General features: G+C 37.3%; 21 protein-coding genes, 6 long non-coding RNA genes and 2 pseudogenes across 40 annotated transcripts; 13 read left to right on the top strand and 16 right to left on the bottom strand.

Annotated features, from left to right (window-relative positions):
• The first annotated feature begins 4,177 nt into the window (after window positions 1-4,177).
• LOC139189244 (uncharacterized) lies at window positions 4,178-6,966 on the top strand. The gene is made up of 3 exons (XM_070807811.1): window positions 4,178-4,707; window positions 4,795-5,927; window positions 6,041-6,966. Exons 1-3 carry the CDS (start codon window positions 4,178-4,180, stop codon window positions 6,964-6,966), a joined length of 2,589 nt encoding a protein of 862 aa, XP_070663912.1.
• A 12,357-nt stretch (window positions 6,967-19,323) lies between these two features.
• LOC103416086 (nucleolar complex-associated protein 2) lies at window positions 19,324-24,209 on the bottom strand. 2 transcript variants are annotated; one of them, XM_008354354.4, is made up of 12 exons: window positions 24,076-24,209; window positions 23,892-23,959; window positions 23,655-23,767; window positions 23,167-23,238; window positions 22,523-23,077; window positions 21,843-22,145; window positions 21,121-21,450; window positions 20,824-21,030; window positions 20,547-20,633; window positions 20,101-20,195; window positions 19,892-20,020; window positions 19,324-19,777 (listed from the first exon to the last, which is right to left on the bottom strand). In XM_008354354.4, exons 2-12 carry the CDS (start codon window positions 23,908-23,910, stop codon window positions 19,498-19,500), a joined length of 2,190 nt encoding a protein of 729 aa, XP_008352576.2. In that variant the 5' UTR covers window positions 23,911-23,959; window positions 24,076-24,209; the 3' UTR covers window positions 19,324-19,497. The 2 variants fall into 2 exon arrangements, with proteins under 2 accessions (XP_008352576.2, XP_008352577.2); XM_008354355.4 differs by having other exon boundaries at window positions 24,038-24,138.
• A 6,106-nt stretch (window positions 24,210-30,315) lies between these two features.
• On the bottom strand, window positions 30,316-31,024 carry LOC139189735 (uncharacterized). The gene is made up of 2 exons (XR_011573604.1): window positions 30,771-31,024; window positions 30,316-30,651 (listed from the first exon to the last, which is right to left on the bottom strand). It is a non-coding gene; the product is annotated as an uncharacterized lncRNA (long non-coding RNA).
• Window positions 31,025-43,207: 12,183 nt separating this feature from the next.
• Window positions 43,208-45,926, bottom strand: LOC139189380 (uncharacterized). 2 transcript variants are annotated; one of them, XR_011573309.1, is made up of 6 exons: window positions 45,788-45,926; window positions 45,519-45,652; window positions 45,275-45,434; window positions 45,100-45,168; window positions 44,343-44,401; window positions 43,208-43,394 (listed from the first exon to the last, which is right to left on the bottom strand). It is a non-coding gene; the product is annotated as an uncharacterized lncRNA (long non-coding RNA). The 2 variants fall into 2 exon arrangements; XR_011573308.1 differs by lacking the exon at window positions 45,788-45,926 and having other exon boundaries at window positions 45,519-45,750.
• A 3,958-nt stretch (window positions 45,927-49,884) lies between these two features.
• On the bottom strand, window positions 49,885-52,448 carry LOC139189381 (uncharacterized). Its single transcript, XR_011573310.1, has 5 exons — window positions 52,228-52,448; window positions 51,984-52,143; window positions 51,809-51,877; window positions 51,052-51,110; window positions 49,885-50,103 (listed from the first exon to the last, which is right to left on the bottom strand). It is a non-coding gene; the product is annotated as an uncharacterized lncRNA (long non-coding RNA).
• Window positions 52,449-56,060: 3,612 nt separating this feature from the next.
• On the bottom strand, window positions 56,061-56,868 carry LOC114819821 (uncharacterized). The gene is made up of 2 exons (XR_003767125.2): window positions 56,604-56,868; window positions 56,061-56,535 (listed from the first exon to the last, which is right to left on the bottom strand). It is a non-coding gene; the product is annotated as an uncharacterized lncRNA (long non-coding RNA).
• A 3,110-nt stretch (window positions 56,869-59,978) lies between these two features.
• Window positions 59,979-62,271, top strand: LOC139189609 (uncharacterized). The gene is made up of 3 exons (XR_011573415.1): window positions 59,979-60,500; window positions 61,117-61,175; window positions 62,020-62,271. It is a non-coding gene; the product is annotated as an uncharacterized lncRNA (long non-coding RNA).
• Window positions 62,272-71,436: 9,165 nt separating this feature from the next.
• On the bottom strand, window positions 71,437-78,141 carry LOC103401579 (putative E3 ubiquitin-protein ligase LIN). Of its 2 annotated transcripts, none has more exons than XM_017322912.3 (9): window positions 78,001-78,141; window positions 75,136-76,879; window positions 74,527-74,829; window positions 74,415-74,442; window positions 73,689-74,328; window positions 73,224-73,368; window positions 72,416-72,676; window positions 71,971-72,280; window positions 71,437-71,773 (listed from the first exon to the last, which is right to left on the bottom strand). In XM_017322912.3, the coding sequence occupies exons 2-9, from the start codon at window positions 76,834-76,836 to the stop codon at window positions 71,655-71,657; spliced, it is 3,507 nt and encodes a 1,168-aa protein (XP_017178401.3). In that variant the 5' UTR covers window positions 76,837-76,879; window positions 78,001-78,141; the 3' UTR covers window positions 71,437-71,654. The 2 variants fall into 2 exon arrangements, with proteins under 2 accessions (XP_017178401.3, XP_070664980.1); XM_070808879.1 differs by lacking the exon at window positions 78,001-78,141 and adding an exon at window positions 77,546-77,635.
• Window positions 78,142-80,593: 2,452 nt separating this feature from the next.
• LOC103401560 (callose synthase 3) lies at window positions 80,594-97,172 on the top strand. Of its 3 annotated transcripts, none has more exons than XM_070808593.1 (44): window positions 80,594-80,762; window positions 80,890-80,926; window positions 81,070-81,334; window positions 82,052-82,152; window positions 83,483-83,604; window positions 83,705-83,798; window positions 83,980-84,090; window positions 84,164-84,280; window positions 84,430-84,522; window positions 85,299-85,390; window positions 85,760-85,886; window positions 86,157-86,294; window positions 86,517-86,593; window positions 86,717-86,813; window positions 87,311-87,433; window positions 87,517-87,634; window positions 88,030-88,364; window positions 88,465-88,517; window positions 88,629-88,689; window positions 88,909-88,990; window positions 89,074-89,123; window positions 89,217-89,303; window positions 89,847-89,981; window positions 90,072-90,166; window positions 90,289-90,376; window positions 90,450-90,610; window positions 90,754-90,877; window positions 90,962-91,059; window positions 91,146-91,284; window positions 91,368-91,519; window positions 92,023-92,132; window positions 92,251-92,376; window positions 92,496-92,564; window positions 92,693-92,879; window positions 92,957-93,113; window positions 93,944-94,063; window positions 94,266-94,384; window positions 94,476-94,559; window positions 94,796-94,908; window positions 94,994-95,223; window positions 95,338-96,135; window positions 96,236-96,286; window positions 96,396-96,581; window positions 96,716-97,172. In XM_070808593.1, exons 3-44 carry the CDS (start codon window positions 81,130-81,132, stop codon window positions 96,962-96,964), a joined length of 5,874 nt encoding a protein of 1,957 aa, XP_070664694.1. In that variant the 5' UTR covers window positions 80,594-80,762; window positions 80,890-80,926; window positions 81,070-81,129; the 3' UTR covers window positions 96,965-97,172. The 3 variants fall into 3 exon arrangements, with proteins under 3 accessions (XP_070664694.1, XP_008338497.3, XP_070664695.1); XM_008340275.4 differs by having other exon boundaries at window positions 80,597-80,762; window positions 81,067-81,334; XM_070808594.1 differs by having other exon boundaries at window positions 80,598-80,762; window positions 81,117-81,334.
• Window positions 97,173-98,338: 1,166 nt separating this feature from the next.
• Window positions 98,339-118,838, top strand: LOC103425168 (callose synthase 9). 3 transcript variants are annotated; one of them, XM_070808898.1, is made up of 52 exons: window positions 98,339-98,491; window positions 98,680-98,884; window positions 99,667-99,764; window positions 99,956-100,119; window positions 100,697-100,793; window positions 101,247-101,357; window positions 101,437-101,562; window positions 102,095-102,184; window positions 102,371-102,468; window positions 102,593-102,710; window positions 103,360-103,485; window positions 103,617-103,693; window positions 103,766-103,844; window positions 104,325-104,447; window positions 104,822-104,924; window positions 105,096-105,219; window positions 105,353-105,542; window positions 105,661-105,713; window positions 106,024-106,084; window positions 106,210-106,291; window positions 106,738-106,787; window positions 107,151-107,237; window positions 107,350-107,435; window positions 107,568-107,592; window positions 107,755-107,849; window positions 107,935-108,016; window positions 108,155-108,315; window positions 108,425-108,545; window positions 109,420-109,517; window positions 109,609-109,699; window positions 109,801-109,961; window positions 110,047-110,156; window positions 110,667-110,801; window positions 111,101-111,169; window positions 111,312-111,489; window positions 112,130-112,244; window positions 112,723-112,842; window positions 113,216-113,331; window positions 113,419-113,502; window positions 113,593-113,705; window positions 114,183-114,235; window positions 114,305-114,481; window positions 114,891-114,938; window positions 115,347-115,505; window positions 115,899-116,012; window positions 116,094-116,182; window positions 116,335-116,493; window positions 116,573-116,675; window positions 117,379-117,498; window positions 117,699-117,749; window positions 117,851-118,033; window positions 118,340-118,838. In XM_070808898.1, exons 2-52 carry the CDS (start codon window positions 98,683-98,685, stop codon window positions 118,574-118,576), a joined length of 5,712 nt encoding a protein of 1,903 aa, XP_070664999.1. In that variant the 5' UTR covers window positions 98,339-98,491; window positions 98,680-98,682; the 3' UTR covers window positions 118,577-118,838. The 3 variants fall into 3 exon arrangements, with proteins under 3 accessions (XP_070664999.1, XP_028943679.1, XP_028943678.1); XM_029087846.2 differs by having other exon boundaries at window positions 111,306-111,489; XM_029087845.2 differs by having other exon boundaries at window positions 111,303-111,489.
• Window positions 118,839-120,960: 2,122 nt separating this feature from the next.
• LOC103401561 (uncharacterized) lies at window positions 120,961-124,849 on the top strand. Of its 5 annotated transcripts, none has more exons than XR_523913.4 (4): window positions 120,961-122,818; window positions 123,682-123,874; window positions 123,986-124,054; window positions 124,413-124,849. XR_523913.4 is itself a non-coding variant. In XM_070808591.1 (2 exons), the coding sequence occupies exon 1, from the start codon at window positions 121,318-121,320 to the stop codon at window positions 122,800-122,802; it is 1,485 nt and encodes a 494-aa protein (XP_070664692.1). In that variant the 5' UTR covers window positions 120,961-121,317; the 3' UTR covers window positions 122,803-122,818; window positions 123,682-123,975. The 5 variants fall into 5 exon arrangements, 3 of the variants coding, with proteins under 3 accessions (XP_070664692.1, XP_070664693.1, XP_008338500.2); XR_523912.4 differs by having other exon boundaries at window positions 123,962-124,054; XM_070808591.1 differs by lacking the exons at window positions 123,986-124,054; window positions 124,413-124,849 and having other exon boundaries at window positions 123,682-123,975.
• On the bottom strand, window positions 124,833-128,030 carry LOC103401581 (FT-interacting protein 4-like). The gene is made up of 2 exons (XM_008340298.4): window positions 127,806-128,030; window positions 124,833-127,359 (listed from the first exon to the last, which is right to left on the bottom strand). The coding sequence occupies exon 2, from the start codon at window positions 127,342-127,344 to the stop codon at window positions 125,035-125,037; it is 2,310 nt and encodes a 769-aa protein (XP_008338520.2). The 5' UTR covers window positions 127,345-127,359; window positions 127,806-128,030; the 3' UTR covers window positions 124,833-125,034.
• A 524-nt stretch (window positions 128,031-128,554) lies between these two features.
• Window positions 128,555-131,780, bottom strand: LOC103401562 (probable plastid-lipid-associated protein 12, chloroplastic). The gene is made up of 11 exons (XM_008340279.4): window positions 131,454-131,780; window positions 131,304-131,357; window positions 130,921-130,995; window positions 130,397-130,516; window positions 130,026-130,217; window positions 129,776-129,859; window positions 129,595-129,681; window positions 129,374-129,427; window positions 129,199-129,278; window positions 129,009-129,116; window positions 128,555-128,906 (listed from the first exon to the last, which is right to left on the bottom strand). The coding sequence occupies exons 1-11, from the start codon at window positions 131,706-131,708 to the stop codon at window positions 128,819-128,821; spliced, it is 1,197 nt and encodes a 398-aa protein (XP_008338501.2). The 5' UTR covers window positions 131,709-131,780; the 3' UTR covers window positions 128,555-128,818.
• A 1,136-nt stretch (window positions 131,781-132,916) lies between these two features.
• LOC103401586 (peroxidase N-like) lies at window positions 132,917-157,208 on the top strand. The gene is made up of 4 exons (XM_008340303.2): window positions 132,917-133,135; window positions 133,228-133,410; window positions 136,536-136,701; window positions 156,781-157,208. Exons 1-4 carry the CDS (start codon window positions 132,917-132,919, stop codon window positions 157,206-157,208), a joined length of 996 nt encoding a protein of 331 aa, XP_008338525.2.
• Window positions 157,209-162,035: 4,827 nt separating this feature from the next.
• On the top strand, window positions 162,036-164,139 carry LOC103425169 (peroxidase N-like). Its single transcript, XM_008363242.3, has 4 exons — window positions 162,036-162,326; window positions 162,470-162,652; window positions 162,780-162,945; window positions 163,471-164,139. Exons 1-4 carry the CDS (start codon window positions 162,102-162,104, stop codon window positions 163,893-163,895), a joined length of 999 nt encoding a protein of 332 aa, XP_008361464.2. The 5' UTR covers window positions 162,036-162,101; the 3' UTR covers window positions 163,896-164,139.
• Window positions 164,140-169,513: 5,374 nt separating this feature from the next.
• Window positions 169,514-171,463, top strand: LOC103407066 (peroxidase A2-like). Its single transcript, XM_029087844.2, has 4 exons — window positions 169,514-169,789; window positions 170,136-170,324; window positions 170,552-170,714; window positions 170,854-171,463. The coding sequence occupies exons 1-4, from the start codon at window positions 169,577-169,579 to the stop codon at window positions 171,261-171,263; spliced, it is 975 nt and encodes a 324-aa protein (XP_028943677.1). The 5' UTR covers window positions 169,514-169,576; the 3' UTR covers window positions 171,264-171,463.
• A 2,127-nt stretch (window positions 171,464-173,590) lies between these two features.
• On the bottom strand, window positions 173,591-177,127 carry LOC103425171 (protein trichome birefringence-like 4). The gene is made up of 5 exons (XM_008363244.3): window positions 176,014-177,127; window positions 175,603-175,795; window positions 175,304-175,497; window positions 175,062-175,220; window positions 173,591-174,981 (listed from the first exon to the last, which is right to left on the bottom strand). The coding sequence occupies exons 1-5, from the start codon at window positions 176,949-176,951 to the stop codon at window positions 174,603-174,605; spliced, it is 1,863 nt and encodes a 620-aa protein (XP_008361466.3). The 5' UTR covers window positions 176,952-177,127; the 3' UTR covers window positions 173,591-174,602.
• Window positions 177,128-182,415: 5,288 nt separating this feature from the next.
• LOC114819420 (formate--tetrahydrofolate ligase) lies at window positions 182,416-186,839 on the bottom strand. The gene is made up of 5 exons (XM_029087843.2): window positions 186,222-186,839; window positions 185,665-185,814; window positions 183,579-184,754; window positions 183,256-183,402; window positions 182,416-182,923 (listed from the first exon to the last, which is right to left on the bottom strand). Exons 1-5 carry the CDS (start codon window positions 186,384-186,386, stop codon window positions 182,648-182,650), a joined length of 1,914 nt encoding a protein of 637 aa, XP_028943676.2. The 5' UTR covers window positions 186,387-186,839; the 3' UTR covers window positions 182,416-182,647.
• Window positions 186,840-196,967: 10,128 nt separating this feature from the next.
• Window positions 196,968-200,771, top strand: LOC103431634 (E3 ubiquitin-protein ligase SINAT2-like). 3 transcript variants are annotated; one of them, XM_029087840.2, is made up of 4 exons: window positions 196,968-197,339; window positions 198,608-198,928; window positions 199,392-199,778; window positions 200,306-200,771. In XM_029087840.2, exons 2-4 carry the CDS (start codon window positions 198,710-198,712, stop codon window positions 200,624-200,626), a joined length of 927 nt encoding a protein of 308 aa, XP_028943673.1. In that variant the 5' UTR covers window positions 196,968-197,339; window positions 198,608-198,709; the 3' UTR covers window positions 200,627-200,771. The 3 variants fall into 3 exon arrangements, with proteins under 3 accessions (XP_028943673.1, XP_070664129.1, XP_028943674.1); XM_070808028.1 differs by having other exon boundaries at window positions 197,206-197,339; window positions 197,993-198,928; XM_029087841.2 differs by having other exon boundaries at window positions 197,236-197,339; window positions 198,578-198,928.
• Window positions 200,772-201,826: 1,055 nt separating this feature from the next.
• On the top strand, window positions 201,827-205,087 carry LOC103416088 (GTP-binding protein BRASSINAZOLE INSENSITIVE PALE GREEN 2, chloroplastic-like). Its single transcript, XM_008354356.4, has 3 exons — window positions 201,827-203,190; window positions 203,904-204,071; window positions 204,188-205,087. Exons 1-3 carry the CDS (start codon window positions 201,970-201,972, stop codon window positions 204,533-204,535), a joined length of 1,737 nt encoding a protein of 578 aa, XP_008352578.2. The 5' UTR covers window positions 201,827-201,969; the 3' UTR covers window positions 204,536-205,087.
• Window positions 205,027-206,440, bottom strand: LOC114819419 (uncharacterized). Its single transcript, XR_011572974.1, has 2 exons — window positions 206,119-206,440; window positions 205,027-205,583 (listed from the first exon to the last, which is right to left on the bottom strand). It is a non-coding gene; the product is annotated as an uncharacterized lncRNA (long non-coding RNA).
• Window positions 206,441-216,958: 10,518 nt separating this feature from the next.
• LOC103425170 (ferritin-like catalase Nec2) lies at window positions 216,959-219,804 on the top strand. Its single transcript, XM_008363243.4, has 3 exons — window positions 216,959-217,345; window positions 218,359-218,584; window positions 219,213-219,804. The coding sequence occupies exons 1-3, from the start codon at window positions 217,014-217,016 to the stop codon at window positions 219,582-219,584; spliced, it is 930 nt and encodes a 309-aa protein (XP_008361465.2). The 5' UTR covers window positions 216,959-217,013; the 3' UTR covers window positions 219,585-219,804.
• A 6,007-nt stretch (window positions 219,805-225,811) lies between these two features.
• LOC114819418 (metal tolerance protein 4-like) lies at window positions 225,812-229,399 on the top strand. The gene is made up of 7 exons (XM_029087838.2): window positions 225,812-226,148; window positions 226,493-226,662; window positions 226,867-227,065; window positions 227,765-227,943; window positions 228,036-228,186; window positions 228,493-228,623; window positions 228,806-229,399. The coding sequence occupies exons 1-7, from the start codon at window positions 225,947-225,949 to the stop codon at window positions 228,983-228,985; spliced, it is 1,212 nt and encodes a 403-aa protein (XP_028943671.1). The 5' UTR covers window positions 225,812-225,946; the 3' UTR covers window positions 228,986-229,399.
• A 70-nt stretch (window positions 229,400-229,469) lies between these two features.
• LOC114819554 (protein PHOTOSYSTEM I ASSEMBLY 2, chloroplastic-like) lies at window positions 229,470-232,442 on the bottom strand. The gene is made up of 5 exons (XM_070808662.1): window positions 232,192-232,442; window positions 231,212-231,306; window positions 230,652-230,814; window positions 230,063-230,155; window positions 229,470-229,835 (listed from the first exon to the last, which is right to left on the bottom strand). The coding sequence occupies exons 1-5, from the start codon at window positions 232,262-232,264 to the stop codon at window positions 229,705-229,707; spliced, it is 555 nt and encodes a 184-aa protein (XP_070664763.1). The 5' UTR covers window positions 232,265-232,442; the 3' UTR covers window positions 229,470-229,704.
• Window positions 232,443-233,349: 907 nt separating this feature from the next.
• Window positions 233,350-234,024, bottom strand: LOC103410673 (protein NUCLEOLAR COMPLEX ASSOCIATED 4-like). The gene is made up of 3 exons (XM_070807810.1): window positions 233,896-234,024; window positions 233,586-233,759; window positions 233,350-233,460 (listed from the first exon to the last, which is right to left on the bottom strand). The coding sequence occupies exons 1-3, from the start codon at window positions 234,022-234,024 to the stop codon at window positions 233,350-233,352; spliced, it is 414 nt and encodes a 137-aa protein (XP_070663911.1).
• Window positions 233,917-236,528, bottom strand: LOC139187687 (protein NUCLEOLAR COMPLEX ASSOCIATED 4-like; annotated as a pseudogene).
• Window positions 236,529-237,541: 1,013 nt separating this feature from the next.
• LOC103401567 (casein kinase 1-like protein HD16) lies at window positions 237,542-243,082 on the bottom strand. Its single transcript, XM_029087837.2, has 16 exons — window positions 242,344-243,082; window positions 241,605-241,733; window positions 241,428-241,501; window positions 241,222-241,291; window positions 241,014-241,069; window positions 240,530-240,601; window positions 240,272-240,366; window positions 240,123-240,186; window positions 239,905-240,034; window positions 239,603-239,821; window positions 239,374-239,516; window positions 239,004-239,178; window positions 238,827-238,917; window positions 238,353-238,510; window positions 237,910-238,098; window positions 237,542-237,805 (listed from the first exon to the last, which is right to left on the bottom strand). Exons 1-16 carry the CDS (start codon window positions 242,716-242,718, stop codon window positions 237,746-237,748), a joined length of 2,100 nt encoding a protein of 699 aa, XP_028943670.1. The 5' UTR covers window positions 242,719-243,082; the 3' UTR covers window positions 237,542-237,745.
• A 4,729-nt stretch (window positions 243,083-247,811) lies between these two features.
• On the top strand, window positions 247,812-260,285 carry LOC103431640 (uncharacterized; annotated as a pseudogene).
• Window positions 260,286-263,012: 2,727 nt separating this feature from the next.
• Window positions 263,013-269,516, bottom strand: LOC103406660 (zinc finger BED domain-containing protein DAYSLEEPER-like). The gene is made up of 8 exons (XM_070807808.1): window positions 269,377-269,516; window positions 269,045-269,107; window positions 267,779-267,887; window positions 266,274-266,443; window positions 265,869-266,178; window positions 265,684-265,781; window positions 263,211-263,263; window positions 263,013-263,016 (listed from the first exon to the last, which is right to left on the bottom strand). The coding sequence occupies exons 2-8, from the start codon at window positions 269,048-269,050 to the stop codon at window positions 263,013-263,015; spliced, it is 750 nt and encodes a 249-aa protein (XP_070663909.1). The 5' UTR covers window positions 269,051-269,107; window positions 269,377-269,516.
• Between the last annotated feature and the right edge of the window lie 12,301 nt (window positions 269,517-281,817).

The raw sequence follows: 281,817 nt of genomic DNA, 5'->3' as shown, positions 1-281,817 counted from the left end.
CTATATAAAAAATTCAAAATAAGATGTAAATATGGTGTAATCGTAACCATTTAAATAAGGGAGGATGAAAGGGGAGAGAATCCTAAAGTTATCATGTTGGGTGGTGTATTCATGTCAACTAGAAATTAGGAGGTTTTAGGGTTTTTTTTTTTTTTTCCTTTGAATCACGAGTTCAATACTAATTTATAAGGAAAATATTATTGGCACTCTAAAAATCTCATTCTACACTCCTCACAAGTGTATTTTTCTTTCATAATATAGAAAGTTTGGAGTGTAGGATGAGATTTTTGCTATGCTAATAACAATTCTCATTTATAAATGACTTATTTGGCAGTTTGACTAAAATTGCTAATCCCCACTATCATTGTACAAATAAATATAAAACAAAGGAATCAAAGAATTTGAATAACGCAAGGGAGCTCGATTGGTATTCTAAGAGTTTGTTTAGATGTACTTTTGAAATGACTAAAAGCGCTTTTGGTGAAAATGGTTTTAGAACCAATCATTAGTAAAAATGCAAGTAAATCCTGAAAAAGCACTTAAAATTCTTCCTGGAAAAAGCACATAACTGGTGCTTCTTGCTGAAAATACTTTTAAGTGTTTTTGAAACCCAAAAATATTTTCTCTAAAAACGATTTCAGTTATTTTAAAAACATATACAAACGAGCCATAAAAAAGTCATTGTGCACTCTTGTAGCAAAGTCATTAAGGGTGGATTGAGTGCATGATGACTTTATTTCGCTAATAACAAATCCCTAAAGTGGATCACATTATTAGTATTGCTTTTGGAGAAGAATTACTAGTATTTGGAGTGAATAAAAGAAGATTGCAAATATGCAAATGTAAATGTGAGATAAGTCAGTTGATCAAAGCCGCAATGTTTCTTCTACCTTGTTTCCAAGTTCAAAATCTCTTTTTTTTTGAAAGACGAGTGCACTCAACAGGTGACTCAGCCCTTTTTCGTTTTCTTCTTTTAGTCAATTGATTCAGCTCATGTCACTTCTTTTTAATTAGAGATTCCTAGCTTATCGGGTGAAAGTTCAAATTGATGAGATCAAATCTTCTACACTAAAAAAGAGTTGTGGCCCAGTGACCTTCCTAAACACTTGTCCACTCAATTACTAACCGTAATTCCCCTGTTAACTTCTATGTACTCACGGATTCCCCTTCTTATTTGGCTTCTGAGATTTTCAAACTCTCACCCAGCCTCCATGTCCAAGCACTGAACCATAAAATCAAATATCCAAATGCTAGAAATGGACGACGTCACTTCGAAACCTCCACAAATCTCCGAAAGATTTCAGAAATTTTCTCTGGCTTTCAAAACCAAAACTTTCGAGTTCTTCGCCGAGGAGGACGCCGACGACGCCGACAGCTTCGCGCTGCTGGATTCTGCCGAAGAGGTCATCATGGACCTGAAAGTCGTCGTCATCAAATCTGACACGGCTGTGGCGAACAAAAACCCTCCCGAAAAGCCGAACTTGAGGGGAAAAAACTTAAATGTAAATTATGTAATTAATCAGCAAATTAGTATCACATATAAGAGACAAAACCTTAAATCCAAAATAATTAACCACAACTTAAAAATCCATTATCCATGGGTAAATTTATTAATCTCATCCCATATTATTAAACCCAAATTATTAAAGCTTAAACTGTCTCATCAAGCTCATCCATTATTCTAAACCCCAAACCCAAATTCTTGAGGCTTATTTGTGTTGCTTGCCAACAAGGCTTTCACCTCAGATGCTCTCTTTCCTTCCCTTTCCATCTCCTCTTTCATCTTCATCTTGCGGTAACGGATACCACAGCGGTTGCAGAGCGACTGCAATAAAAAATTTCCACTTATATATCTGTTAAGTTCCACATCAAGAAAAATTATGCATGCATGCATGCACGCATATAAAAAATATAACGTTAATTTTTCTTGTCATAAACCTGTCGGGCACGAAGTGCTAAATGGTGCTCATATGATCAATAGAGCAACGCCAACAAAGGAAACATGTTGTGATTGGCTCATATTTTGAGCTAGCAACAATAAGGTAACCCGTGAGTGGCTTTGGGGCTTGATTAAAAGGCAAAGCAAGGAGCATGTTTTGTGGAAGAAAATCATGATTGTGTTTGTAGTCATCATTTAAAGTTGCTACAAAGGACAAAGCAAGAGTAGGCTTGCTTTTGGACTTTGGAAACATGACCTCGTAAACTTTGGTTTTCTTTATGCAAGTGTGCTTGCTTTCTTTGTAATTTAATGTAAAGAAAGAAAGGGGTTGCATGTTAAGTAGGGATTGCCGAGTGAGAGGGGAAGAGAATTTGTGGGAACATCCGAGGAGAACACAAGTGGTAGAAAAATATAGAGTGAGAGTGAGAAACTCTTGGGGAGAGTGAGTCTCTTAGTAAAATTCTGTGAGGGTACAAGGGATTGGGGTTTGGGTTATGTCGATTTAACTCAAGTGTATCTTGTACTAGTTATTCTCATAGTGAAGAGCAATATCTCTCGGAGGACGTAGGCAGGTTTTTGCCGAACCTCGTAATTCTCTTGGTGTCTTTATTTCTTGTATTTTATTCTGTTCAACTGAGTGTGATTTTGGTGAGGTTGTAATCTGAATCTCATTTCCGCACTGACAAAAGGCCCAGGCACAACAAAACAGACAACCATTTACTGTGTGCAATTAGAGGTGGCAAATTAACCTAGTGAAATATTAATGGTACCCGTTTAGTTTGACATCACCATAATATAGAAGTGAGAATGATAGTGGTGATGATGGTGTAAGGTGAAATCAAATTAAATAGGTCATAATGAGTACCATTAATTAACAACTCAATGGATAAATTTGCCATCTTTAGATCCAAAAGACACAACCCAATGCCTAATTGTTATAGTAAATCTGTGGTGTCTTTTCTTCATATAGAGTTGTTTCTCTTAGTCGACATGCCGATAATGATATGCGTATTATATGGTATTTAAGAGTTGAATTATGAAATAGATTAATGATTCAAAAATGCTACTCTTATAATTTAATTGTATCATCATTTATATCATTTCTCTAATAAAAATAGAACCCACATGCGTTTGCAGGTCCTATCTCTTAAGGCCTAGAGAACCTTTACGCCAGTCTAATAATTTTGAAAAAAAAAATAAAAACAAAACTTGATAGAGTGGTGTGAACATACTTTAGGGCCCAGAGGACCTTTGCGCCACATTGGCGAGTTGGTCACGCGGCAGTTAAAATTACTGCATATTAGGTTTTCATCCAGCTTGATAGTGCGGACTTTCGTCAGGTTCCTTTTGCGGGAGCCGCCGGTTCTCGATGTTTTGTTGGTTACGTCGATGTCGCAGTAGTCATCGGGTTTTGGTGGCTTTGGGACATTGTATGCCCTTGAAGTAGTACCGACAGCAGGGTTGGTATAGTTAAACTTGAACTGGTTACTGGCCTGTCAAACAACAAATAAGATGGAGCAACGTTAGTATTAATTGACCATGCATGCATGCTTGAACCCACGTAAATATATGAGCACTCGAAATAACAGAAAGAAAAAGAGGGGACAGTCGAAAATTTTGGTGGTATTTATCACACTGTTACAATTATATATATGCACACATGCAAACATACGTATATACATATATATAAACTAAAAAGCAGCAACCTAAAAGAAAAATGGATGAAGTCTCTCCCCGGTGAGAGTTTTTCTGAGCTAGTCTCAGCCGTCTTCTCTATCTCTTCTTTCTTTCGATCCGTCCTCTCGCAGCCCTAGTCCTCCCCAGTTTCTTTCTATCCTCCCCATGCCATTTATCCCCAGAATCAGCCCTGTTTCACCAGCCCAAATTAACTCTAATAGGATTCTCCAAATCTATAGCCTTCAAGTGCTCTATACTATGTACAGATCCTTTCTATCTATTTCCAGTTCGGATCAGTCATTCAATCATCAATCTAGGGAGCAACCACAACCTATCAAGCATTTACTTACCATATCCTTCTATCCCACAAGAGATTTAATTGCTAGAGATATTGCCCTCGAATCCTGTATATGTTACTCTACCAGCGAGCACTCGTCAAAGCTATATAACCATCCAATCCTAGAACAAATATGTTTATTTCTAACCCAATACTTCAACCCATCCCCATTCTGGCAACCTCATCACACCCTTTGGTTCTGGACATCTATCTCAGCTTCGATTATGGACATCGATACCATAGATCCAAATAATATCCTTCTTAACCTCCAAAATAATCTCGATCTTGTTGATGCTAATGGAGGTGTTTGTATGGTAGCCTTCCTTTTTGCAGATAAGCCACCGAATCGTGGAGCCTCTGTTGGTCTCCTAAAGAAGGCTTGGACACATCTGGGTGATGTCCGAGTTTCAACAAAATCAGATACTGCTTTTGCAATTACCGCTCCGGACCAAATTACCGCTTCCAAGATAGTAGAATGGGGCCTATGGAATGTCGCGGGTTTCTGCTGTACTGCCCAACTATGGCCGAAGGATCAAGCTTTTGAAGAGATCCCATCACATCGAGTAGTGTACTGGGTCCAGCTTCATGGTGTACCTCTGGGACAATACTCTGTGGAAAATGCAAAATCCATTGGGGAGGCTTATGGAGAGGTGCTACAGGTGGAAGATCCATTTAGATGCCCCGATGGTGTTTGGGGATTCCTTCACATCCGTCTGCAACTAGACGCCAGGAAGCCCATCCCTTCAGGATGTTGGCTGGCTAGAGAATAAGGGAAGCCGTCCAGGGTTGAATTCTATTATGAAACCCAAAGATCTCATATCCTCTGTTTTAATTGTGGCAGGCTAGGGCATATTACTACTGGATGTACGTTCGCCCCTGATCCTCATCCTGAGACGGGAAACCGATACGGTGGTTGGACCTTCGTGCATCCCATCCGTCAGCCCCGTGTTATGACGGTGACTGTTCCCCGGCCACTGATCAACATTGATGAGGGAAATCGAAGATGGACAGCTGGAGCTCGGGGAGAGTCAATATCTCTGACACCTTTTTCCAGTAGACAATATAAGACTCTTGAAACCCCACAAAGTGGAGGTGGGAATGTCACATCAATTCAACCCAAGACTACCAGTCTGACAGAAGGTGCTTCTTCCTCAAACCTACCTGCTTTGGATGCTAGAAATGTCCCCTCCTCCATGGTTAATGCAGCTGTTGAGACTCCCAACACCGAATTAACTCTCCAACTATCCCCTTCCCACTCTCTGCAACAAAACTTTCTCTTTCTAAGTCACCCCACACATTATTTCCCACGTGAGAATCCTTTCAATACCACCAGCCACCCATGGCCTACCTATCAACAAAAAAACACCCCCATATCTATTCTGTTAGACCCTCTCACCGAGCCCAACTCTGAAAGCCCATCATCTAACACCAATACTGTATCTAAACCCAAGGATGGGCCTTTTTTCCCTGGGAGGAAATCGCTCAAACTAAAATACAGCCGAGTGGGGGGAATTGTGCTAAATACTCGGGACCCTGATTTATCTAATACTACTCTGGGGAAACAAAAAAGGGTAACTTTTACTGATCCTGAGGTATCATTGCAACCCCACAAAAAATCTAAGACTACTTGTGTACCATCCCAAGCTACAGAAGGGGGATTGCCAGGTCTGGGAGATAAAGCTTCCAACAGTTCTCTGGCCAATGCTCGGGGGCATGGGCAACGAAAAACAGGAAGCTATGCTAGTACTGCAGCGCGTCGAATGGTCACTCGTTCCCAGCAGGGAGATCAATGGGTGGAAATGCAATTCAACATGGCGGAAAAGATTACTTTTGGCAAGAAAACCCCAGAGAATTTTATCCTTGAAGATGGAATTGGGGATCCTATCCTAATTGAAGTGGAGGAAATTACAACCAAGGTTGCAGAGGATCCTGATAATCTTCCAGGCAATGGTGGCTGGCCTAGAACAGCCACGGGTCAGCCATGATCTTCCTAGCTTGGAACTGTCGAGGAATTGGGCATGACTCGACAGTTGACGCTCTATGGGATCTAATCCGCCTAAATAAGCCATCCATTGTTTTTCTTTCAGAAACGAAAGCAAGAAGCAATGGAATTGAAACTCTCCGGCGATCAATGGGATATCAACATGGGTTTTTTGTGGAAGCCATCGGCCAGTCTGGGGGCCTTGGCCTCTGGTGGAAAGATAATCTAGAGGTTCAGATCCTTTTCTCTTCAGTTAATGCCATTGACACTTGTGTTCAAGATTTTGTTTCAGGATCAGTGATTCGTATTACATGGATGTATGGTCCCCCCCCCCGAGCGGATAATAAAGGAACCTTTTGGGAAAAATGCACTAGATCGTTTGCTGCTGATGGTGTTCCTTGGATGTGTGCGGGAGACTTCAATGAATTAGTTTGGCCGCATGAAAAACGTGGTAGAGAGTGGGAGGTGGGACGAAGGAGATTCCTAAGAGAATTTATGCAACGGAATGAGCTGATCGACCTAGGGTTCTCGGGACCATCTTTCACTTGGGAACGCGATTGGGATGATTGGGGTCTGATCGAAGAAAGACTGGACAGGGCTCTGGCTAACAACCTCTGGATGGAGCATTGGCCGAATACTTGTGTTTCCCATGGGTCCCTCTTTGGTTCTGATCATCGTCTTCTTATCATCAATACTTCCCCTCATTTTGTATCCTCCCCAAAACCTTTCAAATTTGAAGCCTATTGGATTACTGATTATGAATGTGCTTCTGTAATTTCAAATGCTTGGAATGAAAATTGTCATGCTTCTTTTTCTTCGCGATGGTTATTTAAACTTAATTGCTGTAGAAGTGCACTGACTAAGTGGAGTAAATCCAAGTTCAAAAATAACCGTAAAGAAATAAACAAGCATCTGGCAGCTCTTAAAAGGATCAATGATATCCAGGATCAGGCCTTTCGAATTTCACAAAAGAGAAGCATTAAGAGTCAGCTGGGTGAACTCTGGAGAAAGGAGGAGAGTTATTGGTTGTAACGATCCAGAATTACGTGGCTAAAAGAAGGGGATTCATATACATCTTTTTTTCATCGTTCTACAATTCAAATAAGACAATGTAATAAAGTTATTAAGATTAAGAAGGATGATGATTCTTGGATTGAGAATGAAGGGATATCCAAAGTCAGTTTGAAAGACATTTTATATCTCTTTTCACTTTGGATGGTCCTAAGGACTCATGGGAGGCTTTAAGTGGCATACAAAAGGTAGTTACGGCAGATATGAACTCTTCTCTCTCCGAACCCATTTCCATGGATGAAGTCAAAGATGCTTGTATGCAGATGAGGGGATTAAAAGCTCATGGACCGAACGGTTTTCAAGGGATGTTCTATCATAATTACTGGCAATCCATCAATGACGTTATCAATGGAGCTGCTTCGGAATTCTTTCAACATGGTATCCTCTCCCCTGTGATGAACCACACAAACATTGTGCTTATTCCCAAAATCCCCAACCCAGTGTCTGTCTCCCAATTCCGTCCCATTAGCCTATGTAACTATTCTCATAAGATCCTGTCCAAAATTCTTGCCAACCGTATAAAACCTTTTCTTTCTTCTATTATCTCTCACTATCAGGGTGCTTTCATGCCGAACCGGCAAATCCAGGATAATATTCTTATAGCCCATGAAACTTGTCACTATCTGAAGAAGAAGAAATCTAAGAGGAATTTTGAGGTGGGGCTTAAGGTTGACATGAATAAAGCTTATGATAGAGTTGAATGGGATTTCCTGGAAGAGGTGATGATCAGGATGGGTTTTCATAGTCGGTTGATTTTCCTAATCATGTTCTGTGTTCGGTCAGTTTCATTTTCGATATCTCTCAACGGGAGGGTTGGTGATAGTTTCAAGCCTTCTAGGGGCATCAGACAAGGGGATCCCTTATCCCCTTATCTTTTCCTTTTTGTTACTGAGGCTTTGTCTACCCGGATATCAGCTGTTTGTAGTGAAAATGTCATCCAAAGTGTATCTTTATCCAGTGGAGGGCCTATCATTTCCCACCTATTATTTGCAGATGATTCCCTATTTTTCCTGAAGGCAACTCCTCAAACTTGTAGTGCTTTTATCCACATCCTCCACTCCTATTGTGAAGCTTCTGGTCAACATATCAATTATGATAAATCCACCATGTTCTTCTCTGCAAACACTCCTCATCCTATTAGAGAGGAGATTGGCACTATTTTAAATATGTCGGAATCCCCGGACCCCGGGAAATATCTTGGTTTGCCTACATTTTAGGGAAGGTCGAAGACCGAAGCTCTAGCCTATGTCAAAAGCCGGATTCAACAGAAAATTCAGTCATGGAAGATAAATTCTCTTTCTCAAGCAGGTCGTGAAGTTCTCATAAAAGTTGTGGCTTATGCGGTTCCTACGTACCCTATAAACTGTTTTTTATTTCCTCTTACATTATGCAGGGAACTGGACGCTCTTATCGCAAACTTTTGGTGGGGTAAAAAAGAGGATGAAAGTCGGATCCATTGGAGGAGCTGGGAAACCATTTGCCTTCCAAAAGCAGTTGGTGGCCTTGGTTTTAGAAGCTTTTCAGATTTCAATAAGGCTCTGCTTGCAAAACAGTTTTGGCGTCTTACCCAGGAACCGGAATCTTTTTGGGCTAAAGTTTTAAAGGGTCGATATTTTCCGAATGTGGATGCTCTATCTGCAACAAAGGGATCTCGTGCTTCATGGGCTTGGAGTAGTCTTCTTGAGGGTCAAGCTATCATCATTCAGGGTGCTCGATGGCAGATTGGGAATGGTGCTGCTGTAAGTATCTGGAAAGATAAATGGATCATGGATGCTGATGATGGTTTGCTTCATCCCACTACCCCGGTCCCTGAGTCTGCCCCTGTATTAGTGAAAGATATTATTCACCATGTTTCTCGTACGTGGGATACTAGCCAAATCAACTGTTTTCTTCCTACTATGGATATCCGGAGCCTTGTTGTAACCTGTATTGGGGATAGGAATGATCCTGATCGTCTAATCTGGCCTCATACGATAAATGGGGCTTATTCGGTGAAATCTGGTTATAACCTTTCTTACATCCCCAGGGCAAGAGAGCTAGTTTTATGTAGAGGCAAATCTCAGAGTTCTCACCAAGCTGGGACTGATTACTGGAAGATGTTGTGGAGCATTAAATCCTTGCCTAAGATCAAATTATTTCTTTGGCGTGTGTCTACTAATTGTTTACCTACGATGCTAGCCCTTTTCAATAGAAGGGTTGTCTAAAATCCTTTATGTCCCTTGTGTAAAGAATTCCCTGAGTTGACGGAGCATGTCCTTTTTCTCTGCCCATGGACGATTGGGGTTTGGTTTGCTAGCTCCCTAAATTACAGGTTAGACCGGTCAAGCATCACTACCTTTGATGAGTGGTGGTCAGCGCTTAAGAGGACTGTGGCCGTTAATACTGATTCGCAATCTTGGGTTTATACCGTGGCATCCTTCATATGTTGGGAGATTTGGAAATCTAGATGTAATTGTATTTTTCATGGTTCAGTTCCTTCTCCGGAGTATACGGCCGAGAAAGCTTCACGGGCTGCGGCGGAGTTTTTCAAGGTAAATGGAAATCAAGTGGGTTCCAGTACTCCTTTGCCGAATTTGGTTGTCTCTCATCCCTATTTTTGGGAACCCCCCTATGGGAGTTATTAAGGCAAAATTTTATGGTGCTTGGTCATGCAATTCTCTTCAGTCTGGATTAGGAGTTGTCTTCCGCTCATCCAACGGGACTCTTATTAATGGAGTTTCCACCCCTTGCCTGTCTTCTTCCGCCCTTCAAACTGAGGCCAAGGCAGCTCTTCTTGCCGTCCGTTCAGCAAAGGATAGCAACTTTAGCGATGTGGTTTTTGAATCCGACTAGTTGGAACTTATCAGAACCTTAAAAAATGATTTCAAGAAAGCCAATTGGACCATTTTTCCCTTGCTCATCCAAATTCGGAACCTATCTTCTCAGTTTCGCTCGCTCAACTGGCGGTGGGTTCCTCGTTAAGCGAATAGTGCAGCCGATTGGGTTGCGTCGCATTGTAAAAGAGGGATGTATTCTGATGTTTGGGTCATACGACCCCCATCCTCTCTAGTTCATATTTTGTCCAAAGATGGTCTCCCCTGCCCACCTTAATTCTCCTGAATGTGAGAATGTGGAGAAGTACAAATTGGACCTTAGCCCCGCTTTTGTGTCGTGCTCTGTCTCCTCCTAGTCTTACCTCTAGGGTGAGTCCTTGTTGACTCTATCTCTTTTTTTTTTCTGCTGTTTGGTTCCTGTAGTTTTGTTTCCTTTCCTTGTATTGCGGCTTGGCTGCTGGGCTTTGCCCTTTTGAATGGTGCATCTTTGTCCAAAAAAATAAATACATACATATAAACTAAGAACAGTGATTCTGCACGCCTCTTAAGATGAAATTGCGTTCATCCTCTAAATTTCTATCTTTTCTTTTAGTTAATGAATTGAATAAATCAAAGAAAAATTAAGTAATAAGCCGTGATGGTTTAATTCCCTCAAGCGCGGATAATCACGTTGGCTTTTGGGAGGATATATAGGGGTACTTTAGGAATATTGGATTTTGTGGGTGACGACTATCTTTATTAAAGAATAGAAAAAATTTATACAATGAAAACACGTAAATGGGGGGCATCATATGGAAATAGCACATTACTCTAATAGAACAGTATTTCTTTTGACGGATGTTCTTATCTGACATTTCAAGCGAGAATAACAAATATTCAATTCGATCGGATCCGTGGCATTATTTTTTTTTTCATAATTTTTGACACAAGGTTTATAAAGTCTACTTCGTAATATATTTTAACAATTTGAACCGTCTATATTTTAGGTCTTCTTTAACAAATTATATCTACAAAAAATCACTCAAATCTGAAACCATATGTCGCATCCCGGCCCGGGGTCCACCACATCCCGGGCCCACTCCATCACCGTAGCACGATATTATCCGTTTTGGGCCTCGACCACGCCCTCACGATTTTGTTTCTAAGAACTCACACGAGAACTTCCTATTGGGTCATCTATGATGGGATTGCTCTCGCACACTACTCGCTTAACTTCGGAGTTCCGATGAACTCCAAAGCTAGTGAGCTCCCAAAAGGCCTCGTGCTAGGTAGGGATGAGAATATACATTTAAGGATCACTCATTGTAATATCACACATTGCCCAGGGGAGTGATCCTTATATGTATATTCCCATCCCTACCTAGCACGAGGCTTTTTGGGAGCTCACTAGCTTCGGGTTCTACTGGAACTCCGAAGTTAAGCGAGTAGCGTGCGAGAGCATTCCCATGATGGGTGACATACTGGGAAATTCTCGTGTGAGTTCCTAGAAATAAAACCATGAGGGTGTGGTCGGGGCCAAAACGGACAATATCGTGCTACGGCGGTGGAACAGGCCCGGGATGTGGTGGACCCCGGGCCGGGATGTGACAATTTGGTATCAGAGCCTAACCCTGGCCGTGGTGTGCCGACGAGGACGTCGAGCCCCTAAGAGGGGTGGATTATAAGATCCCACATCGCCCAGGGGAGTGATCCTTATATGTATATTCTCTTCTCTACCTAGCACGAGGCCATTTGGGAGCTCACTGGCTTTGGGTTCCATCGGAACTCCGAAGTTAAGCGAGTAGCGTGCGAGAGCATTCCCATGATGGGTGACCCACTGGAAAGTTCTCGTGTGAGTTCCCAGATACAAAACCGTAAGGGTGTGGTCAGGGCCCAAAGCAGACAATACCGTGCTACGGCGGTGGAGCGGGCCTGGGATGCGGTGGACCCCGGGCCGAGATGTGACAATAGATATGACCATTTGATTAAATTTAGTTTTTCTTTGTAGAACCGTATTCGTTAATTTCCTTCACTATAAATAGATGTTCTAATGATTTTGAATTTGTCTAATTTTTTGCATGGATAATCTAGAATGATATTTTAAAAGATAGACGGTGATCAGATAGTTAAAGTACATTACAAAATGTTTATATCCAAAATTGTGTAAAAAAAATAGTGTCACATATTTGTCTCCATATTTAATAGCATAAATAGTGTTACTATTAAGGTTTATAAGAGAGTTCTACCTACTACTACACTTTAGTGCGAGAGAGTGTACTCTACTATTATACTTTATGAGAGTGCGATCGAATAGCTCTCAAATAAAAACTTTGAAGCACTCATTTGATAGTTTCATCAATTAAATGATGAATGGCTAGCACCCCTCAATCATATCTTAAACAAAAACAACGGGAGCGGAATATTAAAAGCAAAATGATTATCAAATGAGAGATTGCGCCTTACAAAATCGATATCAACTTTGACAATTAACAACCATTTCTACCTAAAATAACTGAATGATATATATATATATGGGTATATAGGAAACAGTGAAATGTGATTTACTCTATAGCTATTTCTAGAATAAAAGGGTAGAGAAATACCCGAGGCAGTGCTGCATTGAGGTATGGGCGAAAATGATCTCCACCATGGTTGTTGGACGATAATCCCAGTCGCAGGGTTAGGTCCAAGCCAGAACCCGTGCCTTCGGATTGATTTTGTGGAGCAAAGTTCATCAGTTGAGATCGGTAAACACCTGCGAAATCCATTTTTCTTCTTCTGGAAATTCTACATATCAGATATCAAAGTCAGTGCTTATGGATACACATATGTAACAGTACAGAGAGAGAATGAGAGAGAGATTCATGCGTGAAAGTTTGAAATGAAGAACATGAAGGCGGGATAACACAGAATCATCTGGAAGGTTGACAAACAACAAATAGACAACAATTTTCATAAGTAGTTAAGAAGGGAAAAACATCACTGAGACTGCAGAGTTGCGAGGCAGTGGTTGTGTGAGAGGGATCAAAGATCAACGATGATCTAAGATCTCTCAAACATAATGAGGGAAACCAACCATATGTGTTGATCCGATCTTGTCCCAAATTATAAACACATACATACAAGATTAAAAGTTTATTTGACGGACATCTTTGTAGGGCTCACTAGATACTGTAGCTTAACGATCCGGATTGTTTAGGGCTTCTCTAAAATACCAACTGCGAGAAAAAATAATAAATTTAAAAACTGGAAGTAGAAAAATATTAACCATTTGAATAAATGGTAGTCGTTTTAGTGTTTTTCGGAAAACCGGTTTTGTCTATTTAATTCATTAATTAAAAATCTCAATATATGATTTTTCTTTAAAAAAAATCAAGAATGTTCTATGAATGAAAACGCAGAAAATTGGACGGTTCAAACCATTGAAGCGAAATCTTAGCAAACCAACACAAATCGTTGATTGCCTTGATCAACGATTCAACCCGTGGATCATGAAAAACCAACATATACATAAATAAAAGTTTAAAAAATAAAAATAAAAGGGGACCAACAGGTAGTTTTGCCTCGGCAATCCACTCTTCCGGTGGCCGGAAAAACTCACAGAGACATTTCAGTCTCCTTTGCCACTATCATATGATTCACTAGTATTAGGAATCGAACCTAGATAAGACGTGCCGTGTGGAATACAGACGTGAAATTCGTCCCTATTTTACAAAAATAAACCAAAACTACCAAATAAAAAAATTATATATATATATATATATATAACTTTTTCACAAATAAAAAATAATTTTAAGAAAAATACGCCAAAAACACAAGCTTTTCCAAATGAGATTATCATGATCAAGATAAAAATAAATAAATAGATCTCCCGTTTTCCTTTTCGATCTTGATTTATGTATGAAACACATACACATAGATCTGATATAAATATAGATCTTTCATACAAAATAGAGAGAGAGAGAGAGAGAGAGAGAGAGAGAGAGAGAGAGAGATAAATGATCATGGGTAAATTGATCTCCTCTCTTCGACTCTCAAGATCATCAGTCATATATAGGTAGCTAGCTAGATAGCTAACATACACATGAAGAAAGACATTTGCACACCAAAGGAGAGATGAAAGATCAAAGTTTCTGGGATGGAAGAAAGGAGAGGAACTTACAAAGGGTAGCTAGGGCACTGCTCAGGTAGTAACAAATGATGATTGAAAGATACATACACACACATATATATATATATATATGTTGGAATGACTATAGAACACTAAAAGGAAATAGGATAACTTTTATGGGAAGTCCAACAAAAATATTATTGGAAATTTATTATTTAAAATCTAGTAAGCTTCACACATATAATTCTACTCTCTTTTTTTTTCTTTTTTTTGGGGGGGGGGTTGCATATTTACCATATATTAAGCATAGTACCCTATATATATCACCATAATTTGGAATTTTGGACCCTTTTTTTTATGTGAAGTGTAATAAACCAAATGGCTTAATCCCTTCTAGACTGTACTGTGTGAGGGTTAGTGTGATTGTTCATTTCATATATGGAAAAAGAGCGGGACAATGTGCCCGTACATTGTACCTTCATCGTATGTAGACTGTTCTTATATATCTGGAGGTTCATACCTACCCTATTAAGTAATTCCCTTCATCCCTATATGGTAAATAATCCCGTGTAACACGCGATAGAGCGGTAGAATAATGTTAGGTAGACTGCGTTGTAAAATTGTCAAATTTTAAGAGGTAGGACCCACCAATATAAATAGGTTTCACTTTTAATCAAGAGGTAATACAATGTAGTTGGACAATTTCTCGATATGTTTTATTTATATTTACACACAAATATATAAACTAAATTGTGCATATACATACATACATACACACACACACACACACACACACATATATATATATATATATATGAAGGATTCATTGTGAGATACTGAGACACGTATAATTTTTGTACACACACACACACACACACATATATATATATATATATATGAAGGATTCATTGTGAGATACTGAGACACGTATAAATTTTGCATGCAAAAATCACCTATTTTTCCTGATATACGTTGACCCTATTTTAAATTAAAAACTAAAGAAGCCAATTGATAAGTTAAAAGAAGTCAGCTCTCAACTACAACTACACACACACATACATATATATAAACAACATTTTATACCATTTCCAAATTAATTTGGTGGTTTATTTGTTAAATTGTCGAATTTTAAGAGGAAATTAATATTGCCACTTGTAGAACTCAAAACTCATTAGTGCAATTTATAAATAGAAAAGCTGTTAGAAAAAAAAAAAAGAAACTAAATTAATCCCTCTGTCTTATTTTGGAAGAATATTTAATCGCTTAGATGCAGTCTTTTAGAGACAATACACCATTTCCAAATTTGCTTAAAGATGGTTATCCAATTAATAAATTCCATTTATTTTTTAAAAGAATAATTAATATTTTCTATAATTACTTATTACTATAACAGTCTTTTTTTTCTTTCTTTTTTGCTTTAATAATTACTATAACATTTGGTGAAATTAAGCTATCCAATGTCATAGTATTCGTTTTTTTAGGGGTGTGCTATTTGCACATATTTTTTTTTTACCTCTCACACATCCTTCTCTATTTTTGAACGTCAAATCAAATGAATTAAAAAGATCAAAGGACATCAATTAATACAACAATATTTACACTAAGAGAAAGGACTGGGCGAAGCTATATAAAGAGTGCAAAGTGACTATTTTGCTTCTTTTGAATTTAATAAGTTCAATAATATAATAGAATTTGAAATGTGATACAGTCACTATCTATTTTTTCACAGATAATAATTAGGTACTCACTGGTGATATCTCATACATATACTTGGATTTTGATTTAGCTCAATCAAAAGATGTCACGTGTACCTTGTGTTGATGCACAAAATCAATGAGGATTTTGGTACAACAGAAAGTATTAAGTTTGTGACTTTCGCTAGATTGCTCCGGTCACTAGTGTGGATAAGTATGTAAATGGATAAAGACAAGGAAGCAAACACAAGATGTACGTGGTTCACCCAGATTGGCTACGTCCACGAAGTAGATGAGTTCTCATTAATTGTGAAGGGTTTACTTGTACATAGGTTCAAGCTCTCCTTTTATGAGTACTAGTGAATGATTTAGTACAAATGACATTAAGAAATATTGTGAGAGAATGGTCTCTATTTATAGAAGAGAGTTTCTAGTTTCATTCTGACATTGACACGTGTCGTGTTGTGATTGGCTTCTGATGTTGACACGTGTCGCGCTATGATTGACTTCTGATGTCGACACGTGTCGCGTTGTGATTGGCCTCCTGGTTGGAGGGAAACTCTTCTGGGTCCTTGACGGTATAACGTTGACCAGTGCTCAGTAGTTTCAGGATTGATCAAGTATGGTACAAACACCTTGTTTTTTAAAGTTAAAAAAAAATTACAAAACATTTGTTAAAATATCATTAAACCAAACTAAAATGTGGCTATATAAAATACTCACTAGTGTCACATCCCAATCCAGACTCCACCATAGCACGGTATTGTCCGCTTTAGGCTTACCATTCCCTCACGAATTTGTTTCTGGGAACTTAGACGAGAACTTCCCAGTGGGTCACCACTTCTAGGATTGCTCTCGCCCGAACTCGCTTAACTTCAGAGTTCCGATGGAATCCGAAGCTAGTGAGTTCCCAAAAAGCCTCGTGCTATAGGGAGGGGAGCATGTACATATAAGGCACATCACCTCCTTTCCGTTGGTCGATGTGGGATCTTACAACTAGTAAGTATGCTCCCACATCCTTAATTTACAGTTTTTACAAGCAATATATTTATTTTTTTAACTCGTGTCGTACCACATGCATCACATGTGGTACTTTCCTAATATAAACGATTTATTAATAAAATTCTCTTTGCCAACCACAAAGAAGTGAAAATACCAAATTAATCTTGCCAACAAAATTAAAGAAAAGTAACCAAAAAGTTATGGGTGATATAGTAAATTAAACGCAAAATAAATTTTTTTTTTTCAAAAGCTTCACAACCATGTAACCATATCAGTTGCCCTATTTTTTCTTCCACGTTTTTCTTTCAAATAAAATAAACTTTTAGTTACGAGATAGTTACCCAAAAATAGTAGCTAAAGATATGATTAGCCTATTCAGCAACGAAAAATTGTTTAAAGGTCGTTACCTAAAAGATTTATCGACCTTTTTATGTTTCCTCTCTTTGAAAATATTTTAGGATAAATTACACAAAATTACCTCGACTATTGGTCGAATTACAATCTCATACATTATGTTTTAAACATTACAATGTCATACATCAACTTATGAATTCGTTGCTATATCAGACTTCCGTTAAATTTTCTGTCAATTTAACTGTTAATTACTGACGTGGCAAGCAATTGGCCCACGCATTCATCCACCTAGATTGATAAATTGGTAAATTAATAAAATATTAAAGAATTAATAATTTATTAAAAAAATTAATTTTTTAGTAACAACAAAATTAAAATAATAAAAAGGGTCCCACCACTAAGCTTAGCAATTCCTTTCCGTCACCACCGTGCAATTCCTTCTCCCACGCCACCAGACACCACCCTCACCTTCACAACTCTGGCGAAGTCCTCTTCTTCTCCGGCCACCTGATTGGGGGTTAACTCAGCAACCCACACACCTTGAACTACAAAAATCTATCACACTCACCCACAGCTGCAACTTGCAGCAACCTCAGAGCTTGAAAAAGAAAAAAGAAAGGAGTCAAGTCCTATGCAACCATGGATTCAAAATCTTTGCCGTATGATCCTTCCCGCCGCCAGAGCTTCAAATCAACGCTTGCCACTCAACCACGAAACTATCCACTCACGATGTCTCTCTCTTCGCTCTTCCCCTCCAAAAATGTCGTCTTCTTCAATATCTGCAGATCTGCAACAGCAGCCACCACGAAGTCCTGGGCTTCAGCAAGGCCTGAATTTTGATGAAAGTTGGTCCTCTTCACGACCGGCTCCTGCAACTTGTGTCCTGACCTGCGGCACCCCACCTCTCCGCAGCAGCGATAGCTGCAGATCTCCACCTGCAGATCGAGACCGAATTCCTGCAACAACCCATGCAAATCAAGAAGCTCAAAAGCTTCAATATCTTCAGTCACCACACGCCCATTACCACTGCAGACCCGACCCAGCACCTCTCTCTCCACCATGCCTAGTCAACTCGCCAAGCACCTCCCTCTCTCTCTCTCCATAACCTTCAAATTTCATAATTAGACGAGCCCAGAGAGAGAAGAAATTTCAGAAATAATCGCCAGCGGGGAAAATCCAGTGGCCGGAGAAGAAGATGACTTCGCCAGAGTTATGAAGGTGAGGGTGGCGTGCGGTGCGGGAGGGGATAATGCAAGGTGGTGATGGGGAGGAATTACAAAGCTTAGTGGTGGGGTTATTATTTTAGTTTTGTTGTTACAAAAAAAAATCTTAATTTTTTAATAAATTATTGATTTTTTAATGTTTTATTAATTTATTAATCTAATTGGATGAGTGAGTGGGCCAGTTGCCTGCCACATCAGCAGTTAACAGCTAAATTGATAGAAAGTTCAACGGAGATCTGACATTACAATGAATTTATAAGTTAAGGTATGACATTATAATGTTTAAAATATAAGGTATGTGATTGTAGTTCGACTAATAATTATAGTAATTTTGTGTAATTTACTCAATATTTTATTTTAAATTTTTAAGAAGCACATATATAGTCATGTGTACAATTGCTAGTATCAATTATTCGAACTAGATATCTACTTTTCGGTTCTAGACTTCACCAAATCAATAATAATTGGGTGGTGTTATTAGAACTCACACTCAAAATATAGTTAGCATGCATTTCTCATTAAGGGAAAATTGTCTTTGGACCCCATGGACTATAACACCAGGTGAAATTGACACTCTAAACTAGTTTTTTAGTCAATTAAGGACTTAAAACTTTTGAAAACTAGCCAATTCACCCTTTGTCTTTAGATTCCATCCACGTCTAACTTAGGGGGTCAGTTTAAGTTCTTAATTCAACTGGTGTTACAGTTCATAGAGTCAAAAGACAAAACTCGAGAAAAAAAAAGGGATATATCTCTGAGAAATCTCATTCAATTAGATAGGCTAATAAAAAAATAGGACATCAAAAGAATTTGACCGCTGAATCGTATGAGGTCGGAAATTCTCAAGAGGATTCGGAGCATGTCAAGCCCTGATAAGGTTCTTCGCTTTGCATCGAATTAAATCACATGATCCACCGCTTGTGCAGGCCCCTGTCAATTCCTTTGAGTTTCATTCATCCATAAACAGAACTAATTGTGACATCCACATCTAACTTGAACAAATTAGTCTTTCCATTTAGGAAACACGCCTGGCAGTAGTAGCTTTAGGTTAAAGTCAAAGTTGAAATTCGATCCCTCCATCAAATGTTGAGATTTGTCTAACAAGTATTTCTTGCACTTCTACTTTTATAAGAGGGAAGAAAAAACACAAATTAATATCTTGACATTGATCAAAAATGAATTTCATGCATAACTTTCAAGAAAGCTTTGACAAAACTGGTATTCACAAGCTCTTCAATACGCCATTAGGAAAAGAAAAGGGATCGACAAAACAATGGAGACGGTCGGAAGGGCACGCACGAGATACTTGTGTCTCTTCAGTTAGCCGCCTTTCTCTTCCTTGACCTTTTTGCTTGAGGTTTTGAAGAATTCTTTGATTTATTTGTTGAGCGTTTCGGCTTCTTGCTTTCCAGCTTTGAAGGAGCTTGTTTCTCCTCTTCATCTTCTTCAGCAGAAAAGGTGTCGCTTAAAGATCCATCTTCTTCATCAGAACTGAGTACCAACTCCTGAACAATATCTTCATCCATGGCTACTTGGTCCTGGTGCTTAGTCCTTCGCTTTCTTTTCTTCTTTTTCACATCTTGGGGTGCCTCAGCTCTGCAAAACCAATAATGTTTCAACACAAATACCAAGAACAAAATTGCAAAGAAAACTAGAGAGAGAGAGAGAGAGAGAGAGAGAGAGAGAGAGAGAGAGAGAGTGTGACCATACTTGGAATCCTTTCCTGGTAACCAGGATGAACTAAAGACAGCAGTGCCTTCCTCGTCCCTGGTGTCATCTTCTTCATCGCTTTCTTGTCCTTTACTTCCAAAGACAGATGAATGCTCGCCCACAAGAACACTGGAACCCATTTGCATATTAGAAAATGGAACACTAAACATGATGTGTGAATGTGTACTAATAGACACCGTGATACAGACCTGGATTCCGATAACGAAGCATTTCTTTGTTTTGCTACTTCACGTAGAGTTGCAACATACTTCGACAGAGGGCTAGCCCCTGACTTTTTCTCCTCCTATGACAATATACATGGAATTCAGTTTCTCCAGATGATATCAAAATGAAACAAACTGAAGGAAAAGCATTCGAGGTATCTCACGAAACCAACGAATTACATCACAAATATCATTTGTTTGGGCTTGTCAGTGAAATACATCATGATAGACCTTTATTCGGATTAAAGAAAAGTTCGAAAGTTCAGTCATGAAACATCTTTCCAGGTTTGGTTCAGCAGCTTTCACCGTCCAAGAAATAGGCTCTTATGGTTATTGGCTGGTGGCAATATAGCAAAGTACACATTTACAGATATACAAAACATTGATGGCAAAATCACGCAAGAAAAAAGATAAACTATGGAAGTGCAGACCTCAAGGAAAGACGCAGCTGCAGGATCATTTGGCAGAAAAGAAATTGACATACGCCTTTCATTTGTAAAATGACAATTAGCCTCGACCTGGGACATAGAAGAGTTGAAACATTAGCTATGTACAACAAGGCTTTCTGACATTTAGAAGATGTAATTATTAAAGACTACACAATAAAATTAAAAACTTCTTTCAACCAATCAATAGTCCACACATCTCAAGCTCGGGCATGGGAGCAGAGCACATATGGTCACTAGACTTGCCACTCTAACCACATACCTGACGAATAAGCTCCCTCATTGCTTTCCGAAACCTCTCAACCTTGGTGGATTTGCAGAAGGTACGCAATCGTACGGCTGGAATAAAAGACAACTCGAGGAAAGCAACAGAACAGCTCCACTGAGCTAAATGTTCAGCAAGCTCATCTACAACAGATAACACACACGCCTCCTGAAATGCTCTGGTCTTCAGGGTTGGCTTGCTAACCTGAAAGAAAAATTATCCTCAAACTCCTACAAACAATAACAATGTAGTATTGAATTTAAAGCAGAGAAGAATGTCCCAACTAAAACATACCTTCAGTACAGTGCGCAAATCAATAGCTTTGCCAACACCACCAGTGGTGGGTCTGTTCAACTCTTTCATCTCAAGCATGTCCAAAAGCAGCATAGAAACGGGAGTGAAAGTACCAGTTGAAGCAGCAATGCGATTAAGCATTCTAATACACCTCAACCTAAGGGGAAAATATCTAGCAGTTGGAACTAGACGGGCTACCCCATAAATTACTTGCGCCAGGGGATACGCAACAGGCCTAAACTCAGGTTCTGAGCCATAGGCAGAGACGGCTCCAGTCCAGAGCTCAAGACAGTTCATGAACTTCCACTCATAAACCTTTCGGAATGCTTCCTGCAAAACGCAAAACAACATAAGTGAAATGCCAGATATATAGGGCATCTGACGCATTTTAAACTAAATACAACTTCTAGAGTTAAAAAAGAAATTGAGAAACTAGAATTTGCAACATGGAGGCAAAGGCCAACATTTTTATTCAAAGATACCAAGAAAATCCAATTTTTTCAATGTAATCAATGACATAAAAAGCTTTTACGGGCAGTTTATCTAACTGCTCTTGCCACAAGTACAACTAATTCATCTAGGTTAATCTCTTTCAGTTGGATAGCTAGTGTCGTTGGCTTTTGTGATCATCCTTAAGTTTTACAAAGATGCATGTTAGCCTACAAGAGACAATGCAATAACTAAACAAAAGGTAAACATTCATATTTCAAGGATAATAGTACCTTAGTTTTTGAACTAAGTGCTTCTCGCAGAATCATTGCTAACTGTCGAATGAAAACGAAGGCCTGTTGATATGCAGTGGGAAGGTCTACTCCGTAAAGTTCAATTACACAATTCGCACGAAATTGAACATGTTGTAATTTCGCTGCAGTTATAAACTGGCAGTTCAAGACATAGGCTTTGTATATTCCCTTGAAGGATTCATCTAAGCAATCAGATCCAAGCCGAACGCATAAATCTCTCAGAAATAAAAGGGAGACAAGAGGGAGGGAACCTCCCCCTAAACCCCATAAGTCCAAGGCAGTCTGTGAAAAGTAATACAAATTATTAGTTCCCAAGTAACCAACATAAAAAAGAGAACAAAACATTGTAAAGAGAGATGCAAGGTAAAAGTGTAAAACCCAATAACAGATATCTATTCTGAATATAATCACCACGGCTTCATCTAAAGTGTAAAAATAGGATTTATGGCCTTCAAACTTGCAACGCACAGTCATCATGCTCTATATTGGCATACTATAAATGAAGTTAATTTCGGAACAGGAAATATATAGAATTTATTGATTGCAGTGCAAACAACCCAAGGTAAAACCAGACTTCAAGCAGTAGAGTATTAAAGAATAACTGCAAAGAATAAGGAATTTTAAACGGAATATATAATTACGTGTATCTCTGCATTTACCTTAATGTACTTCCTTAAGAGAACTGGAAAAGCAGCCAAAAATATGGATGAATATTGAAGACGCCGTAAAGTAAACGATATCATTTCAGTGTCAGTCATTTGACGCAAGACGTGCAAGGCATTTCCAAGATATGACTTCACTAAATGGTTGTAGTTCTTCCATCGTTTTGTGTTCATCAGATCTAATATGGTCTCTTTCTTCCCACCAAAAGCAGGGAGCTCCAACAAGTTCCGCATTATTCCATCCATTTCCTTAAGTACAAATATCATCACTTTGTTAAAGACACTGCTAGACATAACACTAAAGTCTAACAAAGACTCATCCTCCTTATCATCACCATAGTGGCAGGCAGTGCGGAAAGCTTTCATTAGAGAATGAATAGCACTCAACTTCCCATGTTCTTTAATAGCGTTGCTCCAGGAATCAACCATTTCACTAGTAACAACTTTTTTAGATTGTTTCTTTTTCTTTTGTGCAACATCATCATCGTCTTCATATGCTTCTATCTCATCATCTTGTGTCTCAGATTCTTTCAAGTCAGCATCTGAATCTTCCTGTGTAAAATAGGGACAGACTTAATTTTAATATTAATATGTAGCTTCGCTGAGTAATATCGAAAAGTTAACAGCTTTTGCATACTCACTTCGATGTCCTCATCATCAAATTGTAGAAGTTCCTGGTCATGCTCTTTCAAGAAACCATAAAACTCAGGGTCCTGCAGGTTAAGAATTATGAATAACTTCATTACTTAAACTCCGATACCAGACTGAAACACAGATATAAAGTCAGAAAAAAATCAATAAGTTATCCGCCAGCTCATTTTACATAGTTGACGGAAAATGCAAGTTTTTCAAAATCATCAAATTTAAAGATCACATTCAGCATTTTAAATTCGGGCTGAAGCAATCCATCGTCGAGCCAATCAACCACAAAATCCAGAAACACAGTTGTTTGGGAATCACAACCAAGAAAAAAAAAAAGACAGCGAATTACGAAATGTATATATTATCGCATATATCAAATCCAACCAGCTGAAAGTTTATAATCCAACAACCTGCTGCAAACTACGAATAAAATTCGAACGTTACCAGTGTAAAATCCATATAATTGCATAAATATCAAAGTTCTAACCTTTTCGCGAAGTCTTTCAAGTTGGTCCTTATGCTCTTTCGCCTGACCCGGAGTCTTGGAGCTTTTCCCAATTTTGCTTTCACCCTTGTTTTTTCCACTTTTCGAAGTTTTCACTGAGATTGCAATCAAAGCAATGAAATTTGAAAAATTAAAACTAAAACTCAGCTTAATTATCTATAAAAGCACATACCCAGATAGAATGAGAAAAAAAATTAGAGAGAGAGAGAGAGAGAGAACCTGAGCGTTGTTCTTCCATGGCGAGGAAAGATTGGCTAAGGAGCGCAAGATTGGCTAAGGAGGTGTTCCTGTAAATGAAAAATAAAATGGAAGCTGAGAAGGTTAATTCAACCTTCGATTGAGAAACCTGAGCGTCGAAAACATACCAATCCAAACGCGGCCTTATAGAATTTGAGGAATTTACCTTAACCACTTCGCTTCGCTCCAACTCTCTGAGAAAAAAGCGACCACAAAAAACCCTAACGTTCAGTTGTGAGGTTTTGACTACTGCTTTGACTTTCTATTTTCTTTTCTTTTTTGTTTTGGGCTTAGCTATACATATGTCTTATCTTAATCCCACCAAAATGGGCTTTAGGCTTTAGCCCTTAAGCCATCTCCGACCGACCAAGTCAAAAAGTTATAAGGTTAAAAATAGTTCGAAATAACACGAAAATCGTCTCTAACCGAGAGCTAGGTCAAAGGATTTTTGGGCCCCACCAAGCCAAAATCCCCAAATCAAGCTAGCGGGCTAGCCATTTTCAACCAGCCAGCCTTCTAGCTCAACCCATTTGAATGTCAACTGCTAGCTGATGTCATGTTGCCTTCAAGTTACCGTTGGAATTCGAATAATCATTTAATACATAAGAAAAATACATCAATAGGGGCATTATTAATTAATCTACCTAGGAGAGGAATGTGTTGTGGCCTATATTTAACTGACAGGGGAAGGGGCCGGCGGTACAGAGAGAAAATATAGAGAGAGATGTTTGTAGGGTTGTGTAGTGGAATGTCTATTTCCCTGTACGCAGTGTCTTTATTTACAACAATAAGATAGAGAAGAAATCATTCTGCTCCAAGGAATACAAGTCTTAATAGGAAAGAATAACTAGAATCAAATATAATATAAGATTTACACAATCACACTTAAAAGGTTTACAATAGAATGATCATTTTATGAAAACGACACAACATATTCACAATTTTTCTTCTATTGGATCACCCTCGTAAGTAAAAAATAAAATCAAAACATAAATACATTGTTTTTGGCCATCAATTTTTTTAAGAAATGCATTTACTTTTTGCTCTTTTTTATGGATATGCACAATAATGACCACGAATCTCTTTTCAAATGCTCTGTTACCATATGAATTCAAAACGCTTAGATTTAATCTTATCGAAACATAATGACATTTCCTCTTTTGGCATATTTTGTGGGTCCAATTTCCATCGTCTGTGGCACGCTTGAAATTACTATTTTACCCCAACCGTTAGCCAACTTCCCTATATTTTCTAAGTTCCTATTAACAGAAACTCACATGACAAAAAAGAAAAGAAAAGGAAAGCAGTCGCGCTTCACCAAAATTCCAATCCCCGTCAACGTTTATCCGACCTTGAAATTCCTCTCCTCATCCCCAGTTCCCAACTCCATTTCCGTCAAGAAAAACGATGGATCCGGCGAACCCATCTACGGCGCCACCACAACCAGCAGCAGCAAGCCATCCAGTTCACTCGGCTGATCCACTACTCAGCTTTCACCGAGAACCTCCACCACGTCCAGAGGTGCCTGCTGATAACGACGCCGTCCAGGAGGGGCTTCAGCCGCTTGATGTGGAAATTCTCTCTCATCTGGGAGCTGATGGGCGGATACACAACATGCACCGTAGCAGACCCGACGAGTGGTACGAATGTCTGATATGCCACAAAGTGTACGAGTCGGCACAGGTCTTCTCGGCTCACACCGGCATTCACTACAGGGCCCTGAGCACTGCATCGAACGTAATACGACTCCATCGGAAGCACGATAAGGAGCTTCAAAATAACAAACTTCAGCTCCTGGAATTTGACGACGGTAGCTCCTGCCAGCCTTTGCCCTTCAATTGTAACCGAAAAAAAGAAAACCGTCTCGTTAATCCAAATTCCCATTTCCGTCAACCTTCATCGCACCTTCGATTTCCTCTCGTCATCCTCATTTTCCAAACTCCACCTTGTATGATAATGCTTAGATCTCACACACTCACTCACAAGATATACGTGGGTTTACTCAAGTTAGGCTACACACAAAGAGTTAAGAGTGTATTTAATAATTGTAGAGTTCACAAACCTCGTTTAATAATGAAGAATGCTAGCTATCAAGTTGTCTTTCTTCGATGTGGGACAAATTCCCGTTTATAAACTTCATGTGAAACTATTTATGTGATCACATCCGATGTGGGATTCCTATAAGACCAATACAGTACAAACGCACAAAATTAAGATTTTTTTTTTCTTACAAAGAATTAAAAAAAACTATATTCATTAGTAAACTATCATGTGTAACAAAATGAAAAACACGAACAATCATCTACACATATTCCGCTATTATTAGAGAAAGTCAAAATATATGACCATAAACCCGAATAATCATGTAGTACGTAAGAAAAATCCATCAATAGCGGCATATTAATTAACCTAACTAGCAGAGGAGTGATCAATTTTTGAAAATGACACAAATACAGGAATGATCAATTTTGGAAAATGACACAAATACATTCACATTTTTTCTTCCATTGGAGCACCCTCATAAGTTAAAAATAAAATCGAAACATAATAGATTGTTTTTGGCCATCGGTTTTTTTAAGAAACGCATTTATTTTTTTACTCCTTTTTGTGGATATGCACAATAATGACTACGAGTTTCTTTCAGATACTCTGTTACCATATGCATTCAAAACACTTAGATTTGATCTTATTAAAACATAATGGCATTTCCTCTTTTGGCATTTTTTGTGGGTCCTATTTTCATCCTCCTTGGCAAACTTGAAATTACTCTTTTGCCCCAACCTTCAGCCAACTTCTCTTTATATTCTAACCTCCTATTAACAGAACTCCCAGAACAAAAAAGAAGAAAAGGAGAATAGTCGTGCTTCACCAAAATTCCGACTCCCGTCAACATTTACCCGACCTTGAAATTTCTCTCCTCTCCTCATTTCCCAACTCCATTTCCATCAAGAAAAACGATGGATCCGGCAAACCCATCAACGGAGCCACCACAACCAGCAGCAGCAAGCCATCCAGTTCACTCGGCTGATCCACTACTCAGCTTTCACCGAGAACCTCCACCACGTCCCGAGGAGCCTGCTGATAACGACGCCGTCCAGGAGGGGCTTCAGCCGCTTGATGTGGAAATTCTCTCTCATCTGGGAGCTGATGGGCGGATACACAGCCTGCACCGTAGCGGACCCGACGAGTGGTACGAATGTCCGATATGCCACGAAGTGTACGAGTCGGCACAGGTCTTCTCGGCTCACACCGGCGTTCACTACAGGGCCCTGAGCACTGCAGCGAACGTAATACGGCTCCATCGGAAGCACAATAAGGAGCTTCAAAATAACAAACTCCGGCTCCTGAAATTTGACGACGGCAGCGTCGCTCTGGTGCCTGTAAATCCTACAAGCACCGAAGTGAAGAAGAAGATCGATCTTCTTGATGGTCGGGATGATGCACTCGGTGGAGAATCAGATCACCGGAACGGAACCGATCTGGTGGTGGGTCGGCATGATCACCATGCGAGCACTTCCGGTCAATGCCACGAGTCGATGAGAGCTAAGAAAAAGAGATCTCGGGCATTGGGTGTTGGTGGTATTGCTGCGCCACAGTCAGGAAGGGGACGTGATGACAATGTCAAGTCGTCTCCAGTAGTGGCTCCTCAAGAGCACTCAGGCTGCCCATGAATCCATAAAGAGCCAAGAAGAAAAGAGCTCGTGCAATGGCGTCAAGTTAATTTGTAACAAAACTGGCAGACCATTTATGTAGAAATGAATTGAGTAATAATAAAATTCACGCCCAATGTTGATATATTAAAAGTTCGGTATAATTTAAATGGTGTGCGCAATGATCGCTATAATTTAAATTATCAACAATGTAAATTGTATATTACTATATTTCACATAACTTCGTTATAGTAAAATTGGCGCGTTATTCATATCATTATTTACCCATTGACCTTAATTAACCATCGAAATATATATCATTAAGTACAAAACTATTATTAACTTCCATGTATCATTTTCTTTGTTAGGGCTAAATGATAATTTGCACCAAACTAGTATTAAATACAAAATGATGGCTGCTAATGACCAAGGCTAGCAAAAGCTTTCTACATAAAAGTTCGGCTCGCATAATACATGTGACTAGCCACGTAAAAGCATTAAATCATTCCATATACGTTTTTTACGACAGTTACATGCACGACCTTAAACATCGTACCACCAATAAATGACTTTGAAATATGACGTCGTACCACCAATAAATGACTTCGATATCTGAACAATGAATTTGAGAAGACCAACATTTTAAATTAAATTTGCAAAATATTTGACATTGTTGTTAAGAGTAATGTTAGGAGATTAAATCTGTAGATAAAATTTTAAAATTAAAGGACATGGAAGCTGATGATTTGTTTATTACATACATGTTGATCAACGAGTTTATTTTTATTGGTGACACATCATTTAGTTTGCAAATTTAGTCTCCTAATTTGGTCTCCCTAGCATTATCCTGTTGTTAATGATTGAATTATTACTTAATATTGATTAACGTGTTTATTTTCTATTGGTGACACATCATTTGCTTTACAATTTGGTTTATTTGGTCTCCTTAGTATTATCTCCACTTAAACATTGTGTCATGAAACTCCTTTCTTTTCTAGGAGTATTCTTAAGTGTGCCCGGAACACAGGACAGACTACCAAATGTTGAGGGACAGGGCTTTGTCCTTTAGTCATCTAATAGTGAAATTGCTAAACAATAAACAAAGGGATACACCAACCATCCGCTTCGAGCTGTGTACCTCCTTGTTGATAGAAGAGAGCGGTCTGAAATTGATTCACCTATTACACGACTCACATCAGCAACAGGAAAAGGAACTGTGGCTATCGCTAGCAGCCCCGACCAAAGTTCTCTTCCTCATAGAGGAGTGGGATCTGCAAAGGTCAGCCAAGAAAGTAGGGAAAGATGCTTCTTTTCTTCAAATCCCTCTAATTAAACAATAACATGATGTTTCGTTCATTGTTCCAAGCACACTAAAAAATCTCTCAGTTTCTAGACGAAGAAAAATGTCATTACCGATTCAAACCACATTTTGTAAAGGGTTATCTTATTATTCTCGGCTCCGTAGGGTAAATAAGAAATATATTGGGCTCGATTGAGCTTACCCTACCATATGAAAATGTTAGCATGGTAACTGGTTAAGTGCAAAAACCTTTTTTAGAAAATATATCAAATTATTAGCTAAAAAAACAAATTATATTAAAAACAACAAAATTTAAGCTTCAATTTAAATACCCACCATCATAAAGAATTGTCGTGAAACATTTGTACTTAATTATCCCACTTTTTTAAGAGAAAATTATTTCGATAAATGCAAACGATCATCTACCTATCCCACTTTTTTTAATGAGAAAAATTCGTATGTATGATGATATCATCTACCTCATTAGAAGTAAAACATTTGTAGGGGAAACAATTACACAAAATAAGCTAGATTTAGGGAAATGGTCGACTTATGAAGATGGCATAATTATTTGTACAATTTTCATTGGAGCATACACAGAAGCCACAAATAATATTGAAACGTACGTAAATACATTGTATTTGCCATCGCTTCTTTTTAGAAATGCATTTAGTTTTTGCTCCTCTTTAAGGATACTCATCATGAGGGCAAATTTGATCTTATCAAAATATAATTGTCTCTTTTCTTTTGGCATCTTTTGTTGGTCCAATATGTATTATCCATAACAAAACGTGTTGTTCCTCAGTCTAGTGGTATTCATCTTACTTGTAAGTTTGAGGTCTTATGTTTGAATCTCGTCGATAATGAATTCCATATCAATTTATTCTCTCAACCTGTAATGTAAATACTTGACCAATAATATTGGCACCCTTGCAAAACTTGACCTGAATTAAATGATGGTGCAAATGTGGAATGTGACATATATGGAGCTATCAACAAGGTAACTAATCAAGTACTAAAATGAATACACATCAACTTGTAGATGACACTACACTACAGTAATAGAAAACAATCATGTTTATGCACCCTGATGCAGGTTTGATCCCCCTCAATCTCCCTTTCCCCTGACAACTAACAATTTAACTCACTAGCGCTATCGTTTGTCCAATGAAAAAAAAAATGACTTCAAATCACGCATGCCTATCCAATGAAATATTTAAAAAATAATAATTAAGATTATTTGATAAAAATAATAATACGAATGATGTTAAAAACAACAAATTTAGGCTTCCATTCAATTTATATTGACATTGTCATGAAACATTTGTACTTAATTATCCTATTTTTAGAATAAAGTCTGAGCGAATTATGATAAATACAAACATACATCTAAACATATTCCACTTTTATTAGAGAAATCCGCAATACATGACGATAAACACAAATAACCTTGTAATACATTAGAAAAATACATCAATAGGGGAAATATTAATTAACCCAGCTAGCAGAGAAATGATTAGAAAATTATGACACAAATATACACAATTTTTCTTCCATTGGAGCACCCCAATAAGTTAAAAATAAATTCGAAAAATAAATACATTGTTTTTTGGCCTTCGGTCTTTTTAGAAATGCATTAAATTTTTGCTCCTTTTTGTGGATACACACAATAAGGACCATGAGTATCTTTCGGTTACTCTTTTACCATATGCATTCCAAACGACCAGATTTGATCTTATCGAAGCATAATGACATCTCCTCTTTAGGCATCTTTTACGGGTCCAATCTACATCTGCAGTGGCAAACTTGAAATTACCGTTGTACCTCAACTTCTCTATATATCCTAACAGAACAATGTGAATGCTAAGACAACCAAATAAAAAAAAAAAATAGAAAACAATCGTTTGTTACCTCTTGAATTCCCATTTTCGTCAATTTTCATCTCGCTTTCTATTCCTCTTGTCAACCTCATTTCTCAAACTCCACCTTGTATGATGGTGTTTAGATCTCACACACAAACTCGACCTTGTATGGTGATGCTTAGATCTCACTCACACACACACTCACTCGCAAGATCTACGTGATTCACTAAGTTACAGTATGCTCTCAGAATTAGAGAGTGTTCCCATTAATAATTGCAGAGTTACAAATCTTAAGATATTGGCTTTGACAAATAGCCATAAGAAAATACTTAAATATACATCGGAGAGAAATGTCATTTAATAAGGAAGGACGTTAGCTCTTAAGTTGTCTTTCTTCGATGTGGGACAAATTCTCGTCTATAGACTTCATGTGAAACTACTTTCTTTTTTATCATATGATGTGGGATTCCTGCGAGACCAATGTGGTAATAGATAAAATTAACAATGTTTTTTTTACAAATAATTAACAAAAAAAGAAAAGAAAAACAGAATTCTTTAGTAAACCATGATGTGGAACAAAATGGTAATTTCGTTCTTTTTTTCAAAGGAATTCTCTTTTAATCTGCACGATAAATAGGAGTTGGATCAATTAAGTTGGTGGGATGAGTATATATATATATGTCTTCGGAATTTAGTAGAAACTCTTGTTTTTAGTTCATAATTTGGCAATTTGCTCTCGATGGTGCAGTTGATGTCACTGATGGAGTTCGTGGTGTTGGTGCTATTGTGCGGAATGAACAAGGATAGATGGGTGGTGCATTTGCTCTGAGAGCTTCAAGCTTAAATTTTGCCTTTGCTACGGAGTTGTATGCTCTCAAGGTTGGGAATGAGTTTGCCTTGGACCCCAATTTTGTTCCACTTTGTGTTAGAGTCTGAAGCATGGTGTGTCTTAGGACACGATACGATAATATAAAAAGTTTTTGAACACTAGGATACGATACGTCATAAACATGACAATATAAATATATAATTTAAAGTTCACTTGATATGTTTGATAAGAAAATTTGGAGATCTAATCTTCTTTATATACAAAAGAAGAAGTGTAAATTAGAAGCAAGCACTTCGTCTTCATCAACTTTCAACTAAATCTCTGCTTCCTACTAATTTTTTACTCTTAATTTCTCATCTAAAAGTATATAGGTATCCTAAAAGCTGGATACTTGCATCCCAAATGTTGAATACATGTATCCATCAAGTGAAGTCCGTATTTGTTGACCTGCATGTTATGTATCCAACGAGTATCACATAATATCCTACAACAAGTATCATAACCAATAAATATCTGATGTGGGATACACGACCAAACTAAAATATCTGTGCTTCATCGATGCAAGACCTTGAACGACCTCCCAACAATGAATGACTTTGAAATTTGAATTCTATGGATGGTTCCCACGTAGACATTGGCTCATGAATGTTCTTCCTTTTTTTGAGCAAGAAAAAAAAAACTTATTCCTTTTCTAACAACATTATGTAGAGGATTGTATTATTAGTTGGCTACGTCAGGTTAATAATAAATGAATAAACACAATTAACAACATTCTAAATTTAGCACTACTGGCCGGTGGTATTTTTCTTTATTTTAAAATGTAGAATCTTATATTTGAATCTTATAAATGATGAGTTCGATACTTATTATTCTCTCACCTGACCAATAATATTGACTCCCTTGCAAAACTTGACCAGGATTAAGTTATAGTATCGAATATGCCATAAGCGATCAACATGGTAACTTAAGTACTAGAATGAATAGAATTCAACTCACGTATGCCTATCTAATAAAAGATTTTTTTGAAAAAAAAAATATTAAGATTATTTGATAAAAATAATAAGACAAATAATATTAAAAACAAAAAATGTAGGAGTTAATCCTTGCCGTCATATGATACTGCCATGAAACATTTGTACTTAATTATCACATCATCAATTTATGAAAATGACACAAAAATACATTCACAATTTTGGAATAGACAAGATTTTGGGTTTGGGCTTCCTGAGGAGACAAGAATTCGGCCTGCTGGGCTTCAAGTTCGTGAGAGTCGCGTGCGTAACGCCCGCAACAAAACAGAGCCAAATTACTGAGCCGCTGACACCAACGGTCTGTTGAGTGGCCGGAGTATTTTGACGAGTGTTTGGATTAGTTTCACTACAGAACACAAATCCCATGCAATGCATGCAGCCTGCCAACCTTCGCCCTTCAAATGCAACCGAAAAAAGAAAACCGTCAATCCAAATTCCCATTTCCGTCGACCTTCATCCCACCTTCAATTTCCTCTCGTCATCCTCATTTCCCAAACTCCACCTTGTATGACGATGCTTAAATCTCACACACGAACTCACAAGATATACGTAAGTATACCCAAGTCAGGCTACACGCACAAAATTAGAGTGTTTCCATGAATAACTGTAGAGTTTACGAATCTCGGTTAATAAGGAAGAACGCTAACTCTCAAGTTGTCTTTCTTCGATGTGGGACAAATTCCTGTTAATAAACTTCATGTGAAACTTCATGAAATTTAGATTTTTTTTTCTTTTTTACAAAATAATTTACAAAAATTGAATTCATTAGTAAACTATCCCGTGTAACAAACTGAAAAACACAAACAATTATCTACACATATTCCACTATCATTAGAGAAAGTCGTAATATATGACCATAAACCCGAATAATCATGTAGTACATAAGAAAAATACATCAACAGGGGCGCTACTAATTAATCTAACTAGCAGAGGAATGATCATTTTATGAAAATGACACAATATATTAAAAAAAAAAATCTTCTATTGGAGCACCCTTATAAGTCAAAAATAAAATCAAAACATAAGTACATTGTTTTTGGCCATCGGTTTTTTTAAGAAACGCATTTAATTTTTGCTCATTTTTGTGGATACACACAATATAATGACCACGAATCTCTTTCAGATATTCTGTTACCATATGAATTCAAAACGCTTAGATTTGATCTTATCAAAACATAATGACATTTTCTCTTTTGGCATCTTTTGTGGGTCCAATTTCCATCCTCCGTGTCACGCTTGAAATTACTGTTTTACCCCAACCTTCAGCCAACTTCCCTATATATTCTAAGTTCCTATTAACAGAAACTCACAGAACAAAAAAGAAAAGAAAAGTAAAGCAGTCGCGCTTCACCAAAATTCCAATTCCCGTCAACGTTTATCCGACCTTCAAATTCCTCTCCTCATCTTCCTTTCCCAACTCCATTTCCGTCAAGAAAAACGATGGATCCGGCAAACCCATCAATGGCGCCACCACAACCAGCAGCAGCAAGCCATCATGTTCACTCGGCTGATCCACTACTCAGCTTTCACCGAGAATCCCCACCATGTCCCGGGTGCATGCTGATAACGACGCCGTCCAGGAGGGGCTTCAGCCGCTTGATGTGGAAATTCTCTCTCATCTGGGAGCTGATGGGCGGATACACAGCCTGCACCGTAGCGGACCCGACGAGTGGTACGAATGTCCGATATGCCACAAAGTATACGAGTCGGCACAGGTCTTCTCGGCTCACACCGGCATTCACTACAGGGCCCTGAGCACTGCATCGAACGCAATACGACTCCATCGGAAGCACGATAAGGAGCTTCAAATTAACAAACTCCAGCTCCAGGAATTTGACAACGGCAGCGTCGTTGTGGTGCATGTAAGTGTAAGAATCTTCTATTAAAGGATCTAAACCAATTAAATACAAGTAACTACAATTAATACCATAAGCCGTGTATAGAATTGTTCTATGGAAACAATCAGTAAAGCTTACTTGAAGAATTCATCATTCCGAGTTAGAGTCTTCTCCTCTCTGCAATCTTGTGTTCAGTTCTCAATAGGACGAACTTCTCAGTATGAACAATAGATTGTGAGAGGAGAGACCAAAACATATATCTACAACAGTTGACAGTTTCCTCCTATTAAGGAAACTGTCATCCACGATGTGGTGATTTGAAAACCACTCTTCAAGAGTTCTATTCCCACTAAAATGTAAATAATAATAATATTATTTATTTCCTAATACATGTATAATTCTATTTCTTATTTAATATAACACAAATAAAATGATGTGGCAAACTCACTCACGTGACACAACCTTACATTCTCCCACATGAGTGCAGCCAAAACATTTTCAAAATAGCATTATATACCATAAGTCAATAGTGATCACTGAATCATACTCATGTAAACAAAATTTTTCCAATAATTCTTCACTTCAACACAATCACAGAATTACAGAAAACTTGACACAAATATTGTACCAACACTCTATAATCACTCAGTAATTATATCAAGTGTCATTATTGTAAATAGGGAATTAATAAGTGAAAGCATTGGTACCAATAAGGCTTCCACATTTTGGCCTAATAATGTTCATGAACATCTCCAAAATTCATAAGAGTTTTGCAAAACATTACCATTAATACGTTATCAACATGTATATTTTTCACAAGTCATTGAAAATATAACGTAATGCAAACAATGAAATGATACCTTGCTCCCACATTCAAAATAGTTCAAGTGAAGCATGTAATCCCATCTTTGGCACTAGTCTTTGAAATGTTGTAACATTCACTGCCTTTGTAAGAGGATCTGCAACCATGTGAAAAGTGCTAAGTTGTTCTATATCAACTGACTTTTCCCTGACTTTGTCCTGAACTGTGAGATACTTGATATCCAATAACCTTGAAGCTTCTGTTCTTTTGTTATTTTTAGCAAAGAAAACCGCAGAACTGTTATCACAATATAGCTTCAATGGTTTTTCTATGTCAGAGACAACCTTCATGCCACGAATTAAATTCCTTAGCCACATACCATGCCTAGTTGCTTCAAAACATCCAATGTATTCAGATTCCATGGTTGATACAGCACGAGTCCTTTGTTTCTCACTCTTCCATGAAATAGCACCATTGGCCATAATAAAAATATATCCATTAGTGGACATGCGGTCATCAACATCCCCTGCCAAATCAGCATCACTAAAACAAACCAAATCAAGTGATTCTGCATAACTATAAACCAGCATATAAGACTTCGTTTTCTGTAAGTATCTGAGAACCTTCTTAGCTGCGTTCCAATGTGAAACACCAGGATTTGATTGAAACCTACCCAATACACTCAATGTGAAAGCCAAATCAGGTCGGGTGCACACCTGAATATACATAAAACTTCCAACTAGTGATGCATAAGGCTTGTCCTTCATAGCTTCAACTTCAAAATCTGTTTTAGGACACTGACTTTTTGAAAATTTGTCTCCCTTTCCAATTGGGACATCACCACCAGAACATGTTTCCATATTGAATCTCCTAAGAACTTTATTGATATAGTTCTTTTGGGACAATCCTAAAACCCTTTTTGATCTGTCCCTTATTATTTCAATGCCTAACACAAAATGAGCCTCTCCCATGTCTTTCATGTCAAAACTATTAGACAACATACTTTTTGTTTCTTGTAGCAAATGAATATCTGAACTTGCAAGCAATATATCATCTACATAAAGAAGGAGAAAGATGAACCTGGAGTTTATCATCTTCATGTAGACACAATTGTCAATTTTATTCATGACAAAACCAAACGAAGTTATCACTTCATCAAACTTTTGATTCCACTGCCTTGAGGCTTGTTTAAGACCATAGATAGATTTGTTCAACTTGCATACCATGTTCTCCTTCCCCCTTTCAATAAAACCTGGTGGTTGAACCATGTAAATGTCTTCATCTAAACTACCATTGAGAAAAGCAGTTTTCACATCCATTTGATGTAATTCAAGATTGAAACGAGCTGTAAGTGCCATGATAATACGCAAGGAATCCTTTGTAGAAACTGGGGAAAAAGTCTCGTGATAATCCAATCCTTCCTTTTGAGTGAATCCCTTAGCAACAAGTCTGGCCTTATGTCTCTCAATTCTTCCTTGTGAGTCATGCTTGGTTTTAAAAACCCATTTACATCCTATTGGTTTCATCTTAGGATGAGGTGTTTCTAAAGACCAAACATTGTTTTTGGCCATCGAAAGCAATTCCTCTTCCATTGCTAACTTCCAGAATGCTGCTTTGTCACTTTGCATAGCTTGTTGAAAGGATACAGGATCATTATCATCACCAATATCATAATCTGTTTCTTGCAAGTAAACTAAATAATAATCGGAGATTGCTGATTTTCTTGGTCTTTGAGACTTCCTCAGAACTGGTGCAGGTGCTACATCACTTTCTTGTGGCTGCAATGGTTGTATATCAGGAATATGAACGGGATTTTCATTGGTTACAGGTGGTTGAGTGGCTGCAATGTCATCCTCAGTAGCTATATTTGACATGGGAATAGGCAGTGTAACGGTATTGCTCGAAGATGCCATTTCTGTTTCACCAACTTCCTCAAAAATGTATGAATTCCTGGACTGACAGTGAGTTGCATTAAAGTCTTCAATAAACTTTGCATTATTTGTCTCAGAAATCCGAGTATGTGAATGAGGACAATAGAATTTAAACCCCTTTGACCTCTCTGAATAACCCACAAAATAACAACTTGTAGTTCTCGGATCAAGCTTCCTTTCATTAGGGTTATAAAGACGTGCTTCTGCCTTACATCCCCAGGTGTGAAAATGAGCTAGACTGAGTTTTCTGCCTGTCCAGATCTCAAATGGAGTAGAAGGAATAGATTTGCTAGGCACACGATTAAGAATATAGTTGGCAGTCTTAATAGCTTCCCCCCATAAAAATTCTAGCAATTGAGAATGAGATAGCATGCTTCTAACCATATCTTTCAATGTTCTGTTTTTCCTTTCCGCTACTCCATTTTGATGTGGAGTCCCTGGAGTTGTATATTGAGCCATTATTCCATGTTGTTGAAGAAACAAGGCAAAAAGTCCTTTCTGCTGACCACTTTCTGTGTACCTGCCAAAAAATTCCCCTCCTCTATCTGATCTAACAACTTTAATAGTCTTTTCCAATTGATTTTCAACTTCCAGTTTAAAGATTTTAAAACAATTGAAAACTTGAGACTTTTCGGAAATTAAATAAAGATAAGTGAACCGTGAAAAATCATCAATAAAGAGAACAAAATAGAGATTACCACAGATGGTCTTTGTTGGAAATGGACCACAAACATCTGTATGTATTATTTCTAACAAGTTACTGCTTCTAGTTGAACCTAGCTTCCTAGTACTTGTGGTTTTGCCTTTAAAACAGTCAATGCATAACTCTAAATCAGTAAAATCCAATTCTGGCAGCATACTAGCTTTCATCAAACATTTCATTCTATCCTTGGAGATATGCCCCAATCTTCTATGCCAAAGCATAGATGACTTATCATTAGAGAGCACTCTCTTAGGGGCAGAATTTTCAACATTGAAACATTCTTGAACATAAGTACATTGAAGCTGCCATAAATCTCCATTTGGAAAAGCATAACCAAGCAAATTATCAAATTGATTCTTATGAAAAAGTCTGATGCTTTCATTATCTCCAATAAAAGAAAAACCATCCATTACAAACTTAGAAACTGAAAACAAATTCCTTCTCATAGAAGGTACATATAAGACATTGTTCAAAGTTAAAATAAAACCAGAAGACAACTCTAATTTGATACTTCCAACAGACTCGACATCAACTTTTGTTCCATTTCCAACAAACACTCTGTAGACCTCTCTACTTGGTTCCCTCTGGCTTTTGAATCCCTGCAATGAATTAGTGATATGGACAGTGCAACCAGTGTCAAACCACCATGAATTTTGAGGTACAAAAACTAAATTTGATTCAACAGTAACAAAAACATTAACAATTTTAATACCTTTCTTAATCAACCAAGCCTTAAAGCCAGCACAATCTCTCCTAAGATGTTCAGTTGACTGACAGAAATGACACTTTTTGACAAAATCTTTATTCACTTTCAGACCAGAGTTATTAGAGGAAGGAATATTTTTAGCAAGTCCTCCAGAATTGAAAGCACCCTTTTTAGTTCCAGAAGAAGAACCTGGTTTGAATTTTGCTGATTTGATTTGAACATTCCCAGTATTTCCAGACTTGTTGAATGCAAAAGCCTTCTTTCCTTTTCCCACATTCACAAAATTTACAGCTTCTTCCTTGCCTTTCTTGAGTCTATCTTCATCTTGACAACAGATTGCAATCAGTTCATTCACAGTCCAGGATTCTTTTTTAGTGTTGTAGTTAATCTTGACCTGTTCATATTCAGCAGTCAAAGAATTAAGTGCCATGTGAACCAGGAATTGCTCAGAAATTGGGACATCCAGGGTGTTCAGCTTGTTGCCAACATTGACAAGCTTAAGAAGGTGTTCTCTGATACTTCCTCCATCAAACTTATCAGAAGTGAGAGCAGTTAGATACGACCCTGTCTCCACCTTATCTGACCTCTTGTACTTCTCTTCAATGGCAGCCAAGTAGTCCTTAGCCAAATCGCAAGAAGGAACGCCTCCCCTAATGTGTTCCTCCATAGCATTTTGCATGATAAGTAAGGACATTTCATTGGCTCTTGCCCATTTTTCAAATGCATCTTTCTGATCCTTTGTACTCTCACTGGTCAAAGCATGTGGCTTAGGCTGCTTGAAAGCAATGGCAAACTCCAAAAGCCCCAGATTCAAGTCAATTTGCTGCTTCCATGTTCTGAAATTGTTCCCATTCAATTTTTCAATGTTGATGAGATTCAAAATGTTGAGACTTGTAAGTTGTTCAAAATTGCATAAGTGTTTGAATTTCATAATATTTATGACAAGAAAGTTGAACAAGCTTTCTTCATATTCAACTATAGAAACTGGTTACACCTTTGGGCAAGAAACCATTCTATATATCAAGATGAACATTCAAACATTTGCATAGCAAAGAATAAAGCACTAGAAATTATGTCATTCCACACCTTTAGGCAAGAAGAAAAATACACAACCCGAGTTGTCCATTGCGCACTATACAATAGTTTATAACTAATCCCAGTAAAACAACCTCTTTGGAAGCTAATTTCACTTGTTACAGTTCATAAACCATAATCTGGTTAAACGAAACTTGATTCTTTAAGAGCAAAAATTTCAAATAAACCACTTTAGGAGTAAATTGAATATTCTTAATGAAACCAACCCAGAATTCATATTTTGTCGATCCAAGATATTGACAAAAAATTGACAGAAGGCCATCAGACAAATCAATTCAACCAAATTTGATTTCCAATGAATTCTAATATAATCCAGACAAAGTTCACAACTATAACCATAATCGAAAACGAACTCAAAATAAACGATTACAGTAATAATTTTCACCAAAAGGTAAACTTTATTTTATTTAATTAGACAAGATTACAGAATTTGTGATTAAATGATGATCGAAATGGCAGATAGCAAAATTAGGTTAAATACCTTTATTTGAGATGATAATTTTGATGAAGGCAAGATCGTGAAACAATTGTGATATGAGAAGAAAGACCTCAGCGACTTTATTGATGAATTCAATCAAAATCAAAACTTAACGAAACCACCATGCGAGAACAGAGAGAAGAAGAGGCAAAATATGCAGCGGAGCAAATGTGAAAATAAACTTTATACCAAAAAAGCAAAGCGGCACCATTTCAAACCTTATTTTATTCTAGTTAAGCAATCGAGTTCAAGATTTAATTGGTGGCTCTGATACCACATGTAAGAATCTTCTATTAAAGGATCTAAACCAATTAAATACAAGTAACTACAATTAATACCATAAGCCGTGTATAGAATTGTTCTATGGAAACAATCAGTAAATCTTACTTGAAGAATTCATCATTCCGAGTTAGAGTCTTCTCCTCTCTTCAATCTTGTGTTCAGTTCTCAATAGGACGAACTTCTCAGTATGAACAATAGATTGTGAGAGGAGAGACCAAAACATATATCTACAACAGTTGACAGTTTCCTCCTATTAAGGAAACTATCATCCACGATGTGGTGATTTGAAAACCACTCTTCAAGAGTTCTATTCCCACTAAAATGTAAATAATAATAATATTATTTATTTCCTAATACATGTATAATTCTATTTCTTATTTAATATAACACAAATAAAATGATGTGGCAAACTCACTCACGTGACACAACCTTACAGTAAGTCCTACAAGCACCGTGGCGAAGAAGAAGATCAATCTTCTTGATGATGGGGTTGATGCACTCGGTGGAGAATCAGATCACCGGAATGGAACCGATCTGGTGGTGGGTAGGCAAGATCACCATGCCAGTACTTCCAACCACGAGTGGGTGAGAGCTAAGAAAAGGAGAGCCTGGGCATTGGGTGTTGGTGGTATTGCTGCGCCACAGTCAGGAAGGGGACATGATGACAATGTCAAGTCGTCTCCAGTGGTGGCTCCTCAAGAGCACTCCGGCTGCCGATGAGTGCGTATAAGAGGCAAGAAGAAAAGAGCACGTGCAATATTGACCCTTGTATAGAAGTTTAAGTGTAAATCGTGTAATTTAAATTGTTGATAATGCAGACCGTTTATGTAGAAATGAATTGAGTCATAATAAAATTGGCACCCAGTGTTGATATATTAAAAGTTTGGTATAATTTAAATGGTTCACCAGAGGATCGTTATAATTTAAATTACTAGTAACGTAGATCGTTAATTGACGCATTATTCAGATTATTATTTATCGTTCGATCGTAATTAACGATCGAACTATATATGATTAAGTACCAAACTATTATTAATTTTCAGGTATAATTTTCTTTGTTAGGGCTAAGTAATAATTTGCACCAAACTAGTATTAAATACAAGATGATGGCTGCTAATGACCAAGGCTAGCAAGAGCTTTTTACATAAAAGTTCGCCTCGCATAATACATGTGACTAGTCACGTAAAAGCATTAAATGCATTCCAACTGAAGTCATATACGTTTTTTTACGACAGTTAAACGTTGTCTCTATCCTAAACACGTGTACATCCATGCACTACTTTATCGTCCCACCAGTAAATGACAAATCTGACGTCGTACTGCTAATAAATGACTTCGAAATCTGAAGGCAATAAATGAATCTGAGAAGATCAAAATTTTAATCTAAATTTGTAACGAAGTTAATATTATTGTTAATGATTGAATTACTATATAATATTGATTAACGTACTTATTTTTTGTTGATGACATATTATTTGGTTTATTTGATCCTCCTAGCATTATCTTCACTTAAACATTTTGCCATAAAACTCCTTGCTTTTATAGGAGTATTCTTGAGTGTACCCGAAACACAATTGAAGAAAAGTTCTTTTCGTCAAGTCCCTCTAATTAAATAATGGCATGATGTTTCATTCAGTGTGTTCCAAGTACACAGAAAAATTTCTCAGTTTCTAGACCAAGAAAATGTCATTAACTATTCAAACCACATTTTGTAAAGGATTATCTTATTATTTGGCTCCATTGGGTGAATGAGAAATGTTAGCATGGTTACTGGCTAAGTGCAAAAACATTTTTCAGAAATTAAATCAGATTATTAGCTAAAAAAAATAAAACAAATTATATTAAAAACAACAAAATTTAAGCTTCATTTTAAGTACCCACCATCATAAAGAATATTCGTTAAACATTTGTACTTAATTATCCTATTTTTTAAAGAGAAAATTTTAACTAATTATAACAATAAATATGAACAATCATCTATCTATCTTACTTTTTTTAATGAGAAAAATTCGTACTTATGATGATAAAATGAACAATCATCTACCTCATTAAAAGTAATACATTTGTAGGGGTAACAATAACACAAAATAAGCTAGATTTAGAGTAATGGTCGACTTAAGAAGATGACATAATTATTTGTACATTTTCTTTGTTAGGGCTAAATAATAATTCGCACCAAACTATTATTAAATACAATATGATGGCTGCTAATCACCAAAGCTAGCAACTGCTTCAACTTAAAAGTTCCGCCTCACAAAATACATGTGACTAGCCACGTAAAAACATTAAGTACTTTCCAACTGAAGTCATATAACGTTTTTCATGACAATTATAACGTCGTCTGTATCCTAAGCACGTGTACATCCATGCCCGACCTTAAACGCCGTACCACCAATGAAGGACTTCGAAATCTGAAGGCAATATGGATGGTTCGAAAAAAGAAAACCGTCTCGTTAATCCAAATTCCCATTTCCGTCGACCTTCATCCCACCTTCGATTTCCTCTCGTCATCCTCGTTTCCCAAACTCCACCTTGTATGATAATGCTTAGATCTCACACACTCACTCACAAGATATACGTGGGTTTACTCAGGTCAGGTTACACACTCGGAGTTCGGGTGTATTTCCGTTAATAATTGTAGAGTTCACAAACCTCGTTTAATAAGGAAGAATGTTAGCAATCAAGTTGTCTTTCTTCGATGTGGGATAACTTCCCGTTTAGAAACTTCATGTGAAACTATTTATGTGATCTCATCCGATGTGGGATTCCTGTAAGACCAACACAGTACAAATTGACACACCCCGTCCCGAAGGAGGGCATGCTGGCCGTCACGTGAGAGTGACGTAACCATTTGCACAGTACGGAAGCTTTAAGATACAATTTAAATTGATACACCCGAAGGTGAGTCCTAATTTTGTCCAATCTGTCAGAACACCGTTGAATTCCTCGTAGTCACCACACCTTTGTGATTCCTGAACCTGGAGGGGCGCAAAACCAAAATTGAGTGGGTCAGTAAAACAATTCTTTTCCAAATCCAAACATTTCTCAAAACGTTGTAACCCCTCTCCGTAAAACCTGTATACTTTCCCAGAAATGTAAAATATAAATATACATATATATTCTCAAAACTTCATTTTTACTATCTCAACATTATCTCGTTATCAATCATGCCATGCCATGTCATCTCAACATTTCTCATATTAATTATGCCATGCCACATCATCTCAACAGTAATAAGGTATGAATGCATCAACATAATCATATCAGGTGCAAGAAAGTAATCAACCGTAGGCCCTCTAATAGCCCTTTACGGTTGAACCTAGAGCTCAAAATCTATCATTATCACTCTACCGGAGTCACCTCTGTGACCCGTCCGGCCTTCTGCACGCAAGTTACGCTCTAGTGCTTCTCATAAATCATCTGTGCACATAATCTAAGGTCACCCACCAGTCGGAATCTCACTAACACTCTCGCGACTGGTCTGTCGTACCCACTCCGCGTGGACTGTACGACTAGCATCTACTTGGATCCAAGGCGAGCGTGCGATGCGGTGAATACTATAAGCACTAAACCATGGTGCAGGATTTGAGCTCAATATATATCAACATCATCATAACAGTATTTAAATAATCACCTGATACTCACCTGTGCGTCCACCGCACCATTTCATACATATGCATCATAAATCAATTCTTACATGTGCGTCCACCGCACCAATTCATACATATGCATCATATATTAATTCATGCATGGCATTTCAACTCACATTTCTATATACTTTTCATATCAATTCTATGCATGGTATTTCACTTCCCGTTTTTCCACATAACTCATATGCATTTCATTTTAAACATATTTTCATTTCAATTCAATTTCTGGGAAACGTCAAGTATATATATATACGGAAAACAAAACTGCCCACTCACCTGGAGTTCGTCCAACAACTCCCTAGCACCACACATCAAGGCGTCACGACGATCGCCGCCTAGAATAGTAATCAAATCCAACCTCAGAATTCATATCGATAGAATATTTAACTTATATAAAATACGTCACTACGTAGTTCGATCCGGAAGATCTGCCACTCAGATTTTAAATTCATAACTTCCAGAGGTCCACATTATACCTCTAGGACAACATCCTAAAATTTCATTACCATCCAACGGTCGGATCTCCGTCAATTTCCAAAACTAAGTGACGGTTAACATTTTATATTATGGACTTACAATTCCAATTCCGGAAGATCCGTAACTCGGATTCCCAATCCGTAAGTTCCAATAATCCTCAAATATTACGTATTACAACGTATCAAAGTTTGGTGACGATCCAACGGTCGGATCATCAATTCACATTTTCACCTAAATGTGAAAATTATAAAACGTTATTTGAACACCTAACCAACAATCTTCAATAACTTTCTCATACGGTGTTCAATTTAGGTATATGAATATATCACAGTGATCTACTCGACGTCACGGACGTCGACATATTTTTAAAATAATTTTATTTTTATTTTTTATTTTTACTGTAGCACCTTCTTCTTCCTTGGGTCGCCGGACTGGTTTTTCCGGCGGCCGTTTTCTGGGCAGTTTTTCAAATTGCCATAACTTTGTCATTTCTCAACGAAATCAAGTGATTCAAAAACGAAAGTTGTAGCCCTTGAAGAGACAAAGAGAATGGTACCTTGCACAACACCTAGTTCGCCGTGGTTTGGCCGGAAACTGCCTCGAAAGCCTCGGAGGTCGCCGGAAACTGGGTATTTTTTCAAATGAGTATAACTTCTTCAATACTCAACGAAATTGAGTGAAACAAAAAGGAAAGTTGTATTACTTGACGAGAAGAAGAGATTGATACCTACCTCGACTCCTAACTCGCCGGGGATTCGCCGGAAAACGCCTCGAAAGCTCCGGCTAAACTTTGAACTTGTCGATCTCCGTGTTCTTACGTCCAAAAACTTCCAACGAAGCACTCCGAGCTTCCTTGGGACCTCACTAAGCTCGCTGTGATCTTGTTTTAAGCTAAAACACCACCATTTAAGAGTTTATGAACAGTGCCATTTCACGGGTACTTTGAAAACTAGGGTTTTCCGAAGTAGAACTTACCTGAAATTGATGTCTACGTGATCGTGGAAGTTCCAGGAGTCCAAATGTGGTCTTAACTTGGACGTTCGTGGAGATTTGATTGTGGTTTGTGTGTGAGTCCGTATGTTAGAGAGTAAGAGAGAGAGAGTGAAAATCTGAAATGGAAGAAGAAGAGAGAGAAGGAAAGGTTACGGAAAATGGGGAGGAAATTAGGGTATAGGACCCTACCTAAAGTCCAACACAACAATAGCTTAGAAATTTTAGGTAAAACAAACACCAAAATTACGTACCTTAATCCCGTTTAAGGGCGTTTTTGTAATTTCACGTCCTCGGAATTAAAAATTCCGGGACGGGCTGTGACAATCTCCCCTCCTTATAGAATTTCGTCCCCGAAATTCCAGCAACCAACTAAATCATCTACACTCCAACAATAGCTTCGGGTAAATCTTTCTCATCCGATTCTCTTTCTCCCACATACTTTTCTACTGAATGATTTCCTTCACAAATCTTTTACTACTTACTCTGTCTTAATTCTTAGGACCTTCTTTTTCCAATCCAAAGTCGACATTAGTTCCTCACCAATCAGATCCGGCTTAATTCTCAATAGTTGCACCAAAGTCCCATGTAACGACTCTGCCACTTAGTGACAACGCATCGAACACAAAATACATTATGTGCCTTAGCCAATTCTGAAGGCATCACAAACTTGTATGCAACTTTATTGATTCCTTTAGTGAAAAAAAAAAATGGTCTGATGTGTCTAAATCTTATCTTGTCTCTTTTCCAATTCTCGTCATTTCTGTTCGCGGTGAATTTTCCAAAAATATCAAACCATTTACCTTACACACTCGATTAGTGGCATATCCATCTGTTGATCTCTTTTGCCATTCCTGGTTACTTCAGGTTAACTTAATCACCTGAATACTTTGAGGAGACTCATCCATAGTCTCAGGGTCTACTAAAACTCTTTCTTGATCGAATCTTTCTCTACCCAGAAACATTCCATTCACAAGTCATCAAAAACCGACTCACGTGACACATTTCATGGTCCTTATGGCGTTACTTCGGAAACTGCACAACCAACATACTTAAGAAACTTAGCAGTTCCGTAATCCAATTCTCTTTTCCATAAAACAAATTAGTAATGTTGCACTGTCTGGGAAAGGTTGTTACTCAACACTGGAGTAAATGTACTAACTTGTTACTTAACAAGTATAACTTCTTCTCGATCTTCCATTCTTAACTTTACTTTAGTTGGTTTCCAATCCACAAGAAGATAATCTTGGCAAACGTGCCAGACATTAATCTTACTGTAGTCTTCTCGCCAAGTGCTTGAGCTAGAACAAACTTTACGATCACCCTGATCGTACAATCATGTTCATTAAGCAATACAATTCACTTTCGCTGCCTCATATCAAAATCCTTCCAAGTAATGGATATTGAAGACTTTTTGGATTCGTAAAAATCTTGCATTCTTACTAAATATAATGCCTTCATAACTTCACAGCAAGAATGGTAATCATGACTTCCAAGTCACCCGTAGGGTAATTCATCTCATGAGATTCCATTTATCGTGAAACGTATGCAATCACCCTAACATTTGCATCAACATGCATCCAATACCATTCAAGAAACATCACTAAAAATTTATGATTACCATTATTCTCTGGGATTACTAAAATACGTGCATGAGTGAGGAAATACTTCAGTTGTTGAATCCTTTGCTCACAATTTCCTTCCCACTCATACATAACCTCCTTTCTCAACAGTCTCATCAATGACAAAACAATGACTAAAAATTCTTTCACAACCATCCAAAATAGCCTGATAAGTTAAGAATTTCCGAATCTCAATTATGGCTTGTGGTTGTTCCAATTTCTCAATTCTGCTGCCTTTTAAGAATTCATTTGAATACCTTAAGCAGATATAACCAATCTCAGAATGCCACTTGATTCATCCAACATTCGCATTTGCTAAACTTAGCATACAACCAACGTTCTCTTAATCTTTGCTTCACCGACTTAATACGTTTACATGCTCTGCTCTAGGCTTAGAGTATACCAGAATATCTTCAATGAAAATGATATCTATTTATCAAGGCATTATTGGAATACTTCATCCAATAACTCATAAAACAGCATGAGTATCCATATAGCATCACCAAACTTCATAAAGACTATAACGAGTCCAGAAAACCATCTTATGATCAATGTCACTTATAATATTCAATTGGTAGTAACCAGATCTCAATTCAATCTTTGAATCTTCGCAATTACTTCTGAGCTGGTTAAATAAACATCAGTACATCACCATGGATAACGGTTCTCAATCGTTACCCGACTCCATTGTCTATAATCAATGAACAGTCTCAAGATCCATTTTTCTTCCTCACCAACAAACTGGGCTCCTCAAAAGTGTTGTACTAGGTTGAATAAAACTTTTATCAACCAATTCTCTCAACTGAATTTCCAATTCCCTTAACTCATCCTGAACCAATCTCCAATATAAATTTATACCTGGCAACAAATCAATAATGAACCTCATATCTCTGCCTGAAGGCAATCCAGGTATACTTTCAAGGAAGACATCAAGAAAAGTCTAACTCTTTCGACATTATTCACACTACTCCAAACAACATCATTTAGCACCACATGAGCTAAGTATTTTTGACAGCCTTTCGAAAACAATCTCTTTGCTCTCACAGCATAAATAACAGCCTGACTCAATCCATTTTGCATACTTACAAAAGTAATCTCTGTTCATCCAGATCGATGGAAAGTACTGGTTTCCCATAACATTTCGTCTTGTCACAATTATAACCAACCAATCTAATGGAACAGAATTAACTGATACAATATATATTCTATTATTATTAAGCATTCCAAATAAGTACAATACTAACATAAAATAATCTACCGGTTTGCTTGCTTAACGAATCCACGAATGAGTTATTAATATTACGGTCTGCAGCCCGCAATACTGATAAATCATCGTTGTCTCGATAAGTAGGCAACCACTCTCAAAGATATAACATTACTATTTTGTCACTCAATGCAAAATACATACACTCATCTCAACTACATTTATTTACTACTCTCAAGGTAATAACATACATAATAAGAAATATATCAGCCGAAGTCAACTAGAATGATCAATACGACTGATTCAACTCTTATCTCAATAATACGTCGGCCGGATCCACTCCGCGTGGTCGGTACGGCCGAGCCTATAACTCACCAATTTCGCATGTGTCAATCGAATCCACTTCTCGTGGCCTGTACGGCTGAACATATAACTCATCAAATCTCTCTGTACTCACAGTCAATCTGACCAAACTACTAAGTTTATAACTCTTCTGAATCGACACTATGATATCATGGAAAATTATTGAGTACAACTGATTCTAGGGACGATTCACAATTCTGTGTCCCCTCTGTTCACATAAACACATTCATTAATTTCACATTTCCCAAAGTGTTAATTTTGTACCTGCTGCACAAGGTACATTTCCTTTACTCGAGACACCTTGTCTCAAATATCTGGGATTACCAGTATATCCATCACTTTTATTCTGACCAGCGACATTAAAACCTCAGCTGGAAGAATTAACTCTAGCTTCACTTCTTTCGAAGCTCTGAATCTTTCTATATCCTTGATATGACGAATCATTAACTTTATCGTCTTCTTTTAATTCCCATTCATTTCTTATTATTCTTTATTCTCGTTGCTTATGTTCTCAGAGTCCTCAAGATTCAACAACATCTAGCATACTCCTGATAAGAACTACAATGGATAGTGGTCACCCAAAATACCACTTCCCTTTTGTCACCCAGCTTAAAACAACATAACACCTCCACCAAATTAACAACAATATCTGGATGGAACGAGGCTAGTCTGAAAACTTTCTATAATATCCCTCGATCATCACCTTCCTTGTCTCATATTTGTAAACTCTTGTTTACTACCATCGATAAATGCCGGAGGGATAAACTTTTCCTTAAACAAGTCCTTAAACAATTCTCAATCGACTGATTCCTCTGGTGACAACAATTCATACTCCTGTTTCCACCAGGATACAAATTCATAACCAAAACCAGGTAGTCGTCTCGACCCCTTGTCAGAAGGAAGATTCCTTTGACTTGCATATTCCGAAACATCTTTTCCAATTGGTTAATCCGTCACTTTGTTCCCTCAGGTTCATCATTTCTCTTAAGTGATTCAAATTCAACTCATAACCCGTCTTAAAATGTCCATTTTTCTAATATACTGAATCACCATAAGAATAGTTTCCCCTAACCCGCTAAATCAGGGAGACTAAGTTCCTCTAACTACGTGGTTTGCTACGAGGCGGTGTAGTTCTGACAGAATTCACTAGAACTTCTCAAAATGTCCAAGATTGCAACCATGCTCTGATACCAACTGACACACCCCGTCCCGAAGGAGGGCATGCTGGCCGTCACGTGAGAGTGACGTAACCATTTGCACAGTACGGAAGCTTTAAGATACAATTTAAATTGATACACCCGAAGGTGAGTCCTAATTTTGTCCAATCTGTCAGAACACCGTTGAATTCCTCGTAGTCACCACACCTTTGTGATTCCTGAACCTGGAGGGGCGCAAAACCAAAATTGAGTGGGTCAGTAAAACAATTCTTTTCCAAATCCAAACATTTCTCAAAACGTTGTAACCCCTCTCCGTAAAACCTGTATACTTTCCCAGAAATGTAAAATATAAATATACATATATATTCTCAAAACTTCATTTTTACTATCTCAACATTATCTCGTTATCAATCATGCCATGCCATGTCATCTCAACATTTCTCATATTAATTATGCCATGCCACATCATCTCAACAGTAATAAGGTATGAATGCATCAACATAATCATATCAGGTGCAAGAAAGTAATCAACCGTAGGCCCTCTAATAGCCCTTTACGGTTGAACCTAGAGCTCAAAATCTATCATTATCACTCTACCGGAGTCACCTCTGTGACCCGTCCGGCCTTCTGCACGCAAGTTACGCTCTAGTGCTTCTCATAAATCATCTGTGCACATAATCTAAGGTCACCCACCAGTCGGAATCTCACTAACACTCTCGCGACTGGTCTGTCGTACCCACTCCGCGTGGACTGTACGACTAGCATCTACTTGGATCCAAGGCGAGCGTGCGATGCGGTGAATACTATAAGCACTAAACCATGGTGCAGGATTTGAGCTCAATATATATCAACATCATCATAACAGTATTTAAATAATCACCTGATACTCACCTGTGCGTCCACCGCACCATTTCATACATATGCATCATAAATCAATTCTTACATGTGCGTCCACCGCACCAATTCATACATATGCATCATATATTAATTCATGCATGGCATTTCAACTCACATTTCTATATACTTTTCATATCAATTCTATGCATGGTATTTCACTTCCCGTTTTTCCACATAACTCATATGCATTTCATTTTAAACATATTTTCATTTCAATTCAATTTCTGGGAAACGTCAAGTATATATATATACGGAAAACAAAACTGCCCACTCACCTGGAGTTCGTCCAACAACTCCCTAGCACCACACATCAAGGCGTCACGACGATCGCCGCCTAGAATAGTAATCAAATCCAACCTCAGAATTCATATCGATAGAATATTTAACTTATATAAAATACGTCACTACGTAGTTCGATCCGGAAGATCTGCCACTCAGATTTTAAATTCATAACTTCCAGAGGTCCACATTATACCTCTAGGACAACATCCTAAAATTTCATTACCATCCAACGGTCGGATCTCCGTCAATTTCCAAAACTAAGTGACGGTTAACATTTTATATTATGGACTTACAATTCCAATTCCGGAAGATCCGTAACTCGGATTCCCAATCCGTAAGTTCCAATAATCCTCAAATATTACGTATTACAACGTATCAAAGTTTGGTGACGATCCAACGGTCGGATCATCAATTCACATTTTCACCTAAATGTGAAAATTATAAAACGTTATTTGAACACCTAACCAACAATCTTCAATAACTTTCTCATACGGTGTTCAATTTAGGTATATGAATATATCACAGTGATCTACTCGACGTCACGGACGTCGACATATTTTTAAAATAATTTTATTTTTATTTTTTATTTTTACTGTAGCACCTTCTTCTTCCTTGGGTCGCCGGACTGGTTTTTCCGGCGGCCGTTTTCTGGGCAGTTTTTCAAATTGCCATAACTTTGTCATTTCTCAACGAAATCAAGTGATTCAAAAACGAAAGTTGTAGCCCTTGAAGAGACAAAGAGAATGGTACCTTGCACAACACCTAGTTCGCCGTGGTTTGGCCGGAAACTGCCTCGAAAGCCTCGGAGGTCGCCGGAAACTGGGTATTTTTTCAAATGAGTATAACTTCTTCAATACTCAACGAAATTGAGTGAAACAAAAAGGAAAGTTGTATTACTTGACGAGAAGAAGAGATTGATACCTACCTCGACTCCTAACTCGCCGGGGATTCGCCGGAAAACGCCTCGAAAGCTCCGGCTAAACTTTGAACTTGTCGATCTCCGTGTTCTTACGTCCAAAAACTTCCAACGAAGCACTCCGAGCTTCCTTGGGACCTCACTAAGCTCGCTGTGATCTTGTTTTAAGCTAAAACACCACCATTTAAGAGTTTATGAACAGTGCCATTTCACGGGTACTTTGAAAACTAGGGTTTTCCGAAGTAGAACTTACCTGAAATTGATGTCTACGTGATCGTGGAAGTTCCAGGAGTCCAAATGTGGTCTTAACTTGGACGTTCGTGGAGATTTGATTGTGGTTTGTGTGTGAGTCCGTATGTTAGAGAGTAAGAGAGAGAGAGTGAAAATCTGAAATGGAAGAAGAAGAGAGAGAAGGAAAGGTTACGGAAAATGGGGAGGAAATTAGGGTATAGGACCCTACCTAAAGTCCAACACAACACTAGCTTAGAAATTTTAGGTAAAACAAACACCAAAATTACGTACCTTAATCCCGTTTAAGGGCGTTTTTGTAATTTCACGTCCTCGGAATTAAAAATTCCGGGACGGGCTGTGACACAAATACACAAAATTAAGAATTTTCTTTTTACAAATAATTAAAAAAAAAAACTAAATTCATTAGTAAACTATCATGTATAACAAAATGAAAAACATGAACAATCATCTACACATATTCCACTATTATTAGAGAAAGTCGTAATATATGGCCATAAACCCGAATAATCATGTAGTACGTAAGAAAAATACATATTAATTAACCTAACTGGCAGAGGAATGATCAATTTTTGAAAATGAATACCATGGTTTTGGCCATCTGTTTTTTTAACAAACGCATTTAATTTTTACTTTTTTTATTTTTTTGTGGATATGCACAATAATGCCCACAAGTTTCTTTCAAATACTTTGTTACCATATCCATTCAAAACACTTTAATTTGATTTTATCAAAACAGGGTAATGTTATTCTTACCACATTAATATACCACATTAGTGTACCACATTATGTGGCATCTGATGTGGCTGTCCACATAATGATATTTCCTCTTTTGACATCTTTTGTGGGTCCAATTTTCATCCTCTTGGCAAACTTGAAATTACTCTTTTACCCCAACCTTCAGCCAACTTCTCTTTATATTCTGAACTCTCCTATTAACAGAACTCTCAGAACAAAAAAAAGAAAAAAAAAAAAAAAAAAAGGAAAACAGTCGTGCTTCGCCAAAATTCCGACTCCCGTCAACACTTATCCGACCTTGTAATTCCTTTCCTCATCCTCATTTCCCAACTCCATTTCCGTCAAGAAAAACGATGGATCCCGCAAACCCATCAACGGCGCCACCACAAGCAGCAGCAGCAAGCCATCCAGTTCACTCGGCTGATCCACTGCTCAGCTTTCACCGAATACCCCCACCACGTCCTGAGGTGCATGCTGACAACGACGCTGTCCAGGAGGGCCTTCAGCCGCTTGATGTGGAAATTCTCTCTCATCTCGGAGCTGATGGGCGGATACACAGCCTGCACCGTAGCAGACCCGACGAGTGGTACGAATGTCCGATATGCCACGAAGTGTACGAGTCGGCACAGGTTTTCTCGGCTCACACCGGCGTTCACTACAGGGCCCTAAGCACTGCAGCGAACGTAATACGACTCCATCGGAAGCACGATAAGGAGCTTCAAAATAATAAACTCCGGCTCCTTAAATTTGACGACGGCAGCGTCGCTGTGGTGCCTGTAAATCCTACAAGCACTGAAGTGAAGAAGAAGATCAATCTTCTTGATGGTCGGGACGATGCACTCGGTGGAGAATCAGATCACCGGAATGGAACCGATTTGGTGGTGGGGCGGCATGATCACCATGCGAGCACTTCTGGTCAATGCCACGAGTCGATGAGAGCTAAGAAAAAGAGAGCTCGGGCATTGGGTGTTGGTGGTATTGGTGCGCCACAGTCATGAAGGGACGTGATGACAATGTCAAGTCGTCTCCAGTGGTGGCTCCTCAAGAGCACTCAGGCTGCCCATGAATCCATATGTAAGAGCCAAGAAGAAAAGAGCTTGTGCAATGTCGTCAAGTTAATTTGTAAGAAAACTGGCGCGATATTGACCATTGTATAGAAGTTTAAGTGTAATTTAAATTGTTGATAATGGAGACCGTTTATGTAGAAATGAATTGAGTCATAATAAAATTGACGCGCAATGTTGATATATTAAAAGTTCGGTATAATTCAAATGGTGCGCACAATGATCGTTATAATTTGAATTAGCGATAATATAGATCATTATATTTCACGAAACTTCGTTATAGTAAAATTGACGCGTTATTCATATCATTATTTACCCTCCAACCGAAATTAACTATCGAAATATATATCATTAAGTACAAAACTATTATTAACATGTATCATTTTCTTTGTTAGGGCTAGATGATAATTTTCACCATACTAGTATTAAATACAAAATTTCTTTTCTTCAAGTCTCTCTAATTAAACAATGACATGATATTTCGTTCAATATTTTAAACACACTGAAAAATCTCTCAATTTCTAGATCAAGAAGAATGTCATTAACTATTCAAACCACATTTTGTAAAGGGTTATCTTATTATTTGGCTCCGATGGGTGAATGAGATATATATTGGGCTCGATTGGGCCTACCCCACGATATGAGAATGTTAGCATGGTAACTGGTCAAGTGCAAAAACATTTTTTTAGAAAAGAAATCAGATTATTAGCTAAAAAATAAAACAAATTATATTAAAAACAACAAAATTTAAGCTTCAATTTAAATACCCACCATCATAAAGAACTGTCGTGAAACATTTGTACTTAATTATCCCACAGTTTTAAGAGAAAATTTTAACCAATTATAACGATAAATACGAACAATCATCTACCTATCTCATTTTTTTTAACGAGAAAAATTCGTACGTATGATGATAAAATGAACAACCATCTACCTCATTAGAAGTAATATATTTGTAGGGGAAACAATAACACAAAATAAGCTAGATTTAGAGAAATGGTCGACTTATGAAGATGGCATAATTATCTGTACAATTTCCATTGGAGCACACACAGAAGCCACAAATAATATTGAAATGTACGTACATACATTATATTTGCCATCGCCTCTTTTTAGAAATGCATTTAATTTTTTCTCCTCGTTAAGGATACTCATCCTCTTTGTGAGGATCCAAGGATCCTCCAATCACATATGTTCATCGTGTATCGTATGATAAATTTTTGTCAGATACTGTTTGTATTAAATTTAAATAAAAAATTTACAATGATTTCTTACCGCACAATATATGATGAACGGATGTGATTTGAGAATTCCCGAGATCCTCACAAATAGGATCTGATGAGGATCCTCACTCCTCATCATGAGGTCAAATTTGATCTTATCGAAATATAATTGTCTCTTTTCTTTTGGCATTTTTTGTTGGTCTAATATGTATTGTCTTTAATAAAACGCATTGTTCCTTAGTGTAGTGATATTCATCTTTACTTGTAAGTTTGAGGTCTTATATTCTCGTCGATAATGAATTCAATACCAATTTATGCTCTCACCCTGTAACGTAAATACTTGACCAATAATATTGGCACCCTTGCAATACTTGATCTGAATTAAATGATAGTGCAAGTGTGGAATATGACATATATGGAGCTATAAACATGGTAACTTCTCAAGTACTAAAATGAATACACTTCAACTCGCAGATGACACTTCACTGTAGTAGTGGAAAATAATCATGTTTATGCATCCTGATGCAAGTTTGATCCCCCTCAATCTCCTTTCCCCCCCTGACAACTAACTATTTAACTCATTAGCTTTATCGTTTGTTCAAAGAAAAAAAGACTTCAAATCATGCATGCCTATCCAATGAAAGATTTTAAAAAATAATTAAGATTATTTGATAAAAATAATAATACAAATTATATTAAAAACAACAAATTTAGGCTTCCATTCAATTTATATTGGCATTGTCATGAAATATTTGTACTTAACTATCCTATTTTTAGAATAAAGTCCGAGCGAAGTATGATAAACACGAACATACATCTAAACATATTCCACTTTTATTAGAGAAAGTCGTAATATATGACAATAAACACAAATAACCTTGTAATACATTAGAAAAATACATCAATAGGGGCAATATTAATTAACCCAGCTAGCAGAGAAATAATTAGAAAATTATGACATAAATATACACAATTTTTCTTCTATTGGAGCACCCAATAAGTTAAAAATAAAATCGAAACATAAATACATTGTTTTTTGGCCATCGGTTTTTTGGCCATCGGTCTTTTTAGAAATGCATTTAATTTTTGCTCTTTTTTGTCGATACACACAATAAAGATCATGAGTCTCTTTCTGTTACTCTTTTACCATATGCATTCAAAACGCCCAGATTTGATCTTTTATCGAAGCATAATGACATCTCCTCTTTTGACATCTTTTGCGGGTCCAATCTACATCCTCTGTTGCAAACTTGAAATTACCGTTGTACCCCAGTTTCTCTATATATCCTAACAGAACAAGGTGAAAGCTAAGACAACCGAATAAATAAAAAAAATAGAAAACAATCGTCTGTTACCTGAATTCCCATTTCCGTCAATCTTCATCCCGCCTTCTTTTCCTCTCGTCATCCTCATTTCTCAAACTCCACCTTGTATGATGGTGTTTAGATTTCACACACAAACTCGACCTTGTATGGTGATGCTTAGATCTCTCATCTCTCACACACACTCACTTGCAAGATCTATGTGATTCACCAAAGTCAGGCTACACTCTCAGAATTAGAGATTGTTCCCATTAATAGTTGTAGAGTTACAAATCTTAAGATATTGGCTAGGACAAATAGCCATAAGAAAACACTTAAAATATATACCAAGAGAAATCTCGTTTAATAAGGAAGAGCATTAGCTCTTAAGTTGTCTTTCTTCGATGTGGGACAAATTCTCGTTTATAGACTTCAAGTGAAACTACTTTCTGTGATCACATCTGATGTGGGATTCATGCGAGACAAACACAGTACAAACAAATAAAATTAACAAAGTTTTTTTTTTTTTTCTACAAATAATTAACAAAAAAAACATAATTAATTAGTAAACCATCATATGGAACAAAATGGTAATTTCGTTCTTTTTTATAAAGGATTTCACCTTTAATCTATACGATAAATAGGAGTTGGATCAATTAAGTTGGTTTTGAGTATATATGTCTTCGGAATTTAGCGGAAACTCTTGTTTTTAATTAATAATTTGCTCTCGATGGTGCAGAAGATGATGTCGCTGATGGAGTTCGTGGTGTTTGTGCTATTGTGCGGAATGAACAAGGATAGATGGTTGGTGCATTTGCTGTGAGAGCTTCAAGCTTAATTTTTGCCTTCGCTACGTAGTTGATGTTCTCAAGGTTGGGATTGAGTTTGCCTTGGACTCCAATTTTATTCCACTTGTGGTAAAGTCTGAAGCACGGTGGTATCATATGAAACGGCATGATAATATGAAAAGTCTCTAAACACTAGGATACGATACGCCATGAACATGACAATATAAATAGGGTAAATTATATTTTGCACTCTTAAGTTTAGGTGCAATTGTAACTTTATACAACATTTTAAAAACATTTCAATCACTTACATTTACTTTTATTTCATTTCAATTTCATACCACCGTTATAAAATTTGTTAAGTTAACAGTTAAGTGATATTGTGGCAAACATGGGGATCACATTTGTGCTAACATGGTAGCCAATTTTGCACCATGTGAATAAAAAAGAAATAAAAAAGATTAATTAATAAAAAATAGTTTTTTGTATAATTAAAATTTTGAAAAATATAAAATAAAACTCTTTCCTCTCTCCCGTCCAACGCCCCGCCGTCCTTCATCCCCTGTCCTATCGTTGCTACCTTCATATCAGAACCCAGAACATCATCTGCATAGTCGAAACCCATCTCGAAAATCCCTTCCCTCACAACCTAGATCCGGCGAGGCGCCATTCACAATCCCCAACACTCACAACCTTATATCCAATCCATAATCTAAAACCCAAAACCCTTCGTCTCTCTCGGCATCTCTGCCATTGCGACCAATGGAGTTGTACCTCCTCCAAACTGCACCACTGCTATTCTTTCAAACCGCACCACTTTTAGACTATTGAATTGACAGAAAAGAACCCGAAATACAGATTTTTGAATGAATACGATTAATAAGAACATCATCCCACTTATGGGTCTACGAGTTATGTTTCAAAAATTCAACTGTACATTTCATAGATCATCCCTTAAAGATCATCTTTGCCAAAAATAAAAAGAATACGAAACTTTTAGATTGTTGAATTGAAAGAAAAGTGGCCGAAATATAGATTTTCATATGAATACGGGTAAAGAGGACATCATCCCACTTTATGGGTTTACGAGTCATGTTTCAAAAACCCAAATGTACATCGCATAGATCATCCCTTAAAGATAATCTTTGCCAAAAATAAAAAGAATACGAAACTACTAGACTATTTAATTGAAAGAAAAGATGCTGAAATACAGCTTTTCGAATGAATGCAGGTCATGAGAATATCATCCCACTTTATAGTTCTACGAGCTATGTTTTAAAAATCCAACAATACATATCATTGGTCATCGGTTAATGATCATCTATTCCAAAAATAAAAAGAACACGAAACTTTTTGGCTGGTTGATTGAAAGAAAAGATCACGAAATACAGATTTTCGAATGAATACGGGTAATGAGAACATAATCTCACTTTATGGGTCTACGAGTTATGTTTCAAAAATTTATCAGTACATCTCATAGGTCATCCATTAAAGATCATCTATGCCAAAAATAAAAAGAATACGAAACTATTTGACTATTGAATTGAAAGAAAAGAGCCCGAAGTACAGATTTTAGAATGAATACGGGAAATGAGAACATCATCCAACTTTATGGGTCTATGAGTTATGTTTCAAAAATCCATCTGAACATCTCATAGGTCATCTCTTAAGGATCATCTTTGCCAAAAAAAAAAAAAAGATACAAAACTTTTAGAGACTCGAATGAATACGGATAATGCGAACATCATCCCATTTTATGGGTCTAAGACTTATGTTTCAAAAATCCAACTGTATACCTTGTAGGTTATCCCTTAAAGATCATCTCTACCAAAAATAAAAAGAATACGAAACATTTAGATTGTTGAATTGAAAGAAAAGAGCCTGAATACAGATTTTCAAACGAATACGGGTACTGAGAACATCATCTCACTTTATCGGTCTACAAGTTATGTTTCGAAAATCCAACTATACATCTCATAGATCATCCCTTAAAAATCATCTCCGCCGAAAATAAAAAGAATACCAAACTTTTAGAATATTGAAATGAAACAAAAGAGCTTGAAATACAAATTTTCGAATGAATATGGGTAATTAGAACATCATCCTAATTTATGGGTCTACGAGTTATGTTTCGAAAATGCAACTGTACATCTCATAGGTCATCCCTTAAAAATCATCTCTGCAAAAAAAAAAAAAAGAATACAAAATTTAATGTTGAATTGAAAGAAAAGAGCCGGTGTGACAGCCCGTCCCTAATTTTAAGAGTTTTTAAAGTTTTAATAAAGGATTTTACAAAAATGCCCTTTGAGGCACGCGCATTATTCGAGGTTAATCATTGTGTCGTGCCATCTAAGATTCGTTTTCTTGACATATCCTCGTAGTATTCGTCACTACGGTCATGTGGGCGCTGACGGTTCATGATTTGGAGTTATATCGAAAAAGTTATTAACATTTGAAATTTGGGATTTTAAGGAATTATAATTTTAGTAAAATCTAGAATTTTCTTTTATGAAATGGACGGCCCAGATTTATTGAAGAAAATAAGGAATGGTTGGGATGAGAGAAAGAAGGATTTTGTGTGTGTGTATGTGAAGAAAAAGAACGGGGATGAAGGAAAACAGAGAAGAAACGGGATTGGGCAAGGTTGCCCAATCTGGAAACAAGAAGATGAGGTCGAATGGGGAGGAGAGAGAGAAAGTTGAGTGACGAATCAAGGAAGAGAACAGGAGGGAAAGGAGAGAAGAAGAAAAGGAGGGAACCCAGCCGGGTTACCCGTTCCTCCCCGTGGACCCGCACGACCCGGAGGGATTTCCGGCCAAATTTGGCCATTTTTTAGGCGATTTTTACCTAGTTTTCACTTGGTATCATCATGGCATCATCCCAGCTTCCATTTCCACCTGAGTTTGACGGTCATTGGTCGTGATTTCACGACAAAAGTTCATGTCGAGCCCGAGGGCACCCACGGTGGAATCCGCCAATTCTGAAGCAATTTCTTCCAATTGACACTACTCATACACTTCCCTTGAGGCCTAGAACAATTCCCAATTGTTGGTTGGAGCGGTCGAGTTGAATTGAAGTTGAATTGAAGATCACCCAATTTTAGGGTTCTTCACGGCTTTGGTGAAATTGGAGCTCTTCCAGGCCAAATTGGCCTTGGCCACATGTATAAAGTTTACTCTACTCATTGAGATCTTCAATTCTGTATTTTTTGAGAATTTTTGGAAATAGTTGGATTTTCCGGCGAACCGGGGCGGCCAACCGCCACCCGCGGCGGCCCGTGCGGCGGCGAGTGGCCAATGGCCCGCCAATGTCATTCTTAGCATGTTTTTAAGGTTCTAGGTTCAGTTTTGATAATTGATGGACGTAAATTGAATAATTGAACCTAAGTTCGTTATGATTCGTGGTTAGGTGAAAATGTGAATTGACGATCCGACCGTTGGATCGTCACCAAACTTTGATACGTTGTAATACGTAATATTTGAGGATTATAGGAACTTACGGATTGGGAATCCGATTTACGGATCTTTCGGAATTGGAGTTGTAAGTTCATAAAATAGAATGTTAACCGTCACTTGGTTTTGGAAATTGACGGAGATCTGACCGTTGAATGGTAATGAAATTTTAGGATGTTGTCCTAGAGGTATATTTTGGACCTCTGGAAGTTATGGATTTGAAATCTGAGTTGTAGATCTTCCGGATCGAACTGCGTAGTGATGTGTTTTATATAAGTTATATTCTATCGATGTGATTTCTGAGGTTGGATTTGATTATTGTTCTAGGCGCCGATCGTCATGATGCCTTCATGTGTTGTTCTAGGGAGTTGTTGGGCGAACTCCAGGTGAGTGGGCAGTACTTTCTATTTATACCTATATACTATGAATTTTCCCAGAAATTGAGTTTTAATGAAAGTATGTTTCTAAAATGCCATGCATGCATAATATGAATGATATGAATGATATGAGTTATATGAATTGATAATTGATGCATATATATATATATGTGTGAATTGGTGCTGTGGATGCACATGTAAGTATCAGGTGAGTTTTATATTATTCATGTGAATCATTGATGATGTATATTATGTTGATAGCTCATAACCTGCAATCATAGTGTTAGTGCTTATATTATTCACCTCGCACCGCACGCTCACCTTGGATCCAAGTAGGTGCATGTCGTACAGACCATGAGAGGGTTCTGACATGTCGTACAGACCATGAGAGGGTTCCGACTGATAGGTGACCTTAGATTATGTACACAGATGATTGATAAGAGAAGCACTAGAGCGTATTATTACACCATTCATGTCGTACATACTACTTCAGGTAGTTCCGACTTATATGCAGTGTAGTGCCGTACAGGTCACTGAGGTGACTCCGGTTAGATTGGATGTTGAGCTATAGAATTAACCGTACAGGACCAACTGCAGGGTCTCCGGTTAATTCACCATTTCACCTGTTACATTGATGCATCATTCATTCTGTTTTTGAAATTATAACATGGCATACTTTATGGTTTTTGAGAAAAATTGATGATTTGAGATTTATGAAAAGTATTATGCTATTATGCTATTTTCTAGGAAAGTATACAGGTTTTACAGCGAGGGGTTATAAATGTTTTAAATGAAAGGTTTTCGAAAAACTTTGTTTTACTGACCCACTCAATTTTGTTTTACGCCCCTCCAGGTTCTTGATAGCAGAGCTTTGGTGGCCACGAGGAATCCAACGGTGTTCTGACAGAATTCACAAAAGTAGGACTCACCCTCGGGTGTTTCATCTTAGTAATTGTATTTTTAAAGCTTCCGAACTGTGTAAATTGTTACGTCACTCTCACGTGACGGCCAGCATGCCCTCCTTCGGGACGGGGTGTGTCAGCCGGAAATACAGATTTTCAAATGAATACGAGTAATGAGAACATCATCCCACTTTATGGGTCTACGAGTTATGTTTCCAAAATGCAACTGTACATCTCATAGGTCATCCCTTAAAGATCATATATGCCAAAAATAAAAAGAATACGAAACTTTTTTACTGTTGAATTGAAAGAAGTAATACAAATTTTCGAATGAATACGGGTAATGAGAACATCACATCACTTTATGGGTTTACGAGTTATGTTTCGAAAATCCAACTATACATCTCATAGGTCATCATTTAAAGATCGTCTCTGACAAAAAAAAAAAAAGAATACGAAACTTTTTTACTATTAAATTGAAAAAAAGAGCCCGAAATACAAATTTTCGATTGAATACAAGTAGGTTTAGGGTTCGAATACAAAGAATAAAGAATACGATACTTTTAGACTGTTGAATTGATAGAAAAGAGTTCGAATACAGATTTTCGAATGAATACGAGTACTGAGAACATCATCCCACTTTATGGGTTTAGGAGTTATATTTAAAAAATTCAATTGTACATCTCATAGATCATCCCTTGTTGTGCTTAACTCTCTGTGAATCCTCCTTCACTCTGGTTCCTACATGACTGTCACTTCAGTAGTTGTTGGCGAGAGTTTGATGACGGTGGGCTGCTTCTCCGGGATGGATGTTACATTGTTTTGTCTTTGTCGTCTATTTTCAGTTTTTAGGCCTTCGTCGTTATGGTTTTGGACCTCTCACTATTTATCTTGGACCGTTGGTTGGCCTTGTATTTTGCGTTAAAATTTTAATGAACTCTAACTTTTCATCCAAAAAAAAAAAAAAAAACTAAACCTCTGTTTCTTACTAATGTTTTCCTCTTAATTTTTCCATCTAAAAGTGTAAATGTATCCTAAAAGCTAGATACTTGCATCCCAAATGTTGGATACGTGTTCCATCAAGCGAATCAGTATTCGTTGATATGCATGTTACATATCTAAAAAATAACTGACAAGTATCATAACTAATATATATCTGATGCGATACAAGACCAAACCAAAATATATGTGCTTCATCGATGCAAGACCTTGAACAACCTTACTAAAATGAATGACTTCGAAATTTCTACGGATGGTTCCCGCTTAAACATTGGCTCATGAAAGTTCTTCCTGGCTTTAAGCAAGAAAAGAAAACTTCTTCCATTTCAGACAACACTCTATAGAGGATTGTATTATTAGTTGGTTGTTAAGAAATGAATAAACACGAACTACAATATTCTAAATTTAGTACTATTGTCTGGTGATATTCCTCTTTATTTATCCCCTCAACTGACCTATAATATTGGCTCCCTTGCAAATCTCGATCAAAATTAAATGATATTGCAAGTGTGGAATGTGCCTTAAGCTATCAACATGGTAACTTGTTAAGTACTAGATTTTTTTTGTCACTTAGTACTAAGATTTAGTAGTATTTCTCTTTACTTATAAGTGAAAGGTCTTAGGTATGATTTTCGCCAAAGGTGAATATGAACCACATTATTGCTAACACATTGTGAGGTTATGCTCACATCCTCATCTTAGTGTAAATAATATCGTTTGTCAAAAAGTAAAAAATAAAAAAATTAACTACAATCAATATCCAATCATAATAAGATAGCTTCTTACCCTTTAATCGTTCTATCCTCATCCTTTATGTCTTTTTGCGAATTTGGGTTACATTCTAGGCCTCGTGTTACCTTTTTGCGTCCAATCTATTATTGTTATATATATATATATATATATATATTTTAAGGTATTTATTGGTCATTTTATATATGGACAAACTTGTAATTAAAATTTTCATCAAAAGTGGAGAGAGAGATAAGATACTGACATTTTCTTTTGTTGCAGCACCCAATTAAGTAAAAAATAAATCAAAGCATAAATACATTGTTTTTGACATCGGTTTTTTTTTTTAAGAAACGTATTTAATTTTTGCTCCTATTTGTGGATACACGTAATAAGGACTGTGAGTCTCTTACTCTTTTACCATATGCATTAAAAATGCCCAGATTTAATCTTATCAAAACATAGTGATATCTCCTCCTTTGGCATCTTTTGTGAGTCCAATTTCCATCTTCCGTGACAAACTTGAAATTACAGGTTCACCCCAACCTTCATCCATCTTCGCTAACAGAACACTACGACAGAACAAAAACTCCCATATTCTAGTCAAATTAGGTTTTGACAAGATTTTAAAATCCGAGGGTAGTCAACTAGGATTTTAGAAGAAGATTTTAAAAAACTTTGAAATCATGCGGTAGTCAAATTAAGATCTAAGAGGATTTTAAAAATACATTCAAATCCAGAGGTAGTCAAGTGAGATTTGAAAAGACATTTTTAGAATGATTCTAAATCTATCGACATTAAAAAATTAAGATTTGGTAGGATTTCATGAAGAAGTGGGTTTCGTTGGATTTGAGAATTTGAAGTGAATATACCCAACACCAAATACAATCCCACCTCATCCCCTAGGATTTCTTTCAAGCTTATGTTCCATGCACCTGAAAATTCAATTGATTCACTCTGTTGAAATTCTTGTATTAGTTGTAAATATTCATTGATTGATGTTGTGATTATTTTCCTAGTATAGGACGTTGATTGTAGGACTTGATTGTAGGATCTTGTCTGCTGTTGTAATTTGTCAAACTTGCCTTGTAAAGGCTATTGCTAGTTTGTATATTAGGGTTGTACCATCTTAATATTCAATAATCAATATTGGAGTATCATCTCTTTGCACATACATACATACATACGTTCTGCCATTTTTCTTGGCATTAGAGCACCCTCCTGGTGCCTGAAAAGCTTCCGCTCAATCTCGTCGTTCAACATGAGTGACGAAGAAACTCCTAAACAAAAACCAAACAAGTTACAACCCACAACAACAATGGACATCACTGATCCATTCTACATTAATCACTCGGATCATCCGGGTCTACACCTTGTCTCCAAACCACTGGATGGTGACAATTATTCCACATGGAGCCGTGCAATGACAATCAGTCTAAGTGCCAAGAACAAGCTCGGTTTCGTGGATGGTTCGATCGAAGCTCCACTAGAAACTGACGCCAAATATTCCCTTTGGAAACGATGCAACGACATGGTCCTCTCATGGATGGTCAGCTCCGTCGGCAACGATTTGATGAGCAGCGTCCTATATACGAATTCTCCCGCTGAGATATGGGAGGATTTGAAGGAACGTTTCTCACAAGGAAATGTTTCTCGCATATTTCAAATCAAAAGAGAGATCATCGAACACCGACAGCGCCAACAGTCCATATCGGTATATTATACCAAACTCAAAGGACTTTGGGACGAACTAGCATCATACAACACAATTCCAGCTTGCACATGTGGGATGATGAAAACGGTCAATGAAAAGGAACAGCAAGAACAGGTTATTCAGTTTCTCATAGGGTTGAATGATTCTTTTTCGACGGTTCGAGGACAGATCCTCTTGATGCAGCCACTACCAAGCATTCGTAAGGCATATTCTCTGCTTTTACAAGAAGAGAAACAAAGAGAAGTGGCTGAAGGCGGTGAGAGCAGCACTGCACATGCCATGAACGTATCTAAGACCGCTGGGAACAAGCTTCGCAAGACAAACAACGGTGGAGGTAAAGATTTTCATTGCACTTATTGTGATGGCAATACTCATACAGTTGATTATTGCTTCTACCTTCATGGCTTTCCTCCTGGACACAAATTCCACGGGAAGGACGTAAAGCCTCCAAACAAAAATAGGCGTGCAACGGCCAATAATATCAACAAAGACGAAGCAAAGTCGACCACCACCAAAGTCCCTGATGATTTGAAATTCACAGCGGACGAAATCAACCAAATCAAAGCCATTCTCCGAGGTGATGGTAAAAATCAGTTTTTTGCAAATGCAGCAGGTATTCCTAATGCCCGATGTTATTCTTTTTCCACAAATAATCCAAATTCTTGGATTATTGATAGTGGTGCTACAGACCACATTTCTTTCTCTTCCAACTTAAATGAAAAAAGGAACCTACCTTATTCCTCCGTCAATATGCCAAATGGGTCACAAGCAACAATTTCTTGTCTTGGGTCAATCAAGATCACTCCCAATTTAAAACTAAAAGATGTGCTTTGTGTTCCTGGTTTTCGAGTAAACTTAATGTCTGTTAGCAAAGTTACTCGGGATTTGAATTGTTTGATCATTTTCTTTCCCACATTTTGTATCCTACATGATTTGGCAACGAAGAAGATGATTGGATTGGGGAAGGAGCATGATGGCTTGTATTACCTTGTACCAGTCAAAGAAGACGTTATATTTCGACAGAATAAGGTTGGGGTAACTGCTGCCTCTGTATCCACATCTGCCAACATATGGCACCAGCGGCTCGAGCACCTTTCCAATGGTCCAGCCCAATTTTTATCTAGTTCCATTCCTTCAATTTCTTTTAATTTTGATTCTCATTGTGATGTCTGTCCAATAGCCAAGCAAACAAGGTTACCATTTTCCTTAAGTTCTACTTCTAGTTCAAAACCATTTGAGTTAATACATTGTGACATTTGGGGTCCGCACCGTTTGCCCTCTTCCTCAGGTGCACGATATTTCTTAACCATTGTTGATGATTACTCCTGATTCACTTGGCTATTTCTCATGCATTTAAAATCTGAAACACAAGAGAAAATAAAACAGTTTTTTGCATATGTCAACACCCAATTTCAGTGTCAAGTCAAGCAAATTCGAACCGACAACGGTGCAGAATTTCTATCCATGCGCCCCTTCTTTGACAAATCAGGGACACTTTTTCAACATACTTGCACACACACACCACAACAAAATGGGGTGGTGGAGCGTAAACATCGTCACCTCCTTAATGTTGGTCGAGCACTTCGTTTCCAGGCAAATCTTCCACTCAAATTTTGGGGAGAAAGCATTCTCACTGCCATTTACCTAATAAATTGCACACCCACCATAGTTTTATCCAAAAAAACTCCCTATGAAATGCTCTACAAACGCACACCAACATATATGCACTTACGGGTCTTTGGGTGTCTTTGCTATGCAACACAAACATCACCTAAACACAAATTTGATGCTCGGGCTCGTAGATGTCTCTTTGTTGGATATCCTTCTGGTCAAAAGGGGTATCGTCTTTACGATCTTCAACATCACCAATTTTTTACTAGCCGCGATGTGGTATTTCATGAACACATTTTCCCTTTCTCTCACCTTACTCAAGACACCCAACCTGATGAACTTGTGCATGTCTTGCCACTACCCACATCCGAAACCACTTCATTAGGCCCAGACCCACCTATATTTCATCCACATCCACCACAAACAACTTTACCTAGCCCCACCGAGTCTCCTACTTCACCCTCTACCCTTCAACAACCACCAAACACCTTACTTGACCATTCTCCATTCACGGTCTCCCACGATCAACCACAAAACACTCCACCTGAAATATCTTCACCGTCGTCGACCGTGTCCCCACCGAATTCTCTTGATCTCCCTAGCTCCGCAGACAACGTCACCCCACCACCTGCTTTTGGTCGCGGTTTACGCCCCAAGCACCCTTCTGTCTTATTGAAGGATTATGACTGCTCACAGGTCACCACGTCAACTTCCCAATCCACTTCTTCTTCGCGGTCAGGTACTAGATATCCACTATCCACTTACCTCTCATCTTCTCATTTATCACAATCTCACCAAAATTTTGTGAACAACATAACCCGTTGTGTAGAACCTACTTCCTTTGCACAGGCCAATCTTGATTCCCATTGGCAGGAAGCAATGAAGTCTGAACTTGCTGCACTTGAACACAACAACACATGGACACTCACTTCTCTACCGCCTGGAAAACGTGCCATTGGCAGTAAATGGGTTTACAAGATCAAGCATCGCTCTGACGGTTCCATCGAACGCTATAAAGCGTGATTGGTTGCCAAAGGTTACACGCAGATTGAGGGTTTGGACTATTCTGAAACGTTTGCACCTGTGGCTAAACTTACTACTGTTCGTTGCTTATTAGTTGTGGCTGCACAACGCAAATGGCCTCTCCACCAACTTGATGTACAAAATGCATTCCTCCATGGTGATTTGGAGGAAGAAGTTTACATGTCACCACCTCCTGGTCTTCGTCGACAGGGGGAGAACTTGGTTTGTCGACTCCATAAATCACTTTATGGCCTGAAGCAGGCTTCTCGCCAATGGTTCTCTAAGTTTTCTCAGGCCATTCAACTTATGGGTTTCAAACAGTCGAGGGCAGATTACTCATTGTTTACATGCATAACTGGGCATTCTATTACAGTTGTGCTTATATATGTTGATGACATGATCATTACAGGGAATGATCATGAGGCTATACAACGATTGAAACATTTTCTTCATCGTCAGTTCCGCATTAAGGACCTTGGACCTCTCAAATATTTCCTTGGAATCGAGGTGGCTCGCTCACAACGAGGTATTTCTATCTCACAAAGGAAATATATTTTAGACATACTGGATGATGTTGGATTGTTAGGGGCATGTCCGGTTGATTTTCCCATGGAACAAGATTTGAAATTAAGGCCAACGGATGGTGAATTGTTGAAGGATCCAACAAGATATAGAAGGATCGTGGGACGACTTATTTATCTCACCATAACAAGGCCAGACATCACATTTTCTGTTCAAACTCTTAGTCAGTTCATGAACCAACCTCGCAAGCCTCATCTTGCAGCTGCTATACGAGTCTTAAAATACCTCAAAGGGACTCCAGGACAAGGGTTGTTTTTTTCATCTGAAGATACATTGAAATTGAGGGGTTACTGTGATGCTTCATGGGCATCGTGTTTGACAACTAGAAGATCTGTGACAGGTTATTGTGTGTTTTTGGGAAAATCACTCATCTCCTGGAAGACTAAAAAGCAACATACTGTTTCACATTCGTCTGCAGAGGCGGAGTATAGATCAATGGCTGCAATCACTTGTGAACTTACAGGGCTTCGTTATTTGTTACAAGACTTAAAAGTGCCTCATGTAGCTCCAGCTCATGTTTACTGTGACAATAAGGCTGCTTTACATATTGCAGCCAATCCGGTATTTCACGAGCGAACCAAACACATTGAATTGGATTGTCATTTGGTTCGAGAAAAGCTACAATCAGGAATGATCGCAACAAGGTTTACCCATTCAAGGCATCAATTGGCTGACATATTTACAAAAGCATTGGGGAATGCAACATTTCATTCTCTTCTCAGCAAGTTGGGTATTCACAACATACATGCTCCAACTTGAGGGGGAGTGTTGAAATTCTTGTATTAATTGTAAATATTCATTGATTGATGTTGTGATTATTTTCCTAGTATAGGACGTTGATTGTAGGACTTGATTGTAGGATCTTGTCTGCTGTTGTAATTTGTCAAACTTGGCTTGTAAAGGCTGTTGCTAGTTTGTATATTAGGGTTGTACCATCTTAATATTCGATAATCAATATTGGAGTATCATCTCTTTGCACATACATACATACATACATACGTTCTGCCATTTTTCTATGCTCCGAATTGAATTTGAAATAAAACCAATCATTCTTCAAGAAGACAGAAAATGGATAAGAAAATCCACAAACAAAATCCATACAAATTCATAAAAACTTTAGTATAAATCCATATAAATTTGTCAAAATCCATATATAATTATAAGTCTATTAAAATCTTTTAAAATCTATCACTTAAAAAAAATCTATTAAAATTCTCTAAAATCCAAATTCACTACACCCTTAAGTTCCTAACAGAACGTTTCTAAGTTCTATACCCGAACTCCCATTTCCGTCGACCTTCATCCATCCTCCAAATTCGTCTGGTCATCCTCGTTTCCCAAACTCCATTTCCGTCAAGCAAAACAATATATCCGGCAAACCCATCAACGGCACCACCACAACCAGCAGCAGCAGCAAGCCAGCTTGGTCACTCGGCTGATCCATTCAGCTATCACCGAGAAGGTCAAACCACACCCTCACCCGTCCCGAGGAGGAGGGACTGCAGCCGCTTGATGTGGAAATTATTTCTCATCTGGGGGCTGATGGGCGGATACACAGCCTGCACCGCAGCTGACCCGACGAGTGGTGCAAATGTCTGATATGCCACGGACTGTACGAGTCGGCACATGTCTTCTCGGCTCACACCGGCGTTCACTACAGGGTCCTGAGTGCTGCAGCGAACTCATTAAGACTCCGTCAGAAGCACGATAAGGAGCTTCAAAATAACAAACTCCAGCTCCCGGAATTTGACAACGGCAGCGTCGCTGTGGTGCCTGTTAATCCTACAAGCACCGTGGCAAAGAAGAGTTGGCGGAAGAGGAAGATCAATCTTCCTGATGAAAGAGTAGCGGATCACCAGAATGGAACCGATCTGGTGGTTGGTCGGCATGATCACGAGGCGAATACTTCCGGCCACCAATGCCACGAGTCGGTGAGAGCTAAGAAAAAGAGAGCTCGGGCATTGGGTGTTGGTGGTGTTGCTGCGCCACCGTACAGATGGGTGCATGACCATGTGATGTCGTCTGATGATCACCAGAACCAAACCGCTGCGGTGGTGGCTCCTCAAGAGCACTCAGGCTGTGTTCGTCAAGTTAATTTGTAACAAAACTGACGCGCCATATTCACCGTTGTAAAGAAGTTTTAGTGTAATTTAAATTGTCGATAATGCAGACTGTTTATGTAGAAATGAACTGATTTAGAATAAAATTGGCGCCCAACATTGATATATTGAAAGTTCGGTATAATTTAAGTAGTCAGCGCAATGATCGTTCTAATTTAAATTGTTGGTATTGTAGATTGTTAGTCTAGTAATATTGGTGCGCTACTTAGACCATTATTTACCACTCGACCGTAATTACCTATCGAACTATATATCATTAAGTACCAAACTATTATTAACTTCCACGCATCATTTTCTTTGTTAGGGCTAAATAATCATTTCAATTAAGATGAACTTGCATTCTTCTTCCAACAATATAATATCCAATTTCCTTAAAACAACGAAAAAAGCACAGTGAGATTTGTCAAATTTTTGTTAATTTTAGTCAGTTTGTATCTCTCTTTTTTTTTACTTTCACTTCAGAAAAATTCTAAAATTTAACTAAAGATGTTTAAAGAACACAGCATATATCCAAATACACATTTATCGATCCATTTTTGTTCTTAATTAACCCTTTAATATACAATTCACAATTAAAAACTTGCTTTGGATGACCAGAAGTTGCAATTAAGTTTATATAACAAAACATTTATATACAAAGTTTTCTTGTACCAGAAGTTACAATACATCACTCGCTATAGGAGCCTAAAAATTCCTGGCCAAATCAAGACTTAAGGAAAGCTGCAGATTTGCTCCAAGAAAACGTAAACACCTGCACAATTGTGAAAATTACAGAGGAATAATACCGGTAAACGTCTTTCGTGCTAGATTAATGATTTTCTTCAGAAATAATGTCATGTAGTAGTTTTGCACTCCAAGTTACTTCAGCAAGGTTTTCTAGAGGAACTGCAATGTCTTCTGTGTTTTCTCTTAAAAGCACCCTGCATTCTGCAACAAACAAGGAAATATAGTAATTAGTAAATCATAGAAACTCAATTGTGCACGTCCTTCTGATAATGCACTGCTGAGATCCTTTTGAGTTCACAAATGGAAACTTTGTAGGTTAAATATAATGTTAAACGCCGTCTGTTATGCATTTGTTATGTAAAATGTAGGGAAAATACGTTTGTGCTGAAGTTGCTAACCTGATATTTTGCTGAAGTTGAGCATGGACATTGAAGCAAGGATCTTCTGCTCAACCTGCTCGCTGGTCTTCAGACATTGTTTTAGTGGAAAAATGAGAGATGAGAAGCTGGATAGCTGAAACTCAGAACCGGGCAGTGAAGAAAGTGCGCGGCTCAACCATTCCACGGTGATTAGGCACATTCTAATCAATTCCAAGTTTTCGGATCCTAAACACTTTGAAAGGGTTTCTACAAAAGACTTCTTTCCATAACCGAGTAGTGACACTGTTAAGTTCCTCAACCAATCTTCACTGGAATTTTCTCGCTCATCCTATATATTGCACCATTAACACATTTGATAATAAATTTTCAGTTTCTTGTCACTCAATTTAGAAGGAAAAGTGAACACAATAAATTATTTTTGGAGAGGCTAGAGATATAAGTGAGTATGGGGATAAAAATGTACCAATGGAGACATGTCATCAGCTAGTGAAATGTCTTCTTTGTTGTCGAGTGAATTCACTTCAGTATTGCCACTACAATCTTCTTGCTTTAAGATCCAACTTTGTGATGAATTTCTGGAGCAAGAGAAAAACCTTCCCAAGATAAGAAGTGCTGTGCAACAATTCTTTTGGACGTTCTCATCAGTTAGGCTGCAATCAAGAGCCTCTGTAATGGCGTCGACAGCTTCTTCTCTATGTAATGGCATCGACAGCTTCCTCTCTACCTGTAAAGCATGGTTGTCTTAGCCAAACATACATTTTGATCATGCAGAATGAAGATGGAGACGTTATCTTCTAACAACGGAAAGGGAATTTCAAGATATTACCGAATCATCAAATGTAAAGTACCAATCAAATACAGATAAGCCACCACCGGCAACCAAAACAGATTTTTATTTTTATTTTTTTAATTTTAAATGAAGTTATTCACCTCTCACCCAGCAGCAACCAGTTCTTTTGAACTGCAAGTCCGTAGAACACATGAATACAGATACATTATACAGTATTTACATGAGCAACAACCACTGAATTTCTAACGTTACCAGCATTCACAACATTAAGCATGTAGGAATCTACAAATCAGAAACTATAATTCACCAAGTAAAAAGAAATCAAGTTGTCGAAAATTCTCTTTTCATACAGCATAGATGCCTTTCATTTTAATTTTAGGTGGCATTGCTGATGCAAGAAACGGTCGAGCAAAGTAAGATATTTAGGACGGAACCGTTAAAAGTTTCTGTAAACTCTTAAATTTATGCTTAATGAGTATACCAGAAGATCTACGTGCAACAAAAGGACGGCAACCAGGGGTCTGTGGTTAGCTGGAGAACTCTGGAGACACGCAAGCAGAACATCCATTGTATCCACCATCCCCTCAATCTGCAAGCCACTGAGAAATGTTGTGACGTCTTTCTTCCTGCAATGGGAAAGGAAACAACATGGAATTGGTGATGAAAATACCAGTAGATACCAAAATAATCACTAACAATTACAGTTATACGGTCCCTCATTTTTCAATAGGCATTTATCATTTGCGTCAAGAAGAAAAATAGGTGACGTATATATTGTTTCTACATCACCCTAACAGTATGTTTATGCACATTTCCGGAGATGATGAATCACTCACACGCACGATCAACGAAGATAAAAAAGACGAAATGATGGGGAATGTTGACAGGCTCATTATGTAGTGTAACTCCCACGAAACTTTTTTACCAATAAGTAAACTTTACGCACCTCTTGAGGCAAATCAATTCCGTCAACAACAACACTGCATTTGTTCTTATTTTAAATTGCTGGCTTTGGAGCATCTCCATAACATACTGTTTGTTAATGTCTCTTGCTATTTGATTCCTACAATCTGCATCTGCTTCTATGCAACACGACAGTAATGCTGCTGCACGCGATTTCTCTTCAACTTTTCCATAATGAAACCGCTGAAGAAGAAACTGCAAGCCTCCAAGAGAGATCAGGTGCTTGGCATTTTCTGTCCTTTCCTCATTGCTGAAACAAGTGAGAAGCTGCTCTAGCACGGAAATAGCAGTCTCGTCGCAGTGACTGGACACATCTCTCACCAAGGTCCCCACTACATGAGAGGCAAAAGCCAAGAGTTTCCGACAATGTTCAGATTTCCAACTACGAATCACGCGCTTTAAGATAGAGTTAGGAAGAGGCAACACTAGACATTCCAAAGCTTTTCCTGTCACCGGACATGTTCTGTTTCCCTGATCAAACCACGCCTTGATGGCCAAACGCTCAAAGGTTTGACCCGTCTCTAGGGTCACTGGATCTTCAAACAACCGTCCATTTAGAGGGCATATGAAGTCCTGAGGAATGCCCGAAAAAGTGACTCCTTCAAAATAATTTCCATGTAAATCTGTGCCAAGGAAATGTAAATATGAGCAACAGATCCAGATGTGCACTACCAAACTATATAAACCTCAGACGTTCCTTTTGACTCACCTTCGAACGAAGACCTTGCTTTGATTGGCTGCACAAGAAGAGAAAAAACATAAGTATCATAAACTAGAACTGACATTTTACAAAGTTAAAGGTTTTAGAGAGGGTGCGGTACGTTTACAATAGAACTGGCAATCGAAGGTTCACTGAAATTCGATATCATAGATAAATTGTGATCGCTGGAATCCTCCATGTGCTTCTGTTCAAAAACGGAGTTTACATGGATTTTGAGGGTGACCTTATTCTCCTGTGCATGCAGCGTACGGGGGCTTTCTGAGTTTTCTCTAGACATGTCACCGAACTGATGATTTAGGTTGCTTTCTGGTAGATCACTCACTCCAAGAGAACCCCATTTTTGCTCTTCTGTCGTGAAGAGTCCATTTTCCTTCAAAAATGTTCTAGAGCATGACGATGACACCTAGCAGAACAACGAAAATCTCATATAAATTTATATGCCATACAACAAATAACCAGATACAATATCAAAGCTCAAAAGAAGCTTGCAAAGATGCTAACTGTATTCTGTACAATATTTCGTGTTTGTGTGATGAACTATTATGTTGAATCAAATTGCAAATAAAAACTTAATTGCAGTAAGCTGGTGCTAATTACTAAAGAATATATTCATAAGATTGTCCCAGCATAGAATACAAAAACGTCTATTGAATCTAGATACTGCTAGATGTGCTCAGAAAAAGAACTAATTAACAAAATAGTCACTTACAGAAAGGGATCCATCTTCCGGCGCACTCTTAGAGTAATCATCTTCAGTGTCGTGGTACTGATATTGAACTCTTTCGGCAGAGTCCTGAGTTACTTGTTTCACAACAAATGAACCATCAGAACTTCTCGTAATAGTATCCAAGTTTTCCATCTCTCCATCATCCTCGGTATCATTAGGATCAGGTTTACTTGCACGGCTAAACACAGAATCGTATAGTTTTTTGCTGACCATTAGCTGTGAACCGCCTGGACTAGGTGCTTCCGAAGAATGACTTTCAGAACTTCCCTGCTGAGCTTCCTGAAGAGATACTACAGATGGGATATGGATAGCAGGAGTGGGAGGAGATTCAACTCCTTCGGTGAGCCAGTCCTTATAGTAAACGGCAAATTGGTAAGTCCCAGAATCCAACATTTCATTGTACATTTTTCCTAAAAGCTTCAGCTTCCTCGGCTTGTTTTGTCTATCCGCTATTGAATCAGCTTCCTGATCATACCACGTCTTTAAATGTGTCAAATGTGGAAGAAATAGTTGATCCCATAATTCAGGCAACAATGTCATTCGTGTGTGAAAGGGCGTATCACAAAAAACTTGCAAAAGATGCTTTGCTGATACACGGTCTTTCTTCAGTAACTTGTACACCACACTGAGATAGAGATGAGCACAAGCTGACAGTTTGTAATTAGGAACTCCGGCTGTCAATCCATCTTTCAAATCGGCATTGTTCAACCCGGTTATAACACTAAGCTGCAATGAAGCTCGTTTTAAATCCCGTTCACTTGCTGACTCCTCTGCTGCCTTTTCCACTGTTTCGATTGCCTGTTCAAATCTGGCAATGATTCTGCTCTCGGCATTCCCTTCTTCCAGATCAACAAAGTTTAGGAAGGAGATACATTTGTCTCTGAGTTCATGCCGGAAATTCTCATCTTTGAGAAACTGCTTAATGCATCCACTTAGAATGGAAACAATGGCTTGGATTGCAATCTCATCAAGAGCAGGTTCAGGAACTGCCCGTAAAACTTTATCACTCTTTTGTCTGCGAACATCTTCCGAAGTTTTGCTATATGATGAATCTCTCCTTGATCTGTCATGTGAGGTCTCTGGCAGTTTCCTGCTTTGTCTATTGCTGTCACTAAAACTCGTACGTCCAGGAACATATTTGTTTGAACTGTGGCCATTCCTCCTATCAAACTTCGTGTCCTTCTTTGAGCTCTCTTCAAGTCCATCGTCTTCCATACTTCCAATCAAATACTTATCCTTTCTTTTTTCTGAGCTATACAATTCGTTCGAATATATGTCCTTGTATCTCTCAAAATCTTCACCTTCAACCTCAACTATCTCATTTCGTGGCAGACTCCGCGGAAAAATTCTATTCAAACTTCTAGCTTCCCTCAACCTAGTAGCACCTGTTTCTCCGAGTCCATCCCTAACTTCTTTCTTTGATCCTCCATCAACGGATGGTCTCCTACCAGCAACACCATCACCCGTTGGAAGATCATTATTCACAGCAAACCGAGACACATCAGACCTTGTTTTCTCTGTCCTAATTCTATCCCCTGACATGGAATGTCTCTTGTGTGGATCCGAATTAGCCAAATGACGCGTAGTTGAACCTGAGTGGAAGGAGGAAGCCTTTGATTTGCTCAACAATTTTTTTCTCCTAAATCCATCTTCTGCTAAAAGATCCTGCAAAGACGACGCCATTTGTGTTTGTGTGAACTGCTGATACCAAATCCTTTCCCTTACACTGAATCATATGCAAAGAACAAAAAACCAAGTTTAATAGTAGAAACTGAATCTTTAGATACAAAACCATGTAATAAAATACAAGCAAGTTAAAAGCAGTGCAAACTATACTACAAGAAAGCACAATATCCTCTTCAAAATTCCTCCGAACTGGATGTAAATTTTGATCAATGGGTTGCTACAAATAATTCGAAACATATGTAGAACGAACTATGATCTCGTTCGTGCAGTCGTGTAAACTATGTTTGTTTCTTAAAATCCTACAGATCACAACGCAAGTTGAAAATCTTTTTCCTCAAATAATGGTGAAAAATGAACAGTAATTAAGAGGCTATTCATCCAATAGGATCGAATTTCATTTCGTAAAAGATAGAAAACTTGTTAGGTTGGGATTCATTAAGCTTGAAGACATGATTCAATTTCCTTCACTCAGAAACCATAAAAATTGGAACATGAATTGAACCCGAGACAAAAATAAAGCATTATTTTGAAGCAGTAATCTAATTTACAGAATTTTTTCCTCCCATAAGGAACCAGAATTGGATATTTGCACTCGTAAACTACGACAGGAAAATTGATGCAGTTGACGAAAAGGACTAGTACTGCAACGCGGACTATAAGTTTATAATTCAAGAACCATTGCCACAATTAAGCCCATTAAACTTACATTCAGTCCCATAACACAGAGCCTCGTACTGAAAGGCACAAGACTTTCCCACCCTCATGAACCAAAACTGGATATCTGGAATCATAAACTATGAAAGTAATCAAATTGTCACATTCGTGCTTTCGGTCAGTCCAAAAGCACAATCAGCTTCGTGCAACGAAATGCTTATCAAATGGGCCCTTATGTATTCTAGTACAAAGACCTGTGAACCATAAACTACAACATCAAGCAAATTGTAAACAGATGGAGGTGGATTGAGGTAAGATTTTAAGAAAAGCCATAACAGAAACTATGCAACTTAAAACCATGTGACATGCTTAAAAGTTAAAACGCAAAACTCGTCAACTCCCTTTACTAACCATTTAAAAGTCAAAAAGCGCGTAAAGCCTCGTGGAAGCGAAATGATTATCAAACGGACCATGATCAATTCTGTAAAGACATAATTTTTTTCTCACCTCAAAGCTCTTTTAGGCGAACTCAGGGCAATCCCGGAAACTTCAGGCAAAACCCAGTTGCTGAAATGCCAAATAGCACATTAACTATTGAATGCCGGCAACTCAAAACTCTTGTCAGTTGGCAACTGGCACAGGAGGAATACAATCCAAGAAGAAGAAAAAGGTTTGGTTTTCGATGTTTGACAAGGAAGACGGAGAGGGTGGAGGGAATCTGAAGAAGGAAGAGGGAGGAGGGAATAAAAGAGATGCTGGTTAAAGAAAAACTAGGACTGCAAGACAGAGTAAAAAACAAAAAGAAAAGGAGAGAAGAAAGTGATGGAGAATTGGAGCAATATACAACCAGGCAATCAATCAGAGGAGGCTGACATATGGAAGCTGACAGATATGAGAGAGAGAGAGAGAGAGAGAGAGAGAGAGAGAGAGAGAGAGAGAGTATGAGGTGTGTGTGTTGTGACTCTTTCAACACAACTATGTATCTGCAGGCTAACTGATGTTTTCAAACTCTTTCAACTGCCGCCCTCTTGTACTTGGTCACTTATTTATCATTGGTTTCAATCAACATCTACAAAATAAATAAATAAATAAATAAATAAATAAATAAATAAATAAATACATGGAGTTTCTTCTTGCCTTCGAAATTCTATGTTCGATTTTGCTCGCGGGTCTTCTTTAATCAATAACCGAGTGTAGATAGAAACTTCAGACATCTTTTAGAGTTAAGAAGAGAAATATCATTTAGACTAAAAACTAAATGCTATAAACACTTGAAATTTGGAAAAGTAATCCCTTTTATAAACTAATATGTTTGGACTTGAAATGACCAAGTTAATCCCAATAACTTGTATTTTCTTTCAATAATCTTTGTTTAGTCTAATAGTGGATTTAATTGAGTTGAGAATCATGGCAACAGATTGAAACAAATTCTTGAATCTACGGTTGTTTTGTTCCCTCCATATGTAATACACAATTACAAGAAAGACATACAACGATAGACTTTCCCTTCCAACAACTAGCAACCCACATCAAAAAGAGGCCCAGGGGACCTTAGTCGAAGGATGTCAGCAGGTCTACCGTCCCCAAAATGGTGTCCCTTTTGTGTCTCCTCCTTCATTTTTTTGACACATGTCATACCACTTAAATTCTAATTTATTAAAAATTAATAGGGATTAAGTAGGACAACATATCTATATATAAAGCCAACACAAATGTCAAAAATTAAAAAAAAAAAGACATAGAGGAGACATCATTTTAGAGGACATCAGACACTGGGCCTGAGGTACACCGCACTTGAGCAACACCGAAGAACAAAAGACGTGCTATTAAAACCCAACCCAGTGAATTTGAACTGGGCTTCCTTTTCATCTCTGAGTCCATAAGAAGGGATCCTTGGGCTAAAGTTTCCACGAGGCCCACAGCATAAACCTTCCACATTTGAAGATGGAACAAAAAATTATATAAACCTTGGACCCACCAAAAATCTAAAACAATTTTACATGTTACATCGTACGGAATCAGATCCTTTCCGGACTAGCAATCAAATAATTCTAATCTTTAAAATTTGATTCCGTGGCAAAAAATTATTGTAGCTTTCAAAAACAGTAAAAATTTTGACCCTTTAAGGATTTAAGGAGTAGAATTATTTGATCCAAACTACGAAGGTGTAAATCAGGAAAGGATCTACTCCCACAGAACTGGATCTTCTTCGAATCAAAAGGAACTGAGTTAATTCATCAAATAATTCGGATCATTGAAATTTGATCGAATAACTATAAATAAAGAGCCTCTAAAAGTTATAATAATCGTAACTGTTGAATTAAATTTCAATAGTCTGGATTATTTGATCATTTAGCTCAGTTCTTTTGGATCCGGTGGGATCCGGTTCCCTACTCCCACATCGTACTACTTATATATATTACGTTATCCATGTGACGTGGACCATACCAAAGAGTGTATTTACTTTCCTAATTAAACACAGAATAAAAATTTTCTTTTCTTTAATATTTTGAGGTCAAAAAATTAATACTTTCTTCTTTTTCCACCGCTTTTCAAACTTGCTGAGTAAGTTCAATCGCTCATTGGTCGGTTCCGGGTCCGCTGCGGAGAGCGGTCTCCATCCCCTCGCAGATCGTGTCATTTGTCAGTCACCTTCGCTCGTGCGGGTCCCGCGCTACTAAATTCGGCACTAGAGACAAAAAACATACAGACATTACATCTCTTATCCCGTTATAATTTGACCTAATTGACCTTACCCCTTTCCTATTTGGTGTGATTTTTTTTAATTTTAAATGCATCAATATTTTTACGTTAAAAGAGAAAGATTCGGTTAAGTCACACAATATGCAACTTAATTTGATATCGAATCCATCATTTACGAGAGTCGAATACAAGATTTTTCATTTTTTTTACCCGATTACAAATTTGACCCCCGGAAGAAGCGCAGAGGAGAGGAGTAAATATCCAAGGGTATAGCGGTAATTCTGAACCTGAAAGATGGCACGACGCAAGGGCCATGCATTTGGGCCCACAAGTGGGAAAAGTAGGGAATTTTTCTCTCTCCTCTCTCTAGGATTAGAGCACTACAGCAGCAGTGGGAGAGTATCACTACTGTCCTCTAACCTTATGATTTCCCTTCGTTTAGCTTAAACTCGCAGCACCCCGCGCCTCTCTCTCTCTCTCTCTCTCTCTCTCTCTGCTTTGCCGTTTCTCTCTCCTAGGGTTTCTCCTCCGCTGGAAACCCTAGCACTCGTCTTTCTGCTGTTTCTGTAAAACTCTCTCCTTTCCCACATTGTGTTTCCACTCACATTCTCCCTTTTTTCCTTCATTTTTTTTCAATTTTTTTTAAATAATTACTTGCATTTAATCTCTCTCTCTCTCTCTTGCATGTTTCAGATGCCGGATTTCAAAGCTTAGCTTCTCTGCTCCGCCGGTAATCGCTTTCTCTTTTATTTTTATTTTATTTTTAAATTTATTCGAGTTTTAAGCTTTATTTTTCTGTTTTTAGTTCAAAATTTGATTTATTATTGCTTTTGGATTTATTTTTTATTTTTTGAAATTTGGCGTTTTTAGTAGGAAGTAGGAAGAACCAGTAGTGTGATTGAGCTCTGAGGTTTTGATAGGAAGTGAAGGAGAATGGCGTCGTCGTCGAGAGGGGGTGGTTCGGATCAGCCACCTCAGCAGCCACTGCAGAGGCGGTTAACTCGAACACAGACCGCCGGGAACATCGGGGAGACGGCTTTCGACAGTGAGATCGTGCCATCGTCCCTTGTCGAAATCGCCCCCATTCTTCGTGTTGCCAATGAAGTCGAAACCAACAATCCTAGAGTTGCTTATCTCTGTAAGTTTTAACGGCCGGAACTTTTTGCTTGCAAATGTTTATTACTGAGTTGCTTGTTTGGAATTGCATTGAATTAATGAGCATTAAGATTTTTTTTGCATCTGGGTCTGTTTCTTTATATGCATTTCGGATATTATTCGAATTTTTGTATGCAGTTGGTACTTGGTACCTATGTCAAAGAAATTAGCGTTGTGTTTTCGCTTGCTCATGTGTGCATTTTGTGCTCGGTTTAATTGCACATGTACACACGGTTGCTTCTGTGTTTTTCCCATCTAATATTTTCGAATAGAAGGATTCATCCATGTATTGATGATTTGGAGTTTGTCTACTTATGTTAGAAGTCTGTTATATTTTTCGGAAATTATTTCTTTGCATGTTATACGGGCATGAGTTGAGTTATGTTGTCTGATATGTGGTTCATTGTCTCACTAAAGGAAAGGATTTATAGTAACTCGCCTTTTCTTACACCTGTTGTGGCAATTAGAAATCGGTCTGAGAAACAAGGGCTCACTGATAAATTGATAATATGGTGGTTCATTCTCGATATACACCACCTTTGAATTATTCCACTAAGACAATCTTGTTTCTTTCATTTAAATGTTCCGGGTCTTGTTCTCACTTCTCATTTCATCTAAATTTCTTAAATCAGTTTGTTATGATATCCACTTTATTTTGTTGGCCATATGAGATATAATTTCGTGCTGGATGTTGTTGTAGGTCGATTTTATGCCTTCGAGAAGGCTCATAGGCTGGATCCTACTTCTAGTGGACGTGGCGTTCGTCAGTTTAAAACTGCCCTTCTTCAACGTCTTGAAAGGGTATGCTGTATTATTTAGTTATCTTTGTATAAAGCTCATAATTGTATATTTTTCTAGCTATAATGCTTAGACCTTAACAAATTTGTTCCGTTGTATAAGTATCAGTTATTTTGTAGCCTTGTGCATAAAGTTTTTCATATCTCAGTACAAAGGCTCTTAAACAAGCTCTTCCTCATTTCTGTACATGGTTCTTTAGAAATTGGTTTCGTTGTACGAATCATCAGTTCTTTGTAGCCAACTTTAGATGTCTTCTACTGAATTTATTTTTTTCTAACGAAGGGAAGAAAGGAAAGCAAAATGACGTATATTGGGCTATTATGATTTTGGGCTGAAATTTAGAAAAACTATGTCTTACAGATCCAATAAGCGAGTTATTGATTTCTAGTCCTATTTAGCCAACTTTAAATGCTTGCTTAATACAATTTTCTGGGTGACTAGCTTTTTAAAGTTCTCAAGCTGACAAATTAAACTGCCATCTTGGCCTTAGTGGAAAATTTGCGAAGCTTTATTCATAGGGGGAAACTCCGCCTGTGTAAGTTTATCTTACATTGCCCGTCCCAAGCCGGATAAAGGAGGAGGGGGAGGGCGTCAGGTAGTCGATAGCCGGCATTCCACAGTTACGTTGAATCCTTATGACAATGAATCTAGAACGAAATTGCGCTAAAGCTAGGATGTCACCCGTAAGTGGCGCGCTGTGTGGCCCGAGCACAGTGATAAGTGAGCAAGGGTCGAAAAAATTTATTCTAGGATTCATATAGCCGACCCCACTTAGTGGGAAAAGGCTTTGTTGTTGTTGTTGTTGTTGTAGGCTCTGTGGAAATAAACTTATTTTCTGTTTTCAAGTCAAATTGGTTTCTTTATTTTTATATAACAAGTTCCGGCCTGGAACATGTAAAGCCCCTAAGAAATTTTTTGGTGGAGCACACTATGGTTTCATGTCAAAGAACCATAAATCGTAACATGAAAAAGTACTAATGAATTTATGTCAATATTACGTAAAATTTCATGCGGACTTGAACTTCTCTATGTTTTTTAGGTAACTAACCATGGACTGTGATAGTGTTTTGTGTTTATCTGAGTTCTACTGTTCAATAACCACACACACATACAATGCCAGAAAAATCTTGGTTTGAGAAAAGTGAGTCTGTTCTATGACCAAGTTGTTAAATCCATGAACCACTCCACCCAAAACTAGAAGCAAAAGTTGCTTTTCTGCAATGTTGATATCCTCCGTAATGAGATTAACATGGGATCTTAAAAACCTTATCTAAGTTAGTTGTTTCTGGTTAGTGTTATTTGTTCTCTAAGCAAAGTTTTCTCTATTTTTCAGGAGAATGATCCAACACTCATGGGAAGGGTTAAAAAAAGTGATGCACGTGAAATGCAGAGCTTCTACCATCATTACTACAAAAAATATATTCAAGCTTTGTCAAATACTCATAAAGCTGACCGGTGGGTTTCATTGGCAGATTATTGGCCTTGTTAGGTGGAGTGCTTAGTTTAATTGCTCCTATTGTTCCTCTGTCTGATGGTGGGTTTTCCTTCTATGCAGTGCACAACTTACCAAGGCATACCAGACTGCCAATGTTCTCTTTGAGGTTTTAAAGGCTGTTAATATGACACAATCTATGGAAGTTGATCGTGAGGTACAACTCTGTTACTCTTCCCATTTCTGATATGTAAAGCTTTTCTTTTCCCCCTTCCCCTCAGCACTTTATGTGATGGTGATTATTTTTGCAATGTCAAGATTTAGCCGCTGTTGTACTGTACTAGTTTCCTGTGTGTTTGAGTGTTCTTTGACAATGGACTTATGTTTGACACTTGCAGATTTTGGAAGCTCATGATAAAGTTGCAGAAAAGACACAGCTCTTGGTCCCTTACAATATCCTTCCACTTGATCCTGATAGTGCAAATCAAGCAATTATGAAATATCCAGAGGTCTATTCATATTATTCTTATTTGTTTGTCTAGCTCCGTTTTCAAATTTACTCAAATGGTATGTTGTTTGCAGGTACAAGCTGCTGTTTTTGCCCTTCGTAACACCAGGGGTCTTCCTTGGCCAAAGGAATACAAAAAGAAAAATGAAGAAGACATTCTGGATTGGCTTCAGTCAATGTTTGGGTTTCAGGTAACGTAATCAGACAGCTTATGCACTTCGGGAGTTTAGCAAAGTCCCTTGTGGCCGTATTTATTAATGCAATTCTTCTTCAGTTGGAGCGCAATGCATTTTTTATTTTTTGTAACCAATGTTTATTGACTATCCTAAACAATTTTCAGAAGGATAATGTGGCAAATCAACGGGAGCATCTGATACTATTGCTTGCAAATGTGCATATAAGGCAGTTTCCAAAGCCTGATCAACAACCCAAGGTATGCATCTGGCATGGATGTTTGGTGGATGACATGAATATTAGCTGGCACATGTGTTAATGTAAAATTTGTAAATCAGTTTTGCCGTTTCACATTTTCCCAAAACAATGTGAGGCCTTATGTTCACCTCATTACCGACAATGCTACTACTGAGTTTCCTTCAATGAACTATTTTGAGAGTGCTGATGAGTGTTGCCAGTGGTCCACAGTATAACCAAGAGTATTATTTTTTAGCTCAGCTAGAGAAATGAAAAAGTACAAGTTTTGGGTGCAAATCTATGAGGTACCCTCCTTTCTTGAATTGGGGAGGTGGTGCTTCACAGAAACGTTGGTGGTTTAACTGATGAAACTCTCAAAAGCTTATTTTAGAATGCCACGATTCTTGCACTGATGTTGTTGCACTTAAATAAGGGGGACTTTCTTCTTAAAGGAAAAAACTGGTGGCTTTCTGAACCATTTTATCTTTAGATATGTGATAACTAAATTTTGGTGGGAGATGTTTAGTATCTTCTATCTTCTGAATGGGGCGCGGAATGCGAACATTTCATTCAATTTTAGTGTTACTAAGCCTCACAGAGAGACAATTCATAGCTTGATTGAAACAGAATTTGTTTGACATATGAGATAACTAATTTGTGAAATTAGAATATATTAATGTATCCTCTGTCTAAATCTGAGAAGAGCTGCAGGTAAAACTTTTAAGTTGTGCTTTCTTGGAATTAGCAGAGATCTTTACTTCCTTGTTTGTGTCATAATTCTGTGCTTTTTCTTGTTAGTTGGATGACCGTGCATTGACAGAAGTGATGAAGAAGCTTTTCAAGAACTACAAAAAATGGTGCAAGTATTTGGGCCGGAAAAGTAGCCTTTGGTGAGATGTCCTATACGAATGTCAGTTGACTGATAATAGTTGCTTAGTTATCTTATTGAGCATGTAACCTGGAATTCAAATAGGACTGCCTATATTCCACAGTATAGTTGTGTGGGCATGTTGCTGGTTGGGTGTGTGTGTTCAGGGGGTACAACTGATACAAGTCACAAATAAAGTGGTGCTGCTCTATTTTATGTGTGGTGATTGACACAGAAATGGGTTATCATTTAAAAAATTAGGAAATTTCATGTCGGTGTCTTAAACTTTAATGTGAATGGGAGCGTGTATATTCTGCTTCTATCACACTTCCCCCACCCCAAGAAATTTACTTTATTTAATTTGATGCTATTTTGGTTCTTTTTTTTTCAGGTTACCAACAATACAGCAAGAGGTGCAACAGCGCAAACTACTATACATGGGTCTATATCTTCTGATATGGGGAGAAGCTGCAAATTTGAGATTCATGCCAGAGTGCCTTTGCTATATCTATCACCACGTATGTTCAGTTGTAGTCTATTGTTCATTACAAGTGCAACAACTCATGGCATTTTTTTCATTACCAATAGTTGTATTTGTAGGATTGTATGGTTGTTAATATTTTTATGTGAAAATTGTCTCTTTATCAACAAAAAAAAAATTGATTGATAGCATTCAAGTTGTAATAGCATGCTATACTATTTTTTGTGGATATGCTTTCATAGGCTCATAGAAGTTTTCTCTCCAGTGCACAGGAATGGATGTTTATTTGTTTCATTTGTTTCTGTAGATGGCATTTGAATTGTATGGTATGCTCGCTGGGAATGTCAGTCCAATGACGGGAGAGAATGTGAAGCCTGCCTATGGAGGCGCAGAAGAGGCTTTCTTGAGAAAAGTTGTGACTCCTATTTATTTAGTGATCGCAAAGGTATTTTTTTAATTTTTACGTATTTTTTTGTTTTTAACTTCAATAAGTTTAAGAGTGGTACCTCAGTTCTAAACAATGGCTTACATCCTTGCCTTTCTTAAATCCTGCATGGGCAGGTGGAGAGAGCATCATGTTTTAGGGTGTCCTTCTAAACTAAAGGATGAATTTTTAGTTTTGCATATTGCTTGTATCTCATCATGTTTCTGTGGTTTTTCTTGACAGGAGGCTGAAAGGAGTAAACGAGGGAAATCAAAGCATTCCCAGTGGAGAAATTATGATGATTTAAATGAATACTTCTGGTACAAACATATAATTTCTGTCTCTGTCTCTGTCTCTCCCCCTTTCTCTCTTTCTCTCCCTTTGCCTTCCCCCTCCCATTCATTTGTATATCTCTAGTTCTTATGCTCTTTGTTAAACTGTAGGTCGGTGGATTGTTTCCGGTTAGGCTGGCCGATGCGTGCAGGTGCTGATTTCTTTTGCATGCCTACTGATCAGCGTCATTCTGATATAAGTAATGAGGTAGGTCATGTTTGTTTTACTCTTTCTTCTTGCTTTCCATGAGGCTATTCTAGCCCTTTCTAAGTCGAAATCAAAAGAGAATCTATATTTTTGGGAATTTACACTCTTCTTTTGTGGAAGTTTAATTTGAAGTTAGTTCTGATTGAATGGAACGGCCATTCTAAAACATAGAATGGAAAAATTAAAATCAGCAACTGATAGTATTAATACAGTTAAGTGTTGAGTGAGTTTCTAAACTGCTTTTAATTTCTCTGTTGCCTGTTGGTGATAGATGAGCATCCATGTGGCTGACCTTAACAGTTGAGATCATGACTGAGATTGATAAGATTGTTATTTAATAGACCGTATTTGGAAATTTGTTTAGACAGTATTCTTGATAAGAGTGATGATCATATGTGAAAAAAAATCATATTTTTGTTCCTGGTGATACAACTGCTGTTCAATTTGAGAGAGGCTTTTCTCGCCTGATGCATAACTTTGCTTGATATAATATTCAGGATAAAAAGCCAGCTAGTGGAGATCGATGGGTGGGGAAGGTTAATTTCGTTGAGATACGGTCCTTTTGGCATATTTTTAGAAGCTTTGACCGCATGTGGAGCTTCTTTATTCTATGTTTACAGGTTCTGTCTTTCCTTCCATCTAATCTTCTGTGAGCTGTACTTAATTCTATGACACTGCTGAAATTGACTTTTGTTTTTATAAGGTTATGATCATTGTTGCTTGGAATGGCTCGGGGCAACCTACTGGATTATTTGATGGTGAAGTATTCACGAAAGCATTGTCTGTCTTCATAACTGCTGCAGTATTGAAGCTTGGGCAAGGTATTAAATTTGTTATAGGTGTTTGTAGCTGCAAGTTCATTATTGTTTTCTCTGTTTTCTAGGCCTTAGTATGTTACCGCTTCCCTTTTATGTAATACCTAAGTGAGATTTTACTATGTTGAATTAGAATTTGATAGTTCTTGTCCTTGTTTTTGAATCCCACCAATCTCTTTGTTAATCAAGAAGTCTAATGTTCCACCATAAAACCAATTGGCAATATGGGAAGAAGCCTAACTTACGTATAAGCCCATGCAAGGTCCATCCTCCTATAAATGTGGGATTCATTCTCAACATGGGTGTAAATAGATCTAATGTTGCTATCTTGAAATTCACTGTTCATTGTACGAAGTTGAATTTGTTAAATATTGATTGCTTATTTTTCTTGGCTTGTGCAGCTTTTCTGGATGTAATTCTTAGCTGGAAGGGTAGGCGGAGTATGTCATTCCATGTGAAGTTGAGATACATTTTGAAGGTCATTACAGCTGCTATGTGGGTGGTAATTCTACCGATTACATATGCATATAGTTGGAAAAACCCTCCTGTGTTTGCTCAAACTATCAAAAGTTGGTTTGGCAACAATGGACATCAACCAACCTTGTTTATCTTGGCTGTTGTTATCTACTTGTCACCAAACATGCTGGCTGCGGTGCTGTTTCTGTTCCCATTTATTCGTAGATTCCTTGAGAGATCAAATTATAAGATTGTGATGTTTATGATGTGGTGGTCACAGGTAAGTGAAACAGGTTCTGATATTTGAATATGTATTTTGCATTTATGTTAATCACCTAACATGCCCTGAATAGCCTGAATTTATTATTATTTGTATGTAGCCTCGACTTTATGTTGGGAGGGGAATGCATGAGAGCACATTTTCCCTTTTCAAGTAAGAATCCATTACTCCAAAGAGAAAAAAGAAGATATATGGGATTGTTTCTTATCTGTTATCATTCTCTTCTATGTATAACCTTTGTTTCTATCTGTTGAAACTTTTCAGGTACACAATGTTTTGGGTTCTTCTTATAATTACCAAGCTGGCTTTCAGTTACTATATAGAGGTGTCTCCCTTAACCACATTGGACTTTTCTTGTTTCTCTTACGGGTTATATGTTAGTACACGAATCATCAAAACAATAAATGGTGGAATGGGAAAACTGGGTGGGTATAAAACGTAGCCCAATGCTCTCCATAGGGTATAAATCAATAAATGTGAAAACTGTATTTTCTGCTTCTGTTCTGTCCATTTGTTTGTTTCTAATGATTCTTTTACTTTCCAGATAAAACCTTTAGTTGGTCCAACAAAAGCCATCATGAGTGTACGTATAACCAATTTTCAGTGGCACGAGTTTTTTCCCCGTGGTAATGTATCAAATGCCTTCTTTGTGTTTAATGTTATCTCGTTCCTCAACATGTTGTTTATCATGTATTTATTTTCCTTGCAGCAAAGAACAATATTGGTGTTGTGATTGCACTCTGGGCTCCAATTATCCTTGTATGGTTTATGTTGTTTTCATAGCTATTGTTTTCTTGTCATCCGGTCCAGTATATTGTAGATTCTTTCTTTCTTATGCTCAAATCTTTTCAGGTCTATTTTATGGATACCCAGATTTGGTACGCCATTTTCTCCACAATATTTGGAGGAATTTATGGTGCATTCCGTCGCCTTGGGGAGGTTAGTGAATTATTGATCAAAATAGCTCCTTAATTCTACTTTTTCAAATTAGCTCATTTTTAAGCTTCATATGTTTATTATTGATCAAACTACCCCCCCTCCCCTCCCTTTTTTTTCCTGTTGCAAGTGTTGTTAAGGTATTCAATGTCTATATAAACTGCATGAAGTTCTGAAGTCTTACATGATTTGCAGTTCTGATGGTTTGTCTATACAAACTGCATGTAAGGCTTCATTTAAGACTTAATGAAGTTCTGAAGAGTAGAATTTAAATTTCACAAAGACTTCACGAAGTTCTGAAGAGTAGAATTTACATTTCACCTTTCACATTTAAATGGGATATATGTATAATTTGTAGCTCTTTCTTTTGCTATACCTATATCCCCGTATTTATATTCTTTCCAGGGGCTTAAACATGATAACTCGCTGCTGCATTTAGTATTATTCTTTATGATTTTTGAACTAATTATTCTCAATTTTTTCTTAGATCTGTATAAAAAAATTATTTTTGTACAATATTAGTGCTTATTCTCAAATTGGTTGCAGATTCGAACATTAGGAATGCTGAGATCTCGTTTTCAATCACTTCCTGGTGCTTTTAATGCCCGTTTGATTCCGGCGGAAAAGAGTGAACCAAAGAAGAAAGGATTGAAGGCTACTTTGTCTCGCACCTTTGTTCAGGTTAACTTTGTTTTCTCTATGTAAAACTTGTAACTGTTATTTTTCCCTTCCATTAGTTGTATTAATTTATTAATGCTTCAATTCTTCCAGGTTGAAGTCAACAAAGAGAAAGAGGCAGCAAGATTTGCTCAATTATGGAACAAGATAATAAGTAGTTTCCGAGAGGAGGATCTTATAAGCAATAGGTGATCTGGCAATGGATATATTTTTATTTGCAGTAGTTCAATGTTATGGTGCTGCTTCTTTTCCAGGTTCTTTCCATAGTGTTCTTTCTTTTGGTTGTGTGCTAAGGTTTTTTAATCCTCAGGGAAATGGACCTTTTGCTTGTTCCTTATTGGGCTGATCGTGATTTAGGCTCCCTTACGCAGTGGCCTCCATTTTTGCTTGCTAGCAAGGTTAGTTTTAGCATACATTTTTGGGAAGTTTTGAATCCCTATATGCACATAGTGATTGTGTGTTGCTCATCAGATCCCGATAGCATTAGACATGGCCAAGGACAGCAATGGCAAGGATAAAGAGTTGAAAAAGAGGATTGAGGCTGACAATTACATGTCTTGTGCTGTTTTGGAATGCTATGCTTCATTTAGGAACATAATTAAGTTCCTGGTTCAGGGAGAACGTGAGAAAGAGTAGGTTTTTGTTTATTGTAAGAAGCATTCCATTATAACATTGGAGAAAATAAAACTTCATCTAAGATTTGTGCCACAGTTTTCAACTAGTAAGAATTAATTTTTCGTATACCACTTGCTAAGCTAAATTAATTGGGGTTCAGGGTTATAGATGATATATTTTCTGAGGTTGACAAGCACATAGACGCGGGTGACCTGATGGTCGAATACAATATGAGTGCTCTTCCTAGCCTCTATGGCTATTTCGTTAAGCTCATCAAACATCTGGTAAGATTTTAGATTTGGTTTAGCATGTGATTTTCTCAGCCAGTTGGATGAATGATCATAACCAAGTTTGCTTGATTTTTGCAGTTGGACAATAATAAGGACGAAAGGGATCAAGTTGTGATTCTGTTCCAGGACATGCTGGAGGTAGTGACAAGAGACATAATGGAGGACCATATGTCCAGGTATCACACCGTTGATGTGATTGCATACTAATTTTTTATATACATATACAAGTTTTACTTAAGACGACGTCATTTTTGTTGTGTAGTTTGGTAGATTCAAGCCATGGTATGTCTGGCCATGAAGGGATGATGCCCCTTGATCAACCTCAACAGTATCAGTTGTTTGCGTCTTTTGGGGCTATCAGGTTTCCTATTCCACAAGTAACAGAGGCTTGGAGGGAGAAGGTGTGTCATTGGTAGAGATATGATTACAAATTTTAATCTTCAGAATGTCCTATAATCCTCATTAATTACCTTTTCTTTGGCAGATTAAACGTCTTTATCTTTTGCTTACAACAAAGGAGTCTGCCATGGATGTACCGTCCAACTTAGAAGCTAGAAGGCGGATCTCTTTTTTCTCAAATTCATTATTTATGAACATGCCTCCAGCACCAAAAGTTCGCAATATGCTCTCTTTCTCGTAAGTTATCTTGCCTTGTTTGTCTTTTATTTATTTTTGAAATTTCATTTTTAAACTGGCTTGAGGCATTTTCTCTACCCCTTCTTACCCTGAAAAATCAGGGGCACCCCGTGTCCTTGAACCAATAACCATCTTTCGGCTAACCTAGCCCTCCTCCGTCCCTCGGAACCAACACTTTTTTGCGAAATTTACAATGATGTAATCTGGTTTGTACTTTTACGACATTGTAAAAATGAAGGGGGGTGGGGGGGTGGGCATTGAGTCTTGAGAATTTAGAAGACTAGGACCATGGTAAAGTCATCTCTGCGAGCTGAGCTCTCTAAGGAGGATACATGATTGGTCAGAAGTTTTATATGAAAGGTTTCCGTTAACTCAGAAACTTGCGGAAACCTTGCAAATTAGATGGTGTGCAGGACTTGATATATTCTTAAGTGTTTGTGTGCCATATAATAGTTACTCTCCTTTGGTTGTACTTGCTTCTAAAGTAATAATTTTTCTTGTAGTGTTTTAACTCCTTACTACACTGAGGAGGTTCTCTTTTCGTTGCGTGATTTGGAAGTACCAAATGAAGATGGGGTTTCAATTCTCTTCTACTTGCAAAAAATTTTCCCAGGTTTGTTTTGGTTAATAAAATTTCCCAGGTTTATTTTTGTACTCTCTGATATTTCAAGCTAATGTATTTGTATCTCCTATAGTACTTTGTCCTCTACTGATTCTATGTTGGCAAACAGATGAGTGGAACAACTTTCTTGAGCGTGTGAATTGCACCAGTGAAGAGGAGCTCAAAGGATCAGACGAATTGGAAGAAGATCTTCGCCTTTGGGCATCATATAGAGGGCAAACTTTGACTCGTACTGGTATCTCTCCACCTATGTGCTGATATTTTAGATGCATTTTTAAAGCATAATGATGGCAATATATTTTTTATGGACATTGTTCGTCTCCGGTATTTACTAAATTTCATAACTGATGATAGTAAGGGGAATGATGTACTACCGAAAGGCTTTGGAGCTTCAGTCTTTTCTAGATATGGCCCAAGATGAAGGTACCTAATTTTATATCTTTTTATTTTAAATAAATTTCCTAATGTTTACACTTCTTTTGAAGTGAGATATAAAGAAAACTAAGAAAGTATTGTTTGCTTTGTACACATGGCTTAATATCACCTTCCAGATTTAATGGAAGGCTATAAGGCCATAGAATTGAATTCTGAAGATCAAAAGGAAGGAAGGTCACTGTGGGCGCAATGTCAAGCAGTAGCTGATTTGAAATTCACATATGTGGTATCATGCCAACTATATGGGATACACAAGCGATCTGGTGATGCTCGTGCGCAAGACATTCTGAGGCTTATGACAACGTATGTTTCCGATAGTATTCTGGTAGTATTTTTTTATTGTCATAACTTTAATTGGTGGTGTTATTTTTGTGCAACAGATATCCATCACTACGTGTGGCATATATTGATGAGGTTGAGGAACCTAGCAAAGATAGTTCCAAGAAGATCAACCAAAAAGTTTATTACTCTACTTTAGTCAAGGCTGCTCTGCCTAAGTCAATTGATTCTTCAGAGCCCGTTCAAAATCTGGATCAAGTAATGCTATAATCTACACTTGTGAATTTTAGTCTATGAAAGTAAAATGTGTTTATGAATTATATTGTATTGTAAGACATGTTTTGTTGAATGTTTGATCCTCAATGGCCATACTGATAATCGAACCTATGTGTTAAGAAAATTAGGATACCACCTGGCTTAGAATCCTGATTTCTATATATGTTTGTGGCATTGCTAATCTGTGAGGCAAATAAGTTATATTCTCATAAACAGATTATGGTTATGTATCCGTCTCAAAGGTAGATTAATTCATTTTTGTTCTCACATTTATTGTGAACATTGACAAGATGTATTATTTACAAGGGCAATTGCCTTAAGGAAAATAATGACTAAGATTTGTAGCTTGTGAAGGGTGAGGAGGTGGTATACTTGTGAAAAAGGCTTCTATTTCTTATTTATGGGCATCTGTTGATTTGGAATTTAGGCTGTTCTTTTCTATTATTTTATCAGATTGGTCACCGGCTGTTTTTACTTTTATTGAGCTGCTGTTCATGTTTTAGAGTGAATTTTGTAGATTCCATGTTTTGGTTTTGTTTTAGAAGTGGACTCCTTGTTCACTTAATTTGTACCTTTTTTAGTATGTGACAGTTGTTTCGTATTTAAACGTAAATTGTGGAACAGATTTGTATTTCATAAGTGGTTAGTCCACTCTTTGAACCTTGTTTGCATAAGTATTTTGAATTTTTGAACTGTTATCCTTAAGCAGGCCATGTCACATATAATTGTATGCTATTTGCTTTTTAGGTTTTATCATCTTTAAACTCTTTAACATCCTTTGCTAAATTGTAGTGTTATCTATCTATACACAGGTAATTTATCGCATAAAGCTTCCAGGACCTGCTATTTTGGGTGAAGGAAAACCAGAAAATCAAAATCATGCCATTATTTTCACACGTGGAGAAGGATTGCAAACAATTGATATGAACCAGGTATGGTGGTTGTTATCAAAAGACTGATGGATCCAGGATTTTACTTTCCTGAGTAGCAAGTTTAGACAATGATGATTGGCTGGACTGAATGAGTTTTTGAATTACAAAGTTAAAATGTTGGTGGATAATATATTAGTTCAATACTTTTGCAATGTGCGTGTATCCCAATGTGCAATGTTAATTAATCTGACCCATCTTGTAGGATAACTACATGGAAGAAGCCTTGAAAATGAGGAATTTGCTGCAAGAATTTCTCGAGAAGCATGATGGGGTTAGGTATCCTACAATTCTTGGGCTTAGGGAGCATATATTTACTGGAAGGTAGGTGTTGTGTTGTTACCAAGGGTGTATTGCTGTATTGCAAACTGATGATTGCGAGTTAGCACTAACATTCTTTCCTGATCCTATGCAGTGTTTCTTCTCTAGCTTGGTTCATGTCAAATCAGGAAAACAGTTTTGTCACCATTGGTCAGAGACTGTTGGCCAATCCTCTCAGGTAAGTTATATTACCTCATAAAGTCCACTTTAAATTTTGGGAAAAGAAAATCTTGAAACCAAAACTTATGGCAGCCAAATATTGAGTACTGGGTTATTAGCGTGTGCTCGAGTGTGTGCTTGCATTTGTTTAATTTCTTTACCTTTTTCATTTTTTTTTTCAGTTTGCTAACTTTTCTGCTTTTTATGATTTGACTATTCTTAATTTTTTCTAATTTAATGTTTCTGCTCATCCAGGGTTCGATTTCATTATGGCCATCCTGATGTGTTTGATAGGCTCTTTCACCTTACCAGAGGGGGTGTCAGTAAAGCATCCAAGGTTATTAATTTGAGTGAAGACATATTTGCCGGTAAGTTGGAGGCGTTTGAGTGAACAGTATCCGTTATTACAATTATGAGTGGGCAATTATAATATAAATATGGAATGGGATGCAGGCTTTAATTCCACACTCCGTGAAGGCAATGTAACTCATCACGAGTACATACAAGTTGGGAAGGGAAGAGATGTGGGCCTTAACCAGATCTCTATGTTCGAAGCAAAAATAGCTAATGGAAATGGGGAGCAGACACTCAGTCGAGATATATACCGACTTGGACACCGTTTTGACTTTTTCCGAATGATGTCTTGCTATTTCACCACAATTGGTTTCTACTACAGTACTCTGGTACGTTGCTCTTTAGTTTATTTCAACTTTTATGTACTTGGGTCTTTAAGAATTAAGAATAAAATTAGGTATTTTGTCAAAAGTTCTGAACAAGGAAGTATGTTTTTCTGGCAGATCACTGTGCTTACCGTGTACGTCTTCCTTTATGGACGCCTTTATCTTGTTCTTAGTGGACTTGAAGAGGGTATGAGCACGGAACGAGCAATTAGAGACAACAAGCCTCTGCAAGTGGCCCTTGCTTCTCAATCATTTGTTCAAATAGGATTTTTGATGGCGTTGCCTATGTTGATGGAAATTGGTTTGGAGAAGGGTTTCCGAACTGCACTAAGTGAATTCGTATTGATGCAATTGCAATTGGCCCCAGTATTTTTCACATTTTCACTTGGAACGAAGACCCACTATTATGGAAGGACATTACTTCATGGTGGTGCGAAATATAGATCCACAGGCCGAGGTTTTGTGGTTTTCCATGCCAAATTTGCTGACAACTATAGGCTCTACTCCCGCAGCCACTTTGTTAAGGGCATTGAGCTCTTAATTTTACTCGTTGTGTACCAGATCTTTGGTCATACTTATAGAAGTGCTGTTGCGTACATTTTGATCACTGTGTCTATGTGGTTTATGGTGGGCACCTGGCTGTTTGCTCCCTTTCTGTTCAATCCATCTGGCTTTGAGTGGCAAAAGATTGTTGATGATTGGACGGATTGGAATAAGTGGATAAGCAACCGTGGGGGTATAGGTGTTCCACCTGAAAAAAGCTGGGAATCATGGTGGGAGGAGGAACAAGAGCATCTCCAATATTCTGGAAAACGCGGTATTGTAGCTGAGATACTGTTATCCTTACGGTTCTTTGTCTATCAGTATGGGCTCGTGTATCACTTGAACATCGCAAAGGAAAACAAGAGTGTTCTGGTAAATAATTAACCTGGTCACTCTCTCAATTCCCCTTTCTTTTCTTCTAGGGATTTGGCAATCGTGAACTTATTATTATATTGTATTTACTTGTTAACAGGTCTATGGCATTTCGTGGCTGGTGATCGTCGTTATTTTGTTCGTTATGAAGGTGAGTGTCAAGTTTGCATAATTATCAATACATGAAGGCCACAAGATAAGGTCGATTCACGAAATTGTATTCCCGTTAATTGTACTTAATTGTTTATGTTTCTCTGCAGACTGTATCTGTTGGGAGGCGAAAGTTCAGCGCAGAATTCCAACTTGTGTTCCGGCTGATCAAGGGACTGATATTCATAACTTTTGTGTCCATTTTGGTCACTTTGATTGTGCTGCCTCACATGACCCTGCAGGATATCCTCGTCTGCATTCTTGCTTTCATGCCAACTGGCTGGGGAATGCTTCTGGTGAGTGAATGCTCCCGTCTTGCCTTAATTTAATTCACTATATGTATCCACTCCCGATATAGCGACAGTGCTCTTGTGCATCTCTTTGTCCTTGAATTTCCTAACGCGATTTTGTGCTCCCCGTCTCTTGTCAGATTGCACAAGCTTGCAAGCCTGTCGTGCACAAGGCTGGTTTATGGCCATCGGTTCGGACTCTTGCTCGCGGCTTTGAGATAGTTATGGGCCTGCTTCTATTCACCCCGGTTGCATTCTTGGCCTGGTTTCCTTTTGTTTCTGAATTCCAGACTCGTATGCTCTTCAACCAAGCATTCAGCAGAGGCTTGCAGATTTCTCGTATTCTTGGCGGGCAACGCAAGGATCGCTCATCCCGGAGCAAGGAGTAACCTTACTAGTAACAAGAGCGAAATTCGAGCTGATTTTTCGATCGCCTAGCCACTTTCAGACTCAGCTAAACAACATCTTGTTCATATGCGTTGTAATTATTTGTGTTTGGGTTGCATTTTTGTTAGGTCCGCTTGACTGACTGCAACCCCGTCGGTTTTCTGATCTTAAGATGCATATATCTAATTTATGAAAAACTTATTCGCTGAATCATCAATCTATTTGCACCCTTGCATGTTGTTGATATGGTATTCCGTTTTAACTCATTACGTTTCGGGTTCAAATACGAGGGTATGATGAAGCAGATGAAAGGCCATATCCCCTTGACAATGTGATCACGAGACCATGTGGGCTAACAAGCAAGTCAGATTTGCTCTGTATTTTAGTGGACGATTAGATGTCCAAAAAGTTGACTCCGTAAATTGCTGCACTTTTTAAATTTTAAACTTCTAGGCACAGTGCAAAAAATATAATTTCATGACGCATTTTGAAAATCATAACTAGTCACATACATAGAAGTCTCGATAAATGAGCGCTTGATAAAATAGTAACCCCAGTTAAATAATAAAAAATTTGACTTTTTAGCTAAAATGATTTTTTAAGATTTGCATAACTTATCACTTTGTTCATTAAGATTTGAAATCAATAAAAGTGATCCCTGAATTTGTTTATCATCAATTATTTTGGTATTTCCTTGAAAAATTAAGGACCAAATGACAAAAATAACCTCAATTTAATAAATAATGGGGCAAAATAAATTGACAAAAATTGAGTGTTTTTGTTATTTTATCTTTATTTAATGAAGATTTTTTAAGGAATGATCAAAATAATTGATGGTAGACAAACTCAATGACTACTTCTATTAATTTCAGATCTCAGGGACCAAAATGAAGAGTTATGCAAATCTCAAGGACCATTTTGGCTAAAAAGCCAAAAAATTTCGATCCTAACTCGGGCCAGCGTAATGCGATGATAACCTCGCTAAATGCATAAGACAATACTTTTCCTCGAAAAAACCAACTTTATATAGTTGGGAGTTAACGATGATTACCGATTGCAAGTAAACTTCTACCAAAGAAGTGTTGCCCTTACACAACGATGTGAGTTTGAAACGATGACCACCGATTTTCCTTATTTTAGGTGGTGGTAATTACGTTGTTAATGCAATTAACCTTTTGGGCCGTTGACAATGTGGATACTTGAGTCTCTAGATGTAATACATGGATTGGGTCACGCGTCCACGGGAGTTTTCTTCTCCGCGTCAATTCGAGAACCGGCCGCGACCAGTCACCAAACCCAAAACCCATACTCTCTCACCGGAAGTACCCGGTCAAACCGGTTACCCATTAGATCCATTTTTCTTCCTCCTTTATTACCTTTTGCCCTTTCCCCTTTCCCTTTTCAATTTTCAAAACCCACATTACCTCCCACCACCTTCAAACCACGTCGTCCGAGCTGGAGACCGATTCAACTCGGCATCGACTCGGCCTTCTAGGGTTTCCTATGCACTGATTGATTTCCCAAATCTGGTACGCCGATTCTCCATGAATTTTGCTTCACTTTAGCTACTACTGTATATCTATCTCTGTATCTATATATATATATATGTATATACATCTGTCTGTCTGTTTGGTTACCGAGAAAATCAGCGGGGATTTTCTCGCTCTTAGTGCAACGCCATTGGAATTTTCTCGAGGTTTTACTCGCTGTTTTGCAGAAAATGTCTCGAGTTGAACAGCGATGGGAGCATCTAGTCCGTGCCGTATTGAGCAGGGCGAGGATGGGGGCTGATGCGTATGGCCGGCATGCTACTGGAATTGCTGGAAATGTTCCTTCCTCACTTGCAAACAATAGGGATATTGATGAAATTCTGAGAGCTGCTGATGAAATCCAAGACGAAGATCCCACTATTTCCAGAATCTGTGTGTTACCCACATCTTTTTTGTACTTTTTACTTCGAATTTTGAATTATAGTTTTGTAGCTTGTTTGGGTTGTGGAAATTAAGTTTGTTTTCCTATATGTGACATAAGAATCTGCGAGGATAATTTGGTAGCTGGGGTGGGGGGGGGGGGGATTGAGTACTTGGTTTCTTTGGGTCGAAAGTACGATCGTTTGAGTTGATGGGAAGCAAAGCAACCCACCTTGTACATTTCCGCTACTGCTGTGGCATTTCTCATTGGTCTTAAAAGTTCCGTTACTGTTTTAGGTTTTAGCTTATTCCTACTAGAGTTGTTAGTTATGCAAGATTTTAAGCAACTAGGAACCAAGATATATTCAAAATTGTGTTACGCATAAAACTGATTGAGCATGCTTACCCATCCACATATGAGCTGAGAAATAAACAAAACAACTCAATATTTTCCTCAGTCGTGGTGAATTACACTAGGAGCCATTCCTGAAGTGCATAACTGCTTTTAGGAAGATGCTCAAACAGCTCACTTGGAATTTCTTACACAAAAGGAAACAAGATCTACATGAAAAAAAAAATACCTTAAACCTCTAAATAGTGCCCCTCATTTTGTCAGACCAGATTGGCTGATGGTAGTTCTGTTCTGGTTCGTTTAGCTTAAAAAATATTTGAAAATGGGGAATCATCTAAACTCAGTTGTTGCTGTAATTTGGTGGTGAAAAACTTGTATATATTATAGTTAAATTCTATGTTTGCAACTCACAATTTTGAAAGTGCTGATTGTCCCCCTGCAGTATGCGAGCATGCTTATTCTCTGGCTCAGAATTTGGATCCCAATAGTGAAGGAAGGGGAGTATTACAGTTCAAGACTGGATTGATGTCTGTCATTAAGGTATATTTTCGTATGAAGAAAATTTGGGGGGGGGGTTTGAGTTTGAAGCTGTTAGATTTGTATTTACTTTTCATAACCCTTATATATGTACTTATCATCTCTTTTATCAAAAAGAATTTATGTGCTTATGTTTTGTAATCTATTATTAAGCAATTTCTTGTATTTGTTTGTCCCCTTGTGCAAATTTCCAGCAAAAGCTTGCAAAGAAGGAAGGTGGAACCATAGATAGAAGCCAGGACATTGCTCGCTTGCAAGAGTTCTACAAACTGTACAGACAGAAGAATAATGTAGAAAAGCTGCGGGAGGAAGAAATGAAGTTGAGGGAGTCTAGTGCTTTCAGTGGGAACCTGGGCGAGTAAGTTTCTTCGGTCCCAATATGACTCCAAAGATGTGTTACTTTTATTTGCTTATTTTCTGTTCATTACACTGATGTCTTTACTCAGGTATCTAATAAGTTCTGCCTATAATTTTTTTACTATTTAGCTCCAATGTTGATACATGAGGCTTTAAGTTTGTAGATGCATGTTCCCGTTCATGATTGTCTGGAAGATTATACTAAGAATCTTTTCATTTAACAACTGTCACTGTATCATGTTTTCCTTGGATGGGTATTGTTATTGTTTGGGTTACATGGTCAGAAAAAAATTAACGGATATTTGAAGTTGGCAGTGGGATGGAAGCTGAGGAGGTGTGGGAAAAGGTCAAGTATTGGGCAGCGCTTTTTATTTCCTATTTTTAGGAATATAACTCTATTGAGCAATATACTAGACTGAAAGGCTGTGGTGTCTTGATTAGTCTTTGTCTTCATATTGATGTAGCTTCCTGTATTAATGTGCTTTTTATTTCTGCTACTGGTAAATTACCTGCCCACCCTACTCTTCAGACTTCTATGAAATAAAACTCAATTTCGTCACCTTTATTTGTTTAAACAGGTTAGAGAGAAAAACAGTGAAGCGGAAAAAGGTTTTTGCAACTCTAAGAGTTTTAGGGATAGTTTTGGAGCAGCTGACTGAGGAAATTCCTGAAGAGGTTGGTCTTTTAGTGTTATATCCGTTTAATGCAAACTTTATTCTTTATGGACCATGGTTGCATCATAGATTCATAATCATATTATTTGATCTCCAAGCCACACAATGAACTTTCTACCTGTCGTTTGAGTTTTCTAATGAGGTGTTTTGTTGGTTGCTTTCACTTGATGTTTTTTAATGGTTTTTTTTTTCTTTTTTTTTTCTCTTGAGTTTGTGTGTGCTCTCTTCAGCCAACTAGTGCTTATCAAAGCCATAATGTTCATCCCTGGTTGGCTAAACAAAGCACACAACACAAAGTTGTTGAAAAAAAAAACTCACTTCGATCTTAACAAGTGTGAAATTTACTCTTTCATTTTTTATTTTCCTGTCTGGCGCATGATTGTTATATTTTCACCTGTTGTATCTGCCTCCTATGTCTAGTTGCAGAATTGATTAAATCTGTTTTATATTGCAGTTGAAACGGGTAATGGAATCAGATGCGGCAATGACCGAGGACCTGATTGCCTACAATATTATTCCTCTGGATGCTCCCAACATTACAAATTCTGTTGTCTCTTTGCCTGAGGTAATTGTTTTATTACTTACATGATTTAAGTTAACATCTTATGGTTTGTGTTTACTTAATCAAAGAAAATAATGGCCAGGTACAAGCAGCAGTGTCAGCGTTAAAGTACTTCAGTAACCTACCAAAATTGCCATCAGATTTTCCAATCCCTGCTACAAGAGATCCAGACATGTTTGATTTTCTGTATTATACTTTTGGATTTCAGGTATTTGCATGCCTGATCACACTTTTTTTTTTTTTTTTTCTGAATCCAAATTTTGGCTTCCTTAGGTTTCAAGTTTCGACCAAGTTCTTAATTTGAATTTTACTTTATTTCTTGAAATATCTATTTCAAGAAATCTTATTTGGTTAGTGGCTTGAGTTAAGTAAATGCAATCATCTCAACACTCCACTGCCACTTACCCACTACATCCTTGCTTCCATGAATGATTTTATTCACAATTATGTTGCACTGTAGAGAAGTGGACATCTGGTCTTCTGTTTTAAGTGGGCTTTTTGTGTCAGTCTTCTGCATAAAAATTGTTGCTTCTTTGAACAAAAAAGAAAAACACTCTATTTTGTTTCTTCTAGAAAATTATAAGAACTGTGTTAAGCTGTTAACGTTATTATTAGTTACTGCTCCTTTTACTTTGGAACTGAATTTTCGTTCCATATTTAATCTGATAATCTTAATTTGGTTCCAAAGCACTATGATGCCAGTAATTTTCTGAGACTTGATGTTTCTTGTTGTGTGCCAGAAAGATAATGTCTCTAACCAGCGCGAACATATTGTTCACCTTCTCGCAAATGAGCAATCTCGGCTTCGTATTCCTGAAGTAATTGAAGCTGTAAGTTAAATATCTGTAGTGTATGTAAGCTAAATATCTGTATTGTATGCTAGTCCATTCTGGTATGCACTTTCACCATTTTCTGTTGATAAAATTTCATTTCATATGAAAAGATTGCTTAAATTTTTTACAATACTTGGGAAGATTTACATTCAGTCCATATGTTGTGTCTTTATATTGCTGCAGAAATTGGACGAGGCTGCAGCACAAAGTGTATTTCTGAAGTCCCTTGAGAACTATATTAAATGGTGTGACTACTTATGCATTCAGCCAGTTTGGAGCAAGTATGGACCTAGACCTGATTTAACACCCATTCTGGGTGTTCCTTGATTTTCTTGTTGTTGTAAATTATGTATATAGAAAGGAGTTTGATGATAGAAACTCACTAAATAAGTCATTTTTGTGCAGTTTGGACGCAGTTACCAAGGAAAAAAAATTGCTGTTTGTTTCTCTGTACTTTCTGATCTGGGGTGAATCAGGCAATATTAGATTCCTTCCTGAATGCTTGTGTTACATATTTCATCATGTGAGTTTTTTTCTTCGCCCACAGTTCCATGCAATTTTGTTGTGGTTGGTGGAGCAAATCAGTTGCAATATATGATCACTATTTCTTAGTTGTCCTTTGTTTTCACATATAAAAGTGTGTTATGAATTTTGTCTTCTTTTCCTCACTGAATTAAAGTTTGTCCAAACGTGATATGCATGTTAAGAGATGCAATGACTTTTATAATGTGATTGCATATCCCATTTTCATGGGATTGTGCTATTTCCCCTATTGGTTGTGTCATTGTGGAGTTTACTTTTCTCTTCTACTTTCAGGAGTTCTTAGGAATAACCCTAGTTTGAAATAAGCTTGTGTCAATTTTGAAAAGCTTGTTCGTCCTATTGACCTTTATAAACTTTCCGAAACTTTCTTTTTTTAATTGTTTCCTGATTTTTTTCTGGCATTTGAATTTATAAATTTAAAAAGCTTGTTCGTCCTTTTGACCTTTATAAACTTTCTGAAACTTTCTTTTTTTAATTGTTTCCTGATTTTTTTCTGGCGTTTGAATTTAGTTTTTTACCACTGCTTGCTTAGCATGCTCTGTTATTGTGTGGGTCTTTCCAACTTTCTATTTGTATTTTGTTTCTGAAAATTATTCTTTCTCCTTTGAGCCCTGAATTGTAATGTGCAGATGGCAAGGGAAATGGATGAAATTCTAAGGCAGCAGATTGCACAGCCAGCAAACAGTTGTAATTCTGAAAATGGAGTTTCTTTTCTTGACCAAGTTATCTATCCTCTCTATGAGGTTGTGGCTGCGGTACGTCTCTGGGAGGTCTTATTGGGATGTTCTTCTTTTTCATCCTTACTGTCTTCTCATTGATGTTTCAGTTACTAACAAGATTATGGTGATTATTTCAAAATTGTCTCCTAATCTACAACTATGTGCAGGAAGCTGCAAACAATGATAATGGAAAAGCACCACATTCTGCCTGGCGCAATTATGATGATTTCAACGAGTACTTCTGGTAAGATATTTACACGATTGTGCCATGTAACATATGTTCACACCTTAAAGGCTAACCAACTTTTATATGCAGGTCACTTCATTGCTTTGAACTTAGTTGGCCTTGGCGCAGAGGGTCATCCTTTTTTCAAAAGCCAGTACGAAGGTCAAAGGTGGGCTTCTTGCGTGATAATATGTAATTTTACTTGTTGGAATATGGTTGGTTATTTTCTCTCATTATATGTATGTACTTAATGCTTGTTGAAACAGGTGCATCGATTTAATGAGTCAGTCAAGACCTTGAAATCATATTGTTTTCTTCAGTGGGCAGCATAAGAACTGAATTTTTAGAAAATACTCTGTTAGAACTTTTGACATAGAAACTAATTAAAAAAAAACTATTACCTATCTTGACATAGAAAGTCTTAAATGTTCTAAATTTTCAAAAAAAAAAAGAAAAAGAAAATTTAGAATCATAAGAATATATAGTAATCTTACATTTAGTAATTGAAAGGCATTTGGAGTCCCTAAAATTTTCAGCCATGCCTGAATATCCCTACCTCTGAATTGGCCAAAATGAAGGCCTCTTTTGTTGATTTGTATATTACATATTGCTATACATGTGGTTAACATACACACCATATTTGTTACAGAATATACTTAAATCTGGCAGAAGTCAACATCGAGGAAAAACTTCATTTGTTGAGCACAGGACATTTCTCCATCTTTACCATAGTTTCCACCGTCTTTGGATATTCCTTGTGATGATGTTTCAGGTTTGCATGCCTTACATGATTTCATTTCTCTTATAAATTATCTTTATGTGGCTATGTTTTCCTTACCCTATTGGCTATACCCCTGTCACATGCTGGCTACCCAAAAGGAAAAAATGAAAGCAAAGAACAGTGAATAATCCTTCATAATTTCCCCTTGTTCAGAAATTATTTTTGTCTGTCTAGTAAATATTGTTCTCCCTGGTTTCATTGAAGCTATGGTTTCTATGGTCTATGTTTCCCTTCTTTTATAATTGTAGCTTTTCTTTAGTACCAGTTATGTTTTGTTTTGCAATGTATTTTGTCACGATTTGTTAAAATTCCTCGTGTTTTATGATTGCTGTTGTACTAAATATGCTTTATCTGTGAACCTTCAGGGACTGACTATAATTGCATTCAATAATGGAAAGCTTGATTCGAAGTGTATTCGGGAAGTTCTCAGCCTTGGTCCAACATTTGTTGCAATGAAATTTCTTGAGAGTAGGGTTTCGCTTCTTAATGGGCTGATGTGGCTTCTTTACTGTCTCAGTCTCAGTCTCATAAAAACTTACAATATTTAAGTGTTGAGCCAAAGATAGTCAGAAAAGGCATTTCTTTTTGTTGCACAATATTAGAGTAACTTCAGTATCTGAGAAAATACTTCTTGTGTAGGTGTTCTTGACATACGCATGATGTATGGTGCATATTCTACAACACGACGCCTAGCAGTTTCTCGAATTTTTCTCCGATTTGTTTGGTTTAGCACTACATCAGTGGTCATAACTTTTCTTTATGTGTAACTTCCTAACGACGTCCATTCTTTAACATGTTTTACATGCTTTTATTTCTTATCTTTGAAGCTTTTTTTTTATTTTTTTATATTTTATGATTTTTAATCATTGGTAACATTCTTTCTCTGTGCCTTTCAGGAAAGCTCTCCAGGAAGAGAGTAAACAAAATGGAAACTCAATTATTTATAGACTGTATGTGATCGTTATAGGCACATATGCTGGTATCCAGTTCTTCATTAGCTTTTTTATGAGGATACCAGCCTGCCACAATCTGACTAATCAATGCGATCGCTTTCCTCTGATTAGTTTTTTCAAGTGGATGCGCCAGGTTTTAATCTCACAACTTTCCCTTTCTGTTCTTTATGCCTTGATTTTTTTTGTACCCATCATATGATGATCTGCTTTACTAATCCATTTGTTTATTGTTTCCTTTGTTGATTTTCAAGGAACGGCATTATGTTGGACGTGGGATGTATGAGAGGACCACTGATTTTATCAAGTACTCCCAAAATCACTATTCTCTCTTAAGTTTAATTTGTCGGAAACTTTGAACATTATAACAAGTGTTGTCTCTTATTGAATGCTGTATGCTCCCTATCCTTACTTACCAAAAGGATAAAAAAAGAATTATATAAGTTTTTAAACATATAATGGTGTTGATTAAAATGCTTAAGAGTTTTAAGGTCAGGATCTTTCTGGTGTTCTTTGTTGTCTTTTTACAGGTATACGAATTCAAATAGCATTGGTAATTTGATGTTTAAACCCACTTGTGTGCTGCTAAGATTTTTTTTGTTTTTGTTTTGTTGCAGGTATATGCTTTTCTGGCTTGTGATTTTGAGTGGAAAATTTTCTTTTGCTTATTTTCTTCAGGTTTGTTATGTTGAACATTTTTCCATGGCAGTGTCGTTTGTGCAGTTATTTGAATGATTGTGAATCAACTTCCTTTTCCCTTTTGTGCTAAATATGGCTTTCTAAAAGTTCTCTTTGGTTTACAGATCAAGCCATTAGTGAAACCAACTAAGACAATAGTGACAATGGATTCTATACTCTATTCTTGGCATGACTTAGTTTCTAAAAGTAAGCAACTGGTCTCTCATTCGATGGATATTTTATTTAAAGTTTGAAACTTTGAAATATATTTTATTTCTAATCTGTTTTGTAACTGCACTGAATTAATACATCTAAAAACTTCAATAGTTAAATGTTTTTTTAAAGCGAAATGGAGAATCTTATGATTTTTTTTATTTATATGTAAAACGTGTCTTCTGTAAAACAGATGTGTTTTAAAGCAGGAGTCTGAATGCAAGTGAAATTTGGAATGATGTTATGATTCTTGTTTTCCATTAAGTTGTCTAATGTGTTATTAAAATCTTTAAATTTATGATAGCATATATGGGAAGATGGATTGTAGTTACAAAACATTTATTTTGGTAATATAGATCTCTTGGATATAATCTTAATCTTAGTGAGACACTTAATTTTTCCTAATCATACTTCAAACTGATTAATTTGTATGCTTGCAGACAATCATAATGCCTTGACAGTTGCTAGTTTATGGGCTCCTGTGATACTTGTAAGTTGGAATTCTATTACCAACATTATTATTTTGATTTTTTATTCACTCAAGTCTGCAGTCCTGCACCTTTATGCTTACTAAACTATGGAGTTTATGAGATCAGGGTTGAGTTAACGTGTGATTCATTCCAAATTAAAGCAGCTTTTGAAGTTTCTCCATAGGGGCTTAAAGTAGTTTTAATGGCAGCTACAAAGTTAAAAATAAAACTAGACTACTGTTCTGAAGGGCCTTTATATATTCTTTAGATCAGAGGAATAGGGGCTGAGAGAGGATATAGTATGCTGGAACTCAATTCTGATTTACTAGTGCATGTTAGTTTTCTTTTCTTTCACCTGACCATGAGCCGGCCTATTCGTGCAGATTTATCTTTTAGATCTCCATGTATTTTACACCATTATATCTGGTGTGTGGGGATTCTTGCTTGGAGCAAGAGATCGACTTGGAGAGGTCAGCTGTTGTTGTTGTTGTTTTTGTTATTTCAGCTGGCACTCGAGCAGTATCCTGGTGAGTTCTTATTAATTATTGCTGAAATGTTTCATCTCTGTATTATAATCTCCAGATTAGATCATTGGAAGCACTTCATCAACTTTTTGAGCAGTTTCCTGGAGCTTTTATGAACACTCTTCATGTGTCTCTTCCTGACAGGTTCTATATATGTATTTCATTCAATTGATTGATTTTTTTTCGTTTAAAGATCACTACCACTAATTTTTTTTTATTTTCTTATCTCAAGTGTTTAAAACTAAAGGATTTTTTTTTCTTTTTTCTTTCTGGCAGGACTTCCCAACAGCCTTCCAGTGAGGTGAGCCTGTAAAATTGGGGAAAATAAGTGACCTATTACTTGTTGATAAATTTAACTAATCATTGTTTACTTTTACCTAGCTGAAATATGTTAAATCAATTATGACTTTAATGGATTATTTAAGCCCATTGCAAAATTTACCTATACGGTGTGTGTTTCAAGGACCTTGAGAAGAACAAGGTTGATGCTGGTAGATTCTCTCCGTTTTGGAATGAGATTATAAGAAATTTGAGGGAAGAAGATTATATCACCAACTTGTGAGTATTGAAATTATTCATGTGATTTTACTGTACTTGTGCACATTCTTTCGACTACTCAGTTAGTTATTTTACTTTCTTCCAGAGAAATGGAGTTGCTTGCCATGCCTAAAAACTCTGGAAATCTTCCCTTGGTTCAGTGGCCGCTTTTTCTTCTCTCTAGCAAGGTCATCAGTTCTTTAATTTTCAACGTGCACTCATTTTTAAGACATTCTAATTGTACATTCATACTACTGCAAATTTTAATTTTTTTGGGTAAAATACTACTACAAAATTTTTGATATTTTTAATATTTGATTATGTAGATATTTGTGGCCAAGGATATTGCTGTTGAGAGCAGAGATTCACAAGATGAACTTTGGGAGAGAATTTCAAGAGATGACTATATGAAGTATGCTGTCCAGGAGTGCTTCCACAGCCTTAAGCTAATCTTGGATGAAATATTGGAAGGCGAAGGAAAGATGTGGTAAGTTTATGTTTGAAGATAAGAATGCTTCTAATATGAGCGCTCCCATTTAATGAGCACATGTTTGAGCGTAGGGAAAAGCTTATATAATTCTTTCTCATTTTATCAGGGTTGAACAGGTGTACAAGGATATTCATTCAAGCATAGAGAAGAAGAGTATTCATGTTGATTATCAACTGAATAAGCTGCCACTTGTGATATCAAGAGTTACTGCATTAATGGGAATTCTGGTTTGTATTTCTTTATTGGTTCCTTGATGTAATTCTGGTTTTTATAAATGGATATATTGTTTCTCAATCTCATTACTAATATAGTGAATAGAGTCATGTTGCCTGTCCAAGGAACATCTGGGTTGCTGAGGCAGACTCTTTTTTTCCCATTGCTTTTGTACTGGCTGATGTCTTGGGTAGTTAGTTAGGTTCTTTGCTACCTTGTCAAATGATGTCTCCTAATTTCTGCAGCCTTACTCTGTTGTTCTAGATGTGTTGTTCAAATGATGTCTCCTAATTTCTGCAGCCTTACTCTGTTGTTCTAGATGTGTTGTTTATGTAGATATGTTTTCAAGTTACATATATGTATCAGGGGACTTCTTTTCTGTTTTTGTTAATGTTTCTTTTGATCAACCCCTTCTTGCTTGGATGTGGTATTGTTTTTTTATAAAAGTATATTTGATATTAATTAGTTTCCAGTTGTTAGGACAATGCTGCCAAGTGGTTTAAGTTATATGTCTTTTCGTTGTATGTGTGTACATGTGTGCATATGACAATTCATTTAATTGTTATACCTAACCCTTGCATTTAGGAAAATAAAAGGGAAATGGGGTGGAGGGTTTTCTTCTTCAAATGGGTTGAGACTTTTGGTCTGAAAGTATGAAATACCTTCGAAAGGAATCTTGAACAGGGTTTTTTCCTCTTTGTTTGGGCGAGTGATAGTTGTGTAATGTTTGGGAAGGCAGCTCTCTAAAATTCAAATTATCTTTCTGAGTTTTCTTTTCTTCTAATTACATAAAAATTGATATCGTCATGTAGTTATTTGTTTGTGCTTTATTCTGGTATATCGATTTCTTTTTACTCAAATATACTGCTTCGTTTATATAATGCACAGAAAGAAGGTGGAACACCTGAACTGGAGAAAGGTGCAGTTAAGGCTGTTCAAGATCTTTATGATGTTGTGCACCATGACATCCTTTCTATGGACCTGAGGTCAGTTAAACATGTGTTGTATGCGTGCAGGTAGTGTTTCCATTGCTTGATTCTACTCTACTTATATCACTTTATTGGTTGCCAATTTTAGGGGAAACTATGAGACATGGAAATTGTTGTCAAATGCAAGGACAGAAGGTCGTCTATTTGCAAAGTTGAAGTGGCCTAAGGACCCTGAGTTGGTATGTTTGAGTAGATTACCTGATCTCCTTAGTTGGGTTTAGGTTTAATGTTCAGTAGTATATTGTGCTTCTGCTTCTTTTTAATTATCGAGGATATGCAGAGATCGCAAGTCAAAAGATTGTATTCGCTGTTAACCATTAAAGATTCGGCTGCCAATGTACCCAATAATCTGGAGGCAAGACGCAGGCTCGAGTTCTTCACAAATTCCCTTTTTATGGAGATGCCTGCAGCAAAGCCAGTCCGTGAGATGTTATCGTTCAGGTAATACATTCTTCATCTCCTTTTCTGTAAGATTGATGTGCTTCATATGCCTGCCTTTCTCATCTTTTTCTTCATGTGCATGCAGTGTGTTTACTCCATACTATGCTGAAATTGTGCTGTATAGTATGGCTGAGCTCCAGAAGAAAAATGAGGATGGAATATCAATATTATTTTATCTTCAAAAAATTTATCCAGGTAGTTTTTTTATTCCTTTAATTAGGATCTTATTCTTGTTTCTTTGTGCTTTGTGATATAGTTGATGTGCTTATGTGCACAATTAAGTATCCTAAGTTGGGGTTAATAGTTTCTTTTTGTCACTGTCTGCTCAGGTGATATTTTAGAGTTTATTGTTAGATTTACAAGAGGTTGAATTACTGAAAGAGTCATCCTGGCCAGCTTTGTCTTAGACTCTTAGGTTATTGTGTTTTTTCCCTTTCCCTGTTTCAAACCATATGCGTTTATTTTCTAAATTTTTTTTATCTACTGAGCCTCGTGCTCCATCTCGGGGGTTGATATCCCCCCTCCTCACCCCCGTTCTTGTTCTTTTTCTGTTGCCATCTCTTTTATACATCCTTGTTTGTTTCATTTAGATGTGTATTTCATTTTAACTATGGGCAATTTTATTGTTTTGTTAGGAGATGTCTTGCAAGATTTTCTTCATTGTCGGCCTTCACTGGTATATTGACATATCATTTTTCTTGGCAGATGAGTGGAAGAACTTTCTTGCCCGAATTGGCCGTGACGAAAATACTCTTGACTCTGAACTCTCTGAGAATCCCACTGATATCCTTGAGCTTCGTTTTTGGGCCTCTTACCGAGGTCAAACATTAGCCAGAACAGGTAAATATTTTTCATAATCAATGTCTATGGTTTCTTCTCTCTCTCTCTCTCTCTCTCTCTCTCTCTCTCTCTCTCTCTCTCTCTCTCTCTCTCTCCCTCTCTCCCTCCCTCCCACAGATACATTTTTATTGTGTGAGTTCCATTTTAATTCATTTTTTTCTTTCATTTTTCTTTTATATATTTATTATACTTCCTTCCTAATATATTTAATACCCCTTTAGTTCACTCTGAACGCGTGTATGCTTGTCTTAGTGAATTCATGGGTTTGCCGCTAATTATCTAAGTTCTGTGATCTGCAGTTCGTGGAATGATGTATTATAGGAAAGCTCTTATGCTTCAGACCTATTTGGAGAGAATAAATTCTGGAGGTTGGCAGCATATTTGTTATTATTATTTGTTCTCATTCAGTTATTATTACTAGTACCACTACTTAGCCGCTACTTCTACTGTTTCATTTTTTGTATTTTGCCCTGCTGTTTGATCCATTTCTTTATCTGTTAGAAGGATCAGATGTGGAGGGTGCAATTTCCAGTAATGACGCAACTGATACTCGAGCGTTTGAGTTATCTCCTGAAGCACGTGCTCATGCTGACTTAAAGTTTACATATGTTGTAACGTGTCAAATATATGGAAAACAGAAAGAAGGCCAAAAACCTGAGGCTGCAGATATAGCAATGCTTATGCAAAGGTGAATTTTTTTATGAACTAGTTATCAATGGAACAGTCAAATTTCGTTCTTTTTCACATTGTCAAATTTCATGTGTACGGCTTCTGCATTCCCATGGGGTGTGTTTTGTGCGTTTTTGTGGGATGGGGAGGGTAATGTAATTATGGTTTGTTTGTGCTAGTTTGCACAGTGCTCAATTCACTTGGTCTAACATCAGGGGATAGGTTGGTCAGTGTCAGATTGGATTGGTTTGTTTTCTTCTCTTCTTTTCTTTGAAGAGTCTCTCAATGGTTCGACAGGAGTGTTAGGATACAGTTAGACCATCGTCCATTTCCTCCCCCTAAGAAACACATTTTATTATTAATAAACATTTTTTTGAACAATATTTTTTTGTTATTAATAATAAACATTAAACAGTAAGGATGGTTGAGAATTAGATTCCTTCATTCTCTTTGGTCATTACTGTCTTAACATTTTTTGGGCATCCCTTTTTTGTTGATTGTTTTTGGAGTTTTGCATCTATTGTTATTGTACATATTATGCATCTGTAATTTGCTTGTTAACATTTTGGTTATTCTTTCCAATGAAGTTGTTTGTATTTTTGTTGGCTGTATGTTTAAAAATCTACCTGACATAATTTTTCTATTTAATTTGTTGTTAGATATGAGGCTCTTCGGGTTGCTTTTATTGATGAAGTTGAGACTTTGAAGGATGGTAAAGTGCACAGAGAGTTCTACTCAAAACTCGTAAAGGCTGATATCAATGGGAAGGACAAGGTTCAATTATTTTTTATTTTGCCTTCTAATTTATGTAGCACAGGCCCTGTTTTAGGATTTGAGGGGTTCAGTTATTTTTTGCCTCTCTTTCTTTAATTTAATTTTTTTTTTGTTTTTGTTTTTCTCTTTTGGATTTATTGACTAGTTCGACCATATGCATACATAAAGGCTAAATCCCATATCTTCTAACTGTGGTGCCTTGAAAGAAGAAATGTAGAATTAGAGATCGAAGTGTCATTGTCTTTCAAGGTCTATCTGTTTAGTTTGATTTTTAATGGATAAACTACTAATACTAAATAGTTTTTTGTCTTGCATGTATGGAGTAAAAGCTCGTTTAATTATCCCTACTAATTTTTCTATATTTAGTAGTTCTAGGTTCGAGGGATGCTAGAATAGATATGCTTTAGGCAAAATGTTACCTCTTCACTCTTGTTGACATTATGTTTCTTTTATGTTAACAATTACTTGAATTTCACAGGAAATCTACTCCATAAAACTGCCTGGAAATCCGAAACTTGGTGAAGGAAAACCGGAGAATCAAAACCATGCAATTGTATTTACTCGTGGAAATGCAATTCAGACAATTGACATGAATCAGGTAACCAATTGAATTTTTTTTTCCGCTTTTTCATGTCTGATATTTTGTGTTGTTGTGTTGCTCTGCTAGAGATTTTTGGGTTAATGCTAAGAAACTCATACATTGCGTGTTGACTACTGGTTTACATGATATATTTTGTGCAGTGCTTCCATCTTGGTTGGTAAAAGTTAGAATCCATAACAGAAGTGTCGTTACCTCTGATTGTGGAAATGTTTTGTTGATTGTAATTTCTTATTTGGAAAACAGAAGTGTTTTTAACTCTGATTGTGGACGAGTATTGTCAGGATCTTCAAGTAGTTTGTAGTCCAGGTTGTTCATTATGTTGTATTGTTTTTCTAATTAACTATAGTGTATAATCTTTGTCCTCTTGTAGGATAACTATTTTGAGGAAGCTTTGAAGATGAGAAACCTACTTGAAGAATTCCATACTGATCATGGTATCCGACGTCCTACAATTCTTGGCGTCAGAGAGCATGTCTTTACAGGAAGGTAAATTTAAATTGTATCCTCTGGGTTTTTACTTTAATAGAGCAAAATGTGTTATTTGTTTTAAATGGTTGTGTATATTTTGTGCAGTGTTTCTTCTTTAGCATCATTCATGTCCAATCAGGAAGCAAGCTTTGTAACTCTAGCTCAGCGTGTTCTTGCAAATCCTTTGAAGTAAGTCCATTGTGTGATGCCAATGCATTTATCATTGTCCCTGGGTCTATAAAATTTAGACTTGAAACTGACATCATAGGCCATGTACAGGGTCCGTATGCATTATGGTCACCCTGATGTGTTTGATAGAGTGTTCCACCTAACTCGAGGTGGTATTAGCAAGGCTTCTCGTGTAATTAACATTAGTGAAGATATCTTTGCAGGTATGACTCATGGTTGATAAATTGCTGTTGTATTTTTTTTCCCCCCATGTACTGTCTTCCTGCACTCTGTATACAGTAGGGAAACACCCCCTGAAAATTTAATATTTTTTGTTAAAAACCCCAGAAAACTGAGAGTTTTATTCTTAGGCCCTAAATGGGGATTATTGATAAAGTTTGGGGCTTGAATTAAGGATTAATAAACAATAAATTAAGGGCTTCAATAAATAGAACAAAATTGGCAATTTATTGCCAGCAAATTTAATTTGAATGACAAAAACCAACTTTTCATTTTCCACTTTTTGTTTCTAAAGTTTAGACTAACCCCGGGCCATTGTTCGATCTCTTGGATCGCTTCTAGAGTGCTAATTGAGATGCTAGCTAGTTGAAGGAAAAGTTGACGGCGTATGTGTCAATATAGGCATTCAAAATTTTTTTTTGAAGGATTTAATTCAAACTTCATTTGGTTTTGTTGTGCAGGATTCAACTCAACTTTACGCCAAGGAAATGTGACTCACCACGAGTACATTCAGGTAGGTTTCTTTTGTTATTCTTTTTCTCATTTGAGACACATGATGTGAGATTCTAATAACAATTTTCAGGTTGGCAAGGGACGAGATGTTGGGCTCAATCAAATTGCTGTATTTGAGGGGAAGGTTTCTGGTGGTAACGGTGAACAAGTTCTAAGTCGAGACGTATACAGGCTTGGGCAGCAATTTGATTTTTTTCGGATGCTGTCATTTTTTTATACCACCGTTGGCTACTATTTTTGTACAATGGTATAGTGATTCTTGATTATGCCAACTGTCTTTTGTGCTTATTGCAATTTATTGTGGCTAAACAAATTGAAGGTTGAAATGCTCTGTTAATAAGCAAATGGCTTTTTTGAGTAACTACAAAAATGTAACTCTGTCCAAAGTATGTACTTATATAATATCAAACAAGTTCTTCCTAACAGTTATCTTAGTTATTCCAAATGGAACTTTCTTTCAATATTGCTGTCTCTAGTTCGGCTTCAATGATAAATCACAATGCTTTTTCGATATATTAAGTTCTCAAGTTTTTTTTTAATTTTTACTGCTTCATACTCACATGTTTACTGCCTTTTAAGCAATGGAATTGTTTTCCATTGTTCATTAAGCTACTTGATTTTATATCTAACTAGTCTTGTTTTCTTCGCTTGTGCAGTTAACAGTGCTGATGGTATTTATTTTTCTCTATGGAAAAATATATTTGGTAGGTTTTGTTTTTGCTTACCACCTCATGCTACATTTTCTGTGCATATGTGGTTAATAGTAGTAATCATCCGTCAGTGCTGATACATGCGTGTATGTTTACTTCGACCCATGCATTTTAAGCTTATATGCCATTGATGGTGGAGATGTGGTATTGTAAGAATCATTTTTAGGTTTAAATCCGCTTAATCTTCAATTGTGATGTATTTGGATTTGGTTATATTATATATGTAAAAGAATTGACATAGGTTTCACAAAAAATAAAAAATAAAAGCATGGCATAGTTAAGTTTCCTTGTTTTTCTTTTCTCCTTTTGTTTTATGCTTACCCTTCGAGTGTGCGCGTGCCTGTGGTCACATGAACAGTGTACATTCTAAATTATTCTCATGGCAACATGTTCTTGTTTTAGGCATTATCTGGTGTTGAGTCAAGGTTGACAGACATAGCTTTGGTGACAAAGAATACAGCGTTGACTGCTGCTCTTAATACCCAATTTCTCATCCAAATTGGTATCTTCACTGCAGTCCCAATGGTTCTAGGCTTCATCTTGGAACAAGGTTTCCTGAGGGTAATCACACTATTCTAATTGGTCTTAAGTGATCTAGCTTGCTTATACACATTAATCTGTTGACTTTAGGCATGCAGTTTAATCTGTTTTCTTAAAACCATAACTGTGATACTAATTTTAATAGTATGGGCAACGATGTTGTCACTACTGTTGTGATCCACTACTCTCAAATGAAAGTCATTATTAGCAGTACACATTTACTTAGAACCCATTACATTTGGGAACTTGGTGGAGGTCCTATCTTTCAAGAGGTGATTGAAAGTAGTTCACCCTCCTGGATAGCATGTTTTTCTATTTTCACTATATTCTGGTATGGTAATAATATGTTTCGAAGAAAGTTTAGTTTCCCCCTTCTCGACTATTTTCCAATTTTTCCATTGACTCCTGCTGCAGGCCATGGTCAGTTTTCTCACAATGCAGCTGCAGCTTTGTTCTGTCTACTTCACATTCTCTTTGGGTACAAAAACTCATTATTTTGGCCGGACTATTCTTCATGGTGGTGCAAAGGTTTGATTTCCTGCTCTCCTTTTCACGCTTCATTAATTTCTTTGGTAGATGGCATATCAATTTATGCTTATTTCTTTACAGTATCAAGCAACAGGCAGGGGATTTGTAGTTCGTCACATTAAATTTTCAGAGAACTACAGGCTCTACTCTCGCAGTCATTTTGTTAAAGGGTATGGTTCCTTGTCACTATCTTTGTTTTATCTCTCCTCTGTTTTAATAATATTTTGATTCCATGTTTATAAGGCAAACGCTACCAATCTCAAAAATAACGCAGTTTCAGATTTTTGTGTTCTATTTAACTCATTTACTTTGTTCTTGTCAGATTGGAAGTAGTGCTTTTGTTGGTCGTGTACCTTGCCTACGGCGATAATGATGGGAGTGCTCTAACATATATTTTTCTCACAGTGACCAGTTGGTTTATGGCACTTTCTTGGCTCTTTGCTCCATATTTGTTCAATCCGTCTGGTTTTGAGTGGCAGAAGTAAGTTCTGTTTCATTTACATTTTTAAATTTGTTATTCTATTGTACTTCATTGGTTAACCCATTATATGTCCTTATAGGATTGTGGAGGATTTTCGAGATTGGACAAATTGGCTTCTTTACAGAGGTGGAATTGGAGTTAAGGGTGAAGAAAGCTGGGAAGCTTGGTGGGAGGAAGAACTGGTAATACCCATGATGCAAGATACCTCCTAGTTATCTTCAGTCTTTTACCCCTTCAATTGCTTTACTTGTTAAAGTTAATTTCTAGTGACAACTTCTGTTTAAGCACTGCCTAGACAATAATTAATTTTTCAGTCTAATGGTGACCCTATAAAATAAGAATGCTTGTGATGGGGAGTTCTTGAAAGAATCTGGTGGATGCCTGCCACAACACCCCCCACCCCCCCCCCCAAAAGGAGCATATGCTTTCAAAAAATTACCATAGGGTAGATTGATAACAATTGATAACTCTGGAAAAATGCCCACTTGTATAACCCAGGAGATAAAATACATTACAAAAGAGGATTGGTGAGTTACTATTTCAGTGAGTCTGGAACCAGATACTTTGGAAATAGGAACTGTACTAATCATAGTACCAGGTTGTTAGGGGTTGGGGTTCCCCAAGCAGCTTGGTAAACGTGCAAGTTGCGTTAGCAGCAGCCCCTCTTAATCAAGGGTGTGGTATGTCTTCCTTATCTAGACCCTTCTTATATTGGGTCATCATCTTGTGGAACCGTTATGTTACAATGTTGTAGCCTTTTGTCCTTGTTTACCTCCTCAATCACTGTCTCAGTGAAATTGTGTGCTTTCATTGTTTGGTTTTTGGTTGCTCTATTGTGTTGTTTTTTATATTCCCTTGTTTATGTTCCTGAGATTTCATCTGCAGGCACATATTCGGACTTTTGGTGGTAGGATTGCGGAGACAATTTTGAGTCTGAGATTCTTTATCTTTCAGTATGGCATTGTCTACAAGCTAAATGTGAAAGGAGACAGTACGTCATTGACGGTAATAGTTTATTTTATATTAATATGGGCTTTCCTTCTCATTCCTTCAAAATGCAGCCTATTTTTCTATGCTTGTAACTGTTGCACTTTGTTGTCTATCCCGTGTTCAGCAATTTCTGGGTCTGTATATAAGCTGGTGCGTTTAATATTTTCTGATCTTTCATGCATTTTCTTGCCCTAATATTTCATGTTTTACTGTAGGTGTATGGCCTCTCATGGGTTGTTCTGGCAGTGCTTATACTCCTTTTCAAGGTGAAATTGAAACTACTGAGCGATAGCATCTATTTCGGCCTACATTATGTGATGCAAATCCTGTTTCTATATTTAATAATTTTTTTGCTTTGGTTTCACAGGTGTTTACCTTCAGCCAGAAGATATCTGTTAACTTCCAGCTTGTGCTGCGTTTCATTCAAGGTGTATCCTTCTTGTTGGCGCTTGCCGGTTTAGCAGTCGCAGTTAAATTTACAGATTTGTCAATTGCAGACGTTTTTGCTTCGATTTTAGCCTTTATACCCACTGGGTGGGGAATCCTTTCTGTAAGTCTTTTCATTTCCTATTCTTTTATTTCTTTTCTTACTACTCCACTCTCGTTTATGTTACGCGATAGCAGTTACTGTTGAATTAGATTCGGGCACTCGTCCATTCCTTCACAATTTCTAGGAAAATTAAATTGGAACAATTTGTGTTTTGTGTTATGCATAAACAATTTCCGTTCGTTATATTTTAGCCTGACCAAATTACTTTGGGAACCGATTGTGTAATTGAAAATTAGTTTGAGTACGTATCAGTAACGCCCTCTTCCTCCCATTTATATTGACGTTAATCTGTGCGATTTTTTCCAGATTGCTATAGCCTGGAAACCGTTGATGAAAAAGCTTCACCTGTGGAAGTCCATTCGTTCCATTGCCCTTCTATATGACGCCGGGATGGGGATGATCATATTCATACCTATTGCATTGTTCTCATGGTTCCCATTTGTATCGACATTCCAAACGCGGCTCATGTTCAACCAGGCTTTCAGCCGAGGGTTGGAGATCTCTCTCGTCCTTGCCGGAAACAACCCGAATACCGGAATATAGCTACCGAGTTTTTCTTCCCTTTATGTATCATCTTAAGTAGCTTATGTTCCCCGGTAAACGTATGGGTAGCGTGTAATCTTTTTGCTTCTTTGATCTAGCTTGTCCACTAATCGTGTATCCGTAACTTCCATTTTCGAGACATTGTAAATAGTAGTGTATATCATCGATCGTGTCGTATATCGCCGTTCGGTTTAGTCGCTTGTGTGCCACATTGTGTACGAGGAATGTATACTGATAATATATACAGTTTTTAGCGACCAAACTATCAATGATTTTCAAGATTTTGTGGCTTGAAGCACTTCGCGAACACTTTCTTTTCTAAATCTTTACTGGTTCGTTTCTTTTGATACTCGGGTATGCATGAATGAACTCGAAATTGTGTCTACGGAGCTAATAATTTAGACCAATTATTCTTGCTAATGTTGGAAGATGTACCAAGTTCGAATTTCGTAATTCCATCCATCGATCAAAATTGAAGGCTAGAAAAGAATCAATTGAAATTTCATCCTAAATGGACCCAATGTTGCCCGTGTGGTTGCCAAATGCGATGGCAAAAAGGTCATTATCAAGGCAGTGAAATTTTAATGTTACGTAACCATGCACGTAAATGATATTCATAAGAGGCGTGATCGTATAGAGTTCAACAAAATTTAGATTGAAACTTTGATTTGGATTAAGATTGATAACGAGTTTAATTGCAAGGGTATTATTAAAAGTTTTATTGATAACAAAACTGGTATCAGATTAAAACGACTATTAAGAGGGTTGTGTGGAAGGCTAAAAAAAGTGAGTTTCTTAACCGTTTTCCTTCCTTGACAAAGAAGATGTTGATGGTGTTTTCCTTCCTCAAGGGGTAGAGAGGGATCAAAGGCTTTTGTGAATTGTGAGATGGAGACAGATGAGTGGTTGCCAAAGCTTATGTGATAAAAAGAACGTAAACATCACAAGGAATCAATCGGAGCCACAAATGCAATATATATATATATATATATATATATATATATATATATATATATATATATATATTCGTCCCACAAAAGATGCACTAAAAGTTGGGGGTGATGATGAGTTTGTAATTCCAAGTTTACACACAAAACGAATTTGGAAGTTCCTTTAAAATTATTGAAACTGCTGTTAGGGAAAATATTTTTATGCTCCAAAAACGTTTAAAGTTATTCAACAAGAAGTACCACACTTAAAGTGCTTCTTGCCAAAAAAACCTTTAGTACTTTTTTATGATTTACTTACATTTTTATTAAGAATTCGTTTTAAAAACATTTTCATAAAAACCATTATCAACTATTTTAAAAAGACTTCTAGACAAGCTTACAACCTCATTATTCATCACCAAGCAAAAGTTATATATTGCACTTATTTCTTATGAAAAATCATTGAAAAGGAGATGAGCACCTGACGAATATTTCAGGGCGACAACGTTCAATAATATTTATACAATTATATACTACAGAAATAAGTCACAAAGTTGACTCTCGCGTCTTGAGATTTCCAAAATTAAAATATTTATATAACCTGTTTTTGGAAATTGAATAAGCGAAACGCTAACAAAAAGTAAGCAAAAAGTATAAATATACAGAATGAGAATGCTTGAAACTAAAAGATTTTCGGACAGCCTATCTAAATCAAACTTAGATAAGTAATAATAATCTATATGCAATTGAATCTGGTCCAATATCCTACTGCATAGACAATTAAGTTTCTACTCATGCGTCCCAGTTTCGAAACTCTTTCGAATTTATACCCATACGTTTCAGATTCGAACCTCGTCCATCCTGTCAATAATAGTAAATTTTATAAATAAATAAAATCCTATGTTTGGTCTTTTATTGTGTACCAAATTATACTATTTGTTGTAAAAGAAAAATGCAATTTCCCTCTAGTGACCTACTCCAACTTGCCAGATCTCCGAATAGGAGGTGGATTGTCTGTCTTCCTATTTCCATACTCTCTCCATGCTCTCCTGTGATGTGTGATCACTGTTAAGCCACGTTAATATTTTATATTAATTTTTTATAGAAATAATAAAACAAAAAGTAATAAGAATATAAAATGTTGACGTGGTATGCTCTCCTGTGATGTGTGGTCACGGTTAAGTCACGTTAATATTTTATATTAATTTTTTATAGAAATAATAAAACAAAAAGTATTAAGAATATAAAATGTTGACGTGGTTTAACCGTCATCACACAAATAGTAGGAGATGGGAAGAGTATGGAAATGAGAAAGCAGACCCACCTCCCTCCGAATAATGTCCAACTGACACGTAACAGTCCATCTGGGCCCTCCATATCTAAAATTCGGATCCAACGATCCACAGGCCGCAATCACACCCTACATATACATCCCCACGCGCACCGTTCGCTCTCCTGACAACGGCTTCGATTCGATCGAGAGCTCTCGAAATTGCTAGAGAGAGAAACAGAAATCAAATCGTAATCAAGAAAAATTAGAAAATCAAATTCTTCGAATTTTCCTCTGTTTTTATTTAATTTTTTAAAAAGGAAAATTTTCGATCATTTCTGTGTGGGAGGTTTAAGATCGAGACATTGGATTGGAATTAATCGGATTGTGAGGGTTTGGATCTTGAAGTTTGGGGGTTTTTGTGCGATCTGATCGGCGGTTTTGATTGATCGGAATTGGATTGGAAACGGACGAGTTTGTTTGAATTTGTGAGATTTGGGAATTTAGGGTTTGTGGAGTTTCCTTCGAATTTGGGGGAAACGATGAACGATCAGTCACAGCTGATGAATCAAGCGCCACCGATGATGAGTTTGAGCCAAGCTCAAGTGATGAGCCAGCCGCCCCCGCAGATGATGAGTCAGCCGCTGCAGCAGATGATGGCGCCGTCTTCTCAATCCCTGGCGGTTCAGCAGCAACAGCAGCAGCAGCAGCAATCTCAGTTGATGATGATGAAGAGTCAGTCTCAGCCTATGATGATGAATCGGAACTACAAGGCTTGGCCTCAGCCGCAGCCTCAGTTCGCCGCCCAAAAGCCGCCGCCGTCAAATGTTGGACGCAACAATTGGAAAGGCAAGAAGGGCGGAGATAAGAGGAGAACGGACAAGAATGTCCCCAATTTGCCGTTGAGTGGTCAGACAAGCGGAGGAGGTGGAGGAGGAGGAGGAGGAGGAGGAGGAGGATACATACCCCCGACGCTTCATGAGTTACAGTCTCAGAATCGAATGAAAGCCCGGAAATTTTACCCCAAAAAAAAGTTTAACAATAGGTTTGCGCCTTACGCCCCAAGGAACACGACATCGTATATTATTCGTGCGAAGAAGGCCGGCGGTATAGCCTCACTAGTTTCGCCTTATCCGGTGACTCCGGCTGTTCTGCCCACACCCATGTTCTCGCCTTCGCGGGAAGTCTTGGGGGATATGGCGAAAGAGGAGTGGGGTGTTGATGGGTATGGGTCGATGAAGGGGTTGATTCGGCTTCGGTCGCCTGGAAATGATGATGATGAGGGTGGTGGTGGATCGAGCGAGAGTGATGTGGAGGAGCATGTGGAGGTGGAGAGGAGGTTGGACCATGATTTGAGTAGGTTCGAGATGGTGTACCCGAATTACAGTGGGGTTGAGTATAACAATGCTTTGGAGAATAGAGTGGATGATCAGGATACGCATATAGCTCAATTGGAGGAGGAGAATCTGACATTGAAGGAGAGACTTTTCTTGATGGAGAGGGAGTTGGCGGATTTGAGGAGGCGGATGCAGTTCATTGAGAGGAGGTGCCATGTGATGGGGGAGGTCAATGAAGAGGTGGTGGAAAATGCATTTGAAAATGATAGCGATGGAGGGTCGGATGCACCCCATATGGGAATGGAGGGTGAGAACAATCCTGAGATGGTAGATTATGTATCGAGAGATGGAGGAAGTAGAAGTGTTGGCGCATTGGCCGAGAATGAAAGTGTTAGGGATGTTGATGTAGGTATGGAAGAATATGTGCCCAATGAAATGATTCTAAAGGAAAATGAGGTGAAAGATGAAACACGAAATGAGTTTGTAGGTAGCGAAGAGGTTGAGGAATTTAAGAGTGAGCTTACTCCAGAAAAAGTAACTGGAAATAAAAATGAGGCTGAAGATAAGATGGTGAAAGATGAAGTTGAGATCAAGAATGAGACTGAGTTAATGCAGGGTGAGATGAATGCAAAGAAGGATGAGGAAATGGGAATTGCGTGCCTGGAGAAGAGCATTGGCGACGGTGACTGATCTGTCCCGCGTTAATGTAAGTTGTTACTGAACAGATAAACATTACCCTTTCAGTCGTCAGTTGTGAAACATCTGGATATATGCACTCTGTAGATTCGCATTATATTTCATTTCTTTCTTTGTATTTTCATTTTCAGTGTGTTGGTGGGAAAGAGAGGACGAACTGTTGGTGTTCTCAATTTTCTGCCCCATTCCGACCTAATAATATCAGTAGGGATTAGGGTGTAGGTTTTATATCTACTTGGGTTGGGGTGTTAGAGTTAGTTGTAAGGTTCATTCTGTTAAAAGGATATGTCTCTGTATCGCTGCATGTACTCGCTATAAGGTTTGAAATGAACCTATGCATTTGTTAGCGTTGATCTAAATCCTATTACGTATCCAATGTTCAATTTCCTAATGTCATGCAAACCTTTTTTTTGTTAAATGATTTTCCTTGTGGTTTCATAAAATATCTGTTATATGATAAGTAGTCTTCTTCTACTAGTTTACACTGATGTACTTGAATGTGTCAACTGACGTGTAGCGACTAGGACTTGGTGAATTTTAATTCTGTATTTGCAATTCTTGACGGTGATCAAAAAAGAACTTTTTTATATTCATCCTATACAGGCAAGACTGCTGATTATGTAATTGTAAATATTTACCTACACTTGAAATTTTATGATTTAAGACAGGGTTATCTCAAAATTGATTTTAGATTGTGTGCGTGCGCCCGTGCGAGTGTGTGTACATGGAACAATTTTTGTTGTCAAAACTTAGCATCTGTGGGCTGCTGGTTAGTAGCTTTCCTTGTGGTTCACTTGTATGTTCGTATGAAGTGACTTACACTCCCTTCTTCAATCTTCTGTATCGCCTGTGAGGGTGGTTCCAAATGCGCAGTTTGAAATCTCTAGCATCTTTGAAGAAGGCAAATGTGCACTTTTGCCAATTTTGGGAAGCATTGATGCCGAAAACCAATACAAGTGGACGTCTGCTAGAGAAAAGGCTTGATTGTTAATTTTGATAAGGCTGCATCATCGCTGTTCTTTTCAGTGCATGCATTACTTCAAATTCAACAGTGCTGCTCATTCAGGTTTCTCTAATTCCCTCAATATTTCTTTAACAAATTGCTCTGTTCTTTTTGCATCATGTTAATAATCATGGCACGTCTTTTGTCAAGCAATGTTCTGCAAATGGTTCTTAGGTACGAGAGCAAGAGGATGGTTTCTCTGAGCAAAGCTCTTCGTCACTCAAAACATCTCTGAGCATACAGGTAACAGATGTAATGCATTTATGAAAAGCTTTCACTAATCAGAAGTGAGGATCAAACCTAGGGTTGCATCTAGCTTATTGATGGTAAAAGCCCATTTGCTAATATTTCATGGTACCTCATAAGTCTTATATGGACGGAAAGTGCTCAACACCTTTTACCATTCTTTGTTTTCAGAAACTCTTTTTACTCCAGTAAACTTATAATCTGACATTATAAATGGTCCTCCGTCGTTCCTGTTTGATGTTGAATATTTTCATTTTCTCCATTAAACGAGTGCCATGAAAGCTTAGAATCTGCGGCCATCACTCGTTTAGTTGTGTTTTGGTTGATCTTAACGGAAGTTGAAATCTTTTATCAGTCCTAGGCAGGAAGGATACCTTAAGGAAGCTTGTGAAAGCTCGTGGAATTGCTTACGTTATGGTGAAACAACGGTCTCTTGTGAAAGATGCTCTGTTCTTTGTTTCGCCTGCAACCTTGTTTTCTTGATGCACGCTATATTTGGTGGAGAGTGCAAATGTGAAGCTCAAATGGACCGACTGCAGACGCGTGCTTTATTGCTTTGCATCCACACATCAAAGCTGCCTTTGGTTCGGCCGAAAACTCCTTGGAGTGAGACTTCTCATTATCGGTAGATTTCCCGGTGGTTCGTTTTCGTAGTTTTTCGTTCCCATGCCACCACTTCAATAACGTTTATTAGGACCAAACCAGAAAATTACTGTTTTAATGTAATGTAGTTATACTGTTTGCCAGAAAATTACAGTTTTAATGTTATGAATTCGTCTTTTGTTCTTCGTAGTTTCACGAGTTTATTCGAATAAGCGATTAGATTACAGTTTTAATCTAATCAGCCTCGCGGACGATTAGATTCTAACACAGGAACATTACCACATGAAAGAAATATAGATATGAAACAAAAACCAAGCAAGAAATTGGAACAATTGTCTGCAAAGTAGGCTCGGAAGTTTTCCGTCTCAAGCTCCTCACACAAAGACATCCGTCTTCGCCGGCATCCTTCTGAGCAAGTTCTGGGGGTATACCGGGAATCTGGTCCGGAAAATTGGAGGCAATAACACGTACCCTCCGGCAAGAAAAACAATAGCATCAAAACGAACGACGGAAAGTATGAAGACAGCAATGACACAGGAGATAACAAACATAGATGTGGCTCTTGGATCCCTCCAACTAAGCAAAGATTGCACCCTCTCCCCTTGAGTTGCTATGTCACCGAGCAGTGTCTGGATATTCAATCCAATACTTCGAAGCCGATCATATCTTCTTCTCAGAGTCTCGACGTCGGTCCTTCTTGTTGGAAACGGATCCAACTCTTCATCCAGAACATCTGGAAGAGCTGTATGGAGATGAGACAATTCGGTGTTTATGTGAGGAATTTGTTTAGGCCTATTGGGGTAACTTCGAATCCCTACGAAAACGCAGTAGACCAATGCTCCGATTAGAGAATAGATAAGCGTCTGAGGCCAAACAACCAAGATAGTGAACGCAACGAGAACCGGTATGGATATCCACAGGTTAGTCCAACTGCGTGCTTGATCGAACTTTTTGATGAGCCAAAAGAAAACATCCAAAACTTTGACGATCCTCTCGAAGTTGACTCTGGCTCTTCGAAGGCTCCACGAACGGGCCTTCACATCCAACACATAATCCACGACCTCTCTCCTTATGGGTGGCTCAGACTTGCTCAACTTCAACGCAATAGCATCAGCCGCCTGTTGCAATAATATAGACATCTGATCCACAGAGAGTGGCTGAAGGTAATGCATTTTCGGCATCAGAGGCTGCGTATAGGTCCACAGCGTGTTAAGCATACTGTCAACCGAAAATCTCACCACTAATTGGAGTTCACCCTTCTTGTCCAACCCAGAAGGCTGCAGAACCATTAGCGGAAAAGAGTTTTTGTATATCTTACCAGCTTCGAGAGTTGATAGCCGAATCTTTACCTTCCCAATAGGTAAATCCATAGCCCCGCCGGATTTATCCCAGCTTTCCAAATGATTGTTGTCGAAAACTGCAACAGTTATGACAGTACATGCATCATAGACATCCCAATTGTATTGTTCATTCCACTTTGGATCACGGCTATCAACAACCGTCCTTGTTTTCACCCACTTCGGACCATATTTAGCCACGCAGTACGCATCAACGCGATTCTTAGGCCGCACTGGTTTCAGTGTAGAAGCGCTTATGATTCCCAGTTCTAGAACCCCAATTTTCGGCTTCCACAATGCCTTTGCTGATGGCCTATAATCACTAATAGAGTGAGCAGGCTCATCAAGAACATGGTATCCGCCATCCAAAGAGACCCTCATCTGAATCTTACTAGCAAACTTCACCTTCCCCTCCAGTTTTTCCATCATCTCAAGGTTATATTTCACAGCAGTGGCCGCTGCAGCATTATTCCTCTTTGCGACATTCGCTAAAGGAATCTTGCAACTACCTAACGTGAAACTTCCTCCCATATTATCCACCTTCTCCTCCACGCTCACAATCAAATCGTCCTCAAACTTTTCTGCCACAACAAACATTAAATCTTCATTCCACATAGGGTTATCGGTCTTAGTTTGCGAAGCCTTAGTTCTCAACACCCACCTCCCAACACTAGCTTTCACGAAAATCTCCCGTGGCTTTCCGTTATTCATGTCTCTGAACACCAGATCTTCAGCTTGAATCACATTAACTCTAAGGTACCAAAGCTTATAATAAAAGTCATACATTTTGGGATGAGTTTCCGAAACACCATAACCGCTTACTACTGAGGCCGTGTCAGCATAATAAGGTTCGTTAAATGCACCATCAGCCTGTGCCCCCATCCAATAGGCAAGCAACAATTCTGCTCCTTTTAACTCCTTTTCGTCCTTCAGCCTAACCCACTGCGACGCGAATGGACTGTTAGGAAGAATTCTTATTTGAGCTTCGTTAACAGCGAAATCAAACTTGCCAATGGTTCCATCTCCAACCACAGCAGCCTTGTCCTTCACCAAAATATCCACTTTGTTGCTCTGAAGTTTGTCTCTTTTGAAAGCAAACACTTGGTTATTGTTCTCCAAGTGCTGTGTGGTTGCCTTGTAGTTCCCAATGTTCACTTCAATGTACGGGTGACATGCTGGCGGCAAACCTCTGACTTTCTCAAACTTCACATACAGATACTGCATTTGCTCCACCAAGTCGAAGGTGGTCGACGGGCCTGACGTATTGGCTGCCTTGCCAGTGATTTTTGGCTTAATCTCCTTGAGGGAAAAATCTTCCTTCTTTGGCGCATTTTGCGGAGCCAACATTGTTCACACTTCACACTGCAAGAACCGTAAACTGGTTTAATCAATTATTCACACGATTAAAGGAAGCTGTTATTGACATTCCAAAAACGTCACCTGCATTCCTTCCTAGTGAGATATACAATGGAAAAGCGCATGATGGTTTTTAGTGCTAATAAAAATTCCCCATATCAACCTCAGTATTCAAATGTTTGGAATACAACCACATATCGATTTCATAACAGATAAATATAAATTCTCAATACAGTCGAAGACAATAAGAAGAAAAAAAATCAATCTGTAGTGACATATATTTTCCGAATTTATCAGAAATAGGAGCAGAACGTTATTACTTTCTCCAGTTTAATCATAACACTTCAAGCAGTGTTAGAAATCAAAACTAAACAAATGCAAGACAAACGCGTACCGATTTGTGGATGAAAAAAAATTGTAAAAAGGTTTGTTTAAGCAAATAGGACACTTACCAGGTGCTCGAAGAACCCTCCGAATTGTGGTTTTGAGAAAAAAGTGAGCAAAAGAAGTACAGCCTTTGAATTTAAAGAGTGAGAACCAAGACAATCTATGGTTTCAGAAGACATTAAAGTCCAAATCTAGGTTGATTGAGTAAGAACCAAAACAATCTAGGGTTTCAGAAGACATTGAAGTCCAAATCTAGGTTGATTGAATGTGGAAGATTTTGCAACGAGAATGAAAGAATAATTCAGGCAAGTTTTCATTTTTTTTTTCCTTGATTACTTAGGATCCAAGTGATCAAATAAGTAATTGCTTCTAAGACACTTTCATTAGGGGTGGGGGTGGAAGAGTATGATGACCGTTATTCTATAAAATTGGGTTTTTATTGTGACATGATATTTGGTGGGGGATTCTATTGACGAGATATATTTCTTTTTTAGTACCCTTTTTTGTGAGAGAATTTTGCTGATTTGTTTAGAACATAGAAGTACTGAATAAGTAATCCAAGCCCTAGCGTATAAATACCAAAATACCAAGCTCGAATAATAAAGAACGATGGAAGTGATTTACGCACAACTATTTTCTCCTCATGTACGTACACTTCTATTTATTTTTTGCTTTTAAATTGAATAAATCAAAACAGACAAAAATAAAGTTTAAAAGGAGAAAATTAGGCATGCCCGAAATCATTGTTCATAAAACTTTTACACTGTAACATAAATGAATTCTTACCAGAGAGTAGAATATATTTGGGATATGATTAATTTCAAATTCTTACCAGAGTAGAACATATCTGGGATACGATTAATTTCATAATTACATTTGATGTTACGAATAGGCAAAAAATAGCCAAGAAATACATGTCAAGTCATTAATGCTAATATGTATGTATTTTTTCTCAGAGTTACAATCAAACATTCAAAATAATCTGGATGTGCTTTCATATTTACCAACACAAGGAACTACAAGAAGCAAATTTGCATCGCTTGAAACTTAGATCTTATATCTGTTCGGTTAGACCATCTTAGTTCTGTTCAACACCATCTGTTCGTAAATACACGAAAACAATTTTTCTAAACCCCCGTGTAATTCTGATCCTGTCATCACTATACCTGCAGCATACAGTGTGAGTAGATAAATGCATAAAAAAGGGATTCCAGATAATCAAAATCTTGAGGAAAGAAGTACATGAATAACAAAATGAGATATCTTACAGTATCTCAAGTTCGAACTTGCTCGCTAGCTCTACAGGATACCCAAACTGACCGCCGATGATGGCCGCGTCATCCATTGTAAGATCATATGTTCTGCCGCCAGTTTTCCTGTCAACGTGATGGAGAATGTAAAAATCAGGCTTCACAATACAGCAGTACTACCATAAATTCCAAGTAATGAGAAACTTACACGAATGTGCCTGTAATGGAGAATTTGAGTCCAAGTAAGGTATCAACCACAAACTTTATTTGTCCATCTTTCTTGACAATCTATAATCACAGCATTACATTTTTTTTAGAAGAAGAGAAGAGTAAAGAGAATTAAAGAAATCTGTCGAAAATATAAGCTATAAATTTTCGCTTACTTGCTTTCCCATTAGACCATTGGCTGCATTCTCTAACCAACTATCTGTCTCTTCCTGCCACATATGAGAGGCGAGTGAAAATTGTAGGCAAAAAAATTCTAAGTGGATTAGTCACACCAAATTCAAGTCTCTCAGTGTCTTTTCCACTTCCCACGCCACTAGGATATCTGTAAAAGGCAACATAAAAACACTCTATGGCCAATTTATAGGCATGAGATTACCTGTGAACTCCATATCATTTCCCACTCTCCGTCTTGGAGTTCCAGATCACCCATGTTCTGATTTAACGAGATAAACTCATCGATTGCCTTTGATAGAAGAAATGGGGTTGCAGGAGACCATATCAAGAAGGCAAAATTTTCTTAGGCATGCAACTTCAGAAAATTGAATTGGAAACATCACCTCTTTAACTCCTGTACCGGTGGAGATTGTTGACAGCAATCTTTGCCTAGGTCCGGTTTTCTTTTGCAGCACAAATGTAGTTCCCTGCACTACAAAGATATTTATGGATATCCTTAGCTATAAGCAACTCATTTTTAAGATTTAAGCAATTAATTGAAAGTCTCTGACTATGTGTTAATATCACTGATGTGAAATACAGCACAGAATGTTTTAAAATCTTTATACTACTAAGCAACAAAGTGCCGATTACCTTATTTCCTCTTGAGATACGAAGGTTTCCAGATTCGGACAAGTATGTGGTATCCAACCAGCCCTTTGCCTCATCTCCGAGAAGTCTGAATGGAACTGGATATGGAACCTTAAACGGTAAAAATTTAAGAGAAAATGCTGCTTTGTCAAACCGAAAGAGGATTCGTTTCCCATCTTTTATTGATGCTGCTGCCTGCGTGAAAAGAAAATAGAGAATGCATAAGTGAAAAGAAAATACTATGACAACATTTTTTACTAGAATCAAAGGAGGCTAAAGATAACAACTGAATGGTACTATGGTAGTAACTCTTTTGTGCTTTTGAGAAGATATATGTGATGATATTTAGGAGTTGGAGAGATAGCAGGTCGTACCTCTACTTTTAGTTCACCTACTGCATCAGAGAATTTGACGATATTCGATACGCGTGGATCACTTGTCCGAAGATATACCTCTTGAAATACGCTAAAGAAGTCAACCCCCACAAACGTCCTCTGCAAAATTTTAGAAGCATGATTCAAACTAAATGCCACTTTCAAATTGTTTAGAGTATCAGCCAGACCAATTGTCTTAAACAAAATTGGTTTCAATAAAAGATCCATACCTATAAATATACAATGGATTACATGTGTTCATCTGTCACATTGCTAGGGTGAATGACTTCAAGTTTGTAAGGAAATCCAAAACATAGTGCAAAAGAAACCAAGTTTTTTGCAATTTTCAAATTTGTGATAACACTTTACAGGAATGCACAACAAATAACAATTCGATTCTTCGGATGAATGATTTGAAAGAAATTAAACAGACCATATTCCTTTATAATTTCTTAATTTTATAAGAAAGAAAAATTATAATCATTTACAAAAGGGGGAAAAAGCTTTAGTTGATAAGGTCATACTTGGATTGGAGAGGCAGTTCCAGGTCTTGTAGTAAACATCAATTGCCAGCGCCCTTCAATTAAACTAGAACTTGTCTGCATACATAACAAAACATACAAATTCAATATTCCTATAAATAAATTTAATGAGACCCTTTATAAATTAAGCATACACGGAAATATGCACAAATATAACCGATTATAAACTTTACATAAAAAATAAAACCTAAGAGAAACGAAAAAGAAACTAAACCTGAATTTGTATGTATATGACTTATTATCAGTTTAGCGTCTCTTAGTTCTACTTTTGATTAAAACTTTGTGGCCGGTATTTTATTGCGCGTATTTCTCAAAAGCACATATATGCATCTGTTTGGAATATTAATATAACAACGATGACGAACCGGGTCAGGAACGCCTTGTAAACCTTCAAGAACATTCACAGCATTTTGAACATCCTGCAAAAGCATTAGCAATTCTCGTTCAATCAATTTTCTTAAAAAATAAAAAATATTACAGGATATTTTATAAAGTGAAGCAGAGAGAAGTGCTACAGTTAGTTGCTGAGGAGAAGCAGAGCGGCCTCGGCCTTGGATTCCGATGAGGGCTTCGACGAGGGAGTTCTCTTGCTCCGTAAACGAAACTTCTTCTTGAGTCAACACTTTCGTCAACGACTTTGTACGGCCTGCACTTGAAGCTGAAGAGTTTCTGTAGAAGGGAAGAGTTGTTGGCGATGGTGAGAATGTGGGTTTTTGGCGCCAATAATGGAAGCTTCTCAGGTTTGTTAGATTTGCTACTGCTGCCGCCATTGGTGACCGAAGATTGAAGAAGCAGAGGCTGAGAGGCTCATAAGTGCAAGCACACTAATATCTCCGGTCTTTTGCCACGTGGCAAGTTATCCATCAGACACGTCCAAACTGATATACTGTGGATATATCTACATGTGTCTGCTGTTACTTTTGTTTGATGAATTGGCGCCATATATTACATTTCTTTTTATTTTTTTAATATCTTTTTCTACTTTTCCCTTCTAATTCTTAAATGTTTTGGTTGAAAATCTGGCTTTAACCTAGAAATTATGTTTAATTGGATTAGTGTTGGATGCTTTAACAGTATAAAAGGTACAATCGATCACAATTTGATTGCAAAATATTTTGGATGTAACAGCCACTGTCATGGAAGATTATTACTTCTAGTTCAAGTATAATAATATGGATAGATATTAATGTTGATATTTCACGTACATTATTATATGTTAAAACAAGATGGATTAGTAATATAACATGATATGCGACAATTAATCAAATAAAAAAAAAATTATCTGCATTTGATTGTTTGATAACCTTATCCTGTAAATAGTTGAGTACTCTATAATGTCAATATTAATTTGTTCCTGACTATGTCTTTAGTTCTTTATGGTGTCCTTGGACGAGGAAATTTAAATTTTAAGGTATTATAGAACTTGTGCTAAAATATGTTTTGAATACACCACAAAAATCTAGATAGAAAGATCCAGTACATTTGAAAGAGCTTTCACAAGACACCTTTGTTTAGTGGTTTTGTAGTGTTCTAATAGCAGCTTTATAGTTTTAGTTTATTGGTTGTTTTTGTTGTATATTTTTAACAATCGAATATAAAATTCCTTTGTACTTTAAAACCCCTCCTCCAAACATAACATTAGAGAATTATAACTATTAAACATTCTTGATGCATCGGCAACTTAATGATTGTATCACGGAATTTTGGCAAAGTTCCTCGAATTATTGAACCCTTAATGCTTTCCAAATGTTTTACTTTGATTCATTGTCTCACATTTTCCATGGTACAAGTTTAAATGATTGCAACCCAATAATCAGAAATCTCACAGCTTTGTCAATTTCTGATTGGCAAAACATTTAGTGCACTAATTCATCTATGGATTGGGGTTTATGCAATTTTAATGAAGCTGCTTGAACTTTTGCTATTAATAATATAACTTCAAATTTATCTCTTCATTCTTGGCCTTCGCTAAACAACCATGAAGTATAGATCTGTAGACTATAATAGCATATTTTTGCTCATAAATGTATTCATGTTGTGTTTAGCTGTGAAGTCTGATCTTTCTGCAGATTTCTATAAGCAGATATGTCCAGATCTTTATAAAATAGTCAGGAAGGAGGTTACAAATGCTGTAAAGAACGAAATGCGAATGGCAGCTTCGTTGCTTCGGCTTCACTTTCTCGATTGCTTTGTGAATGTGAGTTCAGAAAATTTTGGCAATAATTTTTTTTACAGGCCTTTATGATTTCATCCGAATCATATATTTTCACGTAATTTGACCTTAATTGGGGCTGTGATGCATCCATTCTATTGGATGGACGTAACAGTGAGAAATTTCCCACTTCAAATTTGAACTCAGCAAGAGGATTTGAAGTGGTAGACAAAGTCAAAAATGCTGTGGAGGGTGCATGTAGTGGAGTTGTATCTTGTGCTGATATATTAGCCCTGATCGCCCGAGATTCTGTACTCTTGGTAAGTTTTCATCTTTGGTTTCTCAAATTAATAAGGTAGTAACATGCCAAAGAGAAGGTATGAAACCCATTATTTTGCAGGAAACCTCAAACAGACCCCTAACAGGCCTCGTTTGGCAGCTCGGACTGTACTGACTATTTCTGTCGGATAGGATAAATAGCCACCGGATAGTACTGACTAAATTAGTCGGGCGTTTGGTGTAGTTTCGGACTAATAACCGTATTATTTATACTGTGTTTGGTATTATAGCGGATAGGAGGAATCAAACTTAAAATAAAATTTAATAAAAAAACGGAAATCCTCTCTTTTGTTCCCAGATCTCTCCGCCGCAAACCCCCCAAAATCCCTCCCTCTCTATCCTTTCTTCTTCTTCCCCGTCTGCTCCCTGAACGAAACCCCACCACAAAGGCAGCAACAAGAAAAAGAGCAAAACCCACCTTTCAAATTCTCATCGTTTTTTTCCCAATCCTTCTTTGTTTTTTGTTTTTTTTAGCTACAAATCAACCCAGCAAAAGTACTGAGGAGGACTGGGTTCGTTGGAAGAACTGAGGATGAAGAAGAAGAAGAATGTGATGGAATTTGAACCATAACCATTTAGTACAATGATATAGTATTATTTTGAATTCAGCAAACCATAACCATTTAGCTACAATCGGGCTCTTCTTCTTCTTCTTCAAATCTTTGAATTTCCCAATCCTTCTCTTTCTTCCCATATTCTTCTTCTTCTTCTTCAAATTCCATCGTTTTTTTTTTAGTTTCTGCTTTGCAGGTTCGCCGACTAAGGAATTGGGTTTTGGGATTTGTGGGAAGGAGGGGGAAGAACAAAGGGAGGGGAAACGAAGAAGAAGATGTTCACCTCTGTTGACTGCGTGGTGGTGGGTGGTGGAATCAGTGGGCTCTGCGTCGCTCAGGTGCTGGCTACCAAGCACGGCGACGCCGTTCCGATTGTCATAGTCACGAAGGCTAAGGACCAGGTGGGAGGCAACATCATCACCATCGAGAAGGACGGCTATGCTGGAGTAGAGACATGGCTGTGTCTGGAGAGGAAGGACCCGACTAAACTGTCCCGTGGTTTTGGAGAGGATAAACAAGCGGGTGTTTACCGTATAAAGTAGGTGGGACCAGATTGTTTAATCCGGTGGCTATTTAATACAATTGGACACCAAACACCGTACTCCGTATTATTAGTACTATCCGATATCTTATACGGTGTGCCAAACGGGGCCAAGATGTTTATATTATGCCTCTTGGTACTAGAAGGTCTAGGAGTTCAAATAGAAAACGAATTAGAGAAACAAAATATAAAAAATATCTTAATATCTTAAAGGGAATTGTTATTGGTAGTAAAAAATTTAACTGTGCACTCTAAACTTTCTAGTTTTAGAAAGAAAAGTACTCTTATGAGCAGTATGCATAATAAGATTTTTGAAGTGTCAATAGTTTCTTATCTTAAATTGCCGATGCAACATAGTAAATGACAAAATTAGGATATGAAGTCAAATTTGAACAAGGGAAGATTTTCGATTCCCTCCAACATCTGACCAACCCACATTAGATGTTGTGAAGAATGAATCTCACATTGATAGGAGGAGGTACCTTGTTGTATTGACTTATAAGTAAGTTGGGTTACTACCCATATAATTAACCAATTGGTTTAATAATTGAACCCCAACTTTCTTCATTGTATCAAAGCAAGTTGTTTTGCATGTGAAGCCAACGGTCACACTTGCTCTACATCACCCGCTTTGTGTTGTCCATGTGCTAAACTTATAAATAAGTTGGGCTACTCTCTATATAGCCAATTAGGTTAGTAGTGGAACCCTAACTTTCTTCAAATGCAACTAGCTCAACTAAAAAAAACTAGTTAGTTGTTGTTTTGTCAGAAAAGAGCTCAAGTAAGTAATTACAATATATTACATCACATTTAATTTAACGTGGCAAATGCGAATTTGAACTACATTATTACTAGTCCATTGTAAGGCTTAACTCACTTCCCCACCCTCTTAGGGTAGATAATATCATTAAACGTGGCAAAGGTCATTAGGCAGCATGTAGCGAAAACGGCCTCTAAATGTAGAGGTTCGAGATTCATATAATTATTATATAGAAGAACGGACGCGACAGATGAATCTAAGAGCAAGTCCACCCCTAAGGACTTTGCGCCAGCACCTAGCGTATTTATCCACCCAAGTGAACAGTAATAGACCCCACTGAACAGTAATAGGCTAAAGCAGCTCCACCCCTAAAAATAGGCTGGCACCCAGTCCATCTAATATTATATTACTTTATTTATATCAATTAATATTTTATCATTTAATTTATTTTTTCTCTTCTCTGTCCGGTCATCTTCCCTTTACTTCTCTCTCTCTCTCTCTTTTCCAGCTCACTCCCGTGAGCTTTCCTTCTCCTTCCTCTTCAAAACCTTCAACAAATCATTCTCCTTCCTCTTCAAAACCTTCAACAAATCAAATACAAAATATTATTTTTGTAATCCCTGGAGCTCAAGGAACCCAACCATGGCCTTGCATGCGGCATCGGTGTATGGTGCGAGATCCTACCATTGAAGCCGAGAGCTTGAGCTCTCAATCTCTAACCCAAGTGATGTTTCTATCACTGTATTGTGTTATTGAGTTTTAAATCCTGTTGTGTTGCAAGTTTTGTGGTTAATTTGAGGGCTTAATTCCCTGCATGTGATTCCGACAAAGGAAAACGGACAACTCCGACGAGTTCAAGGTCCAATCTCGGTGAAATCTCTTGCATTTCACCTGGGTAAGTTCTCAATCCTATTCTTATGGTTTCTAACATATAAATCGTGTTGGAAACCTTTGTGTTGATGCAAACATGCTGTTGGTGCATTTTTTCAGATTTTCCGACGAACTCAGGCCATCACCTTCAGGCCATTTGCCTTCTCCCTCCGTGCTCATTCCCTCCCTGACGTCAGCAAGCGTCATACAGGCCGGTCCCAAGGTCTGTCAATTTTGGGCTGGCCTAGAGACCAGCTTGGGCTGGGTGCCAGGCAATCTGTTGGGCTGGAGAGATTTCCCTAGGTGCCGGGCCATTTTTTTGGCTGGGTGCCGGCCTATCCCATCCCCGGTGGAATTGCTCTAAGGGCATGACAATGTGAGAGTGGAGGCCCGTCGTGGAAAGTTTTACTGGGAAGAAGGGACGGACAGGTGCCAAATCAAAGAGGAGCTAATCTTGCTATTCCTTCTCAATATGACACATTGGATACAATAATTTCAAATTTTGGCAATGTTGGACTCAATGTCACAGATGTGGTCTCCTTGTCAGGTACATAACAAAAAAGCCTATATAATTATAGAAATGGTTGCAATTTCTATCTTTGCTAATATATTAGAAACGACTGAGATTATTGTTTCGTTTCTGTTGGCGTGCTTGTATGCATTTTGCATTTGAGAGTCAAACTTGATTGGTATTGGGGTATCACAAAGGAATTGGGGAGTCCTAAAAATGAAATTATATTGGGTCAAACATTCTAGTAGTGTATAAATAGATGTATATATCATATAACAAATATGTTTGTGTGTGTATAAACTTATCCCTATATCTAAAATGTAGTGCCCTATCCTCCTTTGTGTACTTATTCCCTTTGCTCATCATGTGTGTGTAAGAAGAAGGATAAGGTGCGAGATTGTGATCCAAGTGATGAGATTATCAATGGTCAAAATAAAGCCATTTGTCAAGAGATTAAATAGGCTGTTATGCATATAGTTAGGGGTGGTTCGGTATGGGATACCATACCGAAACTAGTATCCCGAATCCCAAACCGAAATTTTTCGGGAAGGGAATTTAAAGACCAATCCCAAACTAAATTTTCGGGAATCCCAAAATATTTTCGGGATTTCGGGACAAATCGGGAATCCCAAATTGAAATATGAAATTATGAATTGTTGTTCAAATATATAATTCAAAAACACATTCATGAACTAGGAATGTCATTTCATTCACACTACCATTTAATCTAAAACTAGCATGCCTGACTGTTTTTATCAGAGTCAAAATTCAAATTAATTAAACCCTTTTTGCAATCTGTTGAGAGACAAAAGAATCAGGCCTTTTGAAATCATTAGCCATGGCAGCAGCAATAATAAAATCCAAATGAATATCAAACAGAACATGAAAAATATGCAAGGTGTAGGGCATTTCAGGTTGCAGAGCATGAATTAGAAACTACTAACATCAATTATAAAAGAATAATATATATAATATATATGTATAAATATATATAAATGTATATATAATTAATATTATATATTTTCGGTTCGGTATGGGATTCCCGATATCGAGAAGCCAATCCCGAATCCCGTACCGAAATTTCGGGATTGGTTTGGGATAGCACCCCGAAAATTTCGAGAATTTCGGTTTGGGAAATTTTTGGTTTGGGATCGGGATTTTTTCGGTTCGGTTCAGGATTTTAGGGAATTTTTTCCACCCCTACATATAGTTAGCAGTTAGAATTTGGTGGACTTGGATAAAGTTGGTTAGAGATAGAGTTAGTTGATATAAGGAGGTAGTTAACAAGGAATACTTGCTCTGCAAGCTTTGTACTATGTTGATGCACAAAACCGGAGGTTTTGGAACAATGTAAATCCGACCGTGAATCTGCAAGTAATGTAAATAACACAAGATGTATCGTGGATAACCCCAAGTTTTGGGCAACATCCACACTGATTATGTATTTATCTGAGGGGGAGAGCGAGCTCTGAGAGTGAGAGATTTGAGAGGGGGTGAGGAGCCTTATGAATTGGCCTCCCCTAATTGTGAGGGTGAGGGGTCCTTTTATAGAATAAGGACTCCTCACTTATTACATATTTGCCCATTCCTTTATTACATAATTCATTTAAGTCCCCCGAGTATTTATACGAGGTCTAAATATGGTATAAACAGTGGTTCCCCAAGTCTTCAGTCAAGAGAGTCTTTTGGCTGGAGACTTGAAATTCAGTCCATGTGTGGGCCGAAGTAAGTAGATGTTGTCTTGAACTGATGCTTGATATGAGGTGGTGTTCAATCTGAAATGATGCTCAACTAGAAGTAGCACACGTTGCGAGGCTGCGAGGCTCGTGGCTTATGTTGCCTTGGTTGGCTCTGTTTGTGGCGTTTGACGATGAGGGAGTCCCTTTTATAGAATAAGGGCTCGCTTCTCAATATATGAATGATGGGCTAGAGTTGATGCTCTCTAATGATGGTGAGGGAGTCCCTTTTATTAAATAAGGGCTCGCTCCTCAGTACATGAATAATGGGTTAGGAGTGATGCTTGTGGCGATGCGGTTGCTTAGCTGGCGGTGATACTCTTTAACGAAGGTGAGGGAGTCATTTTATAGAATAAGGGCTCACTCTTCAATACATAAATATGGGCTAGAGTTGATGCTCGCGGCGAGGCAGTTGCTCAGTAGGTGGCGATGCTCTCTAATGATAGTGATGGAGTCCCTTTTATAGAATAAGGGCTCGCTCCTCAATACATAAATACGGGCTAGAGTTAATGCTCTCTAATGGTGGTGATGTTGGAAATATGCCCTGAAAGTCAATCTTTGGAAGAAATCTTTCAGGACAAATGAATGGATGTATGGATGAATCTTATACATCAAAGGCAAAAACACGAATTAGGACTATCTCAATGAACGATATATGTCCTAAATAGTGTATCCATGGACAATAGATTGATTGAAGAAGTAATCTAATGATGTTAGATTACAGAGACCTTCTTCATATAACCAAATGTCCAAAAGGTTCCTAGTCATTGGATTGTCAGAGGGATACTGACAATGCGTAGACTGGTACATACTGTGTCTGCTTCAAATGGAAGGATGGAAAGTCTCATCCCATTCGTGTTGTGACACTAAGACAAGTATGTAGGTGCTCATTAGGGGAATGAGTTCACTGAACACAATCGAACGAGAGTACTTGCATGGAGGTCTACTCACATGTCAAGCAAGTAACTCTAATGGTTGGAATAATGTAAGTAGTCCTTAGACCTGAGGCATCGTCGTTGTCTTGTGGCTAAGTACTTAATCTTTGATTATGTCAAAGTCTCCCCATTCGAGGGTGTCCACGGCATGATTGGGGTTAAGCCACTTAGTCATGAAGGCAAGTGTATGCGCAACAAGGAATCTCTAATCCTCGGTAAGAGAGGAAGAATGCTCTAAGATATGATTCGAGAATCTTCGGCCGAAGTATCGAGCGTATTAAAAGGAATGCGTTCCTATACGACTCAAATGAATCATATAAGAAGGAATAATCACATTAGGGGTTTGACATAATATATCCATACCCTAATGATGTGATTGAGAGTATTGTATTAGAGAAGGATCGAATTACATTGTAATTGTAACTGAATAGGTTCTCTGAATAAACTTCTATATTAGCTTGGGTAGCTATGACATATGGTTAGATGTCACTCATAGCTTGTGAGTTCTTCTAGATGATTAAATGTAGTCATCAAAGAAGAATGGTGAATTGAAATGAAGTTTCAATTCACTAAGTGATTGAATTAATTGGATTAGTGCCAATTACCTCACTGCCTTGCTAATTAGAACCTAAAAGATTGTTCACCAATACACTATTGTAGTGAGTAATTAATGGATGATGGAAACAATTAATTGGATTAATTATGTGTTGTGATTAATTTAGAAAAGTCTAAAGAAATCATAAAAGCGATAAAGATCGTTTTGGGCTTAAAGAAACGTTCGGGTTTAATTGGGCCCATTGGGCCTAAACCCATTGGGCTTTCATTCAAGCATTGAATGACTTGAAATAATAAAAGCCCAAAGCCCAAACAACACTACAAGGGCCGGCCACTTTAGGTGTTTAGGAGAGAAGAATAGTCAAGTTGTTGACTAGGTTTCTTTTGTCTATAAAAGGAACTTTATAGAAAATGTTTCATGAGGGTTTTTTTTGTGTGTTTAGAACTACAAAGAGGCAAAAGAAAAACTCTCTCAAATACTCACAAGGGCCGGCCACCTTAAGGGAAAAATAGCTAACAATCTTTCACCCTTTTGGTTATTCCTTCATCCTTCTCATTACACTAGTGGGTGAGGATCTTTAGAGGTTTCCTACTTTGGAAACTTGAAGAGAACCTAGGAGCACTCATTCTTTCAAAGTGGAGGAGGCAAGGAGGGAAGCTAGGCTCAAGGATTTCAAGGAGCAAAGAGCTTGGAGGTGGTCCATCCTTGGTCTAAAATCAAGATCAAGAGGTATAGATCTATTCCTTGACTTTGTTCTTGATTCTTTAAAATGTTTTGATGCATTATATATAAACCTATGAACCTTGAAGGGGATTTGCATGACTATAGCTTTGATTTTATTTGATAACATGCTTCCGTTGCTCATGTATATAAATTTTGAATTGTATATGCATGCTAGTCATCTAGAAATCCCACATGAAACTCATAAATTTCCCTTCAATTGGTATCAAGAGCCAAATGTTTATGTATAATGTGTCCTTTTGGATTTTATGCATATGGGTATTAATGTTATGTATGACATATTACTTTTCCATTCAAAGTATGTTTATCTTTTGTTTTTTCAATAGTTGAAAAATGTTAGTCAAAAGTTGAGAAAGATATGTATGCAAAATGTTTTGTATGCATGAATGAAAAATGAGTTTAGAACTAGTATGACATATTATTTCTTCATTTAAAAGTATGTTTATCTTTTGTTTTTCAATGGTTGAAAAAATATAAATCAAGAGTTGAAAAAGATATGCATGTAAAAGTTGTTTTGTATGCATGAATGAAGAATAAGTCATGAACAAAATTTGGGGTTTTGTTACTTGGGGTTGGCATGGTTTTGGCTTAGTGTTTGTGTTTTTATTTTGAATCACACACACACTTTAAAGCTAGAAAGTAGAAATCTTGTCACTTTTGTTTTTGGGTTTGAAAAATCACCAAGAACATATAAATCTTGAAAATGTGTTCATGGTTTTGTTCTTGGTGTTCATGGTTTGGATTTGATGAAAATGGTTTTCATGCATTGTTTTGTGGTTTTGGATGATGTACATACCATCCATAGCCATCTCAAAAATATATTAAATCCTAATCTTTATTAGGTGAATTTCCATCATTTTGTTTCATTAAAGTCCTTAAAGCATAGACAAGTGACAAATAAAATTTGTTATTCCTACTTTGAAATGATTTAAAGCAAGATAAGTGAGACCTTCCATCCCCACAATATATGGCCGGCCTACCCTATCAAAATACCCACTTGTGGGGTATTTTGTAATTTAGAAAAAGACATTTTATACTTTTGAGTATTTATGGTTTGACCCCTAACTTTTTCTTATTTGCAATTAGGCCCCTACTAACTAGAAAGTTAAAATATTTGACTTTAATTTTGTTAGTTGTTTAAACTCATATTTATATTATGCCCATATGCACTAAATCTAAATGTTTATGTTGCATTCCATTTAATTATTTAAATGTGTTTAAATAGTTGTGAAATGGATGACTTTGGACTTATGCCTTAAACGATAATTGAGCTATGAGATAAGGCGCTAAAATCAAATTGTTTGAACCTTGGGAATGTGTTTTAATTACTGTTTAATTGGACCTTGTCACGTTTGACGTTAATCTATCTCTCTCCTTTTAGTATATGTAATTTATAGGAATTTGTACAAATCGGTTTGTAATTCTTATTACTTCTTAATCTCTATTCATTAGTTGATTCCCTCTAGTGCTAGACTAGAGTTTCTTTAACTATTGGTAAGGAGACATAACTAAAAGAAGGGTTTTGACATGAGATTAAAGATTAAATGGGTCCAACGCCCTAATTAGCAATGAATGATTGTCTTTCATTTCTAATGGCTCAATGAAAATGGTTTTAATTGGATTGATAAGCACGTAATTAAATTGACACAACCTACCCAAGTTTTTATTCAACAATGTTGGCTCGTTGTTGAAATAACCTAATAAGTCCATAGTCATCCAAGAGCCTAAGATAACTATAAAATCCAATTTCAAAGGAATGCAAAAACCGTAGTAGTAGTAGTTACTTCCAATATTTGAAAAATTCGTTTTTGATATTGATTTGTTTTTCTCAAAACAAATAGTGGGAGTATCATACGCTACTAAACTATAATGAATACAATTAGTAGTTATATATATCTCCAATATTTTGAAAAATGTTTTGATATTGATTTGTTTTTTTTTTTGAAAAACGAATAGTGGGGATATTATATGCTACTAATTTCATTAACTTTGGACTAGTAGTTGTAATAGGACATTATTTATTTGATTGTGATTAAATAAATGAAATTGATGAGACCTTAAAATCCCTCAACCACTCAATATTAAGTTGAAAACGTAAGAGTGCTTTGAACACTTTTTCGTGGCCTTCCACCATGGTAGGCTCCAAGCGTTTATGACTTGTACACCGCCTTCACCCTATAATGGGGAAGTGACAAAGTGCATGCTTATATTCAGGAGGAGTTTATTTAAAACATTTGATGAGGTGAAGATAGGCAACGAGTGTGGCCAATATCGTATAATCGTGAGGTCATGCTTGAACCCCTATCTAAACCAGCATGGTGGGAAAGAACTTAACTAAGAGAAATGGTGCCAATATCGTATAATCGTGAGGCATTGTTCTCTAGAGGCCAAAAAGATGGGTAATTGCAAAAGGTTGTTGCAAATGAGTAAGCGTACTCTCTCATTATTATTGTTGCTAGCCGATATCGTATAATCGTGAGGTGGGCTTGGTAATAGTGAGCCTCCCATAACCTGCTAGGAGCTTTCTTTGAAATCTCCCGGATTCCATTATGGGGGATATGGAATTTGCCAAAAATGGTGGGTGGTGTCATTCGGTTTAAAGACCCGAATCGTTTGACTTAATCAACAATCAATCTAATTATTTTAATTGTTTATGTATATAGATATGGTTGGAAGCACACTCGCAAAAATACTCGACAAACATTGCCTTGAGGGGCACAATTTCCCATCATGGTATCGTAATGTCAAGATTCTCCTAACATTGGAGAAGATTGTTTACGTACTAGACAAGCCTCCACCTCACATACCTCTCGGCCCTGAGGCTACAGAGGATGAACGTGCTAAGTTTGACAAGCACGTTGAGGATGACACACAAGCCAAGTGCTATCTGTTGGCTTCCATGAATGAGGAGCTACAGAGACAGCACGAGGACATGGACAGTGCATTTTCCATAATACTCCATCTTACGGAGTTATATGGCGAAGGGACGCGCAACCGTCGCTTTAGCACTGTCTGTGAGCTTGTGAAGACCAAGATGGTCAAAGGGGCTCCAGTACACCAACATGTACTGAAGATGATAGGATTCATTGAACAATTGGAGAACCTTGGTACTCCACTTGACGGGGAATTGGCCCAGGACTTTATATTGGCTTCTCTTTCTGATTCATTTGCGCAGTTCGTAATGAACTACAATATGAATAATATGGATAGTACTCTCTCTGAGTTACTAAATATGTTAGTAACTGCCGAGAAGACTATGAAGAAAGAGAACGTTGTAGGGACTGCTGCAGTAGCCTACAACAAGCCATCCTCTTCCAAGGCCATGCCGCAAGGCAAAGGCAAAGGGAAGGAGAAGAAGTCACCCACTCCTAAGCCGAAAGGAGGAGTGAAGAAAAAGAAGGCAATGGAGCCCAAAGGGACTTGCCACCACTGTGGAAATGAGGGGCATTGGAGGAGGAATTGCAGGTTATATCTTGCAAGTCTTAAGGACAAACCACAAGGTATGGTTTATGTTCCTATCTTCAATTCTAAATGTTAGATCTTCTAAATATTTATATTTGATATAAAGCACTAATCACTTGTATAATTGTATATAGGTGGAGAAGCCAAGTAGAAGAAGAACAAGCAAAGAAAATGTGGTGAAGGGTTCGGCTACTATGTTTTTTGCTCACTACTTAGGAAGTTTGTTAGGCATTAAAGATTGTCTTTAAACTTTCTTATTTTGATAAGAACTTATTATGTGGCTTCATATGATGGAAGACCACTATTAATGCCTAAATGTATAAAGGTATTTATATTAGTCTCTAAATGTTTAGAGCTAATAATTATTGTATTAAACATTATGAATGTTTGAATTATCATGTAATGTGATGAATGCCTTTTTAATATACTATTTCCTTAAAAAAGTGTTATGAATTGAAAATTGTCTTGTTGTATCCTAGATGAGATACAAGAGTTATATCACAATGATATAAGTAATAAGAAAAAGGTTTCTTATAAGGTTAATCACTTAAATCACAATGATCAAGATCACTCTTGATTCAATTAGTAGTTTTGAACAACATATTGGGCATTCTTTAAAATTGTTTTAAAATGTCAATTGTGTTAGTGATGAAACCAAGAAAGAAGTGTCTAAATCTATAAAATGTTTAAAGACTTTAGTCACTTAAATAACAAGACATTAACTTAGTGAAGATTGAAACAAATAAGCTTGAAATGTTTTAAGCTACTACACAATGTCTTCTTCCAATATATTCCAATTTTATACATTTTGAATGTATAAAGTGATTTCTCATTAAAGTCATGAGAAATAGTGGGAGGTGTGAAAATGGATATAAACTTGAATGTGATTGGTTTATAGTTGTCTAAATGAATAATAGTACTTGACTATTATTAAGAGTTTGTAATTTTAATTGTTAAAAGAACTCAAGCTCTTCAAACGTTAAAATTCTATGTTGTGAGACATTTAAAGAATAGTCTTTGAATGTTGGTTTCGTCAACCTAGCATAAAATGGTTATATATTGGGAGTTGTCCATCATTCTCTTTTTATGAGAACAAGCTAATAACAAAGCATATGGACAAGTTGATGAAACAAAAGGGAATAAGTTTCAAAATGAGTCACAACATATAGTTTAACAACAAGACAATCCAAATTCGACATCTCATGTAACGATATTGCTCTATGTAGTTTTGATAAAGAATTAAAACAACCACCTAGAAGGAATGGTTGAGTTTCTATGTCCTTAGAAGGAGCTATGTTCCACTAAAGACTTAGATAATTCTTATATGACTACATTAAAGGTCTTAGTATGACTAAAACGTGAAATATGATGTATGACACCATATGATTTAAATGAATAGACTTAATGAAACAAGTCACACATTTTGGAATTACTGGAGAAGGAATTCTTTTGTGTATGATTCATTTAAGTTAATGGGAGCAATATGCATTCAAATCAAGAAATTATAATTGTTAATTTTGAAGGAATGCTAAGTTACAAACAAGGCCAGTGGGAGTGATGTCATAATTTAAGCAACAAAGATATGAATAAAGTCTATTTGATAGACTTACTTAAACATAGATGTTACTCGAAAAATGACAAAATATGACACGGTCAATTTTGAAGTATAGACTTGAAATTGGACTTATTGATATAGCAAGGCTATTTCAATAATGTTATATGGAATTAAATCTCAGATGTTGGAGATTTAAGAAAGCATTTTACTATATGATAGAAAATCACTTTCATAACCCTTATAATGAATGTGTCATAAAATCACAAAAGGGACACATGTATTGACTTGTGAAGTAGATATCCAAAGATGAAGAAACCACACGGGTTGTCACTTTAAGATATTACTATATCCCAGGATCAGAACCAAAGCAACTGATAGAGTATTATTGCCTTTAAGAAAGAAACATCAGAGTGGGACTCTGGAAGCGTGCATTCACTTAGGTTGATTAACCAAAGTGAAAGATAAGCCATTTTAACAAATGGAACTTCATAATGGATGAAGTACTAATCATATGAATGAATTGTTAGTATTGTACTACAATGGTCTCAAGATTGGAGCAAAGTTTGTATAAAGTATACAAACGAAATATATGTCGATATATAGTTTTAGAAACTGCTTCAAAAAGTGTTTTGAATGAAGAGGTTCTTATAGAACCAATGATTGAATCCAAACCATAAGGTCGTTAGTAGGATACTACGACGTAATGGGGCGATAGCTCAAGCCGTGGAATCAAGGTCTCATCAAAATATTCGAACACGATGAAGAGACATCATCAAATGTTTTTGGAAACATTTGATAAGTAAATCCCTTTTAAATAATAAAAGGAATTAATACATAACCAAGTTAACCTACGACCATAAGCTCTCTCAGCTAAGATGTATAAGATACACTAGTGATTGACTTTAGTGCAAGTGGGAGATTGTGGGAAATATGCCCTGAAAGTCAATCTTTGGAAGAAATCTTTCAGGACAAATGAATGGATGTATGGATGAATCTTATACATCAAAGGCAAAAACACGAATTAGGACTATCTCAATGAACGATATATGTCCTAAATAGTGTATCCATGGACAATAGATTGATTGAAGAAGTAATCTAATGATGTTAGATTACAGAGACCTTCTTCATATAACCAAATGTCCAAAAGGTTCCTAGTCATTGGATTGTCAGAGGGATACTGACAATGCGTAGACTGGTACATACTGTGTCTGCTTCAAATGGAAGGATGGAAAGTCTCATCCCATTCGTGTTGTGACACTAAGACAAGTATGTAGGTGCTCATTAGGGGAATGAGTTCACTGAACACAATCGAACGAGAGTACTTGCATGGAGGTCTACTCACATGTCAAGCAAGTAACTCTAATGGTTGGAATAATGTAAGTAGTCCTTAGACCTGAGGCATCGTCGTTGTCTTGTGGCTAAGTACTTAATCTTTGATTATGTCAAAGTCTCCCCATTCGAGGGTGTCCACGGCATGATTGGGGTTAAGCCACTTAGTCATGAAGGCAAGTGTATGCGCAACAAGGAATCTCTAATCCTCGGTAAGAGAGGAAGAATGCTCTAAGATATGATTCGAGAATCTTCGGCCGAAGTATCGAGCGTATTAAAAGGAATGCGTTCCTATACGACTCAAATGAATCATATAAGAAGGAATAATCACATTAGGGGTTTGACATAATATATCCATACCCTAATGATGTGATTGAGAGTATTGTATTAGAGAAGGATCGAATTACATTGTAATTGTAACTGAATAGGTTCTCTGAATAAACTTCTATATTAGCTTGGGTAGCTATGACATATGGTTAGATGTCACTCATAGCTTGTGAGTTCTTCTAGATGATTAAATGTAGTCATCAAAGAAGAATGGTGAATTGAAATGAAGTTTCAATTCACTAAGTGATTGAATTAATTGGATTAGTGCCAATTACCTCACTGCCTTGCTAATTAGAACCTAAAAGATTGTTCACCAATACACTATTGTAGTGAGTAATTAATGGATGATGGAAACAATTAATTGGATTAATTATGTGTTGTGATTAATTTAGAAAAGTCTAAAGAAATCATAAAAGCGATAAAGATCGTTTTGGGCTTAAAGAAACGTTCGGGTTTAATTGGGCCCATTGGGCCTAAACCCATTGGGCTTTCATTCAAGCATTGAATGACTTGAAATAATAAAAGCCCAAAGCCCAAACAACACTACAAGGGCCGGCCACTTTAGGTGTTTAGGAGAGAAGAATAGTCAAGTTGTTGACTAGGTTTCTTTTGTCTATAAAAGGAACTTTATAGAAAATGTTTCATGAGGGTTTTTTTTGTGTGTTTAGAACTACAAAGAGGCAAAAGAAAAACTCTCTCAAATACTCACAAGGGCCGGCCACCTTAAGGGAAAAATAGCTAACAATCTTTCACCCTTTTGGTTATTCCTTCATCCTTCTCATTACACTAGTGGGTGAGGATCTTTAGAGGTTTCCTACTTTGGAAACTTGAAGAGAACCTAGGAGCACTCATTCTTTCAAAGTGGAGGAGGCAAGGATGGAAGCTAAGCTCAAGGATTTCAAGGAGCAAAGAGCTTGGAGGTGGTCCATCCTTGGTCTAAAATCAAGATCAAGAGGTATAGATCTATTCCTTGACTTTGTTCTTGATTCTTTAAAATGTTTTGATGCATTATATATAAACCTATGAACCTTGAAGGGGATTTGCATGACTATAGCTTTGATTTTATTTGATAACATGCTTCCGTTGCTCATGTATATAAATTTTGAATTGTATATGCATGCTAGTCATCTAGAAATTCCACATGAAACTCATAAATTTCCCTTCAGGTGAGGGAGTCCCTTTAATAGAATAAGGGCTCGCTCCTCAATACATGAATGATGGGCTAGAGTCCCCCAAGTATTTTTCATGAGGCCCAGTTGAGGCCCAATATATGGTACATGATGTAGTCCCCCAAGTCTTCGGTCAATAGAGTCTGTTGGCTGGAGACTTCAAATTGAATCCATGTATGGGCCGAAGTGGCGGTTGTTTGGAGACGTTATTTGTATACCCTGCACTGAAGTTTTGTAAGTGAAGCTTTGAAGCTGGAGCTCTATAAATGAAGCTTTTGAAGCTAGAGCTTTTGTAAATGAAGCTTTTGAAGCTGATTGACATGAGTGATGCTCATGAATGTTTGATTGACATGAGTGATGCTCATGGATGTTGACATGAGTGATGCTCATGAATGTTGACATGAGTGATGTTCATGAATGTTTATGTATGATTGATATGAGTGATGCTCATGAATGTTTATGTATGATTGACATGAGTAATGCTCATGTATAATATGAAGTACTGTGCGTACTTTTGATCACCTGGTTGGTGACATGAAGGAGAGTACGAGTTATACATTTCATCACCTGGTTGGTGGCATGAATGGCTAGTTGCCAAATGATATTAGAGTACGAGTTGTACATTTCATCACCTGGTTGGTGGCATGAATGACTAGTTACCAAATGATATTAGAGTACGGGTTGTACATTTCATCACCTGGTTGGTGGTAATAGCGGCAGGTTGCCGAATAATTTTGGAGTACTGGGCGTACTTTTGATCTCCTGGTTGGTGGTAATAGTGGCAGGTTGCCAAATAATTGTGGAGTACTGGGCGTACTTTTGATCGCCTGGTTGGAGCTATTTTGGGCTTATGGGCCTTCGTCCTCTACATAACATTCTAGCCCATTTATTTTGGGCTTTGCTTTTTTTTTTTTTTAGTATTATTACCCTCTGATGGGGTTTATACAAATGTCTCCGAAAGATAGGAAAAATAAATTACATCATACAAAAAACAAGAAAAGTAAACCGCATCACTATGGTGGGGTGTTTATTCCTTGCTTTTGCAGTGCAGGTGTTTATTCCTTGCTTTTGCTTGTGTTTTTCTGCTGCACTCTCTCTGTCTTTTCATCTGGCAGACAGAAGGAATCATAATAATACGAAGATCTTTTGCTTTTCTTCTTTTCTTTCCACTGCCTCTCTGTCTTTTGCTTTTGTGCCACAGCTTACTTGATTGTTTTTCTTTCTGCTTTCTTCTTTTGTTTCCCACCCTATTTTATAACTCAAGTAGAAATATCCTCTGGGCCTTCAGAAAGTGATTTCACATGGCTACCACCATGTAAAGAAGATGCTCATTGAAGCAGGAAAGCAAGAATGGTGAAACTGATCAGCTTGGTTATGGATCCAAAGGTTGAGAAGCACAAATATGCTCCTTTATTTGTATCCTGCTTTATCGGGGTGTTTGGCACATCATTAGCAACCTCCATCTTTGCACTCGATCCTTTGGGTATTTCAACCACAAAGTTGAATACACCATCACTCACTTGCAATGGTATATCATGCCAAGACGAAAACTTTTTACCGAAACGGTCGACGAAGAAAAAGGTGGTTCGAACAACAAACTTTGTGCCTGAACTATCTCAAGACAAAAGAGAACGAACAAGTCTCAGAGCCAGAGAGCCCCGGCCTCTTTAAGAAGAGGAACAAGAGTGTCGTTGTTCCATCGATAAAAACGACGAGTTTGCCATTGATAAAGACGACGAGAACGGCAGAGGAAGTCCCCAGCAGCCTCATCAACGCCCTCTCCAAGTCCTTACCTCTGGGGTCTTCGTCCAGCTCGTACACAGTGGGGTTGTTACCCATGCCGCAGAAGAGGGGCTTGATGGCGTGGCACCTGCAGCAGCTGCTTATATTGAAACTACCCTTCTTCTTGCAGGGCTGCCAAACCTGAGACTTCGTCACGCTCATTCCTCCTGAATTTGAATTCGAAAAAAGCACGAAACCTTTAATTCGCAGAGACAGTCTAATCCTGAAGACGCGATTTGGAGGTTCAAATCGGGAAAGAAGAAGGAGATTTAGAGGTAAAAGCGAAAGAAAAGGTTGAGAAAAAAAAACGTTGACCGTTCGATCCGACAAGAAACCCATCAATTCAGATTTCCTAATCACACAGAAGATCGAACGGATTGCGATGATGCTGCATGCAGAAAAACCAAAGGCTTTTGTTTTGGGGCGAAACAAATGGGAGATCTCTAGGAGATTGAATCAGTGTCGTAGACGGCAGATCAGATGATTGATCTTTTTTTTAGGGGGATGGGGAAATTTTTGCTTTTGTGTTTTTTTTTTATTTTGGGTGAGAAATTGGAAATAATTAACTGGAGGAGGAACGGCAGGGGGCTAAGGGCTCGGAATGTAGGAAAAAATGTCGTCAATGCCCGAAACAGAGTGGAACTGCCCCGGCGCCGCCGACGACCAATCTTCATAAAGGTACAAACTTTGTGCCTGAACTGCCATATTTTTTTTTCGGACAATCTTAATCTTTGCCTTCACATATTTCGTGGGACTTTTTAATACAAAACAAAATGGGGCACAAGCTTTGGGAAAGAACCGTTGGGTTTTCTGGGAAAGCTTTGGGTTTTTTTTTTTGGGTTTTTGCAGATTCATAGTGGAGGTGAAAAAATGAAAAAGAACCGACACAACTTATAGTATCGATTCCCACAGACGGCGCCAAATGTTGATGCACAAAACCGGAGGTCTTGGAACAACGTAAATCCGACCGTGAATCTGCAAGTAATGTAAATAACACAAGATGTATCGTGGTTCACCCCAAGGTTTGGGCTACGTCCACACTGATTATGGATTTATCTGAAGGAGAGAGATAGTTCTGAGAGTGAGAGCTTTGAGAAGGGGTGAGGAGCCTTATGAATTGGCCTCCCCTAATTGTGAGGGTGAGGGGTCCTTTTATAGAATAAGGACTCCTCACTTATTACATATTTGCCCCTTCTTTTATTACATAATTACATTTAAGTCCCCCGAGTATTTATACGAGGTCTAAATACGAGGCCCTAAATATGGTATAAACACACTAATTAAAACACCTATATAGGTGATCATTGTAAACCTTCACGACTGAACAAAAACAAAGCAATTTTACTAATACAAATCTCTCTTTCTCTCATTTCTCTCAAATCTGCAAGTACTAGTATCTTTACATGGTATCATCGCCAGCCGATCCGGTGCTTCCGCTCAATCTCTAAAGCATTGATTTCTCTTTTATACCCTCTAATTTGTATCTCTCTATGATTTTTGGCGACGAAAAATATACAAGTTTCTCAGAAAGTTGGTTTCTTCTTGTTCGTCCACCAACTGTTCGATCAAAAGCCTCAGCGAAAATTTTCTGCAAAAATTCTGCAAAAATGGTCACTGCTGCTCAGTTGCAAATTGTTCAGTCACCTATCACTAATCTTCTCTTTATAGTCTCCACTTTTGTTATAGTAAAACTTGATGACTCAAACTACCTCACTTGGAACTTTCAGGTCCGATTGCTTTTGGAAAGCCATGGAATTATGGGGTTCGTTGATGGGTCAAGAAAGTGCCCACCAAGATTTAACGATGATTCTAACACTGAAGGGGTTGAAAATGATGACTACTTGGTCTGGAAAATGCATGATCGTGCATTAATGCAATTACTCATTGCCACATTATCCTCGACTGCCATTTATTGCATCATTGGGAGCAAGAGTTCTTCTGAGATGTGGTTGAATCTCACTGAAAGGTTCTCTGCGGTAACAAAAGCTACAATCTTTCAGATGAAGACAAAGCTGCAGAATATCAAGAAAGGGTCAGAATCAGTTTCGATCTATCTCCAAAAGATCAAAGATGCAAGAGACCATCTTGCTGCAGCTGGAGTACTCTTTGATGATGATGATGATATTATCATACTTGCATTGAAAGGCTTACCCACAGAATTCATCACATTCCATTGTGTGGGCAGAGGAAGGGAGAATGGAATATCTTTCAAGGATTTCAGATCTCAACTCTTGGCAGAAGAAGCCATTATTGAGCAATCATTTGACAGTTCTTTTGGACTATCTTTTGGCAGTGCCATGGTTGCTAGAATTCAATCTAACAAAGGGAAATCACTTGTTATCGATAATGAGCAATTAAGATCTTCTTCTGATTAGTCTTTCAAGCATAGTGAAGGATCAAGTTCTACAAATCATAATCATGGAAATGGGTCTTATAACAATTTCAATGAGGGTTATCATAACTATGGGAGCTATAAGGGCAATAATTTCAGAGGTAAAGGTAGATGAAGATTTCAATACAATTCTAGTACATGGTTTCCCAATGGTAATCCTAGCATTCTTGGTACTCCAAAGCCATATCAATCGAACTGCTCGGATCATCATTCTAATTTTCCTATTTGTCAAATATGCAAAAAGAAAGGTTATGTTGCTGCAGATTATTTTCAAAGACATACTAACACAACTTCGAGCTCTCCTACTCAATGTCAAATATGTTGGAAATATGGACATTCAGCCCTCCAATGTTACCACAGAAGCAACTTTGCATATCAAGGCAGGCCTCCAAATGTCAATCTCACTACTATGCATGCCAATCATCAACCTTCAGCACCATCTGAACAGTTTTGGGTTGCAGACATTAGTGCTACATCACACATGACCTCGGAATTGGCAAACTTGGATATGCCTACCCCATATCAAGGAACTGATACAATTACCACTACAAGCGGTGCAGGTTTGCAAATTTCTAATATTGGTACTTCTAAATTGGTGTTACCACAACATTCCCTCACTCTTAAGAATGTCTTACATGTTCCCAAACTTTCTCAGCATTTGTTATCCATTTTCAACTCTGCAAGGACAATAGGTGCAGATTCATTTGTGATGATGTTTCTTTTTGGGTTCTAGACAAATCCACAAGGAAAATACTACTCAAGGGGCTGTGTAAAGCTGGTTACTACCCTATTCCATTCACTATTTCATAGAAGCAGTCACCTACATCACCTGCATCTTATTCATGCTTCCTTGCAAAACCAGTTAATTCAAGCATATGGCACAAACGACTAGGACACACATCCAATGCAATTACTTTTGCAATTCTACTTCAATCTCAAGTTCCTGCATCACTAGACACATACTCCTCAATATGTACACCATGTTTAAAGGGAAAGTTCACCAAGTTACCATTTAATTTTCCTGTAACCAAATCTGCACAACCTTTAAAGAAAATACACAGTGATGTATGGGGACTTGCCCCTTTACTATCTTATGAAGGGTTTAGGTATTATGTAACATTCATAGATGATTGTACTCGATACACATGGATTTTTCCATTAAGAAATAAATCATAAGTTTTTGCAATCTTTGTTCAGTTTCATGCCTATTTGTGTACCCAGTTTTCTGTTATAGTCAAAATATTTCAAAGTGATGGTGGTGGTGAATATACAAGCAATAAGTTTCAACAATTTTGGTCAAAACATGGTATTTTACATCACAAATCATGTCCATATACACCTGAACAGAATGGTTTGGCAGAAAGGAAACATAGGCATCTTGTAGAAACAACAATTACACTTCTTCAAACTGCAAACTTGCCTACCCAATTTTGGTTTCATGCATGTGCTACTACCTCCTATCTGATCAATAAGATGCCTTATGCTTCTTTAAATATGCACTCACCATTTCAAAAGTTATATAACACATTTCCTGAGATCAAACATCTTAGGGTCTTTGGTTGTGCATGTTTCCCCTTTTAAAACCTTATAACACTTCTAAACTTCAGCCTAAAACAGCAACTTGTGTGTTTTTGGGATATGTAGGCCAATATAAGGGTTTTATATGTCTAAATATTGCTAATGGTAAAATTTATGTGGCCAGGCATGCTTTGTTTGATGAATCTACTTTTCCATATTCAAACCCTGGTTTATTTCAACACTTAAAATTGTCTTTTGCATCATCACAATTACATTCACCAAATCCTCCAGTACATTCACCTCAGTTACCTCTAATAATCACATTAACAAATCAAGCATTACAACCTTCATTGCATTCACTTTCACACTCATCTCATTCATTATCATCTCAGACCACAAATTCTTTGAATATGCATTCATCTAGTGCTTCAGAATCTTTGTCTGCATCTAGAGCCTCAGATTCTTTGAAAACAATTGCATCTAGTGCTCTGGAGTTTATTTCTATACCTCCAACTGCAAATCCTACATCAAACATACCATGTGCTTCTTCACTACATCACTTATCCCCAATCAGTTCCAGTACACAGCACCCTATCCCTGTGGATCCTGATTTTCAACATGAGCACCTAAATGTTGTTTTGCCAATACCACAGAATGTACATCCTATGCAAACAAGGTTCAAGAATGAGGTGTTCCAAAAGAAGGCTTTCTCAGTTACTGTTACTTCCGAACCAAAAACCTTCAAAGCTGCCTCACAAGTTCGAGAATGGCAGATTGCAATGCAAGAAGAAATAACAGCTCTTCATTCTCAAAAGACTTGATCTTTAGTTCCATTACCACCTGATAAGAATTTAGTTGGATGCAAATGGATCTACAAAATAAAGAAAAATGCAGATGGGTCTGTGGCAAGGTATAAGGCACTGCTTGTAGCATAAAGGTATAGCCAAGAAGATGGTGTTGATTATCTGGAAACATTTAGCCCTGTGGTGAAACCTACAACTATAAGTTTGATCTTTGCCTTAGCTGCTCAATTCAAGTGGTCTCTCAGGCAGCTCGATGTCAAAAATGCCTTTCTACATGGCATACTTCAAGAGGAAGTTTATATGGCACAAACTCCGGGTTTTGAAGTGTAAATCATCCCTCAAACTATGTCTGTAAACTTTACAAATCACTATATGGCCTAAAACAGGCTCCTCGAGCATGGAATGAAAGGTTCACCAGTTTTTTACCAAGTTTGGGGTTTCAAGTCTCAAATGCTGATTCATCTTTGTTTATGCAGCAGTCTTCATAGGGAACAGTGTTATTGTTATTGTATGTTGATGATGTTATTCTCACATGTAGCAGCTCTCACTTGATCAGTCAAGTTATCACAGCTCTCACTGCAGAGTTTGAAAAGCAGGATTTGGGTTTATTACACTACTTTATGGGATTGCAGAATAGTTATACCTCAGAAGGATTGTTTGTATCACAGACCAAGTATATCAATGAGTTAGTCAATAAAGTTGATTTACTGGAGTCTAAACAATGTGCCACACCATGTCTCCCCTATCACAGGTTACTCAAGGATGATAGCAAGCCTTATCATATTCCTGAGCAATATAGGAGTGTTGTTTAGGCACTTCAGTACCTTACTTTTACTAGACCTGACATCTCATTTTCAGTTAATTAAGCTTGCCAGTTCATGCACAATCCTATGGTTTCACATGTTATTGTAGTGAAAAGAATCATTCGATACCTTAAAGGAACATCTACATATGGTATTCATTTCAAACTAGGACCAATGCATCTACAAGCTTATAGTGATGCCAATTGGGCAGGTGATCCAAATGATAGGAGATCGACTTCAAGTTTTGTTGTGTTTCTTGGTTCAAATCCTATTTCTTGGGCATCTAAAAAACAACACATTGTTTCTCGATCCTCTACCGAAGCTGAGTATCGAGCCCTAGCAATCACAACTGCTCAACTTGCATGGATTCGACAACTATTCTGTCATATGCATATATCTTTACATTCCCCTCCCATGATGTACTGTGATAATGTTTTGGCCATAGCACTATCTACCAATCCTGTGTTTCATGCTAAGTCTAAACACATTGAAATAGACTATCATTTTGTGCGGGAGAGAGTCACTCAAGGAAATCTTCAAGTTCAACATGTGTCTTCAACAGATCAATCTCAAATATTCTTACAAAAAGCTTATATGCACCATTGTTTCAACAGCATTGCAGCAATCTCATGCTCAGTGCCCTTGAGCATCAGATTGCAGGGGGATGTAAGAAGGATAAGGTGCAAGATTGTGATCCAAGTGATGAGATTATCAATGGTCAAAATAAAGCCACTTGTCAAGAGATTAAATAGGTTGTTATGCATATAGTTAGTAGTTAGAATCTGGTGGACTTGGATAAAGTTGGTTAGAGATAAAGTTAGTTGATATAAGAAGGTAGTTAACAAGGAATACTTGCTCTACAAGCTTTATACTAAAACACCTATATAGGTGATCATTGTAAACCTTCACGACTGAACAAAAACAAAGCAATTTTACTAAAACAAATCTCTCTTTCTCTCATCTCTCTCAAATCTGCAAGTACTAGTATCTTTACAGTGTGTACATAGGTGCCCATACAATTGGAAGAGCTAGGTGTGCCATTTTCAGCAAAAGACTTTGGAACTTCTCGAACACTGGAGGTCCAGATAGTACAATTGAAAAAACCATGCTATCTGATATGCAACATGTATGTCTTGTGAATGGCGATGGCAACGAAGTATCGGCGCTTGACCAAAATTCGAATGATCTATTTGACAACCACTACTTCCAGAACTTACTCGATGGAAAGGGTCTTCTTCGTTCTGACCAAATTCTATTTAGTAGTGATGATGAATCCGTTTCAATGATGACCAGAGCTCTTGTTGACAGCTACAGAAGAAACCCTAAGCTTTTCTTTGATGACGTTGTTAAGTCCATGATCAAGATGGGAAATATTAGTCCACTTACTGGTTTGAGTGGACAAATTCGGAAGAATTGCAGAGCGGTTAATTCATAGATGCGGTAAGCTCCATTTAGTATCAATATTCGTCCATAAATTAGTATCTCAAACATCGTAAAACTATGTGACCTCTGCTTGTTGATAAATAAGAGAAGTGGAGCCTGAATGAACATGCATTTGGTACTCTTGATATACAATCCCCTTGCTTTTTGAAATAATTAACTTAATATATATGGCAAGAATGGATACGTACCCAGCTCTCACTCAAGATATCTGAGTTCCAAGTCCAGGCAAGAGGCTACCTAACCAAATTGTTGTGCAACGGCGTGAGCCCACTACTTAGTACTGATATTGTGCTCAATCACCCTAGTCCAAATATTGGGTTCATTAGGGCTATATTATAATTCTATGTCAATGTTGAGTTTTATCTTAAAAGGTATCGGTACTATTTGTAGCTAGTGAACCAATCCTTCTATATTGTAGATTGTTGTAATGCATCCAAGACTTATAGGTTTCATATCAAGCTACACGCCACCCAAATAATTATTAGCCCACATCACGGTTTCTAGGCGATTTTACAAATTTGTACAAAAAAATGTCGTGAATTCTATATGTTTTCACCTTCACCGCATTGTGACGTTTTGAATATTCATATAAGACTTGTTGTTAATATTCTTGTAGATGCAATTCGTTTCGCCAATGTTTTAGGCCTCACTACAATTTTTGTCCATTTATTTTTAAGTTTAGGGCTTGAATATTCTCCAAAAAATACATTTGTGGCTCAATAAATGGTAAAACCGTTTCCAATTGCCTTATACAGTTACTCTTAATCATGACGGAAAATATTTCAGAAAAAATAAAAAATTTGCATTTTTCTCAAAAAAAAAAACATGGGCGTTATCACGATTTCTTGGCGATTTTGCAATTTTTTATAAAAATTGTCGTCAAATCTATTTATTTTCATCTTCACCCACTTTGAGGTTTAGAATATTCGTGCAAGATTTTTTGTTAATATTCTTGTAGATGGAGTCCCGTTTTGCCAATGTTTTGAGCATCACCACATTTTTTGTCCATTTATTTTTAAGTTTTTGGCTTAAATATTCTAATAAAAATTCAATTGTGGCTGAAGAAATAGTAAAACCAATTTCAATTTCCATATTCGACAAACATAAAAATTCAATTGCTTTATAAAGTTACTCTTAATCATGACGGAAAATATTTGCAAAAAACAAAAAATTTACATTTTCCCCAAAATAACGTGGGCTAACTTTCACAGTTTCTAGGCAATTTTGCAAATTTGTACAAAAATCGTCGTAAAATCTATTTTCTATCACTGCTCGGTGAGTTTTTGAAAATTTATGTAAGACTTTTATTAATATTCTTGTGGATGAAGTCCCGTTTCGGTAATGTTTTGGGCCCCACTACAATTTTTGTCAATTTATTTTCAATTTTTGGCTTAAATATTCTATTAAAAATACACTTCTGGCTCACAAAACTATAAGAATGACATTTTCTTTAAAAAAAAAAAACGTCACGGTTTCTAGGCGAATCTGCAAATTTGTACAAAACTTGTTGTAAAATCTACTTGCTTTCATCTTCACTGCTCCGTGATGTTTTGAAAATTTATGTAAGATTTTTTATTGATATTCTTGTGCATGGAGTCCCGCTTTGGCAATGTTTGGGCCTTATTACTAGTTTTGTCAACTTATTTTTCAATTTTCGTCTGAAATATTCAATTAAAAATATATTTGTAGCTCAGTAAATAGTAAAACTACTTTCAATTGCACTATAAAGTTACTCTTAATCATGACAAAATATATTTTGGAAAAATAAAAATTTTCTTGTTTCAAAAAGAACGTGGGCTAACCATCACAGTTTCTAGGAGATTTTGTTAATTTGTACAAAAATCGTCGTAAAATCTACTTGGTTTCACTTCACAGCACCATGAGGTTTCAAAAATCCATATAAGACTTATTATTGATATTATTGTAGATGCAGTCCTGTTTTGGCAATGTTTTGGGCTCCACTACTATTTTTGTCCATTCATTTTTCAGTGTTTTGTCTTAAATATTCTATTATTTAGAAATTGTTATAAAATCTATATGTTTTCACCGTCACCACACCGTGACTTTGAAAATTTATGTAAGACCTTTTGTAGATATTCTTGTGGCTGGAGTCCTGTTTCAACAAAGTTTTGGGCCCCACTATTGTCACATCCCGGCCCGGGGCGAACCACTTCCCGGACCCGCTCCACCACCGTAACACGATATTGTCCGTTTTGGGCCCCGACCACACCCTCACGGTTTTGTTTTTGGGAACTCACAAGCAACTTCCCAATGGGTCACGAGCAACTTCCCAATGAGCTTCCAAAAGGCCTCGTGCTAGGTAGGGATGAGAATATACATTTAAGGATCACTCCCCTGGGCGATGTGGGATGTCACAACTATTATTTTTGTCCATTTATTTTCTGCTTTCATTTTAATATTATAATATATATATATATATATATATATATATATTTGTAACTCAATAAATGATAAAACCAATTTTAAGTACCTTCTAAAAAATTCTTAATCATGATAGAAAATATTTCGCAAAAATAAAAATTTGTAAATTTCGCAAAAAAACGTGGGCTTACATGTACCAATAACGATAATTAAACGTCGAAAAAACTTGGTGCTCAACCAATTAATGTTTAATTTCGTGAAGTTGCTATTAGTCTCTAAATTGTTGGTCTTTTGCATTCATTGGAGGAAACAGGGGTAGGAAAAGAAGAAGAGACAAAATGGCAATGTAGTGCCCTCAGACATGGCACTCTGTGAGCTGCATGCTTCCCCAAAATGTCAACTCTTATCAACAGGGATAAAGATGCTTTCAATTCCAACTTAACATTTTTACAGACCATTACTAAGAAATCACTATGATCAAGTGAAAATAATTTTAATTTTAAGTTGGTCATATTGCATGCTCAGCTTTATTTTATTGTTAAAAAATTCTTAATGCAAGCATAATTTAATCATGCGCGCGCCAAAGTGGTAGCAAAAAACCAGTTGGCTTTCTGTAGGCATGCACTATATCGTATACAGTATGCTTTGTCAATCTTCTGTCGTTCATGAACTTGCATATAGAAATCAAATTCTTATATTATAAGCGTACAACTGAGAGCAATTAGGCCACCACTCTTTCAGTTATCCGCATTGTCGGCAATATTAAATGCACTAATCTCTTGAGATTATGCTAATTAATATCAGTCTCACACTCTCAGTGCAGTTTTCTGAGTTCATGAAGGCAACTAAGCAGTCAAGCACTGAGTGCTGCCGCCATACATCATAAGCACTAGCAGCTAGCTAGTTTTCAACTAGATAAACAAAATTATACACTACTGTATAGTTAATTAAAAAAACTGAAAATATGACTTTAACCCCTCAAATTCAAATTTTTCCATATAAAACCCAACATAATTTTTTTACTCAAAAAAAACCCAGTGACTAGGATCCACCTAAGTGAATTCATTAATTACATATTACTTTACACATTTTACATTTTTATATGCCTAAAATACCCCTATTGCATACTTAATGTGCACAATTAATTCTATGCAGATTGTAAGGAGAGAGTTAATGATTTCGCAAAAATAGAAAATAAGACATTAATGTTAAAAAATTCATTGCATATTAATATCAAATATGAGAATTGTTGGCTTAATTCTATGTATCTGGCATTATGAGTTAATAAATATATATATATATATATATTTACAAAAAAAAAACCTAATATATGTAATAATACATTAAAAAAAAGTAATTTACGTACCATGTACAAAAATGTTATTTGATTCAAAATGTGTATAAATATAAATATATATATGTGTGTGTGTGTGTATTTATATAATTAGACCATATTAATTTACCTGCTTACTATTTGAAATGTTCATTTCCAATTATGCAAAATATTGTATACCAACAACAAAATATTGCATAAACTTTGGAATTGGATCATGCTTTTGATTTTATCTTTTACCTACAAACAATCATATAAATATTACTTTATATATTTTTACCAAAAAAAGGTCCCTGATAGGCTAATATATGTAATAATACATGAAAAATAATTTACCTACCATGTATACAAAAATGTTATTTGATTCAAAATATATAATCTAGGTTTTCTCAAAAAAAAAAAAAAAAAAAAAATATATATATATATATATATATATATATAATCTAGGTGTAGTGTATATATATATAATTGGAACAAATTAATTTACCTACCTACAAATTAATTTCCAATAATTTACCTACAAAAAATTATACCCCGTGTGTAATATAATATCTTTTTTTCACTAATACATGGAGAATAATTAACCCATAATTATATTGAAAAATATTATGTCATACCTATATTTATACAACAATAAAACGTGCCTAATAAATGTAACAATACATGAAAAATAATTTACCTATATAATACAGATTTAGTATAATTTTTTTTAATTATTGGAACAAATTAATTTACTTCCCAATCAATGCAAAATATATACATATATATCACTAAAAAGGTAAAGGTAAATTTTTGGTATGATATGGATACAATTAATGCAATACAACAGTTTATATATTTTATTTCACTTTTTCTACAACTTTTAATTTGGAATAAATTTAGGTATTTGGGAAAGTGGCATGGATGTAAATAAATTGTATTAGTAGGTCAATAGTGTTCCAATGTGGCTGCATATTTTAAATTTGGGCTTTTATTCGACGTTTATATGTAGATGGGTTTTTATCTAGGAATCATGAATTGTAAGGGCCAAAATCTAAAGCAGCCATTAAAAAATTGTTGTTTTACGCATAATCGTGGCTATAAATGGAGTTCAAGGAATGTCTGATCATACAACTTAAGTAGCCCTTAACCATATTGATTAGCATTAAGTGTGTCACCTCTTAAGTAACCATGACAAGGTCATCGATTAATTTTAGCCGTCGTTACTCTTTGGCAATGATCACGTTCTTTGCCTTGTGTTTTGTCGCGAAAGCCCAGTTAAGTACAGATTTCTACAAGGCAACATGTCCGGATGTTCTCAAAATTGTCCGAAGAGAGGTTCTGAACGCTGTCAAGTCTGAAATGCGAATGGCTGCTTCTTTGCTTCGGCTTCACTTCCATGACTGCTTTGTCAATGTGAGTTCTTAGCGATCCCGTAGATAGTGATTATATTTTTAGTTTTCATATACCGATTTCTGTTTATGCGTGCATCACAATTTTTATTTGCAGCTCATACGCCTCCCAATTTTAAATGATCTCCCTTTCATGTACACGTGTAGGGTTGTGATGCGTCACTGCTACTGGATGGAACTGATAGTGAGAAGAATGCCCGCCCAAATTTGAATTCAGCAAGAGGGTTTGAAGTCGTTGACAGAATCAAGAGCTCTGTGGAGAGCTCATGTAGCGGAGTTGTGTCGTGTGCTGATATACTAGCCATAGCTGCTAGAGATTCTGTGCTCTTAGTAAGTTAATTAACTTTGCTAATTATGTTTATTAATATTCACTATCATGCATGCCATTATAATTAGATCCTTATTTCATAATTAAACATGCTATGTTGTATTATAATAATATTGCCACATTTGGCAGAGTGGAGGAACTTCATGGAAAGTTCTACTTGGAAGAAGAGATGGTCTAGTGGCAAATCAGTCAGGAGCAAACAGTGGACTTCCTGCGCCAACTGAAGCCCTAGATATCATCATTTCCAAGTTTGCCGCTGTGGGCCTAAATATCACAGACGTTGTGTCCTTATCAGGTACATGTATACTTGCTATAGTGATTTCAACACCCTTTATTTTAGTCTCGTGTGCTTCTCTTGTGCATGCAGAGAGGACAATATAAAATATTCATTTCTGAGCATGTAATTAAAATAACGCGTTAAATTTGCGGCCCTTGATCAATATATATGCTAGAGAGTAATATCTTTAGCGGTTTTAGTCTTTAATCTCGTTTTATGGCCTGAACTAGAAAAGATTGGATTGAGTCAGATCCATCCAATAAAACATTGGGAAGGAGAATTTTTTTTCCTTCTCTCTTTGGTCGTAAAATTGTTCAATTTAGTCGATCAAGTCCTAACATTAATTGTTCATCAGGCATGAGACACATTCCTTTCTATTTTGAAAGGGTATTATGTTGATGTTTTATCTAATGGCCAAATACTGAATAAGGTTCTTCAGATTTTGTCATGTTCTTCACCGCTGTTTAATTAAGAGCGAATACATCATTAGTTGATATAATCTACCAGTTGATTAATGTGTTAAAGGGGTTTAATTATGTGTAGGAGCTCATACAATTGGGTTGGCACGGTGTGCCACTTTCAGCAATAGACTCTTCAACTTCTCAGGAACAGGTGCTCCTGACAGTACATTGGAACAAAGCATGCTAACTGATCTACAGAACCAGTGTCCGCAGACCAGTGATGGAAACAATACCGCGCCTTTAGATCGGAACTCAACCGATCTATTTGACAACCATTACTTTCAGAACTTGATTAACGGGAAGGGCCTCCTAGGTTCAGATCAAATTCTATTTTCTAGTGATGCAGCTGTGACAACAGGGACTAAAAGTTTGGTCCAAAGCTATAACTCAAATCTTAATCTGTTCTTAGCTGATTTTGCTAATTCTATGATCAAGATGGGGAATATTAGTCCTCTTACTGGGTCTGCTGGAGAGATCAGATTGAACTGCAGGGCTGTTAATGCATGAAATATGTCTAGCCAGCAGTTGACTTGCATTCTGCAAGATTATTGTCCTAGCTCCTAATTGCTTTAATGCCTTGGGGGAATCTTTTATGTAGACTGTATGTGGAATGAATTCCTTTTATTTTCTTTTGAGATATATATATATATATATATATATATATATATATATATATAAAGTTTCTACGTGTAGTAACTCTTGTATGACTTTAATTTCGTAAACCCAATAAAAAGTCGTGATTTATTGTTCACATTTTTTGTCAAAAATGAGAGTATTTTTGCCTGCGCATTAAGGTATACTTATAAGCCGTTCACCAAGTGGACTTACCATTTGTTAAGTCAAGTGTTTCTCACTAAAGTTTAAGCTGGAAAACATAAAATCAATAAGAAACCCTTTAGTTTTGACAAGATCTTTTCATTATATTGATAATGCACATGAACACCTTCTACTTGAGAAATTTCTCAAAAATGTCTATATTGGAGAATAGAAACCTTCCCTAGCTATTAGTTTGAAAACTTATGGTCATGTCCCCCGTTTTGTTAATTGATTTTGAATTAAATGTTCACATTCAAATGTAAATATTCACATATTTAGTCCAAAACTCACGCAAAAGTTGGTGTGTTGAAAGGTTGATCCACTACAACAAAATGTGCTATGGGGCATTGATTTGAGGGTACCATTCCTTTTCAGTGGCTTTATAAACCTGAGTGTCACCATTGGTGTCAACTATAACAATTTTGACACCAAAGACATATTAATTTGTTTTTCAACTTAGAACTAATTTTCTTGTTTTTATTTGATTGTCACTGCATTGCAAGTTTGCAACCCACCACAAGTGTGAAAACATTTGGATTCATACCTCCACAGCTTGAGGTTTCTCCTTTCATGGAATTCTTATGCTGTCATGAACGATCAAATTTTATCATTCGTTTTCGAAAATTTGGAGGCATCCCGCACTCTTACCATTTCCATCATGCCAATGATGATCGTTGGCTCCTTGCATGAAAAAAGCAGAAATGAATTACTAGTTTCGCATGCCGTCAAAAAAGAAATATTTTTGTCATTTTCTTTAAACTTTGGATGCATGCATGTAGGGGTGGATTTTTTTGCCAAATTACCGTGCCAACCGAATTACCAACCGTGCCATACCGATTTTGTGCCAATCGGTAATGGTACGGTATTGTACCGTACCGAAATTTCTTGGTACGGTATTGGTAATGGATATCAATACCACGGTATTACCTTACCGTACCAAACATATAATATAATATATAATTTATAAATTATATAATATATAATTATATAACACATATTTATAATATTCTAATAATTTGATATGATGAAAGAGGCTCAACCTCGGTTCAAGATTCCAAATAGGAAGAAGATTGCGGCCAATGTGTGGGATTTATATGTGTTGGAGAAGTCTAAGTTATTTGAAGCAATGCATAATCAAAAGGTAAGTATCACAACCGATACTTGGACATCGGTACAAAACATTAACTACATGGTAGTTACCGCTCACTTCATGGATAGTGAATGAAAGTTGCACAAACGGATCATAAACTTCATAAAGATCACGGGTCATAAGGGCAAAGACATTGGGAAAGTTCTAGAGGTGTGTTTGAACCAATGGAGGATAGAGAAGATCTTTAGCATGGGGGAAACTTCTATTTGTTTTGGTTCGTAACTTCTATTTGGATTGTAAGCTTAATTTTCATCATGAATCTTGATGCATCATTTGAATTATTGTGTGTGTGAATTGTAAATGATGAATAATAGATGAATTTAGGCTACAATGTATGAGATAAAGGTACAATAAAAAAGTTTTGCCCTTGAATTGGGTTAAAAAAAGCAAAAAAAAAATTTGTCCCATAACAAAGTGGCAATTACCATTGCCATACAATGCCAACCGAACATTTGGCAATACCAAACTTCGGTATACCGAAAGTTTGGTATGGTAATGGTAATAGATTTTATTTTACCAAACCGAAAGTTTGGTACGGTAATTGGCATGAGGGTTTTGGTACGGTAACCGTACCGAACCCACCCCTACATGCATGCTAGTATTTCATCATGTATATCATGAATTACTATTGGCTCGTATCTTGCTTAGATGAAAATTCAGCTGAAACCCTCATCAAATATGCTCAGAATATTCAACTAGGCAACTAATTAAAGTTTTTTTTTTATAAATTTATATTATCCTTATATAAAGAATAAGGTTAAATTTTTTTCTTGATCCCTGCGGTGAGACACTACTTTTAAATCGACCCCTATGGTGAAAAAAGTGTTAATCTTAACCCTGTGGTGAAGTTTGTTCTCAATCGTAGTCAAAATTGAATTTTCTGTCAAAATCTCATCCACATGCAGGGATAAAAAGGTCATTCCATTTTTTTCTTTTCTTTTTGGTAATTCCAATTCTTTACAATCAACAAAAATAGAAGGAAAAAATAAAGAAATCCCTACCCTTGTTAGCCACAGCCACATCGACCACCCACCACCTTCCCCCCTCTCTCACATAACCCTAGCCATCTTGTCCACCATTGTTCTTCTTAAAATGAAACTAAATTCAATGTTTGCATAATAACTTATATTCTAACCTAAACGCGGTGAGGAACAGATGACAGAAGAATGAGGAAAAATCCAATTTGGACTATGATTGATAACGAATTTCACCACATGATTACAATTAATAGCTTTTTCACCACATGGGTCTATTTAAAAGTAGAGTATCACCACAAGGATCACAAAAAAAAATTTGGCCAAAGAATAATATAAATTTATAAAAAAGGAGGAATTTTCCAACAAATAAATAAAGGAGCCGATTGGATAGCACTGCTGACTCTTGTTTTTGTTTATTTTCAAGCTCAATTGGATGTTTTTCTACATTTAACAAAAACATACCTAACAATATTCAACCCTATTCAAATCTTCTATATGTCACTACCCTAGCTAATTGTAATTGATATGATATTAACTTATACATAAGGTCAAAGTTATAAGCAGTAAATGACACAGTAAATTAACTTCAAAGTTACTTGACCGTTGAAGAGATTGAATCTAGGCAACTTTCTTAAATTAAATTAATATGTTGGAATGACCAAAAAACAAAGATTTAAAATATTGGAGGTCAAAATGTAGGCGACCGTTGAGAGTGTACCGTCAGAACATAAAGTAATATACCTCGTGTTATAATATAACTAGACAAAGACATCTTTATTATTCTAAATTAGGAGAGATTTTTTTTCATGTATGTACTAGAAAACAAGTTGGTACGTGCCATAATATAAGTAGAGATATGATATTGTTGAGAATAAGATTCCCACATCAGATAACGAATGGACTTTGCATGTGCTTAATTATATTGTGCTACACCTTATATTGCCAATTTATTTTATGGTGGAACCTCAACTTTCTTCATGGTATCTTGGGGTGCAAATTGGGTGGGTTGGGCAGGTTAGAAGGTCAACCAAATCCTAACCAAACTTTTACAACTCGGGTTCGGGTTGGGTTTCATTCGGGTTCTTTTGGGCTTGGGTTTAATTGGGTTAGGGTTTGCTTGGGTTGGGTTTAGGTTGCCCAACTTTTTCAAGTTTAATCTTGTAACAACTTAGTTTCCAAGAATTCTTAAAAAAATTAAGCCAAGTAGCATCAAAGCTAGCTAACCTTATTTTCATAAATCAATCTACTATAAAGCTTTATGATTTAGAGACTACGAATATGGGCTAATTAATCAAAGTCTCTTATTCCCTAAAAGCTTAAGTAATTATAAAGGGTAATTTACTAAAAAAATTAGAAAGGGTGTTGTTTTTTGGACTTGGCTCACTTGGGTGTAGTATGAACATTAATTGATATGGGTTACAATCTGGTTAGATTGGGTTTGGTTAGTCAGTTGGGGATGGACAGCCAAATGATCAACCCAACTCAACCCAATCAATGAACAGGTTGAAATCGGGTTAGGTTCGGGTGGGTTATAACTAAAAAAACTCACTTCTTCGGGTTTAAAGTTGGGTTGGACATGAGCAGGGTTGGATTGACTCAACCCAAGTTGAGCTTATGAATCCCACATCAGGGAAAGATTTGCATGTGCTTATAAATAATTGGACTACAACTCATATTGCCAATTGGTTTTATGGTAGAACATCATCTTTCTTCAGTCTCCTTCCACTTATATTATTACAGGTGGTGTATTGGCTTGTGTACTAGGTATACTTAAAAATTTCTATTAGAATACTTTCATCTCCATGACGGAATGCACATATACCACTCATTGCGATATATTCCAAAATCGGAGCTGTTCAATTCTTAATCTTTCTTTGGAGATCATCTACAATACCAAAAAAAAAAAAAAAAAAAAAACCATTTGAATAAGAGACCGTTTAGTCATTTAAATATATCAAATAAATGTACAATTCATCAATGTTACTTGGTACTCACACTGTTGATATGTTCTATACATTTAGATAAATAAATAATTTGTGATTCAAATAATTAAATTTTTTATAGAAATGATCTTCAAATCAACTTTTTATGACAAACATACATTATACAGGACTGAGATATATATGTCCATTCCCGTAATAGGATGCTAGTATTAAATGAGCGCGTCCATACAGCTACGTACGTACCCACACGGTTTGACATACTGATTGAAGTCATTCGATTGTCTCCAAAGCCTCCAGTCAATATACAAAATTTCTAGAATGCTAGACTTCATCATACGTATGTTTCCTACTCCCTACATATCCAATTAGAAGAAGTCTCACTACTTCATGTTGTATGAAATACATCAACTATATTGATCTCGATAGGTGACTAGAATTGAAATAGATGGTATATGGATTGGGTACCTCATAAAATTTACTGCATATTTAAGTTAAACGTAAATGATTTTTTTTATTTTGAAGGGACTAGATATGAAGAAAACTAATCTTATTAATCTTCCAATTTAATGACTAATTCTTTGTCAACGTTTATGTACGCAATGCCTGGAAGAATTTGGTAAACCTCATTACATTTATGCTATGCATACATACCCTAAATATATGGAAAAAAAATCTGCAAATTATAGATTTGAGAAAATAACCAGTACACAGTGAAATGAAGTACGGCATTTTTGAACTTTAGAAAAGTCTCTTAATCAAACTGTGATAACTTTTTTACACAGAGAAAAAGAAGTATACCAAACAATATAAATTAAGCAGTTGGTGTATTCACCGATCGAATGACAATCATTGCCTCATGATTCCATTATTCATTTTCATTCCCTGGACCAATTCTTTTCCTGGTGAAATTATTACTACATCAAGTCCTCAATATAATTACTATATATGGCCCTTGGACCGTTGAAATATATACAAAATTTGATTAACATAATTGCGCTCTCCACCGAAAAGTTTGAAAATTCTTCAACTTAAAAGGATACTTAGAAACGTTCCTCCTAATAGGCCCACATCAGCTTAATTATCTGAAAATTTCCACGCATGAATATTCAAAGAACGATCTGTCTGGTCATTTGCTTAAAGCATGCATGCGCAAAATGCCTATCGCTGCACTGAAATCTCACCTATTACTCTCTCTATAAAAGGGTAGTATTAGCCTCATATAGAACCCATCTCATCTCCCACCCTAAGAACTACTATCTATAGCTAGCAACCTCTCAATTTTCAGTTTCCTAATTAATCATCATGTCTTCATTTTCAATTGCAGGAGCAATATTTGTTCTTGTTATTACTAGTGTGTTGGGAAATGTTAACGCTCAACTAAGCTCAACCTTCTACAGTACCACATGCCCGAATGTGACGAGCATTGTTCGCGGTGTGGTCGAGCAAGCTCAACAGAATGACATCCGGATTGGTGCCAAACTCATCCGGGTGCATTTCCACGACTGCTTCGTCAATGTATGTAATTCATTAAGGAATATATTATTGGTTATTCTTAAGTATCATTAGGTAATATTTGTTCAAAAAATATCATCAGGTAATATATAATGAGATATATATTACATAAAGCTCTACGTGCATGAGCGTCCGTCTTTGCTAAATGACGGATTTTGTATTTGATAATACGGATGATACATTGCTAAAACGTAAAAAAGTTTTTCTGTTGATATGTTATTGACCAATAATACATCGAGAATCCGTCTGTTAATAATGAACAGATGGATGCTCTGTCAAAGGAAGAACTGTGTTTTTATGTGCAATACTAAATAAGTTTAATTTAATGGCTAACGGTGCATGCATGCAGGGTTGTGATGGATCGATTATGCTAGACAACGCAGATGGAATAGATAGCGAGAAAGATGCAGGTCCCAATCTATCGACAGAAGGATACGACGTCGTAGATGATATCAAAACTGCTCTCGAGAATGTTTGCCCTGGTGTTGTCTCCTGTTCTGACATTTTAGCAATTGCTTCTCAAATTCTTGTTTCTGAGGTACGTACATATTAAAAGTCCTAATTAGTTTAATTAATTGGGAAATGATCAATCCATCTGAGAACCAGCCCCAAAGACAATAAAAAAGAATGCGAATGTCGGTGAAGAGATAATCTAATTAATGAACAATTCTTGGAAATTTGGAGCATATATATTTTAAGCAGTGCCTCATATACTGTTGTTCAAAAAGTTCTTCATGTAATATTTGTATTGGTATATATATGCAGAATGGAGGGCCGACGTGGGAAGTTCAATTGGGAAGAAGAGACAGTAGGACAGCCAACCGAGCTGGTACCACTGCCATTCCAGGCTTTAACGAAAGCCTTGATCAACTTTCACAAAAATTTCGCGATGCAGGATTAGATTCCACTGATCTGGTTGCTTTATCAGGTAACCGTATATATACACACAATTGACCAGAATAATAGTACAATTAATCACCAGATTAAGCTAGCAATACACCACGTAATAATAAGTCAACCTCTAATTATTTTTAAAAATTTAAATGTGGTTGTTTCCTTTATCTTAGGTGCTCATACATTTGGCCGGGCAAGATGTTCAACTTTCGTTCACCGCCTCTACAATTTCAGCGGCACCGGCAACCCGGACCCGACCATAGAAGCCGGATACTTGGAAACCCTCCGCCAAACATGTCCTCAAAACGGCAACGGAGATACATTGAACGACCTTGACCAATCCACCCGCGATGCCTTTGACAACAACTACTTTACAAATCTCCAAAACAACCGTGGGCTTCTCCAGACCGATCAGGTGCTGTTCTCAACTAGCGGAGACACCGTTGCGATTGTGAACCGCTTTGCAAATAGCCAAAGTGACTTTTTTGATAGCTTTGGTCAGTCCATGATCAATATGGGGAATATAGGAGTTTTGACAGGCACCAATGGAGAGATTAGGACCAATTGCAGAAGGGTTAATTAATTGAAAATTATTCATTAGTATTTGAAAAAAAAAATGATTAGGGTTATATATGTGCCCTAAATAACGGTAGTCTAATAGCATGAGGTTTAAGTATTTTGTCATTTTATATGCAGCCAATTTCTTTTCCTCGCAGTTCTCTTCTGTTTGTCCATGTTGTCAAAGGTTGATATACAATAAAAAAAGAAGTCATACTTATATTATTTTCTGGCACCATGCCATTATATTACCTCATGATCAAGTTTACCATGCTACATATATTTGTTAGATAAAACAAATGATAGATCATGGTGTAATGATGTCTGTTAAGATTATTAGAATTATACCCTAAAACGTCAACTTCTTGTTCATCCACATGTTAAAATTATATGTAATTAATTAAATAAAGCACAACCTACATTATACTCAGATTAGCAATTAATCTTAATAAAAACTAACAAAAATGGCTTCAAAACTTTGAATTTTAACCAAAAGTCATTTAATGTGTGTGTGTGTGTTATCTATTAATATTTTCAATCCTACAAATCATTGTTTTATTTAATCTCATCAGAATAAATGTCAAGGGCCTCGTTAAAAAAAAACTGAAAATCAATAAGATTTCAGTCAAAGAACACTCGTAGTTAGGGACTGCTACCAATTTTTTATGTAAAATGTATAATATACCAATGTATAATGTACAAATATACAATACAATGTATGGATTTTTTATGAAGGTACCAATGTACAATGTTCAATATATCAATCTACCAATTTTTTTACGTAAAATGTACTAGTATTTTATGTAAAATGTACAATGTACAATACACAATACAATGCGCTAATTTTTTTTCTTTTTTATGAATGTACCAACGCACCAATTTTTTTATGTAAAATGTAACAATATTTAATGTTATTAAAATGTGCAATGCACCAATTATATATATATATATATATTGTAGTAAAATGTACAATTTTTTAATGTAAAATGTAAACCTGGAATCTGTGTCGTGTTTTCCGTGTTCGTGTTGTTTTCGTGACATACCCGATATCTTAACGGGTCATATCGTGTAACACCCGTTAAAGTAAATGGGTAATATGACCCGACGCGTTACCTGATAAGTTTGGCACCAACCCGAGTATCATTATGTTAAGCTTGCTCCACCACACCTCAAATAATGCTTGTCACGTTTGGGCATGTCATAGAAAGTTGAGCTTAGTTGAGTGGATTTCCTAACCATTTTGCTAACACTAGTAGTAACAAGAACAAATATTGCTGCTGCACTTGAAAAGGAATGCATGATGATTAATTTTTCCTTTTGCTCATGGTGAAGATTCATTAAACTTCCAAAGGGAAGGAAATCCAAGAACAGGAAACAAATAGAAAACAATCAGAGGTGGTGTCGAACGTATACAAGAAGGATGCAAAATCAGGTAGAGGAAAGGAGACAAATTAAGCCCCCTTTATCTCCAGAAGGGTTTTAGGATAATGAAACTGGGAGGTTGCTATATATAGTTGTTGTAATTTGAAAGGTTTCTAATTCTTTTAATTTGGATTTTCATTTTGGTTTTGTTTTATTTGAAGTTTAACTGATAATTTATTTAAGCCTATCTACGTTGAGGGTTATGAAAGTTCCAATTTACATAATTAATAGTTTGATTTCTACATTTTACCATGTGGAGGTTACTAGCATACTAGAATTCTTTATGAGAGTAGGTTACTAGAATTCTTGGTTGCTTTAAAAGGACACTCCTTCCCAACGGACGTTGAGCTTGTGTATGGTCGATCGCATCTTCGAGTCTTGTAAGTTGCCAGTAAAGCATGCAGATGTAATTACATATGGGCAAGTGGCATATTTTTAGTTTTAGTTTTCTTGTTTTTGTAAGAGGAAAATCTCACAACTGTCTCTCACGAGTAATTTTTCAATATGACCAATGTATCATTGCGTGATTTTACAAATCCTTTCATTTTATAACATATATTAATAATCTTATCACACATTCGTATCATAAAATATGAATTAATCATTTTACTCTATAACTGCTTGCCCAGCCCACTTTTTCTCCTCCCCTTCATCGTGTAGAAAGCCCCTTGTTCTCTAAGAGTGTGGCTATGTCACTGACGTGTAGACCAAAAACACCACACGTCCATGTGACCGTCAAATCCAAAAGTTATATATTTTTTCTTTCATTAGCATACAAGGATAAATGTTCTAACATTATATATATTTTTATGATTCGAGTATTATCAATTAAATGTTACTTTGTTAAAATGAAATCATGAACGGCCAAGAATGATAAGAAAACAAAATCAAAGTGGTATAAAATTGGCAAGGATTGCAGAGTGGAGTCAATGCTTGAAGGAGGAAATTATAATGTTGTAAAAAATTTACAGCATTGTATATTACAAGCTTAAAAAGTGACCTTAAAAGTTTTTTTCAGAACTGTAAATTGTAAGGGGAAGAGATGGTGGCCGACTTTCGTTCAATGAACTTCGGAAAATGTTGCCGCAGTGAGCATATGGAGAGCCAAATGCATCGACCTTCAAGCAAGACCGATAGCCAAATGCATCAGACATTGTGCTTGCTGTTCCAACCACGGTATAAAACTGGGATTAAAAGTTTGGCGATCTCAAATTTGTCGATGATCACTTGTGACTCATTATTTCGATGAATCATTTTTTCGGACACAAGAAACTGACGCCCAAATTCCTTTCGCCAATTATAAGACGAATGGGATGAAGTGACTAGCCGCTCTTTTTCCACAATGTGCATGATGAGTGCATAAACTGCTCATATGCCCCAGCTGCCAGTGCTGCATTTCTAACTGCATTTTGTTCTGCTTCACAATCACTCCAAAACCTGATCACAGTAATGACATTCACACCATAGGCTTTCGTGTTTGAATTTCGCCTGGCCAAATTCGCACAACCAGCTTCAACCAGAGACATATTCTCAGTCTTACAGGCATTTTAAGGCCCTTATAATTGCAACCACAACTGCACATTGTGGCGTTAAACCGGTATTAGACTGGCATTTTATAATCATGACCTTATCAGCACCAAAACCAGCTTCTGCGACCACCAAGATCACCAGCACTCACTGTTTCGGGTCACCATTTTTCCAAGCTTCTCCTTCAATTCCCCCAGAGATGCCATAAGGGCTAAATCCTGTTTCTCTCACCAGCTCTATCTGAAAACACAATTGATCACTAAAGCACATTGCCCCACCTCTTTGCCTAACTACAACTTTTGCCTTATCCTTCGTTTCTATCTATACAATCAAGAATACCTGTTCGATATTCTCCATATGGTGAGCTTTCCAACAAAAAAAAAAAACGTATACTACATTATTTTTTTCTCCAGTTCTAAGAAGTTGTCCTCTGGTTTTTCTGTTTCTTCTCTCTATGTTGTTTCTGGTTACGTTTGAGGAGTTGAGCATATATAAGCTCGTTCCATGTATCAGGAACGCCAGGGAGGCACCAGTGACTGCAATCCTGGATCATAGGCGGTTTTCGCTCCTCCTCAGTTAAATTCGGCTTTCTGTAAATCGATGGATGAGCATCCTTCCGAAAATCAGTCATTGTTGTAATGTTCAGATAGTTGACTGGCGTCTTCATCCCCTTGAGTACCGAGTCTAGGATCTTCATGTTCGTTGGATATTCTCCTCCATATTCCGTGGATTCCAAGCTTGTAGTTGGCTTAGTTTCACCATGGCAATGCCCTCCAGAATTCCATTCTCCACCTCTGTTAAAAGGGTAAAAAGATTAGCAAGATGCAATACATTTGTTAGCCAAGTTGAAGTATTTTATGTGTCCAAAATGTACCTAAAGTGAGAAGGTGAATAGCCCCGGAAGAAAACAGCGGTTTTCTTAGGATTTACATTGGTGTCAATCCATCTAGCCCATGTCGATAAAGCTTTGCGAAATGCATCATCAACATCCAATTCACCGTAGATATGGGAACCCTCTTGATAGTAACCCTTCCTGCAAGATTATTATACATATTAACTTTGGTGCCAAGTTTCTGAAAATCCATGACATAGAGTGAAACGGAGCACTGAACTTACCCGCTTAAAGTTTTCTCATGAGTCCACCAGTGACCTGTGTTGAAGATGAGAACATCTGCATTTTTGTAGTTGTTGGATGATCTCTCAATCAAATCAATGCGAAGCGTTTCCTTCTTTGATCCACTTGGTTCTGGCATCTCCCATTCTTGAACTAGGAACCGGGATTGAAAGAACTCCACGGAACAATTATACTCCTATTGATCCATACAAGAACAATTACATTAATGTTACTTTGGACCAACAAAGCCAAAAGGTAAGGAGGAAGAATTTATAAGGCTATGAAATCGAAATCAACATACCTCGAAAATAAAAGAGTAAGAGCCTTCTGTGCGAAATTCTTGCCTACCAGAAACTTCATAAACTTTGTTCTTATTATCCACTGAGTTCCTAAGAATACATAGCAAAGACTCCCACATATTCCTGTTGAGAGAATCGCCAACAAAAACTAGACGCTTCCCTGTCAACAATCTCAACATCTTCTTACCATTCAACCTGCACAACACCAAAACCAACAAGCTTTATTAACAGAACCAATATAGCGAATACGATAAAAATGTACGCCAATATGAAAATCAGTTTGAACTTTAGAGCAACATGAAGTCAAAAAGATTCTTAGAGGTTGCCTTGGGTTAGAAGTAAAAGCAAAATAAAACATAGTATGAACAAGCATACTCAAATTGTCAAGTAAAAAAGTCCTGCAAATTAATTACCTTGGGATATTGCAACGTTTTGGTTGCCATCTATACCTCTCGTAGCCATTGTCCGGCCTTCCATTTAGAAAACAATCGAAAGGCTCATCGATCCAAGGACAAGACCCTGGAGCATAAAGCGGGTATGAGTTATCTCTCACCCATCTTCCATCAAATATGTCACAGCCATTCATCAGCTTGGACTTCAACTCACTCTGTTTCCCTTGCTTCTTAGATGACACCTTTTTATGATCACTTTTCTTCTTCGAGCCACGTTTGCCATTTGAATCTTTCGAAGAAGAAGAATGTGAATGTGTGTGCTTCTTGGTCTCGTTTCTTCCCTTGGAACCCTCCATTTTCCCAGAAACTTCGATTTCTGTGTTATTGGACGATGAAAGAATGGGGTTGGATGACTGAGCATTGTTATCTCTCTTCAAGCTTTCGTTTTTCTCCGGAAGTTGAGAGAAACCAATCTCTTGATTATCCACCTTATCATCCTTCAACCTTGCATTCTCATCAAACCGCGGCGAAAAATTCGGTTTTCCAGAAAAGGGGTCTCTCCGGGAAAGCTCCAGGTGTGCATTAGGGTTTTGAGAAGAGGAGTAGAAGGAGGCATGGAGGAGGTTCTTGAAACGAAGAGGAAGAGGGCCATTTTGGCGTGACGGGTTGAAAACCAAAAAGAAAGTGCAGGCAATGAAGGCAAACGTGAATACATAAGTGAAGGCCATGGATTTTCTTTTGGAGAACAAGATTGAAAGTGAAGGGACCTTTGGCCCTGGCTTCGTCGGCGATGAGTGCTTCGTGGAAGGAGGGCTTGTGATGCTCATGGTTATGTTCGAATCCGGATTAACTGAGATGTTTGCGACTAAGGGCCGTGGAGAGACCGTCGTCACCGACTCTGATGTTGGTTTTGCAAGCAAATGACGCTTGATTGAATTTGACCGAAGAAAATCCGCCATTTCTATATAACTTGGGTTGTTTCGTTTTTCGGTTAAGGTGTTACTTGTGCTGTAAGTTACAAACAAAACTGAAGACAGGGATGAAGAGAGTCTGGCTTAATTCCAACCCTAATTGTCTGAAAATAGAGAGAAAGAGATGGTAGAGAAGACACAACGGAGTTTTGGGGTTGATTCAATTGTTGTAAGAATTATTGCAACTTTTCTGTTAAGCTTGTGGTTAATTAGTTAACTAATTACTAATTAGTTCCAAAATATTGGCTATTTTTGGATGTAAGCATGCAGTGATAAAGTTCGAGAGTTCTCTTTTTTATTTTTTTTTTATTGATATCCCCGATAAGCTACAAATATGTACATATACATGAGTCAAAATAAGCACACAAGAGGGAGCCTTCACAAAGGTTGCTTTGGAGAAGTCTCAGCAGTCGGTAGAGCCCCAGAAAGAGAAGGCACCGGAGGGGGATCATTTGGAGCCTCAGTACTGGACAGAACCCTAGAAGGAGGAGGCATCAGAGGTTGATCATTTGGAGCTTCATTACGCGATACAGCCCCAGAAGACGAAGGCAATAAATGCCTTTGGAACAAACCCACAAATCTCTGATGATCAAGTAAAACCTGACCATCAGTTTCCTTCATCTGGTCAAGCTTCCTCTTCATGTTTGTAGCATAGTCATGTGCGAGCCGGTGCAACTGTTTATTCTCATGCTTGAGCCCTCTAATCTCCTGTTTGAGACTCATCACTTCAGCCGCCAATGATTCAACTTGGCGGGTTCGAGCAAATAGGCGTTGGGCCATATTAGACACAGAACCTGCACACTGAACACTGAGAGCCAGCGAATCCTTAACAGCTAACTCATCAGACCGTTTGGAAAGTAGTCTGTTATCTTTGGGAGTGAGAAGGTTCCTGGCCACCACCGCAGCGGTCATATCATTCTTCATCACGGAATCCCCAACGGTAAGAGGACCAGTAGGGGAGACGAAGGATGGGCGCCATATGTTGTCTGGAGAAGGCGGGGCTGCCTCTTCAACAAGGTTCAAGTCAAAACGACGGTCGGAGGGGCCAGACATTTTCAAAGGTGTTGAAGAGAGAAGAGGTCGGACAAATCAAGATCTTAGAAGTGCAAGAATGAAGCTTCTACTGGTGGAGATTCAAGTGTGCTTTGGAACTTAATGCCAGCCCCTATAAAAATCTGCACTCGACGAAGCTTCAGAAATCGAAGAGGCGCCTGCTCAGAAATCGAAGAGGCGTTTGCTTTCTCAAAAGCTGGGCTGCTTAGAGATCACGAGGGTTGATCTCAGAAATCGAAGAGGTGTTTGCTTTCTCAAAAGTTGGGCTGCTCAAAGACCACGAAGGCCGATCTCAAAAATCGAAGAGGCGCTCGCTTTCTCAAAAGCTGGGCTCCCCAGAGACCACGAGGGCCGATCTCAGAAATCGAAGAGGCACCTACTTTTCCAGCCTTTTCCAGCCTTGTCAGCACCTGTCACACGCACACTCAGTTTTGCGGAAATTATGGGCATTCTGTCAAAGACTTCTGGGGAAGTAGAAAACACATGAATCTTACTGTTCAATCACCCACTTCCCACACGCAACAATAGCTCATGGGTACCACAGATAACTTTGCCAAAGTTCTCTGCCAAAGTTGAGCACGTGAAGCTTGCAGCTCCCACTACATCGCTCTGACCAAGAAGGGTAAAAGAATAGCAAAGAAACAGCACTAACAAAGTTTAGACCCATAAATTTTGAAGGTCTAGCTACCATATTATTACCCACAAGGGTAAAGGAACAGTACCACTGCTGGATAATTGGAAAGTCCCTGTGTGTCAACCTCTGTGCTTCGTGGCAAGGTAGACTAGCAAACATGCCCAACATTTACTCACATTCGAGAAAACACTCCCAATAAGATTGCTTGCTCCAAAATCGAAGAGGCACCGTCCTCCGAATCTCGAGAGCCAGACTCCCAACATGACTACTTTCTTAAAAATCGAAGAGAGGGTAAAGGAACAGTACCATTGCTGGATAATTGGAAAGTCCCTGTGTGTCAACCTCTGTGCTTCGTGGCAAGGTAGACTAGCAAACATGCCCAACCTTTACTCACATTCGAGAAAACACTCCCAACAAGATTGCTTACTCCAAAATCGAAGAGGCACCGCCCTCCGAATCTCGAGAGCCAGACTCCCAACATGATTACTTTCTCAAAAATCGAAGAGACACTGCTCCCCGAATCTCGAGAGCCAGACCCCCAGCATGATTGCTTTCTCAAAAATCGATGAGGCATCGTTATCCGAATCAATCGAAGAGGCGCTCGCTTTCTCAAAAGCTGGGCTGCTCAGAGACCACGAGGGCCGATCTCAGAAATCGAAGAGGCACCTACTTTTCTAGCCTTGTCAGCACCTGTCACACGCACACTCAGCTTTGCAGAAATTATGGGCATTCTGTCGAAGACTTCTGGTGAAGTAGAAAGCACATGAATCTTACTGTTCAATCACCCACTTCCCACACGCAACAATAGCTCATGGGTACCACAAATAACTTTGCCAAAGTTCTCTGCCAAAGTTGAGCACGTGAAGCTTGCAGCTCCCACTACATCGCTCTGACCAAGAAAGGTAAAAGAATAGCAAAGAAACAGCACTAACAAAAGTTTAGACACATAAATTTTGAAGGTCTAGCTACCATATTATTACCCACAACTGTAAAGGAACAGTACCACTGCTGGATAATTGGAAAGTCCCTGTGTGTCAACCTCTGTGCTTCGTGGCAAGGTAGACTAGCAAACATGCCCAACCTTTACTCACATTCGAGAAAACACTCCCAATAAGATTGCTTGCTCCAAAATCGAAGAGGCACCGTCCTCCGAATCTCGAGAGCCAGACTCCCAACATGACTACTTTCTCAAAATCGAAGAGAGGGTAAAGGAACAGTACCATTGCTGGATAATTGGAAAGTCCCTGTGTGTCAACCTTTGTGCTTCGTGGCAAGGTAGACTAGCAAACATGCCCAACCTTTACTCACATTCGAGACAACACTCCCAACAAGATTGCTTGCTCCAAAATCGAAGAGGCACCGCCCTCCGAATCTCGAGAGCCAGACTCCCAACATGATTACTTCCTCAAAAATCGAAGAGACACTGCTCTCCGAATCTCGAGAGTCATACCCCCAGCATGATTGCTTTCTCAAAAATCGAAGAGGCATCGTTCTCCGAATCTCGAGAGCCAGATACCACAGACCACTTTTTCAAAGTGCTCTGACAGAGTTAAAACATGTGAAACTGGCAGCTCCCACTACTGTGCTATGACCAAGCAGGGTAAAGGAATAGCATTACTACTTGTTGTTAGGGAGACTCCTATATATGTCGACCTCCATCCCCAACGGACAGGCAGACCTGCAAAAATGCTCAACCCTTCATCATATCTGAGAGGGCACTCCCAACGAAGCCTTTCGAAATATTCAGCTTTCTTTCCCCCCGATAATACCTCTGCAAACAAGCTATACTAGAGCAAGAATATCTCATATCATCAGGGTTAAAAGCAAGAGTATCCCATATCATGCTTTTTCCCTGTCTTTTCTTTTGGCCTTGTTTTTACCTGCAAGACAAGGAGAAAGAGAGCAATCAGTCAGCACTTGGAATCAAGCTTCCAGCCAGGAACTGACTGCCTGGAACCCCTTACCTGATTACTTACCTGGCATTGCTCTCGAGTACTCATCTTCAACATCTTATGTTTCCAGGGAAGATTCCGCATCTGCTTGAGGAACAGATAGGGCAAGTGCGAAGGATACAAGGAAGCATGTGGAGACAAGCGTAACAGCACACTTGCCGATACATTCATTACTCTGTCAAAAGCAAAAGTATCCCATATCAGCAGGGTGGAACGTACTCTAGATTTGATGGACTTGTTTTGACCCTCAAATTCTTCAGTCGGCCTTATACTCTGGAGGAAACCAGAAAACCCTCCAGCTCAGTTCAAGAATAAGCCTGTGGAAAGTTACTTCTTCAAAAGCAAAAGTATCTCATATCATCTCTTCTCATTTTTCTTCTCTTTATCCTTCATGCTGCTGCAAGATGGGGAGAAGGTGAACAATCAGTCGGAGCTCTGATTGCTTACCTTGTCTGTCACCTCTTTCAGCAGACCCCCTAGCTCGGCGACTTGGGGGACTCCTACTACATGGTTTGTATCGCGCTTGACCAAGCCTGAAACTACAAGTAAGCTTCAAGTGAAATTGATACATTACCTTGTGCATCTCCACCAGTTAAAGATACCACCCCTGGATGGAGGAAGAGTACTTCCAGAGAAGATGCCACATCTACCTATGAGACAGATAAGGCAAGTCAAGACGACACCACACTCCGATACTTAGAAGTTTCGTGACTACGAGATCATTCTCCCACAATATTTCCTAATGTCATTTGTACTAAATCATTCACTTGTACTCATTAAATGAGAGCTTGAACCTATGTACTTGTGTAAACCCTTCACAATTAATGAGAACTCTTCTATTCCGTGGACGTAGCCAATCTGGGTGAACCACGTACATCTTGTGTTTGCTTTCCTATCTCTATCCATTTATATACTTATCCACACTAATGACCGGAGCAATCTAGCGAAGATCACAAAAAGCAATCGTTTTCGCTACCTAGGATCTATCTTGCAAGAGAACGGAGAATTAGATGGAGATCTCAACCATAGAATACGAGCTGGATGGAAAGAGTGCATCCGGCGTGTTGTGTGACTGTCGTAGGCCACCGAAGCTCAAGGGAAAATTTTATAGGACGGCAATAAGGCTAGCGATGTTGTATGGCACAGAATGTTGGGTGGTGAAGCATCAACACGTACACAAAATGGGTGTAGCGGAGATGAGGATGCTTCGTGGGATGTGTGGGCACACGAGAAAGGATAAGATTGGGAATGAGGATATCCGAGGTAAAGTAGGAGTAGCCGAAATTGTAGGAAATATGAGAGAAAATCGGCTCCGGTGATTTTGAACATGTGCAAAGAAGGCCGACTGACGCTCCGGTTCGAAGATGTGACTACGGGACAGAGGTTCAGGGCCGAAGGGGTAGAGGAAGACCTAGGACAACTTTGGAAGAGACTCTAAGAAAAGACTTAGAGTACTTGGATCTAACGGAGGACATGACACAAAACCGAGCGCAATGGCGTTCTAGGATTCATATAGCCGACCCCACTTAGTGGGAAAAGGCTTTGTTGTTGTTGTTGTTGTTGTTTGGAATGTCAACAGTTTCTTTTCGTCTGTTTTTCAGTTGACAAATAAATGCAACTGCCGAAAGAGAAAATGTTAAGGGAGACCACGTTATAACCATCTAACACTCTCGTTCTTAAAAATAAAACCTTTCTGCCCAACTGTAATTGCGTCTGACTGTTATTGCAATGTTTCTTTTCCGTAGTTTAATTTTCCAACAAAAATAAAAGTTTCTCGTATATATTATCAAGTGTTACGGGGACTAAACTAATGTATCAAAATAACAATGTATGGTTGTATTGAAACAACTTTTGTTATACAATTCGTCCGGGGAAAATTATAATTAGATTATTATTAACCTCAGAGATTTCTTTATTTGCGAAATCAATAGCTAGTAACACAGATAACTTACACAACAAGCAAAAAGCCAAACAACAGAGGCTTGAGCAACCGTATAGGTAAGTTGCCTTGATGAGCAAATGGAGAGCCAAATGCAGAGCGATCTTCAAGAAAGACCGATGACCCTTCCGGTTGCAGTGTCAAGATCAATGTCATAGAAGCAAGGGCGAGTTGGAAGACCCGGCATTGTACTCATTGTTCCCACCAAAGGATAGATGAATCCAGCTCCAATGCTAGCTCTTACATCCCTTATTGGTAAGACGAATCCGGTGGGGGCTCCTTTCTCAGAAGCATTATGTGAAAACGAATACTGGGTTTTCGCCATGCATATGGGCAGACCAGAAAACCCTTGCTTGCTGTACATCTCAATTTGTTTCTCAGCCTACTCACAAAAATAAGGAAACTCGTATCAATAAGTACGTCGAGTATATTTCTATGCTGGTTTATAATTTACGACATTTTGGCTTCAGTGGTGTCAAGAGAAAGGGGAAAAAAGAGAAAATATGTTTATCCAGCAAAGGATGTAGAAGAATCAAGTTGATGTTCTGTTTGCAGCAAACAGTACATTCTTTTTTTTTTTAATGATAAAAAAAGGGGAATAGTTGTATTCATTGGTATGGAAATGCTTGTCTATCTATGAATGAAACGGAGAGCAAGAGAGACTGAAATAAATAGTGTGAACTGAAATTTAAAAATAATATCATGTGCGCTTACCTGCTCTGAGTATTCAACACCGCTCGCTCCATATGACTTGGCTATTGCTTCTATTTTCTCTTTAATACTAAACTCTAGAGGATATAAGAACTTCAAAGGTTGTGTAACATTCTCACAGGCTTTTTGAACCGCAATTCCTAGGTCTACCTGCAGATTACAGTACACTTTATGACGACCATTTACCGCAGTTTATTGCTACACCTGACAAGATGGAATACTTGGAACAAATATGAGATTATAACAGAAGTTTCCAAGAGTACTATCCAGCAGCAAGTAAACACGAGAAGTGAAAATTAAGTAGTTAATAGGATGAAGAGACTAACCGCTCCTTTTCCACCATGGGCGTGATGAGTACAAATAACGGCATCATATGCCCCAGCAGCCAATGCTGCATTTCTGACTGCATTTAGTTCTGCTTCACTATCGGTCGAGAACTTGTTCACGGCAACAACAACATTCACACCATAGGCTTTTGTGTTTGAAATATGCTTGGCCAAATTCACACAACCCGCCTCAACCAAAGCAACATCCTCAGTAACGTAGGCCTTGTTAAGAGGCTTCCCGGCAACAACATCAGGCCCGCCACCATGCATTTTCAAGGCCCTTATAGTTGCAACTATAACTGCACATTGTGGTGTTAAACCACTATACCTGCATTTTATGTTCATGAACTTTTCAGTACCAATATCAGCACCAAAACCAGCTTCTGTGACCACAAACCCACCTGGTCCTACCAGTTTCAGTGCAATCTTATCAGCCACAATGGAGGAATTCCCGTGCGCAATGTTTGCAAAAGGACCAGCATGAACAAGAACTGGGGTTCCCTCAAGAGTCTGCATTAATGTAGGGTTAATAGCATCCTTCATTAGCACTGTTAAAGCACCTCCAACACCAAGATCATCGGCGGTTACAGGGTCACCAGCCCTGCTGTTTCCAATCACCATTTTCCCAAGCCTCTCCCTCATATCCGTTAGAGATGTTGTAAGGGCCAAAACTGCCATTATTTCACTGGCAACTGAAATATCAAATCCTGTTTCTCTTACCATCCCTTTCTCGTCAGGGCCTTGACCAATTGAAATCTTCCTCAAGAACCGGTCATTTATATCCATTACTCTTCTCCATGTGATAGAATTTGGGTCAATATCAAGCCTGGCAAATTGCTTAACTTCTTCCGGTGTAAGCTCCTCGGGCGTGGTCTTGGAGATACTCAGCTTCTTTAGACGTCTAAACATGATGTCATTGAAGCTCCGTTTTCCTTCTTTGTTTGGTGGACATAACCGGTTCAGTAGAGCCTTATCTGATTGGGTTGCCTCGTGGAAAATCCGAGTATCAATGGCAGCAGCCAGAAGATTGTTTGCAGCTGTTATTGCATGAATATCTCCCGTCATGTGAAGATTAAACTCATCCATTGGTATCACCTGACTGTAACCACCACCTGCTGCACCCCCTTTGATTCCAAAAGTTGGTCCTTGTGATGGCTGACGAAGGCAAGTAACAACCTAAGTCACAAAGGGGAGAATACAGGATCAGGGCCATACAAACTACTACTGAGATATATAGCCGTCAACTGTGAAATAAAATCTATTTAAGTCTTCATAACAATATAAAATTGCATTAGCAACAATTAATACAAAAAATCTGCACAAGTCTACTTTTGCAGGACGTGCTGTGGTTTTAAGTCTTCCATAAAAACTGCAAGAAAACTTTAACAACAAAGGAGATAATTACAAGACAACCTTGAAATACTTTGCTTTACATTTTGAAAACAAATTCTTTTCGGATGCAGTAAACAGGACTAAGGGCCAGGACCGCACCAAAACAGCTTGGTAACTTCTTGGTCAGAAGACTCAGCAAAAATACCTATGAGACTGTGTTAGATACCACGAAACTTTAACTTTTACCCACAGAAACAAGGGGAAAACAGAATGAACCAAATTTAAAGTTAAAAAAAAATGCATATAAAACATCATAAGCACAAGGGACAACCACAACAAATTTTCAGTTCCCTGAAACTACAATCTCTTTGTAACACATCTTGTTTTTAATGCTTGTCAGTGTATTACTCAGCGATACTTTCCTCACCAGTTAGACACTCCAACCTTAAGATTTAGCCCTAGTTTCTCGACACGACAAGCTAAGGCAACACCAAGTACAATCAATAACACAAAGCCAGAAATCAATGTAACCTCTGAATTAATTCTTTTTGTCCCTTTGTACCTCCACTCATACTTCAAGACTTCTCCCAACAAAAAGGCCAAAACTCAATTTAAATTGCTTGATTATTCAGTTAAATGTTGAAATCAACTTCCCAGAAAAGGAAAAATCAAAAGGGAAAACCAACGTATGCCCAAACTTTTCGATACCGAAAAAAGAACCAAACTTTAAACTGACAACAATAGAAAACTTCACCTTCTTATCCTGAAAAGCACCCAAAGCTTGACAGAGTCCAACAGTAGTGGTAGACTTGCCTTCTCCAAGAGGGGTAGGAGTAATCCCTCCAACCACCACATAATACCCATCTCCAGATCCTTTCAGCTCATCAATCACTGATAACAAAACCTACAAAAGAAACCCAACAAACCCAAATTTCAAAATCTTTCCATATCAATGAAGCAAATGAACATATTACACATACAAAACCGCTCGAGCGCTAACCGGTTAGTAACTAAACGAATCAAACGACCAACACTGATCTTGTATCTCCAAACAAATAAACCCAAATAATCAAATTTCAAAACTTTTCCATACCAATAAAGAAGATGAACATATTACACATACAGAAGTGCTCGAGCGCCAACCAGTTAATAAGTAAACGGATCAAATGACAAACCTTGGCCTTGTATCTCCCATAAAATACACCCAAATAATCAAATTTCAAAATTTTTATATATCAATGAAAATAAATGAACATATTATACATGCTCGAGCGCTAACTGGTTAGTAACTAAACGAATCAAACAACCAACCTTGGCTTTGTATTTCCCATAAAGATCGTAGTGGTCGGGACTGAGATTAAGCTCTTTTGCAATCTCAGAGATGTGGAAAGGCTCGACAGAGTTGGCAATGTCGATATCCGCCGGCACTGGCGACGCCACCTGCAGCTTCCTCGCCGTCTTGGATGAAGGACTCATCGTGGGGTCGGCGAAAACGTCAAATTCGGATTCTTGTTTGGTGGGCTTGATCTGAAATGTTTGGTTCTTTTTGCGCTCTGGTTTCGGCTGCTGACTGGTTGAAGATGAAGAGCAGCGAGCAGGTGGGTGCGCTTTTTAATACTACTCTTATCTGGGATTCCAGGATTCCGGGCTAAGGCGGTCTCTGGGCCGACAAACAAGCAGGATAATGTTTATCACGTGTGGTATCATGTTAAGATGAAATCTGAGCCGTTGGATTAGAATCTCAAAGCTTGATTGTCGGGACCCACCTGTTGTCTAAAGTGCAATCATGAGGGAGAGGATCCTCTCCGGACCCAAACCCACCGGATCCTCCTTCTTTCTTCTCTGCAGATTTTCATCACCCTCATCCATTTTTTTCAGCTGAAACACTATTTCCAATCATCCGATTCAAAACACAGCCTCTCTCTCTCTTGATTGTCGGGACCCACCTGTTGTCTAAAGTGCAATCATGAGGGAGAGGATCCTCTCCGGACCCAAACCCACCGGATCCTCCCCGGACCCAAACCCACCGGATCCTCCTTCTTTCTTCTCTGCAGATTTTCATCACCCTCATCCATTTTTTTCAGCTGAAACACTATTTCCAATCATCCGATTCAAAACACAGCCTCTCTCTCTCTCTCTCTCTCTCTCTCTCTCTCTCTCTCTCTATCTCTCTCTCTCTCTCTCTCTATATATATATATATATATATATATACATGGAGGATAAAAATGGAAGAAAAAGAACTGAAATCTTGAGTTAAAGAGATGAATAAACCCGAACGTATCAGCCATCATAGTTACTGAAAACATCAACGTTAACAAAAGACATAATTACGATTGTTATAGTAAGAGGCAAACTCACGTAAACTATTGTGAAATAAATTTGAAAAAAGCAAATAGATGAATCAGGGAACAATATGAATAGGTATGGGATACCTTATAATCAGGTTTAGTCTCTGAGTTTTCGGTGTATTTGGTTACGGGTTGTAATTAGTATAGAACTCTTGTACATTTTTATTCCAAGGCAAAATAATTTAGAAATCAGACTAGGATTGGAATGAATTGATAACTCATCATCTACGGTATATTTAAGGCAAAGTGAATGATTTTTTGTTTCGAGGAGACTAGATTGAGTAATCATCTTCACCTTTTAGTCAGACACAATTTATCGTTTCTCCGTTCAATATACCATCAATACAGTATGTTATTCAATTCAATTCTAAAAGCGAATTAGGCTTTTGTATTTTTAAAGGCATGAATTATATAAAATTAAGAAAATGCTACAAGTGAAATACAGGAATTATTCAGCAGATTGCATTTTATATGCGACTGAAAATTGCAATCTGATTCCTACAAAGCTGGAAAACCAAAAGCAGCGCAACATCCCCATCTCACATAGAGAGGGGAGCACAGGACTTAAAAACCCTGCCCAGCTGACAACAACATAACCAACAAAACTCAAAAACACAAACAACAGCTGAAGACACAGACATTAAAACAACATAAAACAATGTCAAACTAGTTGATAAGTCGATATTATACTATATATTTTACCATATTCTTAGTATTAATTTATTGGTTATTTTGGTAGAATTTTGATACTTTGTTATGTATTTTTAATGTAGGACATTCAACTTCCTCTGGAGCAAAAAGTAACCAAACGGATGAATTTTGGAGTAATTTCAATTGGAGGATGTTCGTGAGTCTTTCAAGATGTTTTTCTACCAAGCCGTTTGACCGTGGCGATGAAATTAAGGCCCAACGTGCAGCTTTCACAGATTGATGTTTCTGGACGTTTTGGGTATTTTGAAGTCAAGATGACATATTTTGGGGAAGATTCCTTAAGGATTTGTAGGGGACGTCTCCAGCTTTAAAAAGAGATATTTTGGGACCAAATCGGAGTCGGTCAAAAGACTAATTTTCTGAGAACTCCAAATTCTAGTTCAAATAGGAAACCTTTTATTTTCTGTTTTATCATTTAATTATGTTTCCTAGTTTTATTCTAAGACTTTTTCAAGGTAGGGTTTTATTTTGTATTAGTATAAATAAGATATTTAGCCATTAGGTTAGGGGGGAATGCACACATTACTTTGGAGAATTGCTTTTGACAATTCAAGTTTATTTTCAAGATATTTTCTATCCATATTTTTACTAATATTTTGTTTTATGGTTGTTCGTAACTAGTTTCGTTTGTTAGGGCGATGCCTTGAGTCTTAGCATGAATATGTAGTTTTTATTTAATTGCTTATGATATTATTCATGCATGCTTTGAATTATTAATTATTGTGCTTTAAACTGTCTCTATATCGTAATGCTTAGCTACCATTAGGATGTTTAGATAAGTAATCGGATGCAATTCGGTCAGAATACCACCGGGAATTGATTATTGCTTCTTGTGATTAATAGTTGTAATTTCATCTAGGATAAATACCACGTCTTAAGGGTTGCATGGTTTTTCAAAGGGTTTTCACAAAGCATAATGAGTCATGCATGTTTATATTTGATTTGAATACCACGGACAGATTGCATGTTTGATATATGTTTTAGCTTGAATACCATGAGTAGAATATGCATTAGGAAAACCTAACATTCAAAGTTGCATGGGTAATTCATAAGTAATTGGTAAATCTACATCGGATTGTTAAGGAGACGGCGAAACCTTAGGCTTTTACAATTTGGTTTTCAAAACATTTTCCTTTGTTTTCTTTACTTTGCTAATTTCTTTATTCATTTTAATTAAATTCGTTTTTATTATTTTTAAATTCAGAACCAACCTCTTCCAATCGTCTTCAAATAATTAATTAAGATTTGATGTTTACATAAATTATTCATTCAATCCTTACGGAAAACTATTTTGCATTTGATAATTACATAAATTATTCATTCAATCCTTACGGAAAACTACTTTGCTTGAGCTGCTATACTACGATAACCTTCTATTCTTACAAGTATTTTTAAGTGTTTTTATCCCTACTTTTACAGATGGTAAAATCCCTATCATTAGTCCCTCTCCTTCCTATAGTAAACACGGTCTTCTTCCTCGTCGTCCTTTGCCATGCCAAACGTATTCTTCACAGCCTTGGCAGTAGTCTGTGCCATGTTCTTCGCTTTCTCTCCTGTCTGCTGAAGGAACCCCTCCGACTTCTCCTTGGCGGCCCCAGCAGTGTCTTAGGCCTTTTGGCCCACCTCTGAGGCCTTCTCCTTGGTCACCTCCTTGCTCTGCCGTACCTTTGCCTTTGTAACTTCTCCCTTCTCTTGACCCTTGTCTCTAGTTGTTTTAGTTGCACCCCCTTGGCTGCCTGGGCCGTCTCGTGGGTATTGTCCTTCACTTCCTGGCCCTTCTGCCCAATTGTGTACATCACCTGGTTCGTCTTTTCCTAAATATTAAAAGAACGAACGTATATCAGTATCATTCAAAATGGATCAATATTATGTCAAAATCAGTTTTGATGATAATAATATGAATAAGATTATCGACGACGTATCAATAATTTTTACAACATAAGTAAAAAAGTGAAATGTGACACAATCGACACATTTTAAGGAGACCGACTTTGACTTTTCTATTAAGTTTCTCTCACTGCTACAGCGTGTACAAAAATTAAAAAATACTCAGGTTCGATGTGCTAATTGCTGGAGTACCAAAACCAATATATGTTATTTCAAACGTGGCTAAACTATCATGTCAGTGCATACATTGTGAAAGAGTATGTGTATATATATACCTGAGCTTGGCCCTTGGCTTCACCAGCTCTGTATGTCTGTCTGTGGGACGCCATTTTTGCTTTCAACACCGAGTGATATACGTAAATTCTCCGAGTAAAAACTGTAAGATTGCTCTTCTTCTTGTTCAAGTTGGTTAGGCTGGGAAAGGAATAGTGCATCCCTATATACTTTTTCAAGTATGCAGACCGAAAACGACACGCTTCTTGCTTTATAAGGCAGGCACTGACAGCAGTGTGTAATATCGATGACTCCATAACTTAGCCTACAACTTATTGACACGTGTTGATCCCCTTCAGACAGATACTACTGTTTACTTAAAACTTATATGGAAGTTGGCATGACTCTTTGTGCAAGAATACATTGTTATGAGCTTTCTTCTATACAACAACGGATTATTAAATTAAAATGTAACGTTACGGTAAAGTTCGTTACATAAGTTGTTTTTAATTTAAATATTGCCTGCGCTCAATTTATCATGTGTGACACGTTACAGCAAGATATTGTGTGCAATCAAAACATATAACAGTACCAGTATTGTATCCTTGTAATTGCATGTATAATAAGAAACACGAGTGATGAACTTGAATAATAACTTCATTGAGTAGGAATGAACACAATATAGATTGGCACCAAAGCAAACACATATACGGGGGGAGACTGTTGCTTCTATTTCTTTCTCTAATCTAAAAGCATACTTGGACGTTACAAATCATGATTAAAGTGATATGCGTGTATTGTCAGGGCCAGATCAGCCTCCGCAATTCAACAAATTTGGGTTCGTGTTTGATGACGTTTTTGGTTTTCTACTTTTAGTTGTTTGATAAAAGTAGCTAAGCCACCAACTGCTCCATTTGCATGAACTTCCAAAACCCTAGACCTCAATCCTAATTACCTTTCTAGAGACATATAATAGTGCCCAATGATGTAGCTAGGAATTATTCAGTGGGTGGGCTAAGCTAAAATTATTACCATAAAATCAAATTTTCAATTTTTTGTTGTCTACATAAAGTTATATAATAGTAAACTTGAAAGTAACAATTGAAGCAAGGAATTTATACTATGTTTTCTAAGCTTCTAGCCTCAAAACTTTCAGCTGAATAAAATAAGGAACCATTTGTAATATGAAAGTTTTAACTTAATTATTACTTTTAAATTATAATATTGGTTAAAGTGATGAGTTTATTTAACATTTATTAGCTCTTATTTACCTCAAAAACAGCCTTAAGATTCAAAATTTTCATTCCCTAAGTGGAATATGACAATTAAAAATTATAAAATAGCCAAAAGATTAATAAAAAAATAAGCTTAAAGAACCAAAACTCTCGCTATGCTATAGCCTAGGAGAGCCTTGTAATTGGCTCCGCCATTATTGATAGTGGCTTAGTTAGAAATAAACTCTTTATTAAAAAAATTAGTGTGACACGCACATGGTAGTGTAATGATATTATTTTATATGTTATCATATAAAATAATTATACATAGAAAAAAAATAATTATATAATTAATATTTTATAAACTTAAAATGTACGTTAACAAATAAATACACATATTATACTACGAGTGAATTAATAACACCGATCGAGTTACCGTGCAAATGTCACACTAAATAATCTATGCGAAGAAGGGAAAGAAAAAAGAAGCAAGGCCCTTTGAAAGTCCTGTGCAGCCAAGTATATGCCGCGGACTAATTTATTATATAAGTACATATAATTAAGCATATGCGGTCAAGTAACAACCTCTCAGCTGATTGGCCTAAAAAAAGTCAAGAATTAGGAGGCGACTTATGGCCGCTGCTCTTCCTTTTTCTCCTCCTATATATAGCAAATAATTGAGCAAATTGTATTCATTGCAAGCCTTCTCTCAAACTTTTCTTCAACTACTTCATTAGATAAGAAAATTAAAAGAAAAGAAAATGGTGGTTGAGATCACTTCCTTGGCGTTGGTAAATAACACATTGATGAAGGTGGCTATGTTTGTGGTAGTTCAAGCTTTGGTTTATCTCATCCTTTCCAGTTCATCCAGACTCTTCTCCAAGAACAAATTGAGGTCATTCAACAGCTTTCAGCCCCTTCGTTCTGCTAGCATTAACCGGATTCTGGCTTTCATCTCCGACTTGCCAACAGGCAGTACTGCTGCTGATCAGCCATCACCACGTACATGATAATATTCAGTTCATTCTTTAATGTTACACATATAAGCTGTTGTAATATTCCACATGTAGCTCTGTAGTATATGGTCTTCTTTTGTTGGGTAATATCTGAAGTATCGTTATATATATGTTACCGTAATCCGGTGGAATTAATTCATAAGTCCAAAAAATCAACTAGCTATAGGTTTTCAAAAGGGAAATGGAGAGTTACACATATAAGCTGTTGTAATATTCCACATGTAGCTCGCATCGCATATATATAGTTATGTACATGTATAATTTGAATGATAAGAGATCCTAAAAAAGCTCCGTATATGCAAGTTTATTTTATGCTACCATTCTCAACCCTGAATAAAAAAGGAAAGAGAGTGCATTACGATAACCGGCACTCCGTTCTTCATGTCGAATGCCAATCATATGAATCCTAAGAGACCCTGAAAAGAACAAATTATTGATGAATGCTTGAAAAGAGGGCAAGAGTGAGCAGTGATTTCAAAGCCAACTCTTGATTGTGATCTAATTAAACTTGATAGAGTAATTAAAGTAGTTATCTTCATTCGATTTTGTTTATCCATCGGTACACAGCTGATTAAAGTTTCCCCATCAGTTCCGGTTACTTTAAAAGTACATCAAAACCCCATCATCTTTTCTTATTAGCCTTCTGGACCACTGTGTAGGTTAAATTAACTTAAAAATTTGTGACATGAACCATATATCATAGACAAAAGATTGAACTACAAGCCCAAACGCCATTAAGCCCCAAAAATAATAAGTTAATTTGGGGGTGTTTTGGGCAATTGGTGGCTCCCTTGCTTAATGCTTTGGTAAATCTCACTTCATAGAACAACACCAAAACATTATAACAAACTAATTATTTAAACTAGGTTCTTTATATAACTATATATTTACACGAATGGAATGTGGAAACAAATTGGTTGCGAACTCGTCGTTATTTTCGGGAAGAATATCACTAGAGCATAATACTAAATGACAATTATTTAGTTAAGATCCTTAACTAGTGAAACTATAACCAAATAAATGTATTAAAAAAATCACCACACGTATTTCTGTCTGGATAATACTTGAGTACTCACTGGTGAGTACTTACCTTTTGATTTTGTCCAATGATATTTTGAGACATGTTTTATTGTTTTAAAAATAATAGACATGTTATTGATTGTTCTTGGACTTTAAAAAACAAAAAACATGTGGCATTTTTTTATTGAGCCAAATCAGAAAGTGAGTACCTAGGTATTATCTTTTCTGTCTTTTTTTCCCCTAAACTACGAAGGCCATCCATATTTTATAATATATATAACATAATTAAAAGTCCATTTGGGCAATTTCTTCCTAGAGTTGCTAGAGATGGAGATGAAATCGTGAAATAACCAAAACCGTGAGAAACCACAAAGCAAACCACCATATGCAGAAAGTTCGACCCTATAGAGAAAATTAAGGAAGATTAGAACTTTGTCATTGATGCGGCGAGATATGTTTTACCACTGAAATTAGAAATCCAATTTCAATTATTTTGATTTCATGAACAGATCATTCATTCATATATTAAGAAACATTGACATCCAGTGGTTATCAGTAATAAGTGATTGCTACTATGATCAATCCTTCGTCCAAAACAACTAAATTAAAACATGAAAGAACAAACTTAACAAGCACATCGATAGACCCGCAACGGACTGACGGCGGCCCTTGTTACAAGAACGTGGCATGAAATGGTCCAATTTCGATTATATTAAGTTAAAAAAATCTTATAATGGCACATCTTAAACATTGATTTAATGGATGTATGTCGTTTTCTTATCCTTCGTAAATTATGATACACAAAAGGCTACAATGTCGTATTGAAATCTCTAGCCTTCAACCCTAACTGCCAACTGGTCCTCCACCATTGGCTTAGGACCCCCAATGTGGAGATATAAAATAGTATACATTATATCTTTACATAAATAGCTACCATTAGCACAAAGAAACATGCAAAAAAGTTCAAAAAATTACTTTGTTCAATCACCTTGACTTCTTCAAATGCCGTTGTCGATCGTTTGCCGGTGTTTGTGACACCAGACATGGAACACAACAACTTTACAGGGATGCGTTTTATGTGGTATCCAAGGATAAATAAAGATTACATTATTTACAAGAGAAATGCTAGGACACTCTCTCAAAAATTCTATAAATTTTCTGTCATCTCGTATTTTTGGCACAATGATTATAATGTTGGTAAAAAAGTTGACGTTAAATTGTGAGGTGAAAGAGAGTCAATAAAGAGTCTCACTTTGAGAGAGCCTCCTTAACATTTCTCTTATTTACAATGTAGGGAAACTTCTTGGTGATCATTAAATCATGACATTTTGTTGATGACGAGAAATGATATATTAAAAAAATGTAAAAAAAATAGGATGTCGTGCATTACTTTACTAAGTTATACTGATGAATTTCACATTGTTACATTAAATTGCTTAAATGGACCAGTGATCCTTGTTAATCTAAAAAAACATTTTCATGTGCACTCGCTGCATTTCGTTAGACTATGCTTATACGATGAACTCAACGCATATATTGTCTATACATGGACACGGTGAATATCTAATGGCTTATTGGTGGAAATATCAATAACTTTTTAAGTAGAGTTGTACTTGTAAAAGTTGCTTAGGTACTTACATTAACGCTTAAAAATTGCTCATAAAAATGATTATCAATTATCGAGACTTACATTAACAACTAACAGTCATTCACGTATCGAAAAATACTTTGTACGTAACATTTCTCTTGTATCTAATTTGCTCCTAATTCATAGTTGGTTGCCTTAATGAGAGAAATAACAAATATGGAAAACCAGAAACTAACATTGGATTCGGACATTTTCATGACCACATGGTCTTTATAGGCATTCAAAATCCTATAAAACTCTAGTTCACATGAATTCCATAACCCATGAAACCACAGAGGATTGTCTCTTTCATAGGAGCCATCACCTGTCCCAGGTTGGATCCATGTCAGTGACTTGGTCATGTTGACTCAGTTTCGGCATCGACCGTGCAATTGCATCCAAATCCCCATCCCATGGACTCACCTCCACCTGACCACCACCCCCCACTCTGTTTATCGGCCAGATTGCCAGGAGGAAACTATTCAAAACGTTGCGTGCGGGAAGTGTCACCTTCCCAACGCCAATTGGGAAGAAATTTTTATGTGTCTCCTGTATATGTCTCGGTACATTAAGTATCTTGAATACAAGTAAATAAGTACTAAATAAATTATTTCAACTTGTATTATAACATTTAATATATCAGATCGTATTTTCAATATATTGAAAATCTCTCCCAAATGAAGGCAATGATCAGGAATGCTTAACTTTGAGCCACTATTATAGACAATCATAAAAAAAATACACGAGAAGAACTTACAATTATACATCGAAAACATTGTAGGGGGTAGAGTAGGGATGGTATCAAACAATAATATAGTATTATGTATTTTAATTTTCTTTTACAACAACGTGTAACTAACTTGGATATTGCTACATATGAAAATTTAGGAATACACATCTATCAATCAATAAATGAAAAATAAATCATGTATTGTATCAATTATAATCCGTTTAGCGGTTATTTCAATTTTTATAATAATTTGTTAAAAGTTCTCAACAAGGTCTACTAAAGTCAACAAACAGATACATTCTCAATATCAACGAGAAACTTTACACAAATGAACCTGATCAAAATTTTTATATAAAAATCATTTTTGGAAACAATGATATATCAATAAATGAAAACTAAATTATGGTTTAGAAACACGATATGTTAACTAAACACAAATATTACTTTTGTTCATAATATCAGTTTCATCATTTATATTCACGACTCAGGCCGTTTTAAGTAAGTAAACATATAATTGCTTTACTTTTTTTTTTTTATAGTTTTAAGATAATAAATTTACAGCAGGGTCTAATTGTCACGTCCCGGTCCGGGGCCTCACCACGTCCCGGGCTCGACTCCGTCGTAGCATGATATTGTCCGTTTTGAGCCCTGACCACGCCCCTCATGATTTTGTTTCTGGGAACTCACATGAGAACTTCCCATCACCCATCATGAGATTGCTCTCGCGCGAACTCGCTTAACTTCGGAGTTCCTACAGAACCCGAATACAGTGAGCTCCCAAAAGGCTTCGTGATAGGTAGAGATGAGAATATACATATAAGGCTTACATGATCCACTCCTCTGGACGATGTGGGATGTCACACTAATTCTATATGTGAATATTACCAATTAATTTGAATGAAAATACAATAAAATATTGTTCGAGTGTGCTTAGGTGTCAGAGGCAGTGAGGGAGAGGAAATTTTTCATTGTGACTGGAACATAGGAGGTTCATCATGTGTTTTTATATAAGTGGTGGAAAATTTTATTTTTTAAGTTATTTAACTTTTTAATACACATATCTCATCATTTGTATAATGACACATAATGTATCATCCCGTGTGCCGATCATACTAAAAAATCTCTCGCGAGGGAGAGAATTGCACACATACACACACGCTAGTATGATCAGTACAAGGAGTGATACACCTTGTATCACTATACAAATAATAAAATATATATATTAAAAAGTTAATAACTTAAAAAATAAAATTTCTCACGTAAACACGTAATGCAGCTCCCGTTCCGGTCACTATCACAAATTTATCTCACAAGTGCAAGGCGGAAGGAAGGGGAAGGCAAAATCAAAAAATGAAAATCCATTATCTTCTTTGAGGGAGAGAGATAGGGTTGGACTCTTGAAACTTGGAAGTTGAAAACTTTGTCATGCCCAAATCAAACTAAGACACCCCAAATCCGGGCCAGCTTTCACGGATTCTTCTCCACCTCAACACCTTCTTCTGCTTGTCTTTAATCTCTTGGTGAAAAAAAAAAAAAATTGCTTCAATTATTGGCAGGTGGTGGTGGATTAAAGTTTGAATATTTAAGCGTTTGAACTCAAAATCTCATCTGGGAATTGGGCAGTTTTCTATTTTCTTCCCATTGGGGTTATTGCAGTTCTTGGTAAGATTTTCTATTTCTTCCCATTAATTTTTTTTTTGTGTTTCTTTTTATTTAAATTTGGTAGTTTTTGGTTGAGAAAGTGTAATTTTTGTTGAATTCTTGAATTGGGTTTTGGAGTATGCAATTTGTAGTGTTCAATTTTCATTTCCTGAAAGTGTTTTTGTAAAAATGAGCTGAAGAATGCCATGAAAATTGAAAAGTAAAAGCAGCTTCTGGATTTTGCTTCTGAGTTTTTTCCACTTTTTGTTGCATCTTACCTGGAAATAATCACTACCAAGTACCAATCTTGTTTTCTTCCGCTTTACAATAATTTATTGTTGCAGGGATCTTCACTGTGCATTGTAGTTTTTAGGGATTCTCAAAAGCACTTGGAAGTTGTTTGATCTGATAATTTTACCTTTTTGATAAATCATGTGAAGCACAAGACTATTATATGCTTTTTTAGGCTTCATGCTGAGAAAACAAGGCAACTACTTTTACTCTCTGTGCAAATTTTCTTATTTTCCAAAGGCACGAGGGAATTGTTGTTAAGATTTTCTTCACACGCAAATTAGGCATTTTTTACTTCTTTTGATTGGTTTTGTTTCTCAAGTAAACTTCTTTTTTCTCCAATTACTTCTGTTAATAGTTTTGATAGGTTTTATTGTGAATAGGAAATACCGTTGTAACGGCAAACTGCTATGGAATCATTGCTTATAACTTCCGTTCGAGAAAGATCTTGGTGACCAATGACCGTGATAAAATTGGAACTGCTCGTATATTCTGTCATTATCTCTTGTAGAATCTAAGATAATTGGTGTAGGTTTAGGGGTGGAGTGGTAATGAATCAAGAGGTGTTCTACTAAACAAGGAATTAGATCTCATTGTTTCATTTGTTAGATTATATGATGGGATTTTGGGCTTTAAAATCCAATTTTAAAGCCTTTCTGACAATTCACAAATCTGTTCTGAAGTTTTGCAAGTAGGATATCGGATTTTAAAGCCTTTCTAACAATTCACAATTCTGTTCTGAAGTTTTGCAAGTAGGTATCGTATCCCTTTCTCACCCGTAATCCTACCTCAAACTCTTCCGAATGCACGAGTTTATGTTTTTTCACGTGCCTAAAGTTTAATTCAATGCTATTATATGGCTTTCTTGAAACTGTAGATTGGCATCTTTATTTCATGCCTTTTTCTGACAAATACCTTGCTTTCCATTACATCAACTACATGCATATCGTTGAAAGAAAATTATGCAGAACACTAAACTTCCGATGGGGGAATGACAGGGTAATTTAATTGACACTTGAGGAAAGTGACACAATTCGGGAAAAATACCATGATATTGATCCCAATCTGAGAGTACCAGCTTTGACATTTGAAGAAGAAACATGTCTCCTGGAGGTCGCTTCTGTGAAGATGTGACCGAGTCTTGTATGGCATTTGCAGATACTGATGTTGCAACTTCCACTGCTGATCTAAGGGCTTCCCCTTTCAGAAAAGCTGCTGCTGGTTTGATTGGAAATCCTGGACTGCCACCAAATAGTAATGTGCATGATCTACTCGAGTGTCCTGTTTGCATGAGTTTAATGTGTCCTACAATTCACCAGGTATGTCTTAATATTTGTTTAAATTTAAATGATCAAGAAGGATTCCATGCTTCTTTTAATAGGAATATGTCTTTTCTTTTGGTCGAAGAATAAGAAAAATCCTGCAATTGATGCTAATAGGGTTTTAAGCATCTGGTAGTTCTATAAAGTTATACAATTGAAATTTAAAGGTCTTTATGCCGCCACAACTATACACAACTCGAAAACATTCACAAAGTTGTAAATCTCAAAAAACTTGAACTCCAAAACTGGATTTCTTAAGAACTGCCTACTCATCGAATGTGAAGGATCAATTGAGAAATACTCTCATACACCATCTAGCATAATGATACACCATCCTATCTTGAACATCATTATATGGTCTTCAGATTCGATTGCATGCACATAGGTTTTAATATACATGTTCTAAGATATTATTTTTGTCGAAGTGAGAACTTATTGAAGCTTATATTGTATATTGTAGTGTCCAAATGGCCATACTCTTTGCTCGAGCTGTAAGGTCAGAGTGCACAACTGTTGCCCCACTTGTCGAAACGAACTTGGAAATATAAGGTGCTTGGCACTGGAGAAAGTAGCAGAGTCTCTGGATCTTCCTTGTAGATACCAAATTTATGGTTGCCAAGATATATTCCCATACTACAGCAAGCTAAAGCATGAGAAAATCTGTAACTATCGTCCGTACAGCTGCCCTTATGCTGGAGCTGAATGTTCTGTCACTGGAGATATCCAATTTCTTATGATGCATCTTAAAAATGATCACAAGGTCGACATGCATGACGGGAGTACTTTCAACCACAGATATGTTAAATCCAATCCCCAAGAAGTTGAAAACGCTACATGGATGTTGACAGTATGTTTCTCTCCCTCTCTCTCTACATGTATATCCTACATACACACATACAGAAATTGCATTTCTATAAACAATCTTGTCAAGGGAATTGCATCTTTTAAGTATCACGAAAAAACTTGATACAGTATTTTCTTCTCTTACCAGTCAACGTGCCTTTGTTGATTTCAGGACAACGTATTTCTTTAAAACTTTCGATTCTTTAGTAAATTTTTGTAAAGGCTGTGGGAAATTCCCTAGTCCAGCGTCTGAATCATCAAAGACCTACTGACATAGCTAAATTTGAAATTCTCCTTCTTTCTTAATCCCCGACGAAAGGACAAATTGCTGTCTTTTGCTATGACTTCTTTGTTTCTGTTATCATATCACGTATTTAATTTCTAAGTAGAAAAAGCGGTACAAATGTTGCAGTCTCATAAGTATCTTTTTGGAATGAACAATCATAAAACAAAATCGATCTTCTCATATTTGATTCTGTTCAACCTCTACCAATGTATTCATACCCATTTTTGACTTTGAATGTAGTGCAGATTTTCAACTGTTTTGGCCGTCAGTTTTGCTTGCATTTTGAGGCATTCCACATTGGAACCGCACCGGTTTACATGGCATTCCTAAGGTTCATGGGCGATGATGATGAGGCGAAGCAATTCACTTATAGTCTTGAAGTCAGTGGCAGTGGTAGAAAGCTCATGTGGCAAGGAATTCCTCGGAGTATCCGAGATAGCCACCGAAAGGTCCGTGACAGTCAAGACGGACTAATTATTCAGAGGAACTTAGCACTCTTCTTCTCGGGTGGTAGTAGGCAGGAGCTGAAGCTGAAAGTCGCCGGCCGTATATGGAAAGAACACTGAGATATAAAAACTAGAAACTTGTTCAAAGATGTTGTAACCTTTTACTGCGAAAAATAAAAAGGTTGGAAGGAATTGAGGGAGCTCTATGTAAAAGGCCGGATATTTTTTGTGCTTGATAAAATTTATTGAAGATCTCTATTGTTGAGTCTTGATGTGCATCTCCTGTGTTCTTCTGTCGGCACGTAAAACGCAAGACTTGTAACTCAAGTTGTTAAGAGCATTTATCGTTGAACTCTACATTTGGTATTCGATCTCTCTCCCCGTATTGTTTTATACACTAGGATAATGTTGTTTTTGACCATCTTGATCTTCCATACGACAACGGTGGATGATTATCAACTGTTGATGTATGTAGGAGACTAGTCGATGAATGATGATCAATTAATGTATGTGGAAGACATGGAGACTGTGATTGGCAACCAAAAACCTCGATAACAAATTGCTTTTGAACATTGGAGTGTTGGTATCTGTGATTTTGTTGATCACATTACTAAAGGAAGGATATAGTATTTGGTCGCCCACCCCATGTATGTACTTCCGAACACAAGAACTTCATCTACCCCCTCCCTCAATTAAAAACAAGGGGTATGATATTCACACACCACTTTTTACTTCTCTCACATCTTTTCAGTTTTCGGGCGTCGGATTAGATGAATTGAAGAAGATCAACGGACATAAATTAATAAGGGTGTGAGAGAAGTAAAAAGAGGTGTGTGGATAGCACACCCCAAAAACATTAGAGATTGTGAGCGTCCCACTACTAGTTACCGCCATTAGATGGAATTTGAGTGACATAGATTGTGCTTATTTACTTTTAACTAAAAGATTGTGTCATTAAGCTGGAGTGTAAGTGATAAAATGAAAAAAGTAGAAGACAATCTCACATTCGAATTGGATTAAAGTTTTATTTCCAAATGGGACTGCGAGCGTGCTACTACTAGTTACCGCTAGTAGATAGAATTTGAGTGATAGAGATTTCTCTGATTTGACTTTTAATCAAAATATTTGTCACTGAGTGAGGGTCAATCCATCAGGAAGAGATCCCATCCGAATCTCTCACATCAAGTCCTAGGAATCCTAAGATCTGGACTCTTGAAATTTGATTCAACCGTTACAATTATTACAACTTTTAAAATGATCTATTGTTTGTAGTCATTTAATCAAATTTCAAAGATCCGGATTTTCGGTGAAAGAGATGCGGATGGGATCTCTTCCCCAATCCATCATCACCAGAGCCCAAACCCTACGCCCATCCACAAAATACGGTGGTCACCTCCTTCGCTTAAACCCTAAACCCTGCGAACCTCTCTCTCTCCCCTCCAATCTCAAAATAAAAGAAAGACATGCTACTGATAGCTCGAACGCACTCTCTCTCTAAGCTCAAACCCCTCCTTTCTCTCTCCCTCCTCGCCCAATCCTTCCCAGCCCAAACCCCCTATTCAAATTTCCCTTCATTCCCAAAACCCCACCTCCAAATTCCCACAAATTCTCAATCTTTACCATTTTCCACCATTTTCTTCCACCCATTTTCTTCGTCTCAATCCTTGCCCTTTAACCGCGAAGGAAATTACGATGAAACTACCGCCGGAGCTCGCCACGTCTGCCGTGGGTGTGGAGTTCACATGCAGGATTCCGACCCCAAACACCCCGGATTCTTCCTCAAGCCCTCGAAAAAGGATCCGAGGACGTATCGGTTGGGGACCCATCTCGAGCACGTTGGTCAAGTGCCGGAATTCAATGACTCTCTCAAAAGGGGTCTCATAATCGAGCCCGAAAACTTGAGTTCTGAGGCCGATTTGGTGGGAGTCAAGGTCGAAAAGCCGGTGGTCTGCGCACGGTGTCATTCTCTGAGGCATTACGGGAAAGTGAAGGATCTGACGGTGGAGAATTTACTACCGGATTTTGACTTTGATCATACGGTTGGGAGGAAGTTAGCTTTGACGTCGGGGACCCGATCAGTGGTGCTAATGGTGGTGGATGCCGCAGACTTCGATGGATCGTTTCCTAAAAAGGTTGCCAAGTTGGTTTCGGATACAATTGAGGAGCATTTCACAGCTTGGAAACAGGGGAAATCAGGGAATGTGCCGAGAGTGGTGCTTGTGGTGACAAAGATTGATCTTTTGCCGAGTTCGTTGTCGCCCACGAGGTTAGAGCATTGGGTTAGGACAAGAGCAAGGGAGGGCGGAGCGAGTAAGATAACGAGTGTGCATTTGGTGAGTTCTGTGAGGGATTGGGGGTTGAAGAATCTTGTTGATGATGTTACTAGCTTGGCAGGGCCGAGAGGGAATGTGTGGGCAGTAGGGGCGCAGAATGCCGGGAAGAGTACACTGATAAATGCGATAGGGAAGCATGTTGGAGGGAAGATTACGCATCTGACAGAAGCGCCAGTTCCCGGAACAACATTGGGAATTGTTAGAGTGGAAGGTGTTCTTCCTGGTCATACCAAGTTGTTTGATACTCCCGGGCTTTTGAATCCTCATCAGATTACGACTAGGTTGACAAGAGAGGAACAAAGTCTTGTCAACATTAGCAAGGAGTTGAGACCGAGGACGTACAGGATCAAGGTAAGCTTACTTGAGCATCAAGTACCTTATAGTGATTTCTTGATTTCGTTACCACCAATTACAAAGGTGAAGTGGTAAAGTACCTGTTGATTTCATGTATAACTGGATATGTAGTCTTGAATTTGGAGGAATGTGCAGTTATAGCTTTTGGGTATTCGTATTTGGTTATTTAATCTTCTGAACTTTGAGTAGATCACTGTGTTAACTCACGGTAATGTGTTTCTTCCAATGCGAATAAATTTAATAACACATACCATGTTAATAGATAGAATCAAAAAGCTCAAATTTTGTTACTATTACTAAGCACCCGTTGTTTCAATTGTGTAAGCATGATCTTGCCTTATAGTATCGTTTAGCTTGTGGTTTGGTTTGTCTTTGTACACATCAACCAGCTTGAGTTCAACAACAATTGGAACTACCTCAACAATTTGATAAATATACCGATTTCTGGGCTGCATGAAAAATCCAGTAACCAATTGTGTTCAGACCCTTATTTATTGAGTTAATGTCTCACTAGAAAGTTGATTGCGTGACAGTATTGGACGCTCATGTACCATTGATAAGTACTCTCTTTTGCTACTTTTTGGGTTATGTTCAAATGCATAGTTCATTGTCGATCTTAGAATGTCTGTTGCAAATTTAGGTTCAATGTGATCTGTTAATATTTGTTCCATTTATCATAGCTAATATTTCTTGTCCTTTGGCTGTTACAGGATGGGTATTCAGTTCATATCGCTGGGCTTATGAGGCTGGATATAGAAGAATCATCCGTAGATTCTGTTTATGTTACTGTATGGGCATCTCCTTATCTTCCACTACACATGGGAAAAACCGAAAATGCATGCACAATGATAGAGGAACATTTTGGTCGTCAATTGCAGGTATTAACACTAGTTGACGAGTGATAATTCTCCAAAGTCTTGGTTTTCTATCTAATAGTCATTAGTCTTAATGTCTTATTAATTGTTCTGATGCCAAAATGTCCTCCTTGTTTTAGCCACCAATTGGAGAGAATAGAGTTAAGGAGCTTGGGCAGTGGGTGAGAAAGGAATTTCGAATCAGCGGAAACAGTTGGGATTCAAGTTCGGTGGATATTGCTGCTGCAGGTCTTGGTTGGTTTGCTGTTGGACTTAAAGGAGAGGCAGTTTTGAGTGTTTGGACGTATGATGGTATCGACATTGTTCTTCGCAATGCATTACTTCCTCACAGATCATACATTTTTGAAGAAGCTGGGTTTACCGTCTCTAAGATTGTTTCCAAGGCTGACCGAGCTTCAAATAAGCCACAACACAAAAGTGAGAAGAAGAGGAAACAAAGCGACCAGAAGGAATCTGTTCCCTGCTGATTCAAACTTATTAACTGAAGCAGATTCAAATTATTTTTACGACTGGAAGTGTTAGCTAGGAAAACAGAAAGTTCTTATGACAAAGGAAAACCGGAGTTTTGACAATTTACGATTGATGATACTACAGGTACAGGTGATGAGGAATATCCAGTAAGCAACATCAACCTTTTATAGGAATGAAAAATCTAGGCATGTTATTGAGCCCCCGACAAAGCCGTTGATACTTCCTCCGACCATGGAAGGAAGGGGTGGATGTTCCATATTGGGATGATCTTTCTGCAGTACTGATATTTAAGAACGACAGCTCAAAGGCGGGGTTTTTTACTGGCCTCCGAACTATAGGAAAAGACAGCTTGCAAAAGGGCTTTTGTGACTGTAAGTATACAAGCCTTGTGCTGAATTTCTTATTCATTATTCTTCTTTCTGTAAATTGCAAGTCTGATCAGTTTATGAGCTGTTCTGGTATGAAGTTAGTCGTGATTCTGTACTGGTTTTCATAATTATGGCAAAAGGGCCAAAATTTAATGCAATAATTCTTGTGTTCACAATAAACCATAGAACTACTGACTAATCCGCAGTGGCGGAAAGCAACCATGCCAACGCACCTTGGTGCTGATTTGATTCCCACCAATCCCCCTCCCTCCTAACAATTAACAATTTAACCCAATCGTCTGTTGAAAAAATGCAGTTTCGGGTAGGGGTGACAATTTTCCTTGCGGTTCGGGTCCAAATGTGTCGGATATGAAGAATGTAAATCGGGTACAGGGATAGGTTCGGAGAAATTTCTAGGGTTGGTGTTCGGGGCGAGGAGGGGACTCCAGCAATATGCCAAACAAAATATCATTCAAAACTCATCGTATCATGAAAACCTACAGCCTAACTCAGGCAGCCTTCTTGATTATCTACAACTTGCCCACAAGACTTATCATACCGTGTACCCATGTCATGCAAGTCCCTCTCTTCTAGCTCGGTAATGGTTTGGAACTGGAGCTATACCTCACGTACGTGGGATCATATGGTACTGCTCGGCCATTGATAAAAGGTTCACCTGCCAAACCAAACAACAAGAAACCAGACAATCACGTACGCATTCTTGTGAACTAGTTGAAAACAACGCAGATACTGATACGCAGTGTACAAAAACAAAGACGCCTTTCAAGACGCAGTTCTTGAAGAATTGGAATTTCGTAACGGAAATTCACTAAATATTATTCATAATCACTATACCTGAAAACTTGCAAGGACCAAAGATTTCTTCAGATACAAGCAACACAAGAAACTGGCTAGTTCATCAGTACTACTATGAGTAGTAGAGAACCGTTTGATTGACGGTTTGCCTCCGGAAATGAACTTGGGCAAGTACTTTATCGAGAAACATTTATTCCAAGTCACAACATATAGCCATTTTAAATATCTTTCTTTGATTCCAATTTCAAAACACAAAATCCGTTTTATTAGTTATATCTTATAACATCAATCGACTAATAGGAAAACTTTCATCTAGAGCATTCTACAGCCTCAGACTATCCCATCCAACCCAAAGAAAGAAAGAACCAAATAAAAAAATGAAAGCATCAGATTACATGAGAGCATGAACATCGTGAAGTCACACCCATCATCGAGCCGCGACCTCGTCGTCGATGTGGTCCCCAAGCACCTGACGAATAAAGTAGGAGAAAGCCTATTGGCGGAGGCTATGACTCCAGCGAGGTGATGGAGGCGGTGGAGGAGATGAGAAAGAGGAGCGAGATTGGGCCCCTGGATAGGGAAGCTGCGGAGGTGGCGGTGAAGGAGAGCAAGCGACAGAGAATTGAAGCCATTGTCCATGGGTACGATTTTGGAAACTAGCCGTACATTTCATGTTCATTTCAAAACGGCGGGGTCTTCATGCCATAACACGCCTTCATCGACAAGGTCGTGGAGCCAAGGGACTCATTCTACACGTGGGGCGAAGAAATCCACCATCTTTGAGCAGGACAAAGGGGATCCACCCATCACGTGCGTGTATAAGCCCACTTCTTGACTCTGAACTCTGAAACTATGTAGAACTATAAAAGAGACGGGTCAAAAGACCACTTCCAAAAATACCGATATTGTCCTTAAATTACTACCAGCATAATCTGTTAGGTGTGGTTTTATCACAAAATGCCTTGATATTACTAAGCCAACTTTTGCTCCAAGAGGTTGTATCTCTCCTTCTCACGTTCTCTATGCAGATGACTTATTCATTTTCTGTAGAAGTGATGGTGTCACTCTGCGTAATTTGCAAGGTTTCTTCGATAGATATAGTAGAGCCTCTGGTCAATTTATCAATAAGGCAAAAAGTACTTTCTACCATCGTAAAGCTGTGGTTGAGAGTTACTTGGGTTTCAAAGAAGGCAAAGCACCTTTTGTCTACTTAGGAGTTCCAATCTTCTGTGGCAAGCCTAAAAGGAGTTATCTTCAAGCCTTGGCAGATAAAGCTAAAGCTAAGTTAACTGGTTGGAAGGGGAAACTTTTATCTATGGCAGGAAGAGTTCAACTCACTCAATCAGTTTTTCAAAGTATGCTCTTGCATAACTTTTCTGTTTATAAATGGCCTTCTTCCTTGCTAAGGCCTCTTTCAAGATGTGCTCGCAATTTTATATGGTCTGGTGACGTAACCTCCAAGAAGTCTGTTACCGTTTCTTGGCGTCAGATATGTGCTCCGAAGAATGAAGGTGGTTTGGGTTTGCGTGATCTTGGCTCTCTTAACACTACTGCTCTCTTAAAGCTTGGATGGCTTATTATTACTACTGATTCCCCTTGGAGTATTTATCTTCGGGAACGTTTCAAGCTACATGGTCGCCTATATTCTTGTAGTTATAAGCGATCTTCTATATGGCCTGGTATTAAATCCATTCTTCATATCTTGTTTCAGAATTGTCGTTGGGTGATTGGAAATGGTTCTACTACTTCCCTTTGGGTTGATAAATGGCTGGATAAGCCTATTGTGGACGTCGTTGGTGCAACAGAGATTGCTCCTTCTTTATCTCGTACTAAGGTCTCAAATATTATTCGTATGAGAAAATGGGTTATTCCTTCTATTTTTTCTTCTACTTTCCCAGACCTAACTAATGAGATTTTAGAAATGCCTCTTCCAATTGATGAGGATAAGGACGTTTTAATTTGGGAAGTTTCTACTTCTGGTGTTTTTTCGTTCTCCGATGGCTATGAAATTGTTCGTCATCGGTTTCCTGTTAAGAGTTGGGCTTCCATTATCTGGCGTCCTTTCATCCCACCTCGTTACTCTATTTTAGTTTGGAAGATTCTATTCAACAAGCTCCCAACGGAGGATCAACTTCAGCGCCGAGGCATCCCGCTGGCTCCAATATGCCAACTATGTCACAAGAATTCTGAATCTATTGACCACTTATTTTCTAGCTGTGAATTTGCACAATGTGCTTGGCGTTGGCTAGCTACCCAATTTGGCACTATTATTCCACCTACGGGCTCCCTCTCTGATCTATGGCTTGTTTTTCTGTCAAAGCGGTTTTCTCCACATCTTCGCAATGTCTGGATAGCTTCAGGGTTTTTCTTACTAATGGCTATTTGGAAGATGCGTAATAAAGTGAAGTTTGAAGGCAAACCTCCCTCCTTCTCACGTCTCTGCCGCTCCACCTCGGCCTGGATTAGGCAGGTTGGAGCTCTCACCCCTGGCCATGTACGAGGCATTTTGGATAGGCAACTTTTAGTTTCTCTTGGAATATCGCCTAACTCCTGTAAAGCTCCTTCTATTGTCCCTGTTCTTTGGCTCCCCCCTCATTTTTCTTGGGTTAAAGTGAATACTGATGGCCTTGCTAAAGGTAATCCGGGTCCTGCGGCATGTGGCGGGGTTTTTCGTGACTCTGCAGGTTATTTTCTTGGTGGTTTCTCCCTAAGCTTGGGCCATCGTACTTCTTTCTATGCGGAGCTCCATGCTGTCATCCTTGCTGTCGAATTAGCCCACGCGCGGGGCTGGCAAAATTTATGGCTTGAAAGCGACTCTTCTATTGTAATATCATGTTTTGCTTCTGGATCTTTCTCTCCCCCTTGGTCTCTCCAGACACGCTGGAACAATTGTACTCTTCATTTGCAGAACATGGTTTTTCGTTGCTCTCATATTTTTCGAGAAGGGAATGTTGTTGCTGACAAATTAGCCAATTTAGGGCTTCTATCATCTTCACTTGTTTGGCATTCCACTCCCCCTATAGAGATCCTTCCTCCTCTGCACTCAGATTTCTTGGGCATGCCAACCTACAGGTTTGTCTCCTCTTCTTGAGGTGTGTTCTCCTTTCTTTTCCTAACCTTTTTGGATTCCCTTTTGTTTTGCAGCTTGTCTTGCAGGTTATTACCTTTTAGGTTTATAGAGGGGTTTGGGCTTATGTCCGCCCAGTCTTTTCCTTGTATTTTCTTTTCCAAGAGGGGTACGGTCTATGTCCCCCCCCCCCCTCTTTTGTATTTCCTTTCTCAAAAGGGGTAAGGTGCATGTCCCCCCTTTTTTGTATTTCTTTTATCTTGTTCTATGAGGGGTTAGGTTTATGTCCCCCCCTGTCTAGGTGTATCTTCTTTTTTCTTATCAATAAATTTTCCTCGTACCGCCGAGGTTCTCCAAAAAAAAAAAAAAAAAAAAAAAAAAAAAAAATTTCAAAACATCCTTGTGTGACCAAAAATTTTCACGATATGACGCGCCTTCTTCCTTGTGTGGGCAAGAATTTTCACTATAGAAGACGAAATCGATCAACGACCGGATGCAGTGTTCATACTATGGAAGCATTCAGAAGGATGCTAAGGATATAAATTGATGTGCAAACGCAGGGAGAGAAAAGGAAACGGGATTTGATATATTTTCTTGGATGTCTCTACTATATCAGAAAGAAAGAGGTGAAGAGGCTAAAAAAGTAGAACGAAAAAAAGAAAGAAAACTCGGAAGAGTTCAGATGTGCTCAATTTTTTGAAACCCTAAACCCAGTAACATAAGCGATCATATTTGTTGACCAAAAAAAAAAAAAACGACCATGTTCACCAAAAAATGCTGCGGCCTTGGGCTGGAACCACGGCCATGCTTCTCATGTTAAGACGATGATCTTGAAACCAATCCAAACTTGAGCAAAAATGTCACATGGAAAGAAGCATAATAAACCTAGTTAATATGGGATTGTTTTGTAGTATCAGAACTGTTTTGAATACAAAACCTAGTTAAGTTTACCGAAAAAAAAAACATAACATTGTTAGAATGGCCTCATTTTGAGGACCCATGAGGTGCTTTTTCATATAAGTCCTTAAATTAATCTTATGATAGCTTAAATTATCAACTTAAATCATTCTTGTTGCACTGAAACATAATAATTATGTGAGATGAATAAATTTAAAAAGAACTCTCGCGTTAAACATTCCGTCTTCTTCTTCTATCGTCTCTCCACATCTCCTTCCTCCCTCTATCCCTCTCTCTCGATTGTTCATCCCCTTCTCTCATCCTGACTATTTTATTTTTTTCCTTTTCGCGTATGACAAAGAATGAAGAACCTGTTTCAAAATTTCCACTGTCGTCGGAAAATTTTATATAAAAAAGGGTTCACGCGTTCAAGAAGAAAGGGATCCCAAATTACGAAACCACACAATCTCAAAATTTTTGGTTCTTTGTAACTAATTGGTTTGAATTAGTATTGATAAAAGATGGGATGAAATTGAATGTGTAAAATTATTAGGGTTTATGCAATTGCATTTGCTGAGTTTAGATATTTGATGAGGAGATTATGTTTTGCAAATGGAAGAGATTCAATATTTCATGAAACCTTCTTCTCTCTTCTTATTCTTTTGTTTTAGGAATTAGTATTTTATTTTTGTGCAATAGAAATTATTAAAGTCGATATTTAATTGACACACCCCGACCCGAAGTCCATGTCTAAAATACAAATTTACTAAAATATCCTCAAGTTTCATAATTTCGTAAAATCTTCACCGTAACTCTGATTTCAATTCCGCTTGCACCCACGCATTCGTAGCGACGAGTACTACAAGAATACACTGAAAGAATGGTTCATGAGTCCCAAAACACAAAGGTCAATGAAAGTCAACATTCTAGCTTCTAGGGCCATTTTGGTCAATTCATTCCTTTAGTAATAAAATATCGTTAAATTTGGGACGGGTCCTAACATTAATTTACTGTAAAATTAATCTAATGCTCATATAAAAAATGACCTCACAGGTTTTCAAAATGAGGACTTTAGAATGGCAGCTCTAAGTATATGAATATTGTCTTTAACACTTACAATTGAACAAGGAAATATAGTAGGTTTTCTATCTAGAAGAATCATATTTATTGTTAACATATAAATAGTGTGACGACCCGTCCCGAATAATTATATATTTTTATCCTTGAATGTGAAATGATGATTATGCCCTCGAGGCTTAATGACGTGGATGTACGTGTATAGTTTTAAATTATTATTTTTCCACTAATGTGATCAAATTGAGTTCGTAACGGAAATGTTACGAACAAATAGGAGTAGATGAATAAGTTTTGGTTTCACACTTAATCTACCAATCATTTTCTTTTCCTACAACCTTGGACCAATTGTTAGGCCCTAATTCCATAGCCCAATCAAAGCTTTGTTTCTTTTATTTATGCCTAATCCCGTAACACACACATACACTCACACGTGCAAACCTTCTCTTTCTCTCTTCTCTCTTCTCGACTCTTCTCCCTTGTCTGTACGATTTGAGCCTTAAACTCTCAAACACCATCCAAACTTCATCGATCGAGCTTGAGCTTTGCACCAACGTGTTTCTGGTGACTTCATGAACCCATCCATACCATTGGATCAAAGAACGGATCACGAGAACCCGAGAACCTAGGAGCTCCGACGTGGTGCTCTGTTGCTCCGTCGTGATCGTGGTTATTTCATGGAGTTTTAAAGCTTAAGGGAGTCTTAAAACTACTCCATAGAGACCTGTGAACAATTTTTGGAAAGGTTTTGGACGTCGGGATAGGCCAGTTCCTCGAGTTGGAGGTTGACCGGAATATTTAAGATATATTCCAACTATACTTTGTCAGTTTTAGGACCTCTGAGAGGTAAGATCATGTTTTACTGTTCAGGACTTCAAATTGATATAAAGTTTGTGAAATTTGGTTGAAAAACGAGGAAGATATTAAGGTTTAAAGATTTTTCCAGAATCTTGTGACATAGGGGTGGCCGACAACGGATCCTGGCGAAACACCGGAGAAGAAATGAGCATATTCCATCAACTTTGACGGAATATACTAACGGCATTAGGTATATTTAACGGAATATTCTATTATTTAGCGGAATATTCTCTAACGGCGTTAAAGGTTCCTTCCAACATGCCAAGCATGTGCCTGCGCGTGTGGCCGTGCCTTGGCTGGCGCATGGGTCATCGGAATTTTTTTCTAACAATATGGGGATGCTCGTGGTGTTGAGTAAGCCACGATCGTATATTCAAACACCCCAAGTAACGTATGAGAAGTTATTATATGGTTTTGATTATGTGCTTAAAAGTAACATTAAAATAGTTGTTTCACATATAGGTGAGACGTTTCCGGAAGACGAGTGCAGTTAGGCGAGACTTGGGGGTTACGACCCAGCTATAACCAGTGAGTGGCCTTTTGGTTTTCTATATATATGTATATATATTTTCCATTTTCCCAGAAATTGTTTTAAGTGGATTTGCGTTTTTAAATGCCATGTCAATTGCATTATATTTTAGTATATGCATTAGTATAGATATGCATATTATTGCATGATGCTGCGGACGCCCAGGTAAGCTTCAGGTGAGTACATATTGATGATAGTGATTGCAATGTGTATAGTTATGTTTACATGCATTTAGTGCTCATTATCCTACACCTCGGTGTTAGTGCTCCGTCCGAGGCCAGGGCCTAGCCTTCACGTGATCGTTCACCTCCCGCACCACACGCTCACCTTGGATCCAAGGCAGGTGCCAACCTGTCGTACAGACCACACTGGGTGGTTCCGATTCGTAGGTGACTTGCGATATTTCGCACAACCTTCATGTGATTGTAGCACTTGAGCGTATTTATTTACACCTAGCCTGTCGTACAGACCACATTAGGTGGTTCTAACTCGTGTGCAGAATTTGATTGATGAGCTATAAACTCAGCCATACAGGTCACGTTAGGTGACTCCGGCTGGCATCTCATTTTATGTTGATTCATTTCACCTTGCTTACTTATTTCATTGTTGAGATGGTTGACATGGCATATACTTGGTTTTCACTACTCTCGAGCATGATTTCTATATACGTATGTATTATTATTTTCTAGGAAATTATACAGGTTTTACGGTGAGGGGTTATATGTTTTGAAAGTGAAATGGTTTTCAAAAGTTTTATTTTTGCCCACTCACATTTTCTGTTTCGCGCCCTTCCAGGTTCTAGATAGAAATTTGTGTTGGTGACTTACGAGGACTCTGCGGCGGTTCTGATAGACATGAACTGCACCTTGGTACCTACGCTCTGATTATGTATATCCACACTCTAACACTTCCACTCGTACTTATATACTAGTCTAGTGTAAGTTAGTTTGGTTTTTATTTACCCACATTATCTTATCACCTTCACTTCCGCACGGCACACATGGCTACGTCACCTCTATTTAGGTCGGGGTGTGTCAAATAATGGCCTCCACTCTCACAGCTCACATTTAAATGGGTTGTTGGTTATCCAACGGTCCACATTTAATTTAGTTAATATTTTTGTTTTATATTTATAAATTTATTGAATTCAACGACTAAGATCGAATATGATCAAATCTAACGGTAAAAAAAGAAAGATATAACGGCCCAAATTTAAATTCAACAATTAAAATTATGTGTTTTATATTCTTCTATAGTGTTTCATGAGTTTCATTTGTAGGTTTAGTAATTTTTCAATGTTTATCGGAATTTAAATATTTTTATGTTAAAATGTTCATAAAATTAATTTAGGATAGTCTACATAATTATTTTTTTTAAAGTTAATTATTTTTTTTTTGAAAAAAGCCTAAATTCATTCTTTAATAATCTAAGGCTAAAATTTTAGGCCATAAGGGTTGGAGCAGAAAAGATGTTTCTGCGTTAAAACCTAAATTTTCTGGACTAAAAATTTGAAGTTTTAGAGCAAGAGTTGGAGATGATCTAAATTATTTTTTTAATTGATATTTAAACTAAAATATCCCATAGAATATCTCTTCATCTTTATAGGGAATATAAAGAGTTTGATATTAATATGTAACTAGATTAACCCCACACATCTAATGGCCCTAATACACTCGTTAATCAAGTAATTCCCAAACACAATAGTTTAGAAAAGTGTGTCAACTTTGTATTTTGGTTGTTGAACTAGTAAAATAGATCGTGGTTGAACATCTAAAGGGTTGGGCAGGGTTCATACATGAGGGGGTCCGGGAGGTTTAGTTTAGAAGAGGGAAAGCCTACTTTCTCATGTTTAAGAGCCAAAAGATTTTTAGCCATTTAATATTACGGTCTGGTGATATTCCTTTTCACTGGTAAGTGAGATGTTTTTAGGTTCGATTCTCGCCAAAGATGAATTTAAACCATATTATTACTAGCTCATTGTGAGGCTAAGTCCACCTCTCTCTTTAGTGTAGATAATATCGATTGTTGGTATAAAAAATATAAAAAAAAAGTCAAAAACTTGTTGTTTTTTTTTTTTTTTGTAATAAAGTGATTGCATTCATAATTTGGCATCAAAGGGCCACGAGGGTACGTAATACAAATACACAAAGGATTCATTAACATTATTAAGACTATAAACTCTCTCTCCAATCACAACCACAAAAAACGAACCCTCTATGTTACATGAAATATGACTCATAGTTTAAACCGAGTATTCAAGCGGATAGTTTCCTTCACACCTATATTAAATTTAGTATTTACTCTGAATTTGCTCAAAAATCTATTAAGTAATAAGTTCAAAGGGAAACTACCACATCAAAACATTTAAACAAAATTCGAATCCAAGCCTATACAGTCTACAATAACCAAAATTTTAATGTAACCAATAGCCTTAACTCTTGACTATGACTTGCAGTTGCACCGCCAAATAACTTCTCATCTCGCCTTATAAAATCTGTTGAACAATTGACGGATCTGTGAACTCGAACATGGTATCCAATGATCCAACTGAGCATAAATGACTAACAAAAGGGAATTATTACTACTAGCCAGCAAGCTAGGACTCTCTTTGGTTATTAGTATAGCTGTGATATACCACTCTATATATAGTAACCTTTCTAATTAAATTGGGTTGGCCATCTGCCCTCCCTAGAGTTTGACATCTAAAACCGAAAAGCTGACCAAGTGTAGTTTGTTTCGTTCGGGTCTTATTTTATCGCTTAGTGTACATAATATCATTTTTTCAAAAAAAAAAAATGTTATTCCATTATAGAGTATTACTTTAAAGATTTTTTATTGTACTTAATTTGGAGGGTTGAAACGACAGTTTTTAATGAATTAAAGACATATTTTAAAAAAAAAAAATAGTGTATTGAGTTTGGGAAGAAAGAAAAAAAAAGAACATCCGTTGTGCTATGATTCAAGCATAAACATCTGCCTCCATTTTGTTGCCCTTGTGACCATATTTTTACGAACAAAGAAAAAACACAGAGTAGGAAAGAAGACGATAGCGAAAGTTTGGGAAGAAATTAAAAGGAGAGAGAGAAGAGGAAAAAAAAAAGAACCACTAATTAAATTTTATGGGGTACTAAAAATAATTATAGGAGTTTTAAATATAAAAGATTATATTTAAGATTTGCCATGTGGCGCGTTTTGATTGAATAGTAGTGCCACTTAGTAACGTTCAGTGGCAAGCAAAACCCCACACAAGTTTTTCTCCATTTAAAGTGTGTCACGTGACAAATTGTTATAAAATTGAATAAAATAACTTAGTAGAATGAATTTGTCAGTTTTTAATGAGTTTAGAAGACTTATTTATTTGAAAACTAGTTCAAGGACTTTCACATGGGGAATAATTCAGTGGTTAAATCGACAAATGGACAACACAAATCGAGTGATATGGAGCATATGTCGCAAATTTTCATGCCTAGTAGTAGTACGTGGACAATACAAATCGGGTGACGTGGAGCACGTATGACTGTTGACCTTCACACATGAGACAATCTGCTCTGATACCATGAAGAGAGTTGAGGTTCTACTATAAAATCAATTAGTAATATAAGAAGTAGTTTGATTAATTACGTATAAGCACATGCAAATTTTTTTTTCCAGTATGAAATTGATACTCTCAACAATATATAAGAAAGAAAGCAAAGTGTGATTATCATTTCTCTTTTAGTTCATACTATAAGTTTATAAGACACAAAGTCACCACATGTCATAATCCGATCATCACAACAAAAAAAACAAAAAATTACCCAACTCTCACCAGTTTAAAACATTTTACTACACACTACATCAGTTAAATTGGGTATCTAATTACTTACCAAGCTCCTTCGATCGCCCAAAGCATATTGTAATGCATCGTACTGCAAGTTGCAAATATAGGAGGAGAACAAGTACTAGGGTGAAGGAGAAAGAGATAAGTAAATACAACCAAGTTAATTACACTATGTTTGGATAAGGGAAATAAACTTGGAATTTTGGTAAAAATCAATTTTTATAAATTGACATGCACCAATTCTCTTGTTTGGATTTATAAACATAGAAATTTAGAATTTCCGCATGGAAAAAAATTTGGAATTTGAGACCTTCAATTCCCAAGTTAAATTCTATGTAAATAGACGTCATTTCCCAATTTCTATGATTGAGAGTTTAAAAATAGCAAATTTCTATTCAATTTCATTGTTCTTCTAGGTTAACTAAACAAGAAGATTCACAAATTCTAGAAAATAAAATTCCATCATTTTAAAATACCTTACACAGGGAGATAAACTTGAAATTTGGATTAAAATCAGAATTTATAAATTAACATGCACTAATTCTCTTGTTTAGATTCATAAATATTGAACTTTACAATTTCCGCGGGGAAAAAACCTTGGAATTTTGGAACTTCCAATTCCTAAGTTTAAATTCCATGTAAATAGATATCATTTCCCAATTTCTATGATTGAGAGTTTAAAAATAACAAATTCCATATCAAATTTCATTGTTTTTTAGGTTAACCAAATAAGAAAATTCACATATTTTTGAAAATAAAATCTCGTCATTTCAATTTCTATCATTTAAAAATTCCTTAGTAATCTCAAATTTTCTTATCGAAACATAATCTTAATGATCTTACATTCCTTCATCTAAATATAGTGTAGGATATTCTTGCGGTACCACGAATCCACAACCTATAATCCTTTCTCTTGCTCGTATTGTCTCTGTCACACGGAATTAATGTACCACGAATCCATGACCTATATAAGCTAGTTAGTACTAACGTATGTTTCATTCACTAATATCCACAACTGTTAAAATTTAGTTCATATATTGGTTGCATGAAATTAGAAATGGCAACAGCTGGTTCAATATCTTATTATTTCAGCTCTGCATTTCTTTTTGTTCTTGCATTCAATCTTCTCAGCTTTCAGGCCATGACTGCTTCAGGTCAGGAAGCCAATGACGGCGATATGGTTCAATTTGCCTTGAACTTGGAATTCATGGAGGCGGAGTTTTTTCTGTCGGGTGCTTTGGGCAAAGGGCTCGACTCAATCAGTCCAAGCCTCACCCAAGGAGGTCCGGCTCCCATTGGGGCACAGAAGGCCAATCTCGACTCTCTTGTCGGCCCTATCATCGAGGAATTCGGTTATCAAGAAGTTGGTCATATCAGGTTTTTCGAAAGATAGGGTTTAATTTCTATATTAATCACAAAAAATTCAAGAAATAATCAGGCAATCAAATAAGTAATTTATGCATACACTTGGGCCAAAACCAATGTCAAAGCGCACATGAATATGGGTTAAAAACTTGAAAATATGATCGAGTTAAGAACTTTGTTCTTTCTCATGCACTACCACAATGCACATGGTTGATGATCGGCTATTTTCTAGAATAAAACGATCACGTCCTTACAATATTAGCATTCCAAATTATAAGATTTTATCAAACCACTATTGTGTTGAATTCTTTCTTATATGAACCCTTATGTAACAGTACAAAATACCCTTTCTTAATATAAAGTTTAAAACTTTCAAAATAACCCAACCAAAGCGACTCTTCACTAGTACCATTGCCTATTTGTTTTGTGCTTGGTTAGCCGCACAGCCATGCACTTAAACGAGGTGTACTCAGGTAGCCATTCACCCAAGATACTCTAGTTAGATATTGGTTGGGCTAAGGAGTTGTTTGATAACTATTTCATTTTTAATTTTTTGTTTTGCCTTTCACTTTTAACTTTTTTTTTAAAACTAAAAATTGAAATCTTGTCTGTTAACTACTTTTAGTTTTTAGTTAAAAAAAATGAAAAATCAAAACTAAAAAGTGAAAACCCAAGGCCAAATTTTGAAAACTCAAGAAAGTAGTTTTTTGTTTTCATGTTTTTGAACACTGAAAACTGAAAATAGTAACTGACAAGATTTCGGTTTTCGGTTTAAAAAATAAATTAAAAAATTGAAAATGAAATGATTATCATACAACCCATAAGAAAAAACTTTTCATTTTCATTGAAATTGAAAGTTTATAAATTATGTTTTCAAAAAATACAAAATTAGCACTATAGTTTAAACACTATCTAATAATAATACTAATACTAATGGCTCTCACATGTAATAATATGACCCATTTAATTCATACCATAACCATGCATGGTGGTATTAAATACTCCAATATTTCAATGGATTTCAGGGCAATTGTTACACGAGTAGGAGGATTTCCAAGGCCACTTTTAAATCTCAGCCGTCAGAATTTTGCAAAAGTATTTGACCTAGCAGTGGGCTTCAACCTGGTCCCTCCATTCGATCCCTATGCAAACTCCGTCAATTTTCTGTTGGCAGCCTACTTGATTCCTTATGTGGGTATGGGAGGTTACGTTGGCGTCATCCCAAACCTCACCGCTCCTGCTACTCTAGATGTAAGAAATAATTATTTAATTAGTTAAATTTAGGGGTCATTTGATAAACATTTAGTTTTCAGTTTTGAATCAGTTTTTTTTCTTCACTTTTTTAAAAGTTGAATTCTTGTTGGTAATTACTTTCGATTCACAAAATGAAAATTGAAAACTGCTTCATTGACTTCTCAAAAGTAAAAACTAAAAATTGAAAACGAAATTATTTTCAAACGGCCGCTTAGTACTTTTCTTCATGATCAGTTCTAATCTTTTCATTAAAATTCACCTCAATTTAGAACAATATGTTTATGTGGGAAGAAGTCTCATTCTAAGGGTCAAATAAGCTTCTATGGCTTCTCAAACGAGAAGAGAACTATATTAAATTCATCTATAATATGAAAGGGGACTTGTGTATAGAGAGTGGAGCACAATATTCTTGCCAACTTGGCTAAACTGAAGTAACAAGCTTTTATGGCTTCAAACGTAACTCTATAACAAAATTACACAAAATTTGCATAAAATGTTCAATTTCGACTATGATTGACATTAACCGATCTAGCCACAAGGATGTTAAGTAATAAGTTGTGGGTTTTTCAACATTAATGAAAATCAATTCATCAATACTAATTAAATTGTTGGTGTGCATATGTAGTTGGCTGCATCACTTTTGGGTGTTGAGGCTGGGCAAGATGCCGTGGTACGTGCGCTACTGTATGAGAGAAGGAATCAGAAGGTGTTTCCTTACATCCTCACCGTGGCTGATTTCACCAACCGAATTTCTGCACATAGGAATCGGCTGGGCGGGAGTGGCAACAAAGATGAAGGGCTCATAGTACCCACCACCCTTGGGGCGGAGAATCGGACGTCTAGTAACGTCCTATCGGCCGATCCTAACTCTCTTTCGTATGCAAGGACACCAGCTGAGATTTTGGGGATTGTGTATGGAACTGGAAATGCATCAATGCCTGGCGGGTTTTTCCCTCTAGGAGCAAATGGCAATATTGCGACCACCGTGCGTATATAAATGTTGGGATATAATTCCTCTACTTAAGCACTATACATATTGAAATATTTTAATCCACTAGTACGAGTGCAGGAATCTCAGATCGATGTAGTATAGTATATATCAAGCAAAATCCAGAATTCTAATTACAGTACGTGATTAGAATTTAATATATGTAATGGATCATGAATAAATCTTGAGAATTTCATATTAATAAATAAGGTCTATAATGTTTATTCTAGTTTCATTCGACTTGACTTAGCATTAAAGACACGTTTACTAATCTGAAATCAGAATGAGGAGAATAGAATTGAAGAAGAGTTGAATTGATAAGGAATCAGAATCAGATTCTTATAGAATTTGTTTACTAAACTATTTGAATTCGGAGTAGGAATAATATTGATTTTATACAAATTGTTTACCAAACAATCGGAATTTAAACTAGTTTAATTATTAAGCTGCCATGTTCTAAATAAATTCATTTATGTGCTAATTAATAAATTTTAATTTCCAGAATAACATATACGGAAACCTAGTATTATATACAATAAAAAATAAATCAATAAAAAGTTAGATAAAGTGTGGAAAAAAAAAAATCCAGGCAATCACATTGAATGAGAACAAACAAGTACAGATTTTTTCATCATTAATGGGTGTTCACATGTTGGGAGGTAGGAGTGGCGCTATTTTTCATCATGAAAAGGTTTCCATTCCGATTCCCCGCATCCCCGGAATTGGATAACTACCTATTTCTAGGAAATTTCATTCCTCCGAAATTAGGAATCCAATTCCTTCGGAATGAGGAATCCAATTCTAAGATCCATAGGGTCCCATTTTTTTTATTTTATTATTGAGTAAACACAAGAATACTTCGTAATCGGAATTTAATTCCTCTTCTTTATTTCGATTACAGTTATGTAAGTATTATTCAAAATTATTTTAGATTTTTCAATTTTCATTTTACAAAAATACTACTCTTATCTCATATTTGTACCACAATTTTTACCATCTCTCTAATAGAGATAAAACTTACATATGTTTGTGGACCTTACCTTTATTAGAAAGATAGTACAAATATGTGATAAGTATAACATTACTCTTCATTTTATGTTTTCATTCTTTTTTAATATTCATTTGAGGACATCAAAATTATTTCTTAGTGCTAAAAATTGCATAACAAAATTTTATTTAAACTCATGTTATATAACTCTGCACCCAATTTAAACACTAGATGTGAATTATCTTTTTAATTTTATTGTACAATTACTGTTAAGAATATGATGCATTGATCGAAAAGTCCTCGTTTTGCTAATAGGATGCCAAGTGGCATATTCTATTGGTTCAAATGTTTTTTTTTTTTTAACAAACGATAATATGTACACTAAAAAAGAGAATGTAGATTTAATTTCACATGAGTTAACAATAATATGATTCAAATTCACATTTGGCGGGAATTGAAACGAAAGTCTCTTACTTACAAGTGAAGAGGAATAACATTATACCGTAATAGTAAGTGGCCATATTTATTCAAATGTTTATTACGTGTACAAGTAAACTCATGTTATATAACTCTGCACCCAATTTAAACACTAGATGTGAATTATCTTTTTAATTTTATTGTACAATTACCGTTAAGAATATGATGCATTGATCGAAAAGTCCTCGTTTTGCTAATAGGATGCCAAGTGGCATATTCTATTGGTTCAAATGCTTTTTTTTTTTTTTAACAAACGATAATATGTACATTAAAAAAGAGAATGTAGATTTAATTTCACATGAGTTAACAATAATATGGTTCAAATTCACATTTAGTGAGAATTGAAACGAAAGTCTCTTACTTACAAGTGAAGAGGAATAACATTATACCGTAATAGTAAGTGGCCATATTTATTCAAATGTTTATTACGTGTACAAGTAAAGAAGAATATCATTATACCGTTGTAGTTATGGGAGGGAGGGAGGTAGGGGAGGGGGGGGGGGGGTTTAGGGTTTGGTGGGTGTGTTCAATTCCCACCGAAGAGTCCAAAAACCAATGCTATCTTATGTTTCCCTTCATACGCATGCACTACGTACGCAGCCAAAAACCAAAGATATATGCATGTCGTTTTCTTTTGCTCATAATGATGCGTAAACAAAATAGATGACAAGACACGATCTGTATTCATCGCTACTGTCTTGATTGCGAGGGATTTTTTAATGTGCTTGAAACACGGATGCTACGTCATATGTTATTATATATAGTTGAAATTTTTTTTTCTTTTTTTTTTCAAGTATTCCTCTATTTATATAATGACATACAACATATATATGTGTCTTTATTTTGAACATACTAAAAAATCTTTTCTTGATCGCTAGTTTGCATTTGGACATTTATTTTAAAAAACTAATACATAAACATATTAGATGCATGGCAGCATGTGAAGTTAGATGAAAGCTAGCTTGTGGGAGAGAAATTTTTATGGAACGAGTTTATTATTATTGTGATGTCTCAAATATTAACGCAAAGCTATCAACTATGTAGAGAAATTTATCGAGTTAGTGGCTCGAAACGCCACCTCTAAGTGTGCCCAAAAGTTACTTAATTATGCATGCAGTAGTATAGTCTCTTTGTTTGGTAGTCGAGGGATAAATCCCGTGGAGACCCTATATAAATATCATGCAGTAGTCGTGGGCTGGTTTGGTATTGTTGTGCTTTGAAAAAAAACTGCTGTGAGAATAAGCGGCTGTGCTGTGAGAATAAGCGGCTGTGAAATAAATCAGCAGAGTGTTTGGTAAACTTTTTTGTAAAAGTGCTTTTGGAAAGAAAAAAAGCAGTCTAATAGTGGGTATTTTCATTAAAGAAGCATTGTAGCTCCGTGTGCTTTGAAAAAAAGCTAGTTTTCCAAAGCTACAAATAGCAGCTTCAGCTTTTTCTTTTGATTTCAGCTTATTCTCACAGCAGCTTCCAAAATAAGCCCTTTTTTTTCAGTTTACCAAACACCTAAAACCCTCACAGCTTTTTTTCATGGCTGCTTTTTTTTTAAGCACCTCACTCCCAAACTAGGTCGTAGTCTCGTTGGTTGGTAATCGATCTCTTTAGATGCCGTATAGAGCCTGGCTGTGCATGACACATCAATTCTTGTCACAATTCTTACATAGGCTTTTTAACCAAAATGACTTCTAAAATTAGATATAACTCCTTATTTTGGTATTTGATATTAAAAATTGATAGAATTGGTTCTTGAGTTTATCCATCATCAATTATTTTGGTCATTCCGTGAAAAATCTCCGTTAAATAAGAGAAAATGACAAAAATACTCTCAGTTTTTGTCAAATCATTTTGGCCAATCGTTTATTAAATTGAGCGTATTTTGTCATTTTGGTCTTTATTTAACACAATTTTTTTACGGAATGATCAAGATGATTGATGTTAGACAAACTCAGGGACCACTTCTATCGATTCCAAATCACAAAAATCAAAATAAGGAGTTATACCAATCATAAAGATCATTTTAACTAAGGTTATACATGCGCGCTTGATTGCTTATATTAAATACTTCAAATTTTTTTATTATTATGTTTAAAGTACGAACAACTAACTCAAAACTAATTGATTATTTGTCAAAACGAGAGCTACAATATAATTTTTTATTATATTTTTCAATGTGAGAGCACGGGTGTCTGTTGAAACGCTAATAAGTACAATGATTATGTTATCTTCAACATGAGATACTCAATAATTAACAGCTATGTTCAACACAATAAAATAAGGTGTTTCTTCATCTCATAGCATGTGTGTGTGTGTATATATATATATATATCGGATTCTCGTGAAATGCCTTAGAGTTATTAGGTCATATCTAGGCTCCAACAACAACAAAATAACAAGCATAAAATCCAATATCCCCATACAACTTATAAGCAAAGGTATCTGCTAGAATAATATTCACCATTAGGACTTTTGTATCACAGTATCATCATAGTTTCTCGTGTCAATCATATAAATACGTGAATAACTTTCTCCACATATGACATTACAATATTGACATATGAGAAATGTTAAAAGAATTTTTTCAATAGTGTGACTCTTAATAAGCTCTCTATCACCTTACAATTTACATCAATTCTCATGTTAATATTAAAAAAATATTATATCAAAAACATGAGGTGAAAATAATTTTTTAAAAATCAAACTTATGAGAGAGTCCCTTAACATTTCTCCCACGGATAGAACGCCATGATTACAGTATGCCAGTCCTTACTCCTTACATTGGTTTAGTATCTAGGGTGGTGTGTATATAATAATATACACACGACAAACATTACAAGTGACTACGCCATTACTATACACTGCATGTGCATTCAAGGCCTTTATATATCGCTAAGAGTTGAGATAATTCTTTTAAAAGTGAGATTTTTTATAATTTTTTTATTACTTCACAGTTTAACGTTAATTCTCGTACTAATATTATAAAATATTATGTCAAAATATGAGATAACAGAGAATCTACGAAGAGTTCTACAATTTTAAGAGTGTCTTATTAACGTTCTTTGTATCCATATGGAGCATTATTTAACCTTCTATTTTATAATTTGCATCTGTCTCTCAGCCGTTGAATAAACACATTATTAGCCTTTAAATAAAAAATATTTGAACCACATCAGGTTAATCATCATCAAATTTATAATTAAACAAAGAAACCCATATATTGAATAATAAAACTCATCAGTTGTTGCCTCTAAATAGCAGTTGGCATGCCATGCGACCAAACAGATAGAGTTGCCCTAATTTGTTTCCTATTATTGGAATATTGTCCACATGTTGTAGTCGAAACATTTCATTTTCAGGTTTAGTATTTGAAGATCATTTATGTCGATAGCAATCAAACGAGAGATTATTTAATCATCTAACTGTATTAAATAAAGGGACCGATAATAATTAAAAACTGTCAGTTTGTTCGTGGTTTCTAATTTTGTTGAAGATATCAAATCTTAATGTAGAGAGTATCATTACATATTTATGAAATTGGTTATTTAATCAAAATTAATGGACAATGTATATATGTTTGATTATTTTTTTTTCTAGTGGTGGCTTGTTTTGCATGTTTAGACATGGGCCGGACTATCTCGGACTGGACTAGCTTCAAGGACTAAGCTGGATTGGTTTAGACTAGACTAAGCTGGACTAATTTAGTGAAGCGTTTGGTGCAGTGTTAGACTAAGAAGCTGGATAATAACAAATTCTAATATTATATTATTTAATATATAAATTATTAATATTTTATTATGATCTAGGTGACCGGAGATGATGAGGAGTCTATCGGGAGTGGTTATTGAGCATGACGAGGACAAGAGAGGATAGTCTTAGCTAGTCCCATGGTTATTGGGGGTTCTCGCTAAGACCTCTTAGTGAAGGGTTTTGTCCATGCTAGTCCCCTTTAGTCTCATTAATGTTAGTCCCAGCATGGAACAAACACAGTATTGGACTAACAACTAGTCCAGTCCAGTCCCACTTAGTGAAGGCAAACAAACGCCCCAGGTTTGACTTTAGAGAGGTTAGGTCTCATGTCCCTCCTCTTTTGTTTGTATTTTTTTTGTTTTTGTTTCTAGAAGGTAATGTTTATGTCCTCCTAACTACGTGTCACTTCTTTTTCGTTATCAATAAATTTCTCATGTACTGCCAAGGTTTTCTAAAAGAACATATATGTGTTTGAGTAATGTTACTCTTACCACATTTCTCATATCACATTTGTACAATCTCTTCAATAGCGATGGAGCCCACCAGTACATGCGAGTCTCATTTCTGTTGGAAAGATAGTAGAAATGTGACGTCGTATTCCCCACAAACAAGTAATTATAGTCTTACTATATATTTGTATCACGGACTTGGATTGTCTGCCCTCCTATTTCGGTGCCCACCCCGTGCCCTCCTGTTTTGTGTGGTCACGGTTAAGCCACGTCAACATTTTATATTGTTTTTTTATAAAAAAAAAAAAAAAAAAGAAATAGTAATATAAAATGTTAATTTGGCTTAACCGTAACCACACAAACAGGAAAGCACGAGAATGACACCAAAATGGAAGGGCAGACAATCCAAGTCCTTGTATCACTTCAATAAAAATAGAACTTGCCAACACTAGTGTTACATCTCTCCCATAGAGATGGGCTGGTGGGCCCTAGTACAGAACAACGTAGTAAGCGTGCGTACGTGTCGTTGTGGGATAATTTTTCCTTTTTAAGACATAAATATTTGGTGCGAAATTCAATTTACAGTTAGCTCACCTCCTCTGTTCTTTTAAGATCTGCTTCCTTCTTCTTCTCACCCAGAGGCAGAGAGAGAAAAGTGGAGAGACAGACACAGAGAGATTGATTCGGAATCGGGTTGGATTATTCCGGTCATTCGAATGGAGGAAAAATCGGAAACGGCCGGTGTGAAAACGCCGCTGTTGGGCAGCGGCGGACGCAGCCGGCGACTGAGCCGAAGAAACTCGTACAACTCACTCAGAAGCGACTTCATTTCGAGGCTCCCTGACAAGGTCCGTGCCGGTATCGACCCCGAGTCTCCTGACGACATTGACTTCTCTCGTACCTCCGCCTTGAACCGAGGTCTCTCTGTGGCAACTGGGAAAATGTAGAAAGAAAAATTCGTTATTCTGTTGGAAAATGTTAATGGTTGGGGAAAGAGTTATCTTTTTATGCTTTTCTTTCAATTTCTGAAGAACCAAGAGACAGTTTGGTGTTTGGTTTTAAGATAACTATGTTTGATTTATTTTCCTTCATTTTCTCAGCAACCAAACAAACAGAGTAGTACAATTTGTTCCAAACAAACAGAGTAGTACAATTTGTTCTTGAAGCTACAATTGTAATTGGAATTGTTTTTGTGTGTGAGTGAGTTTATTTGGTTTGTTTCAAGCAATTTATTGATCCTGGAAGGTCTATATATGTTGTAGGAGAAAAGGAATACTATGAAGCCCAATTTGCAACACTTAAATCCTTTGAGGAGGTTGACTTCGCGGTGGCAGCCGACTGCGTTGATGAGGACGATTTCGAGGAACAAGCACAACATGAAAGAGCAATGAAGATATCCAACTACGCCAATATAATTCTCTTGGGACTTAAGGTACTTAATTTGTCACAAGACCTCGGGTTCAAGATTAAACGCTCTTAATCACTTGCGCTACAAGTTGCATTAAAAATTGCGCCCGGAAAATCTCGTTCGTTTATATGATAGCATAAGCAATATATGTTTGAAACAAATTACATTTTGTCTGCGATTTCATTTTTTCATTTTACAATTCTAAGATAATAATTTTGGAATGTGTAGATCTATGCTACTGTAAAGAGTGGATCGATAGCCATTGCTGCATCGACTCTAGATTCCTTGCTCGATCTCATGGCCGGTGGAATACTTTGGTTCACTCACCTGGCAATGAAGAACATCAATATCTATAAATATCCTATCGGAAAATTGAGGGTGCAGCCTGTCGGTATAATCATCTTTGCTGCTATCATGGCTACACTCGGTATGTCACTATACCTTTTATTGCCTTCAGCATCTGTTGCTTTTTTCATGTCTCCCTTGCCCCTCGTTATATTGTCAACTTCTTCGCCAGATGAATTTGTCTTATATCTTCCTTTTAGCTTCCATTTTGTTTGCTGAACAACATGTTAGAAGAATGAAACCAATTTTCTGCATTATTTCGAACTTTCGCTCTGGTTTTTGTCCAGATCAATAGTGGGGGCTATCAAAGATCATGAGAAATATCTAATAATCCAATCTAAGTTGAACCGGAATGATTCAGAGCTTGATCATATGTTCCTCATTTGGAAACCCTAGGCAAAATAAACAAGGAGCAACGCGTTGAATTCTTATAATCTGATTGACGGTTTTCTATAAAGACTGGATTGTAATTGAAGTATATGGTTTAGATATCTTTTTGTCAGAGTAAAACGAAGAAAATTTTATTTCGAGTGCTCAATGACACTTTAATCTGCAGGAAAAATAACAATTTTGAGGTGAATACTATTTAGTCCTAGAAAATTTCTTGGTAGTATACCAGTGTACTTGATGTATGTGCTCAAAAGAACGAGCCTTAGAGTCACAACGGTATCATAAAAGGTATGCAATTAGGCTTGCAGAAAGCTTTATAATTAAACTAGACTATGTTGCATATATAAACTTCGAACCGGCTTTACTTTTATGCGCTTCCACTTAATTACAGGTTTTCAGGTCTTGATCCAGGCTTTAGAACAACTAATAACCGGTGATGCCACGGAAAAGATGACCTCGGACCAATTGGTGTGGTTGTACGCAATCATGATATTTGCCACCATGGTAAAACTTGCACTCTGGTTATACTGCAGGACCTCAGGGAACAAGATTGTCCGTGCTTACGCAAAGGTTTTATGTTTCTTCCTTTTTAGCAAGTTCTTTTTACGGGATTTCAGTTCTATTTTTTCATGTTATATGACTTCCTTGAATGCAATTACCAGGATCACTATTTTGATGTGGTAACGAACGTAGTAGGATTAGTGGCTGCTGTTCTTGCTGATAAGTTTATGTGGTGGATTGATCCTGCTGGTGCTATTATCCTTGCTATATACACGATTACAAATTGGTCCGGAACTGTTCTAGAAAATGCAGGTACATTTTCCAGCTTTTCTTGCTTGCCTTTTGATCTCACATAAACCTTACATGACTAATGGTCATGCTATCAGCTGGGTTTTCCGCTTCTAATGTTAAATAAGCACGTATGAAACACAAGAATTTTACATAGGGTCAGAATCGTTTAAATCATACGTTTCATGTTATCAATTTACAAAATTTTCTTCTGTTTTCTTGAGTGTGCATGATAGTATCTTATTGAAATGAGTTGAATTCATGCTTGACAGTAGACATTTGAAAATGTTCATAATGTTTTGTACTTAACATGGGATCGACATCATGCAGTTTCCCTCGTGGGACAATCAGCGCCTCCGGAATTCTTACAAAAACTGACATACATTACCATAATGCACCCTCAAGTGAAGCGTATTGACACAGTTCGCGCTTACACATTTGGTGTTCTTTATTTCGTAGAGGTTAGTCATATTATATGCAATGTCGATCTTATATTTTCATGACAGAAATCTTGTCACAAACCTTACAAATCACGGAATTAAACCGTATCATCTGCAGATTGCATTCTATATCAAGAAACAGATTGTGAAATTTTATATTTTGTTTTTTAGTTTAATTAGAACTTTCATATTTGTTAAAACAGGTTGACATTGAACTCCCGGAGGAGTTACCCTTGAAAGAGGCACATGCCATTGGAGAGACCCTCCAGATAAAGCTCGAGAAACTTCCCGACGTTGAGCGAGCATTTGTTCATCTTGACTTCGAATGTGATCACAAACCGGAGCATTCTGTACTTGTCAAGCTTCCGAACACTCAGCCCTGATTCTCCGCGTCTCATTTTTCCATACCAAGTAGGCAAATGGCATTGTGAGAAGGCCTTTTAACTGTCTTTTGCGAAGGTCAATCCCAAGTGTTTGAGTTTATCTGTTGGAAGATGAAGCGATATCTGCAGAAATCTATTTACTTTTTTGCGGGAAATGATTTCCTCTTTCGTTCAGGTCAGTTTAATAACGGGAGAGTAGACTGGGGACTGCGCGCCCTTTACATTTTTGCTCGAGAAACTATTGTGCCCTGCACGAGCAGTTTAGTCTTCTAGGAAGCAAATCGAGCGGAACTCTCTGTTTGTCTTTCACATACCGTTTGTTGAACAGTTTCAATGCATGTAAGCTTTGTATACGAACAAACAAACGCAAGTTGTTCATCGGTTGATGTTATACAATGCTGCTTGTGTCCATAAGCTTCTTAATTGTTTCGCTGCGTGAAGAGAAAAGAAAATGTCTGCAGAACAACAGTCCGTAGCTACAGGCTCTGTTAAAACCGAAAATATATATTGAGATGTAATAAAATCGACATCCATTAAGCGGAAATAGTGTGCAAATGGGAGCTCTGCTACGACATAGCGGAAGGAAGGCTATATATATGGTTCACATACATCTTTAGCTTTTTAACTCTTCTAAAATGATTGTACAGGAAAATCGAACGGTCACAATGCCGGAAATCAACTCTCTTGTGGGGAGGTCACGTTGATGCAGAACGATTCTGTTATGAATTTGGCAAAAGCCGGCCATTGTACATCTTATCGAGTAACTGTCGTGCATCAGGTCTCCGGAGAAGACCTTTGTTGTTCGGTACACCAGTCCCTAAACAAACCGGACACACGAGCTTCCCGCGTCCTGTTTACGACAACAGAGAATTACTCATCAAAGAAAATGCATCAACTACACAGTGCTCTTAGTTTTACATCTGTATATTTATTTATTTTACACAATCCAAGTGGAATTTTCGCCTTGAACGAAACGCTTAACTAGTTCGAAATATTGAAACGAAAAATAGTAAGTACGAAACAATCTTGGAGTATATGCTGAAACAGAAATATGAGTGTTAATGATGAGTACAATACCGTAACAGTTTGGGCATTCAGTAAACTCGTACACGTCCTTAGCCCGTTTTCTGTTAAGAGCTTTCCATTTTCCTGTACCACCACACATATCACCTAAATGAAAAGCAAATTAACATCTCGTGGATGAAGGGCATACCATAAGTAACAGAAACACTAATTTCCATGAAAAACGAAACCCAAGTAGCATACAGTTCTAGCTGATCTTTTTCAATGGCACGCTATCATTCACGAAATCTTTATGCTCCAAGAAAACATCTACATCTAAACTCTTTAACATAAAACAGCTAATATATAAGAGGAAAAAACAAATCTGTTTCTCCTCCAACGAGCAAAAATATCAGCTCGACACTGTTCAAAGAAAACTAAGAGCCAACAGAAAAGGCCAAAGAACACAGGAGCTCATACTTTCCATAAGAAAAATAAGAACTTGTAGTTAAACAAACAAAAATCACTATTTGAAATAGTTCGGAAACAAATTTGAACGCTGAAGTTGCTTTTCTAGCTGAGCCTCAGGACCAACATTATTTGCACATTCATCTGTACACAAGAATTTTGGGCGTAGAAATCCTAGATGAAAAATTATACTTACAAAGCACAGCGCCACTTCCCCCACAATTCCGACAACCAGGTCTATCATTTCCATCCAGGGCAAGTGCCTTTGGAGCAGAAGTGGTTGCAGAATTGCTTATCAAAGCAGCGGTTGAACATAGACATGTGAGACACAATCGCCGAGAGATTGAGACTTGAGGTTCCTGTGGTCACTGAATCTTTGTAACTTTATCTTATTGTTGAAAAATCCACTAAATATCAAATTTTACGATACTTTATAGCTAAATGATAATTTTGTTTCAAAAATTCCAATTGGTAGCAGTAATCTACACAAGTTGATTTTTCAGAAAACCAATATATCAAGCAAAGTTGAGGCCGTTTCGCAGCGGAGGAAATCATGGAAAAGATTGCCTTCAACAAAATACTAGAAACGTTAACTTTAAGTAGAACCATTAAGAGCATGAATTCAGTTCTAGCTGCACTTTGAAGCCATAGACAGTGGCCATAATTTCTTTGAATCAAGCATACCTTCAAAGTCAAATAAACTATTGTAATCACTAATAATCAACTAGATACTTAAATCTAACGAAAGATCCCTACCTTCGATGGTTGAGATGAGTGTTCTGAGTCCCCCGGACTGCTGCCCTTATTCTCAAGATTCGCTCTTACATGAAACCCAACAGACTTTGAGTTGACTGCCAAGTTTTGGACATACAAATGAAAGTTAAAATCATTTCCCTTCATCCATTAGTGACAAAAGATTCAAAGACATGAATCTAATTTTCACAACAGTTGGGTGCTACATTACGGAATGAGAGTTAAAAATCAAAATGTTCACTGGCTATGACTCCAAAAGCACAATTTGAGTACTCAGAAGTCTAGATCCATCTTGTCTTCCTTCTTTTATGAAGGGGCACATACTATCACCGGATATCGGGTTCTGGAGTTAAAAAGGATCTCCCAGTGCATTCTGAGTGGAAGTAAAGATTTATGATTTCATGATATTACCTTAATTTTTGTCACAGAATTTCAATTTCTCAAATCTTTAGTGCCAGAAAGGAAAACAAATCCCATGTAAAATCTCTTCACTCGGAAAATCGATACAAATAGCCAATCAGTGGACCCCTACTCAGATTAAGACCAATTTCGAAACTTTTGAACAAAAAAACGACATAGAACAGAAAAAACCCCATCATTACTTTACTTCGTCAAAATTTTATTGTTTCATGTAATTTGGTTTTCCTTGTTCTTTCAAATTTTCCCGTAATTAAGATTATAAACCCAAAAATGAATACGCAGCATTAGAGACAAAGCAAAACCAAGTAGTTAGCAATAAATTTGGTAAAGCAAGCTGATTAGCTGAAAACTATGAGTTGAGTGACCGTTAATAAAGCAGTTAATATACGCATAGCGAGAAACAAAGGAAGCAGGAACTCGTACATACTATGAAGAAAGAGATAAGGCAAAATAAAGAAAGCTACTTTGTATTACCATATGCATGGAAATTACGAGAAATCGGCAGCAAAGTTCGTTAATGGGCACTCAAGTTTTAGAGAGAGAGCGACAGAGAGAGAGCTTACAGTGGCATGGAGAAGAGGATTTGGAGAGGCGAAGTGGGATGGCTGAGAGATGAGAGGAAGAAGAAGAAGCCATCACCCTCTCTCTCTCTGTCTCTCTGGTGTGTCCATGTGTCTTAGCAGGATACTCTTATTTATCATCTTCTTCTCCAGTGCGACTGGGTGGGACCCTACATCCTCCTCTTTCAGTTTTGTCTTTCCATTTTGGTCCCTCCCTCCCTAGATGTTATATCTCTCTTTTTCTCCCTTCTTTCAAGTTTTACAAGATTTTTATTTCCATCTTTTATGTTCTTGAGGGGATTAATTTACAAGATTCGATTTAATTCATCAGAATTTAGGAAACAAAAGATCACTTAATAATCTAAGGGTGCGTTTGTTGCGCCGGACTGTCTCGGACTGGACTAACTGCCGGGATTAAGCTGGACTGGCTTAGACTGGACTAAGCTGGACTAACTTAGTGAAGCGTTTGGTGTAATGTCGGACTAAGAAGCAGGATAAGAAAAACAGTACTGTTCACCAGATTTGTGTTTGCTTAGACTAGGACTACAAATTTTTGCCATTGTGTAATAGAGTAATGCTACAAATCTCATGATATGGGTTAATTGGAGCATATTTTTGCCATGCATATTATGAATCTTAAAAAAAATTGACAATTGTTTTGTTTCTATTACCTGCTAATAGAATTGGGTTTAATTTGCAAATGTAGCTTGGTTTAAACTCTATCACTCAACAAAAGAAAAATAATAGTGCCCAATACATGCAACTTCAACAAATACAAGTACATAAGAAGATCTCCATAATTTAGAAAATCCTAATTAACATTAGTTAACATTAGCCAAAATAGATCTCCATAATTTACAAAATGACTAGTTAACATAAGCCAAAATACTCGTGCAAAGCTAAGTTATAAGCCATAACATAAGATTGTATGATTAATAAAATACATCCATGTTAACATTAATAAAATACATCCATGTTAACATTAACCAAAATCCCCATCCGCTTGCGTTGTCGCTTAAAAGCCTTTGGACGAACACTTTCTTGAGTTTCGGTTTGATTGCCCTGAACACTCCCACATTTTTTGGTTTATCCAAAATAAGAGATAATGCATCAATTTGATCCATAGGAGAGAGACCCATTGCTTCAAGTTCATTAGCTATGTCAGTATTTTTTTATTGAATTATCTGCCGAACCAGTTACGGTGCCATCCACGCCATCAGCAACCCTCTGTTCTGCTTCTGGATCATCTTTCACAGTTTCATCACCACCTCCCTGCACAAACATCAATCTCCTCATATACATGAATGAAAGAAGAATAACAAAAAAATACTCACTAATTCAGATCAAGAGGATGGTAAATTCATTGACAAAGACACAATTAAAGATTGTCTTCATACCCGATTCACCAAGCAATTGATTGAAGGATGTCTCCGTAGAAGATTATGAACCAGCGCAATATTAACTAACGCTCCAGATGGAGGAACTGAAATTGATAGCCTACTCAATTTCTTGGCAAAAGCCGCAGCCAAATATGCAGGAAGAAGTGGCGATTTTAAGCAAGCATCTACAAGCTGCAAATCAAATAGAACAATTGTAAATTAACCAATTCGTTCAATCTGAATATTCAAAACCAATTAGTCCTATATGTCTTGTGTTATAGAAGTTTAACTTTAGACCAACTGTTACTGCAGTAGTGATTAGTATTACCTGAAAAAACTTCGATCGATGTTTTGCCAGAAAAATAGAGGGAACCAGTAATGCATAAAGTTTCTCATAGAAGTTGGGGTACTCTAAACCATGTTGCGTCATGAGGATGAAAAGACTGCTAAGAGCCATGACGCTGATAACACCACCAATGTCATACGATCTAGTTAAGAAGTCGCTGCACATCATCAATATATGAGATGTCATGTGATTTTATAGAAAAGTCACAGCAAGCTGTCAAGAAATGAACTACAATCAAAGTCACAAAAGACAAACTGAAAACATAAATAAAACATGTTTCATAAGTAAATTTACCATAACAGGACAGGGTTAGCTAGAAAAGGAATGACTGCCTGGAGTGTGGCAAGAACCTGAGCATCAAAACATACGAAAAAAGAAAAGAAAGATAACACTTCCTTCCAATGATTATGGAAATAATTATCCATGTATTACTCACTCATTCCACTACTTATACAGTCAAATGAACTGGAAATAGCATCTTTACATTTCATTAAGTTAATAAGAATGTTGGGCAATAATCATGTTGGAGCCCATAGCAAGGACTGACTAACTGATGCATACTCTATTTTCCATTTTGGTAGGTGATTAACTTATCCATCATCATTAACAAAGTCTTCCACCAAAAGAAAAAGTATTAGAAGGAAGCAAAGTACGAGTTCAACTGCTTAATTACTGAGTGAGAAGGCAGGGAACACTAACCTGATCCACTCCACATCTCATGATCAGTTTTATCAACTGAGCTTTCCAGAGAGGGGATGTGTGATATCAAATAATGAATCTTGTGAATTAATTGATCCATGCTGCAAGTAAATAATTTTAGCCATCAAAAGCTAATAAGTTAACGCATTAACATACCAAAGAATCCAACATGTATGCATGCTAAACATAAATTCATTGACTCGATTACAAAATAAAAGAATAGCACAGATGAAAATGGACTTTGAGTCAAGGAAGAATCCAATATTACATAAAGATATACAAAGATCCAAGTAACGTAAAAGTAAAATGTTTAATTCCAAGAAATATTGATCTGAGACCAAAACATCTACACATATTGTCAACAATCTGCATATGCAGAATGTAACAATAACTTCAACACTTGCCATTATGTCTGACCCAATCAGAGCACAGAAGGCAACACATTCTATATTAGGGTCATGTACATCTCTTAACAAGAGAAGTTCAATGAGAGAATAAGAGAACAGAAATTTCCTAAGCGATAGCGTTTTACTAACCTTTCCCTAGGATGCTCCCCATCTTTACCGTCTGTCTTGATGTTTTTATCCTCTAAGAGGGAGATAGAAATGAACAAACCTACTAAGTTAACTATAACATCGCCACTACCCTCACTCGAAAAGATGAAAAACATAAGTTTTTGCAAGAAACACAGCAGAAAGTACCAGAAATCCCATTTGCATCCAGAACTTTGGAAAGCTTTTCCAAGCTAATGTAGGTAAAATAACTGCAAGAAATAGATGCCACAATTATTACACCTTTTAAGTGGCCAGTACCACAAATTTCCATAATAAAGGTTCCAACAAATAATAGAAGTCCTAAGAAATATCATAATTCCTAAAATCAATGGAATGTGATCTTACCGGACATCAATATACTTGAAATACTTGGATGAGAGCAAGTCTAACATCAAATCAACTGGTGACGTAGTGTAAACCTATCAGCGATAACAAAAAAAATTATAGCTTACTATTGAAATTACAACAGAGAAATATGAAAAAATAAAACTCAAACTAAGCTTTTGGAGAATCAATACAACTTACAATACTACGAAGCAGCCTATGGTACATTGCAGAGTGAAACTTTCCACCATTTCCGAACATCACAAACTCCATTATCGTGTCCAACACCACCTCCTAATCGCATTCAGAGAATCGAATTCTAAAATTGAAATCGTACTTATACAAAAACAAAAGAGAAAAGAACTGACTTTCAATAAATCGAAAAGCAACCCTGAGAGCTTCATCGGATTGCGTAGAAAGCAGGACTTCGACGAGGGCCTCAACGAGCTCGTCGAACTTGGAGCGGAGCCAGGTCAGGTATATGAAGTCGGGGTCGTCGTGGGAGCCATCGGAGTCGGGGGCTTGGAGGAGGAGGAAGGGAGGTCGGGGAGGAGAGGGGTGAAGAAGGACTGGAGAGAGAGGAGGGACTCGACGATGTTCTGAGGTGGCGAGGCCGGGGAAACGAAGGAGAGGAGCTTGGGGAGGTTGTTGATGTGGGCCCGAGACGAGAGGAGCTCGTTACCTAGGGTTTTGAGGTCGGAAAGTTTGGTGGCTTTTTGCTTCTGCTTCTGCTTCTTGGAGAGGATTGAGGCCATGGCTGCTTCAGTTAATATCACAAACAAATCCACACAAATCGACGAAAAACATCCAAGATTCGAAGCTTACCAACTTGAGGCAGATGACAGCGACCAGATGCTGTAAGGACGACGATGAGCGTGAGGACGATGTGGGAGCACGGCAAGGACGACGACGAGGGCAGACGCAGAGATGAGGACGATGTGGGATGTGGGATGTGGGATGTGGGAAGACGCAGAAAATCTGTCGATGGTTTCTCTGGCTTACGAGTCCGCCCGAAATTGGGATCCCTCGTGAAGAACGGCTAAGCCCCCCCTTAGTCCTAGCGAATCCCACCTAAGCTCATTAAAGCTAATCCCGATGCCCACCAAACACTGGACTATAGTCTAGTCCAGTCCAGTCCCAGTGAATCCTGTCAAACAAACGTACCCTAAATCTACATGCACTGCCCTGGACAAAAGTTAACAAGCGACTGAATTGTTCAAACCGGTTAAACCAAACCAATTTAGTTTTTTACGGTGAAAAAGTATAATTTTAACCAAATGAAACCAAATGACAATTGGTTATGTTCGGGTTAGCCCTGTTTGAAAACCCCCTAAACTAAGCCTATATTTCTTGCTCTCAAATTCTTCATCTTCAATGGTAAATGTATTTGATTTCGCCTTCACCTCATTGTGAGGTGTTGAATTCATGTAAAGATTTTTTGTTGATATTTTTGTGAATTGAGTCCCATTTTGGTAATGTTTTAGGCCCCACTCCAGTTTTTGTCCACTTAGTTTTATGTTTTCAGTTTAAATATTCTATTAAAAATACATTTGTGGCTTAATAAATGGTAAAACTGCTTTCAATTTCATTGTAAAGGTTATGCAATTTGGTACCGTCTCCTTTATTATTGTAGATAGCACTCAATTGATTATGAACTGAAACAACAAAATCAAACCGGTCACGAAGTTTGATTTGTTTGGATTAATCACGCTACCGGCTTGAGTTCTAAACCAGAGCGATCCAAGCCGCCGCAATGTTACAATAGTTCGTTGTGCAGCTTATGAGTTGAAACAAAAGTGACAAACCGGGAGCTTGATAGGATCCCCTTCTCGAGTTTTGCCACCTGATTGAGGTCTCAACCAAAGCAATCGAGGCCGTTGAGTTAAAACAGATCCATGTGCAGTTTAAGGCCTAAACCGAACCGCGACACGCCCTAATCACAGCAATAGGTCTTACGTGCACGATATGAATCACGGTTTGGAGGAGCAAAGAGCTGCGCATCTTGCATTGTAACAGGAGAAAGAACAAACGAGGGAAAGAGCACTACATAATTAACTTCAAAGACAACCCTGAAACAAAAGCCAACTGTACGGCTTATAAAACATTTTATCGTACACAGAAACTGAGCGGCTGCAGCTAACTCCTCTCGTTCAACAAATTCTTCTTCCAAAATATATTGACCCCGCGAGGGAGAAAAAGAAAAACCAAGTCGTCTACAAATATCGACTTACCAATTCCTGATAGTTACACGGGAATCAAGATACAGTGCGCCCGTAACACAAACAAGCGAGATACAGATTCTTTGCCCATTTTTCCTGTTCATAAGAAGACCAGAATTTAGTGAGGATGTCAGTAATCTACTATAATTATGCGACTAGAAAAGATAAATCTAAACCCAAATTGAACTATTATTTCAGACCTTCACATGTGTGCTTGGAAATTGAGATGTACGCAACGTCTCCTGAGTTTCATCACCAGGTTTGCGCTTCGGAACACTCAAGATAAGAGCTGCTTGGTCCCAAGTTGCAGCTGTTGATGTTATGCGGAAACCACCATCCCAACGTCTGTGGATGCCTTCACTCGGATAGAGAAAATCAAGTTCCACAACCTACAAAAACAAAATGGCAAATGAGACGTTGGACACCAAGTCGAAAACCAGAAAACAGAAATAAGTGCAAAGTCACATGTTCGCTTTCATGAAATGCTACTGATCGCATATTAATACATAATGAAGTTGCATATCTCTTTGCCATAACCAGGATCCACTTGTTTTAAACTCGGGTCAAAAAGTTGGATGCTCCATAAATGGCCTAAACCCCACAGCGAACAGAAGATAGTGCTAATAAGACAGTCACAGCTCACCTGATCACTGAAGCCCGCATTGCGAGACATAACAACACCCCACCGGCTCCCAGCAGTTGCCATTGAGGTCACATGAAATCCTTCTCTCCACTTCTTATTTATCCACTTGAAGGGGAAAGAATCACTTACTTTGTAAGACTGTTGCGTATACTGAGTTCCTGCACCATTAGGGTTACAGTTGAATAATTTAGTGACTGAAAATGAATTAAATTGATGTGGATTTTCAAATTTGCAAGTACAAATGCTGTCTACTAATTTCAGATTACAAAATGACAAGATCCTCTTCATAAGAAGAAAACATGACTCGTTATCGATATTTAATTAAAAAAAACCTGTGTCAAGAGACTCAAAACATGAATGTCCAATACAAATACAGTAGTGTCAGATACAAACACAAATGCATCATGCAGCTTTATTAATTGACACAATTAAACTTCACAGATCATGCCCCAACTAATCACAAAAGCAGCATACCTTTGGACATCACCACAAGGGAACTTCCATTATTAGCACCAGCAATAGAACTAATGTAATAGTTCTTCTCCCATTGTTCCATGATCCATTCCTGTCCAATTGGAACAAGAAGTCTGTCAATTTTTTTGAGTATAATATCTTATATGAATATAAACACGCATGGAAATACAAATCCACCTTGTGCAAGAAGAAGGGGGAGAGCTCATAAACTTGGTTAGTAAAATTGGTTCCAGCGTCCATAATAAGTGCCCAGAGATTAGAACAAGATGAGACACAACTTATAAGCAGACCATCTGCAATCCCTCTCTCCACATGCTGCGCCAACCTCGCATCAGCAACATTGTAATGATACCTAGTAATAAAAGATGAGCAAGCCATGAGGAAAATTGCAGTCAGGAATTCTCATTCTAATCATCCTTTCCATTTCAAGTTTGGATCAAGATACCTTTGATCTGCAAGGAAAGAATTAAACTCCACTATCTACCAACAGAGAGGAAAAAGGTACAACATTAGACAAAGTGTACAACATTGCAAAATGAGTTTCTACCTCTGTTTCATCGGCACCCGAGCATTGTAAACTGAAATCCATTGGGTGGCAGGTACTCCTAGCCGAACCTTCTTTCTTGGCTGCCCATCATCATCTTCCTCAATATTCAATCTACCCCGTTTCTGGCCAACCTGACTGATAATCTGAAAAAAAATCATAGTAAATAAGTTTACAATCCCAATGGACAAACAAAAAGAAACTTTATATATTACAATGTAACTAAAGTTACCTTTTGAGCACCATCAGTTTTAATCGGCCTTACAGCAGGATTTGATCCAATCAAGCCCTCAAACAAAGATATTAATTTCGAATAGTTAGGCTCTTCATCAAATTTCATGTTCACCACGACCTCAAGAAATTGTCTCAGAGGTGGGGGGCAGAAGCAGCACAGCATTTCAGGGGATGTTGCCATCTTCTTTTTGCAAACTAGGAAAGATTTGTTATCACCCTGAAACAGGAGCAAGTATAGTTCAGATAAAAAACACAATTAGAAGGAGTAAAGCAGACTCTAAACTTAATCCTATAATGTACCTGATAGCCCTGCCATGGTAACCTCCCTCGGTGGAGAAAAATAAGTGTATAAGCAAGAGATTCAAGATCATCTCTTCTGCTAGCAGTTCTTCCCAGATGAGCATGAACACTAGCATATCGCACAGTTCCTCTGGAAGTGGAACATAGAAAGGGTTTAAGGCCAAAGATAAAAATTCTAGTGAATACTATTAGCCCAAAAAATGCAGATATTAGTGTACCTAAACATATCAGGACGTTGATCATAATCAACATGCCCCCCACTAGTGTCTTTCCACTTTGTCGCTGCAAAATCAGGTGATGAAGACATAAGAAATGGAAGTAAATGAAACAACGCGAGACAAGCCATAGATGAAATAAATTTACACACCTAATCCAAGGTCAACAAGAAACAACTTCTTCTCCTGAGCTGTAGATGGCTGACCAAGTAAAAAGTTTTCGGGCTTTACATCTCCATGCACATAGCTAATGTCAACAAGTCATGATTTGAAATTGCGTTAGAAATCTAATAAGGAATTTGTTCTCTTTAAACAAAAGGATTGAAGAAAATTCACTCATAGTAAGACAAAAAGATTGGGACAACAAACACCAGTAAGTGAATAAAATTGTCAGCAACTCATTCACATACCCTCTTGAGTGCATCTTCTCTAGAATTGATAAGGACTCGACAGCTATGCAAGCCACCATTTCTGCAGACATTCTGTGCTCATTCAAACACAAACAACAAAATATAAGAATAAATCTTTCAAAAGCTTAAGTCAAAAGTTAGAAACACATGCACATGCTCTTCCACGTAAAATCAAAATCAGTTAAGAACAGATACCCACAGATTAAATCAAAAGCCATAAACCTTCACATAACTCAAGCTTTCTATTCCCTAGCATCTTAAAGTTAACTTTAGGGTAATCCTTAAAATCATGACTCAAAACAAATTGGTTCAGATTTTCCTCCATTCAGACCCCACAGAATACACAGAGAAAAGACTTAAAACTGGAATTTTCGGCTGACTGAACGATATATTCAGCTTTTGCATCTAAAGATAACAGTAAATGAATGGATAATCATAAAGAAGAAGGTCTGGATAAAAGGGGATAATAATCTTAAATACTCACATTTGCCCTGAAGAATTCCATACATCCCATAAACTAGGCCCTAGCATGTCCATAACCTGCGTATATAGAAACAAGAAACGTATTTGGTACAAGGAAACAAGAAACGTATTTGGTACAAGGAAACAAGAAACGTATTTGGTACAAGGAAACAAGAAACTTCAACCAGTTATTGGAAAGGGAATGACGCAAGAGATAAGAAAGTTCATACCATAACATAATAGTCTCCTTGCTTTCCTTTATAATGTACTTTCGGCACACCATGACTACCACCAAGCGTGCTGTTCAATAATAAGAAATGACCAATTAATTAGCAAAAGTGGGTCTATATGCAATATACTGTAATGCACCAAATCACATCACCCTGAGAAATAACAATGGAAAAACTGTAAATCTAATAGGAAGAAAAGGACCCACTTGTAAACTTGCCACTCATATGGAGGACCATAAGTACAGCCTTTGCTGTTTCTGTGCTCGAATTTAAGTGCTACCTGATACAAAATTCAGAAATAAATCCATGAGGACAATTACTGATAAAATAATAAAGTTTATACGGTACAGCCTTCTTTCAACATAAGAAAATTTGGAACTTACCTCAATAGCACCAGCACCACTTAAACGATCAACTCCACCCGTAACACGACGGCCAACAAACACTTGACCAAAGCCACCTTTTCCCAGCTTCCTTTCTACCTTATAGAGTGGTGACCCTCCTACTTGAACCTGAAAAAGCAGAACACATAACACCATATTACTAAACATAACAAAGTTGACACAAAATCTAATCCTTTTTATTATGAAATTTTAAATTGTTACAATCAAATGTATCATTAAGTTACACCAATCTGAAGAATTCTTTTAAATACCACCAAATTAACCCGACTAGGTGCATGCACAAAGCATAGCAGACAAGTATTAAACTAAAGATACCCACTTTACTCGCAGAAACTTTCGAGTATGACTACCACACTGGCAAGTGGTGTTACTAATTCATGTGTTAGATTAGGGGTGAACACATGTTATAACACGAATAGATTTGTAACACACCGGTGATCCTCGCACTGAAAAAAAATCTTTCCTTTACTGGTCCCAAAAAGGGAACTAACTGATTAGGGTCAAATTCTCACAAGAACATCAAACTAAACACAATAAATGCTTCCAAAACCAATGAATATAGTCCACTACCAATAAATTGAACAATCAAAGAACAACAATTAAAAAATAAATAAAAAATAACAGAAAACGCAATCATCAGCAGCAATACCACCCAAGTTCCCAACTTAAAGGAAAAACCATGACCGAACGCATCGAAATAGCAAGAAAAAATGGCTACCTTTTCAGGGAAAGGCGCAGTACTGCCCTCTTCTTCTTGCCCAGCAGCCTTATTAGCACTCAGGCCACCACTATCGTCAGCCATCACAGCTTTCTTATCTTCCTCGACTTTTTCTTCTCCCTTACTGCCTTCCGAATCAGAGTCTTTCACCGATATCACAATCACAGGGTCTTCCTCCAGCACCGGCACCGGCTCCTGCTTCTCCTCTTCTTTCAATTTCCTCACAGCCAACCTCGTCCTGGGCCTCACCACGGCCTCGGCGGCGGCTTCTCTGGCGACGGTGGCACGCGTCCTCCGCGACCGCGGCGGTGGGTCGGAGGGCTTGCTCGCTACCCTAGCACGGCCTCGGCGGACTCCTCTGCGAAGCTCCGGCATTGCTCAAACCCATAAAATGAATTCGTACGGTGCTTCAACGATTCGATCATTATATTAATCCCGCGAAGCTTCGGGAGTCTTGGGCATGGCTGGAATTTTGAAGAAATGGGTCGGGTGGGAGTGGAATTGGAGGCAATCGGAGGTGAATTGGGTCGGGCTGGGGTCCGATTGGGGGGATTTGGGTTTGATTGATCGGCCGGGGGGGAGATGGAACTTGGGGGTTAGGGTTTGGTAGAGAGGACGAAGAGGGGAGAGAGAGGGGCCGAGTCAAAGTGTTGGATGATGCGGGAAAACAAACCAATTGAGAAGGGAGGGCTTTTCGGGTGTGGACCGCGTGGCTGCTTTTGCTATGACAAATTGGGACACTCGTCAAATTTGTGAGCTCAAAAGTACAAGATTTCTTTCCCAAAAAAAAAAAAAAAGTACAAGATTTTTAACAAATGCTGGCCGAATCAAACAAGTTGTTGACACAATCCAAACTTGTCAAATTTTGTAATTCAAGGTTTAACAAATGAGAGGAGGATTGAATTCGGAGCCATTAGAGTATCTTAAAAATAAACGTCAAATCATCCACATAAGTTATAACAGTAAAAAGAGACAATCTTTCAACCGAAATGTCAAATTCTATGTGACATGACATGAAATAGCAGCAAATGAGCTTGCTGTCAAGTTTGATAACAAATTCAAAAAAAAATTACTAATTATTAAATGTCTTCTATTAATATTTTAATGTCATTTATTGTTTGATTGTTAATCGATAGAGTTGGTTTAAAACACACCTATTTCTTCTTTTTTAATCAGTACCAAACAAGTGGTTCGAGAGTAATCGACTAATCGTACTGGCCGAATGTTGTCTCTACGATGGCAAAAAATCCAGAAGGAGGTGAATAGATTTTCTGCATGTCTTGCCACTTTATATGAGCATAACCAAAGTAGCGCAACTCAGCAAGACATGGTAACTCAAATATAGTGTTGATGTATTTTAATTATACATATTTAAAGTATAAGACATAAATTAAGAATAAAATAATAATGTAATAAAATAATAATTTAATTTGACATATCGGGTGGAGAGAAAAACATAAAAATATGTCAAAATGCCACATAAGCTGTCAAATTTAAATTTTAGGTTCAAAATTTGACATTTCCTTTGAAGATAGTCTTAGACCGTCTCTAAAAGAGATGCTAAAAATGCCACATAAACATATAACGGTAACAAATGACATATCATTTACTCCAACCAAGATGTCAAAGATGATATGGAAAAGAAGACTAAGTTGACATGGACAAAGAGATATGCCAAAAATGCCACATAAACATATAACGGTAACAAATGACATACCATTTACTCAAACCGAGATGTTAAATATGACATGGAAAAGAAGACTAAGCTAACATGGACAAAGAGATGTCAAATTTGATTTTTGCTATTTCCAAATGCATTCCACTTACCTTACCTTAAATTCTAGCATATTTAAGTATTATTTTATTATTTTTAAACCAACAACAACTCAACTTTTATTATTTTTGTTTTAAAAAAACATAAATGAAGCAATAAAATTTGGCATACCAGGTGGGAGGAAAATATTTACAATATGTCAAATTACCAAATCAGTCATCAAATTTAAATTTGATATTTTGAATTTGACGTTTCCTTTGGAGATACTCTTAGATGTAGAGAAGTGTCTTATCTACAAAGGCAAATGAAGAGAAGTGAAAGATCGATTTAATTCAAAGAAAGACCATGTCATGTTATCATGCGCCATCTAAAGTTCAGAAGTATAATCACTTGATCCCTTTGAGTAATTCTCTAGCAGTGCTTGAATGATTCTTGCGTGTCTCAGATAATACGTTCATACTTTTGAACATACTTGTGTACAAAGTAGAGTCTTGTGTAGGAAAACTGGACTATGAACATGTGAGAAGGGAGTGAGATCAAAATTGAGCCATAATTAGCATAACAAATCGTAGCATGAGATAGAGAGTGTATTTTGTACCTTGGGAGGAAACACATGGTTCAACTGCTGCACCACGAAATTTCTCCCTATGAACATGAAGGTAGTGATTGCATCCCGAAGGAAGTGACATTTAGACAACAAGTCATTTTTAATAGCCTTTTTTTTGGTCAACATAACAAATGTGTAACTTTTTTACACGTACGATAAATGCCACAAATATTGAAAAAAGCTAGTCTTACAAATGTTGTAGTCTTTCATTTGTAAGTGAGAGGTCTCCTAAATTCACAAGGAAACCTAAGTACTATTTCTTCCTAAATTCACAAGGAAACCTAAGTAGTATAAAATCAATCCCATAAGTGTAAAAAAGTTAGCTTTATTAGTGGACTAGCCTTCATGCACACGCTCATGGGCGTGCAGAAGACATTTTTTGAATCACAACGTGCTACACGCAACTTACACATTTTAAACGTATTTATATGCGTAAATTGACAAAAGGAAAGTCAAATATTTGAAGTAAATTAATAATCTTAGATCATGCTAAGGGAAACCTCTCATAAACCAATTAAAACAGTTGAATCCACATAATAAAATCGGTCTCTATTAAATTTATATTAAGAATAGAGAATCACATTATTGCTAGTCCATTGTGAAGCTAAGCCCACCCTCTCCCCTTTAGTGTAGATAATATCGTTTGTTAAAAAAAAACAATTATTTGACAACTAATTTAATCACATTTATTATCCGCATGCAAAAGACTTTTTTATAACCGGCATTACATCCATTGTGAAGCTAAGCCCACCCTCTCCCCCTTAAGATGTTGTGAAGCTTATGACACCAAAAAATACTGTTCATTGAACGCTTGACTTTATATATAAAGATTATCGGATCTAAAGGCAAATCCCACTTTGGGAAGCCAATTCCCCTACGCATATAAAATTCTGTGACCATCTGATCACCTTTCTCTCTCTCTTATTCATCCCATATTTCCACTTAAAAAAGTAGTAAAGAGTAGAAGTGGGGATCTAAGCTCTTTTGCTCTCCCATTGGCCGAGCCGGCTAACCTCCTTCGCAGCAAAATCGTTGATCTGTTTTGGTACAAAAATGATTCTTTGAGACGTCTTAATATGTATAAATTGTGATTCAACTTTGTCCCCTTCAATTCTTAAAAATAACCATTTTGAGAAATATTGTCCCCCACAACACAGTTCGACTTTCTCATATCAAATGCTTATTATATTGTCCCAGAATACAAAAGACGAAGTGTGAGTAGGGATGGACAACGATTATGGCGGGCAGATAACCGCAGTTATTTACCCATAACCATTTATATTCATACCTGTATAACCGTTTACCCGTTGGATAATTGCATAAACGGTTAACCATACCCATAACTGTGTACTCATTTAACCATAACCATTTATCCGTTTACCCGTTTTTTAACCCGTTTATCATTTTTTTACCCATTTACCCATTTTTCACCCGTCTACATGTTTTTTTAACAACTTGAAAATTACAAAAGAAAAATTTGTCATAATTTTTGTTATAACCGCGATACGTGCTTACCAGTATATTGTTATAACGGGTATCAATTTAAAGCAGTCTGTACAAAACCTAGCTAGTTCTGGAATCACAAATGCTTGGCTTTCTCCACCCTCTCATGCTATTTCAGATGATGGTATGTATCTGTCCTAAACTCTCTGTCAAACCTTGTCATTAGTCCGGACCAGATTTTGTTTTAAGTTTTTGTGTTATATGACAATTCTTGTACTGAGGCTTCACCTCTCATAGCTTTCCTTTCTAGGGATACATGCGGGGAAGGCTCTATGATCTAAATACAAAATATATAAACAAAGATGAATTGAAGTCACTGGTAAGCATATACTGCGACAATGGAATACAATCTGTGGCAGATATAGTATCGGTTATAACCGTTATATAATGAACATTACAATATATAAACAAAGATGACTTTCGTTACAAAAGTGAAAAACAAAAATAAAGATTATTTTTTTAAATTTTACATATATTAAATTAAATGGGTAAATTGATACCCGTTATAACCTCGGGTAATACCCATAACCGATGGATATCCGTTATAACCGCGGGTAATACCCATAACCGTCCATTTAAATTTTACGGATAAATGGTTATACCCATAACCGTTTGTTCATCTAAACGGTTACCCATAACCGTAACCTTGAACTTTAAATGAGAGGGTAACCGCAGTTACCCAAACCCATGGGTATTTTGCCCATCTCTAAGTGTGAGGCCATCTCCAGCGCTCGCAATTTTAACATTCACGTTCACGAGAAATTTTTTACTGTGATTGGGGTGGTATATTACGTATTTTTATATAAGTGATGGAAAATTTTATTTTTTAAGTTATTAACTTGTTGATACACATATTTCATCATTTGTATAATGACACGTGGTGTACCACCCTGTGTACCGGTTACACTGAATGCAATAGCAAAACTTTTGCATTGGCTAATTCTTGGAATCCCTCTGTTAGCAAAGCAAAAAATTCTTGAAAGCAAAAGTTTTGTGTTAGCAAAAGTTAGCTAATTCTTGGATGAATCCCTCTGTTAGCAAAGCAAAAAATTCTTGAAAGCAAAAGTTTTGTGTTAGCGAAAGCAAAAGTTTTGTGTTAGCAAAAGTTAGCTAATTCTTGGAATCCCTCGGTTAGCAAAGCAAAAAATTCTTGAAAGCAGATGTTTTGTGTTACTTGGGAGCAGCCTCTCCATAAATGGGGGTAAGGCTAGCCGACATTCACCTCTCCCAGACCCTGCGTAAAGCGGGAGCCTTGTGCACTGGGTACGACCTTTTTAGATGTTTTGTGTTAGCAAAAGTTCTTGAAAGCAGATGTTTTGCGTTAGCAAATAATTCTAGGAATCCCTCTGTACCAAATAATTCTTGGAATCCCTCTCCACATTTGGGGGTCAGGAGGAGTCCCACCACCGGATGAAGGTATTGTAGGACCTCCCCGTGCTTTAGTCTTGATTGGCAGAGTTGTGTCTTTCTCTTACATTCTTCCCTCCCTATGTTATATATATAAACCAACATATCTAACCATTCTCCTTATCAACTGTATCTGTCTCCCTGTATATATCTCTATCTACCCTTCTGCAGAATAAAATGAATTCTGTCGTTAATACCGCCTTTGATCACCACATAAAGCCTTTTCTCCTTGCACCTATTGCAAAGACAATCCAACTCCTCAAACTTCTCATAACTAGTCCCGCTGGTTGCGATTGCGATTCCGATCCTGACCTAGAAGCCGCAGTGCAACAAGTTCCAAATGGGAGGACTAACTATAAGTACCTCACAAACAACAACTTAGATTGGGCAAATATAATCGCCGTGTTTTGCTTGACAACGGCGATTGGACTAGCGCTTCTCCCCTTCCAAATTCCCTCCCGCCAGGTTCCTCACCCTGCAATCTTTTACTTTTTTGGACTATCAGTCTTACTTGCCTTTACTTGTATTTTGGTAAGCAAATTTATTCACTTCAGCTACTGTCCCTCTGGAATATCAATCGCCCTGATTTTCCATAATTTTGGCCTCTTCTTTGGAGTAACATCCTTCTTCATATCCATCACCATCCCATTTCCTTTGTGGTTCAAATGCACTGCCTATTCTATCTACGCCGCCGCCTTCCTCCTTGTACTTCTCTGCAATCTTCACTTCAATAAATATTACAAACCTCATGGTTTTAAGTACCCTACCCCAAACAATTCAATTTCTAAAACTGCCATTGATCCTACGGAAGAAGCATGCCAAGGCGGTACTAGCACCATTGATGATCAAGGATGCACTAATAGTTTTGTGTGATGTGAAAGAACTCTCATGGGACAAGCAGAGGCGGGGAGCCACACGGAAGCCAAGATAGGGCCAGGTCCATCCTTATTTTTTCATATTATCTGCTAATCCTGTTAATAAAAGAGTGGGTAGATCATCGGGCGGCACAGAGTTTGATGAGCGAACGGGTCGAAATGTGCTGACGCCACGCCACTTGACAATATATTGCATACATGTATTACGTAATGTAATGTACATGCCCTTTAACAAGAAGGAATTTCATTTAAAAAAAAAAAATAAGAACACCTTCTTGATCGTTTGATTGATTTTAATGAAATTGTATGATTGGTAATCCCTTTCCTAAAGGATTCCATGTAATGTATATGTTTTTTTTCCTCTTTCAGCAACTTGCTACCACTTGACAATATATTGCATAGATGTATTACGTAATGTAACGTAACGCGACTGTATAACAATTTCTTTTTTACCATATAAAATTTTTTCATGCCAATAAAAAATCTTCAATTTTTGTCCAATTAATTATATTGTTATATTTGGTCTAGCTTCGTTCAATTTCCTCACAGCCAACCTCGTCCTGGGCCTCACCACGGCCTCGGCGGCGGCTTCTCGGGCGACGGTGGCACGCGTCCTTCGCGACCGCAGCGGTGGGTCGGAGGGCTTGCTCGCTACGCTAGCACGGCCTCGGCGGACTCCTCTGCGAAGCTCCGGCATTGCTCAAACCCATAAAATGAATTCGTACGGTGCTTAACGATTCGATCATTATATTAATCCCGCGAAGTTTCGGGAGTCTTGGGCATGGCTGGAACTTCGAAGAAATGGGTCGGGTGCGAGTGGAACTGGAGGCAATCGGAGGTGAAATGGGTCGGGCTGGGGTCCGATTGGGGGGATTTGGGTTTGATTGATTGGCTGGGGGGGATGGAATTTGGGGGTTAGGGTTAGGTAGAGAGGACGAAGAGAAGAGAGAGAGGCGCCGAGTCAAAGCGTTCGATGATGCGGGAAAACAAACCAAATGAGAAAGGGAGGGCTTTCTGGCGTGGCTGCTTTTGCATAACAAATTGGGACGGTCGTCACTAGAAGATTTTTTGACAAATGTTGGCCAAAACAAACAAATCGTTGAAACTTGACACAACCCATACTCGTGAAACGAAATGGGATGGAATGAGAAATTGAATTCGGAACACGGTAGATATAGAGAAGTGTGTTATCTACAAAGGTAGATGAAGAGATGTGAAGATTGATATGAGTCAATGTAAAACGACGTTTTGTCGTGCGGCATCTATAGTTATGTAAATAAACTTAGAAAACTAACATTTTATCAACACATCAAAAACCTTAACCCTTTTATCTTTAAAGTTTAGAAGTTAATCACTTGATGTCCCTTTGAGCAATTCTCTAGCAGTGCTCGAACACTTCTTGTGTGTCTTAAATAATACGTTCATACTTCGGACGTACTTATGTAGAAAGTAGAGGGCCTTGTGTGGGAAATCTGCACTAGGATCAAAAGTGCACTATGATTGGCATAACAAATCAGAAAATAGAATAGAGAGTGTTTTTGGTGTTTTGAGCCGAATAAAACACATGGTTCAACTTTTGGCCACAAAATTTCTACTACCAACGCGAAGGTAATGAGTGCATGCTTGAGCCTCCTCGAACGGTCCAAATTCCAAAAAAAAATAAAACTTGAGTAAGTCATTTTTTTCCGCTTGATCAAAATTTGGAAACTTTTCCTCAAAGGTAAGTTTGTAAATTTGAGTATTTGCAACAAGAAGAGAATACTACTGGGAGCTCACAATGGGCTCGCAAGAATAAGCAAACCAAATAAAAATCTAAGCCCAACCAAAGTATAACAAACCCCTACTAACATCAATTAATATGCAAGTACAAATTTTCACAACGATTTTCGGAATGAGTGCTACTATTTAGACTATGAGAAATGATAAGAGCGTCTTTAATGGTAATGTCAAAATGTCCAACTCAGTTTTGACAATGAAAACTGTTATAAAGTTTTTCAACCTAAAAATCAAATCTAATGTGGCATGATACGAATTATCATCCTTGCTATCAAAATTAATAGCAATTTCAAATCTTTTTTAATTGGTTATTAAATATATTTTATTTTTGTTTTTGTTTGAAACATTTATTATAATATTTAACGTAATAAAATAATAATTTAATTTGACATATCGGGCGAAGAGCAAAACTTTAAAAGATATCGAAATGCCACATAGTTGTCATATTTAAATTTATGTTCAAATTTTGACATCTCTTTCAAATATACTCTAAGGAAACTCTCTCAAAAGTGAAACTCTTCATAAACTCTCTGCCGACTCATGTTTTTTACATAATGTATTATAATATTGACATAAAAATTAACGTTAAACTCTAAAGTGACAATTAATTCATAAATAATCTCACTTTGAGAGAGGCTCTCTAGCATTTCTCTTTAGACTACATTTTTTTTAACAAAATATTGAGGGGGAGGGAGGTGGGTTTAGCCTCACAATGGGTTAGCATAATGTGGTTGAAATTCACCTTTGGCGAGAATTGAACCTAAGACCCATAACTTACAAGCGAAGAAGAATACAGCTAGACCATAGTACCAAATGACTTTAGATTACATTTATTAATTAAAAGTAGTAGTCAACAAGTTTGTCAATACAACACAAATAGCATTGTGTTAATTTTTTTGGGAAATACCCCAAAATGGGACAATTTCTTAACTTTGGGACAAAAATAGGACAAACCGGTTATGCACAAGCCATGTACACCATGCACACCATGCACAAAAACAAAATTACTAAAATACCCACATAAAGTACTAAAAATCAGAAGCCTATTGCATCACTTTTCTCATTTGGAAGAAAGAGATGTCAAGAGAGCTCTGTGAGCTCTGGGTTTCTGGGTTGAGCTCAAATCTCTAAGCTCCGATTTCGAAGAGAGTGAAGTCCAAAAAAATGTGAGAAGAGTGAGTTAGGTTTTGGGTTGACCTCATACCTCTGATTTCGAACAAAGGGATGCGAACGAGAGGTGAAAAGAGTGAGCTTTGTTTTGTACCATATTTTCTGTTTTGGCTAGAAAATTCCATTTTTTCCGGCGACTGAAGCTTCGGTAGGCATAATATGGTAGGGTGTTTAGTTTCAAGTTCCTTCATCAATGATTTATGGAATAAATTAGTTGTTTGTAAGATGAATTAATACTTATAAGTTAAATTAGGGTTTGTATTTCATGTTGGGGCCTATGGGTTGTAGAATAAATTTCAGGTTTTGACTTGCTACAAAACTGGGATGGAATAATTTCTGGTTCAAGTGTTCAATTGCAAAAATTTGTGAAATTTTTTCCGAAATGTGCATGTGGTGTACATGGCTACATCTTAATATGAGAAATGAGAATGTTCACTAGTTATGATGCACATATGTTGTGCCCCGGAATTTAGCGAGTATGACCACAACCTAGTTGGCCTCAGCGAAAAACAAAATTAAAAAAAAAAAAAAAAACAAACTTAGAGGACATTAAGGATCATGTGTGTCCATCAAATAACAATAACAAGTATCATGTTTTCCAGGTGCACGGTTAAGCGATGATTGATATACGTAACAAGACTTTTCAAACTGCTATTGTCACCTTATACATTGTAACCTTATACATGAGATTTGTGACAAGGCTATGTGTTTTAAACTCATGAGGACGAGATGAAATTGATGGTGGCTTCGATCTGGACGGTGTTGTGCATCGTGTGTGCATGGTGAGAAGGGGAGAGAGAGTGCGTGAGGGAGAAAGTGAGAGAAGAGAGAGAAGGAGGGAGAAAGAGAGAAAGTACATAAATAAATCAGGAAATTGGAGGAAATAACTCATTTATATATGAAGGCAATTAAGTAATTTTAAGGTGTAGAAAAAAATTTATTTCTGTTCGATTGTTGTGCATGGCGTATGCATATTCAAAATGTCCTATTTCTGTTCCAAGATTAAAGAATTATCCTATTTCTTGATATTTCCCTAATTGTTTTGGTCAAATGCACTAGCAAAACCCCAACACTGTGGAGGCCCTGGAGGGTCCAGATCACTTCAGTTTGTCCCCGAAACAAGTCATTTTTAATTGCCTTTTTGCTTAATAGGATGAAAACTGAAGTAAATGATGGGAGCTACTAAAAGTGCCATGCAGATTGCATGCACCCCTCCATTGAGGGAAAATAGGCTTTTTAGTCAAAATGGTCTCTGAGATTTGCATTACACATAACTTTGGTCCTTGAGATTTAAAATCAATAGAAGTAGTATCTGAGATTGTCCACCATCCATTATTTTGGTCATTCCGTTAAAAAAACTCCGTTAAGTTGAGGGTATAACACATAATTTTGGTTCCTGAGATATGCATAACACATAATTTTGGTCCCTGAGATTTGCATTACACATAACTTTAGTCCCTGAGATTGTCCGTCATCCATCCTTTTGGTTCTTCCATTAAAAAGTTTAGGGACCACTTAACGGAGTTTTTTAATAGAATGACCAAAATAATGGATGGTGAACAATCTCAAAGACCACTTCTATTGATTTTAAATTTCATGGACCAAAGTTATGTGTTATGAAAATTTTAGAAACCATTTTAGCTAAAAAGCATGGAAAATATTCTTGTAAAGGGTTTAGCTGTGATGTGCAACATTTGTTCCAGGCTTTTGATAGGCATATGAGGAGCTCTACCCTGCCTCCTTTTCCACAAAACTATTAAGTTTATTATTTTTTGTGTTACATATGGTAAAATTAATGTTAAGATCATTAAATTGTAGTAGGAATAATGCAAGGCAAATTGACAACTGACGATATCAAAGGTGGCTTCGTAGGCCAGGGGACCTCGTAACATGATACAAGATCCGCAGGAAATGTAATTTTATTACGACGCTTATGATCATTGTAACAGATGTGACAATCTTCTATCAAGCTAGCCTTGAGCTGTGTCGATTCAAACATAATACCCAATGTAAAAAAATTTCACACACTCAAAACAATTCTGTAATCTTTTATTGTAAGGAGGCATTTATCAGAAAAAATAAAAGGGCTAAGCTAAAATAGGAAACAAAACCAATCCTAATAAGACAGAAGGATAAGGGAACCTAATCATTATGTCTTTCTAGTTCACAAGGTTATTTAATTAATTAATTACAATTTTGAAAATTTGGTAGGAGACCTGAAAATTTGATACTTAAGAGAAGGACAAGGATTGTCTGCCCTTCCATTTTTTCTGCCCTTCCGTGCCCTTCCTGTTTTGTGTGGTCACGGTTAAGCTACGTTAACATTTTATATATTTTTTTTTATAAAGATAATAAGACAAAAATAAATAGTAATATAAAATGTTGACGTGGCTTAACCGTGACCACACAAACAGGAGAGCATGGAAAAAAGGAGGGCAGACAATCCTTATCCTTAAGAGAAAGGTAATGTTATAGAGACTAAATTTGTAGATAAAATATTGTAAATTAAATTACATAAAAGCCGATGATTAGATTATTATTTAAGCATTGATAAACGTGTTCATTCCTATATTAGTCACATTATTTAGTTTGCAAATTTCATTTCTAACACTACAAAATTAAACGTCATTAGCAAGGGTCAAATGCTGTCGGAAAAGGTAATTTGCCGTCGCAAATACTTATTTCCGACAGGAAAAAGCACTCGCTGGGCGTCGGAAATTGCTCCATTGGAAATACTTTTTTCTTGACCAGCCGTCGAAAATGCTTTATTTCCAAGGCATGAGGCTCGTCGTTACTAGTTATCTTTCCGTCAGAAATGAATTTTCCAAATGGCAAAATTATTTTATTTTCGACATGTCAATGTGGTCGCAAATACTTATATGCCCGTTGAATATACTTTCTAAACGACGACATCTCTTTTTTCCGATGATTTTTTTATGACCAAAACATTGTGTCAAAAAATGTTTTTCCAATAGTAAAATGTTATTTGCAAGAGTATATAATCGTCGCAATTACCATTACTAACAATTAAGAATTGTCAAAAATATGCATAAAAACATATTTATGAGGGTCAAGAGGCGTTGGAATTATATATGGGCGATTATCCTATTTTGTCGGTAAAAAACAAAAGGATACAAATACAATTTTTTTTTTATAAGTTCAATAATATTTTCAATGGAAATTTTTATTGAATGAATTGTTTTATATTAATGAAACCATATATTCAACTACATATACCAAAAATCAATGTAAAAAATTTAAAGTACTTGTTACAATCCTATGATACGTCTTGTAACGCTAGTTTTCCATGCAACCATTGAGGAGTTCGAATGTAGAAGCGCTTCAACAATGAAAATCCCACCTTCATGACCTTGGCCGTGCTTGATATGTTTCTTTACCTGCAATGACAGAGTAAATGTTTAGCAGCAACCAAATCCATGTAATTAATTGGAACCGAATGACCAAAAGCTTTGAGCATTGAAAGAAATTAGATTTGAGACTATTAAGGATCGAATAGCAAAAAGCCTTGAACATTATATACTACATTCGCGTCTGAATGGTATCCTTCAAACGTAATTACTTTTTTCAACACAATAGAACTCATCCAATATGCATTACACAAGATAGGGAACTTGAATAATAATATGACCATTAGAAGAGCTTCCAAGCATTAAAGATACTTTTAATAAATAAGCATACTGTCTACAGACTATCAACCACATTACACTGGCCAATTCCAATTGCTCAATGGTAGTCGTGAGAAAAAAGCATAAGCCCAAAAACATGTGTAGACATCGAAATTTCGGTAAATAAATGTTGACCGATAAATCAAAGTTTCAACGCTCATGTGTTACATAAATTTTACACGTAGCGTGTGTCTAAACAAAAAAATTGAAATAAGTTAGAAAAGTCATCAAACAGGACATGTGTCAACACCTGGCAGAAATGACTTATTTCATCTGGAATATTATATTCAAAATTAGGCCTTGGAAAATTCTATAAATAGAAGGCTAATTCATTCATTTGAGGGGAGGAATTCATATTACACCTTGAAGCTCTGAAGCTCTGAAACTCCGAAGCTCTCAAGCAAATCCCGAAGGATCAAGAAAGCCCTTTTCGTTCTCCATCAAATCCTCCTTCAAGATCAAGCCCCGACGGCCCTTGAAGAAAGTGTTCTTTGTTCTTCGTTCTTCATCCACCGTTCTTCCAAGATCAAGCCCCGACGACCCTTGGATCAACAATCATCCACCAATTCAAGATCAAGCCCCGACGGCCCTCGAAGAAAGTGTTCTTCGTTCTTCGTTCTTCATTCATCGTTCTTCCAAGATCAAGCCCCAACGACCCTTTGGATCAACAATTATCCACCAATTCAAGATTAAGCCCCGACGGCCCTTGAAGAAAGTGTTCTTCGTTCTTCGTTCATCGTTCTTCCAAAATCAAGCCTCGACGGCCCTTGGATCAACAAGCCACCGTTCTTCAAGATCAAGCCCAAAAACCCTTGAAGATCCGTTCATCACTGTTCTTCAAGATTAAGCCCAAAAGCCCTTGAAGATCCGCTCATCACCGTTATTCAAGATCAAGCCTCAACGGCCATTGAAGAAACACTCATCCTCAAGATCAAGCCCCAACGGCTCCTTGAAGATTCGTTCAAATCCACCTTTAAAGATCAAGCCCACGGCCCTTGAAGAAACTTCCAACAGTTCATCCAAAATCAAGCCTCGACGGCCCTTAGATCAACGAAACGTCCACAAATCAACACCTTACGGAGATCGAATCAGAGGATCAAAATAGAGAGAGATTGTAACCCAAAATCATTAAATACAAATATTTGTTTATGCACGTTGTTCTTGTCTCTTTCGTTTTCAGGAATTTTTCGTGTTCACAAATTGGCACGCCCAGTGGGACAATCTCTACCTCTCATCTCTTTCTCCGTTCAAGAAATTCGAGCACACTTCCAAAATTAATGGCATCAAAGAAGGCTCAAACTGTTCCCGCAACTGGCGCAAAGAACAAGAGCGTCATCGTCGCAAGTGGTGTCACTTTAGGCATCACGACTCGAAGCAAGGCAATAGCTACTTCTGCCGCCTCTTTCACCTCTGCATCAACTCTGCCAAGGGAACAAGAGCACCTAAGGCACGAGCCTTTGATCACCTTAGCCTCACCAAGGGCACCAAGGGGCGAAAGTCTAAGGAAATACTCTGAATCCATGCTCTCCGATGCCGATTCGAGCGGCAGTTCAGCCATGCAAGTCATGACCATTGGAGCAACTTCAATCGATAAGCAGCTGGCTCAAATGAATGAAGCAATTGTAAGGCTAACCCGAACTGTGGAAGAAAAAGACTTGCAAATCGCTGCACTCGTCAGCCGACTGGAGCCACAGGACGGCGAGAACCCTAACCTAGAAGATGAGCCTACGGTGGAGATAATCGATGCGAAGCCGGAGCCAGACCAAGCAGCGGCACTCATGGGATCTCTTTCTATCCAGCAGCTCCAAGAGATGATCACCAACACCATCAAGGCACAGTACGAAGGGAGCTCAAATACCTCCGGGTTGTACTCAAAACCTTATTCAAAGAAGATTGATGCCCTAAAGATGCCGATGAGATATTAACCACCAAAGTTCTTGCAGTTTGATGGAAAAGGAAATCCAAAGCAGCACGTTGCACATTTTGTCGAAACTTGCAACAACGCGGGGACGGATGGAAACTACCTCGCCAAGCAGTTTGTGTGCTCGCTGAAAGGAAACGCCTTTGAGTGGTACACAGACCTAGAGCCTGAGTTCATTAACAGCTAGGAACAATTGGAAAGGGAATTCCTCAACCGCTTCTACAGCACCCGCCGCACTGTGAGCATGCTAGAGCTAACGAGCACAAAGCAGTGGAATGACGAGCCAGTCATTGACTACATCAACAGATGGCGCACTCTAAGCCTCGACTGTAAAGATAGGCTTTCAGAAACCTCTTCAATCGAGATGTGCATCCAAGGCATGCAATGGGGTTTGCAATACATCATTCAAGGCATTAAACCACGGACCTTCGAGGAATTGGCCACTCGCGCCCATGACATGGAGTTAAGCATCGCCCATCATGGGAAGAAGGAACTGATCGCCGACTACAAGAACGACAAAGTTCTTGAGACAAAGGTGGAGAAGACTGCATGGAAACCCATCAAGGAAACGATGACAGTCAACACATCTCTCGTCAAAATCCCTATACGAGGCAAGGCGATTCAAGCCGAAGCCTTTCGTGATCAAGAGATGCGTAGACGTACTTTGAAGGAGCTTGAGGAGAAAACTTATCCATTCCCCGACTCTAATGTGGTTGCCATGTTAGAAGACTTGCTGGAAAAGAAGGTGATCGGCTTGCTTGAGTGCAGACGGCCAGAAGAGATGAATCGCACCGACAATCCAAGGTACTGTAAATTCCACCGCTTCATCAGTCATCCGACAGAAAAGTGCTTCGTGCTGAAAGATCTCATCATGAAGCTGGCTCAGAAAGGAATCATCGAGCTAGATCTTGACGATGTTGTGAAGTCAAACTATACCACCATCACTTTTGGCTCTTCCAACTCAAGGTTTTTACCTCAACCGCTAGGGGCATCCTCCAAGACAAGCAAAGTTAAAGGATGGACACAAGTCACTCCTAAAAAATTGCACAAAAAACATACGTCTCCTCCACAAGTCCGCCAATCGGAAAGGGGGCAAAACAGCTCTTGTCAACCTTCAAAGCAATGTGAAAGTGTTGAGGATGATGAAATTACGACACAAAGATCGTCTGTTGCCATCACAATGCGCGATTTCTTTCCCGAAGACTTCTTCAATCACTCGGTCAAGGCTCATTGCTATGAAGATTGTGAGGAACGCCTCTCCAAAATTGCTTGACAAAATTCACAAATTCTCCTCGCCCGCATGAGTCTAAACTGCATGGCACAAAGCTCATGGTCTGCACGAGCATAAAAGGCAACACCAAAGCTCCTGGTCTGCACGAGCATAAAAGGCAACACCAATGCTCCTTGTTCGCACGAGCCTAAACTGCACGAACCATTGCTCCTTGTTCGCACGAGCCTAAACTGCACGAACCAAAGCTCCTTGTCCACACAAGCCTAAACTGTAGGACACGAGGCTCATCGCCTGCATGAGCCTAAACTGCATGGCACAACGTTCCTGGTCTGCACGAGCATAAAAGGCAACACCAAACGCTCATTGCCTGCACGAGCTGAAACTGCAACACGGCACCAAATGCTCATTGTCTACACGAGTTGAAACTGCAAACGACACCAATACTCCTTACCTGCATGAGTTAAAACTGCAAACGGCACAAAAAGAAAATACCAAAAAAAAAAAAATGTATGTATTCGAACTACGTTTTGACTTGATATTTTTCTTTGGAAGGGTACATAGGCAGCTTGAACATTCAACTTCGAGTTCAGTCACATCAAAATAAAAAAAATTAAAAAAAGAGAGGTTTTATTAAATGTTTGACTATTAAGAGTCAATCTTATTACAAATATTCTTTGTATAAAAAAAAAAAAAAGATACATATATATATATATATGTATGTATATGTATATAATATGTAAACAGCCTTTATTGAGTGGTCGACAACAAGTTTCGCTCTATCTCAATGGGCCTAGCTCAACTACCTCCTCACTCACTTCCCTCTCGTCGTCAAGAGTGAGAACAAGTGGTCTGGCAGCAAGTACTACCCCGAATTTCTCGACCGGTTCACCTTAGTCATTTCCTACTGTCTAGACGTTATCAAGTGGGATGTTATATTTGATTCGGAGTCTCCATTCTCTGCACCGGATGTTATTTCAGACCTGATGATGAGAGATTTCAGCAGTTTCTTGTATCGCCCGATGAGGGAGAAGGGGACTCAAAATTTCACATGAAGTGTTTGAGTGATTGGAATAGTAGAGACCCTACACAGCTAATGCTTCTCATTCAAGAACTAAGGGATCAGTACATGTCCTACCAGAAGAAGCGCATTGCAGAAGATGATGACAGGTTGAAGTTTGAAATTAGCACAATTGTTGCTCGTGAGGGCATTGAGATGCAGATGAGTTCCAGAGTTGACAAGCCAGAAGAGGTCAAATTTGCAGTTCCTCTATTAGACATGAATATAAATAAGATGGTGCCTGCATACCCCTGGAGACATCAACAAAAGATATACTTGCAGGTTATATATCCTGTTGAGAAAAAATATGTTTCCACTCCTTCAACACCTCGATTGAAACTAGTGTCTACCTCAGAGTTGAAGACTCTATTTTCCATTGATGAAGTCAAACTTCGTCCGTGGTTGAATGGGATGTGCATGGCTGAATACCTTCCGCATCTTGAAGAATCTCTTGAGAAGCAAGTTTTGGAGGCAGTCTCCTTGGTTGATGTTAGGAGGCGCTTTATCGAGGCATTAGCTCTGCAGTTTGGAAGACCAGTGGAAGCTGATTCGGTCTTATGCAGAAAGGCAACATTCCTTACTGCTTCTGGAGTTTTCACTTTTCTGGTTCATGTTTCGATTTCAACTCAGTTTCCAAAGCAAAAGCCGGCTTTGATGCTTCAAAGTTCACATCATTTCAACCTCCAAGGTGTGCCAATCAAGTCACTTCCTCTAACTGAATTTCCTTGGAGCCCTAGATGGGAAGTACCTCATATGGTCGAGCGAATTTGTGAATATTTGACGGACGAGGCTGTGAACTTCAAGAAGCACTGCAACGAGCCTCCACCGCAGCACTAGGGTGTCGTAGATTGTCGCGGTTAATGTTCGGTATCCTTGTCACCTTTACCAATCGAATTGTGTAAATTTTTGTAATGTCTTTGAACTCTTTTGATTCATGGGTATGAGCGTGGATGAAAAAAAGTCACTTGTGTTAGTAACTGGGAAATGGAGCGATGATTATTCTAATCTAGTAATCTTTGCCATAAAAAAAAAAAAACTACTTCAACGAGGCTGGCGATCATAACAACTCAAACAAAAAGCCAGAGCTGGACAAGAAGGACGACGTCGTTTTGAATGCGGTAAACTTCAGCAATGCGGTGGAGAAGAACAGATTCATCATGGTCGAGTTTTTAGCACCCGAGTTGACCCAGCGCCTGTCTCTGCACCCATGGTTGCTCTCCGCCATCTCCCATAGACAGAGAGTACAGAGTTGTAGCCATCACAAATAATGTTGAGGTTCTGGATATGGAAGCATAACTGCCTCTCCTCCGACCCCTACTCCGCCAACAAGCTTATCATCATCCTGCCCACCTTCTTCTTCTCCGCTGTGAGAACGACAGCTGCAGCAACTCAACGCCTTGCAGCAACTTTCTTCCTCCTCTACAAGCGTCTTCGATATCCACTACTACAAACGACGGCGACTGTCCGCTTCGAAGTCGTTCTTCTCCTCTGCTGGTTCACTTCAGCCTAAGCCTTGCAGAACACAGCCATGGCAGCAAGCGTAGTAAGTAGCAGCGGGCAGTGCACAGCCAACGGCGCACGCCACCTCGCCCTCCTCTTACCTCAGCCTACTATCGTCTTCTCTCGGACAAAGCTCCGTAAAGCCTTTAGAGGAAATGGTTCGGGATCAGGGTTCAAGGTGCTGAGATCAGCTGAACTGCAGTGGCATTGTGGGGAAAAGCCATGATCGGGGAACGGCCACCGAGGAAGACTCACTTTTGCGGCATAGATCACCGAGGTTGTCCTTGCCGTGCTCCATCTCTTGCTTCATCAAGCTCGTCACACGACTAGCTGGTCGTGAAGCTCGAAGCACCATCTCCGTCCGCCTTCATCCTTCCCTGTAAATTCCCCAGCCCATCATCGAAATTTATAAAAAAAAATAATAATAATAGAAAATGGGATGGTGGATCAAAGATGGGGAACAGCCCCATGGCAGATCAAAAGTTTCTGGTAGTGCATGGGCACTATGTGCAGAAAGAAAAAAAAATTGTAAAAAAATGATGATGGAACTTGGTGCATCCAGCACCAAAAGAAAAAGAAAAAAAAATTAATAAATAATAATAATAATAATAATAATAATAAAAATAAATTTAAAAAAAAATAAAAACAAATGCATAGAGAGAAATAGAAGGTCCATTTTATTTATTTTTCTGGATATTTTACATAAATTTGCATTATACATAAATTAAAAAAAAAAATCAAATCAAATCAAATTTACAAGAGGGGATCTTCAAGGACGATCAGGTGCCGCCTCACCACTTGGCAGAGCTCCAGAAATAAGAGGCGCTGGAGGTTAACTGTTTGAAGCCACACCACTTGGCGAAACACCAGGAGGAGGAGGCACCGAAGGTTGATCATTAGAGGCTTCATTACGCGGTGCAGCCCCAGAAGACGAAGGCAAATGCTGCTGGAACAAACCCACAAACCTCTGATGATCAAGTAAAATCTGACCATTAGATTCCTGCATCTGGTTAATCTTCCTCTTCATGTTTGTCGCATAGCTATGTGCGAGCTTATGCAACAGTTTATTCTCCTGCTTGAGCCCTCTAATCTCCTGTTTGAGGCTCATTACTTCCGCCGCCAATGATTCAACTTGACGGGTTCGAGCAAATAGGCGTTGGGCCATATTAGACACAGAACCTGCACACTGCACACTGAAAGCCAGAGAATCTTTAACAACCAACTCATCAGACCGTTTGGAAAGTAGTCTGTTATCTCTGGGAGTGATAAGGGTGGGCCACCACCGCAGCGGTCATATCATTCTTCACCACCGAATCCCCAACGGTAAGAGGACCAGTAGGGGATATGAAGGATGGGCACCATATGTTGTCTGGAGAAGGCATGACTGCCTCTTCACCAAGATTCAAGTCAAAACGACGGTCGGAGGGTCCAGACATTTTCAAAAGTGTTGAAGGAAGAAGAGATCGGACAAATCAAGATCTTAGAAGTGCAAGAAGGGAGTTTTCAGAAGCGAAAATTCAAGTGTGCTTTGAAACGAACTGCATGCCTCTATAAAAAATCAGCACTCGACGGGATTTCAGAGATCGAAGAGGCGAGCTCAGAATTTGAAGAGGCCATTCAAAAATCGAAGAGGCAAGCTCAGAAATCAGAGAAGCATCTTGCTTTTCCAGACGCGTCGGCACCCGTCACACGTAAACTCAGCTTTACGGAAATCACGAGCAATTTGTCGAAGCGCCGATCCAAGATATCGAAGAGGCGCCAGTCTTTTTCAGCCTCGTCAACACCTGTCATATGCACACTCAACTTTGCGCAAATCACGGGCAATTTATCGAAGATTTTCGGTGAAGGAGAAAGCACGTGAAGTTTACTGTTTAATCATCCAACGGTTGCCGACAAGAGTGAAAGAACAGTATCAGTTATTAATCCATATAAATGTCCACCTTCACCCTTCATAGCAAGGCAGACATACAGAACCTTTCTTCATCTCAAAAAAAAAAAAATGTTTTCCCAACAAAACCTCTCGAGTCATTCAGTGTTCTTTATTCCTTGGGGTACCTCTGCAAGCCAATGACTCCAAAGCAAAAGTATCTCATATCACCAGGGTAGAAAGCAAGAGTATCTCATATCATGCGTTCTCCCTGTCATTTCCTTTGTCCTTGTTCCTACCTACAAAGACAAGGATAAAGAAAACAATATGCCGGAACTTCCACTCAAACTCGGGTAAGAAACCGACTGCTTTGAACCCTTCCCTGATTGCCTACCTAGCACTGCTCTCGAGTATTCGTCTCCCACTGCTGCTGTACTTCCAAAGAAGCTACCACATTTGCCTAAAAAACAGATTAGGCAAGTGAAAATAATACCTTGCAGCATGTGGAGACAACGTGCAGAAGGAACAAGCAGAGAAGAATGCGGTCTGCACAGTCAAACTCAGCAGAAGGAGTCTGAACTGAGGAACTCGAGAAGCTGCCACACCTGCCTGAAGAAACAAGTAGAGAAGAATGCAGCATGCACAGTCAACTCAGCAGAAAGAGTCTGAGATGAAGAACTCGAGAAGATGCCACATCTGCCTGAGGAACCGATAAAGGAAATGAAAATGATACCTTGAAGCATGTGGAGACAAGTGTAACAAAGCACGCGCTGAGTCATCCGCTACTTCTTCAAAATCAAAAGTATCTCATATCATCAGGGTTGCAATCATTCTGGACGGTGAATTCGTTTTGACCCTCAAATTCTTGGGTCGGCTTACTAGGCGTTGTAAGTTGCACGTGCCGATTCACCACCCTTGAATCGAATCCTTAAAGATCAAGTCACCAACTGGAAGAATAGCCCATCAATCTTGAAGATCATACCATTGACCAAACTGCTCAGGTGTGAATTAGAAAGATTGAACAAAGAAACAGGTTGTCACCTTTACCTCATGCCTGCTTGCCATGTGTTCGAATCAACCATCGAGATCAAGCCTCAAAGGCCCTTGAAGAACTTCCAACCAAATTCAAGATCAAGCCTCGACGGCCCTTGAGTAAATCACAAGTTCGATTCAAGATCAAGTGTCTATCACCCTTGAATCAAAACCAGTTCAAGAATAAGCTGTGGAAAGTCAACAAGTGCAACAAAATACGTGCCGATTCATCCACTACCAAAGCCAATGATCATCTACCACATGAAGCTCCTTGTGGTCCAATTTCAACCTTCAAGATCAAGCCTCAACGGCCCTTGAAGAAATTTCAAACAAAAAAAATTCAAGAACAAGCCTCAAACGGCCCTTGAAGAAATCTCAAGCCCAATTCAAGATCAAGCCTCAACGGCCCTTGAAGAATTTTCAGCCCAATTCAAGATCAAGCCTCGAATGGCCCTTGGATCGACATCTACAATAAGGGACTTCAAAACGCATCTCCTACACGTGACAAGCACATGTATACGACGCGCCTTGAAGTGGGGGCATTTGTAGACATCGAAATTTCGGTAAATAAATGTTGATCGATAAATCAAAGTTTCAACGCTCATGTGTTACATAAATTTTACACGTAGCGTGTGTCTAAACAAAAAAATCGAAATAAGTTAGAAAAGTCATCAAACAGGACATGTGTCAACACCTGGCAGAAACGACTTATTTCATCTGGAATATTATATTCAAAATTAGGCCTTGGAAAATTCTATAAATAGAAGGCTAATTCATTCATTTGAGGGGAGGAATTCATATTACACCTTGAAGCTCTAAAGCTTTGAAACTCCGAAGCTCTCAAGCAAATCCCGAAGGATCAAGAAAACCCTTTTCGTTCTCCATCAAATCCTCCTTCAAGATCAAGCCCCGACGGCCCTTGAAGAAAGTGTTCTTCGTTCTTCATCCACCGTTCTTCCAAGATCAAGCCCCGACGGCCCTTGGATCAACAATCATCCACCAATTCAAGATCAAGCCCCGACGGCCATCGAAGAAAATGTTATTCGTTCTTCGTTCTTCCAAGATTAAGCCCCAACAGCCCTTTGGATCAACAATTATCCACCAATTCAAGATCAAGCCCCGACGGCCCTTGAAGAAAGTGTTCTTCGTTCTTCGTTCATCGTTCTTCCAAAATCAAGCCTCGATGGCCCTTGGATCAACAAGCCACCGTTCTTCAAGATCAAGCCCAAAAGCCCTTGAAGATCCGTTCATCATTGTTCTTCAAGATTAAGCCCAAAAGCCCTTGAAGATCCGCTCATCACCGTTATTCAAGATCAAGCCTCAATGACCCTTGAAGAAACACTCATCCTCAAGATCAAGCCCCAACGGCTCCTTGAAGATTCGCTCAAATCCACCTTCAAAGATCAAGCCTACGACCCTTGAAGAAACTTCCAACAGTTCATCCAAAATCAAGCATCGACGGCCCTTGGATCAACGAAACGTCCACAAATCAACACCTTACGGAGATCGAATCAGAGGATCAAAATAGAGAGAGATTGTAACCCAAAATCATCAAATACAAATATTTGTTTGTGCACGTTGTTCTTGTCTCTTTCGTTTTCAGGAATTTTCCGTGTTCACAACATGATCGAACATTTTTGTTGAGATAATCATAGAGATCATCTACAATCTCAACCGGATTGGAGTGACCACAACAGAATGGATTTGTAAGAAGTTCTCTCATGAAGAAAGATGCTATAATATTGAATGAAACTGTATATAAAGTTGCTTAAAGGATTGCAAGACAAAATTAGTTAAACGAGAACAATATACCAAATTACAAATAATAGGGCTGGACTAATACCAGATTGTTGCCTTCCACGATGGCGTGCTTCTGAGAGGGAATGACTCGCTTGATGACACTCACCCTTGTCTTTGCCTCTTGTTATCATTACCTGCAATTTGCTGGAACATTGTCCCGAGTTTTCATTAAGGCTCATGTCAAAAATTTCTTCAGTAAGTTCTTCCAAGTCAGCACCTTCTTTCGCTAAAGCTAAACATAAAAAGAAAAAAGAAAAAAGGAAAAACAATTATAACCTATTATATAAGCAAAAAAAATACAAAGAAATATGAAATTTACCTTCTTTGCCAAAAAGCCAATCTCTAGTACATAGCAAGGCTTGAACAGTTTCAGGCAACAAAGAACTTCGATATTGATCAAGCACCCTACCACTAATACTAAATGCTGATTCTGAGGCAACGGTTGAGATAGGAATTGTTAACACATCAGAAGCCATACGAGAAAGTACGGGATAACGAAATTGCTCCAGTTTCCACCATGAAAGAATATCCAACTCTTGTTTTCTATCGAGTCTCTTTTCTTCAAGATATAAATTTAATTCAGTTTTTTCAACTAAAGTTGACCCATCTTGATAAATATTATCAAATTCCTACATATAAAAACAAAATAGAAACAAGGATCAATGTACAATATAAAGATGCATATAAAAAGTATAAACAGAGGAATAACAAATATAAATACTACCTCAAAAAGTTTGTCTCCAACTTTTATTTCAGTAGGAGTTTGATTAACTGGGTTGGATACAAGAAGATGAGAGAACTTATCCATGTAACTACCAAAGAGTGCAAACAATGTGCCACTAACATCCTTCAACTCTCTTGACTCCTTACCATAGAGTTTGTCATAACCCCACTCTACAAATTGCAATTTATAGCGAGGATCAATAATCACCGCAATGGCAAGGATCAAACTATACTCTGACCAATACTTTTCAAACTTCAAATTCATATAACTCCCCATCCGTCTCATGAAATCATCACAATCTTCCATAGCATCTTTAATACAATAATGAACTTTGAACACTTTCGGGAAGAACAAGTTTTATGTAGGGTAATTTGTTCCGGAAAATAAGCAAGTAACTTCATAAAAATACCCCAAGAAATTGGAAATCTTCTCTATTTTATCCCACTCTTCCAAGGAAGGACATGAACTAAAATTAGAATCAACAAGTGCCAAATTGAGAAAAGCAGGACGATAGAAAATAGCACTATCAAGCATTGTATATGTTGAATTCCATCTAGTAGGCACATCTTGTCTCAACCCTCTTTTACTACCTGCCAACCCTACTTGTGCAACGCAAGCAAAAAACTTAATTTTTCTCCCTTCTGAACACTTTATATATTTGATGCACTCACGAACTTTAGTCACTGATCCATCAATTTCCTTTAGTCCATCTTGGACTATCAAGTTTAGAATGTGAGCACAGCAACGAACATGAAAGAACTTTCCATCCATTAATAACAAGCCTCTAAAATTTAATTGCTTCTTCAATAGCTCAACAGAACAATCATTTGCAGAGGCATTATCCAAAGTAATGGAAAACAGTTTCTTTTCAATCCCCCACTCAACTAATAAGGCATTAATTTTTTCAGACAAAGCAACCCCCGTATGTGGAGGAGGCATATGACAAAAATTTAAAATTCTTTTATGCATTTTCCATTCTTTGTCAACAAAGTGAGCTGTGAGTGTGAGATATCCATCAGTTGTAGCAGAAGACCATAGGTCAGATGTCAAACAAATTCTTCCATCAACTGTATTTAACCAATCTCGAAGTCTTATCTTTTCATCTTCAAACATCCTCAACACATGTTTCTTAACTGTATTTCTACACGGCAGTTTGATATCAGGAGATATGTATTTAAACAAAGTTCTAATGCCCTCATATTCAACAAACCTAAAAGGCAAATCATGCTTAACTATAGCCTCAATCAATAGCTCACAAAAACTAACATGGTTAAACTGAGGAGAACGCAATCCAACTTGAGATTTCTTCATATCAATGTGATGTTTTTTATTACATGTATCCATATGATTCAATAGGTTTTTCGTCCCACAATTACTATCACATACGTAAACTATCCCACAGTTTTTACACTTCGCATGTTGTTTATCATCAGGACCAACAGGCAATTCTTCAAACAAAGTCCAAACACGGGATCTCTTTTGACGTATCTTACCTACTCGCATACCTTTAGCCTTTCTCTTTGAAGGACTTGGTGCACTTGTTGTACCTTGCGTATCACTTAGATTGACTGTTGACATTTCCGTGGCCTCAATGTTCTCTTCATCAATATCCATCTGCACTAACCATAAACAAATATACTGTGTAAATGGATAGGAATGTAATAGCCTCAGTGTTTTCTTATTAAGTAATTACTGAGGATTAAAAAACCATGACAAATGAGTTCCTAAGGATTATGATACTGAGGGAAAGAGAAAGTTTGGTTTCTTTGGTAGGGGTTTGAATCCATGTATCCGTATAATGGCATCATTATTCACCAACTCTATACACACAAAGACGAAAAGGAATCCTCCAAAAAGTGTTTAAACAACACCAAAAGCACTTGTTAAATCTGTTGACATAAAAGGAACGAGAAAATGCTTAGAACTTAAATTCCTAAAAGTCTAAAATATAGCAGAAAAAAGAACCAACAAGCACCAAATGGTAATTGCATTCAAACTAATGTTCTATAACTAACAAGCACTAAATTCAAATTTATGAACTTTTAATTCCAAATTTCCAAACCGTGCCTTAAATTCAAACTCATAAATTGGACCTAGTAAATAAGAAGATGCATACCCAAATTATCATAATTATTTAGGCAGACCTTTAAAGGCAGATTCCAAGCAAGTAGTCACAATTTATTAGGTTATGTTCCATTGGGGGTATTATGCCAACAGCTCTGCCTGCTGTCATGCCTCACCAGCATATTACGACGTCAAAGAAAATTACAGGAAAGTAAGAAACAACACAATGGACCAATGTTCCAATTGTAGAGATCAAGTCGGAAGAACCTATCTTGAACTCCTTGTAGGACTACAAATTTCTGAAACAACTGCATTGCATGCCATGCCCTGTTGCTTAACAGAAAACTAAACTAACTCACTCCAAGAAATAGTACTGTAAATTGTCCATGAGACATCTCAACGCACAAAACGATCGAACGAAAAACAAGCTTGAGACAGACAATCCATATTCCATATATCCCATCAAGCGGGTTTTTCTATCTCCACTCAAAATTAAAAAAACCCCAGAGTTGAGTATTAACACTACAATTGTATATTGTGAATACCTTTCAATTCCCCATACAAAGGCTAAGCCGAAACAAGTGATTATCCAGAGAAGAATTATACAGGAACTGCCTTCTATTTATACACCTGAAAGCTTAACAGAGACTCCAATGTATAAGGAAAACAAATATATCATCATCATGAGACCTGCTCCGTGTTCCTACCTCCATGATTATCCGCACTCGCCATAGAAAATTTGTAAATGGAAGAAATTATCAAAGCCCTTCCTACAGATAATGACCATTTTAGAGTGCAGCGACAAACCAAGGAGTCAAAAGTAGTCCAAACAGATTCCAAAGATTCAAACCCATGAACAAAACGCATGAACAAAACCCATGAACAAAGAAATCAATACTCTGTACACTAAATCAATACTCTGTACAAAACCCATGAACAAAACGCAAAACCCATTATCCAAAACACAACCAAAAATCTAATCTGCAGAAACGAAAAGTAATCGAAATGAAAGAAGAGGTGGAAGGAAATCGCAGCTTACCAGAGAGAGAGTGGTGGAGTTCAGTAAAGTTTTTGAGGGAAGAAGATGGGGGAGATAACCGGAGCTAGAAGGAAGGAGCACAGGCTGCACAGCGATCTCAGTCTCAGAGAGCAATGGCGTGTGAGGCAGCGAGAGAGGTGAGGAACGTGAGGGCTGACGGCTGAGGTCCTGAGGTTTTGAATTAGGACTATTGAAATTACACAAAAATCCTTACAAACGGGTCTTAACGGGTGGCTAATGGGTTTCGCGGGTTCACCCAAACTGACCCGTTATGTAACGGGTGACTAACAGGTTGACCCGTTAACTACCCGACCCGTTAACCACCCACCCGAATACTAATTTTAACGGGTCGGGTTAACGGGTTGGGTTAAAAATGACAGGCCTACCTGCAAATGAGATTATAAAACTATTAATTAATAAATAATAGATTAGAAAACTATTAACACCCACCCTCGCTTGATGACAACCACATTTGTCTTTCTAACCCATTTCAAATTAAAACAAATATCCCCTGCAGAGCCAACAACAAACAACATTACAACCAAAATTTGTGGTATTTCAATGGCTGATTAACATCACACTCAAATCAAATCTTATAGCATAAGAAATAGCCCCATTTCCTAAAATAAGCAAGTGGTCTCATCGAATTTCCTGATAAATACAATTTTCAAGGAAAAACTTGGATTTACAGGTAAAGTAGCAAATAACCCAGTTTCCAAACGCGTTCCAAAATGTCATAACCCTTTGAGAAATTTCATCAAACACTTGGTGGTCATCCTACGCTTAACGAAAAATTACAAGAAAAAGCAGGTTCTCACAGTTACAGAAGAAGCCGCGGACTGGGGTGCGCAGTCGACCGAAACTCGGCGCATCTGTGGTGTGTAGCAAAGGAGCCCATGGTTTTCCCTTATGGAGTTAAGTTCAGATCAACGAATTTTTAGGGGTTTGTTGTTGCAGAGTAGAAGGGAGGACGAGTTCGCCAGGAACTCGTCGGGTTTGCAATCAGAGATGGTTTTACTTTTGATTTCGAAAAGGTGGAACTGGGCTTGGGTTTGCAGAGGTGGGAGCGTGTGGAAATTTTTGGATGAAGGCAGAGATAGAAGGGTGATTTGGTAATGAGGTGCTTAAAAAAAAAGCACCCATGAAAAAAAGCTGTGAGGGTTTTAGGTGTTTGGTAAACTAAAAAAAGGCTTATTTTGGAAGCTGCTGTGAGAATAAGCTGAAATCAAAGGAAAAGCTAAAGCTGCTATTTGCAGCTTTGGAAAACTGGCTTTTTTTCAAAGCACACAGAGCTACAGTGATCCTTTAATGAAAAGACCCACTATCAGACTACTTTTTTTTTTTCCAAAAGCATTTTTACAAAAAAGTTTACCAAACACTCTACTGATTTATTTCACAGCCGCTTATTCTCACAACAGCTTTTTTTCAAAGCACAGCAATACCAAACTAGCCCAGAGAGCAACGGAGAAGATGGTGTTGATTTTGATGAACAAAATGAAGGCTGGAGGCTAGGGTTTTGTTTATGAAAAGGAAAGGCAGAGAAGCTGCATAAGAGAAGTGAAAAGGACGAGAGAGTGCTAAAGGGCGCTGAGTGCTCTCTTTGGAAATTGAGAGTTGAGTTTTTAGAGGTCCATGCCAAAATTTTGGCAGCTCACCAAAATTTTAGTCTCCCGCCTCCGCCAATTTTTTTTAATTGTATTGTATATATGATTCTTTTTTTTTTTGGTCAAATGTATGATTACATTTGAATTGATTGTTTTAGGCGATATGTGTTCTACAAAACTAATTTCAATGATCCAAATAGTCAAAATTGTTTGTGTATACTACGATATCACGTACGTCAAAAATCACAAGAAATAAATATTCATAGATTATGTAATGGGACAAAACTTTTCGACTGTTATAAACGAAAAATCATGATTTAATGATTATTTTAGTTCCGATTTTGATGATTTTTTACAATTACACTCCTTGACCCTATAAGAAGACAATGAACGAATTTGATCTATAATTTAAAATATTTACACAAGTGGATACTATAAAATCTTATGTTATACTTAATGGAAGTATAAAATACATTCTCAATGTTTGTTGAATCTATCGTTTTGATGAGATACACATTCTATGAAACTAGTTTCAACAATCCATCCGTCAAACTTGTTTGTATATACTTTAAGATTGCATACGTCAAAAATTGCAAACAAAGAACATTAAAAGATTAGGTAACGGGACAAACGATTATAAATGAAAAATCACGATTTAACGGTTATTTTAGCTCCTATTATGATAACTTTTTGGAGCTACACTCCTCAACCCTATAAGAATACGATGAATGAATTTGATCTTCCATTTAAAATATTTACACTAGTGGATACCAAAAAATCTTATGTTATACTTAATAGAAGTATAAAATAAACTCATAGTGTTTGTTGAATCTATCATTTTGGCAGGATACGCATTATATGAAACTAGTTTCAGCGGTCCAACCCTCAAACTTGTTTGTATATACTCTGAGGTAGCATACGTCAAAAATCGCAAACAATAAACATTTAGAGATTAGGTAACGGAACGAAATTTTTGACGGTGATTAATTAAAAATCATGATTTAACGGTTATTTTAGCTCCGATTTTGATATTTTTTTTACAACTATACTCTTCGACCTAATAAGGATACCATGAACTAATTCGATATTCAATTAAAAATATTTACGCTAGTGGATACCACAAAATCTTATGTTATACTTAATGGAAGTATAAAATAAACTCTAAGTGTATGTTGAATCTATCGTTTTGATGTGACACTCATTCTACAAAACTAGTTTCAACGATCCAATTGTCAAACTTATTTGTATATACTCCGAGATAGTATACATAAAAAATCGCAAAATCGCAAAAAACAAACATTCATAGATTAGGTAAAGGGAAAAAAAATTGACGGTTATAAACGGAAAATCACGATTTTACGGTTATTTTAGCTTCTATTTTGATTTTTTTTTACAACTACACTCCTCTCCCTATAAGAATACAATGAACTAATTTGATCTTCAATTTAAAATATTTACACTAGTAGATACCACACAATCTAATATTTTTTCTAGTCAATGATCTTTTTCAACGACAACTATATGCCCTCATAAATAAAAGAGTAATGCTAAAGAGACTAAATTTGGATTTATATGTTTTAATTTGAAATGGGTTAGAAAGACAAGATTTACAAAACCAAATTTAGTCTCTTTAGCATTACTCTTTTTTATTTGTACAAATGAGAGTCTTGTCGGACTAGCATTCTCTTGGGATAATGCTAGAGAGATTAAATGCTAAAGAGACTAAATTTGTGAAAAGTTAAATGCTGAATTGGAGTTATGTAATTTGTGATTTTTGTTGTTCGTCTTGCTAGAGAGATTAAATGCTAAAGACTAAATTTGGATACAAAATTTACAAAACTAAATGACATAGAAGTTGATGAATGGTTTAATATTTAAATGTTGATAAATATGCTCATTCATATTGATGACACATCATTTATTTGTAAATTTTGTTTCTTATCTAGACATTGGGATTCACAGTTGAATTAAACCGTTCACAGAGAGAGTATATAATTAATACTAGCATTTGCCAACACATTGTGTGTATGAACAATTTTTTTTTTTTTGAAAAATAGGAAGGAGGGAGGGAGAAAGAGAGAACGTTGATAAGCTCACATTTATATATATTTTACGTCAAATTCACTTCTCTTTTTTTAGTTAGTTCCTTATATTTTTGAGCTACATTTATATATATTTTACATCAAATTCACTTCTCTTTTCTTAGTTAGTTCCTTATATTTTTGAGCTATTTACTTTGTTGTTGTGTTTTGTAGGATTTGTCAAGCAAAGAAAAGAGAAATAGCACAAGTGGGATTTTAAGTAACAAATTCGTCAAAACTGCCTGTGCTGATTTTGGAAGCAATTTGTGAACAGCTCAAAATGAATTAGAGAAGGAGTCTTATATGCTTGGAAAGCTACGGATGTCTATTTTCTGAGCATTTTACGGATTGTTAATATCATTTTTGTAGAAGAAGTTATGGCTATTTTAACACTAAAAGGTTCACAAGAGACTGAGCAGTTTGTAACTGCAATGAAAGCAATAAAACCAATAAATCTAGCAGCCAAAACTGATGCAGCCAATGGAATTGGGTTAATTGGGGGACAAGTGGTCCCCTTTATGTTTTTTTTTTCCCAAAACCTGAAGAAATTTTTAGTTGTGACGGAAACACGGATGATACATCACGTGTTTTTATGCAAGTGATGAAAATTTTTAATTTTTAATTTTTATGTTATTAACATTTTAACACACATAGCCTACCATTTATATAGGAACACGTAGTGTACCACCTCATATGACGGTCACATTAAAAAATCTCTCCAAAACCTGGACGAATGGTCCCCTTCAGCTCTTATTTTGGACTTTGGACAAATATATATATTTTTATACCTAATTATTTGGATTTGTTTTTTTGGTGCCCTCTTCAACTTTGGGCCCTAGACAACTGCCCTGGTAGCATTGAGCTTGGGCTAGACCTGGCGCTCGTAGTTTTAACATTCATGTTCAGGAGAAATTTTTTATTATGATCGAAATACGGATGATACATTATGTGTTTTTATATAAGTGGTGAGAAATTTTATTTTTTAAGTGATTAACTTGTTGACACACATATTTCATTATTTATATAATGAAACGTGACGTATTACCTAATGTACCGATCACACTGAAAATTCTCTCACGAGTGGAATAGCAAAACTTTTCGCCATGGTAAAGTACGCAAAACTTTTGCGTTAGCAAATAATAATCCGCACGTGGAGATGAAAAAGTTTTGAAGTGGTAGTGTAGGACCTCCCCGTGCTCTAGTCTTGATTGGCAGAGTCTGTGTATTTCTCTTTCATTCGTCCCTACCTATATTACATATATAAACCAACATCTCTAACCATTCTCCTTATCAACTGTACCTGCCTCCCTGTATATATCTCTATCTACCCTTCTGCAGAATAAAATGAATTCTGTTGTTAATACCGCCTTTGATCACTACATAAAGCCTTTTCTCCTTGCACTTATTGTAGGATTATTTGAGTATCAAAGAAATCCCATCCGTTGACTTACACGACAATCAACTTGGTAACAAGTTGATTCTCGGCCAAATATGTGGGAGTCCTGATATGAATGTGATTTGAAGTCTTAATCACATGCAACTAATTAGGAGGCCTCATTTGGTAAGACTTATATATCATGTTAAGAAACATAATTGATATCATAAGCTATGGGATATTCCTGACTGTTCGATGATAGGCAGATTAGTAGGAAACCCTAGTGATATAAATATGGATGTTTCTGCACACATACATAGTATGCGTTCTTCTTTAGTGCTGTTTACCCTATTCATCAGTAAAGAACATTCTGATTGTGTGTGGAGAAAACTTCCTTACCCTATAACCTTAGCATCATGTCTGCTGCTTCAGGTTAGTACTATATGGTTTTATACATTCATGCTTATAACTGTGATCTTATGTACTGTTGTGTTTTTCCCTTATTTCTAACATGTGGTATCAGAGCCACCACAACAGTTTTGAGATTCAGTTTACAAAATGTTATGAGTATTTTTCAATCATCAGATCCTATATAATGCTTCCGCTGCATGCATGTATATATTTAAAAATATCCTAACTGCACGAGATGGATAGATCTATATGTGCTTCGATTACTGCTCACTGAATCAGGAATAGTTAACGACATCAGCAAGATGAAATGAATCCTCCAATCAGTTGCTGTTTGAAGAAATGATGTTGAATAATAATATCATTATTTGTCACTTTTGAATCGATAAATAATTGGCATTATGTTATTCATGTTGAAAGAAATCTACAAGTATTTTCTGCTTAAAAGTGATTGCTTATAGATTTCATATTGGTTCGAACAGAACAAGTGACTTATGTGCAATGATGAGTACCTTAAAAATTTATCCAAAAGGATTTTTGTGAATGTATTCAGTTATGGCACTAAGTTAATGTATAATGGAATGTGAAACTACAAGGTTTTTATAGTTCTTATGCTCAAAAGTGTTGATCTATATAAACAAGTTGCAGTTTTACATTTTAGTTATGCAAAAATTAATATGATCAGTGCCAATCTAAAGAATGACACTGGAATTGTATGATTACTGCAATAAACAGAAGACATCATGTTATAGTTTTCTGTTTTCTGATGGACAAGATTAATAAACCATAAAGTTTTATTTGAGCTTCAGGTATAACTTCTCTCAATTTCAGCAACATTGAGACCCTAACTGGTTCAAACTATAAAAAGTGGAAGCAGGATATTGAAATCGTGTTGGGGCTGATGGACTTTGACCTGGTCTTAAGGGGAGATTTTGATACATTATGGACATGCTAAATGTTATTTTAAAACTACTCATGGTCAATTGTGAATTATTATGCAATTTTATCATGCTATGTTAGTATATGATTTTTATAATTAAAAGTTCTCACGTCATTTTGGCATGACATGAAATCATTGTAAAATTTAAAAAGGAGATTATGCTACTGAAATTTTCAAATTTCTGCAACATTGTCTGTTTGTGATATTATTTTGGTATACCCATTCAATTCCTAAATTCATGAAATTTTAGTATGATAGAGATCGATATATCTAGTTTAAATCTGGATATTTGCACAACAATTGGCTGCAAAATGAATTATTGGTGAATTTTGTTTTAGTCTCGGGTATGTAGTTCGGAATTTCTACAGCTTCTGCAGCACATTCCGTTTCGACTTTATTTTTAGCCCACTTATAAAATCTCAAAAATTATGAAATTTTGTGATATTTCAGCTTTATGTATCTACTTCACTTCTGGAAATTTTCATATACATTGGATGGAAAATGAATGTTTAGTCAATTTTTCATCTCAGTTGTACTGCAGATTTTCTGCACTTTCTGCAGCATATCCCATTTCGAATTTGCCTCTCGTATACTTGGCAAACTTTTAAAAAAAAAAAAAATATTTATAAACCTTTAGGAAATAGTAGCATTGTAAGTCTGCTTTATGTCTGGAAAATTTTATGCACATTGAATGAAAAAGGAGTATTTAGTGAATTTTTTTTAATCTCAGGTCTGCATGCAGATTTTTTTTTTTTTTTTGCAGTTTCTGCAGCACATCTCATTTCGAATTCATTTTTGGCTCGCTTATAAAATTTTAACAATCATGAAATTTTGCAAAATAGTAGCCATATATGTCTAGTGCATACCTAAAAATTTTCATGACAATCTAAAGAGAAGTGATTTTTTAGTGAAATTGGAAACTAAAGTAGTACTGCTGAATTTTGGTACTTCAAAACTAGTTTTGTTATGTGATATTGTTTTCACTTATTTGTGCACATCTATTGGTACCGATTATTATACAAGTTTATGATTCCAATATATCTTTATTTAATGTGAATTCTTAATACTAATGACTTTTATTAGACAACACTGATTAAATTATTGATTTAAAGATGTATTGGTTTGTTTTACTTAAACCAATGTTTTGTTTGGTCATCAATTCTGATTATGATGATAATTGTCTTTTGAAAGAAAATTGGAAAGTGGCATCAGTTTACTAATTGATCATTTTGGTCCTTATCGAATAACTGAATAACCATGTTTCCTCTTTCGAGAACTCTATTGTTCAATGTCAATAACGACATATTTTGTGTCTAATTGAATCTTTTGAGAATCATTGAATATCCAACAAAACGGTTATTTAATACTGTTCTAAAGGATTATTTTGAAAAATCAGAATTCTAATTTATATGGTGAATACTTTTGTCCCAATGGGAATTTTAGGAAATAACTCACCAATTATAAATTAGTATTATAGCAAATCATAAAGTACTTCTAACATATTTTCATCTGGCCAAAGCTGTTGAAGCTATATGTATTTTGTGTATTTTATGTTTTGGCTAGCTATGCAGGTATTTTTTTGCATGATTAATTTCTGCCCAAAGGTGTAACAATCATGCAATTTGGAGTTAGTTCGATCGTCCACAACTCGACTACATCCATGATGAATCTTGCAGAATCGAGAATGAGTAGGTAAATTTGCCAATCTTTTGCCTTAATTTTCTGTGAGTTCTAAATTGGATTAAAATTATTGTTGAAAAATTGATGTTGTTGAGATATCTATGTGTTTACCTTAATTCTACTTTGTTTTAGAATTAAAACATAAATTTTGAGTTTGGATTCTCTTATTAGGTTTCATTTTAATTTATGACCTAATCTTTAACACATATATGAGTCTTCTCTCATACACTAAAATAAATTTCGTAGCCATTTGTTTATCTAATCACTTGTCACTTTTAGATCGATTAATAATGTTGAGATATTGTTCCTTATATAAGCCTAATTTTTGATACATATAGATTGGTTTATTCCATACAAACCAACTATTTTGTGACTCAACAAATTTGTTTAAGAAATTTTAATGTTTTGGGCATATTAAAGGTTATTTATCTAATGAAATGAACCTTTAATTTATTTAAGAAATTTTCGTGTTCTGATCATATTAAAGATTGTAAATTGGTTTTATTTAAATTATGTTTAAATGTGAAATTTTGGTAGAGCTTACACTATCTTTATTGATTCAACTAGCCTATATTTTGTTATATGAAAACCATTGTCTCTAGTGTTTAATCTTGCAATTTTGAGTGTTTGCCCAAGTGGGAGAAATAATGTATTATGGGCTTCACACTCATCAATTTTGCATGCTTTTAATGGTCATACTTTTGGTAGATAAAACATACATTATCATACTTGTTTATATTTTATATATGCAACTAATCTTGCAGGAAATTCAAGAAGGGTTAATGAGTATATTCTGCTCAAAAGTGTTTTGCTTATTAATTCTTGTTTGTTGTTCAAGAAATTGGACTTGTGATTTATATGTTATTGATGGATAATTAATCTGTTCAAAAGTATTTTCTTATTCAGTCCAACTATAAATCAATGAACGGTTAAACATGGAATTGACAAGATTGTATATACTTCTTCTGCTCAAAAGTGTTGAAACTATATACGTTTGCTCTTGTATTTTATGTTTTAGCTGTGAAAACCTAATATAATTAGATTCTGTCCAAAGATGATTCTGGAATTATATGTTTTTGTTGCAATCAGAAAACGTTCTGTTAAAGTTTTCTATTTCTGTCAAATGTTAGATGAACAAAACGGACCAAATGATTTTGTATAGTTTTTCAGTCACAAGAGTCACTTCCCTAAAGATATCTGGAATAAAGATGTTGAGCTCACAAATTTTATGTTTTAGATCCTATGACTAAAGCCTTGTCAGTGGGAGTATTCAAGAAACATGTTTTTAACATGGGGATTAAGGAGACTTTTGATTCCGTGAATGAGTGGGAGTAAACTACTCAAATGTCTCTCCAAGTTTATTCTGAATATTTCGAACTCGTTGTTAAAGGTTTATTTCCAAACTTAAGATTTTGTCATCATATCATTTCCTGAATAAACAGAATATTTTGTTAGTTTCTGTAATATTCAAATTTTAAGAAGTTGATATTTAGACTCATCAACTTAAAAACATGGTATTGTCTGCAACATAGTGCTTTTCGTCTAAGTGTGTGTGATTATAGAGTGCAAGTGAAAAAATGACTTCACTTAGTTTTCTATAGTCCAACATTTGAGATGAGAGTGACAAGTTGTTTAAGAGGTATCTGTTGCAAATTTTGTAAGACTTTAGTGATCACCGTTTCTAGTCGTATCATGATCGAATTCATTGAAACTCAAGTGGGAGAATGTAAGATTATTTGAGTATCAATGAAATCCCATCCGTTGACTTACACGACAATCAACTTGGTAACAAGTTGATTCTCGGCCAAATATGTGGGAGTCCTGATATGAATGAGATTTGAAGTCTTAATCACATGCAACTAATTAGGAGGCCTCATTTGGTAAGACTTATATATCATGTTAAGAAACATAATTGATATCATAAGCTATGGGATATTCCTGACTATTCGATGATAGGCAGATTAGTAGGAAACCCTGGTGATATAAATATGGATGTTTCTGCACACATAGTATGCGTTCTTCTTTAGTGCTGTTTACCCTATTCATCAGTAAAGAACATTCTGATTGTGTGTGGAGAAAACTTCCTTACCCTATAACCTTAGCATCATGTCTGCTGCTTCAGGTTAGTACTATATGGTTTTATACATTCATGCTTATAACTGTGATCTTATGTACTGTTGTGTTTTTCCCTTATTTCTAACACTTATTGCAAAGGCAATCCAACTCCTCAAACTTCTCATAATTAGTCTCGCTGGTCACGATTGTGATTCCAATCCTAACCTAGAAGCCGCAGTGCAACAACTTCTAGATGGAAGGACTAAATATAAGTACCTCACAAACAGCAACTTAGATTCGCCAAATATAATCGTTGTGTTTTGCTTGACAGAGGCGATTGGACTAGCGCTTCTCCCCTTCCAAATTCCCTCCCGCTAGGTCCCTCACACTGCAATCTTTTACTTTCTTGGACTATTAGTCTTGCTTGCCTTCACTTGTATTTTGGTAAGCAAATTTATTCACTTCAGCTACTGTCCCGCCAGAATATTAATTGCCCAGATTTTCCATCATTTTGGCCTCTTCTTTGGAGTCACAGCCTTCTTCATATCCATCTCCATACCATTTCCTTTGTGGTTCAAACGCACCGCCTATTCTATTTATGCCTCCGCCTTCCTCCTTGTACTTCTCTGCAATCTTCACTTCAATAAATATTACAAACCTCATGGTTTTAAGACTACCCCAAACAATTCAATTTCTAAAACCGCAATTGATCCTGCGGAAGAATCATGCCAAGGCGGTACTAGTACCATTGATGATCAAGGATGCACTAATAGTATTGTGTGACATGAAAGAACTCTCATGGGATAAGTAGAGGCGGGGAGCCACATGGAAGTCAAGATAGGGTAGGCCCATCCTTATTTTTCATACTAGCCTCTCCGCACGCATGCAGGGCGTTACATGCCCCTAAAGGTGTATTGTGTTAGTTTTTTTTTTCCATTGTAATTGTCAAGATATACTTTAAATGTATTGTGTAAAGCGGAACTTTTTTTTACCATGCACGTCCTAAAAAGTTGTCATATTTTTCGTTTTTACTTTACATAAAGTAATGATTTAAATGTTATTCAGCACTTGTCAAACAACATGGGATTTTAGATGCAAGTTCCTACCTAAAGTCCATGAACAATAGTAAGTAGATGTAAATAAAAAAAGAGTGATGAAAACATTAAGTACTCGTAGCAAAATACAAAACAACTTAAATGTCAAAATATAAAACCTGCATCACAATATGTACATTATTCACAATACCCATGAAGTCTATATGTCACTGTTTCTTTTAAAAAGAAAGTTTACATATTGACATCAATGCTGGAATTTCCACCCATTTGTTCATGATTGATACTTCAAATTTTCATTGCCAATCTACAAATGGTGGTGAGAAAATTAAGAATCAAATAAAAAGAGTTAATTGATAATTGAGAAATGCATACTGAAAGGTTATCGTTAATAAAGTTGTTATCTATTAGTAACATGAATTGTATGTGGTTTAAAAAACTCGGATTTACGAAAATTGAAAGAGAACGAAAAATTAAAACATAAATTACTAAAAGAAAAAGAAAAATGAAAGAAAACCGGTAATCATTGAAGTTGAGGATTCTAAAAATGAAAGAAATGAACCTGGAGATGCATATGAACTTGAAATTGGAACTCAACGCATGTATAAAAGAGCACATGTTCATATTACAATTTTGAGTCATCAAAGAAACAAAGTGAAATAGCACATTGCCATTTCGGTTCTTTGACTAAGTGTAATATTCGGCTTCTCAAGTATCTTACAACTAAGCAAAAAAAATGCGCTTCCTAGTTTCACATTGCCATTGTTTAACAAATAACCCTAAAATATTCTCAAAGAAAGGCTTGAACTGGACAATGTAATGTACGGTAACTGACCTGATAGAACCTTTACAATTATAACCCAGTAATGCAAGTTTCTAGCAGATGAAACCTAAACTTCTGACACCAAACATAAAAATAGCAACACCAAAGAATTCCAAAAGTAAATATATACGGAATGCATGGGTTATATAGAAAACCAAGAAAGATACAATCTTGATGCAAAGAAAGCAAAGTTAAAATACCAAGAGCAAGATTATGCTATTAAATCAAAGAAGAGTGAGATCCATTGGAATATCTACAAATCTAATCCAAGAATGGAAACCAAAACCCTAACTTTCTCAAAGAAATTTGGATAGAAAATTCGTAGAAAGAAAGCAAGAGGAGAGATATACCCTAAACCCTATACCTGGCTCTGGCTGTAATTGCTGGTGATGAATGCTTGGGAGAGAAAAGCTTTTATCTTTC

Source organism: Malus domestica, chromosome 11 (genome assembly GCF_042453785.1).
Source record: "Malus domestica chromosome 11, GDT2T_hap1".
Lineage (NCBI taxonomy): Eukaryota > Viridiplantae > Streptophyta > Magnoliopsida > Rosales > Rosaceae > Malus > Malus domestica.
This window is presented reverse-complemented; position numbering and strand designations above follow the sequence as displayed.

Excerpts from the sequence above, each read along its gene's own strand:
- LOC139189244 (XM_070807811.1), top strand. The coding sequence starts at position 4,178 with ATGGACATCGATACCATAGATCCAAATAATATCCTTCTTAACCTCCAA. Across the intron at positions 4,708-4,794 it reads CCCATCCCTTCAGGATGTTG|GCTAGGGCATATTACTACTG; the intron begins GCTGGCTAGAGA and ends TAATTGTGGCAG. Across the intron at positions 5,928-6,040 it reads CTGGCCTAGAACAGCCACGG|AAACGAAAGCAAGAAGCAAT; the intron begins GTCAGCCATGAT and ends TTTTTCTTTCAG.
- LOC103416086 (XM_008354354.4), bottom strand. Across the intron at positions 21,031-21,120 it reads ATTTGCGCACTGTACTGAAG|GTTAGCAAGCCAACCCTGAA; the intron begins GTATGTTTTAGT and ends TTTTTCTTTCAG. Across the intron at positions 20,634-20,823 it reads TGAGGGAGCTTATTCGTCAG|GTCGAGGCTAATTGTCATTT; the intron begins GTATGTGGTTAG and ends TCTATGTCCCAG.
- LOC103401579 (XM_017322912.3), bottom strand. The coding sequence starts at position 76,836 with ATGGCGTCGTCTTTGCAGGATCTTTTAGCAGAAGATGGATTTAGGAGA. Across the intron at positions 74,443-74,526 it reads TTGCCAGTTCTATTGTAAAC|CCAATCAAAGCAAGGTCTTC; the intron begins GTACCGCACCCT and ends CTTCTTGTGCAG. Across the intron at positions 72,281-72,415 it reads CTGATGACATGTCTCCATTG|GATGAGCGAGAAAATTCCAG; the intron begins GTACATTTTTAT and ends TGCAATATATAG.
- LOC103401560 (XM_070808593.1), top strand. The coding sequence starts at position 81,130 with ATGGCGTCGTCGTCGAGAGGGGGTGGTTCGGATCAGCCACCTCAGCAG. Across the intron at positions 90,167-90,288 it reads GAGGATCTTATAAGCAATAG|GGAAATGGACCTTTTGCTTG; the intron begins GTGATCTGGCAA and ends TTTAATCCTCAG. Across the intron at positions 96,582-96,715 it reads CTGGCTGGGGAATGCTTCTG|ATTGCACAAGCTTGCAAGCC; the intron begins GTGAGTGAATGC and ends GTCTCTTGTCAG.
- LOC103425168 (XM_029087845.2), top strand. The coding sequence starts at position 98,683 with ATGTCTCGAGTTGAACAGCGATGGGAGCATCTAGTCCGTGCCGTATTG. Across the intron at positions 106,292-106,737 it reads GCATGACTTAGTTTCTAAAA|ACAATCATAATGCCTTGACA; the intron begins GTAAGCAACTGG and ends GTATGCTTGCAG. Across the intron at positions 107,593-107,754 it reads CCCAACAGCCTTCCAGTGAG|GACCTTGAGAAGAACAAGGT; the intron begins GTGAGCCTGTAA and ends GTGTGTTTCAAG.
- LOC103401561 (XM_070808591.1), top strand. The coding sequence starts at position 121,318 with ATGAACGATCAGTCACAGCTGATGAATCAAGCGCCACCGATGATGAGT.
- LOC103401581 (XM_008340298.4), bottom strand. The coding sequence starts at position 127,344 with ATGTTGGCTCCGCAAAATGCGCCAAAGAAGGAAGATTTTTCCCTCAAG.
- LOC103401562 (XM_008340279.4), bottom strand. The coding sequence starts at position 131,708 with ATGGCGGCAGCAGTAGCAAATCTAACAAACCTGAGAAGCTTCCATTAT. Across the intron at positions 129,860-130,025 it reads GTATCTCAAGAGGAAATAAG|GGAACTACATTTGTGCTGCA; the intron begins GTAATCGGCACT and ends TTTGTAGTGCAG. Across the intron at positions 129,279-129,373 it reads ATGGTCTAATGGGAAAGCAA|ATTGTCAAGAAAGATGGACA; the intron begins GTAAGCGAAAAT and ends CTGTGATTATAG.
- LOC103401586 (XM_008340303.2), top strand. The coding sequence starts at position 132,917 with ATGAAGTATAGATCTGTAGACTATAATAGCATATTTTTGCTCATAAAT. Across the intron at positions 133,411-136,535 it reads CCCGAGATTCTGTACTCTTG|AGTGGAGGCCCGTCGTGGAA; the intron begins GTAAGTTTTCAT and ends TGACAATGTGAG. Across the intron at positions 136,702-156,780 it reads AGATGTGGTCTCCTTGTCAG|GTGCCCATACAATTGGAAGA; the intron begins GTACATAACAAA and ends GTGTGTACATAG.
- LOC103425169 (XM_008363242.3), top strand. The coding sequence starts at position 162,102 with ATGACAAGGTCATCGATTAATTTTAGCCGTCGTTACTCTTTGGCAATG. Across the intron at positions 162,327-162,469 it reads TCCATGACTGCTTTGTCAAT|GGTTGTGATGCGTCACTGCT; the intron begins GTGAGTTCTTAG and ends GTACACGTGTAG. Across the intron at positions 162,653-162,779 it reads CTAGAGATTCTGTGCTCTTA|AGTGGAGGAACTTCATGGAA; the intron begins GTAAGTTAATTA and ends CACATTTGGCAG.
- LOC103407066 (XM_029087844.2), top strand. The coding sequence starts at position 169,577 with ATGTCTTCATTTTCAATTGCAGGAGCAATATTTGTTCTTGTTATTACT. Across the intron at positions 169,790-170,135 it reads TCCACGACTGCTTCGTCAAT|GGTTGTGATGGATCGATTAT; the intron begins GTATGTAATTCA and ends GCATGCATGCAG. Across the intron at positions 170,325-170,551 it reads CTCAAATTCTTGTTTCTGAG|AATGGAGGGCCGACGTGGGA; the intron begins GTACGTACATAT and ends ATATATATGCAG.
- LOC103425171 (XM_008363244.3), bottom strand. The coding sequence starts at position 176,951 with ATGGCGGATTTTCTTCGGTCAAATTCAATCAAGCGTCATTTGCTTGCA. Across the intron at positions 175,796-176,013 it reads AAACGTTGCAATATCCCAAG|GTTGAATGGTAAGAAGATGT; the intron begins GTAATTAATTTG and ends GGTGTTGTGCAG. Across the intron at positions 175,498-175,602 it reads CTTACTCTTTTATTTTCGAG|GAGTATAATTGTTCCGTGGA; the intron begins GTATGTTGATTT and ends ATGGATCAATAG.
- LOC114819420 (XM_029087843.2), bottom strand. The coding sequence starts at position 186,386 with ATGAGTCCTTCATCCAAGACGGCGAGGAAGCTGCAGGTGGCGTCGCCA. Across the intron at positions 184,755-185,664 it reads GTGCTTTTCAGGATAAGAAG|GTTGTTACTTGCCTTCGTCA; the intron begins GTGAAGTTTTCT and ends TTTGTGACTTAG. Across the intron at positions 183,403-183,578 it reads CCCATGGTGGAAAAGGAGCG|GTAGACCTAGGAATTGCGGT; the intron begins GTTAGTCTCTTC and ends TGTAATCTGCAG.
- LOC103431634 (XM_029087840.2), top strand. The coding sequence starts at position 198,710 with ATGTCTCCTGGAGGTCGCTTCTGTGAAGATGTGACCGAGTCTTGTATG. Across the intron at positions 198,929-199,391 it reads TGTGTCCTACAATTCACCAG|TGTCCAAATGGCCATACTCT; the intron begins GTATGTCTTAAT and ends TGTATATTGTAG. Across the intron at positions 199,779-200,305 it reads ACGCTACATGGATGTTGACA|ATTTTCAACTGTTTTGGCCG; the intron begins GTATGTTTCTCT and ends AATGTAGTGCAG.
- LOC103416088 (XM_008354356.4), top strand. The coding sequence starts at position 201,970 with ATGCTACTGATAGCTCGAACGCACTCTCTCTCTAAGCTCAAACCCCTC. Across the intron at positions 203,191-203,903 it reads CGAGGACGTACAGGATCAAG|GATGGGTATTCAGTTCATAT; the intron begins GTAAGCTTACTT and ends TGGCTGTTACAG. Across the intron at positions 204,072-204,187 it reads ATTTTGGTCGTCAATTGCAG|CCACCAATTGGAGAGAATAG; the intron begins GTATTAACACTA and ends TCCTTGTTTTAG.
- LOC103425170 (XM_008363243.4), top strand. The coding sequence starts at position 217,014 with ATGAAATTAGAAATGGCAACAGCTGGTTCAATATCTTATTATTTCAGC. Across the intron at positions 217,346-218,358 it reads CAAGAAGTTGGTCATATCAG|GGCAATTGTTACACGAGTAG; the intron begins GTTTTTCGAAAG and ends AATGGATTTCAG. Across the intron at positions 218,585-219,212 it reads CCGCTCCTGCTACTCTAGAT|TTGGCTGCATCACTTTTGGG; the intron begins GTAAGAAATAAT and ends GTGCATATGTAG.
- LOC114819418 (XM_029087838.2), top strand. The coding sequence starts at position 225,947 with ATGGAGGAAAAATCGGAAACGGCCGGTGTGAAAACGCCGCTGTTGGGC. Across the intron at positions 228,187-228,492 it reads AACTGTTCTAGAAAATGCAG|TTTCCCTCGTGGGACAATCA; the intron begins GTACATTTTCCA and ends GACATCATGCAG. Across the intron at positions 228,624-228,805 it reads GTGTTCTTTATTTCGTAGAG|GTTGACATTGAACTCCCGGA; the intron begins GTTAGTCATATT and ends TTGTTAAAACAG.
- LOC114819554 (XM_070808662.1), bottom strand. The coding sequence starts at position 232,264 with ATGGCTTCTTCTTCTTCCTCTCATCTCTCAGCCATCCCACTTCGCCTC. Across the intron at positions 230,815-231,211 it reads ACTCATCTCAACCATCGAAG|GAACCTCAAGTCTCAATCTC; the intron begins GTAGGGATCTTT and ends CAGTGACCACAG. Across the intron at positions 229,836-230,062 it reads TGAATGCCCAAACTGTTACG|GACGCGGGAAGCTCGTGTGT; the intron begins GTATTGTACTCA and ends TGTCGTAAACAG.
- LOC103410673 (XM_070807810.1), bottom strand. The coding sequence starts at position 234,024 with ATGGCTCTTAGCAGTCTTTTCATCCTCATGACGCAACATGGTTTAGAG. Across the intron at positions 233,760-233,895 it reads ATCGATCGAAGTTTTTTCAG|CTTGTAGATGCTTGCTTAAA; the intron begins GTAATACTAATC and ends TTTGATTTGCAG. Across the intron at positions 233,461-233,585 it reads TCAATTGCTTGGTGAATCGG|GGAGGTGGTGATGAAACTGT; the intron begins GTATGAAGACAA and ends ATGTTTGTGCAG.
- LOC103401567 (XM_029087837.2), bottom strand. The coding sequence starts at position 242,718 with ATGCCGGAGCTTCGCAGAGGAGTCCGCCGAGGCCGTGCTAGGGTAGCG. Across the intron at positions 240,035-240,122 it reads CAACGTCCTGATATGTTTAG|AGGAACTGTGCGATATGCTA; the intron begins GTACACTAATAT and ends TTCCACTTCCAG. Across the intron at positions 239,517-239,602 it reads AAACTGATGGTGCTCAAAAG|ATTATCAGTCAGGTTGGCCA; the intron begins GTAACTTTAGTT and ends ATTTTTTTTCAG.
- LOC103406660 (XM_070807808.1), bottom strand. Across the intron at positions 266,179-266,273 it reads TTGGAGACAAACTTTTTGAG|GAATTTGATAATATTTATCA; the intron begins GTAGTATTTATA and ends TTTTATATGTAG. Across the intron at positions 263,264-265,683 it reads AATGTTCCAGCAAATTGCAG|ACCGCATTCTTCTCTGCTTG; the intron begins GTAATGATAACA and ends TTGACTGTGCAG.